This window comes from Globicephala melas, chromosome 10 (assembly GCF_963455315.2).
Source record: "Globicephala melas chromosome 10, mGloMel1.2, whole genome shotgun sequence".
Lineage (NCBI taxonomy): Eukaryota > Metazoa > Chordata > Mammalia > Artiodactyla > Delphinidae > Globicephala > Globicephala melas.
This window is the reverse complement of record NC_083323.1, coordinates 15,538,247-15,755,816: the sequence shown is the minus strand read 5'-3', so window position 1 is coordinate 15,755,816 and position 217,570 is coordinate 15,538,247. Positions and strand designations below refer to the sequence as shown.

The window sequence follows — 217,570 nt, the reverse complement described above, 5'->3', positions numbered from 1 at the left end:
TCTGACAGCCTTCTTCATCCAATTCTAGGTTGTTCTTAATTGCTGTGCCCTGAAGGCAGATAAATATTTGTGTTAGGGATTGTTTATAAAATAAGTCAGAAAAGCTTTGAGCAATGGTCTGAGGCTGCATTCCCAGCATGTCACATTGAACATGTCCCACAGAATATTAATAGGTATCATACACCAACAGGAATCAAGGTCCAGTGTCAAATAAGGTTGAAGAACTGCGTGTATCCCAGCTAAACATACCAAGGACTTTTTCAAAGCCTTTATCAAGCTACTGTGTGCTGGGACTCTTCAAAAGAGGGAGCCAGGCTAGTTACTGACTTGAGAACCCAACCTTGACAGTCTCACTCAGGTGTAAGAGTCCTCGAGGCTTCACAGGACACGCTCCAGGGGAGTAAACCTTCCCCAGACATCTCCACGTGTCTCCATTCCCTTCAGGGACTCAGTAGGATTACGAGGGCAGAGGAGTTTGAATGCCCAGATCTTCGGTTCTGTCGGTGGTTCCTTCCTTGCATCTGGCTTTGTCATTCTCAAAAGTGATGGTGCCTAAAGATGACTGAATTAGATTGAATGTATATGTACTGCACTTCGTGAGCCATGTAAGGAGCTTTGTAGGGTGATTCTGACTATTTCCCGTTATGTGACAACTCCACTTATCAACTCTGCTGAAGACGCCATTGCCCTGCCCTGTGAGGCGTGCCACGTCAGCGAACACGGGGAAGAGCTGCCAGGACACGGCGTGCTGAGTGGCATGGGGGTTACGTCACAGTACTCGGTACCTCCCTGTGTGAGGCCCTGTACTGAGGATAGAAGGGGCAGGACATGACCTCTGCCCTAAGGAGCTCAGAACCCACTGGAGGAGGCCAGGACACCAGCTAGGAACGCTGTCCCTCAATCAGTGCTAAGGCTTAACCCCGGCAGTGCTGAGGGAGCTCTCAGGGCAAATGATTAGCTGTGCTCTGGAAATTCAAGAACACTGCACAAGCGTGATTATGCCCTTTCTACAGCTAAAGAAACTGAGGCACCAGGACAGGATTAAAGACGCAGATGTAGAGAATGGACTTGAGGACACGGGGAGGGGGAAGGGTAAGCTGGGACAAAGTGAGAGAGTGGCATGGACTTATATACACTACCAAATGTAAAACAGATAGCTAGTGGGAAGCAGCTGCATAGCGCAGGGAGATCAGCTGGGTGCTTTGTGTCCACCTAGAGGGGAGGGATAGGGAGGGTGGGAGGGAGACACGAGAGGGAGGGGATATGGGGATATATGTATATGTATAACTGATTCACTTTGTTATGCAGCAGAAACTAACACACCATTGTAAAGCAATTATACTCCAATAAAGATATTTAAAAAAAAAAAAGAAACGGAGGCACCACGTGGCTGACTCACCCAGGGCCCTACCGCTAACAGGGACCAGTATGGGCCTTGAAACCAGGCTTCCCGATTTGTAGGGCCCTCTGGGTCTCATCCATGATTCTGTTTTTCAATCACTAAATGTGACAATTTTTTTTATTCAGATGCCACTGAGTATTTGAATTTCTTAAACATCTTTTTTCAAAAACAGTTCAGGCAGTTCTGATCATTTTGAGGGTAGTCGCCTAACCTAGGAAGTCAGTTCTCCACGTTATCAAAGATCTAGAAAGTGTGGGTTCCAAACTGAGACATCCTTAGAGGAAACAATTGTGTCGGGTTGATAATTTCAAAAACTAGCAAATACTACATTTGAATAGCTAGTTGACTGAATAATATATTAATAAAAAGAGGCCAGAATTGGTGTTAGTCCTACTACAGTTTTATTTTGTTATTTGTAAGTTCCTTGTTTTAAAAACTACCAGTTAGATTTCCATTTCCAGTAATGATAGTAACCTTTTGCAGGCCACCCTCGAAGCACTTTTTCCCTCAAGGCTTTGCCAGGCTGGAATTGGCACAAGGATGAGAGGCTAAAAAGCCAGGTCAGGGCTTCCCTGGTGGCGCAGTGGTTGGGAGTCCGCCTGCCGATGCAGGGGACACGGGTTCGTGCCCCTGTCCGGGAAGATCCCACATGCAGCGGAGCGGCTGGGCCCGTGAGCCATGGCCGCTGAGCCTGCGGCCATAATTTATAGGCCATAAATATAATAAAAGTTATAATATAATAAATAGTTGTTATAGTAACAACTATTAACAATGGAATAAATGAATTGTGGGATGTTTGCACAGTGGAACACTATATAGTGATGAAAAGCCTCATGCAGTATCACAGATAATCTCACAACTGTAATAGTGGGTAAAAAAAAAGTTAAATACAAAGGAATACATACTGGATCAGTTCCATTTAAATTCAAAAATAAGCAGAACTAATCTATGATCTAAGAAATCTTGATAACAGTTCCTGTGTAGAGTGGGTGGCTGGTGACTCTGTAGTACAGGAAGGGGGCTTCTAGGGTGCTGGCCATATTTTTTTGACCTGAGTTGGTCACATGGGTGTGTTAATGAAGATGCACTAAGCTGTATACACAGGATTTTTCACTTTTCTGAATATACATTATACTTCAACAAATAAGTTTTTTATAAGAACAGAGGTTCTAAACCTGTGTTTGTCTCTTCACTTAATAGTTTTGTCACCCCAAATATGTTATCTTTGCTTTAGTTTACCCATCTTCAAAATGGGAAAAATAACAGTACTGACAGCCAGGGACATTTTTAGGGTTAAATGAGATAATACATCTAAATGACTCAGCGCAGTACCTGGCACGTAATGAGTGTTCACATGTGCTTGTTACTGTTCTCACTGATAGTCCCATACTCCTCACAGTGCTGCCAGGACTGGCCTTATCCTGCACAGCGTCATCAGGAAAGGGTTAGGAAAAGCAAGGCCCAGGTTTCCTCTGGAAGAAGGAGTTTGGGAACCAGGGCCAAGGGCAGAGACTGTAGGTTTTTACAAAAGCTGTTTGTGAAAGCCGCCCCGTTTCATGGTGATGGGGGGGAAGGAGGGTGCTGGGATTAGAGAACACACTTCCCTGGAACAACTATTTACCGCTGACATCAAAGTGAGGCCTTTTGTCAGTGTGGGAGTCCCGGAATAGTTTCTGGAAGCCCAGAGAGCCAGGTCTCAAAATGCTTCCATGTGTGAAGAGTCTAGTAAAGGGGGAGAGGGCTTGATTGGGTGCTATATAATGGGATAGTTTTCAGCTGCTTCAGAGCATTTGGGGCCAACGCCTTCATTTGCAGTGATGAGTCACAAGAGAATAAGCACAGGAGGGCTGGTGGCTGGGCCCGTCCACTGCTCAGCCGGCTGAGGAATAGAGAAGCCAGGTTCTGAGAGACCTGTAAGTAAGTCCTTTGTGAGACGGATGGTCAGAAAAGTGACTATAAAAATAGCACCTCTTTACCATCCATATTTACTCCATATGTGTTTTGAGCACAGCTGACTAAAAGTTGGATTTTTACTACATCAGTCCCACGGGGCCAAGGTTGGTGGGAAACTAATGTCAAGCCTTTAAAGACGCCATTTTAAATGGAGAAAAAAAAAAAAGCAGTGGCAATCCAGAAGTATATATACTGTTTGTTACCAAAGCGAAGCTACCAGTTTGGGTTTCAGACACAGGCTCCAGAAGCAATTAAGAGATTTGCTTCAGCAAATCAAGTTTATTGTGATCAAGATGTCATGGCAGAAATTCTCAGGACAACCTGAAACTCACATTTTCACTCAGGTCTAAAATCTCAGACCATAATCCAAGGACTTAAAATATTTTTCAAGTCTGGGTAATAGCTCTCATTCCATGCATAATAAACTTTAAGTCTGGTTAACTCCCAATCATCCACATTAATGAAGGCAAGGAGTGGTGTGAATAAATTAACAAGGATGATGGATCCAGAATCTTTTGTGTTGGATGCTGGGGTGAAGTTTACATTCACATTTTTAATATAATTTGAGTGGAGGTTTGGTGAATTTGCTATACGTTAAATAGGGACTCCTACGAACACCGTCTTTGAAGAAACTGAAATAATAATACCCTTTACGGTTAAGTAATGATGACAGATCTTTGGAGAGGGTGGGGTAGCTTGACTCAAAGTGTGATCCCTGGACCAGCGGCATCAGTGTCACCTGGGAACTTGTTAGGAATTTTGGGTGGAACCCAGCGATCTATGGTTTAACAAGCCCTCCAGGTGGTTCCAATGCAGGCTAAACGTTGAGACCCACTGTTGTAAGTTACATGAAGAGCTTTGGATCCCATCCTCTCTCAGAGCCAGCCTTTGGATTTTTAGGGGTGCTGAAGAACCCACACCTTGGGAACTAGCTCCCCACTTTCCTCTCTTTCTGTGGCATGACTTCCCCTGAAGCAGCAGATTGTATTAGACCACGCCTCCCACAGGGCTCCAGCTCCACCTTTCCAGCCTCCCCTACCCCACCCCTGGAGAAGCTCCTCTCCAGCAACCTGGGTGCTGCTCTCACTTGTGCTAACTGGTTTCTGACGCTGGCCCTGTGGTGGCCGCTTTCTCCTTCTGCAGCTTCTTTCTACTCAGTACCAGATCTGCCTGCCAGCCCCACAGACACATCCCACATCGAAGGGGGCCTTTCTGAAGTGACTGTCTGGAAAACTCCAGTCTCTGTCCCTGTCCCTGCTGGGCATTTCAGTCTGGTGTCCAGGTCCGCCCAGGGATGCCCCAGCGCCGCCTCTCCCCAAGCAAAGCACACAGTCAGCAGATGAGCTCTGGGTGCTGCACAGCTCCCTTGGGCCCCGTGGGCTACCATCACAGTTCGGTGCTGTGATTTTTCCTACTCTTTCCAGGTGCTGAGCCTGCAAGAGTGGGTGTGGGAGCCCCAGAGCCACGTAACCTTGGAGCTGCCGCCTGAACATGAATTGGCAGTGGTGTTACCAACAGAAGGAGAGGGCAGAGCCACTCTGGCCTTCCTACTCTGTGCATGTGAACGCAGCAGAGGCACCGCCATGCCCTGCGCTGGAGCTGGACGCCCAGGTCTTCCCCTAATGTGCCAAGTCTCAGTCTTCTCATCTGTTCCACAGAGTATAACCTGCCTGTCTGCCTCCACCACTCCACCCAGGCTTGTACAGGGTCAGAATAGGACCACCCCACAGGTTTGTTGTGATGAGATGAGTTAATTCCGGTGAACAGTGCCTGCCCCCTGGTAAACACTCAGTAAAGGTTAGCTTTCCTCTCCCAATATATGTAAACACCAGACTAGACCAGAGTTTCTCAGCCTCGGTGCTATTGACATTTTGGGCCGAATAATTCTTTTTGTGGGGCACTGACCTGTGCACGGTAGGATGTTGAACATCACCTCTGGCCTCTACCCACTAGATGCCAGTAACATCCCCCTGGTCCTGATGATCAAGAATGTCTCCAGACAATGCGTATGAAAGTGGTTTAAATTACAAAGCAAATGAGAACAATTTTAGACTGTAGTTATATGGATTTGTCCTCAGTACACTGACAGCCAACGTGCCTCTGGATGAGCGAGTGACTATACTAACAAATGTTATCATGAACCACGAAGCCCTTGTCTTTTCTTCAATGTACCAGTCGTAAATGGCATCAGATAAAACATGTCAATCATGTTGGTCGTTAAGTTAATTAAGTTTCATTCCTATTGTAAAATGTGCTTTTATATATCTGATGATAATGTTACAGATACCAAAAAATACGACTAGTTATAATATACGTTTTTATTCACATCTGCCCACAGCCTGACGTTGTATTAGATCTCGCCATTTTTTGTTTTTGTCAAAGATGCATGCTGATTCTCATCTTTTACCCAATCAAACCTCAGCTTTGCATCTGCCTGCCATGTGGCAGGGACTGTTCAACCCCCAGTCTACCCCAAAGCCAAAGACTGCCCTCCCTTTGAATAGTCCTGTGGGAGTAAATGGGGTCATAGCCCTCCTAGCAAGCCAGAGTACTGTCTGCACTTTAAGATGACAGCACTAGGGCTGGGACTCCAGAGCCGGAATCTCAGTAGCAGCAACTGTCTTTCTGAGTTACTGGAAAATTTCCTTCATCGTTACTCTCCGTCTTGCTTGTCCCAAGTAGGTCTACAATCTGTCAGGACCTGAAACATACCAACATCAGTCCAGAAAATGAAACAGGAAGCTGTTAGTGATTCGTTACCTGCTGTACCTGCAGGGAGAGTTACTCTAATTACCTTACTCAGTGTCAGATGTTACCAAAATCTAGGAGTAAATATTTGTAGAGACTGAGGCAGACATGGTTCTGATAGTACAGATGTTGTAGGACCTTTTTCTATTAAATAAAGTCAGGGATGCAAGTACCCATACATGTGCTTCTATTCTGTGTCTGGATCACTTTGGCAGCTCTCTGATTAATCGTGGCAGTCTACCCTGCTAAACCTGAATTTGGCCTCAGACCCTTGAACACCAGGCTCAGTTAGCCATCACCCACCAGCTGGTAGGCCAGAGCATACCATGGTTGGGAGCTAGGACTCTGCAGTCAGGCTGCCTGCCTTCAAATCCTGGCTCCACCACCGACTAGCTATATAATCTTAGGCAAATTATTTTGCCTCAGTTTCCTCATCTGTAAAAATGGGGTAAGAATACTCAGTTCATGTGACCAACATAATGAGTGCTCAATACATACAGCTCTTGTTATGATTGATTAGAAGTGACTTCTGTATGGAACCTATTTGCCTTTCCTCTATAATAGCATTTCTTCTCTTTCTGAATTAAGTTCAATTCAGCTGTGTGGTTTGTTACCTTCGCAGGGCAGCCTATCATGCTGATAAAGCGAAGGTTTGATTTTTTTTTTTTACATCTTTATTGGAGTATAATTGCTTTACAATGCTGTGTTAGTTTCTGCTGTATAACACAGTGAATCAGCTACGTGTATACATACATCCCCATATCCCCTCCCTCTTGTGTGTCCCTCCCACCCTCCTTATCTCACCCCTCTAGGTGGTCACAAAAGCACCAAGCTGATCTCCGTGTGCTATGCAGCTGCTTCCCACTAGCTATTTTACATTAGTATATTACATATATACACATTAGGTAGGGTATATATGTCGATGCTACTTTGTCCCCAGCCTACCCTTACCCCTCCCCGTGTCCTCAAGTGCATTCTCTAGTAGGTCTGCATGTTCATTCCCGTCTTGCCCCTAGGTTCTTCATGACCATTTTTTTTTCAGATTCCATATATATATGTTAGCATATGGTATTTGTTTTTCTCTTTCTGACTTACTTCACGCTGTATGACAGACTCTAGGTCCATCCACCTCACTACAAATAACTCAATTTCGTTTCTTTTTATGACTGAGTAATACTCCATTGTATATATGTGCCACATCTTCTTTATCCATTCATCTGTCGATGGACACTTAGGTTGCTTCCATGTCCTGGCTATTGTAAATAGAGCTTCAATGAACATTGTGGTACATAACTCTTTTGGAATTATGGTTTTCTTAAGGTATATGCCCAGTAGTGGGATTGCTGGGTCATCTGGTAGTTCTATTTTTAGTTTTTTAAGGAACCTCCATACTGTTCTCCATAGTGGCTGTATCAATTTACATTCCCACCAACAGTGTATGAGGGTTCCCTTTTCTCCACACCCTCTCCAGCATTTATTGTTTGTAGATTTTTTTGATGATGGCCATTCTGACCGGTGCGAGATGATATCGCATTGTAGTTTTGATTTGCATTTCTCTAATGATTAATGATGTTGAGCATTCTTTCATGTGTTTTTGGCAATCTGTATATCTTCTTTGGAGAAATGTCCATTTAGGTCTTCCTCCCATTTTTGGATTGGGTTGTTTGTTTTTTGTTTTTTTGATATTGAGCTGCATGAGCTGCTTGTAAATTTTGGAGATTAATCCTTTGTCAGTTGCTTCATTTGCAAATATTTCTCCCATTCTGAGTGTTGTCTTTTCATCTTGTTTATGGCTTCCTTTGCTGTGCAAAAGCTTTTAAGTTTCATTTGGTCCCACTTGTTTATTTTTGTTTTTATTTCCATTTCTCTAGGAGGTGGGTCAAAAAGTATCTTGCTGTGATTTATATCACAGAGTGTTCTGCCTATGTTTTCCTCTAAGAGTTTGATCGTTTCTGGCCTTACATTTAGGTCTTTAATCCATTTTGAGCTTATTTTTGTGTATGGTGTTAAGGAGTGTTCTAATTTCATTCTTTCACATTTAGCTGTCCAGTTTTCCCAGCACCACTTATTGAAGAAGCTGTCTTTTCTCCATTGTGTATTCTTGCCTCCTTTATCAAAGATAAGGTGACCATATGTGCATGGGTTTATCTCTGGGCTTTCTATCCTGTTCCATTGATCTATATTTCTGTTTTTGTGCCAGTACCATACTGTCTTGATTACTGTAGCTTTGTAGTATAGTCTGACATCCGGGAGCCTGATTCCTCCAGCTCCGTTTTTCTTTCTCAAGATTGCTTTGGCTGTTTGGGGTCTTTTGTGTTTCCATACAAATTGTGAAATATTTTGTTCTAGTTCTGTGAGAAATGACAGTGGTAGTTTGATAGAGATTGCATTGAATCTGTAGATTGCTTTGGGTAGTATAGTCATTTTCACAATGTTGATTCTTCCAATCCAGGAACATGTTATTTCTCTCCATCAGTTTGTGTCATCTTTAATTTCTTCCATCAGTGTCTTATAATTTTCTGCATACAAGTCTTTTGTCTCCTTAGGTAGGTTTATTCCTAGGTATTTTATTCTTTTTGTTGCAGTGGTAAATGGGAGTGTTTTCTTAATTTCACTTTCAGATTTTTCATCATTAGTGTATAGGAATGCAAGAAGTTTCTGTGTATTAATGTTGTATATTGCTACTTTACCAAATTCATTGATTAGCTCTAGTAGTTTTCTGGTGGCATCTTTAAGATTCTCTATGTATAGTATCATGTCATCTGCAAACAGTGACAGGTTTACTTGTTCTTTTCTGATTTGGATTCCTTTTATTTCTTTTTCTTCTCTGATTGCCGTGGCTAAAACTTCCAAAACTATGTTGAATAATAGTGGTGAGAGTGGGCAACCTTGTCTTGTTCCTGATCTTACTGGAAATGGTGTCAGTTTTTCACCATTGAGGATGATGTTGTCTGTGGGTTTGTCATATATGGCCTTTATTATGTTGAGGAAAGTTCCCTCTATGCCTACTTTCTGCAGGGATTTTATCATAAATGGGTGTTGAATTTTGTCGAAAGTTTCTCTGCATCTATTGAGATGATCATACGGTTTTTCTCCTTCAATTTGTTAATATGGTGTATCACATTGAGTGATTTGCGTATATTGAAGAATGCTTGCATTCCTGGGACAAACCCCACTTGATCATGGTGTATGATCCTTTTAATGTGCTGTTAGATTCTGTTTGCTAGTATTTTGTTGAGGATTTTTACATCTATGTTCATCAGTGATGTTGGCCTGTAGTTTTCTTTCTTTGTGACATCATTGTCTGGTTTTGGTATCAGGGTGATGGTGGCCTCATATATTGAGTTTAGGAGTGTTCCTCCCTCTGCTACATTTTGGAAGAGTTTGAGAAGGATAGATGTTAGCTCTTCTCTAAATGTTTGATAAAATTCGCCTGTGAAGCCATCTAGTCCTGGGCTTTTGTTTGGTGGAAGGTTTTTAATCACAGTTTCAATTTCAGTGCTTGTGGTGGGTCTGTTTATGTTTTCTATTTCTTCCTGGTTCAGTCTAGGAAGGTTGTGCTTTTCTAAGAATTTGTCAATTCCTTCCAGGTTGTCCATTTTATTGACATATAGTTGCTTGTAGTAATCGCTCATGATCCTTTGTATTTCTGCAATGTCAGTTGTTACTTCTCCTTTTTCATTTCTAATTCTGTTGATTTGAGTCTTCTCCCTTTTTTTCTTGATGAGTCTGGCTAATGGTTTATCAGTTTTGTTTATCTTCTCAAAGAACCAGCTTTTACTTCTATTGATCTTTGCTATCGTTTCCTTCATTTATTTCTGATCTGATCTTTATGATTTCTTTCCTTCTGCTAACTTTGGGGTTTTTTTGTTCTTCTTTCTCTAATTGCTTTAGGTGTAAGGTTAGGTTTTTAATTGGAGACGTTTCTTGTTTCTTGAGGTAGAATTGTATTGCTATAAACTTCCCTCTTAGAACTGCTGCATCCCATAGGTTTTAGGTCATTGTGTTTTCATTGTCATTTATTTCTAGGTATTTTTTGATTTCCTCTTTGATTTCTCCAGTGATCTCTTGATTATTAAGTAGTGTGTATTGTTTAGCCTCCATGTGTTTGTATTTTTACCATTTTTTCCTGTAATTGATATCTAGTCTCATAGCGCTGTGGTCAGAAAAGATACTTGATACAATTTCAGTTTTCTTAAATTTGTCAAGGCTTGATCTGTGACCCAAGATATGGTGTATCCTGGAGAATGTTCCATGAGCACTTGAGAAGAATGTGTATTCTGTTGTTTTTGGATGGAATGTCCTATAAATATCAATTAAGTCGATCTTATTTAATGTGTCATTTAAAGCTTGTGTTTCCTTATTTATTTTCATTTTGGATGATCTGTCCATTGGTGAAAATGGGGTGATAAAGTCCCCTACTATTGTGTTACTGTTGATTTCCCCTTTTATGGCTGTTAGCATTTGCCTTATGTATTGAGGTGCTCCTATGTTAGGTGCATAAATATTTACAATTGTTATATCTTCTCCTTGGATTGCTTCCTTGATCATTGTGTAGTGTCCTTCTTTGTGTCTTGTAATAGTCTATTTTAACATTTATTTTGTCTGATATGATAATTGCTACTCCAGCTTTCTTTTGATTTCCATTTGCATGGAATATCTTTTTCCATCCCCTCACTTTTCAGTCTGTATGTGTCTCTAGGTTTGAAGTGGGTCTCTTGTAGACAGCATATATATAGGTCTTATTTTTGTATCCACTCAGCCAGTCTTTGTCTTTTGGTTGGAGCATTTAATCCATTTACATTTAAGGTAATTATCAATATGTATGTTCCTATTACCATTTTCTTAATTGTTTTGGGTTTGTTATTGTAGGTCTTTTCCTTCTCTTGTGTTTCCTGCCTAGAGCAGTTCCTTTAGCATTTGTTGTACAGCTGGTTTGGAGGTGCTGAATTCTCTTAACTTTTGCTTGTCTGTAAAGGTTTTACTTTCTCCATCAAATCTGAATAAGATCCTTGCCGGGTAGAGTAATCGTGGTTGCAGGTTTTTTCCTTTCATCACTTTAAAAATGTCCTGCCACTCCCTTCTGGCTTGCAGAGTTTCTGCTGAAAGATCAACTGTTAACCTTATGGGGATTCCCTTGTAAGTTATTTGTTTCTTTTCCCTTGCTGCTTTTAATATTTTTTCTTTGTCTTTAATTTTTGATAGTTTGATTAATATGTGTCTTGGCGTGTTTCTCTTTGGATTTATCCTGTATGGGACTCTCTGTGCTTCCTGGACTTGATTGACTATTTCCTTTCCCATATTAAGGAAGTTTTCAACTATAATCTCTTCAGATATTTTCTCAGTCCTTTTCTTTTTCTCTTCTCCTTCTGGGACCCCTATAATATAATTCAAATGTTGGTGCGTTTAATGTTGTCCTTGAGGTCTCTGAGACTGTACTCAATTCTTTTCATTCTTTTTTCTTTATTCTGCTCTGCGGTAGTTATTTCCACTCTTTTATCTTCCAGGTCACTTATCTGTTCTGTTGCCTCAGTTATTCTGCTACTGATTCCTTCTAGAGAGTTTTTAATTTCATTTATTGTGTTGTTCATCATTGTTTCTTTGCTCTTTAGTTCTTTAGGTCCATGTTAAACGGTTATTGTATTTTCTTCATTCTATTTTCAAGACTTTGGATCACCTTTACTATCATTACTCTGCATTCTTTTTCAGGTAGACTGCCTATCTCCTCTTCATTTGTTTGGTCTGGTGGGTTTTTACTTTGCTTCTTCATCTGCTGCATATTTCTCTGCCTTCTCCTTTTGTTTAACTTACTGTGTTTGGGGTCTCCTTTTCTCAGGCTGCAGGTTCGTAGTTTCTGGTTTTTTTTGGTGTCTGCCCCCCGTGCGTGAGGTTGGTTCAGTGGGTTGTGTAGCCTTCCTGGTGGAAGGGACTGGTGCCTGTGTTTTGGTGGGTGGGCCTGGATCTTGTCTTTCTGATGGGCAGGGCCACATCCGGTGGTGTGTTTTGGGGTGTCTGTGAACTTAGTATGTTTTTAGGCAGCCTCTCTACTAATGGGTGGGGTTGTTTTCCTGTCTTGCTAGTTGTTTGGCATAGGGCATCTAGCACTGGAGTTTGCTGGCCGTTGGGTGGAGCTGGGTCTTAGCGTTGAGACAGAGATCTCTGGGAGAGCTCTCACTGATTGATATTACATGGGGCTGGGATGTCTCTGGTGGTCCAGTGTCCTGAACTCGGCTCTCCCACCTCAGAGGCTCAGGCCTGACACCAGGCCGCAGCACCAAGACCCTGTCAGCCACACAGCTCAGAAGAAAAGGGAGAAAAAAAGAAAGAAAAAAAAAAAAGGAAAGAAAAAAAGGAAAAAAAATATTAAAATAAAATAAATAAAGAAGAGAGCAACCAAACCAATAAACAAATCCACCAATGTTAATAAGCGCTGAACACTAAGATAAACATAAAAATCGGAAACAAATCAGTCACAGACAGTAAACCCCAAGTCTACATTTGCTCCCAAAGTCCACTGCCACAATTTGGGATGATTCGTTGTCTAGTTAGTTATTCCACAGATGCAGGGTACATCGAGTTGATTGTGGAGATTTACTCCGCTGCTCCGAGGCTGCTGGGAGAGATTTCCCTTTCTCTCCTTCGTTTGCGCAGCTCCTGGGGTTCAGCTTTGGATTTGCCCCACCTCTGCATATAGGTTGCCTGAGGGCATCTGTTCCCTTTTGGGAGGTCTGAGGTCTTCTGCCAGCATTCAGTAGGTGTTCTGTGAGAGCTGTTCCACATGTATATGTATTTTTGATGTATTTGTGGGGAGGAAGGTGATCTCCACATCTTACTCCTCCACCATCTTGACGGTCTCCCAAGGGTTTGATCTCGGTTGGAGCCATAAGTTTAAATGTGCCCCTCACTTTCATTCAGACACTCCCAAATGTGTGCCTTGGTTACAGTGGAGACTGGGTCAAAGTGTGTGGTTGACTGAAAGTGAAGTCATTTCCACTCTTGGAAAACAAACAGCTTCAAGTATTTGCCTAATACTTGGTTACGAGCACAGTCTTCGTGTGTTCAAGAAATTCAGGATGTGCACATGGCATTGTTGGCCTTCCCATCTGGCATCCTGACTCCCTCAGTTACCAGATTTTATATACTTATATTCATATATATATATTCATATTCAGCTGTGTGCATTGAACTCCGCACTAATGTCCCCCATGCAAGAATCTGATGACCTGCGTAAGAAAGAATTTGTGTCTGAAGGACTCTTTGGCTTATGTGCAAAGGAAAATGTCTCCCCTGGAAAAATGCAGGCCTTACACATTTAGCAGACCCTCGTGTCCACAGAAACAGTCATTGGCAATTAGGCGACCACCGAAAGATCAGAGACAGGAGCCTGCACATGAAATAGAGGCGTCGTGCGGAGATCGCCGCCTTGTGTTTCTGAGTTATGGGCAGCTGAGGCTGCCTCCCCCCCCAGGCCCAGTCTACTCTGAGCTTTTCCTGCTGTGGACAGAGGCCCTGGGGACTTCGATGCACCCCAGTTTTCATGCAGCTCGCTGATCCCTTTTCACATGAATGAAAACCACCTTTGATTTTGAATACTCACGTCTGTTTTGTATAACACTTAACCGATGTGCCAGAATCATTCTGTACCTTAAAGGGGGTCTCGCACTGGGTTATTAAAATCAGTCCTTCTGTGAAGAGTCACTTTGCTCACTTAAAGGATAACCGCCCTGCCTGTCTTAATGATGCTCATCTCGTTAAACCTGGATTAGGGAAAAGAGGGGCAAGCAGACCAGCAGTTGGAACACAGCCAGAGCCTATCGATGAGTTGGTCCAGCTACAGGAGAGGCTTCAAAGCACTATTACCTGCTGATCAGCTGATCTGGAGCTCCCTAAGCCTTTCAATCCTGTTCCTCTTTGGGAACCCTGCTTCAGAGCTTTCATTGCAGTTAGAATCCTGGGAAGGCAATAGAGACCTTGAACCAGTGGGTCTACTTCATTTGTTCAGATGACATAATGGGCTGTTTGACTATCAGTGGAATTCCCCGTCTCTGGAGAGGTCCGAGGAGAAGTTAAACCATTAATCCATTCAACCAACATTCTCTGTTTCTTCTAAGTGGAGGGCTTTCTACTAAGTCCTGGGAAGGTAGCCATGAGTTAGATGCTCAAAATTGGGAGGGAAGACAGAAGCTACAACACAAGGAGGAGAGAGGCTGCCCTGTACACATGTAACTTTGGCAAATTCAACTATATGCTCAGCATTGGAAAAGAGAAGGAAGGGTAGTATTTAAACAAGGCAGACAACTCTGCTCTCATCTCCCCCTTGTCGAGTCTAGATTACATGAAACATGATCTGCTGTCTCCTCATGGCTCTCACAGTGTGAGAATCTCTGCTCTGGTGTGAGTTTCTAGAATTAAAAAGATTGTGGGTGATTTTTTGTTTTTGTTTTGTACATTATGGGCCCTGAATTTAAGACACTGTCCCATTAGGTGATCAACAAAAGAAATGAGTTTATGTTGTCTTCTAGGGTAATTTTGACTTTATGGGTTTTTTCCTTTAAATGCTGACTGTAGAAGCTAATTCCCCAGTGAGAGCAGGTTCCTCCATCTGATGGCAGAAGGGGAAGCCAGCCTGTGATGTCACAGAGTGGAAGCTCCTGAGCAAGTTTCCCGGAAGAAGGGACTGCCGGAGCTGACTTTTTTTTTTTTTTTTTTTTTTACGGTACGCGGGCCTCTCACTGCTGTGGCCTCTCCTGTTGCGGAGCACAGGCTCCGGACGGGCAGGCTCAGCAGCCATGGCTCACGGGCCCAGCCGCTCCGCGGCATGTGGGATCTTCCCAGACCGGGGCACGAACCCGCATCCCCTGCATTGGCAGGCGGACTCCCAACCACTGCGCCACCAGGGAAGCCCCGGAGCTTTTGATGAATGAATAGACATTAGCCAACGGAAGGGTAGTCTGGGGTGGGACTGGAGGTGAGGAGGAGGACGGGTGGAGAGAGTAAGGACGTAGAATTGACAGGATGTTGTAGGAGGTGGGAGAGAGAGAAAGGAATCAAGGAGAAACTCGGGAGTAGTGGCTCAGAAAGGCAACTGGGTACTGAGCCACCAAGACGAGGAGCAGCTAGCGGAAAGCCGGTGGTGGGGGCCGCGGGTGATGAGATGTTTCATTGGGAACATACTCAGCTGGGTGCCTATGGGACATCTGAGTCAGCGGCCCTTCAGTGGGTGAGGGGCAGGGCTGCCAAGGCAGGTTTGGAAGTCACTGGGGATCGAGGTTTCCACTGACCATGTGCAAAGTTAGGTTCATTTATTTCGTTTGATTTTGGCTTTTCAGAATTTTTAATTTAATTTTGTTTTATATTAAGTCCAGCTTCTATCCCTGTCTTCTCCACCTTATTCACTTCCTTCTATAGGTAACCCTTTAAATGTTATGCTTATATTTCTATTTTTTAAAAAAACTATATACATATATCCTCCTCTTTGAAAAACAGAAACATACTGTGTATACTTCTCCACCTTGATTTTTTTCATCCAACATTATATTCATGAGACCCCTCCGTGGTAGTATATAGAGTAAATGGGTCTCTGTCAGTGGGGTCAGATATTACATACTACTTTGTAGGCTGCCTTTTATCACCTAATACCCCAGATGCCATTTTTCCCTCTTCCCCTCCTGCTTTGGAAATACAATCAGATGCACACCAGCTTTGTGGGAGGGTCCCCATGACAATACATCTCAGGCTTTTGTTTTCATCCATCAGCTAAAGACTACATATATGTAGTCCATCAATTTTAGGTCAAATAATACGTAGAGTTTTAACACATTTGGTAGACAATAAAAACCAATATTTTAAATTATTTCCACTTGTTTTAAATCTGTGAAATGGATGATATTTGCCATTTTTTTACCCAGGTTTTATATTGCAGCTTGGTGATGAATGGCTACAGACCTAGGCGAGGGTACCCATCAGTCTTTTCTTATTTTTTTCTCAACTATTAATTTTGACTCAATTAGAAAATCCTAACTCACAAGTCTTCAGTGGTTCTAGTAACTAGTTCTGGATGTTCATTGTGGAAAGTGTTTCTATTGCTACCTTGAACGACCTCAAAACTTGGCAGCTTAAAACAGTAGTCTGTTTCTCATGATTCTGTGCATCAGGAACGTGTGCAGGGCTTAGCAGGAGGTTCTTCAGCTCCATGCCTTGTTAGCAGAGGTCTCTCAGCTTCATGCAACAGTGGCTGGGCTGGGCTGGGCTTGGGAAGGTCCAAGAAGGCCTCACTCACATGTCTGGGGCCTCAGCTGGCATGCCTGGAATGCCTGACAGTCTCTCTTGCTCGGTCTTCGTGTGGTTCCCCATCAAGTGTCCAGACAGGTTTACAAAGGCAGCTGGGCTCCAAGGGCGAGCGTTCCAAAAGGACAGCCCCAGGCACTCATCAAGGACAGCTTACCATTTGCTAATGCCCTGTTGGTCAAAACAAGTCATGTAGCCAAGTCCAGAGTCAGTGTGGGAGGGACCACACAGGTGTGTGAACACCAGGAGGCATAACTGGGAGCCACTAAAGTAACAGTCTACACAGGAGACCTTGTTCAAGCCTCCTTTCAGCTCTGTGTTAGACTCTAGCTTCCAAATGTGTCTGCCCAACATTGACAGGAGTCAGTGTTTCAATTTGGGATGCAATGATAAATGCACCCCTTGAGGCTGTCTTAGAATATCACCCTGGAAAATATTTCCTCATTTCCATTGCAGCACTCGGATGTGGTTTTTTAAAAGGTGCCCTGATAATTGATTTACTCTGACAAGTAAAGGAAATAAAGGATTAGGAAAGACTCAAACTGAGCATTTAAATCAGCTGCACCAGTTTGTCCTTCTTAAAAGTCTTGTTACCTGCTCTTCCTAGAAAAACTCGTGGAATACTGGCCCTGAAGTGATAGCCTATGTCTACACAAAATACTTGCTATTTCAGTGAGTTGCTTCCCTTGAGCAAGGCACTTGCAATCGTCGAAATGGTCCTTACTGGCATCATCAGCATCATGAAAAGTGTTTTATCTCATCGCTTACTTTATTTTTTTATTATTTATTTATTTTTAAAAACCACTAATTTTTATTTATTTATTTATTCTTGGCTGGGTTGGGTCTCCGTTGCTGCACGCGAGCTCCCCCCAGCTGCGGCGAGTGTGGGCCACTCCCCGCCACGGCGCGTGGGCCTCTCATTGCGGTGGCCTCTCCCGTTGCAGAGCACGGGCCCCAGGCACGTAGGCTCTAGAGCATAAGCTCAGTAGTTGTGGTGCATGGCCTCTAGAGCGCAGGCTCAGTAGCTGTGGTGCACAGACTAAGTTGCTACGCGGCATGTGGGATCTTCCCAGACCAGGGCTCGAACCTGTGTCCCCTGTACTGTCAGATGGACTCCTAACCTCTGCTCCACCAGGGAAGTTCCTCATCCCTCACTTTAAAAACTTATGATAGGGCTTCCCTGGTGGCGCAGTGGTTGAGAGTCCGCCTGCCGATGCAGGGGACACGGGTTTGTGCCCCGGTCTGGGAAGATCCCACATGCCGCGGAGCGTCTGGACCCTTGAGCCATGGCCGCTGGGCCTGCGCGTCCGGAGCCTGTGCTCCGCAACGGGAGCGGCCACAACTGTGAGAGGCCCGCGTACCGCAAAAAAAAAAAAAAAAAACTTATGATAATAGTTACTTCCGGGGCAGGAGGTAGGATCAGGAATAGTTGTCAGGGGTCTTTAGCTTTATCTGTCCTGTTTGGTCCCCTAAAATCAGAGTATTCTCAGGTACTATTTATACAATTAAAGATGAAATTAATAGAGAAGAGGCGATTTGCATGAGCACTTTCACTTCCACAGCCAGCATACTTCACTGTGGAAAAGCCTGGTCTTAGGCCTATACTTCATTTGGGTCCTGAGATTGGGTGTTATTCACAGTTTTCACTGTTTCCCTCAATGCTGAGTCCATATCTGGAAGCTTATTGTTACCACTGACTGTTCTCTGTGATTCCAGTGCTGTGTGTTAGCTTTTATGGTCAACTCCTTGTTAGAGGGTATTTTTCTTATGTTTTCATCACCCCTAGTCCCAGCACACCTTATCCTGTCCGCGTCATCTCAAATAAGAACTAACCATTAATCAACTAGGGAAAACGTCTTGTCTCCTGTGTCAGGGTTTTCACTAATAAGAAAACCCACTTTCAATATGCAATACATGTTTGTCTCACCTGTGTACTGCGATACGCCGTGAGCAGGACCATGGTCTGTTATGTTAGAGGTTTTATCCAGCTGTGCACACGTCCACATGAGAGCAAGGGCTGGTCCACACTGATAATATCCACACCCAGCAGGTCATCGGACAAAGGAAGTATGCCAGATGATCACGTCACTCTATTTCAGAGCATAATCTTAATGGTGCGATTGGTTTCAGGTAGTGTGACTCATACGCTGAGGGCAGCTGTAGGGGAAGTTAGGAGCGAAGCTTCAGGAGGACCTGGGTTTGAAATGCAGCTCTGCCTCTTATTAGCTACATGCATGGACTATTGGATAGGTGACCAAGGTCAACCAGTTGGTAGACCACATTATGAGAACTACTGCCTAAAGCATGATTTAGTGTAAGAGTCTTGGAACAGCTCATGCTGGTGAGGAGTGAGGCTGAGTCTCAACTTTCATATACTTCTCAAAGGTGTTTGTGACCGTGAAAAATTTTAAACTATTGATGTAATGAAAATATGCTTTCTTTAATCATTCTGACCTGGCTAGCAGGTAGAGAGCCTGAGAAAGCAGATACCAGAGATTATGATTTTTGGTGTAAACAGAAGTTAAAATTGGATATTTTTGGCCCCAAAGGCTGAGAACAATAGAGTGTCCCCATTTCCTACGTCAAGGTGCTAGACCCCCGCTGCAGAGCATGATGAGAATATGAAACCAGTTCTGTCAGCATCGGGAATCATCCACCTCTAGCCTACAGAAGGATGGGGGTTGAAGAGGCCAGAGGAAGAGAATTTCTTTGGAGAGAGGAATTGGATTGTCCTGGCATTTTCCCTTCCCCTCACCTATGAAAGACATCAGGATAGGGGAATTCTTCCCTCCCCTCAACCCGAAAGAGAGGGACTTCAAGGGGACCATTTGGAGGCTCAATAGGGGTGAAATCTGAAGCCTGACACATGCCTAAGAAAGCCAAGAATGAGAGACTGTGGCCATGGGGCTGAGGGAGCAGAGGAGAGGGACAGGCTCTACACTTTCACTGATGACAAGGACAAGGAAATGTGAGTTTTCCCGAAGGGCCGAGTGGACCCACAGGAGGAAGGCTGCCTCGTGATCTTGTAACAGGGATGCCAGGGAAGAGGACTGTTTCAAGAGCTGATGCAGCTCCAAGAGAGAGTCAGAGTAGGATTGTATTAGGTAGCATTTGCTTTGCTGCAAGTGAGGAAGAATTAACAATGGCAATGACTTAAATGAGAAAGAAGTTAATTTCTTTCAAGCAGATGTAAGCAGACCAGGGCTGATATGGTGGTTCCAAAACCATCAGGGGTCCAGGATCCTTCTGTCTTGTTGCTCTGCTATACCCAATACATGGCTTGCACCAAAGGACCCAAGGATGGCTATGTTAGCTCCATCCATTACTTCTGCATTGCAGCCAGCTGGAAGGAAGGAGAAAAGCAGCCTTTCTGCATTTGAGGACATTCCCAGAAGTTGCACATATGACTTTCACTTCATTGGATAGAACATGGTTATAGGCCACATCCACCCAGCTACAAGGCAGACTGGAAAATGGCATTATTCCAAGTTGCCATGTGTTCAGTTAATTGGGGATCCTATTTCTGTGGAAGAAGGGTAAAATCAATATTGGGGAACAATTAGTAGTCTCTGTCGCATTGGTAGACTGCCCATGATTGAGAATTGAGGTGTAAGAGTCTAGGCATATGAAAGGCATTACCCAAGTCAAAAAATTGCAGGAGGCTCCCATCAGAAGCATTGCCAAACACATTCCCAGAAGCACTCCATGAGAGAAAGGATCAGCACCGATGAGGCTCCCAATTGACCTCACCATGTAAGGCTGTGCCTCCTTTTCATCTGCTTGTCTCTCCCCCAAGACCTTAAGTTGGAGGAGTCAGAAATTATGACCCATGAGTGGAAGACAAACCAGTAAAGATAATAAAAGCCCCCTTTGCCCCACTCCGAGCTTTGAGTCCAGCCCAAGGGAAGGACCTATAAATTAGATAAGAGCTTGAATTTTGAAAGTATTATTCTCCACCTGACTTTTAAACCACTAAAGTAAGTCTCTTTTTATACTGCCTTTTTTAAGTGCCTGGAAGACTTTAAGATTCTAAAAATGGCAGTTCTTTAAAAAGTTGAAGGTAGAGTTACCATAGAATACCCAGCGATTCTGCTTACTAGGTATATACCAAAAAGAAATTGCAAACATGACCACACCGAAACTTGTCCATGAATGTTTATAGCAGCATTACTAATAATAACTAAGAACTCTAAACAACACAAGTGTGCATCAACTGATGAATGGATAAACGAAACTGGTATATCTATACGATGGAATATTATTCAGCCATAGAAGGAATGCATTACTGATATAACTTGGAAACCTTATGTTAAGTGAAAAAAGCCAGATACAGGGCTTCCCTGGTGGCGCAGTGGTTAAGAATCTGCCTGCCAGTGCAGGGGACATGGGTTCGAGCCGTGGTCCGGGAAGATCCCACATGCTGCGGAGCAACTAAGCCCGTGTGCCACAACTACTGAGCCTGCGCTCTAGAGCCCATGAGCCACAACTACTGAGCCCACGTGCCACAACTACTGAAGCCCGCACACCTAGAGCCCGTGCTCCACAACAAGAGAAGTCACCGCAGTGAGAAGCCCGCGCACCACAACGAAGAGTAGCCCCCGCTTGCCGCAACTAGAGAAAGCCCGTGCACATCAGCAAAGACCCAACACAGCCAAAAATAAATAAATAAATTTATTTTTTTTAAAAAAAGCCAGATACAAAAGCCAGATACAAAAGGCCGCATATTGTCTGATTCTGTTTACATAAAATGTCTAGAGTAGGCAAATCCATAGAGATTGAATGTTAATTAGTGGTTGCCACAGACTAGGGGGAGAAGCTGGAGAGTGACTGCCACTGGCTATGGAGTTTCTTTTTGAAGTGATGAAAATGTTTTGGAATTGGTGGTGATCATTGTAAAACCTTGTGATTATACTAGAAACCATTGAATTGTACACTTTAAGAGGGTGAATCTTATGGCATTTGAATTTTTTTAATTTAATATAATACCGGACAGAAAATTATTAATCCTGCTTGAGATTTCATCCAGAGCTGGGGAAAGATCTAGCCCACAGACATATCTAAGGGGACAGTGGGAGAAAAGAGTTGTTTTTTAATCATACTCGGCAGAGCCCAGTCCCTTCAGTATAATGGTTACATTTGTGAGAGCTCATCTAGGATCCTTCATGTTAAACAGAAGTGATCAAAGTGCTAAAAAGGATTAGGAGACCTCAGGATCAGCTCTCACTTGTAAAGAACTTGGAATCTGTCATTCCCATTCTTACAAGAAAAAAAGGGAATAAACTGAAAATCAACCACTTTTCTCAGACCCAGTAGAGATATGAGTCTGTGGGTGTCTTGGTCCGTTCAGGCTGCTGTAACAAAGTACCATAGACTGGGTGGCTTATAAACAACAGAAACTTTTTTCTTACAGTTCTCGAGGCTAGACATCTGAGATCAGAGCCAGCATGGTTGGGTTCTGGTGAGAGTCCTTTTCTGGGTTGAAGACTGCTAACTTCTTGTTGTATCCTCACATGGTGGAATTGGGGTGAGGGAGCTTGCTGGGCTCTCTTCTATAAGGTCACTAATTCCATTCATGAGGGCTCCACCCTCATGACTCCATCACCTCCCGAAGGCCCCCACCTCCTAATATCATCACATCAGATGTTAGAATTTCAACATATAATTCTGAAGGTATACAAGCTCAGTCTGTAACAGTAGGGCAAGCTGCCACCCTGAAATCTTTAGAGAAAGGAAAATCCGAGACACATCTGAGATGTACTTACCTGGAGCAGAAGCTGATGGAGACGTAAACTAATAGGAAAATTTAAATAGTAATTTTGATGAATTTTGAGAGGTTAAGCATGGACTAGCCTGAGAGTGAGAAACATCTGAAGCCTTCAGATTTGTTTCGGGGTGGGGCATACATTTTTGTGGGCTCTACCTCCAGTAATCCCCTCAGGTGATCATTGTTAAGATGCCAGAAAAGTCCCCTCATGGCTGTGGCAGGGGCAGGGGAAGAGTAATCATTATGAAATATACCCAGAGTGTTCTTCATAATAAGGACCTACTCTCCAGGGAGAAATCTATTCCAGAGCCTTATCCCACCTGGGGGAAGGGCATTCCTCCTGCTCAGTCCCCTCTAACTTACTGACTCACTTAGGGGAGAAATTGATGCCAGTAGAGAATCACTTGTGAAGGTCACAGGCCAGAGGTACAGCTCACCAGAACACTGAGATTTAATCATAAGGTTAGGGAATGCTCTCCCTCCACTCCAACAGGGCTCCAGTACAATAAGCTTGAAGACAGGTCTGTGGCCTGGGGGTTAGGGACCCCTGTTATATAGGATAGAGACTTGCATCCACATAAAGAAAGGAAGAACATTAGATAAGAAATGAAATCTTTTTATTTTTCTTAGTTGATCTAAAAATAACTATTTAAGGTAATAATAATAATGATTTATTGGGTGATTATAGCATATGTATAAGTGAAATAAATGAAAGTAATGTCATTAGGGGATGAGTGAGAGGAAGTGGGAATACTCTATTATAATGGACCTGCACTACACATGAAGTAATATAGTGTTATTTGAAGGTGGACTTAGATAGTTAAAAATGTATTTTGGAAACTCTAGGGCAACCAGTAAAAAAATGTTTAAGAAGAAACATAATTGATGTCCTAATGGAGGAGATAAAATGGAACCATATAAAATGCTCAATTAAAATCAAAGAAGGCAGAAGAAAGAGAAAGAGAAAAAGAAACAACAAATTCAAGGAATAGAACAGAGTTACAAACATAGTAGATATTAATCTAACTATACCAATAGTCACTTTTAATGTGAATTATCTAAATATACCAATTGAAAGAGAGAAATTGTCAGAGTGGATTAAAAAAAAAAGATCTAACTATGATACTGTCACTGTCTACTCTGTGTTCTTACATACACCTGATATCCTTAAAATAAATTGCCTATTTTTTTATTAAACTATATCCAAGTTTACTTGTAACCCAAAGAGTCCAAACTAATACTCTACAGAAGACTGCAATCAGCATAGATAAGACAATATGTGCACATGCATTATAAAGACATTTAAAAACAATGAATGCATGCATATTGAGAAAGCCTTCCTCAGATTATTTGGGACACACATGGGAAATGTGGCAGAAGGAAGCATAAAGGTTGCCATGTTATAAGCACAGCATCCGGGGGAAAAATTAAAGGGATAGAAGAAGACGTACTACACTATAATACTATCCAGAAGAAATCTGTAGTAGCTATATTAATTTCAGACAAAACAGACTTCAGAACAAGGAAAATTATCAGGAATAAAAAGAGACATTATATAATGATAAAGGGGTCAATTCTCCAAGAATAGAAAATAACCCTGAATGTATATGCACCTAACAAGAAGACATCAAAATACATGAACCAAAAATGGATAGAATTGAATGGAAAAATAGACAAATCCACTGTTGTAGCTGGAGAGTTCAACACCCCTGTTTCAGTAACTGATAGACCAAGCAGACAATCAGTAAGGATATTGAACCTGAATAACACTGTCAGTCACCTCAATCAAATTGACATTTATAGAACACTCCATCCAACAAGAGCAGAATATGCATTCTTCTCAAGCTCACATGAACGTTCACCCAACAAAGACCACTTTCTGGGCCATAAAACGTACTTGAACAAAATAGGTATAGGATCTATATGAAGAAACTGCAATACTCTAATAAAAGAAATCACAGAATAGATATCAATAAATAGATATTCCATGTTCATGAATTGGAAACTCAGTATATTAAGATGTCAAATTTCCCAACTTGATGTATAGATTCAGCATGATCCAAACCCAATGTTATTTTGTGGATATCAACAAAAAGATTCTAACATTTATATGGAAAGGCAAAAGATCTGGAATAAGCAAAATGGTCTTGAAAAAGAAGAACAAAATTGGTGGTTTCACCTACCCAATTTCAAGACTTACTGTAAACCTAAATAATCAAGACAGTGTGGTATTGGTGAAAGAACAGACATGTTGATTGATGCAACAGAATAGAGAACCCAGAAATAGACTTACACAAATATAGTCTACTTACCTTTGACAATGGAGAAATAATAGTCTTTTCAACAAATGATGCTGGAACAAATGGATGTCCATATGCAAAAAAAAAAAATGAACCTACACCCAGACCTTACATTTTTCACAAATTAACTCAAAATGGATCAGAGACCTAAATATAAAATTCAAAACAAAAACTTCTAGAAGAAAACATAGGAGAAAATCTAGATGACCTTGGGTTTGGTAATGAGGTTTTAGATACCACACTAAAATCATGAGCCATGAAAGAAAACTTGATGTTATTAGACTTTGTTAAAATTAAAAAGTCTGCTCTGTGGAAAACAAGCCACAGACTGGGAGAAAATATTTGCAAAACACATATCTGATTAAGCACTTGTGTTTAAAATATACAAAGAATTCATAAACTTCATTATAGGGAAACAAACAACTCAAAAATGGGCAAAAGATCTGAACAGACACCTCAACAAAGAAGATACACAGATTTCAAATAGCATGTGAAAAGATGCTCAACATCGTTTGTCATTAGAGATTTCAAATTAAAACAATGAGATGCCACCACATACCTATGGAATGGCAAAACTCCAAAAAACCTGACACTACAAATTGCTGATGAGGGTGTGAAGCAACAGGACTTCTCATTCATTGCTGATAGAAATGCAAAATGGACAGCCACTTTGGAAGACAGTTGGGCAGTTTCTAACAAAACTAAACATTGTCTTACCATGCAATCTAGCAATCATGTTGCTAAGTATTTATCCAACTGATTGGAAAACTTATGCACACAGGAAAGTCTGCATAGGACTGTTCATAGCAGCTTTATTCATAATCTGCAAAAGAAGGGAAGCAACCAAGATATCCTTCAATAGGTGAATTGATAATCAAACTATGGTACCTACATGCAGTGGAATATTATTAAACATTAAAAAAGAGCAATCAAGCCATTAAAATATGGTTGAATCTTAATTGTGTATTGCTAAGTGAAAGAGTCTGGAAAAGGCAAAACTTTTTGATAAAAAAGAGATGGTAAAAACATCAGTGATTGTCAGGTGTTTTGGGGCAATGCAGGAAGTAGAATAGGAGAAGAGGTGAAGCACAGGAGACTTTTTTAGGGTGGATAAATTATTGCATATGATACTGTAATGGTGAATACATAATACGACACATTTGTCAAAACCCATAGAAATTTACAGTACAAAGAGTGAAGCTTAATGGATGTAAAGTTAAAGAAAATTATTTAGGAAGTTGGGGGATCCCAGGATGGGATGTAGAATGGGACAAAACAACTTGTGTTATACATGTATGAAGCAACTTCATTGATGGGAGTGGGAGGAAAATGCGCTGACCTAAGTAACCTTGGAAATTAGTAGTCTATAAGATCTAGGCCCTGTACTCTAGTTGATGAAGTTGTTTCCTGTGGGATATGGGTTAACAATTTTGGTACCACTATACAATACTGGAATTGAACAATTAAGAAAATGATGTAGTAGGGTGAGAGCCAGGTTTCTCACTGTTGGAGAGGGAGGGGCAAGAGGAAACCAAGAGGACCCTAAGGAAACATGATTACTAAAAGTAATATGTATCTCGGATGGGATTCTGAAATAAGAAAAGGACATTTAGGTAAACAGTATAGAAATCTGGATAAAGGGCCGACTTTAGTTAATCATGAATCAGTGTTGGTTCATTAGTTAGTAAGTATACTATACCAATGTTAGATGTTAACAAGGGAAAATGGGTGTGGGGTTTATGTGAATTCTCTGTATGATCTTTGCAATTGCTCTGTAAATTTAAACTGTTCTAAAATAAAAAGTTTGGGAAGTTCCCTGGTGGCTTAGTGGTTAGGATTCTGAGCTTTCACTGCCATGGCCCATGTTCAGTCGCTAGTTGGGAAACTGAGATCCTGCAAGCTGCATGGCATGGCCAAAAATAAATAAATAAATAATTTGTTTAGAAAAAAGCATTATAGAGAAGTGAGAGTTCCTCAGAATTGCAATTAGAATGATCTAAACTGATATTTAATCTGTGTATGACAGTAAAAGAATAAATGAAACAATATTGAGTGCTAAAATTTTGAAGAAAGGATTAGAGAAAACCACAATGAGATACCAATAAACCCATTAGAATGAGTAAAATTTTTTAATTTGACAATATTGAGTGATGATGTTGGCAATGATGTGGAGATATTGGAACTCTCGTACATTGCTGATGGGATTGTAACATGCTACAACCTCTTTGGAAAACTGTTTTTGACAGTTTTCTTATAAGTTAAAAATTCACTTACCCTATAACCCAACAATTTAATTTCTAGGTGTTTCCCCAAGAGATATAAAAGCATATGCACGCACAAAGACGTGTTCGTGAATGTTCATACAAGTTTTACTCATACTTGCCCAAAGCTGGTAACCACCCAAACTGGTGACTCACTAAACAAATTTTGGTATTTTTATGTAATGGAATACTACTCAGAATTAAAAAAGAACAAACCTACTGCGTATGCAATGAAATGGATCAATATAAAAGACATTATACTGAGTGAAAGAAGCCAGACAGAAAAAGAGTATATACTATATGATTCTATTTTGATGAAGCTCGAGGAAAGGCAAATCTCATCTATAGTGATAGCAGATCAATGGTTGCTTGAGGCTGAGGATGGGAGGTGGAAATTGAGAAGGAACAAAAGGGAACTTTTTAGGATAATGAAAATATTAAATATCAATTCTGGTGATGGTTATGCACATGTATATGTTTATCAACACTCATCTAACATTGTACACTTAAAATGTGTGCATTTTATTATAAATCATTTCATAATGAAGTTTATTTTTAAAAAGGAGTAGAGGGGGAAATGACAGATTAGAAGGTGAAGGTGATTAAATTTATGCAAAATTGACATCCTTGAAGAAGGATACCAAACAAATAGAACAACAGCAACAAAATCTTCAAAGTACAATTCAAGAAGAGTTTCTAGGAAAAAGAAAAGGCTCAAACTAAAGCTTGACAGATTCATCATATCCCGGGAATATTTGATACAGAAAAATCAACACTGAAATTAGAATATTTATTAGGTATCAAAGCAAAATAAAGAATATTTGGGGCTTCCATGTAAAAAATCAGGTTACTGCATATTGTAACAGAAAAAGACTAAAAAATACCAAATGTATCTGTTGCTATCAATAAATCCAAGTGGATAAACTAACTTATTAAAAGGAGAAATATTCTGGCTGGATCACAGTGCAAGACTCAGCTATTTGCAGTAATGAATAGACCCAAAACATGATAACCAAGAAAGTTTAAAATAGAGATATGGGGCAAAATCCTGGCCTATATAAACAAAAAGAATGCAAAAATGATCACAATAAAATTCAGGGCAAAAAGTGTTAAATGGGGGTAAATAAAGGCAATTTATATTAAGGGGCAAACTGCACAATGAAGACCTTACATTTAAATTTATATACCAATTACAATATCATCCTAATTTATGAAGCAAAAATATAAGGAAATAAAAGAAGAGATAGAAATACAAGTAGGACACTTCATCTCTCCTAGCCTAAGAGTTAAAGTTCAGTAAGCTGAGAGAAGACTTAAATAAAATACATAAGACAAATTTAATGCACTGAACTTTACATACCCAAAACAAATAATCATTATCTTCTCAAGAACCATATAACATAACATTCTCCAGTCCCAATGCAAAAAAACTAAAACTCAATGGCAAAACTAGAAGACAAAGAAAAGCAAAAAACCATCACCAACTGCTGAATCAAAGAGAAAATCAAAGCAAAAATTAGAGAATATTTAGAAAATAATGGTAATAAAAACATATTTAAACTGATGAGATATGACTAAAGTAGAGAGAGAAAAATCATAGCAAAAGACATAACAGTTATAAATAATAAAAAAGAAAATTAATAATCTAACTCAAGAAATTAGAAAGAGAACAATGGAATAAAGACAAGGAAGCAGAAGGAAAACGAATATAAGAGTAGAACTTAATGCATTAGAAAGGAAAAAAAAGGTATAACTAATAAGTAAAAGGAGTTATTTAGAATAAGAACAAGAACCTAATCAAGAAAAAAGGAGAAAGCACAAAATGTAAAGAACAATGAAAATAATCTGAGAGTAAACTAAAATAATTATGTCTAATTTGTTCAGTTTCAAACTAAGATTTCCAGGGAAATATGAATATCTAATTTTAACCTTAGAAAAGACAGTAAAATCTAAACAGACCATTAGATAGAGAAAAGTTAAGTGTTAAAGATTTAGTAAGCTATCTTCCACCAAAGAAAAGCCCACATGGTTTCCCAGGGGAAATTGAACCAAAATTCTAAGGAACCGAAATGCTTTAAATTTTTTTTTCTTGAAAATTAAAGAATAACGTTCTGTAAGTCTATGCACTGAGGTACTCCCTTTTTTCCCAAAGATAGCAATAATGGACAAAATACTCAAACAGAAAATTAAACAAACATAGCCAGTTTCAAAAAACAAATTCAATATCTCTATGCACTGGGAAACAGGACAGTAACACGAAGTGCAAACCTCAGCTAAAGAACTGGCAAACTGGGTTCAGAACCTGCCATGGCAGCTTTTTCAGGGTCAACTCGGTCATCACCAGAAATCAGAGGCTGTACCAGGACTCCCCAATCTGTGAAAGGAGGCTGAAAAATCATTGCCAACTGCTGCCTTACAAGGCTTGCATGAAGCTCTGGTCCTGGGGAGGCACAGTTTATGACCAGGAATTAAATCAAGCTGTCCACTGACAGCTTGGTAGCATATTTGCCATTGCTTCGATATCACCATAGGGCAGGAACCCTACACTGCCAAATAAGACCTGGTTCAGGACCAAGAGGATGGGGTAGAACCACTAGTCTGGCTGGTGGGAGAGTGAAGAAAGAGACATTTTCCAACATACAAAGACTAAAAGTGTTTATTACCCTTCAGCAAGAAGAAAAGAGGAAAGCTGTGGGATTCAAGAAACAGTGGTGAACACAGAAATTAATAAATGTGTGGATAAATTTAATTAGCTGTAGACTAAAAAAGCCATTAACTTTTTGTGTATAGAAAAGTGAAACACATGGAAATCAGTATTAGGTGGGGTTACAGAATGTTCAGATTCTTGTTTTATTTGTGACTTTAGCCTTTTTATAAGAAAATTAGCTACGTATATATGCTGAAACTTCAAGGGCAACCCTTAGAAGAACAGAAATCCACTCAGCACAGAGGGAGGTAAAAGAATATAGAAAACCTTATTTGTTAAACCATAGCAAATTACTGCAAGCTCGGTAACTTAAAACAACTGAAATTTATTCTCTCAGTGTTCTGGAGGCCAGAAGTCCAAAATCAAAGTGTCGGTAGGGCTGTGCTCCCTCTGAAGTGTCTAGGGGAGATCTTTCTCTGCGTCTTCCAGCTTCTGGTGGCTTCAGGAGTTCCTTTGGCTTGTGGCTACATAACTCCACCTCTACCTCCTTTGCATAGCCTTCTCTTCTCTCTGTGTCTCTCCCCTGTGTGTCTCTTATAAGGACACGTGTCATCAGGTTTAGGGTGCATCTGAATAATCCTGGATGGTCTCATCTCAAGATTCTAAACTTATTTACATCTGCAAAGACCCTTTGTCCAAAAGAGGTTACATTCACAGGCTCTGAGGGTCAGGAAGTGGACATGTCTTTTGGGAGGGCACCATTCAACCCACTATAACGATTAACTTACCTATTATAACAAGAAAGAGAGACTATCAAATTGGATTTTTATAATATATCTATACACCAATTACAAATGATATGCCTAAAAGTAAATTACATATAATGATTGAAAATCAAGGGAAAAATATATCTACCAAGGAAGTGCTAATCAAAAAAGTTATAGCAATGTTAAAGCAGACAGCTTATAACTTGCTGTTGTAGCTTCTCCCGTTGCGGAGCACAGGCTCCGGATGTGCAGGCTCAGCGGCCATGGCTCATGGGCCCAGCCGCTCTGCGGCATGTGGGATCTTCCCGGACCGGGACATGAACCGGCATCCCCTGCATCGGCAGGTGGACTCTCAACCACTGCGCCACCAGGGAAGCCCTATTTTCACTTTTTGAGTCTTAAGATCTTCTTATCTATCCCCAAATCAGAATAATATTCACCTATATTTTCTATTAAAACTTATAAAGTTTTGCTTTTGACATATAAGTTTGTGATCCACCTGAGTTAATTATTTGTATGGTGTGAGGTGTAGGGATCAATTCCACTTTTTTTCAATATGGATAACAGTTTTTATTTTCAGGTTCACTTACAGAATAATACCTCTTTTCAACACTCATCTGCCCTGACAGATAAGTGAGTCTGTTTCTGGGATCTCTATTCTATCAAGTGTTCAGAATGTTTATCCTATCCCTATACTGTGTTATCTTGGTTACTATAGCTTCATAATAAGTCCTAATAGCTGGTAGGACAAGTCTTTCCTCCCTACTTTTTTCTCTAGAAGGTATTGACTTCTTTGGACCTTTTATTCTTCTATAACAATTAAGAGACAGTAAAGATCTAAATAAAGAAATCTATTATGTTCATGAACAGGAAGATAACAATATAAAGATGCCAGTTCTCCCCAAAATGATCTATGAAATTCCAATCACAGTTCCAACAGGTTGTTCATGGAACTTGATAAGCTGCTTGTTCTCTTTGATCCAGCAATTCTATTTCTAGTAGTATACCCTACATATACTAGCACATATAGGCAAAGTGAATGTACAAAGAAATTCACTGCAGCATTATTGATACTAGAAAAAAGATTAGAAACAATATAATATCAACAAAGATGGAACTGATTAAATTATGGAACATCCGTATGAAGAAATATCATAAAAAAATTTTAAAGACAAAGCCAACTCCATATACATGTACTATGTTGTGAACTCCAACATACATTGTTTAATGGAAAAGAAAGGAGCATAGTAATTTAAATTATACTTCTAAATTATTAATTTTGATCGTTATCATTAATATCACTAATATTTACTGAGCATTTATTATGAGACAGACACTTTCCTAGGTGACAGAGCATGGCTGAGATGTTTTTACCCTAGTGGAGTTTTGAGAGGCGGCATTGCCAGCCATCTACCATTGCCAGAGAGAAGGGCGGTGCAGTGGAGGCAGCACACACTTATATTTAACTTGAGGATTCAGCCCTGTGTTGAGGAAGAGGGAGGCAAGCTGGAAGACACCGCATCTATCGTGTGGGCCGTCCTATCCACCATTCCACTCAGTGAGCACATGGACAGAGGAGAAGGACCCATAAGGGATATCAACATTGAAATAGTATTAAGACATTGACTGAGTGTCTCAAAGGAGAACTGGGGATGATAAAAGTCTATGACGTAAGAAATTATTTATGTGGGGCCTTTTGGTTTCAAGTAGCAGAAACCAAATTCAAACTGCCTTAAGCAAAAAGGTGAACCTATTGGCTCACATATCTGAAAAGTCCAAAAGAAGATTGAACGTCGGGCATCACTGGATCCACTCAAAAGGCATCACTGGGACTCTCTCTCCCTTCATTTCTTGGCTCAGCTTCCATCTAGGTGGGATTCAGTCTCAGGCAAACTCCCTTCTCAGGTGGCCTTCAGCAGATCCAGAATTTCATCCTTCCAGTTTAAACCCTTGTTTGCAAGAATTCTAACAAAAGCCCTGGCTATGTTTGGACCACATGCCCACACCCTGGCACTGGGAAAGGGGTCAATTCCATATAGTTCAACCACATAGACTGAAGCAGATGGTATCAAAGAAAAAACAGAGCTGTTTTCAATAGAATGAGTGTGAATAGATAGATGCTGAGCAGGCAGAACCTACAGTTGTCTACAACTGGGGCTTAACCTAGTTTGGAGACCCAGGAATGGCTATTTTGGGAATATGGAATTCAAGGTGGGGGTCTAGAAAACTCTAGCAAATATGAAAATGCTTACTGCTCTTCTGAATAAAGCTCCTTGGAGAAGGTGGCTTTTATTGCTTCTACCCTTATGTGATGGTATTTAAGGGTCCCCTAAATTGGGAGGTAATAGAGGAAGAGCCGTGATAGACTTGTCTTTTACTTTTGCCTTTATCTTGCGTCTCTCCCTGAGTTTAGGAGCAACGTCTTATTCATATTATATTCCTAGCACTTAGCCTGGTCTGTAGTGGGGAATAAATAAATATTTGACAATCAAAGGATAAACTAATGAATAAAATATAAGTTCTAAGAGTATCTTTAGTCATTAGATCTTCTAAACCATATTCTTGCAATGAACTGTTTTGCCTTCCCACTTCACTTGCCATTCTTTTTCCTGGTTTCCCTGGCTCTTCTGCCCCTTGATTTTGTATCCTGGTTCCTGATAACCACTTCAGGCTACTCGTGTTTTGATGACTCATTTCAACTCTCTGTTAGAGTCCCCATTCTTCCATAGAAGTTCAACCCTCAGTTTTTAATACAGCTACATTGATGCTCAGTTTGAAAATGATAGTTTCAAGCCTCCCTTGTAGCTAAGAATGGTCATGTGACTTAGTTCTGGATGATAGGAGGTAAGCAGAGGCATATGACAACTTCCAGGAAACTTCCGTGGTCGTTAGCCTCCAGAGATGGCCCCCAACAATTCTTCCCCTCCTGTACACACCACTCTTCACATCAAGAGGTGGAGTGTGTCCACTATCACCCCTTCTTTGGGCTTGTCCTGTGACAGCTTTGACCACTAGAATGCAGAGGAAGGACATTCAGGGAAGTCCAAGCTTAGGCTTCAAGAGGATTGGGACTTTCACTTTCTTCCTCTTGGGACACCCATGCTTGGAATGATTTTTTGAATGCACTTCCATGCTATGAGGAGCCCAAGCAGCTGTGAGGAAAAATCCTCATGAAAGAGAACGGAGGCTTCAGGCAATGGCCCCAGCAAGCTCCTAGCTAATAGCCACTGCCAACTTTCCAGCCTTGTGGTTGAGGACATCTTGGACCTATCATTTGTCCCAGAATGCTGGCCAACACCAAGTGAAGCAGAAGAACTGTGCATTCTACTCACAGAATCATGATGTATAATAAATTATTACTGTGTTAAGCCACTAAGTTTTGGGGTGGCTTGTTATGCTTCAGTAGAAAATGAAAACACTTTCCTTAAAATATGGTTATCATACATTCTTCGCCTCTTCTTTTTCCCTTTCTCCTTCATGTATATAGGAATATATACATGATAAATAGAGCTGAAGCAATCATACTGGACTATGAGGTAATCTTAGGAATGTAGGTCATGCAAGAGAAAATAACTTGAAGTATCTCTACTTCATGTAAGAAATATAGCTTCTATCTTGAATAAGCCACTCTTATTTTGGGTCTCTGTTCAAGCTGAACCTAATTCTAACTGTATTGACTCATTCTCAGGCACCATTCAAATGATAACATCTGCACATCCCCTCAGTTTTTTCAGTTTGCTTGTTCTTCCATTTATTTTTTAATTAATTTTTGTTTTATCAAATATATGTGTATACAGTTTTAAAATCCACATAATTTTGGAGTTCCAGTTCCTGACAACATGAAGGGTCAGCTTAATCTCACTAATTCCTTCCTCCAAATCCTACTTCATAAATATCACAAAAGCCAGAAGGAAGTTGTGTGAAACTGACATAAATGCATGAGAAAACTCTGTGCAACAGGAGGTGTTTAGGTCCTGGTGTGGGGGAGAAGTAGAAGCCCAGAGCCAAACACGGCTGAGCCCCATGGATGAAAACCAGGTCAGGTGGGTTGCGGAGACTTTGAGATGTGCCTTTTGCTCTTTAACATTGTCCTGGGCAGACTTTGCTCATCTCCATGCCATGGTGAAGCAGAAAAAACAGCAGCCAGCCATGGACTGTCAGGACTACCGGTGTAACATCAGAGCAGGCACACTAGCCAAGTTGGGTTGTTAAGAGCTGGTTAATAATGGGTGCAAGCAGACTCGCCATCCCCTTAGCATTCCTTGCTTGCCCCACCCTGCGTTATGGTGACTGCTGCTTCACAGACAACGTTTGAAAAATAGCAGGTCCAGGATGGAAGTCTAAACCGTGAAGTCCTGAGGTGTGTTCTCATTCTCTCTCTGCAACCCCTATGTAAACTTACCAGGAAAGGTAGAAAGTAGGGCTTATGCTTTGGTCCTCCTCACCAGCTCAGATGTCAGTACTTCTAGGATTGGATTTCTCAGTCTTGGCTCTATTGAAATTTGGGGCAGATAAATTATTGTTGGTAGAGGATGTCCTGTACACTGTAGGGTTTTTAGGAGCATCCCTGACCTCTACCCACTAAAAGCCAGTAGCAATACTCTATTACTGCCCCTCGCCCAGATTGTGGCAACCCAAAATGTCTCCAGAAACTTCTAAATGTCTCCTGTTGGAGCAAAATCACCCCTGGTTGAGACCTCTATTTTAGGAGAATGGGTATAGGACCCCTGCATTGCAATGTGATAGCCCTGAGTATGAACTCATAGGAAAAAATAATTAGGCTTGTTGGGAGAGCCACTGGGATAAGAGAAAAACAACAAATGGAAAACTCAAGTATATTAAAGATATAAGAAAGGATACTGCTATAATGCCAAAGGCATAAAGGAGACCCAAGAATTTCTGGGTATGAAAAAAAAAAACTGAAACCAGAAATTCAATAGGTTGACTATTGAATAGTAGATGGAATAGCAGAATAAATGTAGAATAAATAAATGAAGTGGAGGATTAGTTCCAGAAAACATCAGGATGGGTTATATAGTTGAAATATTAAAAGGAAAAGTGAAGGGACACAGTAAATAAAAATATAAGGATCAACATTCAAATAATAGAAGTCCCAGAAGAAGAGGAAAAATAGAGATAGTGGAACATTTAAAGATATAGTAACAGAAGATTTCTCAGGTTAGAGAAAGTTTTAAAACCTCAAAGTACAAATATAGGAACTTAGACAAATATGATCAATGAGGAAAAACATGCCTAGATATATTTTTGTATCATTTACGTGCATTGAAGATGAAGGGAAAAGTCTAAGCAGTTCTAGATACAAAGCAAATTGCCTCCAAAGAACAAGAATCAGACCAACATCATATTTTTCAGAAGCAACATCTGCAAGGAGATCGCAGAGCAATACTTCAGGTGTTGAAGTAAAAAAACCTGGGACCTAAATTCCAAATCCAGCTAAACTACCATTTAAATATGATGTCAAAATAATTATTTTTACCATACGAAGACCCCCTTTGAAAACCTTCTGAGAAGAAGTGCTCTAGCAATAAGCAAAAAAACACCAAGGGGATGTGACCAAAACTGGAAAGGTAGATAAATAACTTGGTGAATTTCACTGTTGTAAAACTCAGCAATCATTACAATGAAATAAGCAAACAAAACTTTACATGCATGGCAATCAGTAACTAAAATTGATCAGCTAGACTGAAATTTATTTTACTTAAAATTATACATTCAATTTTATTCTTCTGGTTGTTGCTCATAACTACTAAAATAAAACTTGGTTTAGTTTTACACTTTGTAATGGCAAGTAACAAGGATGACAAAAACAAAAAGAAGATGTGATGAATAGAATACATGAGAAGAAGGCTGATATTATTTTTAAAGAAATTTAAATATAAGAGTAATTGCAATAAGTAGAAATAGATAAAACAGTATAAAATATAAAAACACAGAGAGGATTAATGTGTAATATTATTTACAAGAGAAACACTTAAACAAAAGGATACAAAAGGATTAAAAATATAGGGATGAAGAAAGACAAATTAGAGAACTATGAATTTTTTAATATAGCAATTTCATCATCAGAACCAAATGACAAAGAAGGATGCTATATATTTGTAAAACATATTTCAATGGACAGTGATCACATATATATTCACCTAAGAATTCTCTGAAATATATATATTCACCCAAGAATTCTCTGAAATATATATATTCACCTAAGAATCCTCTGAAATATATATACATATATATATATATATTTAATGACCATTGAAAGAAATAACTAGGTCAACAAGTATAGTTGGTAGTGTGAGATACACAGGTGTAAGCATTTGTCATACTTATGGAACAGAAAACAAGGTCTGTGCATTTTACTGTATGTAAATTATTCCTTGTCTCAGCTCAGGTCCTCCAAGAAGCAGGAGCCAAAACACGATTAGACACGCAAGACATTTACTGGGGAGAAATGCCCGTAAAGAGTAAAGGGAACAGAATGGAAAAAAATGGGGAGAATCTTCACACTGCAGTGCACATCTGATCCCTGTGAAAGGAGAGGGGAAAGGCAGACTGGGCAGAAAGACTCCCAGACTTTGACATGGTTCTAGAATGTTTCAGCTAGGGGAAGAGGGAGACCTCAAGCCAAAGTCTGCATCCTGCAAAAACAAGCAGCCCTATTCCCCCTGCTGTGCCCAGAGACTGAAGTGTGGCCTCAGCAGGCAAGAAGGCGATGGTGGATTCAACCCTGTCCATCAGCCCTGCTCTCTGCAGCAGGTTCTCTTGAGGGAAATCCGGGTGGCTTATCTCCATGACGGTCACGTGCCTAAATAAGGTTATGAGAAAATAATCCAATAGTGTTCCTCCACACCAGCAATAACCACTTATGAAATGTAACAAACGAGATGTCACGCACAATAGCAAGTCAACCATAAAGTGTCCTGGAATAAATCAAACGAAGGCAAGGACTTTTACCAAGGAACTCAATTAAAGGGCACACAGATTTTTCGAATAAATGGAGAGATTATACTATATTCATATATGGAATGACTAACATGCTGATTCAACTCAAAATGATTTTAATTCAAGTCCAATTAAAATTCCTCAAGGATTTTTAATAAAGCTGACAAATTTATTCTAAAATATATACGGAAAAATTAGTTCATGAGTAGCTAAACCAATTTTGAAAAAGAAGAGAAGGGAGAACTTGCCTACCAGACATAAAGAAATGTTATAAAGCCATAGTAATTAAAATAGAGTAGCACCAGATCAGAAATAGGCAAAGAGATGAAAGGAAAAGACTAGAGAGTACCCGTACAGGAAACTAGAATATGATTGCAATGGTACCAAAAACCAGTGGGGAGAGTATGGATTAACAGTTGGTTGCCGTGGACTGAGTTGTATGCTCTGCACCCCCTACAAATTCATGTGTCATGGCTCTAACCCTCAATGTGACTGTATTTGCAGATAGGGCCTTTAGGAGGAAATTGACATTAAATGAGGTTTTAAGTGTGGGGCCCTAATCCTATAGGATTGGTGGCCTTATAAGAAGAGGAAGAGAGAAAGATCTCTCCATCTCTAGGCGCGCACACCAGAGGCCACGTGAGGACACAGAGAGAAGGTGGCCGTCTGCAGGCCAGAAAGACAACTGTCCCATGAAATCAAATAGACCAGAACCTTGATCTTGGACTCATAGCCCCAGAACTGTGACAAAATAAAATTCTGTTGTTTAAACCACCCAGTCTGTGGTATTCTGTTATGGCAGCCTGAGCTGACTAAGACAATAGTTTGGTGGGAAAAAAATGGTTAACTATATTGAAAGAATATATATATATATATATATATATATATATATATATATATATATATATAAAAGATGAACTGAAGTTGGATTAAATGTTTAGATGGAATGGTAAAAAGGTTAAAGTAATGAAAGAAAAATAGTAACTTTGTAATTTTGGAGAAAGGAAGCTTTCTTAAATAAGATCCTCAAAGCATAAACCATAGTGTGGAAAAAAAATTGGTAGTGATATCCCATCATTTTTGCCGAATTCTGTTCATTAGAAGTGAGTCAGTAGGTCCAGCTCACACTCAAAGAGAGAGAATTACATGAGTGTCTGAATACCAGAGGTGGGGATTTTAAAGGTTGCTTAACATAGGATAGAAATAAGCAATCCACAAAGGACAAAATGCTACAATCTAATAAAAACAAGAAAAGGTGCTGAACCTTACTAGTTAAAACAGCAATTATTCACCATTTTTACTCCACATTTGGCTAAAAGTTTTAAAAAATAATAACATTTAGCACAAGCAAGGGCACGCATGCACTTTCATATATTGCTGGTGGAAGTGTGAACTGTTAAACTTTTGAGGAAAGCAGTCCATCCATGTCATTCAAATATTAAATGACCCAGCATTCCCCTTCATGGCAATCCATTTGATAAGAGATAAAAACACCAGTACTGGGCTTCCCTGGTGGCGCAGTGGTTGAGAGTCCGCCTGCCGATGCAGGGGACACGGGTTCGCGCCCCAGTCCAGGAAGATCCCACATGCCGCGGAGCGGCTGGGCCCGTGAGCCATGGCTGCTGAGCCTGCGCGTCCGGAGCCTCTGCTCCACAACAGGAGAGGCCACAACAGTGAGAGGCCCGTATACCGGTTAAAAAAAAAAAAAAAAAAAAAAAAAAAGCAAAGAAAACACCAGTACTTAAGAACATATGTGCAAGGATGGTCTATTGTAACATTATTCATAATGGGAAAAAATAACAAAAAAATACCCAGATCTGGAAGCTGCCCTTCCAGAAAACCTTCAATAAAGTAAACATTGGAGAAATTATGGTACAACTACACTGTGAAATATTCTCATCCAGTTAATTTGTTTATGTTTGAGCACGGAGAAAGATGTAGAACCACATACACTAAACTATTAATACATGTTACCACAGTAGGATTATAGGGGGAAGGGAGCTTATTCATTTTTAATACATGCTCATATATAATTTGAGATTTTGTAGCAAACATATTACTTTTGTTATTTCGCAAAGGCAAAAATAATTTTTAAAAAGATAAATTTACATCTCCACATGAATTAAAATCACACTGGAATTTCTTTTGGAATTGCATTTGTGTGTAAATTATTTTCTCCCAGTCATTTAAGCATTTTTAAAGCTTCACATAGGGCTTCCCTAGTGGCGCAGTGGTTGAGAGTCTGCCTGCCGATGCAGGGGACATGGGTTCGTGCCCCGGTCAGGGAAGATCCCACATGCCGCGGAGCGGGCTCGCTGAGCCTATGCTCTGCAATGGGAGAGGTCACAACAGTGAGAGGCCCACGTACTGCAAAAATAAAAAATAAAAAAAAAGCTTCACATAGTCCCTGAGCATGATCTGTCTACTATATGTAGGAGCAGCAGCTACTAAGAGTCAAGCATTTCACTGTGGTTAATCAGTTCTCATGAACAACAACGGGAAGAGAGATTTTTGCAGGACTGGGGACATGGGTCTTCTCTGCACTTGTCAAACCAAACCAAGGAAGCGAGTTTTGAAGATTCCATCTCGAGGAATGGGTGGAGTGCAAAGCTTTGTGCCATTCTCCGTTAATATTTTTTCTCATGAGTGAACTGTTGATGGGAATCAAATGGGAGAGTGTTGGAGGTCATGTGCTCCAGCAAGGCAAGGACCTGGAGCGAAGGTATTCATGGACAAGATGTACGTTTTGTTAGTTGAGCAGAGGGCCCTTCCCACTACACAGCATGAAGTTATGCAAGGCTGATCTTCTTTTAAATGGTATGGCAGACACTACTGACTGCCTACCCATTCCTCTCCTTCTTCCTTGGTAACTGAACACAGATTTGGTTCAGATACCTGGTGTCTGTGTATTTCAGAGGAAGATGGACCCCTTTCCAGCCCCAGGGGAGAGTTTTGGTTCATCTTAGCCTATCATGGTATTTATTTGCCCTTTGTCTATTATTGGTAAACGAATGGACAGGCAAGTCAATTGTTCCATGGGACAGGAAGAAAAATCTTCAAAAAAGCATTTTAGAAAGTTTTCCTACTCTTAAGAAAGGACAAAAGAAGAGAGATATTCTCTTTCCTCCTTCCAGTCTTGGCAAGGGGTTATTTATCTTGTAATTCTCTTAATTGGCAGTTCATTCCTTTCTCCTTTCCTTTCCTTTCCTCCCTCCTTCCTTCCTTCTTCATTCTGTCTTTCTTTCCCCTCTCTGAACTCCTTTTTGCAAATGCACATTTATTGACTCCCTCATAAGACATCTCCCTAAGACAGTGTTTCTTAAAATGGGTCCAAGAACCTTCTTCATCATATCATGTAGGGCATTAATTTTAAAATAACAATGATGGGACGATAAACAAAAAGTTTAAAAAAAAAGTTACTATAGAGGAAAGAGAATACAGAATAGATACGGATAGAATAGGAAATCTTTATTAATATACCTTGTTTTGCCGATTTGATCTGCATATTTGGCTTTGGAAACATGCAAATGACTTACATGTGTTTTTTAAAAGAAATCAAAGTGGAAAGAAAAATCTAAATGAAACAAATGAATAAACTTCCAGTTTCAGTTCTCATGTAAAGAGCTTGGAAGTCATCAGTCCCATCCTTACAACAAGTAAAGGCTGGACAAACAAAAGTAATGACTTTTTGGACCCATTAGAGAACTGAGGTTGCAGGGCAAAGTACCAGCCCAAACTATGGAGAGAGATGAGGATCTAGAGCATCATAATGAGATCTACTTACCTGGTGCAAAAGCCACTGGAGTCATGAACTGATTGGCATTTAAATGGTAATGTTCATGAATTGTTGGAGACTAAGTGTGGAATAGTATGAGTGACAGCCCCTGGGGATCTCAGTCTTAAGGGAACCCCCAAGCTTCATGGGCTTTATCTTCAATAACTACACCAGGGTCTCAGGATAAAGAGCTGAAAAAAGCCTCATAGCTCTGGCAGGGGGAGGGAAAGAATAATAATTGTGAAATATGCCCAGAGTTTATTCCATAATAAATGCCTACTCTCCAGGGCAAAAGACTACCAGCACCTTGTTCCAGAGCCCTGGGAGAAGGGCATTGTTCCCACTCCAGCCCCTCTAGCTTTCTTGTCTTGTCTAAGGGGAGGGGAGGTAAGAAAGTTACTATAGAAGAATAAACACTTGTGAACATTACAGTCCAGAGACACAGGCCCACTAAAAGACTGAGATTTATTTGGAATATTAGGGAACGCTCCCCCTAACTCACACCTTACTACCACAACAACAGGGGTCCAGGATAATAATGGATCCACTGAAAGAGCTGCAAGATGCAGACCATGCATGAGAAGGAGTAGTTAAGGGAATCCTGAAGTCGAAAGGGGAGACAAAAACAAGGACACTGAGGGACACTGAAGCCTCTGACAACTACAGCTACAGCAAACATCAAATACAGCGCAAATCCTCACCAGATTAATATAAATCCTCACACTAAAGGCTCAGTTCCTATTACCCAATGCAATGTACCCAGTTTTCAACAAAAAATTACAGGACATGCCAAAAGGCAAGAAAAATCAGTCGGAAGAGATCCAGCAGACATCAGAACCAGACTTGGGTATGACGCAGACGTTGGAATTACCAGACATTTAGTTTAAAATAACTGATTAATATGTTAAAGGCTCTAGTGGAAAAGTAAACAACATTAAGAATAAGGCGGGTAATTTATGCAGAGAGATGGAAATTCAAATAAAGGATCTAAAGGAAATGCTAGAAATCAAAAACAGTGTAATAGAAATGAAGGATACTTTTGATGGCTCATTAATAGACTTGACACAGTTGAGGAGAGAATCAGTGACCTTGAAGACAGGCCAATAGAAACTTCCCAAACTGAAATGCAGAGAGAAAAAAAAATGAAAAAAATGGAACAGAATGTCCAAGAACTGTTGGACAATTTCAAAATATGTAATATACATGTTGTTGGAATATCAGAAGAAGATAGAAGAAAGGAAAAGAAATATCTAAAGTAACAATGGCCAAGAACTTTCCAAAATTAATGACAGACCCAGGAAGCTCAGAAAACACCAAGCAGAATTCAAAACAAAACAAAACAAACAAACAAAATTACCCTACACCTAGGCATATCCTACTCAAAATGCAGAAAACCAGAGACAAGGGCAAAGCCTTGAAAAAAGCCAAAGGGAAAAACACCTTACCTAGAGAGGAACAAGGGTGAGAATTACAATGGACTTCTCATCAGATACCATGCAAATAAGAGAATAGAGTGATATATTTGAAGTTTTTTTCTTTTTTAAAGAACCCCAACTTGGAATTCTGTATCCAACAAAATTATCCTTCAAAGTGAAGAAGAGAGAAAGACATTGTCTAACAAACAAAAACTGAGGAAACATTGCCACCAGACCTTTCTTGCAATAAATGTTAAAGGAAGTTCTTCAGAGAAGGAAAAAAATCAGAAACTCAGGTCTGTGTAAGGAATCTAAGAGCATTGGAGGAGGAAGAGATAAAGGTAAAATAAAATCTCTTATTTTTCTTATTCTTAATTGATCCAATAAGATCAATAAAAAAATTAAAACTTATTGTTATTTAAAGGAATAATAGTAACAACGTAATGGGTGATTATAGCATATGGATAAGCAAAATAAATGACAGCAATGTCATAAGGGACAGGCAGGAGGAATTGAGACTACTCTGTTATAAGGTACCTGCACTACATGTGAAGCAGAATAGTGTCATTTGAAGGTGGATTTAGATTAGTTAGAAATGTATATTGAAAACTCTAGGGAAATTACTAAAAAAAAATTTTAAGTATAATTTACTAGGAGAGGAGATAAAGTGCTCAATTAAAACTTAAACCCTAGGAAGGCAGAAAAAGAAGTTTCTGGCAATGAAGAGAAAATGGTTACAAACATATTAATGTTTGGTTGACACTAACCCAAATATATCAATAATCACTTTAAATATGAATATTTAAATATACCAATTAAAAAACAGAGATTGTCATGGTAGATTAAAAACAGAAGACTCAACTATGTGTTGTCTACAAAAACACAATTTAAATATAAACATTCTGATAGGTAAAAAGTAGAGGGATAGAGAAAGATATATGTCCTGTGCTAACACTAATCAAAAGAAAGCTGGAATAACTCTACTAATTTCAGACAAAGCAGAATTCAGAATTAGGGAAATTATCAGAGGGGCACGACATAATAATAAAAAGATAAATTGTCCAAGAAGCTATAACAAATGAATAAAGTTGATAACTTATCTACACAGATATTTTCCCCATGGGACTTTAAAACAAGTATTTGTACGGTCCTTGGAAAATATACCCTAATGACAAAATGCACCAAAAGAAAAAGATCTTAAATGACTTTCAGTAATCACATTGTTAATAATAATATTGATATTCTGAAACTATCACACACACATGCACACAACTGTAAAGAGCTGGGTCCTATCCTTCAGGGACTTAGGGCCAAGCGCAAGAGACAGACATAAAAGCTATTAATTATGGCAACATGATAAGTAATATAATAGGGCTATGAACAAATGCTGGGGTAATAGCCAGGAGGAAACACTTAACTTTGCATAATACGGTCAGGAAAAGCTTCCTAGAGAAAGTAACAATTGAGCTGTTATTTTTCCTTAGGGATTGAAAAACTGTAATGTTTAATTGTCATTCCTTCTGCATATATTAGCTGGAATTCTCAATTTGAAAAACTTCCATCAACTATTTTTGTTGCTGTGAGATAGAGTTCATATAGGAAAGGCAGGATAAATGTTTGACTTTCCCCCTTCACTTACTAGTTTTTAAGCTAATAATTCTGTTACCTAGATTCCTCCAAAGGTGAACCTCTTTGGGTATTTTATTGTAGTAGTGTTATGACCTCATAGCATTAACACATTTGATGTGCTTCAACCCGTTAAGTTATTATTTCCAATTCTAAAATTGTCACATCTTGAAGCTCCCTTCAATGATCTTGAAGTTTTTCACAGCTTCCTTTCTCGTTGGCATGACCAAGTGATCCAGGCTCATCGTTTACATTTCTTGCCCCAGACGTGGAATCAGCCATTTCTCCAACACTCTGACTCCTTCAATGGGAAATAGTATTTAGAGCATTTGGGAAGCTTTTTAAATGGTGGTCTCCTGTCTCTAGTTTCCCTCTCTTTAAAAACATTCTCTGCCTTTATGCCAGTGTCTGATGATCTTTCTCTAATGCAGATCTGATTATGTCCCTTACTTGATGATAATTGTCCATGCTGCATCATCCTCCACAGGTTCAAGTCTAAGCTCCTTAGATTGGCACACAGGACCCTTTTTTTGCCTACCTTTGTCGTTCACATTTCTATCTACCTTTCTAGCCTACTTTCCTGGGCACATACTGCCCTCCAACCATGTCAAAGCATTTTGTAGCTTTCCAACTGAGCCATGCATTTTGTCTTTATAATTACATGTTTGCGACCATTTTCTATTCATTGCCAGAAACTTCTTTTTCTGCCTTCTTTGGTTTTAACTGAGCATTTTCTGGATATCAGTGACAACTGTGGGCAGAAATCAATTCAGCCTTCAGGTGGTTCCAGAGTGAGCGGGGGTCGTGGGGGGGATCCCTTCCTGCCACAGCAGCTCCAGGCACCCTACTTGTAGATTACTTATCCAGATGTTTTATAGTTCTTCCTGAGTCACCTTCACTGAAACAAGACAATGTAAGGTAAACACAGTCTTATTGGACGATTTATCCCCACACCTTGCAGAGGTGCATTGAAGGTGCTCCAGCAAAGTTTGTTGAAGTAAATAACTATGTAATTAACAAATGAGTCATTAACAAACATAAGGTTGGACTCATGTCTTTACTATAATGGAAGATCCATGAAGGCAGGAATATTGTTTAACATTTGTTTGTTTATCATCAGCCCTCCCAACAGCATGGAGACTCCAGGAGGTGGAAGGGAGGGGAGGAAGCTTGTCTGTCCTGTTCACCTCTGAACCTCTGCCTAGAACAACACTGATTGTGTCTTCCTCAGCAGAGGTTTCTCTGCTGAAGGTGATCCAGGCCTAGACCCACACATAATGCAACTCTACAGTATAAACCCACAATTGGAGATTTTGATAGAGGACATATTGTCTTCCAGATTTCACTTTTAGAGTTAGTGGCACAGGGCTCTGACTTTCACTTAGAACCAGAGTGTTTCAGTGCTGTGCAAAGTGTGAAACTCGTGTCCGGTGACTTCACTGCATGAGGAAATCCATCATCTTGTGCTCTTGTGGGTCTGTGTCACTTGCTACCAGTCAGACCAGTGGATGGGCCATTCATAGCAATCAATAAATACTGTCCAGAGACAGGTTGACAGCAGTGAGCAAGAGGGACAAAGTTCCAGCCCTCCTAAGGCTTGTGTTGTGGAGTGGAGAGGCATGCAATGAATAAGGAAACAAAACAGTTTTAGATGGTGGTAAGTTCTGTAGAGAAAATAGAACATCAGACAAGTAAATAATTACAGTAAGGTGAGTGTTAGGATTGGGAAGTACAAGGCACTATGGAGACAACAGCAGGGGTGGGGCAGAGCATTCCGGATGACCTGGGAGGGATTCACCCTGCACCCTCCTCTTCTATGCTGCTCCTTCATCCATTCCAAGGACTTCAGAAGCCACCAAGGTCTACACATCAGTGCCAACTCCATGCTTTCATGGGGCTGCCTTCCAGTCATTGCCACTGGGCTATTGGGAAGTTTTATAAGCACTTCAAGTCGCCTCTGCCTTGCTGCCAGATCTTCCCTCCTCCCCCCATCAGACAGTCTCTGTGAATGGTGTCAATAGCCCAAGTCAGAAACCTGTACATCACTCCACCCTGCCCCTCACTGGGCACATCCAGCTAACACCAAAGCTGATAGATGTGATCTCCTCAGTATCTCCTGAACCCAGTCACTTCTTCCTGCCCCCACTGACATGTCCCTATTTCAGGGAATCCATCAGGATTCCTCCCCCCGACTTCAGTGACCACCACCTCTAGCAACCAACCCCCATCCTGGTGTCACACTGTGGCCACACTGGTATCTCCAAAATACAAATGTAGTCCTGTATTCAAATCCCTTCCAGGATGGGATTAGCATGACCTGATCCTCACCTACCTCCCAAAGAAGTTGCTTGTTACTCCTCCCTCCCGTTCTATGTGCAGCCATGCCAGGCTCCAGACCCCAAACATACCACAGAGGCTCCTATGTCTGTAACACCCCTCAGCCCCCCTGCCTGCTGAATCCAGTTCCTGGCTTAGTCATCACTTCCTGGAGGAGGCCTGCCTTGACACCAGCCTCTTGGGCTCAGCTTCACGTCCCTGCTCTTGGTTCCCACAGTACTCACACTTTCTCCACCGCCCCCTGTGTATTTATTTTGGAGGATAGGAGCTGGGTCACTCACTGTTGTGTCCACAGTGCCTGTGAAGTGCAAGAGTGCTACACTGCACCCTAGTTGTCCTCCTCTCTCAAAGTGGGGACAACAATAATACATGTTAGCTGTATCATGAGGATCAAATGAGATAATGCGTGGAAAACACCTATCACAGTCAATACATAAGGAGTAAATGGTAGCTATTATTACTATATGATGTTGTTCATACTGAATCTAAACAAACATTTTATTGATGTTTGAAATACATTCAGGAAAATACATAAAATCATAAGCATACAGAGCTCAGTGAATTTTCACAAATGAATGCACCCTTGTCACTGACCCCCAGATAGCACTGTTTTATTTTATTTTGCTTTATTGAAGTGTAGTTGATTTACAATGCTGTGTTAGTTTCAGGTGTACAGCAAAGTGATTCAGTTTATATATATAAACATATTCTTTTTCAGATTCTTTTCCATTATATGTTATTACAAAATATTATAGTTCCCTGTGCTATACAGTAGGTCCTTTTTGTTTATCTATTTTATATATAGTAGTGTGTATCTGTTAATCCCAAACTCCTAATTTATCCCTCACCCCCTTTGCCCTTTGGTAACCATAAGTTTGTTTTCTATGTCTGTGAGTCTGTTTCTGTTTTTGATTGGTAAGTAAGTTCATTTGTATCATTTTTTTAGATTCCACATATAAATGATATCATATGATATTTGTCTGACTTTATTTAGTGTGATAATCTCTAGGTCCGTCCATGTTGCTGCAAATGGTATTATTTCATGCTTTTTTATGGCTGGGTAATATTCCACTATATATATGTACCACATTTTCTTTATCCATTCACCAGTCGATGGACATTTAGGTTGCTTCCGTGTCTTGGCTATTGTAAATAGTGCTGCTCTAAACATTGGGATGCATGTGTCTTTTCGAATTAGAGTTTTCGTCTTTTCTGGATATATTCCCAGGAGTGGGATTGCTGGATCATATGGTAACTCTATTTTTAGTTTTCTAAGGCACCTCCATACTGTTCTCCGTAGTGGCTGCACCAATTTACATTCCCACCAACAGCAGATAGCACTATTTTAAAGCTCAGATGTTACCTTCTCAGAGATGCCCTCCCTTATGTCCCACCCCCTACATAGCACTCATCATCAGACATCCTAAATAACCTAATTATATATTTTATATATTATCTGTCTCACCTCACTCCAACATAAACTACAGGAGAGCATGATTCTTTTTAGTCTATTTTGTTCACTGCTGTATCCTCAGCTCCTAGAATAGTGCTAAGCACATAGTAGGTATGCAACAAAAATTTATACTAAAGAATGAATGAATAAGTGCTTATATTCATTTCTTTAAGCTCCTGGGTGCTGCAGCACTGTCATGTCTAAGAAACAGTACCCTCCCAGGTTAGACAGCACAGGGCAGGGACCTAGCCTAGCCTGCGCCCTGAACTGTGCACGGCACGCATCTGCGCGGCCCACCTGAGTTCTTTCTCCTCACTCCTCCCTGGCGAGTCTGGCCCACCCCGCCCCAATTTTGCGTGCATAATAATTAAAATAAGAATAATAGCAACAGCCATAACAGTCTCGTCCGCCCTCTGGAGACAACCCGGCCCCTGGCATCCCTCAAGGATTTTCCCAGGGCCTGAAGCACGAGCTTCCCCGCAACCACCGGAAGGCACCTCGTCAAGCTCCCCGCCAAGTCTTCTACCTCCCAATGGGCCCCTGCAGCTGGCTGATGGAGGTTTTTATCATCCGCCCCATTTCGTCCAGGGAAAAACGGAGGCTGCGAAAGGAGAACCCGGCCTCTCTGATCTCCTGACTTGGAATCCCGCGGTCTTTGCCACCACGCACACCACGACCACGTGCGGTGATCACCACCGTCGCCTTTGGTTGGTTTCATACCCCCCTTCCCTTCACCAACCATCGCGGCCGGAAAGAATGTGCCTGGCGCTGCTCTGGGCTCTGAGCAAACGGCTGTGCACGGTGTTCCTGCAGGAACAAACGGGTTATGAACCAGGCACCGGCCGGGGCAAGAGGGGCGCCTCACACAGAGTGGTCAGGCGCACTCCGAGGAGGCGACGCTAGCTGAGATCAGGGTGATGGGAAAGAGCCGGTCACGCGGGCACATGTTGGGGGGAGGTAGATGGTAAGGAGAGTTCCAAGTAGAGAGAACAGCGAATACTCAGCCCCTTTTACATCCACTACCTCGTTTAATTTTACCCCACACTTTGAGAGGGGACACTTTGCCCCATTTTACAGACGAGGAAACTGAGGCCCATAAAGAGTAGGGCATTTACCGAATGGGATTCGAACCCAGCTCTCTGAAATACGCTAAGCCCGGACTCTCCAGCCCGCGTTCCGCGCCGCCTCTTTTCTTCCGCACCGTGACCTTAACTCGGCACGTGCTGGCCCCTCGCCCCCCAGCCCAACATTGTCCCACTTAGGAGGGCAGACTGGGGGGCTTTCGGAGGGACCGCGGAAGTCGCGCCCTGCTTGGGGTCCCGGGTTAGAGACTCCCTCGCCCTGAGTTAGGGACCCCTCCCGCGCGCCCCGCCCCTTCCGCGGCCGGGCCGGCGCTGCCTCTGTCCATGGTCAAAGCACCCGGGTAATCCGCCTTTCTCTTCCGCCCGCCGAGCCCCATTCATATTCTAATCACAGCGCGGCCGGCCCGCGAACGGCCACTTTATCGGGGCCCGCGGAGACGCAGCCGGCCCCCCCCACTTCCACTTCCAGCCCCCCAGCTCCTCGCCCCCCTCTTTCTGCACTCTACACTCAGCCGAGGAGGGGGTCCCTGGGAAAACCGCGTTCCCACTCGCAGGCCCGGGCTTCTCGCAAACTTCGTGGCTGGCTGGGGGCGGGGGCTGGAGGAGGGAGGAAGGGACCGAGACACAGACAGACTGACAGACAGAGTTACGGGAAGAGGCGGGGGCTGCGGGGAGTGTCAGAGAGACCAAGGGGGATAGAGACAGAGAGGGGCAGAGTCCTAGGGAGAGACAAAGAGGTGAGGGGGCAGGGGCTGGACCGAAACGCACGCAGCCCAAACCGGAGACATAGAGGGACACAGAGGACGAGGGAAGGACAGAGGGAGACAGAGACAGGGAGGCAGGCGGAGAGAGAGAGGCAGATACACCCAGAAGATAGAGAAAGTTCTGGAGATGAGTCAGCGCCTCACACCCTCCCTGCCAAGCGGCCTTCTCGCCGCCCGGGGTGGGGGTGGGGTCTTAGGGCTGCAGTTCCCCTTCCCCTCCCCTTTCAGCGCTCTCCACTCCCCCACGCGTGTCCGCGGATCCGCGTGGAAGGGAGTCAAGGCTTACCTCATCCCCAGGGCTCCCACTCAAAATCTAACCCGGGACCAAACTTGGGGGGCCCAAGAGAAGCGGGAAAGGAGTGGGGCCCACTCGTGGCCGCGTAGGCGACTCACCAGGCTCCTCGGAGCCCCCTGCCCACCCCCCAAGCCTGCGCCGCGCCTGGCCGGATCGGGGGAGGGGGGCAGGGGGGAGGGGGCCACATCTAAGCCAATTTTGATTTCGCCTATAATGAGTGCCGGGCGAAGGCTGGAGAAGGCCTCTGGAACTTTAAATAAGAAAAACGTTGCTAATGCTATAATAGAAGGGGGAAGTCGGAGGGCTGGGATTGCGTCGCTCTGAGCCCCCCTTTTCGGAGGCGGCTTTTCTTATTCAAAACAGGCCCACAATGGGCTTCACAGTGCGCCTCGCCACGGCCCCATCTGACGAGCGGCCATTCATCAGGCCGGCTGGCCTATCAATGACATTGCTCCCATCGGGGCTCCTATAAAATGATGCTTTTTCCCATGAAACATCCGCAAACATTTTGACGGGTTTGGCTTTGCCCGGCTGGATTACTGAGTGTCCCCTTGCTCGCTCGCTCTTTCTCTCTCCCCCTTCTCCGAGCTCTCTCCCTTCTCTCTCTCTCTCCTCTTTTCTTCTTTCTCTGTTCGCCTTTCTCTTTCTGCCTTTTCCTTTTCTTCTTTATCCTTCCGTCCTTGCACTCTCTGCGTCTCTTTCTCCTTCTCCCCTCCTTCCTCCCTTCCTCCCTGGGCAGCTCTAGCACAGGGGACCCCCAAACATCAGGACTTTTGGGGGGCGCCTGTGCTGTCCATGGGAAGAGCATGCATTGTGGGTTACTGGAGGAACCCGACATGGATTCCACAGGTTAGTCCTACTGGTGGGGGTTGGGGGGAGACACTGGGAGGGAAAGAAGAGGTAGAAGGGGAACTTCAGCAAGAGTCGCAAAAAGTTCAGAAGGGTCAACTTGACAGCGGAACCCCAGGAAATAACGGAGCCTGCAGAAGTTTTCAATCCCATGCGATGTGCGATGTCTGTAAGCGGATGCGTGGAAGTGTGCGCGTGTGTAAGCGTGTGACTGTATGTGTAAATGTGTGTGTGTGCGCGCGCGCTGAGGAGCGCGCTCTTGCTAGCCGCGGACACAAAGTTATGTAAAGATTCGCTGGCTCGCGGCGAGCTCGAGGTGCCACTTGCAGAAACTTTGCGAGCCGACCGCCCCCTCCCGGGCCCGGCTCCTCCCCCGGTTTGGGGGCCCCGGAATAGCGGTGCGCTCTGGAGCTGGTGGCTAGGGCCAGGAAGCCGAGCGGAACGCCCCAGAGGCGGGGGAGGGCGACGGCTCCGCACAGCGCCTGGGAGGTGGGGACAGAGGCTCCGACTGGTAGAGATGCGCAGCTGGAGGGAGTGGCGGCGGCGAACCCGGTGGTCCTGGGGAATCCGCGCCCGGTCTGGAGGAGGGAGCCCCGGGCCGTCCGAGGCGGGGTGTAGCCTCCTTGCCCGGAAGGGGCACCCGACGATGCGCTCCGCTTGGGGATTGTAATTCTGCTGAAGGGAGGACAAGACGCTGAGCGGCTGGCGAGGCCTGGCGTCTGGGTCTGCAAACTGCTCGGCACTTTGGGGTCTGTTGGCTGTGGGCATCAGGTTTTGGGGTTGCGGCCGTCCGTAACAACAGAGAAAGCAAGCCAAGGAATCTCTTACAACGAAAAAGCCCAGCGTCTCAGTTCTTTCTCCAGTAGAGTCTTCGCCACCTCCCAGTTCTAGCGCCTTTGAAGAGCCGCCAAACTTCTAGATCAGAGTTATGCTCCCTGTGCCCCTTCCAGGTGAAAGAAATTCTCTGGAAGTTCACCTCCTCCCCCAGCCGCAGTCTTCCAACCAGTGCAGTCCTGTCCCGGCTTGGTTGCAGCCTTGGAGTTTCGTGGGGAGAGGCAGAAACAGGGCAGTGAGAGCAGCCTGGGCCGAGGCAGCAGCTTGACGCGATGCTTGAGGGGATGCCTACGAGCATCCGCTGCTGGACTTTGCAGCGCGGAGCAACAAGTGCCTTCCAGTCTCTGCCATCCCCTAACACACGCGCGACTCCTCCCTGAGCAAATAAACACCACAAGATTGTTTCCCCATCTCCACTCCGAAGCAGGCTGGAAATGGATGTGGGGTGGGAGTAGGGGTCATCTGGGCATTGCCCCAGATGGTCTTTCTTCCGTCCTTGCAGATAGATTTCCAGCCTCTCCTGGCTTCTGCTGGGGCCCTGGTGGACAAGACGCCCACCCCTCTGGCCAGGGGTATATTTGATTTTCCAGGGTAATTGTCTATCTCTGATCTCAAGAGCTAAGTCCTTCTCCACTGCGCTCCCCCGAGTGGGTGTGGGTCCCCTGGGAGTGGGGAAAGGCTGAGCCCCGAAGAACTCCTTACTATGTGCAATGACTAATGAAGGTAAGGAGAGGCGTCGCCTGCCGCCCGCCCGGCTGCGGGTGCGCGGCCAGCCCTGCTGGATCCTCTCCGCTGGCGGTAAAGAGGGCGCCCAGAGAGGGAAAAGAGACCCTCCCTACATACTGCTATGCCAAGTGTTAGTGCCACTACGCACCTCCTGGGCACCCCAACTTTAGAGGTGAATATCCTTGAACAAAATTAAACCCATGTCTGCATGGTTTGTGACCAAGTATTTGCAAGGGGTTCACGTAGGGACTTGGGGTCTCCATGCCCCGCACCAGCCATGGCCCAGCTGGGGGTTTTAGCCACCCCTTCCACACGACTGGAGCTTCTCGGTGCGTTCTGGGGAGAGCTGTGGGGTTGTGGAAACGTTCTGTTTTCTGTCCTCTAGCTAGTGGTCGTGGAGACACCTGGTCATTACTTACAGCAGACACCCGCAACGGGTTCTGAAATCTTTTCTCCCATCCACTCCCCTCCCCTTTTCGAAAATCTGAGACATCCCTAGATCGCCATCCTGAACTCAAAAAGTTCTGGGAAACGGCAGCGTGAAGAAATGACACGAGGCGCACCAGGTGACATTTTCACTCGGGCTTGCAAAACCGACGACAAGGGAAGTGCGGCTCGGCGCGGTCCGGTCCAGGACCTTCCCTCACCTCGCTTCCAGAGAACTTAATCCAATTAGCTTTTCTTTGGAGTTTCCCTTTTTATGTAAAGGTCCTTTCTCCCCGTCTTGCTGAGACCTGCGCTCCTTGGAGCAGTTCGATTCTGCTCCTTTTACGGCAGATTGCGCGCAAATCTTACGGCAGAACCACGAATATTATCGTTATTATTATTTCATTCCGAAAGGGCTGGAACGATCGATTCGCAGCAAGTGCTGGGGCGATGTCCGGAGCGTCCGGGGTCGGAGCGGCCGGCGGGCCAGGCCTCCGTCCCTTCCTCTTAAAAGGAAAATCACCGCAACGTGCCTCGGGCCCGGGAGGACAGTTTTGCAGGGGCCGGGGCTCTAGTGGTCCGCCTGGGGGCCCCTTCAGCGTGGCCTGCGGAAACGCGCCCCTTTGTTCCGCGCACCGAGGCGGTAATATATTCCTCAAGTTTTCCCAAAATACTCAACAAGTGTGAGGGCTGAGACAATGCCCCGTCGGAGGAGGCCGGGGAGCCGGCGCGCGCCTCTGGGCCCTGGCCTAGCCCGCCGCCGAGTGCCACAAAGCAGAGCTCCTCTCACAGGAGGCCCGCAGCGCGACCGGGCTCGGGGAGGCGGCGGAGGCCGCAGGCGCACGCGTGGGGCGGTTGACGCGCCCTCCGCCCGGTGCGCGGTTTGCAGCTGCGTCGCTGCCGGCTCGCGCCTCAGCCCCGCGCCGCGCAGTCTGCGCCGAGCCCCGTGTGGCCCGCCGTCCCCACGCGGGCCGCCGCCGGCGCTTAACGTATTCGTGGCCTGTGGCTCCAATCCCGGCTGCCCCTCCCCGACGAGCGTTGCTCAGTTACTCAAGGTACCTGGAAATTCGAGAACGAGGGGCGGGGTGGGGGGAAAGTAGGTAGAGTTTTAGGCCACAGAGAACTTGTGCAAAGTGGGCCGGGGCCAGGTTGGTCGCCTGCGCAACAGTAAGGGTTGTTTCTTGTTAAACGGGACGGCGCCTTACGGAGGGGCAGTGACGAACCCGACCTGGAAACTTCTGCCTCTACCCGCTTTCCGCCGCGACCTCCAAAACCCAGAGCGGCCAAAGCACCCCTAGAGCCGGATTTGAGCTCCCTGGGCTACAACGGCGGGAAGACACTCTGGTCTACAGGCCTCCGGCTCAGCACAAGGCCCGACCTGGCTCCGAGGGCCCGCAGGTGGGGACCTTCAGTGGCTTTGGCGTGGGGCCGGCGGGGCATAGAGCGCCCGGGTGGGAGGAGGCCCCGGGCCTAGGAAAGCAGCCGTCTTCTCCAGCCCCGGGACTCGGACTGCGAGCTCGGGGAACAAGGGGTCGGAGCTGTGAACTTTGCCCCCGCGCCCAAATCAGACTGTCTCGCCCTCCCCGGCCGTGTGTGTGTGTGTGTGTGTGTGTGTGTGTGGCCGGTAAAGGGGGCATGCTCGCGCCACCCTCGCCACCTGCCAAGTGCCGACGTCTGGGTTTGGCATCAGGGTCAACTAAGAGCCGCGTGGTCCCCAGGTCCCCAGTCCGGGTGGCTGCAGCACTAGCCAGCGCGGACGCGGCGTGCAGGCCGGGCTCGGGGAGCCCCGCACGCGACTTGGTGCGGCGGCCCGGGACAGCGCGCTTTCCCACCCGGCCTGTAGGTCCTGGAGACCCGGAAAACTTTGCAGGGCCCGCCCGGCGACTAGGCCCTGGGATTTCCATAGCTGCGCCCGCCCCCTCCCCAGCGCGTCGCCATGGAGACTGCTGGAAGTTGGTGGTGGAAAACAGACCCAGCGCAAAGCAAAATATTATGAGTGCAGTTGGGGTGACTTCAGGGGGGGCAGGGGACCGGAGGGCATGAGCGGGAGCCAGAGGCAGAGGCCGACAACAAAAGGCCGAGTACGAGGGGGAGAGAGGAGTTTGCACGGGGCCTCCCCGCCGCTGTGTGAGAGCTGGACCATCCTGCTTCCCAGAGGCGCCGAGGTCTCTAATTTCTCTCCAGCAGCTACACCTTTTCTCAGCCCGCCTGCGCGCCCTCTCTCCCACCCCTCCTCCTCCGGGTTCTCGTCCAGCCTCCCTCCCCATCCCGAAGTTAGGCGCCAGCTGGGCAGTGCGCCCGCCCCCCCCCCCACGAGCCACAGGCTCACCAACGTGAAAGGTTCTGGCTTTTCTTCCCCACGACCCGTGGGTCGCCCCAGATGAATTTCTCATCGCCCCCCCCCCCCAAACTGGATCTGAAAGGGCAAGGGGTTAGGATAAGGCGGGAAAGAGAAGAGAAGGAGGTGCCTGGTCAGAAATCTTGGAGGGGTGGGGAGGGTACTGAAGAGAAGATCCTCCCAATTTTTTTCTCCTTTGTACAGTGGGGAAAGCTCGGGGTTATCATTCTGACTCAGCCACTTGTAAGGATACTTTAGGTAAATCTTCTAGCCTTTACAAGATTAATTTTAATTGCCTGTAAAATGAAGGGTAAGACAGCTCACAGACTGGGATTCTCTGACAAGTTAGACGTATCCCTCTTTACTATAGAGCCCAGGTTACCACTATCTGAACTATGATCCACTGCGCAATTACTGACTCTCTCCCCAAACGAATAATATACTAAAATATTTTTACAAGTCATTTAGGATTTTAAGAGTCAAGAACCTTGAATAACCCCCTTTTAAGGACCTGTAATTGCCTTTCTCAGTTACACCTGAGGTGCTTTCCTTAAGGCGTTAGATTTTATGGAGCTGTACCCGGCGTCAACACTGAAATGCCTCTGGGTGGTGAAGTCAGCATCACAGACCCCCGCAAATGCTGGATAAGAAGCCACACTGGCCCATGTGGTGAGATGTTGCTATCAAGAGTACACCAGACTTTACCCTCTGTTGCTCAAGCTTTTAGGAAGAGGTGAGGCTCTTCTCACACCTGGCCACCCCTCCTAGTGATATGTTCAGCAGAGGAGTCCTTCCATTCTCCCCAGACTCTGTTGCCTCATCTGTAAATGAACGGATTGGATGTAAAGATTGCCACGGTCTGTCTGAAAGTTTATGACTAATTTACATGCCCGTGTCTGTGACACCTGCGTGGTACTAGGTTTATAAAGTAGTTCATCACACATTGATCCTCACGAGCGCTCCACGACAGAGGTATTATTGTGACCTGCATCAGGCACAGGGTTTGTCTTCTGTTTCCAGCACTGCAAAATCGTGATTCTAAGTCAAGTTGATGTGTGTGTTTGCCTTGGTGTCTGTGCCAAAAAAAAGAAGGCTGAAAAGGTATGGAATGGTGACATCACAAGTTGGACGCCAGACAGTCAGGTCTTCACTTGCATAGACCCCTGAGAGCCTGCCCTGCCTGCTGTACAGGTTACTTGGGACACTCTTCAGCTGCCCCTCCAGGGATGCACTGTTCTGCAGGATGGAAAACGTGGTGGTGGGGGAGAATCTCTGACGTTGCTTCTCCCCACACTCACTCTATTTGAGATATCTTTGCAATTTTATCAAGGTTAGGGGAGAGAATAACTCAAAGACAGATAATTTGGAGGTGTCAGGTAAAAGTTTAAAAAATTACTTTGGGTGAATTTATCGGAGGTTTTATTCAGTCTCGCTCACTGAGCACCTGTTGGGTGGCAGAGCCTGGGGATGAATAAGGCCACAGTCCCTACTGTCAAGGACTTTAAAACGTTTTGATGAGGGAAGGCATGGACATATTGAGAGTGGTGAGCGCTACAAGAGACAGAAAAATAGTGTCCCCTTGGGGCCTGGAGGAAAGGATGCTCTCTCTTGTTGAACACCCACCATGTGGCAGCCCCATTAACAGGCACTTTACCACACATTAGCCATTTAAGCCTGACAGCAGTTCTGGGTTGTCCCTTTTTAGGATAAAAGAGGGTCTGGAACTTGCATAGGGTCACAACTTGTACGTAGCAGAGCTGGATCGGAGGCCAGACTGGGAAAGCCCGTTCCCTCGCCCCACCCTGCCTGCTTCAGCTGGACACTGGTAGAGCGCTAGGCTGGCAGGGCTTGGTGATGACGCTGGCCGCCAGGTAGATTTGAATCCCACTTGGTGAGAAGGGAAATGCATGGATGAGAGTGGAGGAGCAAGGAATGTTGTGTCTTTGAGCCCCAGAGAACACGTCTCTGAAGTTGTCATATGATTCTGGATTTGAAGAGATTTTAAACGATGGCAGTGGTAGGAGGCAGTGCATCATAAGGGTTGAGTAGAGTATAGACTTTGGGGAAATTTTAGCTTGTTTCATCCATCCATTCATTCAAGAATTCTATGTGCCTTCTATGTGCCCTGCATTCTGCTAAATGCTGAGCTTTAAAATGCCATCTCTGCTCCTCTGGAGCATAAATTCTAGACAGAGAAACAGATAAACACAAATATAGATAATCTCAGCAGTGATACGTACTATGAAGAGAAAACACTATCTAGATTAATGAAGATAGAGTGTGGTGATGGGGAGGTTGCTACCTTTCACAGGGTGCCTTTCTGCCACATGAAGCTGTGTGTCTTTGGTCTGGAAGCTAGATATTGCTGAGCTTCAATTTTCTTACAGAATTGATAGAACCGTCCGATAGGGCTGTTGTGAGTCTGCAATGCGAAAGTGATAATAAATAACATCTATTCAATACTTACTATATGTTTTCACTTTGCTAAGCATTTTAATTTAAATGCATTATCTAGGTAATGCTCACAACAACGCTATGAAGATGGAACTCTTATCATTCGCAGTTTAAAGGAGGAAACCAACAGGCTCAAAACTGAAAAGTTTCTGAGCTCTGGAAGTTGGGCTGTGAGACATACCTTGACTGCATGGGAAGCAAGAGCGATCTTAATTGCGTGTGCCAAACTTTCCTGAGACAGAATGCAAGTAATAAATCTAGGTTTTTGTTTTCATTTTTAAAGCTAATGTTTGTCAAGTGCCTTTCACATGCCAGGCATGTACTAAGCACTTTAAATTCATTATTAGTTGTATTTTAAAATATATGTTAGGGGTACTGTTATTATCCATTCCATTCTATGCAATGGGAAATGGAGGCAGATAAAGGATATCCTTGAAGGGGGTAAGTACCCTAACCTGCAGTGATCCACACTCTTAGTCACAAGGCTATACTGTCTTTCTTTTCTTTTTTGTTTTAGCGAGGGAGAGGGTTGTGTTGGAAAGGATGTCCAATGAAAGCGTATATTATTTTAGCAAAAGCATGCTATTTTCTTCCTGTAAGAAAGCATTAGGGTAGTCTTTTATACTGTGAAGACAAAATTGTAAATTATCGTTGGCAAAAATAGGGACATAAAGGGACACATCTTTACTACAGATGTGAAATGCACTGCAGTCTTCTCGGGGATTCATTTGAAGTTTAGTTACCATTCGCTTTGTGTCTGTGAATGTCTAGGCTTCATTCATGCTCACATACACACATACCTCAGCCAGAATAAACTAATGAGGCAGAAGCCATTAAGTACTGTGATTATATATGTAGCCTTTTGGTAATTTAACAAACCATATATTAGAGCTAGAAGTCATTCACAGATATGTGTTCCCTATGGCTTCAGGTACATGTGGGTGTGCTTTAATGAAAAGAACATGGGCTTTGCTATCAGATAGACCAAGATTTAAATCCCTGCTTGGTCCCTTGCTAGCTGTGTGACCCGGGGCAAATGACCTAAGTGCTCAAGCCTCAACTTCCTTCTTTGTGAAAAAATCCACTCTTTACCTTCTAGGGTTCTTAAGAGGATATACTGGGGAGGAGGAGGTTGTTGGGTGAAGTAAGTGAAGGAGATTAAGAAGTACAAGCTCCGGTTATAAAACAAATAAGTCACAGGGATGTACTGTAACAGCATAAGGAATATAGTCAATAATGCTATAATAATTTTGTGTGGTGACAGATGGTTACTGGACTTGTCGTGGTGATTGTGTGGTAATGTATTTGTCGGATCACTATGTTGTACACTTGAAACTAACATAATATTGTATGTCGACTATACTTCAATAAGAACAAAAAGAGGATATAATGAGATTGTGCACTTTAAGTTAAGCCTGGCTCCTAGAAATTGCTCAGTAAATGGCAGACCTTACTATGATTGAAAATAATTATCTGGCCTCCTGTGCCGAATCCTAGGTGTCTAGTTGGGAAAAGGGGATAAGAATGCTGAAAAAATTTTAGATTGTTTCAGCATATCTAGATGTTTTCTGCACTACGTAGACATAGTCTCAATTCTCATGTCAAGATAAATCATTCTCTTCTAAAAGGTTTTAGGCTGAGGGATTCATGTCATATTCATTTCTCTACCTTTCCCATGAACAAGGCATTTTATGTGCTTCTGTTTGCCATGGTTTCACCCTTGCGTTTTCCAGTTTGTTAAAGGAAGTGGAAAATGTGTCTTTGTAGAGGCAACACCTGTTGACTGGGATTTGAATCCTGCAAGAAAGTTAGTTCCGTGGAGCTCTCGGAGGAGACGTATGGTGCACACCTCTGATGAAGGCCCCTACACAACCCCGACACCCTCCCAGTTCTAGAACGTGATGGCCCGCGTTCTTCATCCACTGCCCTCCCCCCACTGCCCAATACGTGTAGGCATCACTGTTTTATTTAAGACTGAACCATTTTACACTTGACTTCCAAGAAGGGGAAACCAGTTTCAAGTGAGTCTTTCTCTGAAACTTGTTTTAGCAGGAAACTCTTTTAGCTCTTTGGCCTTTCTTGCATATTTTTCTAACGTGAGGAGAAAATGTCCATTTGTTCCGTTTCTGTCTTTATAACTTGATTTTATCTACATTGTGGTTTTTGGGTTTTTGAAATATTAACAGCTTTCTTTAAGAGAGAGAAAGATCATAAAAAGCAGAAAAGAAAGAATGAAATTCAGCCCTTCTGTTTTCAGTTGAATAGGATCTGAATTTAGGCAACCAGGGCTGAATTACCTGTGCCAGTAGATTACGTGGTTTCTGTGCTCAGATCTGATCCTCAGAGCAGAATTTCTTTAAAATCGGTATATAGTCTCCACTTTTGTGGTTGGTTAATCCTCAATAAAATGTAAAAGCATAATCTGCCTATGAGCCATCAAGAATTATTAGTAGACAGGTGAATCTTGACGTGTTGGGTTTATATTGTTGTGATTGTTTTGCTTTAACTCAAGGGGATAATAAGAAAGCCTCTGAAAAGGCTTCAACCCAGTGAAGGTTAGTCAGGGCTTAGTGCCCTGCGTGTTTTCTGACTACCCAATTGTGCTAAAGGTCAGCATTGTTTAGACGCAGCCTAAGTGAGATTGATGAATATAGCAGATTTTTATTTAATTGGAAGGGAGAATTACTACTTCCATAAGCAGTGATCTCCTGAATCCATCATGTTGGAGAAAATGCAGTATCAGTGAACACGAGTGAACTACTCCTGAACTAGATTTTGAACTGTCATTTGAATAATCTAAAGGGTGATTAGTGATTGCTAATTATACCGCCGGCAACCAATTTTTGAGGCACGAACGCATTTCGTGGAGAAACGTATGTTAACATGTTTGTTTTGAATCTTGTGACGGCTCTGAAGTCATTTCAAGCTAATCTTAGACTTTTGAAGAAGGAGGCGTTTCTTTGAATGTTACAATTACAGAATTTATAATTTTTTAAAAAAGCAGGGCTGATATTTGAGCTCCACATCATCTTTTTCTGAACGATGAGTCTAAATTTGGGGGTGTTGATACATGTGATGTATTTATAGTTTGTGAACTGGTTCTCAGAGCTCATGGGTAGGTGAAATTCCTCTTGAAGTTGCTGGGGTTTTATAAAGTTCTGGAATTGGGCCCATGGCATAAACGCAGATCTGTTTATGGTGGAATTGATTGATCACTTTAAATATTTCGCCGTGTTTTCTTTGTGATGTTCAGTTCCACTGCTGATAAGAAATGTAGAGTGGGGGCAGGGGCAGAATTTGGGTGCCTCTATAAGTTCTTTGTTCTACCGAAAAGAAAATCAACTAATTTTTTATCATTCTTATATGGCTATGAAAAAAGCTAAAATTTCTGTTTCTAGGAGTTGTTGTTTTTTTACTTGATGGCTCCTTTTACAAAAACAAAATAGTTTCTCCACAAAGCATTATTAGACATCATAAAAAAAATAAATAACTTTGGCTGAGAAAGCCCTGGGAGTTTACAAGGAAGGAAGATCCCAGAGGGCTTCAGGCCCTCAGTTAAAATGTGAAAACTTTTAAGCATTGGAAAGAAGATTTCTAAAGCGTTGAGCTGTTGTTGTGAGAGGGCCGTTGGTCTCCATGAACTTTTATTTTCAACTCAGTGGGCAGAGTTTTTGAGGTTGCTGTGGTTTGGGTAGGGGACCTTTTCAGAAATGCCAGGCTTTTAGAAAAAAAAAAACCACAGCTTTTCTTCTAATCAAGGCTCCGTTTTAAAGTTTGAAAACTTTGCTGTGATTAGAAGAATGAATTATTTGCCTGCTTTGTTGGGGTTTCCTCCGGGTGCCCAGGCTGCAGGGCATTATCCGCCTGGGCTACCTTGCAGGGCGCTGCTGAGGAGGCACTGGGAGCGGGGAGAGCTGCCTGCCTGGACCTGGTCTCACTGGCAACAGGCGTGAGCCTCACTCAGGCTGGTTGAGCCCCGAGCATAGCAGGGAAAGCGTGCAGGGCAGAGAGGTCCAGAGGGGTCCAGAGAGATCCGAGAGATGAGGAACCTAGAAAAAGGATTCCCTGTGGGTCTGCGTTCTGTTCAGAGTTTTTCTTGGTATTGAGACATACGTAAAAAAGAAGAAGAAAGGAAAAAAACACCAAAGCCGTTTGATTGTACATAGTACCTGGAGACTATATATTGATACATAGATTGTTTTTGAGAAGGAAAGAATGAAGGAAAAGGGAATGAAGAGAGACAGAAAGGAAAGAAGGAAGGAAGGAGACAAGGGAGGAAGGAAGGGACAGAGGGAGGATGGGAGAGAAGGAGGGAACTACACGAATTATTTTGGTAATTGACGGCAGGCTGCCTTAATGAATTATTTCCAAAATTATTAGTTGCTTTTTTTAATCAAGTGACTCCCTTTTTGAAGTCGGGTAGCAGATTAATAACATTTATAATCTTTTCCAATCACTGTGCTAAATGCTTATGCACGTTAACTCATTTAATTCTCATACCCAACCGAAGGCATTATTTTCTCCATCTTACAGAAGAGGAAACTGAGGTGCAGAGAGCCTAGGTAACATGTCCAGGCCAAATGGCTAGTGTCAAATGAGGATTTGAGCACAGATTATTCTGATTTCAAAGCCAGGCTGCCTCCTTGCCTCCTAAGACCTGGAGTTAGAAGGAGGACCTCAGAGGTGTCCATCCTAGCTCACCTGCTCTACTGTGTAACGAAGTTCAGGAGGTCAAGGTACCCCTGATCCTGGGGGAGATGGCCGCTCATGCTGCAGTTCTCTGGAGCACACTGTCACGGGTGTCGGTGGGCTTCTGGCTGTCAGGGGCACCTGGATGTGACTTTGGTAGCAGACTGCTGACTGAGGACACCCACGGGGGCCCCTTCCTGCGGGGGCACCTTCATGTCAGGCGTTCCTTTCATCTCTAATTGTTCTCAGAGCTTCTGAGTTCAACCTGGCACCACCACTGGGGAGGTATCCCCCGCCTGCCAGTTACTCTGGCAAATCTGACATCTTATATCATCAAAGGCTTCATACCTATTTACTTACAGACATAATTTTCCTTACAATAGGTTAAGCATAAAAACCTTGGGTGTTAAAGTAACAGCCCCTTCCATTGCATAGCATGTCACAGTTTGCAATCACTGTTACAATCATTTTTCAAAATATTTATTTATTCATTTATTTATTCATTCATTTATTTATGGCTATGTTGGGTCTTTGTTGTTGCGCATGGGCTTTCTCTAGTTGCGGCATGCAGGGGCTACTCTTTGTTGCGGTGCGCAGGCTTCTCATTGTGGTGGCTTCTCTTGTTACGGAGCATGGGCTCTAGGTGCACGGGCTTCAGTAGTTGTGGCATGCGGGCTCAGTAGTTGTGGCATACGGGCTTAGTTGCTCCGCAGCATGTGGGATCTTCCCAAACCAGGGCTCAAACCCGTGTCCCCTGATTTGGCAGGTGGATTCTTAACCACTGCGCCACCAGGGAAGTCCACTGATACAATCATTAATAGCAGGGAGTTTGCAATCACTGATACAATCATTAACTGCTCTGGCTATAGAATCCCATAGACTTAGTGAGAACCGGCTTTGCCATGGGCTAGATGTATGAATTCAGCAAGTCACGTGACCTCTCTGAGCCTCAGTTTGCTTGTTAGTAAAGTGGGATCATGCAGAGTACCTATCTTAGAGGGTCTTGTGAGGATTAAATGAACTAATGCATATAAAGGGGTCCACACAGGGCCTTGGCATGTTGTAAAAGCTCAATAAACAGAAGGTGCTTCGAGCACTTGCTTCTCCTTGTGTACCCCTAGTAGCTACCAAGACCTGCCTTCTCCCCATTCCCCTTTCTGCCCCTTCCCCCAGGACTGCACAGGAGAAGAAAACATTTTATAAAACACTTCCACTGTGTTCAGTCTTTTCAGTACATAACCTCATAAACCTGTGATCTGGGCAGGATCATTCCCATCTTATACTTAGTGAAACTGCCACTCTGTGGGATTCAGTCACTGTACGTGCATCGGTGCGTACAGCGAGAGTATCTGAACTGAGGTTGTTATGGCACCAAAGCTAGTCCTGCTTTCTTTTTAATTTTTTTTTGCGGTACGCGGGCCTCTCACTGCTGTGCCCTCTCCCGTTGCGGAGCACAGGCTCCGGACGTGCAGGCTCAGTGGCCATGGCTCACGGGCCCAGCCACTCCGTGGCATGTGGGATCTTCCCGGACCGGGGCACGAACCCATGTCCCCTCAACCACTGCGCCACCAGGGAAGCCCAGTCCTGCTTTCTTAAACCAGGCCATCGCCATACCAATGAAAAACATGCAGTTGTAATGAAGGTGTTGGTGGTTTCCCTTCCACACAGAGCTCTGACTGTCTTAACTTTGCCTCACAGTGCTCTTATCCATGTGGGCCTGAAGTGCACATACTTCCAATCCTCGTTTTCATTGTTTACTTGATGCTTCTTCCTTTGTTTCTCAAGATTTCCACTTGTGTCGTTATTCTCTGTGCTTAGCACAGTGCAAAGCATCTTCCAGAGTGTCTCACACAAGTCAGTGCTTGATGAGTATTTACTTAAGATACAAATCAATACCTCCTTCATATTCTGAGGAATGCTGCATCTCTTCGCCTGCTTTCTAGGAAGCCTGGCTCAAGACTCCATGCAAGCAAGTACTTGATAGATTAACTGCAGATGAACTGACACTCTTGAGCCCCTGTGAGCCAGGCATGGTGCTGGTGCCTCATTCATTTCTTTCTTTCCCTCTCTCCTCTCAGCCCTTCCTCTTCTCTCCTCATTGATCTGCTCTTCTGTGCCAAGCACCGTCCTAAGTGTGGGGAATAAGGTACAGTCAGCTCTTAAGGAGCTTATATTATTTTTCCTAATCCTCACAGTAACCTCATGGGGTAAGTATTTTTAATATAGGAAGAAAATTGAGGTCCATGAGGTTAAGTAATTTGCCCAGGGTTGCAGAATTTACTTGGTCCCTTGTAAGGGGAGGATTAGAATTAGTGTCCTGCCGGCTCCCAAGGCCATACACCAAGAGATCCAAGAATCAAACAGAAAGAATGATAACAGGAAGGAACTAAAGAGTAATTCCTGGGAGGTGGATATAAAACTTATAATAGCTAAGACTTATTTAGTGCTTACCATGTAAACATTCTCTGTGCCTTATTCACTTAATTCTCATACAAACCCCATGAGGTGCTATTATTACCACTCCCATTTTGCAGATTAAAAAAAATTGAGGCTCAAGGAGGTTGAGTTGCTCACCCAAGGTCATACTTAAAGGAAGTCAGACTTGAACCTGGCAGTTGAGCTCCACGGTCTGTGTCCTTAACGGCTACATTGTTATTCAAACAAACCAAAAAAGTGCCTTAGTCATAAACAGGTGCCTGGGACTCACGGCGGTTCCATGTATTTAGAACGTGCTCTGTGCCAGGCACTGTGCTCTAAGTACTTTCCATGCATTTGTTCACTGCAATCACACCCCACTAAGATGAGGTAGGCACATCATTATTACTCACATTTTACACAAGGGGACACTGAGGTTTAGAGAATTTGCCTAAAGTCATTTCAGTAGTAAGTACTAAGGCTGTAATTCAGACCATTCGTCTGTAGCTAGTTACGAAGCCCACATGCTTACTTTTCCTTCTCCTAGGTGATTCTCGGGAAATGATCCAAATGAAAGAAAACATTACATGCACCAAGTCGTCCATTAAAACATTGTAAAAAATAGGAACATTAGCTCAGTGGAACACAGGGCACGTATTAAACAATGATGAACGTGAGGACTGTAGCAACAGAGGGGAAATCTCCATGATAGAATGTTGAGAGGAAAAGGAAGAGAAATTGTACATTCCCTGAGATTACAGTTCACATATGTGCACAGGTGCGCATGAGGCTGGGGAGCAATGCAGAAAAAGGACAAGTAGTTCACACGTTAGAGGGGTGGGATTGTGGGTCAATATGTTTCTCTTTTCAACATTAAAAAGTATAATTTATTCGATAGATTAACACAGGAAAGAAAAAAGCGCTTTGCTTAAGAGAAGGATACTTTGTTGATTTATCTCAAAAGTGCAGGCTAGTTTGAAGTTTCTTTGGGTCCGGCAGCCAGGAGTGCCTGACTCTTGAGTTTTCGGAGGGGGAATCCACATCCTCTAATACAGGGGGTGAGAAGAAATGCAGAAGAAGTAAACAAACAAACAAAAACCTAGGAAAGGCAGTGATGTCAAGAATCAAATAATACCAGATGATGTGCGCAGCGAGTAGCCTTGGCTCCAGTAATCTTTTTCAGATTTTTTGTGTTTTAATAATATTGTAATAATAGCAATAGAAACAAAGAAAATGTCTGCCAACATTGGGTAAGGGTAGGTATGCCCCCCCACCCCGAGAAGTGGAGGGGGAATGAAATTTTTACAACCTGGTTATGCAATTATGTACATTAACTCTGGTGTTCCCAGAGATATTTTCAGAGCAGAGATTTCCTTTCACATTGAATTTATATTCGACAGGAGATGGCACTGAACACCTTAGCTTTAATTTTCTCTAGTCTCTGGAGACTGTTGGTGAGTTCATGATCTGTGAAATATCAGCATTGGTGCACCTTCAGGGTTCCCTCACTAATTCTTGTATATTGCAAACAATGACACCTTAATTAATCTCTTTGCCCACTTTAGAGCTTTCTATATTGAGTTTTCCTGAAGTAAGAAGGAGCAGTAACATTCCTGAGCACATATTGTGTGTTTGGTGTTATTTTGGACACAGCTTAGTGCTCACAATGAGACTTTAAGGCATGTGTAATTGTGGGTATTAGAGTATAAGTTAATGGTTAGGTTAGAGTCAGATTCAAACCCTGGCTCAGCTGCTTACTGGCTGTGTGATCTTGGGCAAGTCATTGCTCCCATTATGATGTTGACGAGGATGATGGTACTTCATTGAGAGGCCACGTTCCAGGATATGTCATTAGTGGACTCACTTGCATCATGCAGTGATTGAGACCCCAGCTGATGAAGAAGAGACATGGGGACACTGGTCCCATGGATCGACCAGAGGAGTGGATACAGTTAGCTAGAAGGAGGGCAGAGTTCTTATCTTTTCTCATCTCACTCATCTGTTCTGGTTCAAGCATCGAAGACTTAGACTCTTGCAGTGGCCTCCTACTAGGGGGACATTAAGTCCCAGTTTGCCTGGGACAATCCTGGTTTACACATATGGTCCTGGCAAAATTATTACTAACACTGCTTTTCAGTCTCAGAAATGTCCAGGTTTAGATGATAAATGATATGGTCTCCTGCTTCCCTTTCCCTCCCCACTAAAATTGTGTTTAGTAGTCCTGGATGGAGCTGCCCACAGAGCTGATTTATTTATGCCACACTCTACCCAAAAACTTTTAGAGGTTCTCAACCATCTACTGAATAGAATCCAGACTCCTTAACCCAGCCCTGAGTACAGAGGCAGGGCTTTTACGTGCACATGCCCCTTAGCATGTTACAGAGTGCTAGTTATACAGGATAGTCTCAGTAAACACATGTTGAATTAACACCTGAATGAATGTGTCCATTCACGCTCAGGCTGCCTGTCAGTTTCTTGGGTGTGTCATTCTTCTGCCAGCTTCAGGGACTTTGCATATGCCATTCCTTCTGCCAGGAACACTCCTCCCTCTTTTCCCTGGGGTAGTAACACATGTCTTCGTACTCTTTAGCTGTCAGTTTAATGCTGCCTCCTCTGAGAAGCTTCCTTGACTCTCACAGATTAGGTCAGACCTTTCTTTTTTTTTCTCTCCCCTGGCTTTCTTGGTAATTATGTCTCTATTTGTGTGATTATTGAATAGCTGACTTCTGCACTAAACTCTGACCTTCCATGAAGACAGAAACTGTCTTGTTCCCTGCTATGTCCCTACTGTGTAGCTCAGTGCCTGCAACACGCTACCACATAAGTAGTTGATAAACGGACAGTGGGATGAACGAATGTAAGTCCCCTCACAGGCTGCCCTTTCTGAGCCAGTGCAGTTCATGTCACCTGGTTAAAGCCTTCCAATCGCGTCTTGGCACACTTGGAATAGATGTGAAGTTCTTACTCCGGCCAGCAAACTTCGGGCCCTTCCTAACTTTCTGACCTCAGTTCGCACTGCCCTCCCCCTTCCTTCCTCTCCTCCACCATACTGGTTTCCTGGCTCTTCCTCACACCCTCCAAGCCCACTCCCACCTTGGCCCTTTGCAGTTGCCTCAACATCACCTCCTCCGAGAGGCCCTCAGCGTCCCTGCCACCTAAAACAGCACCCCAATCTCTGTCCCATTCCAGGGCTTCGTTTCTTTGGAACACTCATCATGCTCTAAGTCATCTTGCTTATTTGTTTTTGTCTGTCTCCACCACAGAATATAAGCTCCCTGAGAGCAGGGACCTTGCCTGCCATGTTCATCACTAGATCCTCAGAGCCTGGCAAACAGTTGGCACTAAATCACGGTTTGGTGGGCGAGGGAAGGAATAAAAGCAGCGGCAGCGTAAGGCTGCCCCTTGGAGGCAGGGCAGGGACCCCTTCCTGGAACCCAGCAGCCCCTAGGGCGGGGCCTGTGGTGTCGCCATGGCAACCCACTGACCTGAGGTACCTCCTGGAGAGGCCACAGCTGCCCGCCTCCTGGGCCCACTTTCCACAGCATCCTGTGTGTCACCACCACGGGGAGTCCCGGGAGAGAGGAGAAGCAGCATCCTGGTGCATGGGGGGACGGGAGCAGGCCCCAGTGGCGTGGTTCTCCTGATAATGACCAGGGCCTGGGGGAGGGGACACTGGGGTGTGCTCCGGCACCTCCGGAGGGACCTGGGGCCCCGTCCTCCCTTGGTAGCTGCGAGTGTGGCATGTCAGCTCTTTCATGTAGCATTTCTAAAGCTGCAGGTTCCTAAAATAGGCCTCAGCACAGCGCCCCAAAAGACTGTTGATGTAAAGAGGATGAATAACGCCTTCTATTAAAACCCAGTGACACTTTGTAAGTCAGGCGGCGTTTTCTTCAGGTATTGCGTAAGTCAGAACTCCCTGTTCTCATCCAGTTCCTCAGAAACAAAGCTCATCGTGTTACTCCCCCACTGCTTAAAAATCATGGCTGGCTCCCAGCTGCCTGCAGGCTTCTTGGCCTGGTGGGTGAGGCCTTTGCAATCTGCTCCTAATGGACTCTCCCACTTGTCTCCCACCACTCTTTGGGTCACAGGTCAGTGGGCTCTTCACCTTTCTCAGAACCCATTTTGTGCCTTTGTCTGCGACGGTGGCCCTCTTCCCCAGAATGCCCTTCTTTCCTCCTTGGTCTGGCAGATGCCGACTCCTTTAAGGACCAGCTGAAATGCCTCCCCCCCACCCTCTGTGAAGCAGCCAGGCCGAGCTGGAAGCACCTTACTGTAATCTAGACGTACTCCTGGTTACTTGCTGGCTTAGCAAGGCAGGGTGCCGTGGTGACAGCAAACGGCTTTGGGGTCAGACAGACCTGTGGTGGTGACATCACCTACCTTCTCTGAGACTTTCCTCTTCACAGATCAGAGTTGTTCAGGTCTCTGTTTCAGAGCTGCTGGAGGTGAGCAGAGGTGAAGCAGAGTGACCAGCATGGAGAGGACACTCAATAAATGCTAGATGTCACCATTGCCGTCTGTCCCCATCATGGCTGTGAGCACCTGCTGGAGAGAGACCATGCTTTCCTCATCTTCCCACAAAGCCAAGCATGCTAAGTGCCTCACCCGTATCAGTTCAGTTAATCTTTGGAGAAACCTGGGAGGCAGGGCTTCAGGAAGGTTCCAGAACCATCTCAGTGTTACATAGCTAGTGAGTAGCAGGTCTGGGATTTGAAATCCAGTTGTCCTAACCCCAGGCCCCACATTCTTCCTGGCCTGTGTCTGTCTTCTCTTTCATCTTGTACTGTCTACCCCATGGCCACTCCACATCAGCCCCCGGGCCTTCTTCCAGTTCCTTAAATAGGTCACACATGACCCCACCTCAGAGCCTTTGCCTTTGTGGTCCCCGCTGTCAGAACTTTTGAAGGCCTTTTTTGCTCCCTCACCACCCTCGGTCTCTGCTCAAATGCTGTTTCTTCCCAGAGGCCTTCCTGGGTAGGATCCCCCGTCCACCATTCCCTGTTCCTTCATTCTGCTTCACTTCATCACAGCCATCACCGCCAGCTCTGTGCCCAACACTGCTCCAGGCTCTTGGGAACTAGGTGCTGAACAAGATACTCAAGGTTGTTAGAACTTACAGTTTTAAGAGTGGGGGAAATCAATAATAAAAAAAGAATACATGAGCAACCAAGATACTTTCAGGTCCTGAGACCCTGGTCCCTCAGAGATATCCTGCTGTACTATATTGGCTTCCTGTTAAATAGCTTTTGTCCATCTCTTCTGTTAGAACTTTGCACTGAAGACACTTGATAACTATATATTTGCAAAATGAATGGATAGAGGGATGAGAGAGAACAACTAGCCTGTGCCCAGTAGGATGCAGCAGGAAGAATAAGCATAGGCTTTGGAGACTGAAGATCTGGGTTTGAATTCTGACTTTAGCACCTTTGAACTGGGTGACCTTGGCCACACCACTGCCAACAAGCCACTGCCATGTTCAGTATCCTTATCTGTAAAGTGGTGTACATTTCTGTCTCATGAGGTAGACTGTGAAGCTCAGATCAGGTTCTCCGTGTCAGTGTGCTCTGTAAACTTCAAGGATTACCTGCCTTTTGACAACTAAGTTGTCTCCTCCTGCCAGGCCAATATATGTTCATGAAGCACTGCTCTGAGTCTTGGACTGCCTTGGATATGCCATGCCTCCGATACAGCTACTTCCTGGTTGTTTTTGCTGCTGGAAAGGGAACCAAGTCTCCTAGGAAACCCAACAACCATTTATGGCTCATTCTATGAACTTGAGAAAGTCACTTCAGATTGGGGTTTCCAAATCTCCAATACGAAGTGGGGAGGAGTGAAGATTTGCCTCTAAGAAATGTGGGTTAAACTCCTTATAAGATGAAAATCTATAAGGCATTATCTGCATCCTCCTTCCTGCCCATGATCCCAGATGAATCAGATGAGGGATGCCTCGCAGCCCAGGAGCCTATGCTCACAGCCGTCAGTAAATCCTGTTGGGCACTTAGAGCAAGCTTGGCCCTTACTAAAAGGTCAGGTGGTTTTTATGGATCAAGAATGAGGCAGTTGGGGGGCTTCCCTGGTGGCGCAGTGGTTGGGAGTCCGCCTAACGATGCAGGGGACATGGGTTCGTGCCCCGGTCCGGGAAGATCCCACATGCCGCGGGGCAGCTGGGCCCGTGAGCCATGGCCGCTGAGCCTGCGCGTCCGGAGCCTGTGCTCCACAGTGGGAGAGGCCACAACAGTGAGAGGCCCGCGTACCGCAAAAAAAAAAAAAAAAAGAATGAGGCAGTTGGGAGCAGGAAGTTATCCAAGTGTGAACTGAGCTCTCTTTCTCCCGTGTTCCAGAGCACAGCGCCAATACTGCCACACTGATCACAGTATTGAACTTTTGCTTCAAGCCTCAGTTTTCATATCAGTAAATAGAGATATTAAGACATACCACATTATATTGTTCTGAGGTTTAATTCAGACTGCATGTGTGAAAACTTGCGTAGTATCTGGCACACAGTAGGAACTTACTGTTGTTTTTTGAAGAAAGTAATACATTCAACAAACATGTCTTTACTGCACAATATCTGTGGGGCTAGGCACAGTGCCAGACACTGGGGACAGATGAACAAAGATGACAGGGTGCCTGCACTCATGAGCTGACGGAGTAGCACCTGCCTTGCTTTCTTGACGGCAACTAGAGGGCAGAAACCAGTCTTACGCATGTTTGTATCAGACTCACTTTACTACAGCTTCTTGTATCTAGACAGTACAAAATAAATTTTTGTTCAATTTTCCTTTATTTGGAAAATTGCCTTCGATGTGTTGTCCTTTTTCATGCCTTAGGTGGTAAAAAAGAAAATGATTAGGAAATTCTGTAGATAAGTGAATGTACCTCCTTACATGCTGTGCATTCTTTGATGTCATGCGTGTCAATAAAGTAACGTCCATTGAGGCCAGACTATAGGAGAAACTTTATACCAGGCACTAGTGGAGAGTCAAAAGAAATGGAATAAAATGGACAGCATTCTTAAGATGTTTATGTTCTGAACTGAAGAGCCTGTTATGTATAACGAAGGCTTGCAAAGAAATATGTAAGTGAATTTAGCAAAAATTGTAATATGTAAGTTGAGTTTTAGCAAAAGTTGTAATGCAAGGCAGACTGTGATCAGTGCTGCAGTATTGGCACCATGTTTTGGAGATCATGTGGGACACAGGATAAGGAGAGCTCAGGGTGCACTTGGAGACAGCGTTGTGGTTATGACCCGAGACTGAATGCTTGTCCTAACCCTACCTCTTACTAGCTGGGTGACTTTGGACAAGTCACCTAATCTTTCTGAGCCTTAGTTTTCTCATCTCTAAAATGTGCATATTAATAGAACCTACCTTATAGGGCTGTTATGAGGATTAAGTATGATGGTGTATGGAATGCATTTGCATAATGCTTATAAGGGCTCAGTATATGGTGGCCTTTATTAAGTCACTTAATGTATGTAATGAGTAAGATAGATGAACACAGTGCTTTATTAAAAATTCAGTATACCTGTCATTCTGGTTGAGTAATTCTTGATCTTTGCAAGACAAAAATCCATTATTAGTAGTTTTAAAGTATATAAAGTTTACTTCAGGTGACCTAAATAGAGGCCTTCCAATCCTGTGGAGCAACCTAACTTATGGGACACGAGTTTCAGATGCCACTGTTGAGGGTCCCCCTAGGGAAGAAGACAAACGTCAAAGGGCTCCAAGGCCCATGGCCTGTAGAGATATTTCAGAGTGTTGCATCCATGCAGTCTGGAATGCAAGACCTTTGAATGCACTGGAAACCCCCATGTCCAGAGCAATAGATGTGATGGTTCTGCTGTATTTGGCACTGCTTAGACCCCATCTAAACCCTCAGAGCTCATCCTGAGTGCCACATGTTCAAACAGACATAGAAGACAGCCAGAAATAGATGAACAGGATGGCAAAGAAGTGGGAACAATTTCTCCCAAGAAAGAGCTGAAACAAGTGGAGTACTTTGACTAGAAAAATGGAGACAGGGACTTCCCTGGCAGTCCAGTGGTTGGGACTTCGCCATCCGATTCAGGGGGTGTGGGTTCGATCCCTGGTTGGGGAGCTAGGATCCCACATGCCTCGGGGCCAAGGGACCAAAACATAGAGCAGAAGCAGTGTTGTGACAAATTCAGTAAAGACTTTAAAAATGGTCCACATCAAGGGCTTCCCTGGTGGCACAGTGGTTAAGAATCCGCCTGGTAGTTCAGGGGACACGGGTTTGAGCCCTGGTCCAGGAAGATCCCACATGCCGCGGAGCAGCTAAGCCTGTGAGCCACAACTACTGAGCCTGCGCTCTAGAGCCCGTGAGCCACACCTACTGAGCCCTTGTGCCACAACTACTGAAGCCCGCGCGCCTAGAGCCCATGCTCCGCCACAAGAGAAGCCACCGCCTGCGCACCGCAACAAAGAGTAGCTCCCGCTCGCCGCAACTAGAGAAAAGCCTGTGCACAGCAACAAAGACCCAACGCAGCCAAAAATAAATAAATTAAAAATAAATAAATAAATAAAAAGGAAAAAGAAAGAAAAATGGAGACATGGTGGCTTCTCCCTATATCTGCCGTCTGCAACAGAAACCAAACTTACTCTGTGTTGCTCCTGGGAGCAGAGCTGGGTAGCAGAGTGGCTATAGGCATAAGCCAGGAGTCAGAGAGCCCTATGTGGGGGCAGTGGGTGGGGGAAGGGAGTACTTGGTGAGATTTCTTCTCTCTACCCTCTTTCCCTTCTGTAACCTTGCTTTCACCTTTCTCCAGGGTTGAGGCTGGGCAGTGTGGGGAGAGGTGCAGCCATCAGCAAAATTCTTTGACTTGAACTCTCGTGGGTGGGTGTTGCCTCTCTTGGCCCACATGGTGCTCAGAGCCAGCTCTTCTCTGGAATGTTGCCATGAGTTCTTCAGAGCGTGTGTCCCACCAATCACTGGGAATTCTCACCTGCAACAGTAGGCCCTTCCAGGACTCCAGCGATGACAGGCCTGATCTTGGCACTGGCAGATGGGTGAGAGGGAGAGTGTTGCCTTAGTTCCCTGTTTCTGATGAAAGAGGGTGGTGGTGTACGTGTGAATGTTGTGTGCCTACATGCACGTGAGAGTGCAAAGGTGTGCATACCTAGCTGGGAAGACCAGGGACTGGCCCAGAACAATAGACATTGCTTTCGGTGGTGTGCTTTGGTGGAGGGAGGGACCGCAGATTTCAGGGGACGCCATCCAAAATCAGCCATGGCTGTTGCCAGGGAAAATGTGCCAGGACTTGAAAGGGTTAGAAGATCTGAGTAGAGACATTCTAGAGAGTTCTGAAAAGAATCCCGGAGATTTGTATCCAGATGTGGTTTTGCATAAGATGTGATGAGAAACACCCATCCTGTGCCATCACAGCTTTGAAAACATTACAGGCCATTTGTTTCTATGTTGTGCATTTGAAATCTGGAAGGGGGTAGCGTTTTAATGTTTTGAATCTCTCTGCAGCTCAGTGTTTCCTTAGAAATACCAGATTTCCATATACTCTTTAACAATCTGGCTCCTGTTCCTCCCCTGATATTTCTCTCCTACTTATTTACAATTTTGGAAGCAGCTTTTAAAAGAGCAGTTTGTTGGGACATAAAATACAAACCGAAACCCTAACATTTCTCCTTGCTGTTGACGTTTGCTTTCCCCTCACTACACAGCTTACTCGCCAGCGTTAGCATGGCTTCCTTTTACAATATGTTACTAAGAGCCAAGGAAAAGTAATGATCTTTTCCTTGGCTCTTTGAATTACGAGGCGTCACATTACTCGATTAAGCTTCAGTTGCTCTCTAGGGAAACTGGAGATGAAAATCCTTACTTCAGAGAATTGTCCAAATTCAATGAGATAACATATGTAAAGGGCCTGGCGTGTTAAAATAGGGGTTCAGTAAATGCTAGCTCCCATATTATAAAGAAGGCAGGGGGAGACAGCACTGTTCAAAGCACACATCCATAGGTATAGTCAGTTCTGCTATAATACCACATATGCATTCCCCCAAATCACCATCATTCTACAAAATTGCACAATAAAAAGTACAGAGATCACTGGAATAATAAGCTAGGGGCACAACACTCAAAAACTTTGTCAGTGACGCATGGGAAAAAAGATAGGAACCTAATAGAAAGGATAGCACAGTTTTACACATGTTAAATGGTTAAGAGGCGCATAAATACAATAAATATGACACTTCACCTTGGACTTGAAGTTGCTTTTGAAGCTCTACGAATCCTTAATAGTTTTTTTTTATAATACGTTTTTTAAAATTTATTTAATTTATTTATTTTTGGCTGTGTTGGGTCTTTGTTGCTGCACGCGGGCTTTCTCTAGTTGCAGCGAGTGGGGGCTACTCTTCGTTGCGGTGCACGGGCTTCTCATTGTAGTGGCTTCTCTTGTTGCGGAGCATGGGCTCTAGGTGCGTGGGCTTCAGTAGTTGTGGCTCGTGGGCTCCAGAGCTCAGGCTCAGTAGCTGTGGCTCGTGGGCTCTAGAGCGCAGGCTCAGTAGTTGTGGTGCACGGGCTTAGTTGCTCCGCAGCACGTGGGATCTTCCCGGACCAAGGCTCGAACCCGTGTCCCCTGCATTAGCAGGCGGATTCTTAACCATTCTGCCACTAGGGAAGCCCTGAAGTTTGCTTTTGGAAGTGGACTTCAGAAGGGCTGCAGCTTGTGTGTTATTGTGAAATGTTAGAACGTGGGTTATCTGGGCAGGTGTGGCTCACAACCCACACTGTAAACTCAAGTAGCTGGTAGATGTTTGAGGTGTGAACACGTGTGCATTTTTGCATATTCCTACAGGGCTCAGTTCAGCTATGTGCAGTTTTCTGCATTCATTTGATGTTTTTTAAGGAAGAAATCAAGCATAAGCAAACAGAAAGTTTGTGCTAGGCACAAATTGTTCCCTAATGTATCACTTGCATTGAACGCATTGGTGTTTTCAAAACAAGCATTATAGCAGAAATGATGTACTTAGCTGATGCTGTTGAATAAATGAATGAATAGTGGGTGGTCTAGATCAGTGATCCCCAGCCTTTTCGGCACCAGGGACCGGTTTCGTGGAAGACAGTTTTTCCACTGATGGGGGTGGCGGGGGTGTGAGGGCTGGTTTCGGGATGATTCAAGCGCATTACATTTACTGTGCACTTTATTTCTATTATTATTACATTGTAATATATAATGAAATAATTATACAACTCACCATAATGCTGACAGGAGGCAGAGCTCAGGCCGTAATGTGAGCGACGGGGAGCAGCTGTAAATACAGATGAAGCGTCGCTTGCTTGCCCGCCTCTCACCTCCTGCTGTGCGGCCCGGTTCCTAACAGGCCATGGACCAGTACTGGTCCTTCGGCCCAGGGGTTGGGGACCCCTGGTCTAGATGATAGAATAAGCATTATGCTACATTGTGGAAAGTACATTTGTAGCCTTTGGAACTGGATTTTTAAAAATCCATGGTCTTCTGGATTTCAAAAGTAATGGATAACTATTACCGAGCTTTTGATGCCTCCTCCTGCAGTGACCTTCAGTCTATGCTTGGAAGAGCCCCTTCAGGGGTCGCTGGCAAAGGGTGGGAAGCTGCAAGGTTCCCTGCCCTCCGCTTCTTCAACCAGGGCCCTCAGGGTTGTATCTGCTTTTCTCTTTTGTTTTCTTTTGAAGAAAGGGTTCTGCTGCTAATTTACAAGTCTCCAAACCACCACTAGTGATTCAGTTGACCAAATTTTGTTTTACAAACTAGTTCTCAGGAATGTATCTTCTTTTGAAAAAACATAATCCTCAGTTGGTACTATTGGGCTATGAATACTCCAGAATTAGTAGAATTTGACCAAGAAATAAATACTCAAGTGGGGCTTCAAATTACCATTTTGCCTCCAAACTACTCAGGCAAGTCTCATCAGCAATGGTGCATGCGGGGCTTCCTGTCAAATCCAACGCCAGTCTGGGCAGATCTCAGATGAAAGTTGATGGGCATTTAAATCTAGCGCATTGATGATGTTCTCTTCTCTTCACAGACACCAACAACATGATTTTCTTTCTTTTCATTTTTAGAGAGCTGGATTGAAAGATGTCTCAATGAAAGTGAAAACAAACGTTATTCTAGCCACACATCTCTGGGGAATGTTTCTAATGATGAAAGTAAGTGCTTGAAACTCATTCTTCCATGGTGTCCTGGATGCGGACTGTGTCCTGATGAGGAGTGGTGCTTCTAGAATGCTAGACTGGGGCAAGTTACCTGAAACAAGAGGCTCTCCAGCCATTTATGAAATACCCCAGGCCCTCCCTGTAATATCCTGCAGTAAGGAGTGCAATGCAGTCAGGTGAACGTGGAAACTGAGGCCACGGCAAAAACTTGTCGTTTACACATTTTTATTGTCTGAGTCCCTAAAGACCCCATCTCAGTGATGCTCCAGTGGGAAAATGTGGACCTTGAATGGGAAAGGCCATTCCACGTCGATGTGGGTTTAAAGCGTGTCATGGGACTGTTGTTTTAGAGTCACAAATGTCCTTGGTGTTTGAAAGTAACAATTTCTCCTGGATCTTGATCTAGAGAATTGGTATTAATGGAAAGATACAAACTGCTCTGTTTACACCTTTCCCTGTGTTATGTCAGACTGGGGCTGTGGGTGCCTTATATTAAGAGCAGAAGACTACTTTGGACTTGTAATTGCTCCTAAAGCACTGCAAAAAGGGGGCAGCTTATTATAAAAGTTATTTCCAGCAGGGACAGAGTGTTTCTCTTGGTTGGTAAAGAGCATCTCCTTAGTTCAATTTTCTCGAAGATTCAGGGAATCTTCATGGAAGATTTAGCCATACTGTTGTATGTCACAGTAGTTTTTCTTTTTCATCGCTGCATAGTACTCCACTGTATGCATATATCACAGTATACATATCAGTATAAACGTTGATGGATATTTAAATTGTTTCAAGTTTTTGACTGTTTCTTAAGCATCTCTGAACATTCTTTTTTAAGTGTATTTTATTATGGTGGAATATACCTAACATAAAATGTATCATTTTAACCGTGTTAAGTATATAGTTCAGTGGCATTCAGTACATTCCCCTTGTTTTGCAACCATCACCACCATCCACCTCCAGAACTTTTTACATCTCCCAAACTAAAATTCTGTACCCATTAAACAATAACTCTCCATTCCCCTTTCCCCCTAGTCCCTAGCAACTACTCTTCTACTTTCTGCCTCTATGAATTTGACTACTGTAAGGATCTCATATAAGTGCAATCACATAGTATTTGTCCTTTTGTGACTGGCTAATTTCATTTAGCTTAATGTCTTCAGGGTTCATCCATGTTGTAGCATGTATCAGAATTTCCTTCCTTTTTAAGGTTGAATGACACACGCTTGTATGTATATACCACGTTTTGTTTATCTGTTCATCCACTGATGGACATTTGGGCTGTTTCTACCTTTTGGCTATTGTGAATAATGCTGCTATAAACATGGGTATACAAATATCTGGTCGATTTCTGCTTTCAGTTCTTTTGGATATATAACCAGACGTGGAATTGCTGGATCATGTGGTAATTCTATGTTTAATATTTTGAGGAACTGCCATATTTTCATGGTGGCTGCACCATTTTACATTCTCACCAGCAATGTGCTAGAGTTCCAATTTCTCGACATCCTTGCCAATACTTGTTATTTTCTGTTTTTCTGGGGTTTTTTTGTAATAGTCATTCCAGTGTATAAGGTAGTATCTAATTGTGGTTTTGATTTGTATTTCCCTAATGATTAGTGATGTTGAGCATCTTTTCATGTGCTTATTGACCATTTGTATATACACTTTGGAGAAATGCCTATTCAAGTCTTTTGACCATTTGTTAATCAGACTGTTTATTTTTGTTGTTGTTGAATTGTAGGTATTTCCCTAATGATTAGTGATGTTGAACATCTTTTCATGTGCTTATTGATTATTTGTATATATTCTTTTTAGAAATGTCTATTCAAGTCTTTTGACTGCTTTTAAATCAGATTGTTTACTTTTTTCTTGGTAAATTGTAGTTCTTTATATATTTTGCATATTACCCCCTTATCAGATATATGTTGTGCATATATTTTTTTCTCATTCTGTGGGTTGCCTTTTACTCTATTGATTGTGTTCTTTATCTCAGAAGTTTTCAATTTTGATGTAGTCTAATTTATTTATTTTTTCTTTTGTTGACTGTGCTTTGGTGTCATATCCAAGAAATCATTGACAAATCCAATGTCATGAAGGTTTTCCTCTATGTTTTTTTTCAAAAGTTTTATAGTTTTAGCTCTTATGTTTTGTGCTTTGGTGTCATATCCAAGAAATCATTGACAAATCCAATATCATGAAGATTTTCCTCTATGTTTTTTTTCAAAAGTTTTATAGTTTTAGCTGTTATGTTTAGTTCTTTGATCCATTTTGAGTTAATTTTTATACATGGTGTAAGGTAAGGATTCACATTCATTCTTTTGTTTCTGGATATCCATTTTTCCCAACACCATTTGTTGAAAAGACTGTGCTTTCCCCATTGAATGTTGACACCCTTGTCAAAAGTCATTTGACCGTGTATGTATCTGGAATCTCTATTCTGTTCATTGGTCTATATGTCTGTCTCTATGCCAGTACCACACTGTTTTAATTACTGTAGCTTTGTACTGAGTTTTGAAATCAGGAAATGTGAGATCTTTAATGTTGTTCTTTTTCAAGATTGTTTTGGCTATTCGGAGTCCCTTGAGATTCCATATGAATTTTAGGATGGATTTTTCTATTTCTGCAAAAAAGTTTGTTAGGATTTTTATAGGGATTGCATCGAATCTATAGATCTCTTTGGATAGTATTGACATCTTAACAATATTAAGTCTTCCAGTCCATAAACACAGGATGTCTTCACATTTACTGATGTTTTCTTTAATTCTTTCAGCAATGTTTTATAGTTTCAGTGTACAAGCCTTTTGCTTCCTTGGTTAAGTTTATTTCTAAGTATTTTATTCCTTTTGGTGCTATTGTAAATAGAATTGTTTTCTTTCTTTTTTAAAATATTTATTTATTTGGCTGTGTCAGGTCTTTGTTGTGGCACGCAGGCTCTTCGTTGCAGTGCGCAGTCTTCTCTCTACTTGTGGAGTGCGGGTTTTCTCTTCTCTAGTTGTGGCATGGGCTCTAGAGCATGTAGGCTCTGTAGTTTGTGGCACATGGGCTCTGTAGTTGAGGCGCGCGAGCTCAATAGTTGTGGCACTCGGGCTTTGTTGCCCCCCAGCATGTGGGATCTTAGTTCCCCGACCAGGGATCGAACCCGTGTCCCCTGCATTGGAAGGTGGATTCTTTACCACTGGACCACGAGGGAAGTCCTTAGAGTTGTTTTCTTAATTTCCTTTTTGGATTGTTCATTGGTAGTGCAGAAAAATGCAGCAGACTTTGTATGTTGATTCTGTATCTTGCAACTTTGCTCAATTCATTATTAGTTCTAGCAGTGTGTGTGTGTGTGTGTGTGTGTGTGTGTTCTTCTTCTGACAGTATGTTGAATAGAAGTGGCAAAAGAGTTCCTCGTCTTAGAGGAAAAGCTTGTAGTCTTTCCACCGAGTATGACGTTTGCTGTGGGTTTTTCATATAGGCTTTACTCTGTTAAAATAGTTTTCTTCTCTTCCTATTTTGTTGAGTATTTTTATCATGAAAAGATTTTGAATTTTATCAAATGCTATTTCTGCATCAATTGAGATGATCATGTGGTTGTTCTGTTAATGTGGTTTATTATATGGATTGCTTTTTGTATGTTGAACTATCCTAGCATTCAAGTAATAATCCCACTTGGTCATAGTGTATAATCCTTTTAATACACTGTTGAATTATGTTAACTAGCATTTTCTTGGGGATTTTTGCATCACTGTACATAAAGGATATTGATCTGTAGTTTTCTTATAGTGTCTTCATCTGGCTTTGGTATCAGGGTAATGCTGGGCTTGTAGAATGAGTTTGGAAGTGTTCACTCCTCTTCCATCTTTTGAGTTTGAGGAGGATTGGTGCTCTGAATATTCTTGTGGACATCCTCTTTTGTGAACTACCTGTTCAGGATTTTACTTGTCAGGTTTTGTTGTTGTTGTTTGTTGTTGTTTTTTGATTGTGCTATTTGTCTTTCCCTTAATGATTTGTAAGAGTTGTTTTTATATTTTGAATAGGAGATATTTGTTAGATAAAAGTATTGAAGTTTGTGGTCTGCCTTTTCATTCTTTTAGTGGTATCTTTTGATGAACAGAAGTTCTGACTTCTAATAAAACCCAGTTATCAGTGTTTTTCTTTTATAGTTAGTGCTTTTGTGTCATATTCAGAAAATTTTGCCTACCTAAGGTCGTGAAGGTTTTCTTCATTTTATTATCTAGAATTTTTATTATTTTACTTTTTACTTTTCTGTCAACAGACATCTGGAATTTTTGTAAATGGTGTGAGGGAGGAGTCAAAATTCTTTTTTTATTTTTAATTTTGACTGATAGAGCACCACTTTTTCTGAAAAGAATGCCTTTACCCACTGGTCATAAATCAGGAGATCATATACATGTGGATCTATGTCTTGATCTTTATTCTGAATCATTGGTCTGATTGTTTTAGAGCCAGTACAATAATCTTTATTACTGTACCTTTTATGGTACATTGTAATACATGGTGGCATAAGACCTCTTTTTCAAGATGGTTTTGGTTAAGTTCTTAATATTTCTATATAGATTTTAGAATCAGCTTATCTATTTTCACATGCACAAAAAAAAATCTGCTAGGATTTTGATTGGGATTACATTGTATCCACAGTTAATTTCAGAAGAATAACATCTTGCCGACATCAAATTTCTAATCTGTGTATGTGCTTTAAACCTCCATGTATTAGATGGCCTTTAGTTTCTCTCAACAGTATTTTGCAGATTTCAGTGTAGAGATTTTGCACATCTTTCATTAGATTTATTCCTAGGTAATTGATATTTTTCAGTACTATTGTAAGTAGTATTATTTTTAAATGTTTTCTAATTGTCAGTTGCTAGTATATGAATATGCAATTTATTTTTTAGATAATGACTGTAACCAGGCACTTTGCTAAATTTGCCTATTATTTATGAGTTTACTATGAACATAATCATGTCACCGGATAATGATAGTTTTGCATTTTCTTTTATAGTCTTTATATTTTTATTTCTTTTCTGTGCCTTAGTGCACCTGCTGGGACCTCTACTGCAACGCTGAGTTGAAGTGGTGATAGCAGACATTCTTGCCTTGTTCCTTACCTAGGGGAAAACATTTAATGTTTCACCACTAAGCATGATGGTTGTTATGAACTGCTTGTAGGTATCATTATTGAATCCCTGGTTTGCTGAGAGACTCTTCTTAAATGGGTGTTGAACTTTATCAAATAGTTTACTGAGCTGAACATATGAGCTGATCATATGTTTTTCTCCTTTATTCTGTTAATGTTGTGAATTACATTGATTAAATTTTTGAAGTTAAACCAATCTTGCATTCCTAGAAGACACTGAACTTGGTCAAAAGTTTGATTTTTTGTATTTTTCTAGGTTAGATTGACAACTATTTTGTTAAGAATTTTGACATCTCTGTTTATTAGATTTATTGACCAATGATTTTCCTATTATCCTCGTCAGGTTTTGGCATCAAGATTATACAGTCCTTATAAAAACATGTGGAAACTTTCTTTTTTTTCTGTTCTTTTGAAAAGTTTGTGTAAGATTGGCTTCATTTATTTCTTAAATATTAGGAAAAACTTAACACTGAAGTCATCTGGGTTTGGAGTTCTCCTTGAGGGAAAGTTTTTAATGATGGATTCAGTTTTTAAAATAGCAATAGAATTATTCATATTTTTCTATTTCTTGTTTTGTTACTTTAAGCAAATTGTTATTTTTAAGGAATTCATTTCATCTAAATTTTCAAATTTATTTACATGATATTGTTTAAACGTTCCTTTTATTACTTTTTGTCGTGCTTTTAGCATCTACAATAATGTCCTCCTTTCATTTCTGATATGTTTTCTCTATTTTTCTTGATCAGTTTTGCCAGAGTTTATCAATTGTATTAGTCTTTTCAGGTATCCAACTTTTGGCTTTTTTTTTTCCCCCTCAATTTACATCTTTTAAAAATTTCATTTACTTTTGCTCTTTTCTCTAGTTTTTCCTTCCTTATGCTTTCTTTGAGTTTAATTTTTTATCTTTTTCTATTGTGAGATAGACACCTAGATCATTGATTTTCAACCTTTTCTAAGATAGGCATTTAAAGTTATAAAATTTCCTCTAAGTACTACTTAACTGTTTCACATAATTCTTCTGGTGTCATACTTTCATTACCATACAAACTTATTTTCTAATTCCTATTGTGATTTCTTATTTTACCTATGATTCATTTAGAAATCTATTGCTTAATTTCTAAAAAGTTGGGGATTTCCTAGTTGCCTTTCTGTTACTGATTTATATTATAATCCACTGTGGTCAGAGAACATATTCTGTATGACTTCAATATTTAAAATTAGTGAGACTTGTTTTTTTGTCCAAACATGTGGTCTATTGGGCAAATGCTCATGTATGCTTGTAAAGAATGTGTATTCTGCTGTTTTTGGATGGAATGTTCTGTAACTATCAATTAGGTCAGGTTGGTTAATCATGTTATTCAGATGTGCCATATCCTTATGGATTTTGTTGTTGTCTATAAGGTACTGAAAGAGGTGTTATATTGTGGTTATCTATCTCTTCAGTTTTGTTAATTGCTGCTTTATGTGTTTTGAAGTGTTAATTTCTTAGAAATTTAGTATTGTTGTATCCTCTTGTTGAAATGATCCTTTTTATCATTATTAGATGTCCCTCCTTATTTCTAGTAATACATTTTGCCTTCAAGTCTATTTTGTCTGATGTTAATATAACTACACCAGCTTTCTTTTTTTTTTTTTCTTTTGCGGTACGTGGGCCTCTCACTGTTGCGGCCTCTCCCGCTGTGGAGCACAGGCTCCGGACGCGCAGGCTCAGCGGCCATGGCTCACGGTCCCAGCCGCTCCACAGCATGTGGGATCTTCCCGGACCGGGGCACAAACCTGTGTCCCCTGCATTGGCAGGTGGACTCTCAACCACTGCACCACCAAGGAAGCCCTAGCTTTCTTTTTTATTGGGGTTGTTACGGTGTATCTTTGTCTTTTAATTTTCAACCTTTCTGAATTCAATATTAAGATTTTTATATAGTTGTTAAAAGCTAGTCAAATAATCTTTACCTTTAATTGGAATATTTAGATCATTTAAATTTAATATAGTTACTTACATTGTTGGGCTTAAAGCAACAAACTTGGTACTGTATTTAATTTTTATTTCTCCCATCTGACTTTATTTCCTTATTCCTCCCTTGTTCCTTTTTTGGGAAGGATTAATGCAATTAAATATTTTTAACGTTTTTCTCTGCTAGCTTTCCAATTAGATATTCTTTTAGAGTGTTTTCAGGGATTACACTATGTACCCTTCCTTTCACGTCTGCCTCACGTTAATCCTTCCCCCACTTCAAATACAGTGCACGAACGCTCTCATAGTTTAACCTCATTTACCGCCTTCCCACCCTCTGTGCTATTGCTTTAATGTATTTTACATCTACGTATGTTATAAGCTCTATAAGACATTATTATTATTATTGTTTTAAATATTAGTCATTCACATATTTTACTATGTGAATATATGTATTCACATATTTGCCCTTTCCAGGGCTCATCATTCTTGTCAGCAAGTCCATGCTTCCATCTGGGATCATTATTTCTTTAACCCAAAGAAACTCCTTTACTATTTCTGGTAGTGCAGTATAGAGTAGTGTAGATCATGAAAAACAGTATTATTTCACCTACATTTTTGAAGGACGTTTTTGCTGGATATAGAATTCTAGTCTGGTAAGATTTTTTTCCTTTCAACCCTTTAAAATTTTTATTGCATTGTCTTCTGGCTTCTAGAAGTTAGTCATAAGACTTGTTTTTTTATTTTTATTTTTTATTTTTGTGGTACGCGGGCCTCTCACTGTTGTGGCCTCTCCTGCTGCGGAGCACAGGCTCCGGATGCGCAGGCTCAGTGGCCATGGCTCATGGGCCCAGCCGCTCCGCGGCATGTGGGATCTTCCCAGACCAGGGCACGAAGCCGTGTCCCCTACATCGGCAGGCGGACTCTCAACCACTGCGCCACCAGGGAAGCCCCATCAGACTTATTTTTACTCCTTTGAATACAATGTCTTTTTGTCTCAGGCAAAAGATTTTTTTCTTTCTCTTTAGTTTACAGCAGTTTGACTGTGATGTACATAAATATGGTTTTCTTATATTTTTCCTTCTTGGGGTTCACTGAGCTGCTAGCATCTGTGGGTTGTCATTCATGAAATTTGTAAAATTGTTCACCATTGTCTCTTCAGATATCTTTTCTGCCCCATTCTCCCTTATCTCCTGAATTCCAGTTACATGAATACTAGACCTTTGACTGTACCCCATATGTTTCTTAACACTCTGCTCTGGTTTGTCCATTTTTCTCTCTTCATTCTTCAGTTTGGTGTTTCCTGTTGACATCATTTTCAGTTGTCAATTCCCATGAATTGACAATTCCATGTCATGTCTAGAGTCTGCTATTAAGCCCATCCAAGTTACCTTTTTTTTTAATATAGTTTTGTGGTCTATTTTCATTTATTTATTCATTCATTCATTCATTTATCTATTTATTTGGCTGCACTGGGTCTTAGTTGTGGCACGCGGGGTCTTCGTTGTGGCATAAGGGATCTTTCTTTAGTTGCAGCGTGCAGGATCTTTTAGTTGCAGCATGAGGGATCTTTAGTTGTGGCATGTGAACTCTTAATTGTGGCACATGGTATCTAGTTCCCTGACCACGGATCAATCCCGGGCCCCCTGCATTAGGAGCTTGGAGTCCTAGCCACTGGACCACCAGGGAAGTCCCCTACCCAAGTTATCTTAATTTCGGATATTGTTTTCTTTCTTTTATGGTAGATGCTCAGTTGATTCTTTTTTTTTTTTTTTCCAAATCTCAGTTGATATTCTACATTTTTCGTCTGTTTTGTCCATCACTTCATCTAGTTTGACTGTCCTTTCCTCTATCTCCTTAATCTTATTAACCATAGTTATTTTAAAGTCCCTGTCTGATAACTCTAATATCTCAATCATCTCTGGGTCTATTTCTATTATCTGTTTTTTCCTTGGATTTCAGTGTTTTGGTCTTGTTTTTCAATGTACCTTATAGTTTTTGATTCAGTGCTCGACATTATGAATGCAAAGTTGGAGAGGTTTTGGGTGAATGATGTTAATAACATCCTCCACAGAGTGTTAAATTTTGTTCTAGCAGGCAGATAGAGAACCAGCAAGTCTCCTTGATCCTGTCAAGCCTTGGTTAAGTCCAGTCTATTTCAATTTTGTCCATACTACCAGAGTGTGGTCTTTACTCCTAGGTCATAGCTTTTCTGGGTCCACAACTGAAAGCCCTGGGTATTTACCAAGTTCCTTCTACCTTGACCCAGCTTGAACTCCAACTTCTGACACCCTAGCTAATCAATGACCAGCTCTTTAGCCTCTAAGCTGATGTTTTCTCTTTGGTTTTTTTGGTTTCTCACTCTCTGCATGTGCAGCATAGGAATGGGCTAAAGACTTGAGGGGAGTTTGAATGCAGGCATGTCTGTCTTCTTCTCTTCTCTCTGGAATGTTGCTCCTTATATCTTAGCCACTCTGTCATCTACAAACTCTGACTTCAGTCTCATCAGCCCAATAGACTACACTCTTTGCTTAGGTTCCAGTGTAGCAATTTAGAAATATCCTCAGGAACAAATCTAGGGTTGATGTGGAGCTCATGTTGGTGCCAGTGCTAGATCTAAAACGTGGGCCACCTGACTTCTATCAGTCCATATTTTGTTTTTGCTTTCAAAATGCAAAAATACTACATTAAAGAAATATACCCCCTGGCTATATGAGTCATGCATGTATATATTTGAAAAATATAGGGGAAAAGATATGAGGAAGAAAAATAATTGCCTCTATCCTGCTATCCAGAGGTAACCACCCTTGATGTTTTTGTATTTCTTTCTGGTTGTTCTTCTAAGCATATATTGTTAAACAAAGTTGTATATATGTATATATTTATAGTTAATATGTATATATGGCTATCATCTGTTAAGCAATGAGAAGTGCTTTAATTCCAATATCTCTCATTCAATTATCACAGTGGTCCTAGGAGGTAACTTATTCTTATGAGCTTCATTTTATACATAGGAAAACTGAGGCTCAAAGGTGTTATGTAATTTGCCCAAAGTTACACGGCTGGTAAGTGGTAGAGCTAGGATTTCAGCCCAGGTCTGTATGTCTGCCTTTGAACATTAGGCAGTTAGTCTTTGCACTGTTCTGCCTCTTAGAAGGTAATGCTTCAAAGACTTTTGAGGATTTCATACCTTGTCCATAGGGATACCAAGGCCAGAGCTAGGAAGGCCCACCACTCCCTCTCAGTGGCTTATTGGTATGTTAATACTTGTCTGTGCCTTGTCATCTTTCACCTCGACTGAAAGCCCCATGAGGGCGGGAATGTTGTGTGGTTCACTGTTGTAACCCCAGGTCTTGGCACATAGTGGGGGCCTTAGGATATGGCTGAAGTTTCAAAAATTAATTTTTCTCTTAATTTTAGTACTTTAAGAGTGTTTTGGATTGTAAAAGAGAGTAACCTGACAGTGGTTTAAACTGTGTAAATATTTACTATCTTATTTAGCCAAAAGATGAGCGGTAGAAAGTTCCTAGGTTTATTCAAGAGCTCAGCATCATCCGGGACCCAGGCTCTGTATGTATTTCTGCTAAGTCTTCCAAAGTTGTTGGCGTTTTGTCCTCATGTTGGCTTGTGACCTCATGGTCACAAGATTCCTGCTTCAGGTCCAGGATTCAGGTCCACATTTAAAACAGCTTGATGGGGCAAGAGAAGGCACCAGGTAGCTTACCTCTTATGTGTTTTCCTTTTATCAGAAAACAAGAACAGGGACTTCCCTGGTGGTCCAGTGGTTAAGACACTGCATTTCCATTGCAGGGGCATGGGTTCAATCCCTGGTCGGGGAACTGAGATCCCTCATGGAATGCAGAGCAGCCAAATAAACAAACAAACAAACAAATAAATAAATAAAAAGAAGAATAAAACAGCTTTCCCAGAAGCCCTCTGTAGACATTTTTCTTTTACTTTATTTATGTCCAGAACTTTATCTAATCTGTAGCTGAGAGGGAAAATAGGAGAGTGAATATGTGTCAAAATAATAGAAAAGAGTAGAATTACGATGGTTGGATTGCCACCACTTCAAATCCAGCCTGTCTCTTGTTTTTATACAGCCCATGATCTTAAAATGTTCTTTTGTTTTGTTTTTTCTTTTTCTTTTATTTTTTAAATTTTCTTTTATTTATTTTTTTATACAGCAGGTTCTTATTAGTTATCCATTTTATACATATTAGTGTATACATGTTAATCCCGATCTCTCAATTCATCACACCACCCCTTCCCCCGCCACTTTCCCCCCTTGGTGTCCATACGTTTGTTCTCTACATCTGTGTCTCAGTTTCTGCTCTGCAAACCAGTTCATCTGTACCATTTTTCTAGGTTCCACATACATGCGTTAATATACGATATTTGTTTTTCTGACTTACTTCACTCTGTATGACAGTCTCTAGATCCATCCACGTCTCTACAGATGACCCAATTTCATTCCTTTTTATGGCTGAGTAATATTCCATTGTATATATGTACCACATCTTCTTTATCCATTCATCTGTTGATGGGTATTTAGGTTGCTTCCATGACCTGGCTATTGTAAATAGTGCTGCAGTGAACACTGGGGTACATGTGACTTTTTGAATTATGGTTTTCTTTGGGTATATGCCCAGTAGTGGGATTGCAGGGTCATATGGTAATTCTATTCTTAGTTTTTTAAGGAACCTCCATACTGTTTTCCATAGTGGCTGTATCAATTTACAATCCCACCAACAGTGCAAGAGGGTTCCCTTTTCTCCACACCCTCTCCAGCATTTGTTGTTTATAGATTTCCTGATGATGCCCATTCTAACTGGTGTGAGGTGATAACTCACTGTAGTTTTGATTTGCATTTCTCTAATAATTAGTGATGTTGAGCAGTTTTTCATGTGCTTCTTGGCCATCTGTATGTCTTCTTTGGAGAAATGTCTATTTAGGTCCTCTGCCCATTTTTTGATTGGGTTGTTTGTTTTTTTAATATTGAGCTGCATGAGCTGTTTATATATTTTGGAGATTAATTCTTTCTCTGTTCATTCATTTGCAAATATTTTCTCCCATTCTGAGGGTTATCTTTTCATCTTGTTTGTAGTTTCCTTTGCTGTGCAAAAGCTTTTAAGTTTCATTAGGTCCCATTTGTTTATTTTTGTTTTTATTTCCATTACTACAGGAGGTGGATCAAAGATCTTGCTGTGATTTATGTCAAAGAGTGTTCTTCCTATGTTTTCCTCTAAGAGTTTTTTAGTGTCCAGGCTTACATTTAGGTCTCTAGTCCATTTTGAGTTTATTTTTGTGTATGGTGTTAGGGAGTATTCTAAATTCACTCTTTTACATGCCTCTGTCCACCTTTTCCAGCACCACTTATTGAAGAGACTGTAGTTTCTCCATTGTATATCCTTGCCTCCTTCTTATAGATTAGTTGACCGTAGGTGTGTGGGTTTATCTCTGTGATTTCTATCCTGTTCCATTGATCTGTATTTCTGTTTTTGTGTCAGTACCATACTGTCTTGATTATGGTAGCTTTGTAGTATAGTGTGAAGTCAGGGAGTCTTATTTCTCCAGCTCCGTTTCTTTCCCTCAAGACTGGTTTGGCTATTCAGGGTCTTTAGTGTCTTCATAAAAATTTTAGGATTTTTTGCTGTAGTTCTGTAAAAAAGGCCATTGGTAATTTGATAGGGATTGCACTGAATCTGTAGATTGCAGTGGGTAGTATAGTCATTTTCACAATGTTGATTCTTCCAATCCAAGAACATGGTATATCTCTCCATCTGTTGGTATCATCTTCAATTTCTTTCATCAGTGTCTTATGGTTTTCTGTATACAGGTCTTTTGTCTCCCTCAGTAGGTTTATTCTTAGGTATTTTATTCTTTTTGTTGCAATGGTAACTGGGAATGTTTCCTTAATATCGCTTTCAGATTTTTCATCATTAGTTTATAGGAATGCAAGAGATTTCTGTGCTTTAATTTTGTATCCTGCAACTTTACCAAATTCATTGATTAGCTCTAGTAGTTTTCTGCTGGCATCTTTAGGATTCTTTACGTATAGTGTCATGTCATCTGCAAACAGTGACAGTTTTGCTTCTTCTTTTCCAATTCGTATTCCATTTATTTCTTTTTCTTTTCTGATTGCCGTAGCTCAGACTTCCAAAACTATGTTGAATAACAGTGGTGAGAGTGGTCATCCTTGTCTTTTTCCTGATCTTAGAGGAAATGCTTTCAGGTTTTCACCATTGAGAATGATGTTTGCTGTGGGTTTGTCATATATGGCCTTTATTATGTTGAAGTAGGTTCCCTCTATGCCCACTTTCTGGAGAGTCGTTTTCATAAATGGGTGTTGAATTTTGTCAAAAGCTTTTTCTGCATCTATTGAGATGATCATATGGTTTTTCTCCTTCAATTTTTTAATATGGTGTATCACATTGATTGATTTGTGTATATTGAAGAATCCTTCCATCCCTGGGATAAATCCCACTTGATCATGGTGTATGATCCTTTTAATGTGTTGTTGGATTCGGTTTGTCAGTATTTTGTTGAGGATTTTTGCATCTATATTCATCAGTGATATTGATCTGTAATTTTCTTTTTTTTTTGTAGTATCTTTGTCTGGTTTTGGTATCAGGGTGATGGTGGCCTCATAGAATGAGTTTTGGAGTGTTCCTTCCTCTGCAGTTTTTTGGAAGAGTTTGAGAATGATGGGTGTTAACTCTTCTCTAAATGTTTGATAGAATTCACCTGTGAAGCCATCTGGTCCTGGACTTTTGTTTGTTGGAAGATTTTTAATCACAGTTTCAGTTTCATGCCTTGTGATTGGTCTGTTCATATTTTCTATTTCTTCCTGGTTCAGTCTTGGAAGCTTATACCTTTTTAAGAATTTGTCCATATCTTCCGGATTGTCCATTTTATTGGCGTAGAGTTGCTTGTAGTAGTCTCTTAGGATGCTTTGTATTTCTGCGGTGTCTTTTGTAACTTCTCCTTTTTCATTTCTATTTTTATTGATTTGAATCCTCTCCCTCTTTTTCTTGATGAGTCTGGCCAATGGTTTATCAATTTTGTTTATCTTCTCAAAGAACCAGCTTTTACTTCTATTTATCTTTGCTATTGTTTTCTTTGTTTCTGTTTCATTTATTTCTGCTCTAATCTTTATGATTTCTCTCCTTCTGCTAACCTTGGACTTTGTTTGTTCTTCTTTCTCCAGTTCATTTATGCGTAAGGTTAGAATGTTTATTTGAGAATTTTCTTGTTTCTTGAGGTAGGCTTGTATAGCTATAAACTTCCCTCTTAGAACTGCTTTTGCTGCATCCCATAGGTTTTTGTTTGTTTGTTTGTTTTGTGGTACGTGGGCCTCTCACTGCTGCAGCCTCTCTCATTGTGGAGCACAGGCTCCGGATGCGCAGCCCCAACGGCCATGGCTCACTGGCCCAGCCATTCTGCGGCATGTATGATCCTCCTGGACCGGGGCACGAACCCGTGTCCCCTGCAGCGGCAGGCGGACTCTCAACCACTGCGCCACCAGGGAAGCCCAATCCCATAGGTTTTGGATTGTCGTGTTTTCATTGTCATTTGTCTCCAGGTATTTTTTGATTTCCTCTTTGATTTCTTCAGTGATCTCTTGGTTATTTGGTAAAGTATTGTTTAGCCTCCATGTGTTTGTGTTTTTTACATTTTTTCCCTGTAATTGATTTCTAGTCTCATAGCATTGTGGTCAGAAAAGATGCTTGATATGATTTCAGTTTTCTTAAATTTACTGAGGCTTGATTTGTGACCCAAGATGTGATCTATCCTGGAGAATGTTCCGTGCACACTTGAGAAGAAAGTGTAACCTGCTATTTTTGAATGGAATGTCCTATAAATATCAATTAAATCTATCTGGTCTGTTGTGTCATTTAAAGTTTGTGTTTCATTATTAATTTTCTGTTTGGATGATCTGTCCATTGGTGTAAGTGAGGTGTTAAAGTCTCCCACTATTATTGTGTTGCTGTCGATGTCCTCTTTTATAGCTGTTAGCATTTGCCTTATGTATTCAGGTGCTCCTATTGTTGGGTGCATATATATTTATAATTGTTATATCTTCTTTTTGGATTGATCTCTTGATCATTATTTAGTGTCCTTCTTTGTCCCTTGTAACATTCTTTATTTTAAAGTCTAGTTTATATGTTATGAGTATTGCTACTCCACCTTTCTTTTGATTTCCATTTGCACAGAATATCTTTTTCCATCCCTTCACTTTCAGTCTGTATGTGTCCCTAGGTCTGAAGTGGGTCTCTTGTAGACAGCAAATATATGGGTCTTGTTTTTGTATCCATTCAATGAGCCTTTGTCTTTTGGTTGGATCATTTAATGCATTCACATTTAAGGTAATTATCGATATGTATGTTCCTATTACCATTTTATTACTTGTAATGGGTTTGTTTTTGTAGATCCTTTTCTTCTCTTGTTTTTCCCACTTAGAAAAGTTCCTTTAGCATTTGTTGTAGTGCTGGTTTGGTGGTGCTGAATTCCCTTAGCTTGCTTGTCTGTAAAGCTTTTGATTTCTCTATCAAATCTGAATGAGTTCCTTGCCGGGTAGCATAATCTTGGTTGTAGGTTCTTTCCTTTCATCACTTTATATATGTCATGCAACTCCCTTCTGGCTTGTAGAGTTTCTGCTGAGATATCAGCTCTTAACCTTATGGGAGTTCCCTTGTATGTTATTTGTTGTTTTTCCCTTGTTGCTTTCAATAATTTTTCTTTGTCTTTAATTTTTATCAATTTGATTACTATGTGTCTCGGTGTGTTTCTCCTTGGGTTTATTCTGCCTGGGACTCTCTGGGCTTCCTGGACTTGGGTGGCTATTTCCATTCCCATGTTTGGGAAGTTTTCGACTATAATCTCTTCAAATATTTTCTTGGGTCATTTCTCTCTCTATTCTCCTTCTGGGACCCCCTATAATGTGAATTTTGTTGCATTTAATGTTGTCCCAGAGATCTCTTAGGCTGTCTTCATTTCTTTTCATTCTTTTTTCTTTATTCTGTTCTGCGGCAGTGAATTCCACCATTTTGTCTTACAGGTCACTTATCCATTCTTCTGCCTCAGTTATTCTGCTACTGATTCCTTCTGGTGTATTTTTCATTTCAGTTATTGTATTGTTCGTCTCTGTTTGTTTGTTCTTTAATTCTTCTAGGTGTTTGCTCTTTAATTCTTCTAGGTCTTTGTTAAACATTTCTTGCATCTTCTTGATCTTTGCCTCCATTCTTTTTCCGAGGTCCTGGATCATCTTCACTATGATTATTCTGAATTCTTTTTCTGGAATGTTGCCTATCTCCACTTCATTTAGTTATTTTTCTGGGGTTTTATCTTTTTCCTTCATCTGGTACATAGCCCTCTGCCTTTTCATCTTGTCTATGTTTCTGTGAATGTGGTTTTTGTTCCACAGGCTGCAGGATTGTAGTTCTTCTTGCTTCTGCTGTCTGCCCTCTGGTGGATGAGGCTATCTAAGCGGCTTGTGCAACTTTCCTGATGGGAGGGACTGGTGGTCGGTAGAGCTGGGTGTTACTCTGGTGGGCAGAGCTCAGTAAAACTTTAATCCACTTGTCTGCTGATTGGTGGGACTGAGTTTCCTCCCTGTTGATTGTTTGGCCTGAGGCGACCCAACAGTGGAGCCTACCCAGGCTCTTTGGTGGGCTAATGGCAGACTGTGGGAGGGCTCATGCCAAGGAGTACTTCCCTGAACTTCTGCTGCCAGTGTCCTTGTCCTCATCGTGAGCCACAGACACCCCCGCCTCTGTAGGAGACCCTCTAACACTAGTAAGTAGGTCTGGTTCAGTCTCCTATGGGGTCACCGCTCCTTCCCCTGGGTCTCGATGCGTACACTTTGTCTGTGCCCTCCAAGAGTGGAGTCTCTGTTTCCCTAGTCCTGTCAAAGTCCTGCAATCAAATCCTGCTAGCCTTCAAAGTCTAATTCTCTGGGAATTCCTCCTCCCAATGCTGGACCCCAGGTTAGGAAGCCTGACGTGGGGCTCAGAACCTTCACTCCAGTGGGTGGACTTCTGTGGTATAAGTGTTCTCCAGTTTGTGAGTCACCCACCCTGCAGTTATGGGATTTGATTTTATTGTGATTGTGCTCCTCTTACTGTCTCACTGTGGCTTCTCCTTTGTCTTTGGATTTGGAGTATCTTTTCTGGTGAGTTCCAGTGTCTTCCTGTCAATGGTTGTTCAGCAGTTAGTTGTGATTCTGGTGCTCTAGCAAGAGGGAGTGAGAGCACATCCTTCTACTCTGCCATCTTGCTCTCTCTTGTTTTTTATTATTATTTATTTATTTATTTATTTTGTGGTACGCGGGCCTCTCACTGTTGTTGCCTCTCCCGTTGTGGATCACAGGCTCCGGACGCGCAGGCTCAGCGGCCATGGCTCACGGGCCCAGCCGCTCTGCTGCATGTGGGATCTTCCCGGACCAGGGCACGAACCTGTGTCCCCTGCATCGGCAGGCGGACTCTCAACCACTGCGCCACCAGGGAAGCACTCTTGTTTTTTAAAGAGTAGAGAAGAAAAGGAGAAGCTTATGTGACAGTGACCATATGCCTGCAATATTTACTCTTTGGATCTTTACAGAACTTGTTTGCTGACCCCTGGAAGAGACGAATCATGAGTCCCTCTTAGGCTGTCACGTTACTACCTTGAATAAAACTGGTGTTTGATTAGCAAGCAGAAAAAATGGAATACTAGCTATTGAGTTGCAAGCTAAATGGTGTGCTGTAGAGTTTATCTCTGAGCCACACCAAGCAGGTAAAAATGCCTTCGCAGGGTGATTTGAGAGAGGTCAAAATTCCAGCTGCTGAAAAATATTTCTTCCACTGGCCTGAGTAAGAGCTGAGCATTAGCACCAGGAGGGTGCTGGTTCTAATGAAGTCGAGTGGGAGGATAATCAGTTTATTAGCCTAGAAGAGACTGTGAGCCTTTATAGATCATGTTAGCCCACTCTCCAGTTTTATGAATGAGGAAACTGAGGCTCAGAGAAGGGAAGTATTTGTCTAAAATCATACTCTTGGATACTGCTAAAATCAAAATTGTAAACCCAGGTCTTCTGATTTCTATCTAATGGTCTTCCTGTTATGTCCCTTTTAGCAGCTCAGAAAAGATCAGTTTAATTGAGTAACTAGAGCTTCAGGGAGCATGAAAAAAATGGGACATGGGACATTTTGATGGAATACAGTTGGGAAGAAAACCTTGGACCAGTGAGGTCAAGCCCTGAATGCCTGATGAGTGGGAGTCTGAACAAGAGTGGATGGGTCATTTACCATAGTTAGGGTCAAATAAATTTTCATTCCCAACCTGAATAAGTTGCAGTTTATCCCTGGCAGATGTCAGCAGGTCTTTATGTTTAGAAACATATGGCATGCCTACCAACAAATAGGGAGACTATGACTATAAAATATTACCAGGTTCATGACTGGTTAGAGCATTCTGTCTAGAGAGGAAAGCTTAGCAGTGTGGATTGACAAGAATTGTACAGGTTGGAACAGAAGTTTCTGCAGAAATTGGGCCCAGAAGATTCCCTGCGCACTTACTGCATATAAGACTCTGTGGAAAGCCCAAAGTTATACATGCAAGGAAAGAGCAGGGAGCCAAAATTAAAATCTATTCAGCATCAGGCAGCGTGCTAGGCATAAGCGCAGCCACTCTTTCCTCTAATACTCTGGGAGGAAGGTTTTTTTTTGTTTGTTTGTTTGTTTTGCGGTACGCGGGCCTATCACTGTTGTGGCCTCTCCCGTTGCGGAGCACAGGCTCGGGACGCGCAGGCTCAGCAGCCATGGCTCACGGGCCCAGCTGCTTCGCGGCATGTGGGATCCTCTTGGACCGGGGCACGAACCTGCGTTCCCTGCATCGGCAGGCAGACTCTCAACCACTGTGCCACCAGGGAAGCCCAGGAAGGTTTTTTTTAATCTCCATTTTACAGATGAGGAAACTGAGAATCAGAGGTTATATAACTTATAGCCTAGCAAGTAAGTGGTAAAGAGTCAAACTTAGAGCTGTCTGATTTTATAGCTGGTTCTCTGTCTACTGTATAAACTCTCTCTTCTGTGGGTCCCTGCTCTCAAAGAATTTTCATTCCAGAAGGGAAGCTAAGGCACATGCTTGAGTATTAATAATGCAAGATTGTATGTGATAAATTCAACTTGAATTATGCAAGGTGTTCTACCTGCCATACCAGGTATGTTCCTGGACTCCAGCACGACCTCACTGGAACCTTGTTAGAAATGCAGAATCTTGGGCCCACTGCAGACCCACTGAGGCACACTCTGCATTGAACAAACTCCCATGTGATCAGATTGCTTGCTAAAGTTTGGGAGCAGTCACAAGCCTGGAAGGTGACCAGGGAAGGCATCTCAGAGAAGGTGGCATTTGCATTGGGCCTCATAGGATCCATGTGGTTCCTTTAAGTAAAGGGCTGGGAGGCAAAAGGCCACAAGGCAGGTTTTGAGCTTGGAGAGTTTTCTACATTGTCTGGAGCAGAGAGATTGAAGAATCATGGGAAACAGGGCTGAGAAGGGGAGTTTGGGCCATATTGTTGAGGGATTTGGATTCCCACAAGTGGTTTGGAGTTTGATAGTTAAGGTGCCACTGAAGGAGTTGGGTGGAAGAGTGACAGGTCAAAGTGGAGTTTTCAGGAGGCTAGTGTGGAGGTTCTCTGCAGGTGGGTTAAAGCCATGAAGGCACTTAAGGGGCTTCCGCCTGGTCCAGGTGAGGAGATGAGGCTGTAGACCAGCATGGTATCAGTGGGATGGAGAGAATTGGAGATACTGGGGTGATAGGATGGGTCCAAAGAGCAGGAACCCCGTGGGATTCCTTTGGATTCCTGTTTCCCTCCTTGGGAAACAGAACAAATTAAATGTAAGCCCAAGCCCGCTAGTCTTCAGGTCATCGTTTCCTTAATATCTAAATCAAATGACTTCAGCCTCTATCTTATATCCTAGGCAGGAGTCCAGAGTTTTCCCTTTATCGTCAAGAGTTATCAGGCTCCGTGTGTGTGTGTGTGTGTGTGTGTGTGTGTGTGTGTGTGTGTGTGTGTGAGAGAGAGAGAGAGAGAGAGAGAGTGTGAGTGACAGTCCATACTGAGTCCTGTTCCCTCTGTTCCTTGACAGCTCCTAACAACTGCCGTCCCCCATCCTGCCTGCCCCACTGGAATGTCCCTGCTTCCTTTATTGTCCCCAACCCTTCACCAGCTCATCGTGGCACTTACTGACAGACTGGTGGTGACAGAGGATATTTATAACACAGGGACAGGAAAAGTTGGAATTCATCAGCACGGTGGCATAGAACTGGGGTCACAGTGAGTCACAACCTAATGTGACTCATCATTAACATATTAAAATCTCATCACATTTCAGGGCTGTATATGTGAAAGTCACATATCTCTCTCACTCCAGTGAGCATGTCAGGTTATTATTCCAATTTGGGATCTTATAACTCCATAAGAAGGGGTTCCAGAGAAATGTGGTTAAACTCATCCATATTCCCGTCAAGTTGTGGACAAAAGCCCCCATCCCCGCCAACAGCAGAAAGGTTCTCAGACAGCTCCTAGAGCAAGGGTAGTGCCTTAGAGGGGGAAGTCTGGGGTGGGGAAGTTCACAGAGAGTCCTCCCATGATGGCTTTTAAAAGCTGAATTGTTCTCGTGGGACGAACGCTGCAATTTTAGTCGTGGCTGGGAACTGAAGTAAAACACTGCTGGAGAGCTCAGGAGGCCCAGTGGTTAGGTTATGATTTAAGACAACCCACCGACTCTTCCCCTTTCTCAGCCTCCATATCTATCACGGGCTGCCCTTCCTGCCCCCTGAGTGTCTATCTGTCCTCTCCTTGAGGAGAATTAGGTTCCCTCCTCTGTGTGGAGCATACTGCCAGGGCCCTTCTGCACCTCCGCTCCCTCCCTCCACGGGCCCTCAATCCCTGAGGGAAGGGAGCCTGTCTGATTGACTGTGTCTTGCCAGCACTTAATATGGAAGGCCTGGTACATAGTAGGTGCTCAGTGAGTGTTTATTAAGTAATGGATGTTAACAAAGCAAAACACTATAAAGCCACGCTAGATTACAAGTGATAGTTGTAATTCACTTTCAGTTTTTGGCACTCCAGGACCATTTAACCATTTGAAGAGGTTCTTCCTTCTGACGTTCCCTCCTTAATAGAGTCTTTTAATTTGTTCAAAATTAGAGTATTTTTGAATGGATAATACGTTCATACAGTCCAAAAATCAAAATGCTGTAAAGGTACTCACTGAGAAGTCTTGCTCTGTCCTTGCCCTGTTGTCCCTCCTGAGCTCCCTAGTGGGAAGCATTTTTATTTGTTTTTTATGCATTCTTTGAGTATTTCCAATGTTTATTGTGTATTCTTCCAGCATTTGACTTTTTTATGCAAATAAAGATTCAAATATATGTTCTTTTTTTGCCACTTTCTTACACAAAAAAAGTAGCACCCTATATGCATTTTGCTGTGACTTGCTTTTTTCACTTAATAATAAACCCTGGCGTGCTCCATATGAGTAAGAACAGAGAGAGCATTCTCATTCTTTTCTTGCTTTTAATCTTCTTTTTTCACAGCTGTGTAGTATTCCACTGTGAGCATGTATTGTAATTTAGTTAACTAGATGAGCGCTGGGCTGTTTCCAACACTTTTGCTGTTACAGCCAAGTTGCAGTGAATAACCTCGTGTGCAGTTGTTTCCCATGTTTCCAGTAGTAGCGGCAGGATCTGTTCGCAGACATGGGACTGCTGGATAAAGGGCATATAGGATTTCAATAGATTCTGTGAAATGTCTTTCCATGTGGGGAGGCACCATTTTGCACTCCCCCTGCAAGATAGGAGGCACCTGCTTCCCTATGGCAGAAAACTTCAGGGCAGAGTTGTGTCCTTGTGGTTTGGATTTTTGCCAATCCGATACGTGAGAAATGGTATTGTAGTGTAGCTTTCATTTTCATTGATTGAGATTGTCTTTTCACATTTCAGGAACATTTGCATTTTTTCCACCAACTGTGTATCTTGGTCTTTTTCCTTGTGGTTTTATTGTAGCTGTTTCTACAGCGGGGAGGTGAGACCATTGTCTGTGGTTGCAGTTTTCCCAAGCGGGTCATTTTATTTGTACTTACAGTGTGTTTTTTTCCCCCACATAGAAGCTTTAGATTTTTTTATGTAGTAAAATTTCTCAATATTTTCTTGTATGGCTTTGGGTTTTGTATCAAAGTTAGAAAGGCCCCTTCCTACTCCAAGATTATGAAGGAATTCACCCAGAGGAGGTGAAAGGAAGCAGGTGTGGGCCCCCTCAGAGCAATGCTGCCAACATCACAGTTTTGTTTGGGACTTAGCCCTGTTCCCACGGAGAGAAGGGTTTGCTGCCAGGGGCTGATGCACACTGCCAAAGGCCTAGTCCAGGCACCCTGAGCATCAGCTGATGCTCTTTGCAGGGGCTGGAAAGGAGGTAGATAAGGGGAAATGAAATGTTTGGCAGCCCCGTGTTCCCAACAGGTGAGGTCTGGCCAGGTGCAGCCTTGATTAGGATAATGAAAGGAAATAGAATTAGAACTTTGAAGTGAAACTTGAGATTCACATAAATTTGAACCGTTCTTGGGATTTGAAAAGAAGTAATTAATTTAGAAATGTTCTCCGTCAATGTTAAACTCTGCCACATTGGCTCTAGGCAGGAAATATTCTAGAATAGGTTACCAAATATCACGAATTCAATCAGCATAGAGGCAGAAAATAAATGATTAGGTAGATAGTTCCTAAAAATCTCTAGCTCAGTGCCACAGGTTTAAAGAGAGAATGAGGCTCGTAAGTGTTTGGATTCAGGGAGGTTGAGATGTCAACTAGCCTGGGTCCCTTTCCTGGCTCCATTGCTAAACTGTGTGACCTCAGACAAATTGCTTCCCTTCTCTGAGCCTCAGTTTCTTTCTCTATGAAAGGGGATAATACTCATAATTAAACCTAACATTGATTAAGCACTAAGTATATATCAAGCACCATATTTGATGTTTCACATGCATTAAATTATTCACTGTCTCAGGAAGCTATGAAAATTAAATGCAGTAATGTGAAGAGCTTTGCCCAGTGCCTAGCACATTATAAGACCCCAATGAACGTTCCCTGATAGTGTTGTTATTTTATATGCTTACTGCAATCAGATGGGTAGGCTCAGCATTTGACTGTGGTTTTATCTTAGCCATTCATTCATTCCACAAATACTTTCATGTGTGGGTGCTGGAGACACAATGGCAAATGTGGTCTATGCCCTACAGAGCTTACAAACCAGCAAGGCAGATGCACTGGTCAGCACATAGCGACCACACGCTGTGACGAGGGCTTCGCCAGGGACCAGCCAAGGTGCTGTGGGAGCACAGGAGAGGAGTGGATGACTCTGGCCCAGGTGCAGGACTTGACAAACCCAGGCCTACGGGCAGGACAGGGATCCAGGTACACGACCTCTCTGGAGGAATGATGACTGTCGCGAACACTTAGATAGCACATGCCTTGTGCCAGGAGTGGTTTAGTTAACCCTCACGATTAGGGCTTGGTACTATTATTACCCCTATTTTACAAATAAGTGAACTAAGGGCACCAAAAGTTTGTTTGAGGTCACACAGCCAGCAAGTGAAGGATCCAGGATTTGAGCCTGGAAATGTGGCCCCAAAGTTAATATTAGGAAACAGATCCAGGAAAGGGAGTAGAGATGCTCACCACTGGGAATTGGACCAGGATTCCCTGGGCGGGGACGTATTAGGAATCATAATTGAAAAGTGGGAGGGAACAGAGTGTCAGGGAGAAGTCCAGGCACTGGGCAGCATCTCGGTGGGAGGAATTTTAAACAGATGCTGCTCTCCGGCTTTGGTAGGACGAGCAGGGTGGGCCTGGAGGATGGATGGCTCAGTGTGTGCCGTGAATGGCTCCAGGAGTCTTGTCAGCCTGGAATTAGGCCTTACAGGATGATTCTTGTTTGGTTTGAGGCTTTTCTGCCTGTTAAAATGAAGAGGCATTTGGGAAGGCCAATTCCTAAAGTCTCTGTCAACCATGTCTATTTCCATCTTCCTAACATGTGCCCTCCTGTCCTCTTTGTCTAGCTGGCTCCTGCCTCTCCTTCACATCCCAAGCCTGGGCTCGTACCCCACACTTGGTGCTGCCATAGCATCTTGGGCCTGCCCTTCTCAGCTCTTGCCCAGGACTTGCATTTTATTTGCTGACAATTTGAGCTCAAGAGAGCAGAGACCACGTCTGCTTTTTCTCCCCGATTAGCCCCTGGCATAGGGCTGGAACATACTAGACACTCAATAAATATTTGATGAATGAGTGCATGAGTTACCAGCACTTCTGGTGAATTAGGATGGAGAGCCATCAGACAGGAGGGTCAGGTCTGGGTGTGACACACAGCCTCTTTGGGGAAAAAAGGCTGGGAATGAAGTCACCAGTGTCTGGAGGGAAAGGGGCCTGCAGAGGTGGGAGGCGCCTGTTTGATGACTGAGTGGAGGGTCCCTGTTGGCTCCGGGTAGACCAGTTCTAAATTATCTAAATTATTATCTAAATACTATCAGTAGCTGCCACATGCCCATCACTGAGTGAGGTCCAGCCTCCACTCACGGGCCGCATGGCTTCCTGCAAATTTTTTAGCCTCACGCAAAGCTCGATTTCCTTACTTATAAAATAGGGATATAGGAGACTTCCCTGGTGGCTCAGTGGTTAAGAATCTGCCTGCCAATGCAGGGGACACGGGTTCGAGCCCTGGTCCGGGAAGATCCCACATGCTGCAGAGCAACTAAGCCCGTGCGCCACAGCTACTGAAGCCCACATGCCTAGAGCCCGTGCTTCGCCAAGAGAAGCCACCACAATGAGAAGACCACGCACCACAACGAAGAGTAGCCCCTGCTCACCGCAACTAGAGAAAGCCCATGCACAGCAACAAAGACCCAGTGCAGCCAAATGAAATGAAATGAAATGAAATGAAATGAAATGAAATGAAAACTAATTAATAGCACTGTTGGGAGGAATAAAATGAGGTGGCATATGAAAAGTGATACACAGTGCCTGGCTTAAGTACTTGGCCAGTGAAGGCTGTTAGTATTGTTCTGGTATTCTTTTTAAATGTGTCTAGTTTTTAACATATTTTATGATATTTAATCTTCAAACCATCCTTGTAACGTAAGTTATGATTCTCATGTTTTAGGTGAGGGCCCTCCAGCTTGGATGTGTCAAGTGACTGCTTAGGCTCCCACAGAGTTAGGGGCAAAGCTGGAATTCAAAGCCAGGTCGGCCTGCCCTCAAAGCTAGTTCTCTTACCAGCGGTTGGTATCAGAAATGGGCCCTAACAAAGTTTAGTTGGGAAGAAAAAATCTGACACAGTAGAGACGGGTATCCCCTGAATGGGAGACACTGTGGTGGAATCCCAGAATGGGGAACTTTTCTGGCTCCAGGCAACGGACCATTTGCCTTTTCCCTCCGCTAGGAGTTTTCTCATGCTGCTTGCTCCCCCTGGAGTACCCCTGCCCTCAACATCCTCCTCTCAAAGTCTGACCTGTCCTTGTAAAGGTGACTGAGTAAAACAGGTTACAAGCCAGGATGTGCTATGTGACCCTCACTTATTTTAAGTTAGGGGTGTGTGTGTGTGCGTGCTTGGTTGTGAAAGAGAACATTGAAAAAAAGACTGGAGGTAAATAGGATAAAGAGTTGACAATAGTTTGTTCTATTGAGAGGGGCTTGTATTTCCAGAGATTTCTATTTTCCCTATGTATACTACTACGTATAAATAGGTAATGAGAACCTACTGTATAGCACAGGAACTCTACTCAATGCTCTGTGGTGACCTAAGTGGGAAGTACATCGAAAAAAGAGGGGATGTATGTGTACGTATAGCTGATTCACTTTGCTGTATAGCAGAAACTAACACAACACTGTAAAGCAATTATACTCCAATAAAACTTGAAAAAAATATTTTCCAAATTAAAAAGCAAATGAACATGTATTATCTTTGCAAACAGTAAACAAGGTTGTCTTTTAAATTCTGACCATCTCTTCAAGGCCAGCTCAAATGCCACCTCCTGTTTGGAGCCCTGATGTCCCCTGCTGTGTGTTTGCCTTGCAGAGTCCCTGTCGATGCCGTTGTGTTTGCCCCTGTAAACCTTCCCGAGCAGAGAGGCGGCCTCCCTTGCCTGCTTCCCACAGTAGATCCCAGCTGAACAGAGTCGCTCCAAGGCCTCCCAGCCAGAGCAGCCCAGGGCAGCCTTTGCCATGCAGCTCCTGCACTGATGTTTTCCAGCTCTTAGCTCTTAAGTTCATTTCACTCAATCCTCCCGAATATCTTTCCAGGTAGGCATTATTATTACTGTCAGTTTAGAGACCAGAGACTCTTAAAGATTGAACGGGATTACTAGATGTCACACAGCACCGCTTCAGTACCCTTACTCCACTCCACCTCTTGACCAGGACCCCTGCTGCAGCCACCTTGCTTCTGGGAAGGCTGCCTGATCTTTCAGGTCCCCATGGCTTTATCTGTCCCCCACCTTCTCCACCCTACCCCTGACTTCATCCCACCTTCCTTGACACCTGGTTCCCATCTCTGGCCCACTCAGGGCTCATCTTACTTGTGGCTTCTTCTCGGAAGCCTGTCTTGACAGGCGCTGCTTTTTCATGCAGTCTGGGTTGGCAGGATCCTCCTTCCCTACCCACAGGACAGCATTTATCACTTCTTACTGAACTTGGCCTCTTTCTCTACTGTTTGTCTTTCTCCTTCCCCAACCAGACTAAAGGACAAGAGCTTAATTTCTTTATTCTCAGTGTCTAGCTGGCATACATTAGGTATTCAATGAATTTTTGTTGAATTAATTAATATGATCCCTTCAATAGCCCTTTAAAATGACTAGTTTTACAAGTGAAGAAAAATGAAGCTCAGAGGTTGAGGGGTTTTCTCAGTCATGGCCAGTAAGGTTTTAAATTGATTTTAGAATATAGATCTTTTGACATGTAGCCCACGTTGACTGATGTGTTGAAATTTGAAAAAGCAGAGAAAAAAAATACCCTGCCATTTCTAGTGGGGGGGGACAAAAATATAAATCATGGGCCAGCATAAGCTGGAAAGAGATATATTTAGGTTGTTTATGTGTTTTTCCTTGTTTAAAAACATGCAATTGATCTTGTTTTTTAACATAGGCTTTCAATTATTTACTTAGTGTAATTCCTAGGAGTTGGGCTTGTTAGGCCAAGTGACTGGATATTGTAGATAGCTCTCAGTATCATTGCAAAATTACTTACCAAACCACTGTAGCAGTTAACACTACCTTCAGAGAAATGAGAGAATGTCAGTTTTTCCATTTACACACCAGCACTGGAGATGATTATTTAAAATTTTTGTTGTTCTCAGAGGTATAAAGTTGTACCTCATTATTATCTACTTTTTATTTCTTGGTGAAAGCTGAGGTTGAGTATTGTTCTTTGTGTCTGTCTACCTACGTTCTTATGGGACTCATGCTCCTTTTCGTGCTTTTATTTTTAAGATCGTTGAAGACAGTTGTGGAAGGCAGACTCAGCTATTTAATTAAGTGTGAATGGAAGGCATTGGCTGGAGGGAACACAAAGATGACTAAGATACCATCCCTGCTTTCTTCTTTTTTTTTAAGTTGAGATATAATTGGCATACAAGACACTATATTAGGTTCAGGTGTACAACATAATAATTTGATATTTGTACGTATAGCAAAATGATCACCACAGTAGTCTAGTTAACATCCATCACCACACATACAGAATTTTTTTTCTGGTGATGAGAACTTGTAAGATCTACTCTCTTAGCAACTTCCAAATATGCGGTTCAGTGTTGTTAACTACAGTCACCATGCTGTCTACAGCGTTCCCGTGACTTATTTATTTTATAATTGGAAGTATATACCTTTTGACTCCCTTCATCTGTTTCACCCCCCACTTCCCCACCCCCTGGCAACCACCAGTCTGTATCTGTTCTTTTTATCTATGAGCTTTTTTTTTTGTTCCACATGTAAATGAAATCATATGGTATTTGTATTTCTCTTACTTAATTTCACTTAGCATAATGCCCTGAATATCCATCATTATTGTTGCAAATGGCAAGATTTCATTCTTTTTTATGGCTGAATAATATTCATATATATATATAAAATATTTTCTTTATCTATTCATCTGTCATTGGATGCTTAGGTTGTTTCCATATCTTGGCTATTGTAAATAGTGCTACAGTGAACATGGGATGAAGATACCTTTTCTTATTAGTGTTTTCATTTTTTTCAAATAAATACCCAGAAGTGGAATTGCTAGATCATGGAGTAGTTCTATTTTGAATTTTTTTGTTTTTATTTGTGGTACGCGGGCCTCTCACTATTGTGGCCTCTCCCATTGCGGAGCACAGGCTCCAGACGCGCAAGCTCAGCGGCCATGGCTCACGGGCCCAGCTGCTCCGCGGCATGTGGGATCTTCCCGGACCGGGGCACGAACCCGTGTCCCCTGCATCGGCAGGCGGACTCTCAACCACTGCGCCACCAGGGAAGCCCCTCTATTTTGAATTTTTTGATGAACCTCCTTGCTGTTTTCCATAGTGGCTGCACCAATTTACGTTCCCACCAATAGTGCGTGAGGGTTCTCTTTTCTCCTCATCCTCACCAGCACTTATTTCTTGTCTTTTTGATAATAGCCATTCTAAAAAGTGTGAGGTGATATCTCATTGTGGTTTTGATTTGCATTTCCCTGATGATTAGTAATGTTGAGCATCTTTTCATGTACCTATTGGCCATCTGTATATCTTCTTTGGAAAAATGTCTATTCAGATCTTCTGTGCATTTTTCAATTGGATTACTTGGCGGGGGCAGGGGGTTTGCTATTGAGTTGTATGAGTTCTTTATATATTTTGAATATTAACCCCTTATCAGATACATGATTTGCGAATATTTTCTCCCATTCAGTAGGTTGCCTTTTTGTTGTTGTCGCTGATTTCCTTTGCTGTGCAGAAGATTTTAAGTTTGATGTAATCCCACATGTTTATATTTTGCTTTTGTTGCCTTTGCTTTTGGTATCAAATCCAAAAAGTCATCACCAAGATGAATGTCAAGGAGCTTACTGCCTATGTTTTCTTCTAGGACTTTTATGGTTTCAGGTTTTACATTCAAGTCTTTAATTGGTTTTCAGTTAATTTTTGTGTATGGTGTAAGATAGTGGTCCAACTTAATTGTTTTGCAAGTTGCTGTCCAGTTTTCCCAACACCATTTATTGAAGAGACTGTCCTTTCCCCATTGCATATTCTTGGCTCCTATGTTATAAGTTAGTTGACTGTGTGTGGGGGTTTATTTCTGGGCTCTCTATTTTGTTCCATTGATCTATGTGTCTGTTTTTATGCCAGTATTTTACTCTTTTGATTACTATAGCTTTGTAATATAGTTTGAAAACAGGCCTCCTTGCCTTCTTAAGTAGGATCTTCTTAAGTAGGATATGCAAGTCAGAGAGATGGATATGGATATGCATAGAAATAATGATCCAGATGGCTAAACCATTCGACTGACAGACAAGTAATGGGGTACAGAAGAACAGAGTTAGGATTAATGATTCCTGACTTGGAGACTTTGAAGAGGTGGTGTTGTATATTCTAAACTGGAAAGGATGACAAACATTTAGAAGTAACTCCAGGTTGACAAAGCAGCATGAACAGATGTTGAGCCCAATGATGTATTGGGACATTTTGTCCCTGAGAACATTTAGTGTTAGTGTTGTACCAGTTAACATGGTTTTGGAGGCAAGGAAGTGAATACCCAATGAAAAGAGGATTTATTAACTCAGAAAATTGTATTATCTCATAAAGAGGCAGCAGTTTTTAGGGTTGGTTAATCAGAGGCACATCATGACATTCAGAATCCCCAGGTTTTCCCCCTTTTTCTCTCTGCCTTGCTTGGCATTGACTTTGTCCTCAGGCTGCTCTTTTCCCAGTTGAAAGTTTGCGGCTTCACTCCAATTATCTACTCACAGCTGTGTTCAAAAGCAGAACAGACCAGTGTGTCTCTTCTGTTTCTTCCCCTCCTCCCTGCTCCTTCCTTCCTTCCTTCCTTCCTTCCTTCCTTCCTTCCTTCCTTCCTTCCTTCCTTCCTTCCTTCCTTTCTTCCTTCCTTCCTCCCTCCCTCCCTCCCTCCCTCCCTCCCTTCCTTCAGTTTTGGAGGCCAGAAATTCGACATCAAGGCCCCCATTCCTTTTTGTTACGGAAAAATAACTTCCCCAGAAGCACCCAGAGGGCTGCTTCTTAATCTGATAGGCCACATCACCATGTCACATGCCCCACCTAATCCATCAGGGGCTAGATGACATAAAATTACCGTGATAGATTTAAATTAATCAACAGTCATCTCTCTAGGATTTGAGAGGGGATAACCCTCCCTGAACACATGGTCCCCTTTAAATTGGGATTCTATTAATAAGGAAGCAGGTGAGTCTGTACAGTTGTTGAATGAGCAACAGCAATATCTTCACAGTTTTTATGAGCAGACATTGTAATCAGAATTATACCAATACAGATAAGCTTTCATCAAGAAAATATTTTTTGAGGGCAACTTTATTAAGCTACTTCATTGGCAGTATATTTTACTTTCTTCCACTTTCATTTTAGTTTTACTTAAATTATTTTCACAAGTACAGATTCTTTCCCATATAAATCTTATACCACAGATTTATTTTGTTGACTGTTTTACATGTTCTTATTAAATTTTGTTGATTATATTTGTAGGTTTTGACATTATTTTCTTTTGAGACTGTTATTTGTACCAGTTTTCTTGGGTCAGATTTTGTGGGTCAAGAAATTTTATTATTTTTTTATTTATTATTTTCTTTTTGCTGCGCCATGCAGCTTGTAGGATCTTAGTTCCCCTACCAGGGATCAAACCTGCACCCTTGAAGTGTAAGCGTGGAGTCCTAACCACTGGACCATCAGGGAATTCCCTAGAAATTTAATTTTATGTTGATTATTTCTATCAATATTCTTCATTAAGAATTGGATGCAACTAATTAAATCTATTTCTTAGTTAATTCATGATAAAACTGTGAGCAGTTCTTCTTAAGTATGCAAAGATTGATCTGTTGTTCAGATTGCTGTGTTGCAGAGGTCTGCAAACTAGAACCCCACAGACCAAACCTCGCCTGACACCTGTTTTCGTAGGGCTATAAACTAAGAATGATTTTGTAGATGGATATTTGTAATCTGTCGGATGAAAGGGAATGTGAGCTTTGAACCCCAATTAAGAAAAATGTTACCCGCTCCCCCAAATTAGTTTCATTTTTAATTAATAGACCTGTATTACAAAAATTATAATCAACTAGTATTATATTTTGAATTTTGTCAATATGGAAATGGAATTTGTTTTCTCTCTTGTTATATAAATATTACATAATATTTTTGATTTTGCCTCTTGGCTCCCAAATCCTGAAATATTTACTAACTGGCTCTTTACAGGAAAAGTTTGCCAACCCCTGTTCTATTGTATTGCTAACCTGATTCTTCTGAACACTTACACTCTCCCTTCCCTACACTAACTGTCTGTTCCATTGGAGTTACAAGAAACAAATAGTGGCGAAGTCAGTGTGTTCTTAGGGTCAAAATCATCGTATCAGATGTCCAGCTTCAGTTGCGAACATAGCATGTTGGGGGAGTGCAGTCATATTGTTCAGTGATGAAGAGAGATAGCTCTTCAAACTGTAACGTATTATGTCAAATAAAAATACAAATTGATATAAGAGTTTTCCGTAAAAGTCAGTTTCTCCTTTTTTTTTAAAGTGTGATAAATCTAACATGTTAGAAAAGCCAAAATATCATTGCTTTCAAAGCATCAACCTTTGAGGGCAACGTAGTCTTTTGAGACTTGGGAGAGCTGAAAGGCCTTGTATGTTTTCCTACTGAAGTTCACTCCTTTTTCTTTCATTTAACAGATGAGGAAAAAGAAAATAATAGAGCATCCAAGCCCCACTCCACTCCTGCTACTCTGCAATGGTAAGTTCCATTCTGAGCAAGTTCTCTCTTGATGGGAAGCTCATATAACTATGTCTTCCTACAGACAGGACAGCATATTACTTGCATATTTTGACATTGTCATAATAACTTGACATCCAATAGCCCATATGCAATCAGTTTAATTTGTAATTATGCATAAAATACTCAACTTAGATATAGACAGGAGATTTGAATTTTCATATTTATTTTATTTGGGAATAGATTTTTTTCCATCATCAAAACACTGGCAAGGACTGGATTCTACATGGATGTTATTAATTGATTTTAATAGAGTCTATTATTTTAATAAATAATGTTGCAGCCAATTATAGAAACATAGGTCTGTTCACCCCTACCAATGAACTCTTAATAAATTAATAATTTATTGCAACTATACTACATTTATTTTAACATTAATACAAATTATCTACTTGAGTGGCTCTCCCTTTAATATTTGGAATTCCTGGACTTGATGTTATAGTTAATGATGTTGTTTAAGTGTTTGCACCCATGTTTGGTATTTACAGGTAAATTCTCCTCTAAGAGTTTTACTTAGAAATTACGTTGTAGCTTTGAACACCAAAGCTATTCTATACCTGAGACTCACCTCTCAGAAGAACTTGTCAGTTAAGGGCTATTACCACTCTAGTTCAGCCCAGCAAAGCGGAAGGAAGTAAGGAACAAAGGGGAAGGAGAGAGAAGTGGGGAGGGGAAAGGAATGAATCTACTGTGTGCCAGCCTGCATGCTAGGCACTTTGTATACATGCCTCATTTCATTCTCACAATTCTGTGAAGTTGGTATTGTTATGCCCATTTTACAGATGAGGAAAATAAAGCTTAGACAGTTAAATCATTTGCCTGAATATACACATAGCCATGAAGTGGCAGAGGCAGGAACCTGGCTGGGTCACTTTAATTGCAAAGCCTATGCTTTTGAAGAAAGGAAGAGAAAAATCAGGAAGGATGGAGAAGAGAGACTAGATCAGAAAAGGAAGCAGATTGGCTTTAATGAGCAAATCATATTAGATTCTTCTGACTAATCCACCCACAGGTGAGAGGAAAACAACATTGGGAGAAAGCATTCACAAGTGTAACTCAATCTTCTCTAACAAGAGTCTCAGTAGTCAACTTGTTTTGCTACAAGGATAGCAGAGGTTGTGTTCAAGAGCTCCATTTCCAGCCTTTTGGCTTGTTTCCATCAGTTTGTCCCTACATTCTTTTTCTCATTGCATTTGCTGCTTTTTGCTTTATTTAAAATTCTACTTTACTTCCCTGGTCAAATCTCTCCCTGCACTCCTTACCCCCAAATTATGGTCACAGAGATTCTAATAATGCTAGCGCATTGAATGAGGCATCAACATAAAAGAGTTTGGGGGTGAGAGTTTCTAGAAATGCTAGGAATCAACAGACACTCTTGCTTTAATAACCTGAACATGTCATACATTTCAGAATAAAAAATTTGAAAGGGACTAGAAGAAAATCACCTTGTTCATGTCTGTTTTTCTGTGATTCTCTGACATTTGCCTGGCAACAGCAAGGCTGTAGATAGAGTAATCTCTTAAATCACACTGCCAGGAATTAACTCCCAGCTCTGCTTTTCTAGCTGTGTGACCTTGGGCAAGGTCCTTCACCTCTCTGTGCCTCAGTCTACCTGTAAAATAGAGATGGCAGTAGTATTTACCTTATATCAGGGGTCCCCAACACCCGGGCCGTGGACCGGTACTGGTCTGCAGCCTGTTAGGAACCGGGCCGCCAAGCAGGAGGTGAGCGGCAGGTGAAGCTTTTTGTGCCGCTCCCATCGCTCGCATTACCGCCTGAACCATCCCCCTGCCGCCCGCCCGTCCATGCAAAAATTGTCTTCCATGAAACGGGTCCCTGGTGCCAAAAAGGTTGGGGACCGCTGCCTTCTGGGGTAGTCACAAAGAGGAAGTGAGTTCGTATATACAGAGTGCTTGAACAGTGTCTGGTGTAGGGTGGGTGCTAGGTAAATCTTAGCCATGGATTGCTCAGCAGACCTCTTCCTTCTGAGTCCCACAAGTACATCCCAGAATAGGGCTTCCCTCCTTCCTGACATATGCATTGTCAGTTCTCCTTCTACTGTACGTAATTCTATACAAAATATCGGTTTTTCTAAATAAAAGGTCACATAGATCATTCCGGAAGAAATTTCATCCTCCAATTCACAGAGTTAAGCAGTGGATTTGTTTTGATGAAAAAAATCTGTTTTCAGAGTCAGATCAGGTTTGAAAATGTATAAATTTGAGTATTATTATCAAAAGGCAACAAGTTGTTCAAACATCAAATTGTCCTCTAATTCCTTTTATATTATATTTTTAAGATAGAATTTTAGTTATTAACTCATTTAAGAAATGTTTACTGAGCACCTACTGTTTGCTAGGCCCTATTCTAGGCCCTGGGAATGCAGTGTGGATAAGACAGACCAAGAATAGGGGCCAATGAGAGAAAAAGTTGGGTGATAATTTTAAAAATTATTATATTAATGATAAATAAATAAATAAGGAATGTATTAGATATGGATAAGTGCTGTGTGGAGAATTAGAACTGGCTGATATGATCATATCTCAGAGGCTATTTTAGGTTGAATGGTGAGGGAAAGCTTCCCTTAGGAGGTGATATTTAAGTGAATATTTGTATGACAAGAAGCCCTCAGACACCATGACGATGTTAAAATCAGGGAAACGTTCTAGGCAGAGGGAACATTGCAGGTCAAGCTCTCCCAGAGGCAGACTCTGAGCCGTGCCTACAGGTGGCCTATTATGTAAGGCACCCAGTATTGACACCATGAGGGTACGAGGGGATGGGCAGAGGGGGTCTCGGGCTGGGAGGAGGCTACGGTAGAGGCTTCAGCGATCTCCCAGGGAGTTCTGAAGCCAGGGTGGGCCTCAGAGATGAACTGAGGCAATGGATTCAGGTTTTTATTCCCCCATCTTGCTCATCACTGCAGGTAGTTTGCCCCGAGGGAGAGGGGATATAACTTTGGTGTTTTTTTTTTTTAATTGGAGTATAATTGTTTTACAATGTTGTGTTAGTATCTGCTGTACAGTGAAGTGAATTGGCTATATGTATACCTATATCCCCTCCCTGTTGGACCTCCCTCCCACCCCCCATCCCACCCATCTAGGTCATCACAGAGCACCGAGCTGAGCTCCCTGTGCTACACAGCGTGTTCCCACTAGCTATCTGTTTTACACATGGTAGTGCACTTATGTCAAACCTAATCTCCCAGTTCATCCCACCTCCCCTTCCAGCCCTGTGAGGGGGCATAACTTTGGGCGAGGCAGTTCCCATTCTGCTGAGGACAACTCCCCAGGAAGGATTCAGCCTCAGCAATCAACGTCTCAGCGGTGGGGAAGAACGCCTCAGTCCTGAAAGGTAACCTGGGCACAGACCACAGTATCCTCCACTCTCTCCAGGCTGGAAGCAGGCTGGGCTTGTTCAAGGAGCTGCAGAAGGTGGCCCGTGTGGTTGGAGCATAGCCAGCAAGGAAGACAGCAGTACAGATGAGGTGGGGGAAGGAGGCAGGGGAGTATGTAAATAGCAGGGAAGAAAAAGTAGGACATTTCTCTAAACTTAGGGATAGAGCCATGCTTAAAACCATGGTGGAGGACATGTGACATCCTATATCAAGTTCCACATGAGTAAACTTTTTTAGGCTAGACTTTCAGTCTAAAAACTTTGTCTCTCAAAAGGAACTGGATGCACCCTCCACTCTACAAGGGAAAGTGATATAATTTATACCATATGTCCCCTCTTTGCTCTGGCTGCCAGGGAGTTCAGAGCTAAGTCTGATATTTATATACTTTTTTTTGTTTTTGTTTTTGTTTTTGTTTTGCATTACACGGGCCTCTCACTGTTGTGGCCTCTCCCATTGCGGAGCACAGGCTCCGGACGCGCAGGCTCAGCGGCCATGGCTCACGGGCCCAGCCGCTCCGCGGCATGTGGGATCTTCCCGGACCGGGGCACGAACCTGTGTCCCCTGCAACAGCAGGCAGACTCTCAACCACTGCGCCACCAGGGAAGCCCTATATACTTTTTAATCTCTTTCCTTTGTCTAATTTTCTTCTTTTTGTGTTTATTTTGTTAGCTTTTTAGAAAAAGGCAAGGTGCAAATAAATTCAACAAATACACATTTACATTTAAATTTTATTTTATTTACGCAAAATGCATTTCCTTATTTTAAAACGAAAACATTACAGATAAGGTTAAAGTCCACCTCCTCCAGAGCAGCGCTGTTACCAGTGAGAAATATGTATGTGTGTGGGTGTGTATACATGCGTGTGTGTGTATATATATATATATATATTTTTTTTTTTTTACTGTCCCTTGCCTATGCATTTACATGCATATGTACTGATAGAAGTTTCTGAATTGTGGTTTTTTTATTTAGTATTTTCTCCTTTATAAAAAGAATACAGACATAGAACACTAAAAATATTGTTCCACAACCTGTCACACTGTCTTGATCCACAGCTTGCTTTCTCTCCTGAGTCGAATACCCTGAAGCTATACCCAGATTAGTCCCCAGAGAACAACCTCATTTTAACTGCTGCACAGAATTTCATGTAAGACAGCGGCAGAATTCAGTTCGCCATTTCCCTCTTTGACCTACATTTAGGTTGTGTCCAAATCTCATCTTTGCCTTTACACATAAAGTCCCAAAGAACATCTACATATGTCCCCTCACACACCTGCTGAAGTGTTTTTCTGTCTGGGTATCAGGCAGTGGAAGTGCTGGGCGCACAGAAAATGTTAACAGGATTGCAAAATTGCCCACTCTGATGGCCTTACCATTTTATATTCAGCCGAAGTATACAAAATGCTGTTTTTTAAAAAATGGGAACCTAGCTCCGCAACACGGCATCTCATCCTCCGAGGCGTCTGTATCCTTTACGTTGTCCCCTCTCTCCAGGGGTAGCAGGCAGCCCCAGGAAAGGACCTTGGCCTCACCGCCAAGGTGGTAGCCACTGGCCTGATAGTGCCCAGTTCTCCCGGGACGCTTGGCTTGTTCCTGGAATTGGTTTAGGAGCTATTTGCCTCTCTGCCTTCTCCCACCTTGCCGAGAGCCCCTCCCCATCACCCTAGAGACCATCTCCACTCTAAGAACAAATAATACAACAGCCAAGCAGCTGAAAATTAGCAGGGCCACGTGATCTGGAGGCAGTTCCCAGCAGAAAACAGGCAAATATTGTCAAATGCCTTCCGCCAAACACTTTCCAGCATCCTTGGTCATGAGGTTAGTAAAGCCCAACCCACTGGGGATGGTGAGCCCTGCTGGAATCCTGGCCACACAATAACCTCTATTCACAAAGAGGATTTCGGCAGGGAAAGCAGCCTGTCTGCTGTCCTGGCCTACTCGCTGCCAGCACGTGTCCACCTCCACTGCCCCGCCCTCTCACACACCTCTCTTGTTGCCAGTGTCACTCTGAGCTCCTGTGTGCCATCAGGGGGGAGACACTTCCCTGTCTGCAATTTCCAGGGAAAGGGAGGCCCTTCCCCAAAGGAAGAGGATTGAAGACCAAATTGTCACTTTCGTGGGAGACATTTTCCTTTCTTTTGAAAAAATAAAAATGAGGCTTGGGTGATTGCTAGGCTTTCAATATTTCAAATCAATATGAAACAAAATAAATTTGGTGTTTCTCTTTAAAATGTTCTCGGAGGCCAGAGGTAGAAAATTGGGCTGGGTACTGTGCCAAAGAAGTACGGTGACGTTTTAGACCCAGCCACAGCTGCTAGGCCAGACCCATGGGATGTCACCAGCACCTGACGTTGTACACCCATTTCTGATATAATTCTTTATTCAACGGTGGCATAACCTGATTTGCTTTCATAGTATGAGTTAGTCCACCTCACTCCAGAAAGGGAGGCTAAACATTTTTAGCTCTGAATGTAACCAGAAGTGACATACAGTGCCACTAGGTGTGACTATGTCCCGCTAGAAGTCCTCAGCCAGAGATGGAGAAAGGTAGCTTAAGCAGGACAACGTGAAGGGTGTAAATGGCTCAGAGAATGAGACGCTATGTTGTAGAGCTAGGTTCTTATTTTTAGAAAATAGTTTGTGCTGTGAATGAAGGTATAAAATGGTAAAGCCTTTTGAATGGGCAATTTTGCATCCCATTAACATTGTAATATGTACATCCACTCCTGGATACTGACATGGAGAAACACTCCCCCAGGTGTGCAGGGGGACACACATGAAGATGTTCTTTGCAGCCCTATTTGTAACGGTGAAGTGGAGATGAGTAGAGGCAGGGAAGAGATGGAAAGGGAAGATTGAAGGGGGTGGTTTATGGTAGAGGATGGTGCCAAAATCCCCTCCACTGCCATTCGGGGCCACCAGCGCTCTGGCTGCCAACCTGTAGCCTAGGCCCCGACAGGTGGGTTAGCAGCAGCACAGAACTTGTGACACTCTGCTACTGTACTGCCTAGTTTTTGTCCAAAAAAAAAAAAGAAAAAAGAAAAAAAGGAAAGGACTTGATTAATCAAAAAGTAAACAGAGGAATGCCAGAAGCTGGCTAATCCCAGGCCTTTCTGGAGCACCAGTTTGGTAGCTTGTAGGCAAAGCACAAGATTTGGATTAGATTACTGTAGATTCTGGTCCAGTTGAGTCATTACAATGGCAGAAATAAATCCCTGACTCAGTCCATGACTGAGCAGGGACCAAACTTACAGGTGGAGCCAATACCCCTGGTGTGCCAGGCTTACCCCAGCTGATGTTGCTGGCTGAGCTCACTGGATCTCACGAAAACCGGGTAGAGGAGGCAGGATTATTACCCCTATTGGAAGAGGGCAACTCAACACAGCAGATGGTCCCAGTCTCACTCCACCCACGTGGGGGAGATGCCTGACTCCTTATAAGAAGACCCTCAAGCAAGGGGAGGCGGGGCCAGCGAGGTCCCAGGAGAAACACCAGGGACCCACCTGAACTCGTGTTTGTCTACCCAGCAGCAAACTGTGGGCTTAATTGTTGCAGTTTAATAAAATAGATTGGGTGGGTTTTGTTTATTTGTTTTGGCCTTCTGTAGAATCCGAGCCCACAGGAGCCAAATGCCACCATTTTGTACTTATTTATCATCAGGTGGTGGTCTCTCCTTGGTTCCCATCTTCCTCCTGAGAAACCGTTGGCTTCCTAAAGGCGACGGTAGGGATTGCGTCTTCTCGTTCACTGCTGTATTCTGCGGTGCCTGGCGCATAGTAGGTGCTCAATAGGTAATGCTGACTCACTGAGCACATGGATGCCAGTCCCTAGCACAGAGTGAGAGCTTTAGAAGCATCGTCCCGGAGTTCATACTCCAAGGCGGGCTTTTCCCAGCCAAGCAGTTTGGGGCAAGTCACTTAGCCTCCCCAACTCTCCATTTCTTCCTCCATGTCATGGAGATAAAGTTACCCATTTGTGGGAGTAGTGATAGCAAATATGAACATCTCTGGCACGAGAGTAGGCGCTTGAAAATATAAATCAGATCTGTTAATATAAACAGGCTTTTCCTTTAACCCCCCAGGTGTTAAGATTTTTTTAAACTTTTTTTTGATCTGTGCAAAAGCCTGCTTTCCTTCCTTGCCCCCAGCCCTTGCCACACACACACACACACACCCCGCCTCCTTCCTTCCACACTGTTACTGACCATGTTCAGGTCACAGTGCTAGGAACTATGCTGGCATAAATAGAAGTGGTCCCTGCCTTCAAAGGACTTTCAGTCTAAGATGTGAGGTGTTACCTGAATATTCTGCGCTAATATAGAATGATACCAATAGTTACCCTCCATTGAGTGATGTGCATATGCCAGCTGGAGGGCTGAGGGCTGTGCTTGGATTCTTGTTTAACCCTCACAGCAACCTTGGGAGATGGGTGTTGGGTATTGTTTCCCTCATTTTACAGATGAAGGAAGCAAGAGTCTGAGAGCTCAGGTAACATACCTGAGACTGTAGTGCTTGCAAGTGGTGGAGGAAGATTCAGACTCAGTGATCCCTGACTGTAAAACTGCTGTCTCTCAGTGAAGCTGTTCGGAAGAGCTGTGGAAATCCCCAGGAGGCAGTGAGAGCTCTAGGAGGAGAAGATGTGTCTGCTCAGTCAAGGTGTTTTCCTCTACAGACATAACTCAGCACTCTACATGTTATCAAATGAATGAATATGTGAATTTGTCAAGGAAGAAATGATTAAGGAGTGATCAGCAGTTGGGGCTGGGTGGAAATTAAGCACAGTTTGGTGGAAGAGAAATTTGAGCTGGGTCTTGAAGGGTGAGGCCCAGCAGAGGGGGTCCCCTCCCATGGTGGGAAGGCCAGGGAACGTGTACCGTAGCGGGGAGCGTGGCAAGATATGTTTGAGGAACAACAGACAGTCCCGTCGGCTGGAGAGAAGTGTATGTGTAGGGGAATGAGGCCAGAGAAGCCTGGAGAAGGAGAAGTAGTCAGGGTCAGAGAGATAGGGGGCCTTGGGTGCCAAGGTAAGGAATTTGAACTTCTGTGAGAGGCAGAGGGGAGCCACTGAAGGGTTTAGACTATTGTCTGGCTCTGATTGTTTGGCCAGATTTTTTTTTCTCACATATTTTGCAGTCTCAGATCTCTCTGATAACCTCAGTAATAAATTATGATGTTTAGCAAGTAAAAAAAAAAAAAAAATCCTATTTTCTTTTCTTTGGGTAAAATAGAAGAAAAAAGTTTCTGTCCCAGACATGTCTACAAGGGCTCGAGAAGTGGAGGCTGGACTGAAAGCCCACGTGAACATAGAAGAAAACATACGTTTAAAATGAGAGCAGAGGGAGAAATTATGCTACGCGCTGAGACATCTGCTCTTCACCGTAAAGCGCTAATACGAAGCTTCCACCTTCCTGAATGCTGCATGCTGAAACCTTGCGAGGAGGTCTTTTAAAAATGTATACTGCAGATAATGACTCATGTTGGCTAGTGGACCGAGGTCATTATCTCTCCATAATAGGATAGGCTCAATTCAAATATGATCAGGTTGTTAAATAGAAGATCAGAAAATGGAAGACGTGGAGAATGTTTTGGTGATCATTAAAAAAAATATATCCAGGTATAATGGAGTATTGTTCACCATGTCAGACTAATGATGTCCTGTAAAAGTGAGGAGGAAAAGGGGAAATTTCATCAGATATGAAGAGAAATAATTAACTGCCTTTCTGCCATGCCTTGGTCAGGAAGCTGGCATTTCAATTAGCAACTTCGGTACATGCACGGACCCTCTGGAGTTTGTAAGAAGGTTTGGGGAAAGGTGTCATGATGCTATTCCTGTAGAAACTCATCAAGCATCAAAGTTGCCCTTGACTCCAATTACGTGTCTTCACTCACAGAGCTCATTAAAATGCTTCATAGTCATAAGCCACCTAGATACCTTGAGGCAAAGAAGCTCCAGTAAGAGAAACAAAACGTGGATAAGAATGTAGTTATTTAGAAGGCTTTGTCCTTTGGCAGGTACCTGCTTAATTAGCTCAGCCTGTGTGAACTGTGACTTACACCCGTACGGTTCAAACATGGATAGTTTGTTGCCGCTATGGATTCATTTAATGGGATGTATTTTAAACTTGACCTTGTATTTAATCCTGATTTCTTGACCAGATTTAGTGAGCAAACGAACCATACAAACAACAAATAGAAACGGAGGCACAGGGGGCTTAAGTAAAGTAACCAATGAGGGGGGAGCCAGGAATTTATCTGGGAACCCATGCCCTTTAGCACAACATTTGGAAGCATTATTCCCGCCCCTGTAACTCACCTCCTCAGCTTTTCTTAATCGTGGGGATGGAGCCCCTTTGCACCCATTCAACCCAATTATGAACTTGAGGGCTTCCTTGGTTGCTCCCACCCTCCTCACATCTGGCAGCATGAGACCCACAGCCTAGGTGTTATCTCTGCCCTGACAGCCACTCCTTCAATCCATGCTCCATCATTTCCTGCCCTGACTATTAACGTGGCTCCAAACCGATCTCATTTGTTCGTTCATTCACTCATTCATTCTACAAGTACTACCTAGTCAGCCACTATGTGCCAGTCTTCACTAGTACTCCTTGTCCACTCACCATAGAGGTGCCAAGGTGACCTTTCCAGAGAATAAATTTGATCCTGGCACTCCTATGCTTTAAAAACTTAACTGGCTCCCTATAATTTAAAGGATCATATGCTTTTTTTTTTTTTTGTGGTACGCAGGCCTCTCACTGCTGTGGCCTCTCCCATTGCGGAGCACAGGCTCTGGACGCGCAGGCTCAGCGGCTATGGCTCACGGGCCCAGCCGCTCCGCGGCATGTGGGATCTTCCCGGACTGGGGCACGAACCCGCGTCCCCTGCATCAGCAGGCGGACTCTCAACCACTGTGCCACCAGGGAAGCCCCATATGCTTTTTATAAGATGAATTCTGAATGGTTTGAAATGCATGTTTGTTGAATGTGTCCATGGATTTTTCTGGCCAAAATCAAATTTAGAAAATCATTAGTAAATATAAGCAAAAAGCACACAGCTGGTTATGCACAAAGTTCCAGCTTCCCAGATTGTTCTTGTCTATGAATTAAACTGGAAAATATCCCACAACACAGTAGCCTAAAGAGCTGAAGTTAAGCTTTCTAAGGAAATTGCTTAGTGGCACTCTCAGTCGTCTAAGAGGAAACCTATGAGACTTGGGGTTTTTTTTGTTTTTGTTTTCTTTAAATGTTCTTTTAGTCTCAATCCATTGCTGGCAAATACAACGTATTAAACTTTAAATTAATGCTAGTTACTGTTGTTGATTACATTCTAAAATTGAAGTATAGTTGATTGACAATGTTGTGTTAGTTTCTGGTGTACAGCAAAGTGATTCAGTTACATATATATTAGTTTTCACATTTTTTCATTATGATTTGTTACAGGATATAGAATATAGTTCCCTGTGCTATACAGTAGGACCTTCTTCTTTATCTACTTTATGTATAGTAGTTAGCATCTGGTAATCCCAAACTCCTAATTTATCTGTCCCTCACCCCCTTACCCCTTTGGTTAACCATACGTTTTCTATGTCTGTGAGTCTGTTTTGTAAATAAGTTAATTTGTATAATATTTTAGACTCCACATATAAGTGGTATCATATGGTATTTGTCTTTCTCTTTCTGACTTACTTCACTTAGTATGATAATCTCTAGGTCCATCCATGTTGCTGAAAATGGCATTATTTCATTCCTTCTTATGGCTGAGCAGTATTCTATTGTATTTGATTACACTATTATTATTCCTACAGCATCCTGGAAACACTCGGGTCTTCCTGTCTCTGAATATTTTTTTCAATCCTGTCTGGGTAACACTCCATGACCTTCTGAAAATAAGACTTTCATAGTAACTCTTCAACTCTGGAGGTTGCTAAACTCTTAGGCCAAGCCATATTCTCTTATGCGGCATGCCCCTCCCCCATGGTTCTTTCCTTTCAGATACTCCATTACAAGCCCTCTTCTCCACTCAGACCAGTGTCTCCATCATCCAAAGCTCGAGCCACATTTGTCTCTTAGCCTTGCTGTTCTCCTTGCCTGGAACCCCCTCCATCTCCCATGGCAGAATACCACAGTGGTTCACAGTGAGACAAACTCTCCCATTTACCAGCTGCATGACCATGGGCAAATGAATTTCGCTCTCTGTGCCTCAGTTTCCTCATCTAAAATATGGGCATCAAATGGTTATTGTGAGATAATGTATACCCCATGCCTGGCACCTAGTAAGAGCTCAACAGATGCTAGCTGTTGTTGTTGTTACAAAGTTCTAATTCCAGTTCATCATGAAACCTTAATCATCTGTTCCCATCTACACAGTAATCTCTGTCTTCCCACATTCCTCTGCACCTGTGGTTGGGAGTTTGTAGTATTTAAATATTCTTATTTCTGTGCATTATTCTCCCCACAATAAACTGCAAAGTGAACTAGGGCATAGATTGTGTCTTATGTCAACACAAGAGCCTACAGGAGGCAGACAAGGAACAGAAAATAGATTGGGTGTAAGAAAAATAGGGAGGAGTGAGGACTCTGGCCAACCCGAGGGCACATGTAACTCTGCCCAATTGTCACGCGGGAATATGGGCCCAGTGTTGCCAGATCTCAGCCTTTTCAAAAGAAGCCAGAAATCCAGATTCTTATGTGAAATGTCCTGAATTTTAAAAGTTGGGCCAACACTGTTCAGGCCAAACAAAGAATGTTTGTGAGACCCTATTTTGTGAAAGCTGCATTTTTCAGGTGACCCCCACGAGCTTGTGCATAAGCTGGTTATTTGGACCTTTGAACTCACTTTTATAGGGAAACAACACTGTGAATGGCATTTAGGGGTCCAGGCTAAACTAGACGGCTGATCCCCACTCACACCAGCCCCGAGGCTTAGGATAGTCCTAAGAAACCTTAGGGAAATACATTTAGAGTTCCAATATATGATGTTGGGGACACATAGAATGTAAGCCCTTTCAGGACAGGGCCTTTGTTTTGTTCACCACTGTTTCCTTAAAGTCTAGAACACTGCCTGGCACTCAATAAATATTTGTTGAATTGAAGATTACCTGTGTCTTTATCCACCTGTCCACCATTAATCTGTTCTCCATGCGCAAACAAGGGCTATCTTGCACACCGTGGTATCCCCAGCACCTGTTGGGTGATAAGAGATCAGTAAATATTTGTTGAATGAATATATGACTGGCACAGTCTATCCATCAAACATTTACTGAATACCTGCTGTGTGCCACGGAGTCTGTTGGACTTTAAAAATGCAGAAGTGGATCAGACACCACCCCAGCCTCAAGGAATTAGGCTGCCTAGAAGGGATTGCATAAACTATTTCCTGGCACACTTATAAAAATTGTCAGGCGTTACTCAGTGTTCCCCTTCCCAGAAGAGGGGGGAGTGGGTGCGACTACCTGGGATGGCTCAGCACAGGCATCTTCATTTGTCCGAGCGTTCCTCGGGTTGCTTGGTCCTCCGCGTCATCCGTGGGGTTTGGATATGAAATGATTGAACTGATTTTCTTTCAACCACATGTTGCAATGAGCCGAATGAGCACTGCCCTTTCAAGTGGGCACCTCAGCAGGCCGTGTCCTCATTCCACTTCAGTTACAACAGCGCTGGACCACTTCTTTGGCAAGTGCCCTCAGAGAAAGTTAGAAGCCACTTGAGGACATTCAATTCATTGTTTTAGCATCATGCCTTATTTTTGAACCCCTAGAAAAACAGTTGGGAGAAAAAGGTTATTCCAGTCACTTTAGCCCTCAAACTTGGTTCCAATTGACTTGGGGTTGTTTCCTAATATCCAGTTCACAGTCAGAGGAGAAATATTTTCTATTGGTGAGTTTATTGAACAGTGTGTGCCCCACACTCTGAAGGCAGCGGGACCCAAAGAGAAGTCCCCAAACTGTCACGTGCCCCAGCAGTTTTGTTGGAAGAGATGTTTAACCTTCCAAAGTGTCCATGACAAAGGAGCCTGATTCTTTTGGACGCCTACATTCTTTTCTTTCTTTCTTTTTTTTTTTTTTTTGTGCGGTACGCGGGCCTCTCACTGTTGTGGCCTCTCCCGTTGCGGAGCACAGGCTCCGGACGTGCAGGCCCAGCGGCCATGGCTCACGGGCCCAGCCACTCCGCAGCATGTAGGATCTTCCTGGACCGGGGCACGAACCCGTGTCCCCTGCATCGGCAGGCAGACTCTCAACCACTGCACCACCAGGGAAGCCCTCTTTTCTTTTTAACAGTGAAAACTTTTATATTTAGAAGTAGCCAGCTGGACTCAGTGTAGATGATCCCAACTTTGTTGGCAACATCCAAAGCCTCATAGTTAGGAGCCAGTCGAACATATGCCTTCTTCTCTCCGTCAGGCCTGATCAGGGCGTTGACCTTAGCCATGTCAATGTCATAGAGCTTCTTCACAGCCTGTTTAATTTGGTGCTTGTTGGCCTTGACATCCACAATGGACACCAGTGTGTTGTTTGTTGTCTTCTGTTTTCTTCACGGCTGACATGGTGGTGAGGGGGAACTTGATGATTGGATGCCTACATTCTGGTGTTTGGGTTAAAGAGGGAAAAAAAAACCAAAACTGTATCAAGTTTACTTTTATGTTCCCAGTATCAAGCACAAATTCTGGACATCTTGAGTGCCCAAAAATGTTTTATGGAGCAGGAAAGTGGATGATAATGAGGTCTAACACCTACTAAGCTCTCACCATGTGCCAGGCCCCATGCTGATGCATGTCACACGTTACATGTGATTGTCATGACAACCTTGAGAGGCGGTTACAGTCAGTACCTCCAAAATGAAACTGAGGGCTGAGGTTAAGTAACCTACTTACCCGAGGTCACCAAGCCAGCAAGTAGTAAGGCTGGGATTTGAATCCAGATGGAAAAGTTCCTACCCTGAAACCCTAACCTATAGTCATTAAGAAGACAATGGGTGTAGAATCATATAATCCCAGTACAGCAGGGAAGGTGAGCCTAAAGGAAACAAGCAGTTCAGCTCCCTGCTGTGGTCATATAACCTCCCTCAGCAGTGGGTTAGTGGCCGTCTAGCTGTCCAGCCTGTGCCGGGGCATTTGTTTTCCCAGGCTATCTCACTCTGCTGCTCTTGTTAGCCAAGAAGCCCCAAGATTCTAACACCTATCAGGAATGGCTACACAGTGGGTAGCTAGGCTGAGGGGGGCACCTGCAATATCCTCTATCATTTATTGGAGTTTGGGGGAATCTGATTCACCCAGAATGTGGTCAGGCCAATGACAACACAGAGGAAAGGGACTGGGAATTTGGACCGGAAAAGTGACCTGAGGTCATACCCAAAGGGACCAGGGGTCTGATCCTGCTAACCTGCTAACTCCGTTCCTGACCTTAGGCAGACTGTTTTGTCTTCGTGGGCCTTGGTTTCCCCATCTGTAAGAAAAGAGTTATTTCTCAGGTCTGCCCAGCTCTGGAGGAGGACTAGAAAGAACAGATCCTTCTTTCTTGGGTTTATTCACTGGGCTTTTATTTCCCCAGGCTGGAGGAGAACTATGAGATTGCAGAAGGGGTCTGCATCCCTCGCAGTGCCCTCTACATGCATTACCTGGACTTCTGTGAGAAGAATGACACCCAGCCCGTCAATGCTGCCAGCTTTGGAAAGGTGAGTCCAACTTCACCAGGCTTTTTCCTTTTCTTCCCTACTTCTAAGTAATTTATGCACAGTTCCTAATCATGTTTTAAATCATTTAATTTTTTTTTTAGGTTACCAAAGTAAATACGTTGGTTACTTTGCTGTAAAAATTTCAAACAGTTGTTAACAGAGTAATACCAAACCAAATACCAAAACAGAGTAATACCAAAGTATTAAATATTTCAAACAATTCAGACACGTTGTAAAGTAAAAGTGAATGTCTACCTTGAATTTCCTTGGTACTTAATTTGCAGACAGTAACTTCTTTTCTCTGAGCGGCAAATATTGAACTTGCAAGTGTGTTATGTATATGTCAGTGAGCCTGGGACGGGCAAACTGCTTGGCTTGGTAATGTGAGAGCCTTAGAGAAACTGGGAAGTGGCCTTGTATCATAGCTTGGAGGTCTGGGAGTCCTCAGCTGGGGGTGGACTGTTTGTAATATCACTGCAGGCCTGACTGTTCTCTATCCACTTATGCTAAAAATACATCCCACACTCAGGGCTCTCTCTACAAAAAATCATCACCATTGGTCATTCATATTCAGCTGGCCAAGGAAGGCTATTGGGACTCAATTGAAGACGCATCATGTGTTTATTTGATAAAGATCTAGATTTTTTTACACCCCAAAAATATTCAATTTAATTTGAGTTAATACATCTAAACTCTTTCTCCTTTTATTAGCTTCTTTTCCCTGTGTGTAACTATTTTTCCACATCGGCTAATAAAAAATAGGCAAGCTTGTCCTGCACCACTGTTCCTTACCAGTTTTCTGAGTGCAAGCGTCACAAGGACTGAAACGGCAGGAAGGGGTCAATGTTTCAGAAATTCACTTTTCAGATCCTCAACAGATAAATCATCAGCAAGAAAAAACAAAGGGCAATGTTAGCCCTGAGCCAACCACCCTGGAGAGTCTGAAACTGAGTGGCTGAGAATTGGCTCCACTCAGTACATGGGAAGATGCTCTGTGGTGACTTAGGAAGGGAAAAATGCTTGTGTGATGGGTTAGTGTTCCTTCTCCAAAGTGAAAAGAATTTTTTAAAAAATCAGTGGCGAAACCACCTTTGCTGTTTCTTTCGTTCATTTCTTCAGCCGGGCAGTCCTGGCTGAGACTGGCTGTGTGGCGTGCACTGTGTCAGGCAGTGGAGACTCAGAGGGGTCCCGGTATGGGTCCTGCTGTGGAGGGGCTCCCAGTCTAGAGAGGGGCACTGAGAGCCTCTCAGCAGTGGGAGAAGGAAGAGCACAGCAGGAGTGCATCCCTGTCCTGTGTCTGGGATCCTGGAACATTCTCTTGCATCTACACGCTCCCTCCCAGAGGCCGAAATGGAGAGTCAGGTTGGGTGAACCAAAAGACCAAGAATCCTAGCTCTCCTGGACTTATCACTTAACCTCTCTGAGACTCAGTCCTCTCAGCTGTGAAATGGAAATTAACCCCTGCCTTCTTCCTGGGATGTTGCAAGATTCACCTGAGAGGGTGGCGGGCTGATGTAGGGTACTGTGCACTCAGTCATCTGGTCACTCAGGTATTTGGTAACACCTACCATGTGCCATTACAACTGTTATTATGACTTTTCTATGAGATGCTTGTGCACAGATACAGATAGCCATTTGTTAACTTAGATTCTGAAACAAAAACAAAACCAAAAAACAAAAAAATCCAGCATTTCTAGAAACTCCAGTTTGCCTGTGTAAGGACCTTCTATTCCTTTTTCTCTCAAATTCTTTTGTAACTCTGTTGTCAGCTCAGGGTTTCCTTGACCTTGTGATCTAGGTAAAATCGATTTAACTCTTCCTCTCCTCCCAGCATCCCAGTTCCATTCCTATTTCAAGTCTCAAATCTGCCACCAAGATTTCAGCAAGTCCCAGGGTGTTTGCATCCTCAGGGTCACCTTGACTTGGGACTCCTCTTTCTGCATATACCCCCTCTCTCCACACCTGTGCTATCAGTACAGTAACCTCTGGCCACACCCAGTTGTTTAACTTAAACAAAATTAAAATTCAGTTCCTCAGTCACACTAGCCATATTTCAGATGCTCAGTAGCCACATGGAACTAGAGGCTACCATATTGGACAGTGCAAATAAAACATTTCCATCTCCACAGACAGTTCTAGTGGACAGCCCTGTTCTGTACCATCATGAGCTAGGGATGAAACTCAGGGTCCTCTTTGCTTTGCACAAGGCAGTCCACAGAAAGCATCCATATAGACTAAAGCGTCCTAGGAGACTGAAGTGTGCAGCGGTAGTTTACATCCCAAACGTGGTCCCATGGAACAGACATCCCCATCCCAAAACGCTCCCTGGCCCTCCTGCCAGTTCCCCGCAGCTGGTCCTGCCCTCTCTGCTCTGCTGCCTCTCCTGTCCTCCTCTACCGCCTCCTGCTGCCCCCTGCACTCTCCCTCTCCTTCCTTCTTGGACAACCTCCACCAAATTTCCTCTATTCTCTAGTCCTCGCTTCCTGCTGGCATCTATGCCCACAAGTCTCATTTAATCCAAATGGCTTTTCAGAGTATTTTCCCAAATAATAAGTTTCCTCTCTAAGAAGAATTACAGTGCCAGGTGCTTCCAAAATAGTCATTTAAAAAGGCATCCAAGGGCTTCCCTGGTGGCGCAGCGGTTGAGAGTCCGACTGCCGTTGCAGGGGACACGGGTTCGTGCCCCGGTCCGGGAGGATCCCACATGCCACAGAGCGGCTGGGCCCGTGAGCCATGGCCGCTGAGCCTGCACGTCTGGAGCCTGTGCTCTGCAACGGGAGAGGCCACAACAGTGAGAGGCCCGCGTACCGCAAACAATAAATAAATAAATAAAAGGCATCCAAGGGTAAGCTGGGACGAAGTGAGAGAGTGGCATGGACATATATACACTACCAAACATAAAACAGATAGCTAGTGGGAAGCAGCCGCGTAGCACAGGGAGATCAGCTGGGTGCTTTGTGACCACCTAGAGGGATGGGTTAGGGAGGATGGGAGGGAGACGCAAGAGGGAGGGGCTATGGGGATATATGTATATGTATAGCTGATTCACTTTGTTATAAAGCAGAAACGAACACACCATTGTAAAGCAATTACACTCCAATAAAGATGTTAAAAAAAAAAAAAAAGCATCCGAACTCTCTCTTATCTCCAGTCCCAAAACAAGGCAATACTCTAACTGAAATTAAAGCACAAATGCAAAAGCTCTCTGCGGCTGCCTTGCCATCAACTTCAAGTACACTGGAAATTGGGGCTGTCCTTCCAGCCACGGAGGACAGAAGGTACCTGCTGAGGGTTTTCGCATTGAGCTTGTTGAATTGAAATCCCAGACACATTTTCCCTTCCTGAGGGCTCCCGGCACACTGCAGCTGCCACCTCCTTGGAGAAAGGGACTAGTTCTGTAAAACCTTGGAGTGCAATCGTGGACAGTCTTCCTCTGAGCCGAGCCATCCAAACTTATGATTCATCTCTGAACTTTTAGCTTAGAGCAGGCAAAGTTCACTATTTCAGCTTAGGTTTTAGAGAAAAATTAGATTGGTGGTCGTCCTCCCACCTGGCTTGCAAGTGGGCTGAGGTGAAACAGACATCAGTGGTAAAGCTGTCCCCATGTCACCTGGCTGGGATCCTGTTCTTGGTAAAGTGGATGGCAGCGATTGCTTTGCTGCAAGTAAGGTCTGAAATAAAAATCCCCTCTCCAACACCGTGGGCAAGCTCCAAAAGCACTAGCTTGCAGTAATGTATTGACTTTGGGTCCTGGAATTAATTTCGGAATTGCAGAGCGTCCTGAGGCTGCTAGCTGAACTGACTTCTTGTGCCTGCTTTTGCTGTTGGCTGGGGTGATGAAAGGTCATCCAACTTGGAGTCACTTCACTTTTCTGAGCTCCCGTTTCCTTACCTTTAGATGGGAAGTGTCCCAGATTACTCCAGGGATAAAATGAGACAGTGCTTATGAGAATGTTTTTTAAAACTGTAAAGTTCTCTATCAATGGAAGAAATCACTATTTTCTAAAATTGGCTGCATTCCGTTCTAACTCCTCTATCTTCTTACCATACTTTATTTTTCTTTATAGCACTTACCACTGTCTGAACTACTATATATATATGATGTTACTAATATATATGTATAGTTATCTATATATTGTAGTATTATCTATATATTTTATTACATATAATATATAATTATTAATACATGTAACTAATAAATATGTAACATATATATTTTGTAGTTTGCTTGCGTTTTGTCCATCTCTTTTTCTAGAATAGAAGCTCCATGAGGACCTTTTTGTTCACTATGCATCCCTAGCCCCCAGAATGGTGCCTGGCACATAATAGATCTTCAGATATTTGAAGATTGAATGATTTACATTATTGCTGTTTGCTAAGAACACCAGGAATCGTTTGACATGTGGCAGTTTGCTTAAGCCTTATGGTCACCATACGAAATTGGCATTGTATCCACTTTCCATTAGTCCATTTACTGAGTAGGGATGAACTTGTTGAGGTACCAATGGAAACTGGTTGTATTTTCACTTACTTTAAAGAGCTGCCTTCAGAGTCCTCTGTCCGTCATTCCTGCTCTGCCCTCTGACAGCATTGCAGGGCAATCCCACAGCATCAGCCATCATATCAGTCTTGGCTGGATAATTAAAACTCATTCTCAGCTATGAAAAAGCCCAGTTCTGTCCAATTTAAAACTTCCATCTCACATGGAAGGCAGACCTCCCCCAACGATGCCTCCAAATTTGCTCTGTGAAAGGGAAGGGGGGGACTCTTTTTCTCCTCTTCTGACTCCTCCAGGGTCGGGGGAGGGGGACAGAGGGGGAGGGTATCTAGAGGAAAGGCAACAGGAGTCTTTTTGACCAGCTGGTGCTCTCTGAAGGCTCCTCCCAGCTATCAGTGTCCTGTGCTGTGATCGTCATCCATACGCTGGGGGAAAGGGGTCCGGTGGTGGGTTTGGGGGGAGACCCCCTGGATCTCTGTCCACACTGGCTGAAGGGCTGTGCTCTCCAGCTGACCTCCCACTGCTCACCGCTCTTGCTTCTCCACTGAGGATTCACCCTATGGCTCTGGCCTTATGCTGGAGGGTTCTGACCAGCTCTCTGAATGCCTCGTGTTACGCTTTTATTCTTAGAGAAGCCCAGAGGAGCCCCCACGAGTGTGACGGGTATGGAACAGGCCCACCTTGGTGATGTGCAAACAGAAAATGGCTTTGCTTTGTTTCTCAACCATGTTACGGCCAAACTCCCTTCCCTGACCCCTGATGGTTTTGTGGCAGGTTTAATAGCTTTTCGGTTATTGATTATAAAAACAAGCCTCAGCAGATGTAGAGAATGGACTTGAGGACACGGGGAGGGGGAAGGGTAAGCTGGGACAAAGTGAGAGAGTGGCATGGACATATATACACTACCAAACGTAAAATAGATAGCTAGTGGGAAGCAGCCACGTAGCACAGGGAGATCAGCTCAGTGCTTTGTGACCACCTAGAGGGGTGGGATAGGGAGGGTGGGGGGGAGACACAAGAGGGAGGAGATATGGGGATATATGTATATGTACAGCTGATTCACTTTGTTATACAGCAGAAATTAACACGCCATTGTAAAGCAGTTATACTCCAATATATTGTAAAGCAGTTTATACTCCAATAAAACAGAAAACAAGCCTCTTTTCAATAATTTAGGTGCTCTTGTAGACACTAAAGTCCAGTGCAGTGCTCTAGTTGAAACCTACAGTCTCTCATCCATTTGAAAACTCCTCCCCTCCCCCCCACCTCAGGACTGACCACGTGTGGCCTGGGGACCTGCAGTGGGGGAGGGGAGAGTGGTCTGACCTTCTGCTCTTGCCTAACCTTTCCTTCCTGCTACTGGTGCCTCCAGGCTTGTCAGGGTGAGAAAAAACACTTCCAAAATGATACCCCTAGTTCTCCAGCAAAAGCAGTGAAATAAATGTTTAGAGAGCAACACAACTGTAAATTGAAACAAACACAAGGTAATATCAGAATTGACCTACACATGACATCATACTCACATAAATTACCCAAGCTTATTAAAGACAGTTCTTTTTAACAGATATTAGAAGTGTCTAGCTATATCTAATTATGAATGCAGCATTCACAGATGTTTAATAAAATTAATAAAAATAGCGAACACTTACATAGTGCTTTCTATTACCTGGCACTGTTCTAAGCACTTGACATATGTCAACCTTGTCTAATCCCCCAAACAACTCTATGAGGTAGAAACTATTATCCCCATTTCATACAAGGGTAAACTGAGTCCCAGAGAAGTTAGGTAATTTGCCCAAGGTCAAACAGCCAGTAAGTAGATGTGTGATTCAGAATGTGACCCTGAGAAGTCTGGCTCTAGAGTCCCTGTACTTAACTGTCTCATTTACACAGAGCAACTTATTTTGGGGGTACGGTCCCTATGTGTAGAGGCAGGTTTTGTGTAAACAGTTGTCCTTTTGACTTTGGTGTTGTCATTAGCAGTCACTTGGGCACCTCCATATGATCAAATTTGGGAGTGAAGTCTCAGCCTGTCTCTCAGGGTCAAGTTCGCTGGTCACTGCAGTTGAGAAATTTCCCCTCAGATCTTCCCCCCAGGGTGTTCCAGGCACTAGGAACCCTCCTGCCAGTATTTCCCATTCTGCTTCCCCCTCAACACTTGGATTCACCCAAGTGAACCTTAGGTATGTATTTATTAGGTATGCATTTATCTCAGGAGATGGGAAATGGAGTCATCTAGGAGAGGAGGCTGCAAACGGACATATGCATGTGAGAAACTGCAAAGCAAGATGGCAGATGTGCCCCCTGAGCTATGAACACCCAGCATCGGAGGGACGCAGAGGAGGAAACCGCTGCCTCCTCGGGGTGGGGAGTGAGGGCAGCCTGAGAACCAGGTCAATCCCGGAGTACCTCTAGGTACCTAGTATTGCCTTCTCCTAACCTGCAGACTTGCGGGATCCGTGGAAGCTGAAGCGAGTGTTTCAGTTTCACCAAATGCTTCTTTCTCCGGCTTTTCCACTGGTCTTTTGGAAGCTAAAAACTCCACCTGCCCAGAGATGGAGCATAACTGCGCTTAGCAAGAGCTAAGCTTTTTCGGAAAGAAAAACTGGACCTCAGATTTCTGAGCTAAGAGAATAGCTCTTCCTAATTGGATTGCTTTCCACGCATTTGAAACAGGCATTCTGGTGGAGGATTAAAGGCAAAAGAATGTCTTCTTCCACAGACTTTTACTGAGGGTCCACCATGTGCAGTAGGCGAGGAGTTTCCAATAACGCCAGGTTTTGGGCCCTGAATTTGAGGATCTGTCACTCTTACTCTTTGTATTACCCTGGACAGGTCCCATTTCCCTGTCTGAACCTCAGTCCCTCCATCTATCACGTGGGGAAGTTAGTCTACAAAGGTGTGAGGGTCTTTACCATATGAACTGGAAACACTTTTCAATGAGAAATCATAATGACAGTAACACTGACACTCTTTGCCAGGCACTGGGCCAAGCCCTCTGCACATATTACCTTATTTAATCCTCACACAGCCCTGTGAACTAGGTGCCGGTTTTTGTTCCTGTTTAAAGATGAGATAGCTGATTCCAGGGTCCCTGGAACCTTTCCTATGAGGTAAATCCTGGGTGGACATCAGAAGGTGTATCAGTTAGGAATTGTATTGGGGCTGTGTGTAAGAGATGCCTCTCCTCATTCCCAAACAGTGGCTTAAATAAATTTGTGGTTTTACTTTTCTTCACATAGAATAAGTTTAAAAGAAGGTAACCTATGCTAGTATAACAGCTCTATAAGAGCATCAGGGACCTGGGCTCCTTCTCTCTCTGTGCTCTGCCATTCTTAGCAGATAGCTTCTAATTTCTAGGTCACCTCATGGTCCAAAGTGACTGCTGGACAACAAAGCCTAAATTCCAGGCAAGAAGTAGAAAACAGGGTGTAGGGAGAGAAAGGTCAAAACTCCAGCTGAGTCAGCTGTCTTTAGAAGCTTTCCCAGAGCCCTGCCCAGTGATTTCCCCTTTTGTCTCACTGTCTGCCCTTGGCTGTCAGGGAGGTGGGAGAATGTAGTCCATCGCCTCCTGGAATAAAAAATTAGAGTTCGGTTAGAAAGGGAAAGGGGCAGACAACTAGCCATTTTGTCCACATAAGGGCATTTCAGAAATCCACGTATCCTTTTTCTTTTAAAAAAATGAGATCTAATTGACATCTAACATCGTATTAGTTTTACGTGTACAACGTAGTGATTTGATGTATGTATGTACTGCAAAATGATCAACACAATAAATTTAGTTAACATCCATCACCACACAGAGGTACACATTTTTTTTTCTTGTGATGAGAACTTTTGAGATCTGTTCTCCTGACAACTTTCGATCATACGGTACAATAATGTTAACTATAGTCAGCATACTGTACATGACGGTTGTACATGACAACCCAGGACTTATTTATCTTATAACTGGAAGTTTGTACCTTTTGATCACCTTCACCCATTTCTCTCCATGTGTGCTTTTTTGTGTCACGACTATAAAATGGAACCCAGGATCCTAAGAGAGTGCAGGGTGTACTCTCAAATGTAGAGCCCACGGGAGGAAACATAAGTGCACCAAGTGAGTAGCTTAGACTGTGTGGGGTAACATGATTTATGGTCAAAGATTTGTTGAGCTTGTCAGGAAGAGGCTGTTTCATGGATAGGCAACTAGACAGCTGTGACACAGTGCGACTTTAACCTCGCAAATACACCTCCCCCGAAGGCTGGCCGATATCTAAAAATCCTCAGTTCCTTTCGTTTAAGTCTGTGGAAATGCAACTACAAAAGAGCAGGGTAATTCATTAATACTTCCCAGTTACTAACACCTCAATGTAAAGAAGTTTAATCTATTAAGGGAACTTAAAGATCTATTGGTGAGACCTTCTCATTTTCCAGACAAGGACATTAAAAGTCAAAGAGATTGAGTGGGCTTCCCAAGGTCCGATGTGTAGTGGCAGGGCTGGATCTGAGGGGAAGGGGGGAGACCAGTGGATGCCACCTGCTGGGCAGGGACCCCCCCCCCCACCTCCAGTAAGAGGTAGGGAGACAGGAGGAAGGGAATCTGGGGCGGCAGATGTACTTGTATGAATTGAATTTATTTATATCCTGCCTTTTCCCCGTGAGGGCTTGAGGTACTTAGCCATTTGGGCTGTGGGTGTTGCTTCCTTGAATACGTGGCTCCTTCCTCCCCGCCGCCCATGCTTGAGCAATGCAAGAAACAAACAGACAGACAGACAGACAACAGTGTTCTGGGGACCTATGCTTCTTTCAGCCACATATGCCTGGAACAGAGATAAGGCTAAAGGTTCCTCTCGTTTTACATGACTGCCCTCTTCCTCAAGAGCGCTCACAATCTGCCCTGACCCCAGGTTGCTTGCGCACCTGTGGAGGGACACAGAGGGAGATAAAGGTACTCTTGAGGCATCTTTAGGATTCTTCAGGGATGGTCTTTTTGCAATTTGCAAAGGAAAAAAATTAAGCACATGGACAGTTTCCTTCTACTTTAAATTCTTGCATATGTTTTTCTTAACCCTTAGTATCTGCTGTGATGTCAGAATGTCTGATTTCACACCAGATTCCATATTTTGTTACTTCACACGTCTTTACTGATGTGCAGTGTAAAAGCTCAGAAATCAAATTGTGTGGGTTTGAATCCCAGCTCCACCATTTACCAGCTGTGTGAACTCAGGAGCTTTCTTAATAGCTATGAGCCTCAATTTTCTCCTCTGTAAAATGGGGACATGGCACCAACCACCTGAGGACTGTTGAGATAATGACCGTTAAAAGGGCTGCCTTAGCACAGTGCCTGGTAAGTATAAACACTCAGTGCACTTTAGCTCTAATTATGATTTCAGTTTACCATCGCAACATTTCATGACTTTAATACATCATGTTTTTAATATATCATCACTAACATATGAATGTTTCAACCTTCCTAGCTGCTCTTCCTTCTGAACAATTTTGAGAACAATTGTTCTAAAAATTTCCCACATCACACACATGCTACCATCACCACCCTCACCCTCTCGTATTATCATCTTCAGAATTATTACCTTTTTGACTTAACCTCTATCTTATGTAACTCACCACATTCTAGCTAAATGGGTGTATGATGACTGTCTCTTCTCACACTCACAGACATGACACATCCTCCCAACATCCCAAGGACAATACTGGGCTCACATATAGATTTTTGGACTTCTTGGAATTGTTACCCACGGTGCTTATGGGGGGCAACAGATCATTACCTCTCTAGCCATGGGTGTTTGCTCGGAATCCTTCATCAATCCGTATGCATAATCTGAAATTCCATTTCTGTCTCATTGCTCTAGATGTAAATTTCTTGTAATTTTTAAAAATTTCTTTTGTGGGATTTCCTGTGGAACCTGCAGCCGGGTAGAACCCACCTCACCCTCCAGTGCCTGGCACCCAGTAGGTGTTACTCCTCCCAAAATTGTTAAATGGATAGAGTTATCCCAGCATAGTAAAATGACTCTGGCAAGCACCCATTTCAAGATGGTAGCATTGATGGAAAGTGTTTAGGAAAACTTATTCATACTACCAGGCTTAATTATTTTTTCTTCTCTGAAAAAGGCTCAAGGTCTATTGCCAACAAAGAGAGCACCCCACTTTCAGACTTAAAGTTGTGACAATTAGAATCCCTTTAACCTCTTTCCCTAACCATTTCTCTCTCTTGTTCAAAAAATCGTTGTGTGTGTTTTTTAAGAGAAGGCACAAGTACTTGCCATTGTACTGAATTTATAATTTCTTGCTGCTTGAAAAGCCCCTTTTCTTTTTCCCACACCCAGATGACCTCTGAAATGAGACCGGGAGCTCTTGTTTTAAAACCGTCTTAAGCATACTTGATTCTTTGTACACACGAGTTTGTCTCCCTCGGAGTGGGGGAGAATATCCACTGATTCCATTACACTGGAACTTCTTTTGGATCAGTTCCTGTTGGTGGCAAATCCTTGCCTACTGAGGGTGGATTGAATTTTGGGGAACAACCAAAAGCCTTTTTTCAGAGCGTCCCTGATGACTAAGTTGGGAGATCAAGCTGGATCAAGCAAGACCATAGGACTTGGGGTCAAAGTCAAACAAGGCCTCTCTGTAGAGTAATGAGGCCGAGTGGCTTTGCTCTGTGGCTCTGAAGGTGTCTCTTGAGGTGACACCCACAGAGAATGCTGAGGGTTTCGTGCACAGTCAGTGGACCCTTGCTGGCTCCCTTGGGTGTCGGTGAAAGTGATGAACGGGAGACAGTGGAACTGGATCCCTGCTGCTTCTATTCGCTGGCGTCTGTGAATCCGAGCAGCCTGTATCACCCTAGACCCCGGTTCCTTATTTGTGAAACTAGGACCATCATATTCTCCTCCAATGTGGTTTTTAGGATAAATTTAATACCGAGAGTAAAATACTTTGTCTAGTGCATGGTGCCTACTGATGCCCAATGGGTGTCAGTTCCTCTTCTCACTCTTCCCCTTCCTTATCTTAAATGAGGCCTGTGGTTTGAAGATGCCATTTCAGGAACGTTTGCCCCAAACTCACTCATGTTTCTTAAAAAACTACAACCACAAAATTATGTCAGGGTACCCTGCGTGCTGAGTTTCCTTCCACCTGGAGCCATGTGTATAATGGAGAGAAGAACGGACGGAAGAGATGAATAACCTGACCACCACCTAAAAAAGGATGCCAGCAGCCCCAGAGAGACTGGATCGCCAGAGCTTCTCCGCATCCCACCCCTGCCTGGCCCGTGGAGACCCCAGCCCCGTCTGCCCAGGCTGAAAGAGCAGAGGGTGGGATTCCTGAGTAATTAAAGGGAATTTGGAAGGCTGGGATGTTGCGGAATGTTAGATCAGTAGCTAGAACAGCATGTGGTGTTCTTTAGGCAGGCTTCATTGAATCCATACAAAAAAAGAAAGAGGGGCTGCCTGCCGTCTGCCCATTTATCAAACAGTGAAGCTCAACTCTCACAGCTCCACAAAAGTGTTTGACTGTTTGCTGAGTCTTGCTCCAGAAATTAAAAGCTGAACAGCCTTAGCAGGGCTGAACCGACCCTGCATTTTGAGACTCAAACTAAATTGTGCTGGGCTTTCAGATTCAGGGACCAGCTGATTATTTGGTGAAAGGAAAGGAGAATAATTTGTAATTTGCAGCCCATAAGAAACACTTAAAAAAAAAGCAAACTCCCTTCCCACAGGTTTTTGTTGCGGCTGGAAGGAGGAGGTGCTGTCTGCGACAGCTTTCTTTGCTCAGAGTGGGAAAAGTCTTGACCTCCAGTTGGGCAGAGAGCGATGTGGTGCAGCAGGGCCTCCACCCATCCCCCACCCCCAACTCCTAACAGGCTTCCTTTCCTCTTCATGCTTTATTTGAAATGACCTTTCTCTCTTTCTGGAGGAGGAGGAGAGGATTTGGCCATCACATATTTTTAGAGAAAAAGTATTTTCACAAATGGAATTAAAGATTCTAACCACGCAAATATATTGCTTGGGAGACCATAAGATAACCACAAAAGCCTGGAAACTGGGTTTTCTGAGAATTCTCTGAAGAGCCATCAAAGGATTTGAAGGATACGTCTGTCGATGAAGAGAATGTGCTAGAAAAGGGTGATGCTCCTGGAGGACATCAAGCGGGGGGCAGAGCCTGGACGATAGGTTGAAACAGTGTCGTTATCCCCATTTGATAGATGAAAAAGCCTGATGCTCAAATGGAAGAAAGAGGCACAGGTCATTTTTTGGCTCTCCAATTTAGCACATTTTTAAAAAGTGGTAATACCCTTCAATACTTGATGGGATTGGGAGAGGAAGAGGACGACGAGAGGTGAGCTGGAATGAAGGCAGAACCTGGTGGGTTTGGACTTTGTCTGGAGTCTTCATGAAGGAGTGGTTGAGGTGAGGCATGCCTGGCAGCAGGGGCAGTGAGGCCATTGCAGCAATCCAGGTGTGAGATTATGGCCCTGGGGCCAATGGAGATGGAGATGCGGGGAGAATCAGGATGTATTCACAATAGAGGGAGGATGGAACTTGGTCACAGACTGGAAGTAGCAGGTGCACCGGTTTGGAGAAGGAAGAGCTCTTACCTGGTCAGGGGATCAGGAAAGGCTTGGAAGAGGGTGTAAGTGGATCAGTAGAGATTCATCCCCACCTCTGAGAAGGTGCTCATAGTTCGTGCCCTGCCAGTGGGAAATCAGCAGCAGCATCTCTTTTTTTTTTTTTTTTTTTTTGCAGTACGCGGGCCTCTCACCGCTGTGGCCTCTCCCGCCGCGGAGCAACAGGCTCCGGACGCGCAGGCTCAGCGGCCATGGCTCACGGGCCCAGCCGCTCCGCGGCATGTGGGATCTTCCCAGACCGGGGCACGAACCGCGTCCCCTGCATCGGCAGGCGGACTCTCAACCACTGCGCCACCAGGGAAGCCTGTGCAGCCGCATCTCTTATGAAGGACAGTGTGCAGGCTCCCTCTGTCTGACCACACCTGCCTGCTCGATGCTGTATTAGAAGAGAAGGGAGTTAGAAGAAATGTGGCTAGACTTAAACATCCCTGGTAATAAAAGGGAATGAATGAGTCATCAGGATAATCACTGGTCATAATGGGCAATGTTTATTGAACCCTTACTAAGTGCCAGGCACTGTTGCTAATTATTTACATATGTTTACTGTTTAAATTTTCACAAAAATTCTCTGAGGTAGGGGTTGGTATCATTCCCATTTTACAAATGAGGAAGCTGAGTCATTTGAATGTTAAATAACTTGCCCAAGGGCCCCAGAATAACAAATGGCTGAGCTTGGACCTAATCCAGGTAATCTAGCTCCAAAGCCCTTGCACAGAACCCCTCTACCGTACTGCCTCTTCACAAACACCATCACTGTACACACCAAGAAAGAGGCCCATTGGTTGTGTTTTCACCTTGGCAGAAGGCCCCTCCTAGGTTTCTGGCAGATCTACGTGGTTGTCCTGGGAAGCAGCACTTAGCGTCGTCCACTTGTCAAATGAGTAAAGGGTACTCTCCAGGCCAGGGGTCGGGCTTCATGCCTTCATTTGACAAACATGGACTGAGCTCTTCGCATGTGCCCTGGGCCAGGTCCCTGCTCTCGTGGAGCTTATGTTCAAGTGGGGGGAGATGTGAAATAAGCCCTCAGAGAGCAAGCGAGCGAGACAACTGCGGAGAGTGCCGAGAGGAGGACAGAAAGCAGGGTCGCATGCTGGGGTGCTGCATGTGTTACTCTGCACCCGCTGGTCAGAGAAGGCCCCTGGGCAGAGGGACCTTGCCCAGAGGCCCGAATGTTGTAGGAGAAGGAGCTAATCTTGTGACGATCTGGGTGAAATTGCATTCCTGATGGAGAGAGCTGCAGTACAAAGGCCCCCAGTGTGGGGAGGAAGCCTGGCATGTTTCAGGAACAGGGAAAAACTAAAATAAAAAGCAAGCCAGTGTGGCTGGGATGCAGTGAGGAAGGGCGAGAGTCGGAGGAGAGGAAGGCCAGGAGGCAAGCAGGGACCGGGTTACAGAGGCTGAGGTGGGGGTGAGTACCAGGTGCAGCGGAAGCCTTTGGAGGGCTGTAAACGGGGGTAACAGGTTCTGGATGAAAGCGTACACTGCCTACGTTGTGAGGAGGGGGGTGAAGCCCAGAGCGGCCAAGTGAGACCCCCCTGAGGATCCAGAGCCCCACCGTCACTCAGGTGCTTCCCCCCCCCAGCGTCCCCAGCACCAGTGGTCTTCTCGGGGTTCCTCTTGGACTCCTAATAAGTCATCCCAACCAAGGGTCTGTGTTTTCCTTCATTCTTTAGATTGCTGTTTGTAAACTCCGGCACTGCGCTCCCAGCTTTTCCCAGCGCGTAACTGATTCTTGTGTTGACTTACAGATCATAAGGCAGCAGTTTCCTCAGTTAACCACCAGAAGACTCGGGACCCGAGGACAGTCAAAGTAAGCACCGACAGCCCTTCCACCTGCAGAGTGCACGTCCACGGGCCTCCAGTCAGGTCGGGACCCCAGGCCTTTCATCCTGAGCTCAGTCCACAGGCCTGGGGGGGAAGTCTGTGGCTGGCGGGAGTGGCCCCCTCTCCCAGGAGGCCCGAGAGCAAGGCCGTCCAAAAGGCCAGCTGCTTTAAGGAATCCGACATGGTGCCACCCTGCCTTCAGTTGTTTTTGTGAAAGAGTCTTGGGCGTTCTTTAAAAGGAGCGCCTTGTGGTTTCTTGACCAATCTCCAGGTTACTTGGATTGTTTTGGTCAACAAACTCTCTACTCTGACAGTATCCAGTCTGCCAGAGAAGCAACCCTGTACCAATCCCTGCAAGGGAGATGGGGTGGGAAGCTCCAGCCATGCTGTGGTACCCAGGATGTACTGCTTCCCATTCATCCATTCGGAACCAACCAACCAACCAATGTTTGCTTCACATTTTCTGCATGTCAGATAAATGGTGCTAAGTGCTGGGGACACACGAGCAAACAGGTTTCCGCCCTCCTGGATGGAATATGTATTCTCCAGGGGAAGACAGACAAAAATGATCATCAGATTGTGAAGAGGGTTGTCCTAGAGAATAACAAAAGGTTGGTCTGGTTTAGAGAGGGTAGCCCTGGAAGGGCTTACTGAGGAGGTGACCCGAGGAGTGAGAGGCTGTGTGGATGCCTGTCTGCCAGGTGAGAGTCAATGGGAAGGGACTCTGCCTATTTAGCCCAGGCTTCACTAAAATCTGGATTTATAGAGACTTGCCTCGAAGGGTGTTTCAAAAAACTGTTGGAAGTGACTAGGTGTTCCAGGAAGAAGGTCTGTTGGCCATGTAAGTTTGGTAAGCACTGAGCTAAACAGGGTCCTTTATGCAGGACTTGTCAGAACCTTTATTATACTACCGTACACCGTGATTCCACTAGAGGGTGCCTTATTATGCAGCATTTCTAAACGTTTTTACCATGCTGAGTAGCAGATCAACACATACTGACTTATAAAATAATGAAACTTTTTGTTAAAAAACAACCACCACATAGGACTTGTAAGACTTATCACTAAAAATGTTTCAAAAGCAGCATGTCCAATACTGCCCCCTGACTCTACCCCTGGCCATCCCCAGGCAGCACATTCCCATCCTCCAAGGGTGGGTTTAACTTTGGAGCCAAATTAGGTAAAGAAAGTGGAAAGTGGATGATCAAACTGGGGAAAACCCTTTGTAGTAAAGTTCTGAAAATAATCGAGGCTCATTTTTTTCATGTGGCTCAGAAGCTCTGGGGGCAATTTCCAAAGAGACTTACAGAAAATTTTTGAGCAAGGGACATTTTGGAATAAATTTCTAATAATTTTTCAGGGTGACTCCTCTCATGAACAAATCTCATTCATAATGAAAAATTCCAGTATTTGTTTAAAAATGAGCTTTCAGCCCTGGTAAGAGTATAAAATAGAAAACCCAGATTCTTCCTTATTTGTTTGCTGGTGAGCACAGTGGTTGGCACGCAAGGGCAAATCAATCCACAGAGAAGCGGATGGTTGGAAGACTCTTGAATGAATGGAAAGGAATTATTTTTCTCCAGCTTATGGTCTTTTTAGAGTCACTGGCTCCAATACATTGTTGCCATTTCTGAGATAAAAGTGTACAAATAGGTAGTAAAGATAGATAGATAGTAAAGACAGGCAGTAAAAGTAGTAAAGATAGAACAGCATGGTTTCCCATCCTGCATAAGTTTGGAGAAAGTTTCCTTCTGTCTACATGTAAGAGCCTGCTTTTGTTTTTTTGTTTTCTTTTTCTTTAACCTAGAGGTTGGCAAATTGGGCAATATCTTCTTTAAAAATTCAGTTTCATTGTATCCTCTCCAAAAGGATCCTCCAAGGTTGGTCTCACCTTCAACCAATTGAAAGGTAATAAGAAGCTCTAGTCTCCAACATGCCATTTGGCCTTTTAGAGAAAATCCCTCAGCAAATTTACTTGGACAGAATAAATTGGGGGGGCAGGGGGCTGATGGAGAGTGTGTTGACGTGCCTTACAGACCTGAAATAGAAACCTGAGAAGTGGTCAGAGCACTAGCTTCGCTGCAGTTGCCAATTCTAGCAACATACAGTCTGAAAAATCAAGAAGCGGTCTGATCTGAACATGTTATTACTAGCTTGATCTTAAGAAAGTGTAAGGGGGGACTTTGTAAAGTTAGGGAGGCGTGTCATAACTGCCCTCCCGCCTGGAGGGGCTTCCAGAGCAAATGGAACCCGCCCCCACCCCCACTACCAAAGGAGTACCCTCCAGGTGGAAAGGCAGTTATGACAGTTGGGAAGTAGAAGGCGTAGAAGACAGAGATCAGCTCAACACAAAGAGGAACTTTCTGATCACTGCACCAACCTAAAATGAACTGGGCTACCTTCGGAGGGTCTGAGTGCTTCATCCCAGGAGGCATTCAGATAGAGGCGAGATGCCCACTGAGCAGAAGTATCACAGAATGGTATCAGGAGTGAAGGGGGAGCGGGGAAAGGGAAGGTTACCTGTGCTCAGCTCTCCTCTCCCTGGGAAGCCTCTCCCAGAACTCAGACTGCTTTCTCTTTTGTATTATTTCGTGACTGTCACCACCATATCTCCATGAGTAGAAAAGAGTAGTTAATACGTTGTACAGCATTTCTGAAAGTGAGGTCCATGAATTACTTACATTAGTATTGCCATGTGATCGTAAAAATCCACTCTGGATCTGCTAAATCAGAATCTTTGGAAGCAGGGCCTGGGAGTCTGTATTTTAATATGTTTTGTAGGTGATTCTTATTAGTAGTAAAATTTGACAGTCACTGGCTCAGCGCTTAAAAGCACTTTTAGAGGTTCAAATCCTGCCTCTACTGCTTACTCACTATATGATCTTGGGTGTGTTGCTTAAATTCTCTGGGTCTTAGTTTCCTAGTCTGTAATATGGGGATAATAATTAGTTCTAGCCTCCCAGGGGTTTTGTGAGATGAAATCGGGCAATGTGTGTAAAGCACTTAGTACCTTGTTAGCTGCTGTGTTAGAATAGTAGGTAATGGCGGTCTCATAGAGCCAGGAATGTACTGCAGGGGCCTAACCCAGCAGGCTTGCTGATCTCAAATGGATGTGCATCAGAATTACCTGTGGTGCTCATTTCAGTGCTGATTCTCGGCCCCTTATTCCCTGTCCTGAATCCTTAGGTCTGGGAAGGGGCCTTGGAATATGTATTTTTATTACAGTCCATAAGTGGCTCTGACAAACATTAAAGTTTGTAACACCACCATGTGGTGTGTTTTCTTAGTGTAGCACAGTGGCTCTGTAGTCAAACCTGCTTCCTCCCCTAAACAGCTGTATGACCTTGAACAAATTACTTAAGCTTTCTTGCCTCCATTTTCTCATCTGTAGAAAGATTATAATAATCCCCGTTTCATAGAATTATTTTACAAATTAATGTATGTAAAGCACTTTCCAAAGTGCCCAGCACATAGCAAGTGTTCAGTAGATTGTAGCTAAAACCCAAACAAAATGCAGCCTCCATCGCTCATTCGTCTGAATTGAAAACATTGCTGTTATTAAGCCCATTCTGAGTTAATAAAAGGTCCTGGTCTTTGTCTTACATTCAGTGTCAACTGAGATACTGAATTTATCCTTTTTAAGATACAGTTCTTTAAGACTGCCATTTATTGATTAAGAAAAACATAGACCAAATGAATTTTTGTTGGTGGTACAGTTAACAGTCATAAACACACTCTTCTTCTTGGGTCCGTGTATATAAGAGATTAAGTACAAATGGAAATTTTTTTATCCCACTTTCTGCTTTGCAAAGTATTTGACTTAACATTTTCTGTAGGAGGCAATTTTGGTTATTTTTACCTGTCTGATTGATGGCTGGCAACATGGAACTTTGGTTTAATTCTAGACTTCCAACATGTTGAGCCTTGCAGAGGAGTTAACTCTTCTAGCTCAGGGAGGATGGGTCCAGCCATCTTTGGCCTTGGGCTCCCGCGGCTCAGGAACCTCCACCTGATGAGGGTGCATGTGGGTCTCTCTCTCTTCCTTTGTGGCCCAGGTATCATTACTACGGCATCGCGGTGAAGGAAAGCTCCCAATATTATGATGTGATGTATTCCAAGAAAGGAGCCGCCTGGGTGAGCGAGACGGGCAAGAAAGAAGTGAGCAAACAGACGGTGGCATATTCACCCCGGTCCAAACTTGGAACATTGCTGCCAGAGTTTCCAAATGTCAAAGATCTAAATCTGCCGGCCAGTCTGCCAGAGGAGAAGGTGACCACGTCTGAAGTGTTGCTGGGAGTGGGTGGTTTCTCTCTCTCTCTCTCTCTCTCTCTCTCTCTTTCTCTCACACACCACAGCACACACACACACACACACACACACACGCACACACACACTTTTATTACAAAATGGTGAGTTTAAAAATATAAAGATAGAAATCAGATTCAAGTATGGACTTTAGTTGACAATAACAATGTATCCATGTTGGTTCATTAGTTGTGACAAATGTTCCATCCTAATGCAAGATGTTAACGGTAGAGGTAACTGGGTTTGAGCTATAAGGGAACTGCCTGAACTATCTTCAAAACTGTACTACAACCCAGTACTATTCTAGAATTAAAAGTTTCTATCTCTCTACCTATCTATCTTACTTACCTTCCTACCCGTCTATGATGTTGTACTGTCTCATTTCACAAGGGCCCCCTCCTCTGGATTGCTTTTATATAGGATAAAGTTTATTTTCCCATGTGCTGCAGAGGATGTGGTGAAATTATAGTCCCATAGACAAAGAAGATTTTATAGGTATAGTGAATCGGATAGTTTGGGCTATAGGGTATTGGGAAGAAATAATTGGAAACACAAATTTGGAGACTTTCCCCTGGGTGGTCACATCCTAATGCACCTACCTTGTGCTGCCCAGTGTGCCAGTAGGTGATGAGTTTCTACATATCACACTGGGTTGCAGTGGTGAATGAGACTTGAGTCCTGCTCTCAGGAAGCTTACAGTCGAGCAGGGAGACAGATGCTTGCACAAGCAAACTAAGTTTATATAAAGCATATATCTAGGTTCTAAAACAAAAAGAATACCTGAAAAGAATGCTTTAAATCTAAGAACTAGATAAATCCTTATTTTTTCTCAAATTTGCTTTCTTGCTCAACAGACTTCCTGTACCATTGCTTTAAAATTCTTAGTTAAATGGAGCTGGAGATGCAATTCTTTTGCTAAGCAGATTCTAGAGAATTTCCAAATGTCTTTTTGTGATTTGGGCAAAAGCACCTCTTCTTATGAGTACATGCTGGGTTTTAACTTTTCAGTATCTCAGCTGATGAGAATTTAATTCGGTAGGCCTCTACTATGTGCCAGGTACTGTACTAAATGCTGGATACACAAGCATGAATAATATGCTATTTTTATTTTCCCAGAGTCCACAGTTTCAGGGGGTGGAGATGGGGCAGAGAGAGAAACCCATGCTTTCCATACCACAGGGTGAGTGCTCTGAGAGAGAAACACACTCAGGTGTTATGGGAGCACAGAGGAGGGAGCTGAGAGTCAGCAGGCCCCAGCTAGTGAAAGTGAGTTTTGTCTGGGTCTTGCAGGATGAGTAGGAATTAGGCGAATTTCATCCCCTCCACATAGAATAAATGACTTGAAATTGAAATTCCAAGGGCAGAAGTAACACGTATTAATGTATGCCTTTATTGTTGATCCCTCCTCACCCCTCACAGGTTTCTACCTTTATTATGATGTACAGAACACACTGTCAGAGAATACTGGACACTGTAATAAGAGCCAACTTTGATGAGGTAGGTCAACAAGTGTTGAGCTGTGAATACTCTGCATTAAAATATTATGATAACATGAACTTCTATTTCATGAGCTCCCTGCTAGTTGCCAGGCCTCTGGAAGCCCTTGATGTACATTAGCTCATTTAATCCTCACAGTGATCCTAGGAAGCAGGCATTGTTACTATCCCATTTTACAGATTCTCTGTGTGAACAGCAGTTGGCATGGCTTTTTACTTGCTCTGTCTAGTGAACTGCATCCTGCCCAGTTGGCCTCCTGGGAACACAGTTTTGCCAAGGTATCATTACACCCAGAATTATACATTCAGAAAAACGAAAGGAAAGCTGTTCTTTATTTTTGATTTAACCTTTTCCTGAGGCTCTTCCGCTTCAGTGCATTTGGAGCTGGTTACCCTCCATTCTCAAGGTCTGGTCCCCGTGTCCATCTCACACTGCCGGTAGGGCCATCTTTGAATACAAACAATCTAAGAATTTCATTTCATATTTAGTTAAAAATATTACAGTTAAGGAATGGGGAGGAGAAATAAGGGAGGATTGAAGCACTGGTTATATAACCAAAGAGACAATAAAATCTTCTTGCCTAAAATGCCGTCCAAAAGGATCTTCCAACAGGATGGCAGGAAAACGTACATTTCACCCCATAAACCTGAGGCCTTTCTGTTGAAAGAAAATGCCTTTCGGGCAGGAAAAAAAAAAAAAAAACTAAACTAAACCAAAGACACCACCCTGAGATCAGGTGTGGGCATTCAATTTCAGGGAAGATAACCCAGGCTCTATAGGGGCTATAAAAATCAGTAGTTATTGGTGAAAAAGATGCTGGAGATTCCCTTTTTGTGTGTTTTAGGGGGGCATGTGCTGTTGGAGATGGAGGGGAAGAGGATGAGGTAAGGCAGTGAATGCTTGTTGAGCACTTGCCGGTACTTGTGCACCTTGTTTACTGTTCCCTCAGGAGCCCAGTGTAGCAGTGGTACCACCGTATGTGAGCTGTCGCTTGGTTCTCAGACATGGCTCCAGAAGAGGTGGCAGCGTGTTGGCAGAGAAGGACTATTCTTCCTGCTCTTGACTTTCATCCACTAGATTCTTAAATTCCCCAAATTCCTTGAGTGACCGTTTACGTGGAACTATTTTCTTTTTAAAGAAAGCAAACTCACTGCTTTCTCTCGTATTGTAGTTTGGCTATGTCTCACGAATCAAAGACGGTGCACTGAGATCTGGGCAAACCATGACTCATGACTGGTTAAGACAACACTGGCTTCTGTAACAGATAAGCCCCAAGTCTTAACACAGTGAGACAATAGTGTCACAATCCAACGTGGACGCCCTTGGTTGGAAGGCTGGTTTCTGGGCGTGGTTCAGGGACCCAGGCTTCTTCTACCTTGTGGCCACACCCTGCCCTAGAGCCTTGGAGTCCCCTGTTCAGCTGATGGATGGGGAAAAGGATTACAGGGAAGACATCCCCTTTTTTAACCTTGTCAGCCCAGAAATAAAATGCATCACTTTTGCCCATAGTCTATTGGCAAGAGCTGGTCTCACAGCCCCACCTTGAGGTAAGGGGAGCTGGGAAGTGTGGCCCCTCACTGGGCGGCAGCTTATACTACTAGAGAAGAGGCGCTCTGGTGGATAGCTGTCCCTCTCTGCCACAAAAGTACTAACAACAAAACTGGTGACAGTCCTCCCTTATGTTCATATCTAGCTTTATACATCTCAAAACTTGATCATCATCTCACTTCACTGAATTCCATTCATCAATTCCAACACTTGTTGGGCATCTAATGGTGCCATATGCTGCTCTAGCCCCCAGAAATGGGGTGACAGGACACGGTCTTGAGGGAAAAAAAAGGCACGCACACCAGCAATTAGGATGCAGAATATATGGTCCAGAAACCTTGTGAGGGCTTGAGTGCTCCTGCGGGAAAAGTGGTAGACTCAGAGCTTAGGCTTGGATTCAAGACATGGCTCAATTCCTCATCCTAGAAACGAAGGTAAAAATATCATCCCTGCCTATCCAGTTCACAGGATTACTGGAAGGAGGAGATGAGACAATGCCTGGTAAAAGGTCATACAAATGCTTGCTCTCGTCAGATACGTCAACCAGAGAGTTAAGAGAGGTCGCACAGTTGGTTAGATCTTTGTCACCTAACACTGCTGGTCCAGTATTTCTTTCTACCCCTGGGCAGGGGTATTTGGTGGCCGTTTTTGAGATGGCTGATCGAGATGTTGTTCATTCTACCCAAACACGAAAGAATGAAGGGGGGTATTTTACCTCTGGTGGGCATGGCTTTCTCCTACAGCTGAGAAAAGTCATTGGTAAATAAATGCTGGATGCATCTGGTACACTTTGAGGGTGTAGTTTGTTTCAGGTCTTCAAGATCTTTAATATCCATTGAGGTCACAATGTAGACTAGTATTACAATCTTACGTTATCTTATTGTTTGCTTGTTCATTGTTTGTCTCCTACCACCACCACGGAAGCCCTTGAGGGCAGGGACCTTGTTTGTCTTGCTTACTACTGTATCCAGGTCAATTATACTCTCAGGCTCTCAGTAAATGTTTCTTGGGTGGGTGAGCGGATGGATGGATGGATGGGTGGATGGATGGAAAACCACCACAGACTTATAGCATTGTCAGGCAAGCACAAAGAGTCCAAGTCTGCAGGTAGGGGACTTGCTGCAAAGCCTTCTCCAAACTACATTGCACAGAGAGCTGTAAAATCAGATAGTCCTGTGTTTGAGTCCCAAATTCACCACTTTCTAGCCTGTGACCTTGAGCAAGGTACTTAACCTCTCTGAGCCTCAATTTCTTTTTCTGTAAAATGGAGATAATAACTATATCTACCTCACAGTAAAATTGTGATGATTACATGGAAATTGTATAGATAAAGTGTCTGATTTCAAACTCAGAGCATAATAAGTGGTAGGTATTCTGGTAGTTATTGTTTTGTCAAGTTCCTTTTAACACTGTAGCAATTAAGTACCCATGACTGGAAGTCATCAGATATGTTTCCACAAGGTGCCAATATATTAGGAATGAACTAAACATAGGCATGGAAAAGAAATAGAAAACTTACTTAGGTATTCTTAAGGAAATCATCTCCTGATACTTCATTGAACAGAGAGAAAAAGGGCTGGGAGTTCAAGGGACTAAAGTAGATAATCCAGGAAACTTGGTTTAAATAATCATTTTCAATCATTTACCCCTGATTCGCTCACCATTTATGCTTGCAAGGAGTGAGGAGAACTTTTCCCTTCTGTCTAATTATGTTTCCATTTGTTAAATGCCTTCATCATGCCAGGCATCTTACAAGTGATCTTATTTCATCCTACTGATAGGCAGACACCATCTCCATTTTGTAAAGGCTGGTAACTCTCATATTTGTATATTCGTTTAGTCCGAGCTCCAGATTCAAATGACTTGCCGTCTAACTTACGGTGGTCTAATCAGAGCTCTGATTTTCACTCCCAGATTTGTTCTTCCCAAGTCTTAGATTGCCACTACCACACACAATTGCTCAAACCACAAACCTCGGTTCTTCTTTTCCCCTCACGCTTCATATCTAGTCTATCAGGAGGTCCTGTTGGCTCAGCCTCCTGATATGAACACTGTGTCTGTCCATTTCACCCCTGACTTCCAAGTATCAGCCCTTGAGCTTTACACTGTTCTCCCTCCTTTTTTTTCCTTCTCACTCTGAGGAACTAGTCCACTGGACATTAAATGCTCTTAAATGCAGAGTAGGAAGGGAGGTCAAAACTGGATAATATGCCCTCTACAAAGGCTGCCCTGGTACCAGGACTGATCAGGGCTCCCTGTGCCACTTGAACAGACTTGAAAAAGACAGATGGCTGCTAATGAGAGTGACTTTCTACAGATTTGTTTTAATGTACACAGCAGCTAATGTTTGCCAGAATTTCTGCTGGAAATTGACTACTCATGAAAAAAAAAAAAAAGAGTAGGGCTACATGCAAGGAGAGCTTAGAAAGGCAGATGAATTCAGAATCTACCGAATACTAGGAATCAACTGGGCAATGCTTATTCAGAGCTGGAAGGACAGGCAGGGAGGTCCAGGACCTGGCCAGAGGCCAGTGCCCAGGGATGAGATGGGATCCAGAGACAGCAGAGGGTTGTCTGGAGGGTAAGCACCTTGTCTAAGAGATGTGGCCACCTCCAGGCCCAAGGCGGCCAGCAGTCAGCCACCAGGTGTCCCAATAAGAACAGGAACCTTGACAGGTGAGCAGAGCCACCATGGGAATCCTGGCTGGGTGACGCTCAGAAACGTAGGCAAGGGGTCTCAAATGTCTTAGGGCAGTGCACTGATTTCTTGGGCCTCATAGTTGTAGTGCCTCCATGATACAAATAATAATAATAGTAATAATAATAGCAGCTAACTTTTATTGAGCATTTACTATGTGCCAACCACTGTAATAAGTACTTTTTAGGACTCTTTACCAAAATCTAGTAAATACTACTTTTATTCCCATTTCACAGGTAAAGAAACTGAGGCATAGAGATATTATACCCCTAGTTGGTAGTGGTGACAGGATTAGAACCCTGGAAGGCAGTCTTCACTCATTTGGATTTTTTTTGTTGGTTTTAATTTTCAATCTCATTGTAAACTTTGCAATATTTTCACTCTCGTGGAATTAACAGAACTGTGACTTTGAGTTTCATAATTTACAAACCTGACCTCCTTTACCACTTTGATCCTGTTTTTGGAAATTACCATTTTCCCTCTAGGAAGTCAGGGGGCATGCTTTTCTCCTCATTCCTCACCCCCAAAGGCTCCCATCCAGTGTTTACGCTGGGAATTCCAGCCTGGCCGTGGGGATCAGGGAATTCTGTCCATCCGAGGCTGAGCTCAGGTCACCAAGCTGGGGTCAGAGGAAGCAAGGAAAGTAAGACCCTACTTCTAAGAGGGGCTTGAAGGACAACTGCAGGTCCCCAGGCTGGGGCAGAAAGCTGGGATGTGGGCAGCAGTCCAAGAAGAGGCATAGGTCTCAGGAATGGGGTAGAAGCCCATGTGAAGAGCAAACTAGCCACTAGACTGATTTGTGAAAAGACAAATTCATCCATTCCCTGACTTGCTGTCTGGCTTTGGACAAATAAGTTAATGTCTCTACACAATGGGAGCAGTGATCCTAAGCTGTAGTATTAACTGAGAGAACCTGTGCTAAGTTCCTGACGTATAGTAGCACTCAATAAATACATAACGCTGACACCATTAACAATACCACCTCCAAAGTGTTAGACTTGGGTACTAAATGACCTCCTGCCTTGGGTCAGGATCGATTTGGGGAACCAGGGATGTGGGAAGTGCTGTACACAAGGGTTCAGGAGTGCCCATCTGTGGAGGAAAGAAAGATACATAGTACAGGAACCAAGTTGAGCTTGTAAGAATTCACAAAACTTCAATTATTTGTTCCCTAACTTTAAGATGAGTCACTCCTCAGTGTTAGCCGAAGTCTAGGTATCTTTAGTGTTATTATACGTACCAGATACCCATCTTCTACTGTGTCACTTCCCTTCCCTTATCTTGTCCCACCCCCCACCTGCTCTCTCCCTGACCTCCAACTCAGACCCTGGAAGATACAGGGGTAGAGGGCCTGTTCTCCTCGTATTAATAACAATAACTCCATTTTGAGTGCCCGCTAGATTTCTGTCCTGTGCTAGTGGTTGGGCTTGGGTGTCCTCGTACCTTACTGTCCAGATGGCACCGTCTAGCGTCCCATAATGACGCTAGCCAGCCAAGGCTGCACCAAGGGCTCTTTGAGAAAGTGCTCGAATTTGGCCACGAAGAGGCCTTTGCACTTTATCCATTTTGGGGGCGCACAAGATTGTATCAGGAGACTTCTGTCTGTGACACCTACTCTTCTTCCTCCTAGACACAGTCCTCTTACCAGCAACTCGCACAATGTTCCCTTCCTTTCCAGAACACCCTGGGGTCCCCGAGGCACCAACAGGCCCAAAGAATAGTTGTAGTGCTCTGAGCTTTTTAGAAGCAACATCCCACCTTCCCTTTCTTAAACTTTTTACCCAGACCACGCTCAGCATGAAGGGGCAGATGGGTTAACTTGCTACTGCTCTCTCCCAGGGCAGGACAGACCCCAGGCTGCCAGGCCAAGTGCTTCTCTAGCAGGGGGCATGCACCCAGACGGGCAGGGTGAAGACTTGGGACAGGAGGACCTTCCGGGGCCTCGTAAGCCACCCAGGCTGGGACGGCCTCTGCTGCTGCAAGGGGAGAAGAGAATAGCGCTGTGGACTGGGCTGGCCTTGGCTGAGTCCCGGGGCTCTGCTGGGAGGGCCTTGTGTAACCTCAACGGTTCTTCTCTCTGTGGGTTGATACAGGTTCAAAGTTTCCTTCTGCACTTTTGGCAAGGAATGCCGCCCCACATGCTGCCCGTGCTGGGCTCCTCCACAGTGGTGAACATCGTCGGCGTGTGTGACTCCATCCTCTACAAAGCTATCTCCGGAGTGCTGATGCCCACTGTGCTGCAGGCATTACCTGACAGGTGGGCACGCTTCTTCTCATATCCCCTCATGGCTGGTCCTCAGCAGGTATTGTTCCTGCTTCTCATTTATTGAATAGAACCATGCACTGTCTGGGGGCCTCCCTTGTAAAGACCATTAATATTGGACTTTAAAATATTAAATTTTATTTATATTTTTGAATATAAATAAAATTTAGTATTTCCAGTATAAATAAAATTTAACATTTTGAACCTCTTGTATCACTCAAAATTCAAAAAGGATGATATGTTACACAGTGAAAAGTCTCCTAATCTTCTTCCCCACATACCCAGGTCGTCTCCCCAGAGCATCAAATACAGTCATTTTCTTAGGGCCCCGTCCGGATCTGCTATGCACATGTAACCAGTGCATGACATATACTTTTTCTTACTCAAATGATAACATACTACATATGCTGTTCTATACCTTGTTTCAAAAAAACAAGTCTTGGAGATTGTGTTGGACAGCTTCTGTGCCCCTTCAGATGTAGGCTCCGCTGTGTTCCATGCTGCCTTCTGCCCGGTGAGGGGTAGGTGGGGAGGGTGGACTGCATGGAACTCCTTACGGGGCTCCCTTTCCCTCTGGCTTCCAGCCCTGATCAGCTGGTGGTGGGGAGGGGGTCAGAAGGGACATCAAAGGGAGGGAGGAGAGTGAAGTCAGGAGATTGCCTCACTACCTCCCTCCCTATGAGGTCACCCCCGGCTGGCCACGTACCTCCACTGGGCTCTGCTGCCTTCCAGGCCGCCTCTCTCCCTCCAGGTTGTCCTTTCGTCATGAGGTGGATGAGAGCCTGCTGACCCTAACCCCTGGTTGCAGCGGTCACCTTTATGGGTTCTCCTATGCCTATCCACGCCTTTATGACTTGTCCCTTATAAACAAACTCTAGTGTTTTGAGTGGCATCTGTTTCCTGTTGGAACTGCTACAGAGAGCATTTTACATCAGTCTATAAAGAAGTGTTTTTTTTCTTTTTCACACCTGCATATTGTTCCTCTGTGTTGAGTTAAATTAGTTGTCTTGATGTTTCCAATCTTGTCCTATTACAATGTTGTGATGAATGATGTTTTTAGTACATTCTTTTACATGGTGTAGTTTGTTAGTTTCCTAGGGCTGCAATAACCAAGTACCACAAACTGGGTGGCTGAAAACAACAAACGTATTCCCTCACAGTTCTGGAGGCCACAAGTCTAAAGTCAAGTGGTTGTCAGGGTTGGTTCTTTGCAGAGACTTTGAGGGAGGATCTGATCTGTGCCTCTCTCACAGCTTCTCATGGGTGCCATCTATCCTTGGCTTGTAGCTGCATCACTCCAGTCTCTGCCTCCCATCTTCACATTGATTCCCACTCTGTGTCTTGCTGTCTCCCGTAAGGACACTTGTCACTGGATCTGAGGCCCACCCAGTTAATCCAAGGTTTCATCTCAAGCTCCTTAATTTAAGCATATCCACAAAGGCCCTTTTATCATATAAGGTCAACTTCACGGGTTCCAATTGGACGTATTATGGGGGGGAACAACCCTTCATCCTACTACATAGAGTATATGTGCAGGATAAATTCCTAAAGGGCTGAATTCCTGGTTCAAAGGGTCTGTGACTTAAACTTGTCTCAGTGAGGTTTTAATTTGCATTTATCTTATTACGAATGGAGTTGAATATCTCTTCATGTCTTTAAGAGTGATTTCTATTTCTTTCCCATGAACTCTCTGTTCTTATCCTTTGACTATTTTTCTATTTGGTAGTTGATGTTTTTCTCATTGATTTCTTTTTTTGAATTTTATTTTATTTATTTTTTTATACAGCAGGTTCTTATTAGTTATCCACTTTATACATATTAGTGTATATATGTCAATCCCAATCTCCCAATTCATCACACCACCACCACCACTTTCCCCACTTGGTGTCCGTACGTTTCTTCTCTGCATCTGTGTCTCAATTTCTGCCCTGCAGACCAGTTCATCTGTACCATTTTTCTAGGTTCCACATATATGCGTTAATATACGATATTTGTTTTTCTCTTTCTGACTTACTTCACTCTGTATGACAGTCTCTAGATCCATCCACGTCTCTACAAATGACCCAATTTCGTTCTTCTTTATGGCTGAGTAACATTCCATTGTATATATGTACCACATCTTCTTTATCCATTCGTCTGTGGATGGGCATTTAGGTTGCTTCCATGACCCGGCTATTGTAAACAGTGCTGCAATGAACATTGGGGTACATATGTCATTTTGAATTGTGGTTTTCTCTGGGTATAGGCCCAGTAGTGGAATTGCTGGGTCATATGGTAATTCTATTTTTAGTTTTTTAAGGAACCTCCATACTGTTCTCCATAGTGGCCGTATCAATTTACATTCCCACCAACAGTGCAAGAAGTTTCCCTTTTCTCCCCACCCTCTCCAGCATTTGTTGTTTGTAGATTTCCTGATGATGCCCATGCTAACTGGTGTGAGGTGATACCTCATTGTGGTTTTGATTTGCATTTCTCTAATAATTAGTGATGTTGAGCAGCTTTTCATGTGCTTCTTGGACATTTGTATATCTTCTTTGGAGAAATGTCTATTTAGGTCTTCTCCCCACTTTTGGATTGGGTTGTTTGTTTTTTTCATATTGAGCTGCATGAGCTTTTTATATATATTGGAGGTTAATCCTTTGTACATTGATTCGTGTGCAAATATTTTCTCCCATTATGAGGGTTTTTTTTTTTTTTTTTTTTTTTTTTGTGGTATGCGGGCCTCTCACTGTTGTGGCCTCTCCCATTGCGGAGCACAGGCTCCAGACACGCAGGCTCAGCGGCCATGGATCACGGGCCTAGCCGCTCCATGGCACGTGGGATCTTCCCGGACCGGGGCACGAACCCGTGTCCCCTGCATCGGCAGGTGGACTCTCAACCACTGTGCCACCAGGGAAACCCAAGGATTGTTTTTTTGTCTTGTTTGTAGTTTCCTTAGCTGTGCAAAAACTTTTAAGTTTCATTAGGTCCCATTTGTTTATTTTTGTTTTTATTTCCATTACTCTAGGAGGTGGATCAAAAAAAGATCTTTCTGTGATTTATGTCAAAGTGCGTTTGTTCTTCCTATGTTTTCCTCTCAGAGTTTTATAGTATCTGGTCTTACATTTAGGTCTCTAATCCATTTTGAGTTTATTTTTGTGTATGGTGTTAGGGAGTGTTCTAATTTCATTCTTTTACATGTAGCTGTCCAGTTCTCCCAGCACCACTTACTGAAGAGACTGTCTTTTCTCCATTGTATATCCTTGCCACCTTTGTCATACATTAGTTGACCATAGTTGCATGGGTTTATCTCTGGGCTTTCTATCCTATTCCATTGATCTATATTTCTGGTTTTGTGTCAGTACCATACTGTCTTGATTATGGTAGCTTTGTAGTATAGTCTGAAGTCTGGGAGCCCGATTCCTCCAGCTCCGTTTTCTTCCTTCAAGACTGCTTTGGCTATTTGGGGTCTTTTGTGTCTCCATACAAATTTTAAGATTTTTTGTTCTAGTTCTGTAAAAAATGCCATTGGTAATTTGATAGGGATTACATTGAATCTGTAGATTGCTTTGGTAGTATAGTCATTTTCACAGTATTGCTTCTTCCAATCCGAGAACATGGTATATCTCTCCATCTGTTTGTATCATCTTTAATTTATTTCATCACTGTCTTATAGTTTTCTGCATACAGGCCATCTGTTTCCCTAGGTAGGTTTATTCCTAGGTATTTTATTCTTTTTGTTGCAATGGTAAATGGGAGTGTTTCCTTAATATCTCTTTCAGATTTTTTGTCATTAGTGTATAGGAATGCAAGAGGTTTCTGGGCATTAATTTTGTATCCTGCAACTTTACCAAATTCATTGATTAGCTCTAGTAGTTTTCTGCTGGCATCTTTAGGATTCTCTATGTATAGTATCATGTCATCTGCAAACAGTGACAGTTTTACTTCTTCTTTTCCAACTTGTATTCCTTTTCTTTCTTTTTCTTCTCTGATTGCCATGGCTAGGACTTCCAAAACTATGTTGAATAATAGTGGTGAGAGTGGACATCCTTGTCCTGTTACTGATCTTAGAGGAAATGCTTTCAGGTTTTCACCATTGAGAATGACGTTTGCTGTGGGTTTGTCGTATATGGCCTTTATTATGTTGAGGTAGGTTCCCTCTATGCCCACTTTCTGGAGAGTTTTTATCATAAATGGGTGTTGAATTTTGTCAAAAGCTTTTTCTGCATCTATTGAGATGATCATACGGTTTTTATTCTTCAGTTTGTTATTATGGTGTATCACATTGTTTGATTTGTGTATATTGAAGAATCCTTGCATCCCTGGGATAAATCCCACTTGACCATGGTGCATGATGCTTTTAAGGTGTTGGATTCGGTTTACTAGTGTTTTGTTAAGGATTTTTGCAGCTATATTCATGAGTGATATTGGTCTGTAATTTTCCTTTTTTGTAGTATCTTTGTCTGGTTTTGGTATCAGGGTGATGGTGGCCTCATAGAATGAGTTTGGGAGTGTTCCTTCCTCCGCAATTGTTTGGAAGAGTTTGAGAAGGATGGGTGTTAGCTCTTCCCTAAATGTTGGATAGAATTCACCTGTGAAGCTATCTGGTCCTGGGCTTTTGTTTGTTGGAAGATTTTTAATCACAGTTTCAATTCCATGCCTTGTGATTGGTCTGTTCGTATTTCCTATTTCTTCCTGGTTCAGTCTTGGAAGATTATACCTTTCTAAGAATTTGTCCATTTCTTCCAGGTTGTCCATTTTATTGCCACAGAGTTGCTTATAGTAGTCTCTCAGGATGCTTTGTATTTCTGCGATGTCTGTTGTAACGTCTCCTATTTCACTTCTAGTTTTAATGATTTGAGTCCTCTCCCTCTTTTTCTTGATGAGTCTGGCTAATGGTTTATCAATTTTATCTTCTCAAAGAACCAGCTTTTAGTTTTATTGATCTTTGCTATTGTTTTCTTTGTTTCTATTTCATTTATTTCTGCTCTGATCTTTATGATTTCTTTCCTTCTACTAACTTTGGGTTTTGTTTCTTTTTCTTTCTCTAGTTCTTTTACGTGTAAGGTTAGATTGTTTATTTGAGATGTTTTTTGTTTCTTAGGTAGGATTGTATTGCTGTAAACTTCCCTCTTAGAACTGCTTTTGCTGCATCCCGTAGGTTTTGGATCGTCATGTTTTCATTGTCATTTGTCTCTAGGTATTTTTTGATTTCCTCTTTGATTTCTTCAGTGATCTCTTGGTTATTTAGTAACGTATTGTGTAGCCTCCATGTGTTTATGTTTTTTACATTTTTTTCCCTGTGATTGATTTCTAATCTCATAGCATTGTGGTCAGAAAAGATGCTTGATATGATTTCAGTTTTCTTAAATTTACTGAGGCTTGATTTGTGACCCAAGATGTGATCTATCCTGGAGAATGTTCAGTGCACACTTGAGAAGAAAGTGTAATCTGCTGTTTTTGAATGGAATGTCCTATAAATATCAGTTAAATCTATCTGGTCTGTTGTGTCATTTAAAGTTTGTGTTTTGTTATTAATTTTCTGTTTGGATGATCTGTCCATTGGTGTAAGTGAGGTGTTAAAGTCCCCCACTATTATTGTGTTACTGTCGATTTCCTCTTTTACAGCTGTTAGCAGTTGCCTTACATATTGAGGTGCTCCTATGTTGGGTGTATATATATTTATAATTGTTATATCTTCTTCTTGGATTGATCCCTTGATCATTATGTAGTGTCCTTCCTTGTCTTTGTAACATTCTTTATTTTAAAGTCTATTTTATCTGATATGAGTATTGCTACTCCAGCTTTCTTTTGATTTCCATTTGCACGGAATATCTTTTTCCATCCCCTCACTTTCAGTCTGCATGTGTCCCTATGCCTGAAGTGGGTCTCTTGTAGACAGCATATATATGGGTCTTGTTTTTGTATCCATTCAGCAAGCCTGTGTCTCTTGGTTGGAGCATTTAATCCATTCACATTTAAGGTAATTATCGATATGTATGTTCCTCTGACCATTTTCTTAATTGTTCTGTTTTTGTTTTTGTAGGTCCTTTTCTTCTCTTGTGTTTCCCACTTAGAGAAGTTCCTTTAGCATTTGTTGTAGAGCTGGTTTGCTGGTGCTGAATTCTCTTAGCTTTTGCTTGTCTGTAAAGCTTTTGATTTCTCCATCGAATCTGAATGAGATGCCTGCCAGGTAGAGTAATCTTGGTTGTAGTTTCTTCTCTTTCATCACTTTAAGTATATCATGCCACTCCCTTCTGGCTTGTAGAGTTTCTGCTGAGAAATCAGCTGTTAACCTTATGGGAGTTCCCTTGTATGTTATTTGTCATTTTTCCCTTGCTGCTCTCAAGAATTTTTCTTTGTCTTTAATTTTTGTCAATTGATTACTATGTGTCTTGGCATGTTTCTCCTTGGGTTTATCCTGTATGGGACTCTCTGGGCTTCCTGGACTTGGGTGGCTATTTCCTTTCCCATATTAAGGAAGTTTTCGACTATAATCTCTTCAAATATTTTATTGGGTTCTTTCTCTCTCTCTTCTCCTTCTGGGACCCCTATAATGCAAATGTTGTTGCGTTTAATGTTGTCCCAGAGGTCTCTTAGGCTGTCTTCATTTCTTTTCATTTTTTTTTCTTTATTCTGTTCTGCAGCAGTGAATTCCACCATTCTGTCTTCCGAGTCACTTATCTGTTCTTCTGCCTCAGTTATTCTGCTATTGATTCCTTCTAGTGTAGTTTTCATTTCACTTATTGGATTGTTCATCTCTGTTTGTTTGTTCTTTAATTCTTCTAGGTCTTTGTTAAACATTTCTTGTATCTTCTCGATCTTTGCCTCCATTGTTTTTCCGAGGTCCTGGATCATCTTCACTGTCATTATTCTGAATTCTTTTTCTGGAAGATTGCCTATTTACACTTCATTTAGTTGTTTTTCTGGGGTTTTATCTTGTTCCTTCATCTGGTACATAGCCCTTGCCTTTTCATCTTGTCTTTCTGTGAATGTGGTTTTTGTTCCACAGGCTGCAGGATTGTAGTTCTTCTTGCTTCTGCTGTCTGCCCTCTGGTATATGAGGCTATCTCATTGATTTTTAAGAGCTCTTTATTTTTTAGAAATATTAACCATTTATCTGTAATAAGAGTTGCAAATCTTTTCTCATTTTGTTCCTTTGTTTTTGCCGTACAGAAAATATATTTGTGTAGTTGAATTTATCAGTCCTTGTTTTTATGGCTCCTGGATTTTGTTTCATTGTTTTAGAAGTCTTTCCCACTCCGGTTACAAAATAATTTTCCCTTGGTTTGTGCTACAAATTTTATGCTTTGATTCTGTACTTTTGAACTTTTATACAATTTGGAATTCATCCTTGTGTAAGATGTAAAGTATGGCTTCATTTTTTCCCCAACAGCTCTCCCTATCCCCATACATATGTTAACTATTCCATTTTTTCGTCACAGATTTGAGGTGCCTCCTATTTAATGTAGTAAATGTTATATGTATTGGTGCTATTTCTAGACTTGCTAGGCTATACCATAGATATTTGTATATATTCATGTTCCAGGGTCACGCTGTCTTTAAGTTTTGCGCTTTTAAACATATTTTAATATTTGATAGGCTAGCTCCTCATACTTACTTCTGTTTGTAGAATTTTCCTATTATTGTCTCTTATTTTTCCATATTAACTACTTTAGCGTCAGTTTGACTATTTAAGTATTTATATACATATAAAAATTTATATATAAATATATGTATGTTCATTGGGATTACATTACACTTATAGATTAATTTAGGGAGAATTATATCTTTATGGTATTGAGAATTTCTAGAAAAGAACACTGTTTGCCTTGCCATTTATTCTGGTCTTAAATTTTGTGGCCTTCAGGAATGTTGTATATATTTTTTCGTATAAATCATATATATTTTTAAAATTAAATTCATTCTTACTTTTTTTTGTTGCTATTGTAAATGCAGTCTTTTCCTCCATATCTCTTGACTGGTGGTTGTTTATATATATGAAAGCTATTGGTTTCTGTGTGTTCTATTTGGACCTGACTGTTTTAAATTTAACTATCTTAATGTTGTATTCCTTTTGGGGGCTTCTCTTAAATTTTCCAGGTTTAGAATTATATTATCTAAAAATATCTTTCTAATTTATTTATCTTATCTAATTATGTTGGCTTATTCCTCAAGAACATGTTAAAAGCTCTTGACTTTGATGAGAATGCATCTATTGTTTCTCGGTTAAACATGATGCTGGCTTTGGATTAAGAATGAGATATTCTATCATGCTAAGGAATATCTGTATTTTCTTATTTCATTAAACTTTTGATGAAGAATGGTTGTTGCATATTATCCAATGCTTTCCATCATCTATAGAAGTGATCATATTACCCATATCCTAATATTGAACCATTCTTGAATTCCTAGAATACACCCACTTACTCATAGTCTATTATTTTCTTTAATGTGTTGCAGGATTTTATTTTCTATTTTATTTAGGATTTCTGCATCAGGAGTCAGAAGTGAGATTGGTTTGCACTTTTCTTTTTTGTTGAATCTTTGTCAGTTGTTGGTATCAACATTATTTTTGCTTCATAAAAGGAATCTGGAAGGTTCCCTCTGCCCCTACTTTTTTTCCTAAGGTCTGAAACAGTTTAAATAGCATTGAAATTATTTGCTCTTGAAGATTACACAGAATTAATTTCTCTTTGAAGGCATCTGGGCCGAGTGTTTTGTGGGAGTAAATCTTTGAAATTTTTCTTCTTTTTTTCCTATAGTAATTGGTCAGTTTAGGTTTTCTATCTTCTCTGAGGTAAGTTTTGGTAAATTATATTTTCCTAGAAAATTATCAATTTCTTCCAGATCTTTAAATTTACTTGCTTAGGGTTGAACAAAGTGGGTTTGTAGATTCATTGAGTTCCCTTTGTGTCTGTGATTATTTCTGTTTTACTGCATTTTTGTTTGCATAGTTGTGTTTTCTGCCATTTCTTTGCGAATAGGTTACCTAATTTGTTTAATTTTTTTCAAGGAAAAAGCTCTTGGATGTATTTATTGGTATTATTATTATTTCTTTTTCTCTAACATATTAATTTCTACCTTTATTTAATTAATTTATATTTTAATAAATTTATTTATTTATTTTGGCTGCATGGGGTCTTTGTTGCTGCGTGCAGCCTTTCTCTAGTTGCAGTGAGCGTGGGCTACTATTCGTTGCAGTGCGCAGGCTTCTCATTGTGGTGGCTTCTCTTGTTGCGGAGCATGGGCTTCAGGCACGGGGCCTCAGTAGTTGCGGCATGCAGGCTCAGTAGTTGTGGCTCACGGGCTCTAGAGTGCAGGCTCAGTAGTTGTGGTGCATGGGCTTAGTTGCTCCGCGGCATGTGGAGTCTTCCTGGACCAGGGATCAAACCCGTGTCCCCTGCATTGGCAGGTGGATTCTCAACCACTGTGCCACCAGGGAAGCCCTGCCTTTATTTTTTTAACTCCTTTTCCTTTCTTAAGTTTACTCTGTTACTCGTTTATTCAACACATATTTATTGAGTGTCTCCTATGTGTCTGACTCAGATCTAGGAAGTTGGGTTATATCAGTGACCAAAAAAATTGACCAAAAAATAGAGGTTTGATGTATTTACTTTCTTTTTCTTTCTGAATTTTTTTGCTTTTTTTTTTTTTTTTTTTGGCTATATTGGGTCTTCGTTGCTGTGCACAGGCTTTCTCTAGTTGCGGCGAGCGGGGGCTACTCTTCATTGTGGTGCACAGGCTTCTCATCATGGTGGCTTCTCTTGAGGAGCACAGGCTCTAGGCACATGGGCTTCAGTAGTTGCAGCACACAGGCTCAGTAGTTGCAGCACGTGGGCTCAGTAGTTGTGGCTCACTGGCTTAATTGCTCCGCAGCTGTGGGATCTTCCTAGACCAGGGCTTGAACCCATGTCCCCTGCATTGGCAGGCAGATTCCTAACCACTGCACCACCAAGGAAGTCTGGCAGGTGGATTCTTAACCACAGCATCCCCAGGGAAGTCCCTATGTACTTTCTTTTAGTTTTGGTTAGTAACATAAGTATTTCAGGCTCGGCTTTTTCCTTTGAGCACAATTTTAGCTTTATCTCATAGGTTTTTTGGGTTTTTTTGTTTGTTTGTTTGTTTTTGTTTGTTTTGCGTTATGCGGGCCTCTCACTGTTGTGGCCTCTCCCGTTGCGGAGCACAGGCTCTGGACGCACAGGCTCAGCGGCCATGGCTCACAGGCCCAGCCGCTCCGCGGCATGTGGGACCTTCCCAGACCAGGGCACGAACCCGTGTCCCCTGCATCAGCAGGCAGACTCTCAACCACTGCGCCACCAGGGAAGCCCTATCTCATAGGTTTTGATATGTAATATTTTAATACTGTTATTTTCTAGATATTTTGCAACATTGATTTGGAGTTCCTTCTTGTCCTAAGAATTTAAATAGAGCATTTAAAAATATCCAGTTGTTTGGAGCTATTATTTCCTGGTTATGTTATTCATTTTAACTTTACTGCTTTGTGATTAGACTGTTTTCTGAACTACTTCTTCTTTTGAGACTATGCTTAGATTTTGTTGTCTAATATATGGTCAGTTTTGTTACATTTGAAGAAGCATTCTGTATCTTCATACAGACTTTTTGACATATATGTATTTGGACCAAATTTATTGTTATTTAGTTCTTGTGTTGTCTTAGTGTTTGTCCACTTAGACTGTTATGGACTGAGAAAGGTTAGTAAGTTAAAGACTGATTTCTAATGTGTGCCAACCTATTTCACCTTGTATTTCCTATTATTTTGTTTTTGAATGTTAGTGCTTTGATATTTCTAATTGCTTCGTCTTCAGTGTGAGTTGTAATGCCTTCCTTACGAATTACAACATCTTCATTGTAAATTGTACTCTTAGCATTATAAAGTCTCATTTAATATTTTTTGGCCCAGAATTCAATTTGTCTGATATTGAAATCATGACCTCTATTTTCTTTTTGTTTTCATCTGAGGGAATACATTTGCCCACTCTTTTATTTTTAATCTTTATAACTCACTTGTATACAGAACCATTAGAATTTGTTTTATTATCCAATCTGATTTTTCTCTTATAAGGTAAGTCCAGCCCATATACATTTATTGATACAACAGATACTTTTGTTCTTAGTTCTATCAGTTTATTTTATATTATTATTTATATTTTATAGCTTTTAATTTAATTTTATTTTTTAAATTCAAGTTTATTGAAGTATACCTTATATTCATTAACATTCATCATTTTTAGTGTATACAACAAAATATAAAATAGTTTCATCACTTCAAAAACTTCGCCTATTTTGTCAGTGCCTCTCCCCACTGGCAGCCCCTGGCAATCACTCATTTATTTTCTGTGCTTATACTTTCACCTTTTCCAGAATCTTACATAAATGGAATCACATGGTAAGTAGCCTTTTGAGTATGACTCACTTCACTTAGCATAATCCATGTTGTTGTGTGTAACAGTAATTTGTTCTTTTTTTAAATGGAAGTATAGTTGATTTACAATGTTGTGTTAATTTCTGCTGTACAGCAAAGTGATTCAGTTATACACATGTATACATTCTTTTTTTATATTCTTTTCCATTATGGTTTATCCCAGGATATCGAGTATAGTTCCCTGTGCTATACAGTAGGACCTTGTTGTTTATCCATTCTATATGTAATAGTTTGCATCTACTAAGTCCAAACTCCAGTCCATTCCTCTCCTACTCCTCCTCTCCCTTGGCAACTTCTATGTCTGTGAATCTGTTTCTGTTTTGTAGGTAGGTTCATTTGTACCATATTTCAGATTCCACATATACATGATATCATATGGCATTTGTCTTTGTCTGGCTTAATTCACTTAGTATGATAATCTCTAGTTGCATCCATGTTGCTGCAAATGGTATTATTTCAATCTTCTTTTATGGCTGAGTAGTATTCCATTGTGTATATGTACCACATCTTCTTTATCCATTCATCTGTCAGGGGACATGTAGGTTGTTTCCATGTCTTGGCTATTGTAAATAGTGCTGCTGTGAACATAGGGGTGCATATATCTTTGCGAATTATAGTTTTGTCTGAATATATGCCCAGGAGTGGGATTGCTGGATCATACGGTAATTCTATTTTTAGTTTTCTGAGGAACCTCCATACTGTTTTCCGTAGTGGCTGCACCAATTTACATTCTCATCAACAGTGTAGGAGGGTTCCCTTTTCTCCACACCTTATCCAGCATTTGTTATCTGTAGGCTTTTTAATGATGGCCATTCTGACTGGTGTGAGGTGGTACCTCACTGTAGTTTTGATTTGAATTTCTCTAATAATTAGCGATGTTGAGCATCTTTTCATGTGCCTATTTGGCCATCTGTATGTCTTCTTTGGAGAAATGTCTGTTTAGGTCTTCTGCCCATTTTTTGATTGGGTTATTTTTGTTGTTGTTGTTGAGCTATATGAGCTGTTTGTATGTTTTGGAAATCAAGCCCTGTTGGTTGCATCGTTTGCAAATATTTTCTCCCATTCCATAGGTTGTCTTTTCATTTTCTTTATGGTTTCCTTTGCTGTGCAAAAGCTTTTAAGTTTAATTGGGTCCCATTTATTTATTTTTGCTTTTGTTTCCATTACTCTAGGAGACAAATCAAAAAAAATGTTTTGCCATTTATGTCACAGAATGTTCTGCCTATGTTTTTGTAGTAGTTTTATAGTATCTGTCTTACATTTAGGTCTTTAATCCATTTTGAGTTTATTTTTGTATTTGGTGTTAGAGAATGTTCTAATTTCATTACATGTAGCTATCCAGTTTTCCCAGCACCACTTACTGAAGAGACCATCTTTTCTCCAATGTATATTCTTGACTCCTTTATTGTAGATTAATTGATCATAAGTGCATAGGTTTATTTCTGGCTTTCTATCCTGTTCTGTTGAACTATGTGTCTGTTTTTGTGCCAGTACCATACTGTTTTGATTACTGTAGCTTTGTAGTATAGTCTGAAATCTGGAAGGGTTACACCTCTAGCTTTTTTCTTTTTTCTCAGGTTTACTTTGACAATTCTGGATCTTTTTCAGTTCCATGTAAACTTTAGGATTATTTGTTCTAGTTCTGTGAAAAATGTCATGGGTATTTTGATAGGAATTGCATTGAATCTGTAGATTACCTTGGGTAGTGTGGCCATGTTAACATTATTAATTCTTCCAGTCCAAGAACACAGTAAATCTTTCCATCTCTTTGTGTCATCTTCAATTTCTTTCATCAGCATCTTATAGTTTTCAGAGTACAGGTCTTTTGCCTCCTTAGGTAGGTTTATTCCTAGGTATTTTATTCTTTTTGTTGTGATGGTAAATGGGATTGTTTTCTTTATTTCTCTTCATGCTATTTTGTTGTTAGTGTATAGGAATGCAAGAGACTTCTGTGCATTAATTTTGTATCCTGCAACTTTACCAAATTCATTGATGACCTCTAGGAGTTTTCTGGTGTTGTCTTTAGGATTTTCTATGTATAGTATCATGTCATCTGCAAAATGACAGTTTTACTCTTCCTTTTCAATTTGGATTCCTTTTATTTCTTTTCCTTGTATGATTGCTGTGGCTAGGACTTCCAAAACTGTGTTGAATAGAAGTGGCAAGAATGGGCATCCTTGTCTTGTTCCTGATCTTAGAGGAAATGCTTTCAGCTTTTCACCATTGAGTATGATATTAGCTGTGGGTTTGTCATATATGACCTTTATTATGTTGAGGTATGTACCCGCTATGCCCACCTTCCAGAGAGTTTTTATCATAAATGGATGTTGCAGAATTCTTTATATATTCTGGGTACAAGTTCTTTTCCAGAGTTGTGTTTTGAAACTATTTTCTTTCAATTTTTGCTTGGCTTTTCACGTTCTACACAATTATCACTTGAGGAGCAGAATTTTCAACTTTTGGTGAAGTCCAATTTATCAATATTTTATGATGTGGATTTTGCTTTTGGTGTTATATCTAATAATCATTTGTCAAGAAAGGTCACAGTTTTTTCCTAGATTATGTTCTAGATGTTTTAGGTTTTACAATTTTTACATTTTATAATTTTTTTAGACTTTACATTGGTTCATTTTGAGTTTTCCATATGGTGTAAGGTGTAGGGATAAAGGTTCATTTCTGCTTTTTGCAGATGAAAGTCCAAATATTCTAGCACCAGTTGTTATAAAGACTTAACTTTTATTTATTGAATTACATTGAAGTTTTGTGGGAACTTACTTGGCCGTGTGTGTGTGTGTGTGTGTGTGTGTGTGTGTGTGTGTGTATTTCTGGACTCTCAATTCTGTTCCTTTCCTTTATATGTCCTCCTTTCACCAATATCACACTGTTCTGATGACTGTGGCTTTGTAGTAAGTCTTAAAGTCAGTTAGAATGGGTGCTCCAACTTTGTTCTTCTTTTTCAAAACTGTTCCTTTGCTTCTGCATATTAAGTTCATAGAATCTGCAAAAAGTTCTGTGAAATTTTGTTTAGGATTATATTGAATCTATAGATAAATTTTGAAAGAATTGACATCCTAACTATATTGTGTCTTCCAATCCATGAATGTGGTATATCTCTCCATCTATTTAGGTCCTCTTTAATATTCTTCATTGGTGTTTCATAGTTTTGGAGTTTTTAGCAAATAGATTTTGTACATGTCTTGCTAGGTTTATATCTAATTATTTTGTGGGTTTTGGTGCTATTGTAAATGCTACTATTTTTTATGTTCAGTTTCCAGTTGTTCATTGATAGTTGAAGAAAAATGATTGATTTTTGTTTGTTGATCTTGTATGAGATCCTATTAAACTCACTGACTAATAGCTTTTTTGTAGATTCTTTGGGATTTTCTATGAGTAGAATCATGTACTCTAGGAATAAAGACACTTTTATGTCTTGATTTGCAATATGTATACTCTTTTCTCCCCCTGTCTTATTGCACCTCTCAAATGATGTCCCCATTTAAGTAGGGGTGGCATTTTTGCATTTTCCATGATCTTAAGGAAAAGCATTCAGTATTCATTATAAAAATGATGCTACGGACTTCCCTGGTGGCGCAGTGGTTGGGAGTCCGCCTGCCGATGCGGGGGATGTGGGTTTGTGCCCCGGTCTGGGAAGATCCCACATGCCGCGGAGCGGCTGGGCCCGTGAGCCATGACAGCTGAGCCTGCGCGTCCGGAGCCTGTGCTCCGCAGCGGGAGAGGCCACAGTGGTGAGAGGCCCGCGTACACGCAAAAAAAAAAAAAAAAAATGATGCTAGCCATAGGTTTTTTTTATGGATGCACTTTATCAGGTTGGAGAAATTCTTTTCCATTTCTAGTTTGTTGAGAATTTTTATCATGAAAAGATTTTGAATTTTGTTAAAAGCTTTTTTGTACCAAGATCATCATATGGTTTTTCTTTAGTTTGTTAATAAGGTGGGTTACATTGTTTGACTTTCAAATATTGAAACAGGCTTTCATCCCCAGGGTAAACTCACTTGGTCATGATAGTTTCATACATATGTATAATTGCTACATCTGAATGGCTAATATTTTGTTGAGGATTTACATTCATGAGAGTTATTGATCTTTAGTTTTATTTTCTTTTAGTGTCTTCTGGTTTAGGTATCAGGGTAATCCTGGCCTCATAAAATGAGTCCCTCTCTTCCTTTTTCTGTAAGAGTTTGTATAGAATTTTATCTAAAATTTTAAATCCATGAGCTTAAACGTGTTCATAGTATTTCCTTATTATCCTTTGAATATCTGTAGGATCTGTAGTGATGTCCCTTTTTTCATCCCTGATGTGGGTAGTTTATATCATGTTTTCTTTTTCTTGGTCAGTGTCCCGAGAGGTTTATCAATGTTATTAATCTTCTCTAAAAGCCATCATTTAGTTTCTCTGATTTCTTTGGTTTCTTACTGTTTTTCTGTTTTCAATATTATCGATATATGCTTTTATCTTTTGTTCTTGCTTTGAGTTTAATATACTCTTCTTTTTTAATTTTCTTTAAGTGGAAGCTTAGGTCATTGATTATAAATCTTTCTACTTTCCTAATAAAGCATTTAATGCTATAAATTTTCCTCTAATCACTGCTTAGCTGCATCCCACAAATTTTGATGTTATGTTTTCATTTTAATTCAATTAAAATATTTTCCCTTGTGACTTTCTTTTTGACTCATGTGTTATTTAGAAGTGAGTTGTTTAATTTCCAAATATTTCAGGATTTTCGACATATCTTTCTGTTATTTCTAGTTTAATTTTCTTATAGTCAGGTTACATATGTTGTATTGTATCAGTTCTTTCACATTTTTTTGAGACTTGTCTGGTGGCCCAGAATATGTTGGTGAATATTCCATGTGTACTTGAAAAGACTGTATATTCTGCTCTCATATGGTGGAATGTTCTATAAATGTCAATTAGGTCAAGTTTATTGTTAGCATTTTTTATGTTTTCTATGCCCTTGTTGATTTTCTGTCCATTTGTTCTATTGTTTACCAAGAGAGGAATATAGATGTCTCTAACAATAATTGTGGATTTGTCTATTTCTTTTTTTACTTCTATCAGTTTTTGCTTCGTGTATTTTGAAGCTCTATTAAGTACATACACATTAGGATTGTTGTGACTTCTTGATGAATTGCCTGCTTTTCATAATGTAAAACCTTTCTTTAACACTGGTAATATTTCTTGTTCAGAAGTTTACTTTGATTAGTAAGATAGCCACTCCAGCTTTTTTTTTTTTTTTTTTTTTTGGCGGTACACGGGCCTCTCACTGTTGTGGCTCCTCCCACCACGGAGCATAGGCTCCAGACGTGCAGGCTCAGCGGCCATGGCTCACGGGCCCAGCCGCTGTGCGGCATGTGGGATCCTCCCGGACCGGGGCACGAACCCGCGTCCCCTGCATTGGCAGGCGGACTCTCAACCTCTGCGCCACCAGGGAAGCCCCTCCAGCTTTTTTTTTATTAGTGTTTGCATGGTATATCTTTTTTCCACTCCGTTACTCTATGTCTTCATACTTAAAGTAGATTTCATATTCTCAACATATAATGAGGTCTTGCTTTTTTATCCAATATGACAGTTTCTAATTTTTAGTTGCTATGTCTAGACCTTTATATTTAATGTAATTAATTTACATGGTTGGATTAAAATCTTCTATCTTGCTAGTTGTTTTCTGTTAGTTCCTTCAGCTTTTGTTTCTTTTTTTCCTCCTTTTGTGCCCGGTTTATAGGAAGCACACAGGATAAATGAACAGTTAAGTGTCACTACAAGGAAGAAATCAACCAAATCAGAATGTGGGGCATTCCATGGAACAAATAACATGATGTTGCCAATAAACCAATGGCATGAAATAGAATTTTTTTTAAAGGCTTAAGAAATAGAACAAGGCAATTATATCTTTTATGCAATGTGTGGAACTTGTTTGGATCCTGATTCAGACAAACTAGAAGATGTCTTTGAGAGGAATAGAGAAATTTGAGTACAGACCGAGCTTTAGATAATATGAAGGAACTACTATTCATTCTGTTGGGTATAACAATGGCATGGTGGTTTTAAGTGTTTGTGCATGTATGTACATATATAAATACATATTTAAAACTTGTCAGTTAGAAATGCATAACATCCTGAATTCACTTAAAACACTCTAGAAAAGAAAAAGAAGCATGTGATAAATTAAACTGGCAAAATGTTGCTAATTATTGATGCTGGGTCATGGGTATTTGAAGGTTTGAAGTTTTTCTGAATAAAAATGTTAAAAACAAAACTCAACAAAGTAGAGTGCACACTGAAATAGAGACCACAGAAAAGAACCAGGTCTGATGGGGAAATGATGAATTCTGTTTGGACATGTTTAGTTCGATGGACCTTTTGGGGCTTTGAAATGGACGTGTCCTGCATGCAGTTGGTCCAGAGTTCTAGAGATGGTGACTGAAGCTGTGGGCATGGAGAAACTATCCAAGGAAGGAATACAATGTGATAAGAGAGGGCCCAGGACTAGACTTGGAAGAACTGGACGATGTAATGGCCAGGTAGGGGGGGCTGAGCTTTGTGACTGGGGAGAAGTAGCCAGAAGATGGAGGGGTCACAAATGCCAAGTGAAGTAAACGTTTCCAAAAGGAGGAAGGGCTAACGGAGCCGAATGCTGCCAGATGTCAAGCAACGTGAGGACCAGAATGAGTCTATGGGTTTGTGTCATGGATGGAGGTTGCTGCCTGGGTGGGAGCTTTGTAGGCGGAGGTACAGGAGTGAGGTGAGGAGTGAATGGGAGGTGAAGAAGAGGAGACGGAGAGTCTAGACAACTCTGAAGAAGTATGTCTGTGAAGTGGAAGAAAGAGGATAGTAGCTTGAGGAGATAGAGTGAGGAAAGAAGACGGTCTTTTGTTTTTAAGGTGAGACATTTTTGAACATGTTAAAATGACAAGAGGAATGATCAAGAGAGAGGAAAAGGTGAATATGCAGGAGAAGGAGCAGTCAGCAGTGGAAGGTTCCTGAGAAGGCAGGAGGGGAAGAGATGGGGCTGGCTCCTTGATTCTGTCAGGTAGGCTGACTTCTTTGGGGTGTTTTCCCTGAGAAGTAGGAGGTGATGCCACCTGCTGGTGGAGAGGGGGGAGGTGGGGGTTTGGAAGTGTGAGGAACACGGAGAAGATTGTAGTAAGTCATGGAAAAGGAAAGAGTGAGTGAGCAGAGGAACACAGTTAGGACTGCTTATCTAGGGGGAGAATCTGACGGGGACTGAATGAGAGCAGGGTAGGCAGTGTTGGTGGAAGGCAAGGATGGTGTGGATGGTGAGGGTGGGGAGAGGTCCTTGTGGCAGGCATGACTAAGGAGGACCTCATGGAGGACACCGGACCTATGGTGATGAGCAGATGATTTTGATGGTGAGAGCCTGAAAATGGTGCTTAATGTCTCCTCGACTCCAGATTCCCATCTCATATTGCAACCGACTGCCCCCTCAACCCTTCACCCCTCTAGCCCCACCCCACCCCACCTCCTGCCCCCAAACAGTCCTTGACTTTCCAAATCTGACATGGCTTCCAGGTCTGTGTCAGGGTTGTTTGTCAGTTTAAAAATGTACTCTTGCTTCCCAGTTCCTACCAAGAGGCAAACATTTTAGTAAGCCTGAGTCCCGGCTGTGTGGGCAGGCGTGGCGGTATGCTGCAGATGGGGTTCCTGCCCGCCTGGGGAGCTCCAACAAGACTGAACAGCATGAAGAGGAGAGGCCAGTTGCAAACGGTGCTCTCAGGTCCACTGTCCACTGTCATTACCCCTCCCACAAGCCTCTTCAGAAACACGAAGGATGGTGTCTTACTCGCAGACAGGGTTCTGGATGATGCCAAGCATTGCAGTGGGCTTTTCCCCACACCTGTGTATGCTGTGTCTCCCTCGTCGACCAGCGTGGGCACCAGAGCACGTTCTGTCCACGCCCTTCTCAGACCCACCAGCTCTCCACAGGGCATGGACTGCTGACCCTGTCCCTGAGGTTACTGCTTTCAGTGGCACCTAATGGTTGCAGTCAAAACACCATCAGAGGAAATAAGACTCTGTAGGGGCCTGTGGGGAGGACTGGGCAACACACAAGGCACTTAGCATGTGTCATTTCTCTTTCTAGCTTAACTCAGGTGATCCGAAAGTTTGCCAAACAGCTGGATGAGTGGCTAAAAGTGGCTCTCCATGACCTCCCAGAAAACTTACGAAACATCAAGTTTGAATGTAAGTATGAAGTTTGGGAGCAGGGGGGAAGGGAGGGTAACATTTTAGTGCCAGATATTTTATATAGGTTGTTAATAAAATAATAATAATAGCTAAGAATTTACTGATGCCTACAAAGCACCAACTATCATGCTCAGCACTTTCCATGCGTTAACTTCGTTAATCCTCACAAAATGTTTATTATGGGTGGCACACCTCTCCTTTACAGAAAATGAAACAGATTTAGAGAGGAAGTAAGCAGCAGAGGCAGGATTAGCCCCTAGGTCTGTTTGATGCCAGAGTTTCTGCTGTCACCACCACACTCCTTATCCCATTTAATCCTCACCCATCCCTGCAATGTAGGAAACAGTATCCCTCTTCTACAGGTGAAGCGCCGAGAGGCAAAGAAACTTCGCCAAAGCCACACAGACACGCAGATGGTAATTAGGGGCCAGGAGTCAAACTCACGCCTATCTGACCCTAAAATGGAGATTTCCCTGAAGCTCCTGTCCACAAAGTGGGGGTAATAGAAGACAGACAAGAGCTTCAGGGCTTCATCTATTTAATTCTCTGCCTAATGAGAAAGCAAAATTAATATTTCTCATGGGGGATTCGGACTGTGAATCTTTTCTCTGCTGAGCATCACCACTCATTCCCCAGCATTCATGTTGCCTGAGAAAACTGGTCCTCTTTCTCTGTGTCGATGTGTCTTTACTTGTGGGAAGTCTCACGTGCTATTAAGCCAAGGTGAGATGATGTTAAGCCAAATAAAGTTTTAAGATATGTGTTTCTTAAAACCCCATTTGAATACAGCTGGCCATGCTTGCCCGAAATAAGTACCAGCAAGGAAAATGAAGGAGATCCAATTACCCTCTCTCCACAGGCAAAGGGGGCCCTTTCAGACGTGCTTTGAGGCCGCCTGCCGTGCCCATCACCTATTGATAAAGCCTGCTTTATTTCACGGCTCTCAGCTCTTTTCTTTTCATGAGCACTAAATTCCACATCACAAAGTTAAAGAAAAAGTAATTAAGGAGAAGGATTAACGATTGATCGGCCTGGAAAATTAGAAGTTCATCTGTCCCCCGACTCCACCTGCCCCCCCCTTCCTCCACCCCATGCCCTATTTTTCCAACCAAGCTGGTTCTGAGTACAAATTAGAATAATCCCAGGGAAATTTCTGATTGTTTCTTGACCAGTTCAGAAATTAATGAGAAGAATGCCCCGTGCCCATTTTAATTACGCTGGCAAAGCAAATCTGTTGAAAGTCCAAAGCCAGGAGGTTTGTCGGACCTGCCACCTATGGGAGCCTGGAGGCGCCCACTCTCCCCAGGGAGCCTTGGGGGTGCACTTCGAGAAGGTGCAAGGAGTGGAGACACACACCTCTCCAAAGGACTCTGTAAGGATGAAGACCTTGGGCTGGCACATGACTTGTCTGCTTCGAAACCTACAGATATAAGATCACCCCACTTCAAAGCATCAGCCTATTATGTCAGCATAGGACCCAGGATCATCCGTACAAATAGGTCGTGGAGACTGTTGGATGAAAACGACAGATGATGAATGCAAAGCCACATTCAAGGTGCCGCCCAGGGTTCTATCCTAGAAGCAACCCTGCTCAATCAAGGTTTCCTAGTAGACATACTACTTTTTAAAGGGCCTTCTTCAAAGCTTCCACTTGATTCCTGCAATTATTTATGGGGAGAAGTGATTGAGCTTGCAATTAGCGAAATGAAAGACAAGTAAATAATTGCTTTTACTCACGGTTGATTGACGCCACAGTTTCTCACACCTGCCAGTGTGGAGTGTGGGCAACTTTGAAATATGTACCCCAAATATCGTCATCTTAGGAAATAGTTGTCCATATGGGAGAACAAAGAAGCAAATGCAGGGTTTTGCCAGTGGGTGCAGAAAACAGGATTGGACAGTGACAAAGTTAGGCAAACAAGGAAGCTACTTTTTGAAATCGGCCTGCGGAAAATCTAAGGTCGGACCGTAAAGCATAAAATGTGTCATACTCACTCTTTTCTTCTTGCAGTGTCGAGAAGATTTTCCCAAATTCTGAGACGGCAGACATCACTAAATCACCTTTGCCAGGTAGCTGTCCTGTGTTGTGTGTTCTAACTACTGCTAAGTCATTGAAAATGAACGGCAAATCCACAATAACTCTGGAGAGGATCTGTCAGGGTGTGGTTGTTTAATAGTACACTCTCACCATTATCTGAAATTTCTACAGATAAGGAATTGAAACGCTAGCCAATCACTATATAGTTTCAAGTAACATACAGAATAATTTCTGACATCATTTCCGCATTAACCTTTCATATATTCTAGGTCCACAAGTTTTGTGTTTTGCTTAAGTACATTGGGGTTTCTCAGCCACTGTTGCCTTTTTGGGCTGGGTAATTCTTTGTTGTGGGGAGTTGCTTTGTGTATTGTAGATGCTTAGTGGTATCCCTGGCCTCTACCCACTAGATGCCAGTAAGACCACCCACCCCCAAGTACCACTTTGGTTGTGACAGTCAAGAATGTCTCCAGCCATTGCCATGTGTAGCCTGGGGGGTGCAAAATCACCCCAATTTTGTTTTTTCCCCAGGTTTCTGTTCTTTTTAGCACAAAAGTGACATTTGCTTACTATTAAAAAATTTTTTTTAATTAATGAAAGTATATACGTACAGTAAAAAGTGAAAGATCCCGCTGTAGCTCTGTAGTTCTAACTGATGGCATAAAGTTTTGCATTTCTGTTAATTTTGAACCTCAAGGAAGGGAATCTAAGTCTGTTAAGGCAGACCATTAACATTCATTAAACTGTTAATGACCTTAAAGCCCAGGGGACAAACTGGTGGCTGCAGGTCAAATCTGGCCCGCAGATGTGTGGGGTTATTTTTGTTTGATTGGCATATGTTCAAAAAATTTTTTTTACTTAGTCACTAACAGTTGAAACTAGGAGATGACAACTAAACACCCACATTTTCTGTAGAAAAATTGTAAGAGCTGGCAACCCCAGAGCTAATTTCCCCGGGGCAATAACCAGCTGGATGGGCCGAGCTTTTCTCTAGCAGGCAGCGTCCTCTCATCACCTCCGCTTTCTCTTACACTTGGCCCACCTCACTCATGCACTTCACCTGCCTGCCTTGTTTATGTGTTCGGGTTTGTAACCTCTCCCTTACATTGTTGGTTCTGGTTGGTGTTGGTTACTCAAGGTCAAGGTGGGAGGGGGAGGGGTCTCTAGTTAGAGTGGCCTGAAGGAAGGCTCCAGGCCAGGAACCAGAAAGTGTAAAACTACCGCCACCCACCCACCGCCCCCCCCCCCCCACACACCTCACTGTTCCAGCCCTGCCCCTGGCATAAATGGCACAGAGGGAAACCTTCCACATTTGTACTGTTTCAGAGGCCACACCTGGGCACTGTTCTGGGGTAGGGCAGAGCCTCACAGGTTAATGGGATTCAGGAAATAAAATGAATAGTAACAAAATAAAGAAACACTGCCAGGGTTAGTTTTCAAATCCTACCTCTGTCCATCAAAAGGTTTTAGAAGGGACTCAACACAAGCCTGAGGGTTCTATTAATATCACTAAACATATAGTATCTACACATAAAGATCAAAAATTTCTTGTTTAATTTTTTCTATTAAATTTCAATTGCATAAATATGTGTATCTTTTTAAAACAAAAACAATAATAATTTTACAATAACAAAAACAGTGATTAGATGGAAGCAAATATTTCCAGACCTTAATGATGGTAAATTCTGGGTCAGGGAAACTCATATTCATCATGGGTATTGGGTCTTGGGAGTTGTCATTTTTGTCTTTGTATCTTACACATTTATTAAATATAAAAGATTTTAATGTGTATATAAAATAAATTGATTTGAGATATTCTTTATAAAAAAAAAAGGAAAGACTGCATTGTTTCTGAGGATGCATGCCGTCTGGTTCTTCTTCCCAGCTTGGAAGAGCCGGTTTTGGGTCATATCAGGGAACTAGATACGGTTTTAGGACATAGTTAAAAGTAGACATTTAGGAAGTTTAGAAAGGCCTTTGACCCTTTAATGTACCATGTAGGTAAAAGCATCCACACCCACGCCTACAACCACCTGCGTGCTCACGGGCATGCGCGCACACACACTCGCCACTTCTCACATAGACAGTTCGTACTTTAATCAGCAATTGCTACCTTTCCATCTTCACTGGGCAGCTATCAGACACATTTCTGGATCAGCCAAAGGACTAGGGTTAGTGCTGGGAATGAAACACCATGGAGCATCGTAGCTAATATCCCAGCAAGCTTTCCTAAACACACACAAGGCAAGTCAGACTAAACAACATCCAGCCAAAAACTCGCCCCCAGATACTTAAACCCAAGAGCCAACTCTTCAGGCCCTTTTGGATATACACTGAGCAAGCAACTTGGCATTCATATCTCAGCCATTCATCCCACAAAATCTTCTGAGTGCCTACTGTGTGCCAGACATTTACACTTAGTGGTACTTGCCCAACAAAAAATAGTGAAAAGTGATAAGCGTTATGAAGGAAGGAGAATGGAAATAGAGAATAACGGGGCATTTTAGATCCTATTTAGATAATGTGGTTAGAGGAGCCCTCTCCATGGGCACTGCATTTAATTTTGAGCACGCATGATGGCAGGGTGGCCGGGGCAGGGTGAGAGAAGAACATTTCAGCAGCAGGAGCACCCTGTGCAAAGGTCCTGGGGTGTCAGAGCGATCACAACAAAGAGAATTGACCTGCGTGAGAGGAGCCTCATTTATTGAGCTCTTACTCCCGGAACTGTGCACCTTGCAAGCATTATCCCAAGGAGTCTTCAACAGTGGCCCTCCTGAAGAGATAGGTACTAGTACATCTTCATTTTATAGATCAGGAAACTGAGGTTAATCTGCTTGCCTGCCCCCAATCAATCAGCTGGTCTGTAGCAAGGTCAGGATTTGCACTAAGTATATTTGAATCCAGAATCCTAGACCTTCACATTCAATTATCATTAGAAACCAACCCAACTCACTTTTCATATATTCATATATTCTAGGCCTCTGTGTTGCGCAAAGACTTCTACAATGATTTAAGTAAGATTTTATTTTACCTGTGCTCGGACAGTCTACATGTAAAAGGCTCGTCAGTATTTACATTTGATTGGAAATTCATAAGCATTAGGCGACTTACAATGTCCATGTGTCTTTGAAATCTTGTTTTGTTTTATTAAAGACATTTTTGAAAACATGCAAGTAAAGGAAATGATTCTGGAAGTGTTTTTCTTTGCTTTTATCAGTATTGCTACAACTTGGTAGTTCCAAGTATTGTTGTTCCGAGTATTGTTCCAGCTTACAAATTTAAGTTCTACTATGAGGGTTGCTGAGGAAGCCACAGATTAAATGCACACACACTCACACACTCACAGACACACACACACTCACACACTCTCACATTCACACAGACCACATTAAAAGACCACTGAGTCGTAAGGTATAGTTTCCTTTTCTTCCATCTCAATTGTTCATATTTGTTTTAATTATTATAGTTACATAAAAAGCAAAAGCAGAAAGCTAGACCATAAACTGCTTCAGAATGCACTTAGATGAAAACTACACCTTGTAAAATTTCTGGGGTTGAATCTATCATAGGCCCAAGGGTAGCAGGACCCTTCCTAGATCTGAGCCTGTTGCTTCTCACACGCTAGAGACACGGGTTATTAAACACAGAGCTCTCGCCCACAAGCTCACATCAGGAGGCTGACAGATCTCTGGGCTTCATCCCGTTGTTCCACGGGGTCAAGACCAAAGGGGCTGGGAACAGCAGGTTTGGTCTGGCCTAGGCCACCATGGGGTAGTTTCTTATAAAGAGAGATGTGAGGAGAGAGCCACAGAGAAAATGGTATACGGATCTCCTGAGTTATAGACTCATCATCTGAGTTTTCTTGAATTTCAGAGTACTTTGCAAAGTACCATAAACAGATTCATTAAAAAGAACTAAAAGGAAATAAAGGAAGGGGTTTCAACCTAACAACCCATGAGCTAATGAGTTGATTGTATTGGATTCCAGGCATCTCGAACAGTGATCCACAGTGCAGACATCACATTCCAAATGCTGGAAGACTGGAGGAACGTGGACCTCAACAGCATCACCAAGCAAACCCTCTACACCATGGAAGACACTCGAGATGAGCACCGGAAGCTCATAATCCAGTGTAAGATGCTCTACCAGGGCGTGTGTCTTTTTATTTGTTTAAAAAGAAAGAAAGAAAGAGTATCTTGGTACATAATTAGGTGGCATTCCCACCCTGTCCTTCTCCCTGGGATCCCGTCCCCTCTCTTGTTCCTGTTGAATGGGTCGGCCTAGATGGAGGGGCTAGCTGGTCAACTTTGCTGGAGAAAATGGGTGCTGGGGCATTGGGCAGCACACAGTGTCAGGCAAAAGGCCCCACCCGTGACCCTCGATGCCAGGTGCCGTTCCCTAGGTGGCATCAACAAATGAGGACAAAGCTTGCTGCCTCTCTCAGTGTATGTCATTATGTCAGCCTGGAGGAAGCTGGAAATCCCGCCTACTTTTCTGTGGAGGGTCACGGGCGTCAGCCCACCTATTTACTGGCAGGTGAACCTCTCAATCGTAGTAGATGTTTGAGAAGGGGATGGAAGGTGATTCACTTCTGTGAATACATGTTCATGCCCCTGTGGGTAAAGATAGTGAGAGTACCGCTCCAGGTATTATCCTGATGTGGTCGGGTTGCTCTTCTTAGCAGCAGAGGACACGGAAGGCCAGAGAACACCACCATTCTTAGCACATCCGTGCTGTTCCTCAACAGCCCATCACAGCCTCTGCCCAGGGAATCCCCTGGACCAGGGTCTGTTGGCTCCTTCCTTATTTTACTCAGCCGTTGCTTCTTGTGCCTCGGGGGAAGGGAGCATGAGGACAGAGGGTGAGTCCATCCGCCCCCATCAGCTCTTGGAAAGCTTGGTGCTGAGGCTGTGCTGGGTGTGGGGGATACGGCAGCAGCTGTGCCTTCTGGATGGGGTGAGGCCCAAGGCCCTAATAGTGACATTCAGGAAGCTGCAGAGTGGCTGTCCCCCGCCCCGAGAAGAGGGGCCCAGTCTTCTGAGAGCCCCAAGCCCCTTAGGTTTCTACTACACCCCCTCAACACTGTTGCCCTGAAGGAAAACTTTCTTCATCCAGCCTAAGCATGTCATGTTTATAAACAGAGTTCTCTAAGATGTTCCTATTAGAGACCTCTTTTCAAAAACAAATGGAGCAGCTGAAGCACTGGATCACGTGGACCTTCCCTGGGGCTTCTTCTTTCCTAGTGACCCCAGAGCTCCTCTCAGGCTCTTATTTCTTCCTGTGCAACAGCCTCCAGCCTGCTTTCCCCTGTTAAGAATTTTAGAGATTGTGACAAATAATAATTCAGCTGATAGAGTGCCTAGTTTATGCCAGGTCCTGTGTCATGATCTCAATCTCCACATCAACCCTTTGGGGAGGATTCACTTATCAGCCCCATATTACAGATGAGAAAACTGAGCCCCAGAGAGGTGGTGAACCTTTCCCAAGTTAGCAGAGCTAGACCTGGAACCCAGGTCTAGTTTTGGTGTCACCGCCATGCACTTGTGCATGCCAGAGGAGAAAAAAATAACGAGATGTGGGCAAGCTTTAGAGGTTCCAGGATCTTTCCAAGTGCTTACAGTCATGCTTCCTGTTGTGTTTTTCCTTCTGGAAGACAATGGAAAGCATGGCTAAGAGCCCCCTAACAGTGCTAGCTATACTCCTGATGGCCATGTCCCCAGGGCCTCACACAGGGCCAGGGGTAGAGGCGGGGGCCAGCAATGTTTGTAGAGGACCAAATAGATGGGTGGAAGCCCACAATGATCCAACTTCCTGGTTCTGCCAACCACTCCTAGCAGCATTAGACTCAGCTCTCTTCTCCCCTCAGCACCTTTCATGGGGGGAAGAAAATGTGACCCAGACTCATAAGGAAAACTACAATCACCATTGCTTGTTTTAGGGACCAGGCTCTGAGCCTTTGCTGGAGCAGCACGAAGGTCACTGCTGCTTCTCCAAGAAAGAACCTTTTGGGGCTTTCTCTTCTGGCTTTCTTAGGCTGGGGGCAGAATATTGTCCTTTATTTTTTATTTTTGCGGTACGCGGGCCTCTCACTGTTGTGGCCTCTCCCGTTGCGGAGCACAGCCTCCAGACGCGCAGGCTCAGCGGCCATGGATCACGGGCCCAGCCGCTCCGCGGCATGTGGGATCTTCCCGGACCGGGGCACGAACCCGTGTCCCCTGCATTGGCAGGCGGACTCTCAACCACTGCGCCACCAGGGAAGCCAAGAATGTTGTCCTTTAAATCTGTGATTGTATTCTTCTAGAGGAAGGGAGTCATGATGAGGTTCAGTGCAACCCACCTGCCTGTCCTGGGTCTAGCACTGTGTTAATACGCTGAGCAAAGAGCAGTGAATAAGATGGACACTGCCCTTGCCACGTGGAGCTTAGAGCTAATGGCAAATCAGAAGTTGAACAAGTAATTTCCAAATGGTTGTGTTTTACCAAAGAGGACATACTATGTGATGCAGTGCCGGGATGAGGGGGATTGAGGAAGCCTGAAGGCAGGTGGCCTGGCACGCGGGTGTCATCCTTGCTCCTTCCAGACAGCTGGGAAGTAAGTCCCTGAACACAATGAGCTGGACCAAAGGTCGGTTTGAATAGGACTAGGGGCACCTGTGTGCTGCACCCTCCTTTCCTTACAACCAGTTGACAAGTCTGCGGATTCTTGCTTTAGGGGGTTACCATCACATCCATGATGTAGATGCTGGCTGGGGATGCCTGACTTACCTTAAATTAAAAAGTACACATTGGGACTTGAGCATGATGATTAGAATGAGCCTTAAGTGGTGCTGTGGTAAGAGCATGTGGTTGGGATGCCCGACAGACCTTGATTCAAACCCTGGTTCTGGTGTGCTGTGACCTCGGCTTCCAAATCTGTAAAATGGGGATAATGCAAAAGGATGAAATGGGACAATGTGTGCCACATACATGGTACACAGCGTAGAGCTAGTGTAGAGAAGAGGTTGGGAGGCAAGCACTTGAGGCAGGCTGTGTTTGAAACTTGCCTCTGCCATTAACCAGCTGCGGAAGTCACTCATCTCTGTGTGCCTCTTCTGCCTCATTTGTCAAAAGGCTGGGTGTGTGTGGGGGGGGTAATAATAGTACCTACCTCCGTGGGCCGTTCATCCTTTCAACAAACATTCGAGCAACTACTGTGTACCAGGCACTGGTCTAGGTCCTGGCCTCATGACATTCACATTCTAGGGGTAGTCTAAGGTCAGAGTGTGCCCGTAGAAAACATTTTAGGAGAGTGCCTGGCATGCGGCAAGCACTCAGTAAATGTTGGCAGTTAGCACTTTCATTGCCAATCTCGATCATTGTCATCACGGATTGAAGCACAGTGGCTCAGACGCACAGGCAGTGCCGTGAAGAGCGAAGGAACACCAGAGGGAAAGTCAGAGACTGGGTTCCAGTTCCTGCTCTGCCACCAACTCACCCTCTGACTCTGAGGGGGTCATCTGATCTCTAAGACATAGCTTCCTCACCTATAAAATGAGACAGATCAACTAAATGGGTTTTGTAAAGTCCTTTCTCATTCTAAAGTATATGTTTTCGGGTCCTGGAAGCTGACCTCTTGCAGCAGTTATCAGTTAAGTAAAATAGAGCAGATTGGCCAGTCCTGGAAAATGGGACAACAAAAGCTGCTCAGACAAATGAAAACTGTAGGAACATGTGAATCCTGAATCGTGGTTTGATTTATTGAGCTTCACATACAAAAACACAAAGAAATGTAGTAAGAGGAGATGTTCCGGATTGGAGATCACCACAGCAATGTTTCTACTTTCTGCAGTGCTTCACTGATTACAGAATCCTTCTATACTCAATGATTTGACTTGTACCTGAAGACAGGTTGTAAAGTGATATGATGATCCTCCTTTGACCAGTATGGAAACTGGAGGGCACAGTGATGGTTTCCTTTACACCAACGTTTATTAAGCGTCTGCTATGTGTCAAGCACTGAGAGGCTGGTTAGGCTGCTTGTCCAGTATGGTTGTGGTTCAGAGACATTTGAATGGTCAAATGTGCCTTACCATGGGGCAGAGAGCAAGAGAGCAGCAGTGCATCTCCCCTGTCATGCAAGCAAGCGCATACTGGATAAGAGCTATAGCACAGGTAATGTGCCAGCTAATAAAGCTATCAGGCAAAGAAGTAGCAGGGGGACACGCCCATGCACACCCCTAACTATAGCAGTGTTCTTAGTGATACAGTGAAGGTAGAATGCAAATAGTAAAGTGCTGTGAAAGTACAGAGGGAGAGTGATCAGTTCTGCCGGCGAGGGGCATGGGAGGGTAAATAGGATTTCATCGGAGGATCATTTCAGCTGTTTCATGACAGACTAAACAGTCTAAGCAGAGGGAACTGCCTGAGAAAAGCGGGGATGGCAAGTAACCCGGGGTGGCCAGGGCTTAAAGTGTTCACAGGCACGGAGGATGAGCCTGGAAAGGTAAGTTGGGGTGTATTCTCTAAATCCTTGAATACCCTGCTAAGACTTTGGAGTTTTTTATTTTATTCCGTTGTATTCCTTTGTTCTTTTAACACCTGTGTGTGTTTAAACACAACTGCATGGTGTGTGGGGTCTCCTCTGTTTGACAGTGTATCAGGAGTTCGACCATCTCCTGGAGGAGCAGTCTCCCATCGAGTCCTACATCGAGTGGCTGGACACCATGGTGGACCGGTGTGTTGTGAAGGTTGGTAAGCTGAAGCGGAAGGTGCAGGCCCGGGTGTGGCAGCCCATCACTCGCCTTGATGGCGCTTGGGTAATACAGAGCCCCGCAGTGAGCTAGCTGAGTGTTTCCTCGGCAGCCTCGGAGCCCTAGGGATGCAAGGAGAGGCCTGGGCCCCCCTCAGGAGTGGGGGAGGGGTGTGTCACGAGGCAGGACTCTTAGAGTCTCCCTCCCCTGGTTCAACCAGGTCAGCATCTCTCCTAGCGGTTGTACCTGTTGAGTCTCAACATAAGATTTCATTTCTTAAAGTGTGTTTTTGCTGTTAAAAATAAAAAGTCTATAACATTGAACTTAGAGACCCAAAGCCTTCCTGTCATTTCAATAAGAGACGGTAATAAATGAAGGTCAAATCAACCACGCATACAGACGTTCACTCTCTTGTAGGTGGCTGCCAAGAGGCAAGGGTCCTTGAAGAAGGTGGCCCAGCAGTTCCTCTTGATGTGGTCCTGTTTCGGCACAAGGGTGATCCGGGACATGACCTTGCACAGTGCCCCCAGCTTCGGTAAGGCCACCCCAGCCCTCCCCACATCCAAACACGTCTTCTCCGGGCTCCATGTACCAAGTCCATCTCTCCGGAGTCAGGCATGGTCTTGCTGTCTCTGAGACCACAAGGACATCACCCGGAAACATTCTCTATTCTGGGGGGACACGATATTGTTAGGACTTTCAGGGAGAAAGATGGCATTGCACGCTAAAGGAGAAGTATACATATCTGAAAACGAGAGGCTTGCACACAGATAACATTATTTGAGTTTAAAGAGGAGTAAATAGCAGTGGCTGTGCTCCCCTTTTTCTGGAAGTCCCCAGTCATGGCTGCTTCCACTGGTCTATTTTGCCAAATTTCATAGTGTGGATTTGCCAAGACTGGGCACATGAAGAAGCCTCCGAGTGCAAAATTTGCAAACGGCTTGATTGACAGGCCAGTGGTGGGTAAAGTTTTCTTTGATAACGTGCCCCAGTGTGATCCCCAGTAAACGACTTTTGCATTCATTTTCCCTTTTGTTTCACTGACCCCTTGGGTTTTCATCACCTCCAGGACACATCCCTACCCCAAGTCCTTGTCTCCTGTTTTCCAGTTTAACGGGACTTGAAATCTCTGACCGGAGGTGCTTACGGTAGTCTCTGCGGGCAGGAACCTAATCACCGACTTGGGGTGAATGCCATTTTTCACTGGAAAGAATGGCATATGCATTGAGTCCAGGTCATCATTAGCAAAGTGAGGTGGAACTTTAAGGCATTATCCAGACATTTGAAATCTCAAAACACTTTGGCCTCAGTTTTCTAGGCATTTCGGCAAAGGGCTGTTTGTGAATTTTCTGGGTAATTGCTTCAGTTCTCTGTTTTACTTTGCAAGTAGAGATGTGGTTTTGCTTCTCATTATCTCCAATTAAGCCAATCAGCTCTGGGTTTTGCTCTGGGTTTAATTTGACACTTTTCCATCTAGCTTTTTATGGTCTTGTCACTATTTCCCAGTTGTGCTATACAATGCAGTGAATATGTGGTGAAACAAAGAAGGCACTATTTTTTCTAAACAGCTCTGTCCATGAAAGACTGTGTTTACCCAATTGGAGAAGCGTTTTGTTGTGGATTTCTTTAATCTCAGCGTTGGGAAGTTCTCTGAACCTGCCTGCACCATGGCTACAGATGGAAATTCTCTTTGAGCTGTATATGGAAATGCTCTGGTGACTGCTACCTGGGCAGTGCCACCAGGCATGGCATTTTGATGACTTCCAGTTCAGCATAGTTAGTGTTAGCACATGTTACCTGTGGCTCTGGGAAGATCATTTGTGCATAACTGCTTTCAGTTAAGCTGATGGGTGAAAAATATTCGAGATTTTTTTCATTGCTTCAGAAATCAAAGAAGAACGATACCGCACAAATAAGTATATATACATCCACAAAGCAAGCACCCTTTCCTTGTTTTATATCTTATTCTTCAAGTTGCTGATTCTTATACTGACTGTATATTATCAAACACCCTTCATTAGACAGGGAAAGTAGTCTATGTTGTAATAGCCTTTGAAATCCATTTGTATGTACTAAGTTAACAGTCAATGTTATGGAAAGTAGAACAATTAGAATAGGTTGAATTTATTACTAAGAAATATTATTCCTTAAAATGTGTTTATTTCTTTTTGAACCACGCACATTCTAGGATACACTGGAAACTCAGGCAAATGGCAAACATGGTCACAAATCTTTTAGAAAAGGAAAGAAAAAAGATATTAACCCAATTTTACTTTTACAGTATTTTTCAACCCTGAACAGATGGAAATAATACCTGTCTCCAAGTCCATTTAGCAAACTATCTGAAATGGTCCTGCTCATCCGACTCATTGTTGAGTTTTACAGCTTGGGGTGACAGGCAAGTTGAAAGAATTTGCGGCAGACAAAAGCCCAGCTCCCCCTTTCTGCCTGTATATGTCAAAGACACAGTTGGTGGTTGTGTTTGGGTCATGTGTTCCCTGTATAAAAACAGCTAATTAGGAAAAAGAGCCCTCTGTTCCCTGGCCCCTCCCCCAACCACAGGGGCCAGCTCTATATATCTTATAACTCCCACACGATCCTGGTAGCTGTGAATGGTGCGGGGTTTGTATGTCCGAGTAGCAGGCTGACCGTCACAATGATCGTGTGGAATATCACAATGATCCCACGGGGGGACTCTATCACCTCTTCGCAGAACAGCCTCTTTCAAAGGTAGTTGACTCCTTTCTTCTCCTTAATTCCTTTTCACTCTTTTCTCCCTAATTCCTTTTCACTGAAAGAGCCTATGCGGTGAACTAAAGTAGCCAGACTTTCTTTCTCTGCTGCAGCAGCACTTTCTAGCAAAATTAGTCAGCAAAGGTAGGGTAGCAGGCAATGAACTTTTCATCCTAATGGGGCTGAGGAAATTAGAGGTTCTATTTAAAAAAAGCAACAACAACATATTTTCAGTTGACTGCTCTGATTTTAGTTCGTAGGATACCTGGATCCCAAGTCAGTGCAGGTGCCTTTACCTTTCACTATGGGTTTTTACCAGATGCCCCTGTTTCACTGTTAGGAACATCCGGAAGGCAACAATAGTTCCTGGAAGTGCTTCAGCATGAAATGCTGTGAAAGGCTGCCTCGGGTTTGACGGCCAAGGGGGCAGGGCTACATATCATTTCCCAGGTTTTCACCTTTTTACACGCTTGTTTTCTGGCCTAGCATCAAAGCTCACCCACTCGGGCGGGGCCGGGGAGGCCACATGGGATCAACTCCCAGGCCAAGTGGCCATGACGGACGGAGCCTCCAGACTGCTTCTCAATGTTTAGATGTCCTGGCCTGGCTCTCTTACCCAGAACCTGCTAAATTGCAGGATCTTGACATTCAAAATGTCTCTCAGGCCCCCTCCAAGCACCAGGAGGCAGGAATTGCTTTCCCTGTATTCGGGAGAAGAAGCAGGAGACCCAGAGAGGAGAGGGGGCTTGCCCAGGATGCACAGCAAACTAAGCTGAGCTCCCCTGGGGATCTATCCCATGCTAGAGCCACACTGCCAAGGCCTCTTTAACTTCCTCCAGCTGAATAGTAATAAGAAAAGCAAAGTAACATTTATTCAGGGACTAGTGTACACTAGACATAACAGTAGGCACTTTCCCATTTAATTCTCACAACAACTTATGAGGTCCACTATTACTGCCCTCAATATAACAGACAAGGAAGTCGTGATAGAACATGAAGCAAAGGCAGGATAATGCTACTCTTTATAACAAATGTGTAGGAAGCACATAGAACCATTTAATTCTCACATCAACTCTGCAAGGCAGATAATAATAGGTACCTTTTTACTGAGTTGGAGAATTTTCTTGCCCAAAATCAATATGGCAAGTGGCAGAGCCCTGTTTCAAAATCAGATGTGCATGACCACAAAACCCATGCTTTTTCAATTCCCACAACTGAGACAAATATCCTGGGCTCAGATGCATGGCACAAAAAGGCTAGACAAATTTGTTTACCCCTCATTGATGGATTTTCTAAAACCATATTGATAGAGTAAAAATTTTTTTAAGCTATGAGAGAAAAGAACAATAATTAGACAATCATGAGTAATAAGAGATGCCAGGAGACAATGGAATAATATCTTTTAAGTGCTGAGAACAAAGAACTGTCAACCATTATTCAAGAGTGAGGGCAAAGCACAGACATATTCAGTTATACAAAAACTAAGAGAACTATATGGCACCCATAGAACTTCACTTAAATAAAATTAAAGGATGGGGGCTTCCCTGGTGGCGCAGTGGTTGAGAGTCCGCCTGCCAATGCAGGGGACACGGGTTCGTGCCCCGGTCCGGGAAGATCCCACATGCCGCGGAGCGGCTGGGCCCGTGAGCCATGGCCGCTGAGCCTGCGCATCCGGAACCTGTGCTCCGCAACGGGAGAGGCCACAACAGTGAGAGGCCCGCGAAAAAAAAAAAATTAAAGAATGGATTTCAGTAAGAAGAAAAATAAAACCATAGCTAAGGTCTGGGATACAAGAAACAACAATATTCTAGTTATTGTTGTTGTTTAACAAAAGTGTAGTGGTTTAAAACAGTATTATGCTTACAGATTCTATGGGTCAGGAATTTGGGCAGAGTCCAGCGGGGATGGCTTGTCTCTGTTCTATGATGTCTGGGACCTCAGAGGGGAAGACTCAAAAGCTGGAGTTCATCGACGGCTGGAGGCTGGCATCCTCTGGAAGCTTTTTCCCTCACGTGTCTGGTGCCTGAGCTGGGATGACTTGAACACTAGGACTGCCGATTGGAGTGTGTTCAGGTGGCCTCTCCATGTGGCTCAGTTTCCTCACCACACAGTGGCCTCTGGCCAGTTGAACCTCTCACATGGAAGCTTAGGCCCCATGAGTGAGTGTGCCGAGGGGGGAGCCGCATTGCCTTTATGACCCAATCTCAGAAGTGAAAGTTTCACTCCCCCTTACTCTGTTGATCAAAGCAGTCACAAACCTACCAAGATTGAAGGAAGTGCATAGACACCCCCCCACAATTTTCCCAGGAAGGAGTGTCAAAGAATTTGGGAGCCCTGTTTTAAGATGAGAGAAATTTTAAAATATATAAGCAAATGTAATTAACTTTTGGTTGTAATTTAAAAACTAATTTGTGTGTGTTTCAAGAAAGTAAAACCAAATTCCAGGAAACAATAAAACACAGGGTAGCTGGGAGAGAATCTTTAAGGAATAGTTAACGCATGCTAAGGTCTTTGTCTTGAAATACTAAATAACTGTAGACTTTGTTGAAAAAAATTTATAGTTTGGATTTAATAGATGTTTGGATATATGATCATCACTAAAAGAATAGAATCATAAGTTACCAAAGAAAAATGGAAAAATGTGAAAACTTAAATGGCAAGAATTGAGAAGATAAAAGAAGCTTAGAAAAAGGATCGTAAACTCAAAATATGAAACAGGATGCTAGAAATAAGATCAAATAATAACCACAGTAAATGAAAAGGTCTCTTCCCTCAAAAAACATCAGGCATAAATTGCAACGTTTACTAAACTTTTAAGAAGCATAAAATCCTTAGTTTATGAAAATGAACATGAAAACAAAAGAAGGAAAGCTGTACAGTTAATTTTATGAAGCTAATATAATCTCAGTTTCAAAATCTTGGAAGAGCTGTAGAAGAAAAGAATATTATGACTCAACCACACATAAATATAGATGAAAACATTCTAAATAAAATACTAGCAGATCAAATCCAGGGCAAATTTTTTTTTAAATCATGGTTAATGAGGCCTATGCCAAGAATTCAAGTATGATTCAAAGTCAGAAAATTACTATTTAACATACTGCATTAACAAATTAAAAGAGAAAAGTCATATGTTCATCTCTATAGATACAAAGGAAAAAATGTATTTGATACAGTTCAGCTTTCAAGTATAATTTTTAAAAACTCTTGGCAAACTAGGAATAGAAGGGAATTTATTTAATATGTTAAAGAGCATTCAAAAATCTGCAGAAAACAATATACCAAATGGTGAAACTTTAGAAGTTTTCCCATTCCCGTCATGAATAAGACACAAATGCCTTCTAATGCTGTTTCTGATAGATACGTACTGGAGGTCCTAGCCAATGCAATAAGAAAAGGAAATGAAATATAAGAATTGAAAAGGAAAACACAAAATTGTCTTTATTTCTAGACATGTCATGATGGCTGACAAGAAAAAGAGAATCTACAAACTAATAGAACAAATAAGAATTCAGGCAGGTTACTGAATTCAGTTTTTTAAAAATCATTGACATTCTTACCATTAACTAGAAAATATCTGTCTCTGTGTATCTATAGATCTATATCTATATATCCCATTCACAATAGCAATAGAAATGTGCCCAGAAAAAAATTCTAACAAAAATTATTTTAAGACCTTCAAGGAAAAAAATTTTTAAATATTACTGAAATATACCCTGTTCATATCTGGAAAAGGATATGCCCTTCAAATATATAAATCAATTGGAATTTCCATCTGGTTCTTAACTTTTTCTTCCTTTGATTTTGAAAATCTGATGTTAAAATTCATATAGAAAAGCAAAAGCCTGAGAATAGTAAAGGCATTTTGAAAGTCATAAAGAACAGGTATAGGGACTTGCTTACCTGACGTTCAGGTTTATTAAGGAGTAAGACAATGTGGTCATCTAACAGTGCTAGACAAAGAGTAGTGAAACAGCAGAGATGCCCAAGACAGACTGACATGAAACTTGTCTTTGCCTCATCAAATTCTTGCCTTTCTGTCTCAACAAGAGGACTGTACAGATGATCTGTGTGACAGAGATATGGCATTAAAAATCAGTGGACAAAGGTTCTGGGACACGCATTTTAGGATAAATAAAATAAAATTAGACCCCTTCCCTAGAAACAATTTTCCCCTTCTGAAAAGAAACATCTAAATGAAAAAAAAAACAACCAAAACTTAAAACCTTTTAGAAGAAAATATGGATGGTAAGTTTATGACTTTGGAATAGGAAATTATTTCTTTAAAAAAGTACCAAAAAGGATAAATCATAAGGAAAATATTGGCAAAGTTGACTGCACTCGGATTTTAAATTTCTGTTTAATAAGCACAACATAGACGAAATTAAAAGATAAAAGCCACAGAGGGAATTCCCTGGCGGTCCAGTGGTTAGGACTCCACACTTTCACTGCCGAGGGCCTGGGTTCGATCCCTGGTCAGGGAACTAAGATCCCACAAGTCGCATGGTGTGGCCAAAAAAAAAAAAAAGCCACAGAAAGGGGGAAGATATTTTGCAATGCATATAACGAACAAAGTATTAATATCCAGAATATATGATAAATCCCTCTAAATACATTTTTAAAAGACAAATACCCCAGTAGAAAAATGGGCAAAGAATATGAATAGGCAGTTCACAGAAGAGGAAATTCAAATGGGCAATATCATATGAAAAGAGGTGGACCTTTCTAGTAATTAGGGTACTGCAACTTATAAAGACAATAACATTTCATACCCTTCAGATGGCAAATACTGTATTTCCTATGCTACCAGTAAGGATGTAGAAGATTTTGGTGAGCAGTGTGGCACTATCTCATTAAGACTTAAGATGCAGGTGCTCTTGGACCCATTGATTCCACCTCTGGTCCTAGAGCCAGGTATTTTTTGTACCTAGGCAACAGGTACAAAAAATATTCATTAGAGCCAGTTTCCAATAGTGAAAACTGTAAATAACCTAAATTTCATCGACAGGAGAATGGACAAATAGATCGTGGCATAGTCACACAATGGCCATTAAACAAGACCTACATGTGTCAGTGTGGATAGACCTAAAAACACCCAAAGTATCAAGTGCAGGTTGTAGAATACTCTGTAAAGTATGGTACCATTTCTATCAAGTTTGAAAATAAAAAACAATATCATGTGTTTTTATGGATATATAAATATAGGCAGTAAGAGTATAGAAATGCATGTAAACAGTAAATACCAGATTCGAGGCAGTGATTACATCAGGGCATGAACACAGGAAGCAGAGAAGTAGGATTAAGGAAGGGAACACAGGGGGTTCATTTTTATCTTCAATTTAAAAATATGATTCAAATATGGTAAAATGTTAAAATATTATAAAGCTTGGTGTTGAGTACACTGGCGTTCATTTTAAAATTCTTTTTTTTTTTTGGCCGTGCTGTGCAGCACGCGGGATCTTAGTTCCCCAACCAGGGATCAAACCCCTGCCCCCTGCATTGGAAGTACAGAGTCCTAACCCCTGACCACCAGGGAATTCCCTTAAAATTCTTTATACTTTTCCATATGTTTGAAACTTTTCATAAGAAAAAAGAAATGCTTTGATTCTATAAGGTGCCATTAACTATGTTACCATATAACAACAACAATCTCCTTTTGTCTCTATCCTAGTACCTTTTTCCATAACGGGCTCTGATGCTCAATAGCTCTGTAACTTTAGGCAAGTGGTTTAAAATCCTCTGAGACTTCATTTCCCCCATGTGTTAACTGAAGATAATAATACCTCCTTGGGACTTCCCTGGTGGCGCAATGGTTAAGAATCTGCCTGCCAGTGCAGGGGACATGGGTTCGAGCCCTGGTTCAGGGAGATCCCACATGCTGCAGAGCAACTAAGCCCGCAAGCCACAACTACTGAGCCTGCGTGCCACCACTCCTGAAGCCCACGCACCTAGACCCCGTGCTCCACGACAAGAGAAGCCACCGCAATGAGAAGCCCGCGCACTGCAACGAAGAGTATCCCCCGGTCGCCCCAACTAGAGAAAGCCCACACACAGCAAACAAAGACCCAATGCAGCCAAAATATAAATAAATAAAAATAAATAAATTAAAAAAAAACCCTTCATAGTGTTGTTGGAAAATTAAAAGGGCTTAGCACAGAGCATATGGTAAGTGGTCAGTGCTTGCTCATTTGATTCATTCATCCAACAAATAACCATTGAGCCTCTACTGTGCCTGGCACTGTTCTAGACACCGGGTATAGAACAGTGGGGGAAAAAAAAAAGATAAAAATCCCTGCATTTATGGAGCTTACAATCTAGTGTAGGGAGGCACATGATAAAGATAATTTCAATATATAGTATAGCAGATGGTGTTAAGTGCTAAGGGAAGAAATAAAGCAGGAATGTTAGCTATAATTGCCTCTATCCTGTCTGTCTTTGATGTTTCTCTTTTCCTCTCCCTCTTTCCCTCCCCTGCCTCCTTCCCCTCTCCCTCTCATCAGTCTTTGTGTACCCTGGCACTGAACTGTTTGTTACCTAATAATCTTAAGGATTGATTTTTGCTAAGGACACTGTAGCTTTTGTGGAGTCAGTGACTGAACTTTAAGTTTCCTTTGTACTAAGAGCACTTTGCACAATAGTAATAAGCAAGAAGCAGTAGCTCTACAAACTCTCCTTGTTTGAAAGATGATTGAAAATTATCAGACCAATTGGGTAAATGATGAGAGTCATTAGGAAGAGAGCTTGAAACCCCAAATCAACACTTCCCCTGGAGTACTGGCCTCCAAACCCAGCTCTGATGTTTTCTAACAGTGTGGTCTTAGGCAAGTGTCTTCACCTCAGATCTTGTTTCTTTATCTATTAGACAGGGGTGCTGTATAGATGATCCAAGGTGCCTGCCTGTGCTAAAACTACTAAAGCCATTTTTATTATCTAGGGTTTTCCATTCTAATTCGGTTTCATAGTGTCTTTCTCTCTTTCTATCCTTATTGACTTAGAGCCACATCTCAGCAAATACTTCTTCATTTCGGAGACCTTTTCCTTTTAGGTATTTGATGCTATCTTTTGACTTCTTTGACTCTATGAACAAAACAGTCACATCACAGGGTGTTAGAACATTAATAGCAAAAGCGACCTTAGTTACTATTTATTAAGCATCTAGTATATACTTTTCCTCATTATGGTACTTCTGTAAAATAGGTTTGACTGTTTCCCTTTTAGAGAGCCATATTGCACGATTGAAGAACAACTTCAGAATCAGACAGTCTTGGATTCAAATCCCATGTCTGCCACTTAATAATTGTGTGACATTGGACAGTTACTTTACTCCTCTAAGTCTCAGTTTCCTCCTTTGCAGAAGGAGGGTATCGCTCATTTCAAATGGTTGTGATGAGAATTAAATGCAATAATAAATCTGCAGCAGTTAACCCAGTGGCTGCCACAGCGCAAGGGCTCAGTAAACGGCTGGTTTTATTTTTAACGTTTTCGAGGAGCAGCTCATCCAAGGTCCCAGTTACTAAGTGGCAGAGCTGGAGCTCAACCTGGGCAGTTTGATCCAGACCCATGCAGTTACCCACAATGCTGTACCTCCTCAGCGGTTCATAGGACTCATTTTGGGGAAGTAGATGGAAAGTTTAGTCTTGGAAGTCTGCATTTCACCATGACTCAAAAAAACCCTGAACCTTGCTGAATTCCAAGTGGGGTCAAAAAACAGACACAGCACCCTGGAGATGGAGGAAAAATGTGAAGAAAGTGCAGGACAGGGGACGTGGACGTGGAGCTCTGTGGGCACAAGGATCATAGGTGGTGGCAGCTCCGGAGAGACGGGGTATTGGTGTAGATGTGCATGACCTGCAGGGCATCCAGTGGCCTCAGAGTTAAGCAGGGGATTTTCTTCTGTAACATTTCTGGAGCAAAAGAATCAATCTATCTGAAATGAATGTGTGTGTGTGTGTGTGTGTGTGTGCGCGCGCGCGCGCGAGCACGTGTACAAAGAAGCCAGGTGCAACTAAAAAGGAGAAAATTAATAAATTCCACCAAAGAGGAGTCATCCAAAAGCCCCCAACTGGCCCTCATCACCTTATTTCTGAGACCTGAAAAGGCATAGAGCCCAACTCAAATGGCCCTTCTGGGAACCATGTTCTTTATTTTCCCCATCTGTGCTATGAGGAGACTGGACCAGATGATCTGTAGGGGAAATGGGAACGGATTTTTGGAGCCAGAGCAAACTGAGGCCAATCCCCACTTAATTCCAATGGAGAGACTCATTTCCTTGTGTGTAAGAGGATAATACCACCTATCTCACAGTTTGGTGAAAGGATAAGACCTGTGTTAAGTGCTTAGCAGAGTTCTTGGCACATAGTAAGCATTCAATAAATGGGAGATGACAATGATGATGATGACAATAATAGTGGTGTTGATGATGATGTTAGGATCACAAGATAATAAATAATGCCAGAGTCTCATAAGGCTTCTAAAAAAAGCAAACTCAAGGGAAATGGGAAGAGGAGGGCAGCTTGTAAATAGTCGGTGAGACGTTTTGGACACTTCATGGGACAGCAGGATGTCCATGTGGAGATGTCCCTTGAGAGGTGGAAACATGGGACTAGAGATGAAGGCTTGGCCTCTCTGACGCTGGCATCCGTGAGGTCTTCATGACAGCAGACATGAAGGCCCCTTCCGTATGTGGATCTTCCACTGTCCATGCAGCATGACGTGCAAGAAATGATGGTCTGGGGGACTTCCCTGGTGGTCCAGTGGCTAAGACTGCGCTCCCAATGTAGGGGGCCCGGGTTCGATCCCTGGTCAGGCAACTAGATCCCACATGCCTTAAGAGTTTGCCTGCCACAGCTAAAGATCCCGCATGCCACAACGAAGATCCCGCAGGCTGCAACTAAGACCCGGAACAGCCAAATAAATAAATAAATATTAAAAAAAAAAAAGATGGTTTTGAAGTAATGTACTGTGTCATCTTGCACAAGTACTTGACTTTGCAAAACAGGAGTAAGAGCACCTGCCTCACAAGGTGGTGGTAGATATTAAATTAGAGAATATAATACTTTGAGCACAAAGGCTGGCACATGGGAAAAATCTTTTAAAATGATTGTTCACATCCCTTTTTATGAAGTAATCTACTCTAAATTTAAAATGAAGAATACTGCTTGAGGATACCAAATCTTTTCCATTATAATACCTTTTGTAACAACCATGTGCTAAACGGAAGTCTCAGAAACATTTAAGGAAATAATTCCGTTGTTGCTAATTTAAAGTGTCAGTTATGCTCCTGGAATTATGTTGTGTACATTGGTAGACACCAGTGAGTTAGAAGGCAAAGTCCCTGCCGTGAATATCCTTAAGTCCAGTCGGGGAAATAAGATAAACTTGTGGAAGAGAGAAAAATGCAAGGCACTACGTCAAGCAATGCTGAACAAAGTGAGGGGTGCCCAGACGAGGATGACGCCAGTGCGAATGTGAGAGCCCAGGCGCGTTTTGACAGATGGCTCAATAGGTGTCATTTTTGATGATGTCCTATTAATAAATCGAGCAAGGAAAAGACTCGCTTGCCGCAGTGTTAATGACACTTACCTTATGCTAAACACCAGGCTAGGTGAGGAGACGACAAAGGAGAGCAACCTCTGACCGCAAGGTGATCCGTAACTGAGAGGGAATGAGGGTCCAGGACAGAGGGTCAGAGCACCGTGTGACGTGTTATCGACCAGGCTGAGGGGCACACCCGAGCCGACATGACTTACCTTTCTGTTTGGATCTTCTCTCACCAGGGTCTTTTCACCTAATTCACTTGATGTTTGATGACTATGTGCTCTACCTGTTAGAATCCCTGCACTGCCAGGAGCGCGCCAGTGAGCTCATGCGAGCCATGAAGGGAGAAGGAAGCACCGGTAAGCCGGCATTTCACTGGGAATCGTCCTCCTTGTCAATCTGATTTGTATCTTTACTTCTGTGCTCTGTGTTTCTTTAGCTCCGCAGCCCAAAGAATTTAGTTATGGTAAACAAGTCAAATGGTGGGAAACCAATAATGTCTTTTTCTTCTTGAGGGTGGGCATGTGTGTACGTGGGAATTCCCTTGCATGCCACCACGGTGATGGGAAACCATCAGAGGTTTTAAGCAGAGGAGTGACATGACACAGATTAGAAAGAATATTTGCTTTTTAAAAGTCCCTGAAAGACAACTTGCCTTGACCTTTGGCTCTAAGAACCCACCCTTTCTCTACCCATAGCAGAAGTCCGAGAGGAGATTATCTTGACGGAGGCTGCCCCACCAACCCCTTCACCAGTGCCATCGTTTTCTCCAGCAAAATCTGCCACGTCCGTGGAAGTGCCACCTCCCTCCTCCCCTGTCAGCAACCCATCCCCTGAGTACACTGGCCTCAGCACTACAGGTAATGAACAGCCCCTCAAAGGCTCTGAGTGGGGAGTTGATGTTTAAAGCCAGAGCTATCTGGAAAAACATTCTCCCTCCAGCCCCCTCCCAAAACAATGCCAAAATCTGAGTATCCTCCTGGATTTATGGATGACTTGCAGTTATCCATTTATTCGTTTGTATGTATTCCTTATGCTTCTGTTTTCAAGTTGGCAGATCAAGTCCATGATAAAATCTCCACCCACTGCCCCCCCCAAAAAAGATAAGTCACTAAAATGATATAAAACACAGCCATTCTTGAAAACAAGAAAGGGAGCCCTCCATGAGCCAGAAACTGAGAGGCATCTCTGGAAAGTGGGGAGACAGGAAGTCATATGCTAAGCCATGGTAGCCAGAATCAAGGCAGGGGCAATAATGGAGGTTCCAGCTAATGCTGCAGGGTCCCCAAGGAAGGGGAGAGTCCATCTGGTTGGAGACCTCACAAAAGAGGGGATTTGAGCTGAAACTTGATTTTAACTGACAAAGGTATTACAGAAGGGCCTCTGGGGAGAGGACAGTGTGTGCAAACGCACGGGGCAGGAAGTATGGGGCCTTTTCGGGGAATGGTAAAGTGGTTAAAATGTAGGTGGTCATGAAGAAGTGTTACAAGCCTGGAAAGGTAAGTCGGAGTCACATCCTGCAGGATCTTTCATGCCAAGACAAGGTTTGAAAATGGAAGAAATGTTACAAGGGTAATAATAGCTAGTTACTAGTGTCTAAATGTTGCTTTACCATGCACAAAGGGCCCTTGCATAATTGTCTCACTTGATATTCACAGTAACACTGCAAGGTAATTATTGTTCCATTTTATGGAGGAGGAAAAGTAAAGGGTGGAGAAGGGTTAAACTCCTGGTCCCAGGCACCACAGTCAGCAGTTACCATAAACAAACTGATTCATTCAGTCATTCAGCAAATGTCCTTGCTCTCAAGACTTGTGGAAATGATACACTGGATGTGGAATCTGCAGTAAGTGTTAGCTAATATAATAAATAGAGTGCGTGTGTGCACACGTGTGTGTGTGTGCACGCACGTGTGCGTTTGTGTGCACCTCCACGTTTTTACACATGGTTGCTGTGGGGATTAGATGAGGTAAGAAAAGCCAAAGTGCTTTGTTAACAGTGCACTGCTATCCAGATAGCAGGGGTTACTGTTAGGAGTGCCTACAAGATGAGGGCTGCAGCCAAGAGGGGTATAGGAGTTCAGGGAGGAGCAGACCCTGTCCATCCCACCGGAACCTGGGCAGGCGGAGGAGAGTCTTCAGGAGAGAGGTGAGTCTCAAAGGCAGCCTTAAAAGACGAGAAGGACTCAGCTAACAGAGGAGTGAGCACACAGGAACCAAAGGCAGAAACAACCTTCTGCTAGATGGCCCTGGGTGAGAGTGGGGCAGGTGAACAGACCAGAGTGGAGTGGAGAGCTTGGTTAAGACTGTGCTAATTAAATTCATTATCTTCTACTCCCTCATTTACCCAAGTACCAAATCCGGAAATCAGCTCTCCTCTCCCTCAGCTCTTCCTGTATTAGCTAGGATAGGCTAAGTTACTGTAACAGATAGACCCAAACATGGATGGCGTTAACACAGTGGAAATCTATTTCATGCAGGGTGTTTCAGTCAGAGAGGAGGCTCTCTTTAATGCAACCATTTAGAGACACGTGTTCCTTCAATATGAGGCTCCACCGTACCCCAGGGCAGTGGTTCTCAAAGTGTGGTCCATGGACCAGAAGTATCAGCATCACCTGAGAACTTGTTGGAAATGCTCATTACCAGAGCCCACTGCAGGCCTACTGAATCAGAAACTGTAGGGTGGGGCCCAGCCATTTGCTCAAGAAGCCTCCAGGTGATTCTGAGGCTGACTAGTTTGAGGACCACTGACTTAGGGCTTTGTCAAGTCTGCAACCAGCTAATGGAAATGGAGAGTGGGTCTGGAGGAGGAAGACCGACTCGGAAAAGCCCTGGCCTGAAGCTGGCGGATGTCACTTCCACTTAGATTCCATCAGCGAGGACTTAGTCACATGGCCTCATGTAACTGTAAAGAGAGGCGGGGAAGTGTAGGATAGGGTTCCCAGGCAGGGAAGGGGAAACAGATATGGGAGAGGCAGCTGGCATTCTCCTCCACACCTCCCAAGGCCAGTTGTTCTAACACAAATCTTGACCCACCCTTTCCTTCCCAGCCCACTGCTGCCATCTGGTTCAGGCCTTCCCCACCTCTCATGGACATCCACAGTGACTCTCAAGCTGGGTATCCTCCCGGTTAGAATCTTCCTCCAGCCCCTCATAGCGTGGGCTTAGTTATATCCCAGTTCTAACTAGAATACGCTGGGAACTAAATTATGTATTTTTGAAGATCAAATAGGATGAGATTGTCGTATTTAGGTGCTATCTTTTATCTGCTCGTTCACTCACACGTCCATCCGTTTACTCATTTATCTAATAAATATTTCTCAAGTGGTCTCTGTGAGCTAAACACTTCAAAAGCTGGTGATACAAACAAGTGAGTCGTGGTCCCTGCCCCTGGGAGTTTATTGTGAGAGGTTAGGGTTCTGATGAGCAAGACAGCAGTTACAATATAATGTCACGAGTGCTGAGTTGGGAGAAAGGTCAGAGTGTTAGGGAGCACAAAGCAGGGCTTCCAGCCTCTATTTGGATGGTCTGGTCGGGGGCCAAATAATAGAGAAAAGGTATTCCAAGCAGAGGAAGTAAGTAGTACAGAGGCCTGGAGGCAAGAGAGCATGTCATTCTCCAGGAGTCATTTGATTAATTCTTTCACTAAAGTTTCCAGAACCAGAGCTACTCAGAGAGGGAATGAACAGATGCTTAAGAGCCTTTAAGGTGCCTGCCCTCTTTTGCACATTGCCAGGGGCAGAAACGTGCCAACAAACCCAGTGGCCCTTTGTCAGAGACAGCTCAGGAGACTGGGTTCTTTAGAGCAGTGATGAAAAAAAGCAGGGTTGTCAACAACTGGCATTAGATGGAGTGATGATTTCACTTTGGGTCCACAGCTGGAGAGTCTTCCTCTTCTGTGGAAATTCAGATGTGAGCATCCCTGCATTTGTTTACATAGATGCACTTCAAGTCGCATTTAGTTTCCTACTTGGAGCAGAAAGAACTTGACCGCCTCCCACCTCCCTCCCATGTTCTCTCCCTAGTGGGTTGTTGTAGTTCCTGTTTAGAAGGTTCCAGAAGAAAAGTACAGAACGACGTTATTCGCTGAAAATAAAAAGGGAAAAGAACTTAAGCACTGTTCACAGCTCCGCAGCTGCTCAGGGGTCCATCGGAGACTGGAGTTGGGGGTCTCCTGCCTCACTAAGGAAGGAAGGGCAGTGAGAGCATCTAGGAGCCACTTACCTGAATAATCCTGCCCACGTACTCCCACCACCGCCCAGCAGACACACATGTCAGTCAGTCAGTGATAACATCCTTACTTCTAAAATAAACAGGGAAAATATGCAAATGAAACAGTTCTGCATTATGAAGCAGAAACAATTTGAGTGGAACCTTTCTTCCAGTGTAGCAACAGATCAAACAAGAGGACAATAAGGAAATAAGGGGACGGAGGAGTGCAAAGGAAAGATTCCTAGGATCTCATGATCATTCTCAGCCAGCTAGTGAGTCTGCTCCTGGCTTTCTTTGTAGCAATTTGGAGGCCTCACGCTATGGCAGGTGTGATAGTCAGAGGCACAGGAATATCATGAATGTGTACAGAGATTTCTGTGCAATGTGTTCAGGAGTCGTAAAAGTAGCTTCTTAGAAATACAAATGTGAAACAGGTTCTCTTCAGATGAGTGTAACCTTTGAAGATTTTGGCACATTCCAGCTCTGTTCTCAGATATCTCCAGGGGGCATTAAAAATGTTATCCTGTATAAAACTATCTGTAATATTTTTCTCAAGTACCACTTTTGAAATACTCCACTGCTAAATTGGACTGGACCTTGGCATGCATTGTGGGTCATGGTCTTGGAGGGAACATAAACATAATTTCCTAACAACATGTACGGTTTTATAGCTATTACAATACAAAGCACAAATTATCCATGATATACACCTAAATCTTAGGAAATCTATTATAGTAGGCTTCTTAAGTTTGGGAATTTGTGCAGTTTTTTATTGAACAATGTTGTAAATTGGAGAACAATTATTATAAATTTTATAAAATGCATTTGCTGTGTTTTTTTTTAAGTTAACTCAGCATATGGTTTTCATGACCAGCTAATTTTTATTTCCATCTTTAAATTACTGCTTGATTTGTATACCATTACTTTCCAAGAAGTATCTAAAGTGGTTAACAATTAAAAAAAAAAAAAAAGCAAAACCAATTTTTTTAAAAGGACCCAAGCCAGGAAGCAAGAAATGAAGAAGTAGTAGAGAAAATTAAACAAAACAAAACAACTCTTGGCTGAAACAGCTTATTAACGCCTTAAATGAAATTTTATGTGATCTAGTGACTTTGTTGGGCTTCTAGGACTCTGAATATCATTGCTCAGATGATGTACGTGTCATCAAGTTTAGCTCATTGAGAGTCAGGGCCAATCAGGTATCTGCAGCTCTTCCACATAGCAGTGTCTCACTCTTGATGGACACTTCCCCATTTTTCAGCTGTGAAAAAGAGAACAGTATTATGTCTGTCTGGTGAGCACAAAGAGAAAATTAATTCATTGCACATAACCTTTGGGAACCTTTGACACAAGGACTAGTGAATACAAAGTAGTGTGAGAATGAGTTATGACTCACTAGGAAAACAGCCACCCATCTATATCTGTATCTAGTTCTCTGTCCATACCTGTATGTATTTCTAAATATGTTTTAGGATGGTATTTATTAATTGTTTTGAAAAGTCAGAGGGAAAAGGAAAGGCATATCAAGCACCCCAAACCACCTGATGCATGGCCAGTTTTGGTTGGGTATGTCAGAGTCTGTGGCAATGCCATGAGAAGAGACTGGGTAAAAGGTTCCATTTCAACAGATTTCCACAAGGTAGAATCTGGCCCATTGATCCTTTTTTTTCCTAATGTTGTGGGCTTGCCACCTTCCTCCTGGCCCAGCAAGTTCAGAAACCTTAGCTTTCTTTTTTTTAATTGTTTTTATTTTTATTTTTTTGCGGTACACGGGCCTCTCACTGCCGTGGCCTCTCCCGTTGCGGAGCACAGGCTCCGGACACGCAGGCTCAGCGGCCACGGCTCACGGGCCCTGCCGCTCCGTGGCTTGTGGGATCTTCCCGGACCGGGGCACGAACCCGTGTCCCCTGCATCGGCAGGCGGACTCTCAATCACTGCGCCACCAGGGAAGCCCCTTAGCTTTCTTTAAGGAAAACGGGTGCTCCTCCTCTTCAGGAGCATGGCAGGTGGTTCCAAACGGAGCAACCCACTTCACAGGACACTGGGCTGCAATTCTTTAATGTCTTTTAAAGCAAAACGTTAAGATCCCGCTCTGTGCAAGTCAGGCCCCCGAAGGGTTCTAAGACCTCGTTTATGATGTCATTTTAAGTATTCCCTCCTTCAGCAATGACAATAAAAGTTAACTATTAAACTTATGTTTTCAACTTCCCACCATGGGTTCCCTGCAACACAAAACCAGCAAATTAAATCATTGAGATGCTAGGATGCCTAAAGAAATATAAAGGCAAATTCCTCATAAATAGCCCTAACTGTAGAACATCTGGCCTGCCCAGCTGCGTTTTCTCTGCATCAGTTGAGGATGTAACAAAGATAACTGGTGGCTAGTCTTTCCAAGTAACAAAAGCTCAGTTATTCTGAGGGCAGCTGAAGTGAGTGGGAGTTGGTGGACACTGCGGCCCCGCCACAGAGCCGCAGTGACTCACTCACAGAGCCCCAGAGTTGTCCCTGCCAGTGAATTCCTCCTCGTCCATCCCTGCTGCCTCCTTTTCTCCAAAGGAATGAAATTAGGCAATAAAAGCTGGGGTTGAAAATAGATTGTTTAATCTGCCCCTGACTTCACACCACCCGGGGTTTGGCTTCATGTTGGAACCTCTGGATTTGTTCATTCATTCATCTGTTCATTCATTCCGCAAAAAGTAATTCCACGTCTAATCTGTGCCATGCCCTGGGGTACACAAGCGAGAAAAACAGGCGCAGTTGCTGTCCTCATGATCCTTACATTCTAGTGGGTAAGAGAGTCAATACAGAAGTAAAGCACCAGGTAAATATATAATTTTGAATGGTCATAAGTGCTATGGGGACCCATCATAGATGGTGGTCAGAGGAGGCCTCTCTGAGGACGTGACATTTATCTGAGACCTGGAGTATGACAAGGGGCCAGCCACATAAAGCCTGGGGAGAAGAAAAGATCATTTTAGGTAGTGGGGATCAGCATGTGTACAGGCTTGAGGCAGAAAAGAGCCTGGCATAGTGAGGACTTGACTGATGTATATCAACAAGGGAGAAGGTGCAGGAGAGGAAGCTGCAGAGGTGGACAGGGGCCAGGTCATGCCATATCAGCTTATCTCTCTGAGAACCTGATGCATTTGCTGCCCCTGGTCAGTTTTGTCAGTCAGATTTTGGCCATGGAACTGTTGGTAAAGTGTAACTCAAACAGATGAGGTTTTCAGCTTCAGCAAATATTCTCCTTAAGCACAGCCACCTTTAGGATAGATGATAGCCAGTGGGAGTGGAGATAGATATAAAATCCTCTTTCTCTTCTCAGTTTTGAAGGTTACAGGAAATGTTTGTTTAGTAACAAATACTCCGAAACAAAGCTGTTCAAATGGAACTTTCTGTGACGATGGAAACTTTTTTTGTTTTTTTGTGAATCTGAGCTGTCCAAAACAGTAGACACCAGCCACTTGAGGCTACTGAGTACTTGAAAGGGGGTTAGTGTGACTAAGGAGCTGAATTTTTAATTGTATTTAACTTTAGTTAATTTAAATTTATACTGGCTAATGTATAGGGAAAGACAGCTCTAGAATCTAGACGTACTTAAAGGAGCTTATTTCTCAGGAGGGTACTAAGAAAGGCTTAGGCTGGCCCAAAACCTGAGCAACATCTGTGATGGTCCATAGAATCCTAGTGGGGAAAAGGTTCAAATGATTTGGTCCAAAATCTGACAGAAGGGTATGGCCAGGTAGGCTAGGAAGCAGTTTAAATGTTCACAAGTCTGTACCAGAGTCTCACAGCTTGTGATCTGTAATGGCCCTGAACATACACGATGCACGACAGGAGGCAGTGTTTCCTAGAGGCTTGCTACTCAAAGCGTACTCCATGGACCAACAGCATCGTCATCATTTAGAAGCTTGTTATACATGCAGAATCGCTGGCTCAACTCCCAATCTCCCACTGAATCAGATCTGCATTTTAACAAAATCCCCAGCGATGCAAATGCACATGCAAGTGTGAGAAGCAACTGTTATTGTGGAAAGGTTATGGAGTTGGGCAGATCTGGGTTCAAATCCCAACTCTGCCACTTACCTGACCAAGTTTTGGGCCTCAATTTTCTCACCTGAAAAAGGAGGTAATACTACTTACCTCAAAAGGATTATTGTGAAGATCCAATGTGTCAATATATAAAAAGAAACTAGTATGAGAACTGGTTTATGTTGGATGATCATTCGTTCATTCACTTGTTTAACAAAACATTATTGATTGCCTCTTATATTCTAAGCATCCTCCCTGTCCTGAGGCACCCCTTTCAAGAAAAGAAGAAAAGTAAACACCACCAACAACAAAAACTCAGGGAAGAAGAATGTTTTACTGGGGATGGGAAGGAAAGAAAATATTCCTCTCTAGCAGTTTCAATACTATAACATGGACAACAACTTTATAGGATTCTCAAATCCTATAGGATCTTTAGAGGATTCTCAGAGATCAGGGACTTTCACCACTATTCTCAGACTTTTAATTAGACGTGGGGGAATGGGGAGGGGAGAATAAGAGAAAGATGGGAATTAGACAAACATGGAAGGTTTGTTATTGTTTTAGCAACAAATAAAAAGCATTAGAGCTGTCTTAAAAATTAAGCACAAACTATTAACTGCACAGATTTTCTTTTATTAGTTTCCTTAAAAACGAAGAAGCAGCAGTCCTCACTGGAGGTCCCACCGGTAGGAAAGGGAATGCAAGGGGTGTTCTTTTCTGCTCCCCAGGGAGAGAGCGTTTCTCACCCAAGCCAGTAGGTGTTAATCTGCTTAAGCCTGCCTGAGTGGATCTGTTAGGTTGCTGGCACATGGCCATTTAGGGGTTTTGTTTCCCAGACCACAGGAGCCCATTTTTCCGAGAGTTCCACTAGCTTTTTGTTTGATAACGTCTATTTCTAGCAGCATTTACTCCTTCAACAACAAATTCAATGGAACAAAAATTTACTGAACACCTACTATTTGGCAAACCCTCTGTTGGGGATACAGAGATGAATAAGGAACCGTTGCTGTGCTCCAGGAACTCACACAAAAGTAACTTGTGCTGCATTCTCTCAGGTGATGGCTATTCTCACTGTGTCTTCCTACTGCTTGCGGAGCTGGGGGAAGAAAATCCTTTGGCTTCCCCGACTGCCCCTTTTAAAATACCCACTGACCTCGCTGTGCTCTCCTGAGGTCCCAGGGCCTTGAAGGGTTAATTACTTGCTTGCTGTGGCTGGTTCATTGTTTTCCCAAACTTCCCACCCCCTCCAATTCCATTTCTAATTGTGAAATTTGTTTAATACATTTTAATAATGTTTTTCTTTTCACAGAGGCAATACACATTCTTTACATAAAAATACAGATAAGCAAAATGAAAAAAATGTTAAAACCATCCTCAGCAATAACCTGTTTTAATAAAAAAGGGTATTTTTAAAAATTACAACAGTTATGTAATTTCATATGAAGTTCAAAATATAGAGGAGAGCAGTCAGGGATAATCCAGTCCTCTGAGACATGATCATTTTGGGTTTTTTTTTTTTTTTCCTTCTAGTCTTCTTGCATTTATTATAAATGACACCTAGCACACAGCCTGCTAAAGTCATTATCTTTGGGGGGAAAATAATGGTGTGGATATCCAAACCAAGAAGGGGTGCTTTTAGCCATACTGCTGGATAAGGATATTTGTGATTTTGCAGAAGAACATGGGTGTAGAAGTTTGCTGTAATTAGTTAAATCATTGTTGCTATTCAAACGTTTCACCCCTGGTGACAGAATCTGACCCAAGAAACTTGTCTTTTCTTCCTTGGAATCTGAAATGGGAAATAAAGAAATTTCTACTTTAAGAAAGTCTGATGTAAGAATACCTGAATTCATAATGAAGAGTGCTTGAACATCATTAAAAGCCTACCACGTGCCAGGCTTTTTGACATATACTATCTCAGTTAATCCTCACAACAGTCATACAAGGTATGACTTACATGACTTATATGACTTACATGATATAATAGGCGTAATTTATCCCTATTTTACAGATTATGAAAAAAAGGCAGATAAAATTTAAGAGGCTGGCTCAAGATCTTACAGCCAGTGCATGGCAGAATTAGGACCCAGAGCAAAGAGACACTATGGTAGAGTTCCACTTTTAAATGAAAACCTTTTCTTTATCTTCCCACAAGAATTTCAAGATTAAACGTGGTCTGCGTAGAAGGTATAGGATTGGAGGACCAAAGTTTTCTCTTTTAGTTCACCTTAAAAATGACCTCCCTTAACCAGTTCTTCAGTCTTCCATGTGCCTACAAGGAGGTGCTGAATCCTATTCCCGCTACCTTTTAAAATAGGTTTAATCCTTTCCATTATATCAACATTCTAAATTTATCAGAAATTAAGTTGAGGACTTTATTATCACTATTAGTGATTTCTTAAATCACCATTTTTTATTCTATCTCATAAAGCTCCTAAGCCTCTTGAAGGTTCTAAATTTTGTCAGTTTCTTTTCCCAGTCCCTAGCACTTGCAAGGTATCCAATTAAAAAGCAAATTAATGGAATTAATAATATGTATGGAATAGGTCACCGTTAAGGTCACTGTCTAATAATCTTCAAAAAGACCTGGGCAGGCAGAGTCCAATAATCTACTTATCTTTTGCTTAAAGCAATTTGTTGGATCCCTAACACCTGTTTAGTTGAGTGCTGAGAAGTTATTTGGGGAGCCCGTCTGAGCTACATCGCCCTGAGCTTGCTTTTGTCCTCTCTCCTTCCCTCCCTCTTTTTCTTTCTTCCTGTCTTCCCTTTCCCTTTTCTTCCTTTTAAAATTTTGATTGAAAATCTTTTGGCCGCCAGTCTCTGCACTAAGCACCAGGGACCTAATGGTGGGCAAAATAGACAAGACTCGTACCCTCATGGAACTTACAGTCTGGTGTGGGGAATTAGGCATTAATTCTATCACATTCATGAATGGGTGTAAGATTACAAATTGTGGTGGGCACCACCATGCAGTAAGGGATCTGACTTAGTCTGGGGTTGGGAGACAGCTTCTTTGCATTGAGATATGAAGAACGAGTGGGTACTAAGGGAAAACTGAGGATTCCAGGCAGCAGAAACAGCATGTGCCAAGGCCCTGTGTTGCCGGGAATCATGGTACGCTGGAAAACGTGGCTGGATCAGGTAGCACAAAGGCAGAGGGTAGGGGATGCTTCTTGTGAGATCAGCAAGGACCAAGACACATGCTTTATAAAGATTTTGGCTTTCAGCTGAAGAGCAATGGGAAGCCACTAGCATTCTAAGGAAGAACTGGGGGTGTGAGAACTGTTACTGACCGGTGCACCTTCGTTTGTCTCTGCAGGAGCGATGCAGTCATACACGTGGTCTCTAACATACACAGTGACAACGGCGGCAGGATCTCCAGCTGAAAACTCCCAACAGCTGCCCTGTATGAGGAGTACACACGTACCTTCCTCCTCGGTCACACACAGGATCCCAGTTTATCCCCACAGAGACGAGCACGGGTAGGTGACTTTCCCGGGATGTTGCCTTGCTTTTACGTTTGATTTGAAAGGGGAGGGTTTACTCGGTAGTGGTTTTCTGAGGACGGGAAGGTTGCGCCCTCTGTTGAGTTCTCAGCGTGCTCTTGCCCCTGTACAACTGTCTCATGCAGTCCCCACAATGACCAGGGGAGGTAGGCGGGTCACCCCCGCTTGACAGATGAGGAAGTTGAGGCTGCACCGAGTCCAGTTCCCCAAGGCCACACAGCTGGCAAGGGTCAGGCTGACTGAGCCTGTGTCTGCCTCCTTTAGGAAGGAAAACTGAATACTCCCTCTCCGCAGCTCCCCTGGATGGTCCTTGTGCACTTTGTAGCCTTATAACACAGCTTCATGGTGGGTCCAAGTCTTTTATGACTCGACAGGAGGAGGGCTTCCTCACCCGAGGCTGGAGGTCCCTGGAGGGCAGCAGTCATTCATGGGGTTCAGAGAATCCCCCTGGGTTCCAGTGGCGCTTTGGAGCCTGAATAAATCAATCATTGATTTTGCCCATATTTTTTCCCCTAATCTGTAGTGATGTTACTGTGATGAATAAGCTACAGATCCATTTAAAAGGGTAACAGCTTTTTGCCACTTTGCATTGTCTTTATTAAAAGACATTCCTCACACAGTGTCTAATGTGCAGTTATCTGAAAAACACTTATGATGTTAAAAAGGGCCCTTCTTGTCACGAGACTCTGCCATGTAGGTACAGTAAGCCTCCCAAGCCAGGTTCCAACAGACCAGCTCTGGGGGACACAGGAGGGGACGGAGGAGGACCGCTCAGGTCCCTTCCACGTGGTAGCCTGAGGCCTGGCTGTGGGCATACTTGAGGTTAATTCCATAGGCTCAGGTGCCCCTGACCCATCAGTGGGGCAGCCACCATTTCCTCACGGGGCCTCCTAGAGTAGTTCCCCACACATTTAAAATCGACTTCGACATTGTTTCAGAGAGCTTCCGACTCTGCAGAAATGGCACAACAGACACCCGCATGGTCATATGTCAGCGTCTTTGCTGTAAAGATGTTATTAAGAATAGCGGTAATAGTATCCTATGTTTCCACAAGACTATTTTATAATAGAAAGTGACCCTCGGGGTCATGTGCAGCATTTTTAGTACAGATGTGAGAAACAAGGGTGCGAGTAGCCCAAGGTCCCACAGCTGGGAAGTGGTGGAGCCAGGCTTAGAACCGGAGGCTGACGCCTGGTTGGCCGTGGTGTTTCCCCCCTGCACCAGAGACATGGGAAAGCAAAGGCCTGAACAATACAAAAACAGAAGTCCCAAAGTAATTTCTTCTTTTTTTCCTATTTGACTTCAGGCTATAATATGGGGCTTTTTACCACAACAGGAGAAGAGGTTTCCATCACTAATGATGTTTTGCTCAGGGCTAGTTTTCATTCCCTGCGCATCCGCCGGGTGGTGAGGGAGGTATGCTGAGGGGAGGAGGAAAACCCACCTGGGAGTTTAAAACTATCACAGCAAAGCCGCAGAGTGGAGATGGTAGGAAACAGAAAGAAGAAAAATGGAAAACAAAAAGGAAGAAAAGAACAAAAAGGAACAAAAGTAGATGAGGTTGATTTTTAAAGGTGTCAAACTGATTTGTTCTCCCTGCTGTTACTCACAATATTCAACGTGCCTAATGCGTTTAGATACACGGGAAGCTATAACTACGGGAGCTATGGCAACCAGCATCCTCCCCCAATGCAGAGCCAGTACCCGGCCCTCCCGCACGACACAGCCATCTCGGGACCGCTCCACTACTCCCCGTACCACAGGAGCTCTGCACAGGTGAGTCGGTGGCCCCACTTGTTGTCCAGGCCTTGGTGTGCGTGGTGCCAGGTCTAGTCAATTCAACACAATTAATAAGCACTTTCTGCATACTGTGTGTCTCCAAGGAAAGGACAGTCTTTTCCTCAGTGTCATCTCTTCCCTCCAGTGGCTGCCCACAGTGGGTGCTCAGCCAGAGTTCACCCCTACTTGCTTTCACGTACATGGGTGCCGACCACATGTCTTTAGTTCTGTCCTCCCTCTGACCTCTCTCCCAGGAGCCAAGCAGCCGCAATGTCTGTTGTCCTTTTTTTCGGGCAGCCACTCTCAGACTGAATCTTTTGTGTCCTCTCCCACCACCCACTCCTGGTGCAGTCAGACCCTTATGGAGTCCTGTCAGGACTGTCATGCCAGCATCATCCTGACTGGTCTCTTGGTTTCACATCTGTTCCTTTTCAGTCCAACCCACACACACAACCTTACCAGAAGAGTCCTCCTGAAATGGACCCTTATCCGATCATTCTCAGGCCTTTGGCCCTTCACTGTCTAACAAACCACATTGCTCCTCTGTGGCCTTGGTGAGTGGGGATAGTGGCTGCACCTGTCGCACCAGTGTTGGGTGCTCCACTTGTCTCAGACGTGTTCCTGTGCACTGGGCCCCAAACACAACTGGTCACCAGTTCCATCCTATTCTGCATCCTCGTTGTCTCTGCACACTCCCTGTCCTTGTCTCAGATCAGGTCTTTATCCAACCTGGATGATGACAAAAGCCTTCCCATCTGTTGCCATGCCACTGAACTTGCCCCATCTCTGGTCCATCCCCAATACCGCAGCTGGAGGAATCTTTTGGGAAAAAAAAGCCAACTGGCCATAACACCCTCCCTCTTTTGCATGTCATCGCTTTCAAAGTCAAGTTCAACTCCTTAGCACGTCTCTCAAGACTCATGATCATCTGGGCTCTGCCTGCCTTTCTGGCCTACCAGCCATACCCCACCTTTGCCCCAGCCATGCCAGCCCACGTGCAGTTCCCCCAGGTCTTCGCAGATACTGTTGCCTCGGGCTGGGATTCTCTTCCTCAACCTCTTCTGCTTGTTGTTCAGGACAAGCATCCTACTGTCTGTGCGGCACTTGCTGACACCGCCCTCGTCCTTCCTCCAGGACCGTATTCGGTGCCACTCCTCTGTACTCACATGGTGCGTTGGGCTTCCTTCTGTTGGCATACTTCTTATCACTGACTTTCCTGACAGCCACAGGAGACCCCAGAGCTCCTTGAAGGCAGAAATTAAGTCTAGGATCTCCGGGTCACAGCACCCATCAAAAAGAACAGCTAGCTTTTACTGAATGCTGTCCCGTGCCAAGCATAGTGCCGAGCCCTTTCCACACCTCCATGGTAACCCTTGCAGAAAGGAAGCGAGGATAACTTGCCCGAGGACTTGAACCCAGGCAGTGTGACCCTGGCTGCCCAGGCTCTTAAGCAGCAGCCTCCGTCACCTCTCATAGAGGGCATCCACTGTTTATTGAACAGAGGAGTGAACAGGAGGTGGGGCAGCATAAACAACTGTGGTGTGCGGCAGGCAGGGCGGCAGGTTTGGGAGGCAAGATGAGAGCTATGCTTAGGAAAGAGCTCCTGCAGCAAGGGCCAAAGGACGATGAAGCAGAGAGGAAGGGGCCTGGCAGAACAGGGAGCGCTGCCAGGAAGCACTTGCAGGAGTCCAGAACAGAGGTGGCAGGACATGAGCTGGGATGCAGGCTGCAGTTACATCAGCTGTCAGCACAGACCTGCCTCCGGGGGCGGGCACCGAGCAGAGTGTACCCACGGTCCACGGGCCCTCGGGGCAAACAGGCGTCTGTTTTGATTTCCATCGGCAGTACCAGGGGGAGCCCTGGTATAATCCCCGGACAAGCCAAGAAGTGGATTCCTCGAAATCATCACCTGGGGCATTCAGTATAGGTCCCAACTGTGTCACACAGAGAGGCCTTTCCCCTAGGGACTGCTTCTCTTGGGAGCAGAGTCTGTGCTCCCCCACGCTGATCCCCTAAGGGACTTAGAGCTGCTGCCATAGACTGGGTCACACACAGTCTAAGCAGCCCACTCATTCATTCATTCAGTCGCTCTCCCACGACTGTCGAGTGCCCACTCTGCGGCAAGCACTGCTTAGCCTCTGAGAATACGGGGAGAATGAGACGGAAGCGTGCCTGCTTTGGGAGAGCTTCGGCTCCAGTAAGGAGACACTGGCAAGATCAAGCGAAAATCCCAGCCACAGCTCCTGGCATTACCTTCCCTCTTTCTTCACTCCCTCATTCCTCCTCATGAAATTTCTGGAGCTGGTTTTTCTGGGCTGTTATTTTTAAAGCCTTTAGCTACAGAAAGAAGCCAAAGGCTCCTAAAGGCCCGTGCGGTCCCTGGTGATCAAAGACAGGTCGAAGCATCCACCCCGGAAACCACAACGGTCCCCAGCTGGAGCATCATCATTTAATCGCTGGTCCTAATCCAAGGGCTGAGGACTAAACGAACGCCTGTGGAGGAGCCCGCTGAACCCAGACTAGGCGTGGGAGGTGAAAGGGTCCTGCAGCGTCGTCACCACTGTGTCCTGTGGCTCTCAAGCAAGGTCCTTTCACGACCTCTGACCCCCACCACACGCTCATGCCCTCCACTTGGTGCTTAATGCCTTTGTCTCCATTTGTAAAGTGGGGTGGGGAGCCGTTAGTTATAAAACATCTCTGCCCAGGTCGATGGGTTAGGGTTAGGGTTAGAAGGGTGAGATCAGCACTTCTCCTGGGGAGGGTACTGTCTAAAGACAAAGAATCCTTCGTTTTGTTTTTCATTAACATTTATGGGTCAAGCACTGTTTTAGGCACTTTCAAATACAGAGGCTCACTTAATTCTCAGAGCAACCTCAGGAAGAAGGCATTTTCTCCAGGTGTTAAAGACGAGGAAAACCTCAGAATGTAATTTGCCCCAGGTCATGCATCCAGTAAGTGACAAAGCGGACTCAAAGGCAAATTCTCCAAATCTCAACCCCAGGCCGGTGTCACTGAACACTACATGGTGTGTGTTTTGGAGGGTGGGAGGTAAATTGGAGAGGTTACTGCAGCTGTTCTTAATAAGTTTCAAGTTCCCAAAGAGAAGAATCACACACCCAAGATACTGTGTTTCTTTCCTTTCCTGGTACTTTGGTTTAAGGTTGAGCACATAGGGGAAAATCCACTGCAGGGCTAATTAGTTTTAGCTTTCCAGAGCAGAGGTCAAGCCGTTCTACTCCTGAATACTGAATATCACACTTCATTACATCAGACTCAGTGGGGAAAAGATTAGTCTGAATGGAAGAAGAATCACAACCATAGAATATGGTTAAAGAATGCAGTTGGTCATTAGCACAAGAAACTAACTTCTGCAAGTAAATGCCTACCAGGTTTGCCTTAAAGAATGGATACAACACCTCTGTGAAGTTCAGTAATCGCAGACATCCCAGCATTTATATACACAAAATAACGTGAAGTCATTTGTTTTTTGAAACAGGGCATCGTGTGCCCTTGCTTATACTACTCATTTATACAAGACATGCTTTCTTCATGGTACTACAAAGGTAAACCTCCAGTCCTGTTTGAATCCTCTTAATTTCTCAGTTAGCGAGTCCAGATGAATCAGGTTGCACAGGGTAAGGTTTGAATTATTTCAGAAAAACACCCTTCTTTCAGCTATACTGCACGTGTCCACACCAAAATAAGTGAACAAGGGATGGTATCAGCTGCCCTTTCCCAGGTTCCCCATTCTCATGCCCAACCAGAAAGAGAAAACAAACCAAACACATGGCCACAAAGTATTTCTGAGCCTCATTCAACACACATTCATGGAACCTCTACCCTGTCAGCAGCCATGAATGTGAAGTGGGCCCTTGAGCTTAAAAGCCATTTGATCAACCAGAAGCAAACTGGCTAGAAAGACACTTAGGGTGGACCAGAAAGTTGTTGCGCATTTCTCGTCTGTATGGCCAAGGCCCAGCCTTGCCAGCCGGTCACACAGCTCTCACGGCAACTCCAGTGGACCAGCCCAGGGCCAGTGGGTCCTCGATCTCAGTGGCCCAGTGACTGCTACAAAGTTTGCTTAGCGTGCTCCACTTTGGGATAGCATCTTGGGCCGAAGGGAATAAAAGAAGCCCACCATAGCGGTATAAAATCTCTGACTGTAGAGCCAGGCTTCCTGAGTTCAAATCTCAGCTCTGCCTCTGATTAGCTCTGTGCCTCAGTCTCCTCATCTGAAAAATGGAGATAATTCTAGTACCTATTTCATAGGGTTGTTGTGAGGTTTGAGTGAGTTAATAAAGGTTAGAACAGGGCCTAGCTCATAGTTAACACTCTGTGTGGATATTTTCATCATTATCCTTTGTAACACCACTGTTATTATATTTTCATAATTATAGAATTAATTTCTATCTTCCTCAACTCTACTAGCTCTGTGAAGGCAGGTCCTTTTTTTCTGACCATTTTATTCCCAAGACCCAGAACAGACCTGGCCCTTGCTGGGTCCTCAGGACATACTCATCAATGAATGAAGGGATGAATGGATCCTTACTCTGGTAGTAAGTTGCTGTGTGACCTCACGTAGATCATTTCCCCTCTCTTGCCCTCAGTTCCCTCATCTGTAAAGTGAGAGGTAGGACCAGGTGGTCAGTCACTAAGGCTCTTCCTTTCATTAGTGGACCACGAATATCCATAATAGTTACCACGTTTTGAAAACTTACTGTGTGGAAGCTCGAAGTGTTTCACATGTATTAACTCAATTAATCCTGACCCGAAGAGCTCAGCAGATGTGGACCGTCTGGCACAGTCTTGGGGGAGCTATGTCCTGGGTGGGGGGTGCCTGTTGGCAGAACTGTGGTCAGTGAGAGCCGCCTTTCATAGGAAAACAGTTTGTGTGCCCGACGGGGGCCACCTTTCACCCGTGCTCAAGTAGCAGTCCATTTGGCGAGGGTCAGGGATAAAGGGCTCATTCTTCCCTCTCCAAGTGCAGGAAAGTCAGCCCTCGGTGTGAGTAGTCACTTCTCAAAATAGCACTTCCTAAAATGGTTCCAGAGAGGCCCGGGGTCAGTCTCAGCTGAGATGGACTCATGTCACGGCCCCTTGAGGGAACCTTTGCCCACTTGTGCACACACACGTGCACCTACACGTGCCCACAGACACCCCTCACACACCTCTCACGGGGTGGGGGCTGGTGACTCATCTCCATTTTCACATCAGTAGCAACAGTGTGGGATTTGACCTAGAAAAGGCTAACTTCTGGTTAGGGGCCCTCAACAAAAAGTGCCTTTATCCTGAGCAGAGCTCTCGGGACCTCAGGGTTTGTGCCCAGTGGGCCCGAGGAGCCCGCGTGAACCCGGATGTGAAGTGTGAAAGGTGAGGCGGGTGCTCCCGCCAGACTAAAGAGAGGCCTCACTGGCAGCTTTAATGGCCAGGCCGGGCAGCGGCACTCCAGCCTCTCAGCTCTCAATGGTCTCTTCACCACGGGGAAGACGAGTCACTGACTCATTTGCAATTAGCTGACCTAACGGGACAGAATTTTCCAGGCCGGATTCTGTGGTAACAGAATTTTATTGTCACATTGGAGATATTTTGAGCCAGTCTCATTTCCAGGCAATTACTCTTTTGAGCCTGTGACACAACCCCTGGGCACAGCTGCATCTAGGGTCCTTGCTTCGGCACAAAAGACACGCTCTCTTGGGTTCTGTGGGGAGGAGCCTCCAAGTCCACACGGTGACATGGTACCTACACAAGCCAGGCAAGTAGGACTCTGTCAGAAGCATCAAGCTGAGGCCTGGTCAGGGTTGTAAGACCCTGTGGTCTGTAGGGGAGGGGGGGGCTTAAAGGAAGAGTGACAGAGAGATTCAAGTTTAATGGGCTGTGTTCCAGGAAAGGAGTGTCTTCCTCTCTGAATTCTCTGCAGTTCAGTTGTGGTGGGTCATGCCTCGTTTGGGCCAGTCAGATTGATGTGGAGGAAAGTCACCAGCTCAGGACCGGGCCTTTCTGCCAGCTCTCCCACTAGCTTGCCATGTGGCGCCCCACTTTATGGATCCTAGTTTTCTGTACAACATCTGTACAACGTGGAGTTGGATTATATGAGCCCTAACGTTCTTTCTAGCGGTAACGTCCTGGTGTTCATTCACCAGATAAGTTATGTAGCACCTGCTAGGTGCCAGGCATCATTTCAGATGTTGGGCATATGGTAGAGAACATGACAAAGCCCCACCAGGAGCTTAGGAATATAAGCCAGTGGAAGGAGACAGCTGACAAGCAGGATGCTAAGATCCCGACCTGAGAGATGGGGGGTGAGGCACTTAGCTTGGAGAGAGAGGATGTCCAGAAACGTCTCTCTGAAGAGGTGACATTTGAGCTGAGGTCTGAAGAATGATGAAAAGGCAAGCATGGAAGGAGCTTGGGGGTAGCGGTGGGGAAGAAGTGTTCTAGGCAGAGGCAACAGGTGGGACAAAATTCTCTGAGGTGGGAACCAGCTGGGCAGGCCAGAGGACCAGAGAGGAGGCCTCTGTGCCAGGGAGGGGACATGCATCCGGGGAGCTTACCTGAGAGACTGTCAGGAGGGGGAAGCCACCTTTTGGAAAAAATTAGAGACCATTTTGTAATAATACGTCTTAATATTACCTGTTTAACACCCGGGATCTTGATATCTTGGGCAGGGCCCAATCTCAGTACGGTCTCTTTGGGGTTTAGAATGGGTCCTAGGCTAGAATCCCACTGCCCAGGCCTGAGGGTCCACCGTGGCTGCCGTACACGCAGCTGATTTGGGGATTATGAAAGGCTCCGTGCGCTCTCCCTGGTCTCCTTGGCAACACCCCTTGGTGCCTTGTCCCCCCAGATCCCAGACACCAGCTACGCCCTTCTCCCTCTTGCCTACCTGTTCTTCTGACTGCGGAAGGCGCGTTGTCTGTCCTAGGTAGGACAAAACCCTCACTACTAGAACTTGGCGCCCTCCTGCTTGACCTGTGAATAGCTGGTTCTCTTTGCATGCTTTGGGCCTAACAGCCTTCCCCTGCTTCCCCTCGGGCTGCCACTCAAAGAGGCAGAACAGTTCCCCTCTGGCCCGCTCGACTACAGGGGGCACCACTGTTGTCATAACCCCTTCTCCTGGCTGTCTAGGCTTCAGCCTGTCTGTCTCCCTCACAGGGGGCAGCTTCCCACCGAATCCCTCGGGGCTCCACTCTCCAACTGTCAGGGAAGACAGATGGGGAGCAGAAGAATTCCGACATTAGCACATATAGGCGCTCTCCCTACTCGTTGCCCTTGCCACCCTTGTTGACTGGCTCCTGCTCTTGTTGGGGTGGCCCTTAGCACAGCAAGGAAATCTTTGTGCTGCCTGGCCTGCAGACCCCGGAGCTCGCAAAGGGAGCCCAGAGCTCCTCCCCTTCCTCCCCTCTGATTGTACTAAAAGCGGCTTATTTGCATAGCTGTCTCGGTAACTGAAAAGAATGTAAAAGAAGCAGCACTTCAGGGGCCCTCCTCTTATTCCCGATTCTTTCCAGAACAGCTTCCCTTCTTCTTGTAGCTATTAACACCTGTTTTCCTGGCCTGCACAAAAGCACCTCCCCTCCCATTTGGCTTATCTTGACTCCTTCTTCCACATTCACACCAAGCCCAATAATTTACCATTTCCTGCTTGTATATCTTCTAGGACTTCAGTGAATGTGAACCAAAAAGAGAGATGTTCTCTGAATGATAGGCACTAATAATAACCTTTGAAGCTGTTGACTTGCTTCCTCTTCAAAAGCCTGCTTTTAGGTTGCAGTTCATAATTGAATTCAACTGTAAAATGCTATTTTTAATGATGTCATTGTGTTTTTCTTGGCAGTATTGTTCTCTTGGGTTGATGGAGTGGGACCTATCACATCTCCTAAAATGATAAAGCTCAAAACCATCCATCCATATATCCGTATCTATTTGGACATGCTGTTCCTCCTGTACACACACACACACACACACACACACACACACTCTCTCTCTCTCTCTCTCTCTCTCTTTCTCTCTCCCTCTCCCTCTCCCTCTCCCCCTGTCTCCTGTATTCACAGTGGGGTTATTCCTTCTTTTGGGTTTGACTTCCCCAAATATTGCAGATTAAGAGCACAAAAAGTCAGTATTTTTGGTTGAGTGGCTATCAGCCTAGCTCTGGCTGTGAAATCCTTTGCATTTCTCCTGTTATATACTTCCTAGACCAAGAGTCAGTCTTTCAGAATTTCACTGATTACTTCCCATCAACTTTCATTAACAGCGTCTTAAGAAATTTAACTTAAACTGTGAACATGACTGATATTGTGTATGTGCAACTTCAAGCTAATTTTAACTTTGTGGAATTTCTTTCCCCTCAACAAGTACCCGTTTAATAGCCCCACTTCCCGGATGGAACCTTGTTTGATGAGCAGTACTCCCAGACTGCATCCTACCCCAGTCACCCCCCGATGGCCAGAGGTGCCCACAGCCAACACGTGCTACACAAGCCCGTCTGTGCATTCCACGAGGTATGGAAACTCTAGTGACATGTACACACCCCTGACCACGCGCAGGAATTCTGAGTATGAGCACATGCAACACTTTCCTGGCTTTGCTTACATCAACGGAGAGGCCTCCACAGGATGGGCTAAGTGACTGCTTTCATAGAAATCCATATTTAATATTAATAATAATTAATAATAATAATAATAAACTCAACACCCACCCCCCAGAAGAATTTTATCTCAATACATCATAACTCCTGGACTATTCCTAGGCGTCCATCTTCCTAATGAATATGAGGCTGGGATTCAGTGTGGGATGATAAACTTTAGTTCAGAAATGGGACTCACTAAAAGTCAGTGAGGTTGGGTTCCTGTAGCCAAGCCAGACTTGACTGTTTGTATAGAGCACTATCTCGGGCAGGCCGACCTGTCCCTTTTCCCTCTGTTCCATGCCTTCACTTTATGTTGGCAACCATTGCCAGTAAATTACCTATTTTCCTGTTGACAGAAGCTCTTTAGTCTTGAAGGGTGGATACTAGAGACGGAATCTGGTTTGTGCTTTTGGATGGGCACATAATTTAACCAAGAGCATTCACCTTTCCATCTGGCTGTCATCTTACTGTACAACAGACAGCCCCCTCAGATATGTCCTAAGCATCCCTTCTTCCTGGTGGTGTCGTCACTGCTTCCTGGAGCACCAGGGCTAAGTGGAGGTATCTGGAAACTCTAGATTCCCTGTTACACTTATGTCTGTCACAGTACCTGCATTGCCTTGGAATGTAAGCACTGTTTAGGGGGAAGGAAGAGGCCTGTTCTGTATGCCTTAAGTTGAGTGAGGTTTGTAGGGGACCGGTTCTTCTACATGCAAGTATTTGTCCTAAGTTTGCACAATGGCTAGTGTCAGCAAAAGGCAGGAAAGGGGTTTTTAAAGTTCTGAGAGAATGTGGATTTATGGCATTGAGTATCATACTCAGCTCTGCTATATTAACTCTGTGAAACTGAATGGACCAAACTTTTAACTTACCAAGCACCAAGTGTGAAAATGACTTTCATGTTTCCTTCATAAGACTATAATAATTTCCGACACTTTGATAGAAAAAAATCAAAGCTGTGCCTTTGAACCTATACTATACTGTGTATGTGTGGAAATAAAAATGTATTGTACTTTTGGAAAATCTTTTCGTAGGCATTTTTCTGTTAGATTTGTAGCAATTTGTGAGGTTTGTTAGAGATTAACATAGGTTTTCTTTCTGTATTATAAAAAACACCAAGAAATTATGGTGGACCTATTACCCTATGGGTAAGAAATAAATGGAAACATGACATCGGATGTTTTAGCAGTTGTTCTGTAAATAAAACATTTGATCACACCACTCAGTGTGATAATCATGTCTACAGCTAAAATGGACATAGTTTTATCTGTACAGTTGTGCAAGATATGAATGGTTTCACACTCAAATAAAAAGTATTGGAATGACCTGCTTTCTTCATTTTCATTTTGTATTTGATAATGACCTGTGTGTGTGTGTGTAATATAAATGACATTCTGAATACTTAGGGTATAAGTAGGCGAAACAAAACTAAGTGGTCTTCTGTGGTTGTGCTTATCCAGCTCCCTGTGATCTTGTCATCATTAAAATGTGGATAGGCCACACATGCAGTCCTTAAACGACGATTTAGCACCCACAGCCTGATGT

The 217,570-nt window shown here is 43.1% G+C and overlaps 1 protein-coding gene across 3 annotated transcripts; it reads left to right on the top strand.

Annotated features, from left to right (window-relative positions):
* Nucleotides 1-50,237: 50,237 nt before the first annotated feature.
* RFX4 (regulatory factor X4) lies at nt 50,238-217,341 on the top strand. Of its 3 annotated transcripts, none has more exons than XM_060306134.1 (18): nt 50,238-50,685; nt 76,643-76,729; nt 108,763-108,823; nt 123,801-123,924; nt 138,800-138,861; nt 142,931-143,144; nt 144,600-144,677; nt 151,017-151,180; nt 170,732-170,832; nt 172,847-172,905; nt 176,861-177,005; nt 181,504-181,598; nt 182,019-182,136; nt 194,111-194,230; nt 194,573-194,731; nt 205,434-205,596; nt 207,258-207,396; nt 215,752-217,341. In XM_060306134.1, the coding sequence occupies exons 1-18, from the start codon at nt 50,643-50,645 to the stop codon at nt 216,022-216,024; spliced, it is 2,205 nt and encodes a 734-aa protein (XP_060162117.1). In that variant the 5' UTR covers nt 50,238-50,642; the 3' UTR covers nt 216,025-217,341. The 3 variants fall into 3 exon arrangements, with proteins under 3 accessions (XP_060162117.1, XP_030712030.1, XP_060162118.1); XM_030856170.2 differs by having other exon boundaries at nt 194,570-194,731; XM_060306135.1 differs by lacking the exon at nt 50,238-50,685 and adding an exon at nt 53,956-54,069 and having other exon boundaries at nt 194,570-194,731.
* Nucleotides 217,342-217,570: the final 229 nt, after the last annotated feature.

Bases quoted from the DNA above. Each gene is read 5' to 3' on its own strand.
- RFX4 (XM_030856170.2), top strand. From the start codon at position 50,643: ATGCATTGTGGGTTACTGGAGGAACCCGACATGGATTCCACAG. The intron at 108,824-123,800 runs GTAAGTTCCATT...TTATTTCCCCAG, and splicing joins ACTCCTGCTACTCTGCAATG to GCTGGAGGAGAACTATGAGA. The intron at 123,925-138,799 runs GTGAGTCCAACT...GTTGACTTACAG, and splicing joins ATGCTGCCAGCTTTGGAAAG to ATCATAAGGCAGCAGTTTCC.